We start from the raw sequence: 288,358 nt of genomic DNA on the forward strand, positions 1-288,358 counted from the left end.
GTCTAAAAATACCTTTAATATTGAATATATGTTAGTTTTACCAGAATCAGTTATTTTGGTATTGTTTACAAATACAAAAATTGGGTTTTACTCATAATGACAGTATAACTGCCATATTCAAAATAACAGTTATTTAAACATAACTCCTAAACCAAATATGCTAAATGGCTAATAATGCCTGGAGAAATGAATCTTTGTGAGTTTTACTAGAAAAACAAATATTTTGTAAGGTTTGTAAAGAAAAAAGTTATTTGTTTTTTTTACTCAATATGATGACTGTCATACTAAATATGAAAGTTAGATAAACATAATTCCAAAACCAAACTCCTAAACCAAACTTGCAATATGTCTTAAACTGCCTGTCATATTGAATCTATGTGAGTTTTGCCAGAATCAGGTATTTTGGTAAGGTTTACAAATACAAAACTTGGGTTTTACTCATAATGACAGTATAACTGCAACATTTGATATGACAGTTATTTAAAAATGACTCCTAAACCCATCCATCCATTTTCTACCGCTTATTCTCTTTGGGGTCGCGGGGGGCGCTGGAGCCTATCTCAGCTACAATCGGGCGGAAGGCGGGGTACACCCTGGACAAGTCGCTATCTCATCGCAGGACTCCTAAACCAAACATGATAAATGACTAATAATGCCTGTAGAAATGTGTCTTGGTGAGTTTTACTGGAAAAAAATAATGTGTAAGGATTATAAAGACACAAGTTTTTTATTTTTTATTTAATATGATGGTATAACTGTCATACTAAATATGAAAGTTATATACACATAACTCCAAAACCAAAATGCATTTATTCTGAAAATGCCTGTAATATTGTATCTTTTTGAGTTTTACCAGAATCAGGTATTTTGGTTAGGTTGACAAATACAAACATTTGGTTTTACTCATAATGACAGTATACTGCCACATTCAATATGACAATTATTTAAACATAACTCCAAAACCAAACATGCATTATGTCTAAAAATGCTTATAATATTGTATCCATGTGAGTTTTACTAGAATCAGTTGTTTTTGTAAGGTTTACAAATACAAAATATTAGTTTTGCTCATAATGAGAGTTTACTGTCACAATCAATCTGACAAAATGGCTAATAATGCCTGGAGGAATGTATATTTGTGAATTTTACTGGAACAAATATTTTGTAAGGTTTGTAAACACATACGTTAGTTTTTTATTTACTTAATTTTACAGTATAGCTGTCATACTATATATGAAAGTTTTATAAACATAACTCCAAAACCAAACATGCAATCCGTCTAAAAATGTCTATTATATTATATGTATATGTATATATATATATATATATATATATATATTATATGTAGTTTTATCGGAATCAGGTATTTTGGTAAGGTTTACAAATAGAAAAAAATTAGGTTTTACTCATAGTGACAGTATAACTGCCAGACTCAATATAACAGTTATTTAAACATAACTCCTAAAACACAAATGCAAAATGACTAATAATGCCTAGAGAAATGTATATTTGTGAATTTTACTGGAAAACAATATTTTGTAAGGTTTATAAAGACACAAGTTAGTTTTTTTTATTTAATATGATGGTATAACTGTCATACTAAATATGAAAGTTATATAAATATAACTCCAAAACCAAACATACATTATGTCTAAAAATGCCTGTAATACTACTGTAGTATCTATGTGAGGTTTACCAGAATCAGGTATTTTGGTAAGGTTTACAATTACAAAAATTAGGTTTTACTCATAATGACAGTATAACTGCCACATTGACTGCCACCAAACATGCATTGTGTTTAAAAATGCTTATAATTTTGTATCCATGTGAGTTTTTCTATAATCAGTTGTTTTTGTAAGTTTTACAAATACAACATATTAGTTTTACTCATAATGACGGTATACTGACAAAATGGCTAATAATGCCTTGAGGAATGTATCTTTGTGAGTTTTACTGGAAAAAAATATTGTGTAAGGTTTGTAAAGACACAAGTTAGTTTTTTTTACACAATTTAACAGTTTAGCTGTCATACTATATATGAAAGTTATATATACATAATTCCAAAACCAAATATGCAATAAGTCTAAAAATGCCTGTAATATTGAATATATGTTAGTTTTATCAGATTCAGGTATTTTGGTAAGGTTTACGAATACAAAAATTAGGTTTTACTCATAGTGACAATATAACTGCCACACTCAATATGACAGTTAATTAAACATAACTCCTAAAACACAAATGCAAAATGACTAATAATGCCTGGAGAAAGGTATATTTTTGAATTTTACTGGAAAACAATATTTTGTAAGGTTTGTAAAGATACAAATTAGTTTTTGTTTTTTACTCAATATTATGGTATAACTTTCATACTAAATATGAAAGTTATATAAACATAACTCCAAAACCAAACATGCTTTGTGTCTAAAAATTCCTGAAATATTGTATCGATGTGGGTTTTACCAGAATCAGGTATTTTGGTAAAGTTTACAAATACAAAAAATAGGTTTTACTCATAATGACAGTATAACTGCCACACTCAATATGACAGTTATTTAAACATAACTCCTAAACCAAACATGATAAATGGCTAATTATGCCTGGAGAAATGTATCTTTGTGAGTTTTACTGGGAAACCTTTTTTTTGTAAGGTTTATAAAGACACAAGTTATTTTTTTTTACCCAATAGGATGGTATAACTGTCATACTAAATATAAAAGTTTTATAAACATAACTCCAAAACCAAACATGCATTATGTCTAAAAATGCCTGCAATATTGTATCTATGTGATTTTTACCAGAATTAGGCAATTTTGGTAAGGTTTATAAATACAAAAAATAGGTTTTACTCACTATGACAGTATACTGTCACTTTCAATCTGACAGTTATTTAAACATACTGTAACTCCTAAACCACAATTACAAAATGGCTAATAATACCTGGAAAAATTTATCTTTGTGAGTTTTTCTGGAATTTTTTAAATTTTTATAAGGTTTGTAAAGAAACAAGTTAGTTTTTTTTACTTAATATGACAGTATTACTGTCATACTAAATATGAAAGTTAAATAAACATAACTCCAAAACCAAACTTGCAATCTGTCCTAAACTTCCTGTAATATTGAATCTATGTGAGTTTTACCAGAATCAGGTATTTTGGTAAGGTTTACAAATACAAAAATTGGGTTTTACTCATAATGACAGTATAACTCCCATATTCAAAATAACAGTTATTTAAACATAACTCCTAAACCAAACATGATCAATAGCTAATAATGCCTGGATAAATGTATATAAACATAACTCCAAAACCAAACATGGATTATGTCTAAAAATGCCTGTAATATTGTATCTATGTGAGTTTTACCAGAATAAGGAATTTTGGTAAGGTTTATAAATACAAAAATTAGGTTTTACTCATAATGACAGTATATCTGCCGCCCTCAATATGACGGTTATGTTAACATAACTCCTAAACCACACATGCAAAATGGCTAATAATGCCTGGAGAATTGTATCTTTGTGAGTTTTACTAGAAAAAAATATTTTGTAAGGTTTGTAAAGACAAAAGTTTTTTCTTTTTTACTCAATATGATGGTATAACTGTCAAACTAAATATAAAAGTGATATAAACATCATTCCAAAACCAAATTCCTAAACCAAACTTGCAATCCGTCTTAAACTGCCTGTAATATTGAATCTATATGAGTTTCACCAGAATCAGGTATTTTGGTAAGGTTTACAAATACAAAACTTGGGTTTTACTCATAATGACAGTATAACTCCCATATTCAAAATAACAGTTATTTAAACATAACTCCTAAACCAAACATGATAAATAGCTAATAATGCCTGGAAAAATGTATATAAACATAACTCCAAAACCATACATGGATTATGTCTAAAAATGCCTGTAATATTGTATCTATGTGAGTTTTACCAGAATAAGGAATTTTGGTAAGGTTTATAAATACAAAAATTAGGTTTTACTCATAATGACAGTATAACTGCCACCCTCAATATGACGGTTATGTTAACATAACTCCTAAACCACACATGCAAAATGGCTAATAATGCCTGGAGAAATGTATCTTTGTGAGTTTTACAGGGAAAAAAAATATTTAGTAAGGTTTGATAAGACACAAAATAGTTTTTTTTATTCAATATGTTTTTATAACTGTCATAATAAATGTAAAAGTTATACAAACATAACTCCAATACCAAACATGCAATCCATCTAAAAATGCCTGTAATATTGAATCTATGTGAGTTTTACTAGAATCAGGTATTTTGTTAAGGTTTACAAATACAAAAATTAGGTTTTACTCACTATGACAGTATACTGTCACATTCAATCTGCCTGTTATTTAAACACAAATTCTAAACCACAGATGCAAAATGGCTAATAATAACTGGAGAAATTTATTTTTGTGAGTTTTACTGGAAAAAAAATAGTTTGTAAGGTTTGTTTAGACACAAGTTAGTTTTTTTTACTCAATATGATGGAAACATGCTTTATGTCTAAAAAAATCCTGTAATATTTTATCCATGTGAGTTTTATCAGAATCAGTTATTTTGGTAATTTTACAAAAACAAAAAATAGGTTTTACTCATAATGACAGTATATCTGCCACACTCAATATGACAGTTATTTAAACATAACTCTAAACCAAACATGGTTAATGGCTAATAATGCGTGGAGAAATGTATCTTTGTGAGTTTTACTGGAAACATTTTTTTTTTTAAAGTTTATAAAGACACAAGTTAGTTTTTTTTACTCAATATGACAGTATAACTGTAATACTAAATGTAAAAAATATATAAATATAACTCCAAAACCTAACATGCATTATGTTTAAAAATGCCTGTAATTTTGTATCCATGAGAGTTTTACTAAAATCAATTGTTGTAGTAAGGTTTGCAAATACAAAATATTGGTTTTACTCACCATGATAGTATACTGTCACATTCAATTTGACAGTTATTTAAACATAACTACCAAACCACATATGCAAAATGGCTATAATGCCTGGAGAAATGTATCTTTGTGAGATTACTGGAAAAACATATTTTGTAAGGATTGTAAAGAAACAATTTAGTTTTTTTTACTTAGTATGATGAGGTGGCGACTTTTCCAGGGTGTACCCCGCCTTCCGCCTGATTGTAGCTGAGAAGGGAATAAGCGGTAGAAAATGGATGGATGGATGGACAGTATAACTGTCATACTAAATGTAAAAGTAGTATAAACATAACTCCAAAACCAAACATGCATTATGTCTAAAAATGCCTGTAATATTGTATCCATGTGAGTTTTACTAGAATCAGTTGTTTTTGTCGGTTTTGCAAATACAAAATATTGGTTTTACTCACTATGACAGTATACTGTCACATTCAATCTGACAGCTATTTAAACATAACTCCTAAACCACACATGCAAAATGACTAATAATGCCTGGAAAAATGTATCTCTGTGAATTTTACTGGAAAAAAATATTTTGTAAGGTTTGTAAAATTACAAGTTTGTTATTTTTTACTCAATTTGAAAGTATAACTGTCATACTAAATATGAAAGTTATATACACATAACTCTAAAACCAAACTTGCAATCCGTCTAAAAATGCCTGTAATATTGAATCTATGTGAGTTTTACCAAAATCAGGTATTTTGGTAAGGTTTACAAATACAAAACTTGGGTTTTACTCATAATGACAGTATAACTGCATTATTTGATATGACGGTTATTTAAACATAACTCCTAAACCAAACATAATTAATGGCTAATAATGCCTGGAAAAATGTATATAAACATAACTCCAAAACCAAACATGCATTATGTCTAAAAATGCCTGTAATATTGTATCTATGTGAGTTTTACCAGAATCAGGTATTTTGGTAAGGATTAAAAATACAAAAAATAGGTTTTAATCATAATGACGGATAACTACCACATTCAAAATGACAGTTTTTCTAAACATAACTCCTAAACAAAACATGCTAAATGGCTATTAATGCCTGGAGAAATGTATCTTTGTGAGTTTTACTGGGAAAAAAATTTTAAGGTTTGTAAAGAATTTTTTTTCACTCAAAATGACAGTATAACTGTCATACTTAATGGAAAAGTTATATAAACGTAACTCCAAAACCAAACATGCATGTTGTCTAAAAATGCCTGAAATGATGTATCCATGTGAGTTTTACTAGAATCAGTTGTTTTTGTAAGTTTTGCAAATACAAAATATTGGTTATACTCACTCACAGTATACTGTCACATTCAATCTGACAGTTATTTAAACATAACTCCTAAACCACACATTCAAAATGACTAATAATGCCTGGATAGATGTATCTGTGAATTTTTCTGGAAAAAAATATTTTGTAAGGTTTGTCATATTGAGTAAAAAGTTTTTTTTGTTTTTTTGTTTTACTCAATATGACAGCAGTATACTGTCATAGTGAGTAAAACCAATATTTTGTATTTGCAAACCTTACAAAAACAACTGATTCTAGTAAAACTCACATGGACACAAAATTACAGGCATTTTTAGATATAATGCATGTTTGGTTTTGGAGTTAAGTTTATATAACTTTTACATTTAGTATGACAGTTATAATGTCATATTGAGTAAAAAAAATAACTTCTGTCTTTAAAAACCTTACAATTTTGTTTTTTCCAGTAAAACTCACAAATATACATTTTTCCAAGCATTATTAGCCATTTTGCATGTGTGGTTTATGAGTTATATTTAAATAACTGTCATATTGAGTGTGACAACATACTGTCATAGTGAGTAAAACCAATATTTTGTATTTGCAAACCTTGGTTTTGGAGTTATGTTTATATAACTTTCATATTTAGTATGACAGTTATACTGTCATATTGAGTAAAAAAAAAACTAACTTGTGTCTTTACAAACCTTACAATTTTTTTTTTTTTTTTTCAGTAAAACTCACAAAGATACATTTCCCCAGGCATTATTAGTCATTTTGTATGTGTGGTTTAGGAGTTATGTTTAAATATCTGCCAGATTGAATGTGACAACATACTGTTATAGTGAGTAAAACCAATATTTTGTATTTGCAAACCTTAAAAAAACAACTGATTCTAGTAAAACTCACATGGATACAATGTTACAGGCATTTTTAGACATAATGCATGTTTGGTTTTGGAGTTTTGTTTGTATACATTTTACATTTGGAATGGCTGTGTCCAAAGGTCCCATGGTGCAGTCTGTAATGCTTTAAAATGTCACTCTTGCATTATGTCTAAAAATGCCTGTAAAATTGTATCTATGTGAGTTTTACTACAATCAGGTATTTTGGTAAGGTTTACAAATACAAAAATAAGGTTTTACTCATAATGACAGTATAACTGCCACACTCAATATGACAGTTATTTAAATATAACTCCTAAACCACACATGCAAAATGGCTAATAATGCTTGGAAAAAATTGTAAGGTTTGTAAGACAAGTTATTGTTTTTACTCAATATGACATTATAACTGTCATACTAAATGTAAAAGTTATATAAACATAACTCCAAAACCAAACATGCATTATATCTAAAAATAACTGTAATATTGTATCCATGTGAGTTTTACTAGAATCAGTTGTTTTTGTAAGGTTTGCAAATACAAAATACTGGTTTTACTCATAATGACAGAATAACTGCCAAATTGACTGCCACCAAACATGTATTGTGTTTAAAAATGCTTATAATTTTGTATCCATGTGAGTTTTACTATAATCAGTTGTTTTTGTAAGGTTTACAAATACAAAATATTAGTTTTACTCATAATGACAGTATACTGACAAAATGGCTAATAATGCCTTGAGGAATGTATCTTTGTGAGTTTTACTGGAAAAAATATTTTGTAAGGTTTGTAAAGACACAAGTTAGTTTTTTTTACACAATTTAACAGTTTAGCTGTCATACTATATATGAAAGTTATATAAACATAATTCCAAAACCAAATATGCAATCCGTCTAAAAATGCCTGTAATATTGAATATATGTGAGTTTTATCAGATTCAGGTATTTTGGTAAGGTTTACGAATACAAAAATTAGGTTTTACTCATAGTGACAATATAACTGCCACACTCAATATGACAGTTAATTAAACATAACTCCTAAAGAACAAATGCAAAATGACTAATAATGCCTAAAGAAATGTATATTTGTGAATTTTACTGGAAAACAATATTTTGTAAGATTTGTAAAGATACAAATTACTTTTTTTTTACTCAATATGATGGTATAACTGTCATACTATATATGAAAGTTATATAAACATGACTTCAAAACCAAACATGCTTTATGTCTAAAAATTCCTGTAATATTGTATCAGGTATTTTGGTAAGGTTTACAAATACAAAAAATAGGTTTTTATTTATAATGACACATAATACAATAACTGCCACACTCAATATGACAGTTATTTAAACATAACTCCTAAACCAAACATGATAAATGGCTAATTATGCCTGGAGAATTGTATCTTTGTGAGTTTTGGGGGGAAAAAATTGTAAGGTTTATAAAGACACAAGTTTTTTTTTTTTTTACTCAATATGATGGTATAACTGTCATACTAAATATGAAAGTTGTATAAACATAACTCCAAAACCAAACATGCATTATGTCTAAAAATGCCTGCAATATTGTATCAATGTGATTTTTACCCGAATCAGGTATTTTTGGTAAGGTTTACAAATACAAAAATTGGGTTTTACTCATAATAACAGTATAACTGCCATATTCAAAATAAAACAGTTATTTAAACACAACTCCTAAACCAAACATGCTAAATGGCTAATAATGCCTGGAGAAATGTATCTTTGTGAATTTTACTAGAAAAAACTATTTTGTAAGGTTTGTAAGACAAAGTTATTTTTTTTACTGAATATGATGGTATAACTGTCAAACTAAATATTAAATTAATATAAACATAATTCCAAAAACAAACTCCTAAACCAAACTTGCAATCCGTCTTAAACTGCCTGTAATATTGAATCTATATGAGTTTTACCTGAATCAGGTATTTTGGTAAAGACACGAGTTAGTTTTTTTTTTTACACAATTTAACACTATAGCTGTCATACTATATATGAAAGTTATATAAACACAACTCCAAAACCAAATATGCAATCCATCTAAAAATGCCTGTAATATTGAATATATGTGAGTTTTATCAGAATCAGGTATTTTGGTAAGGTTTACAAAAACAAAAATTAGGTTTTACTCATAGTGACAGTATAACTGCCACACTCAATATGACAGTTAATTACTCCTAATAACTCCTAAAACACAAATGCAAAATGACTAATAATGCCTATAGAAATGTATATTTGTGAGTTTTATTGGAAAACAATATTTTGTAAGGTTTGTAAAGATACAAAATATTTGTTGTTTTTTACTCAATATGATGGTATAACTTTCATACTTAATATGAAAGTTATATATACATAACTCCAAAACCAAACTTGCTTTATGTCTAAAAATTCCTGTAATATTGTATCGATGTGGGTTTAACCAGAATCAGGTATTTTGGTAAGGTTAACAAATACAAAAAATAGATTTTACTCATAATGACAGTATAACTGCCACACTCAATATGACAGTTGTCTAAACATAACTCCTAAACCAAACATGATAAACGGCTAATTATGCCTAGAGAAATGTATCTTTGTGAGTTTTACTGGGAAACATTTTTTTTGTAAGGTTTATAAAGACACAAGTTATTTTTTTTACTCAATATGATGGTATAACTGTCATACTAAATATAAAAATTGTAAAAACATAACTCCAAAACCAAACATGCATTATGTCTAAAAATGCCTGCAATATTGTATCTATGTGATTTTTACCAGAATCAGGTATTTTGGGAAGGATTACAAATACAAAAGTTAGGTTTTACTCATAATGACGGATAACCGCCACATTTTTTTGAACATAACTCCTAAACAAAACATGCTAAATGGCTAATAATGCCTGGAGAAATGTATCTTTGTGAGTTTTACTGGGAAAATTTTTTTTTGTAAGGTTTCTAAAGACACAAGTTAGTTTTTTCTGACTCAAAAAGACGGTATAACTGTCATAATAAATGGAAAAGTTATATAAACATAAAATGCCTATAATTTTGTATCCATGTGAGTTTTACTAGAATCAGTTGTTTTTGTAAGGTTTGCAAATACAAAATATTGGTTTTACTCACTATGACAGTATACTGCTGTCATATTGAGTAAAAAAAAAAAAAAACTTGTGTCATAACAAACCTTAAAAAATATTTTTTTCCAGAAAAATTCACAGAGATACATTTCTCCAGGCATTATTAGTCTTTTTGAATGTGTAGTTTAGGAGTTATGTTTAAATAACTGTCAGATTGAATGTGACAGTATACTGTCATAGTGAGTATAACCAATATTTTGTATTTGCAAAACTTACAAAAATTACTGATTCTAGTAAAACTCACATGGATACATCATTTCAGGCATTTTTAGACAAAATGCATGTTTGGTTTTGGAGTTATGTTTATATAACTTTTCCATTTAGTATGACAGTTATACTGTCTAACTAACTTGTGTCTTTACAAACCTTACTTTTTTTTTTTTCAGTAAAACTCACAAAGATACATTTCTCCAGGCTTTATTAGCCATTTAGCATGTTTTGTTTAGGAGTTAAGTCATTTCGAATGTGGCAGTTATCCGTCATTATGAGTAAAACCTAATTTTTGTATATGTAATCCTTAACAAAATACCTGATTCTGGTAAAAATCACATATATTCAATATTACAGACATTTTTAGACAGATTGCAAGTTTGGTTTTGGAGTAATGTTTATATAACTTTCAAATTTAGTTAGACAGTTATACTATCATATTGAGTAAAAAAAAACTAACTTATGTCTATACAAACCTTACAAAATATTTTTTTCCGGTAAAACTCACAAAAATACATTTCTCCAGGCAATATTAGCCATCTGTGGTTTAGAATTTATGTTTAAATAACAGGCAGATTGAATGTGACAGTATACTGTCATAGTAGTTTTTTACTTAATATGCCAGTAATGTTCTTAAAATCCTGAGATAATGCGAAAAAAGCAGTAAAAATATTTTTCAACATAATTCCTACACCAAACATGCAACATGTCTAATAGTGCCTGAAGACATGTATCTTTGTTAGTTTAACTAGAAAATGTATCTTTTGTAAGTTTTGCAACAACGCAAGTTAGTTTTTTTAATTCAATATAACAGTATAACTGTCAAACTAAATGTAAAAGTTATATAAACATAACTCCAAAAATGAACATGCATTATGTCTAAAAATGCCTAAAATATTGTATCTATGTGAGTTTTACCAGAATCAGGTAATTTGGTAAGGTTTGCAAATACAAAATATTGGTTTTACTCACTATGACAGTATACTGCTGTCATATTGAGTAAAAAAATACCTAACTTGTGTTATAACAAACCTTACAAAATATTTTTTCCAGAAAAATTCACAGAGATACATTTCTCCCGGCATTATTAGTCATTTTGAATGTGTGGTTTAGGAGTTATGTCATAGTGAGTTAAAACAATATTTTGTGTTTGCAAAACTTATAAAAACAACTGATTCTAGTAAAACTCACATGGATACATCATTTCAGGCATTTTTAGACATAATGCATGTTTGGTTTTGGAGTTATGTTTATATAACTTTTCCATTTATTATGACAGTTATACTGTCTTTTTGAGTTAGAAAAAACTAACTTGTGTCTTTACAAACCTTACCAGTAAAACTCACAAAGATACATTTCTCCAGGCATTATTAGCCATTTAGCATGTTTTGTTTAGGAGTTATGTTCAAAAAAATGTGGCGGTTATCCGTCATTATGAGTAAAACCTCATTTTTGTATTTGTAATCCTTACCAAAATACCTGATTCTGGTAAAAATCACATATATTCAATATTACAGCCATTTTTTTTACGAATTGCAAGTTTGGTTTTGGAGTTATGTTTATAAAACTTTCATATTCAGTATGACAGTTATACCATCATATTGAGTTAAAAAAACAAACAGTATCTTTACAAACCTTACAAAATATTTTTTTCCAGTAAAAATCACAACGATACATTTTTCCACGCAATATTTGTCATTTTGCATGTGTGTTTTAGGAGTTATGTTTAAATAACTGTCATATTGAGCGTGGCAGTTTTACTGTCATTATGAGTAAAACCTAATTTTGGTATTTTAAACCTTACCAAAATACCTGATTCTGATAAAACTCACATATATTTAATATTACAGGCATTTTTAAATTGATTGCATGTTTGGTTTTTGGAGTTTGGTTTTGGAGTTATGTTTCTATAACTTTTTTATTTAGTTTGACAGTTATACCATCATATTGAATAAAAAAAATTGTGTCTTTGCAAACCTTACAAAAGATCATTACTCTAGTAAAACTAACAAAGATACATTTCTCCAGAATTAATAGCCATTTTCATGTGTCGTTTATGAGTTATGTTTAAATAACTGTCATATTGAGTGTGGCACTTATAATGTCACTATCAGTAAAACCTATTTTTTTATTTGTCAACCTTACCAAAATACCTCATTTTGGTAAAACTCACATAGATTCTATATTACAGACATTTTTAGACGGATTGCAAGTTTGGTTTTAGAGTCATGTTTATATATTTGTTTGCATGTAGTATGACAGTTATACTGTCATATTGAGTAAAAAAAACAAACGTGGGTCTTTACAAACCTTACAAAATATTTGTCCTAGTACAACTCACAAAGATACATGTCTCCAGGCATTATTAGCCATTTTGCATGTGTGGTTTAAGAGTTATGTTTACATAACTGTCAGATTGAGAATGTGACAGTATACTGTCATAGTGAGTAAAACCTAATTTTTGTATTTGTAAACCTTACCAAAATACCTGATTCTGGTAAAACTCACATAGATACAATATTACAGGTATTTTTAGACACAATTCATGTTTGTTTTTGGAGTTATGTTTATATAACTTTCATATTTAGTATGACGGTTATACCATCATATTGAGTAAAACAAAACTACATTGTGTCTTTATAAACCTTACAAATTATTTTTTTCCTGTAAAACTCACAATGATACATTTCTCCAGGCATTATTAGCCATTTATCATGTTTGGTTTAGGAATTATGTTTAAATACCTGTTCATGTTAAATGTGGCAGTTATCTTGTCATTATTAGTAAAACCTATTTTTTGTATTAGTAAACCTTACCAAAATACCTGATTCTGGTAAAACTCACATAGATACAATATTACAGGAATTTTTAGACATAAAACATGTTTGGTTTTGGAGTTATGTTCATATAACTTTCATATTTAATATGACAGTTATACTATCATATTAAGTAAAAAAAAAAAAAACTAATTTGTGTCTTTACAAACCTTACAAAATATTTTTTTTCATTAAAATTCACAAAGATACATTTTTCCAGGCATTATTAGTCATTTTGCATTTGTTTTTTAGGAGTTATGTTTAAAAAACTGTCATATTGAGTGTGGCAGTTATACTGTCATTTTGAGTAAAACCTAATTTTTGTATTTGTAAACCTTACTAAAATACATGATTTTGGTAAAACTCACATAGATTCAATATTGCAGACATTTTTAGACGGATTGCAAGTTTGGTTTTAGAGTTATGTGTATATAACTTTCATATTTAGTATGACAGTTATACTGTCAAATTGAGTAAAAAATAACAAACTTGTAATTTTACAAACCTTACAAAATATTTTTTTTCCAGTAAAATTCACAGAGATACATTTTTCCAGGCATTATTAGTCATTTTGCATGTGTGGTTTAGGAGTTATGTTTATATAGCTGTCAGATTGAATGTGACAGTATACTGTCATAGTGAGTAAAACCAATATTTTGTATTTGCAAAACTTACAAAAACAACTGATTCTAGAAAAACTCACATGGATACAATATTACAGGCATTTTTAGACATAATGCATGTTTGGTTTTGGAGTTATGTTTATACTACTTTTACATTTAGTATGACAGTTATACGCCCTGCGATGAGGAGGGGACTTGTCCAGGGTGTACACCGCCTTCCGCCCGATTGTAGCTGAGATAGGCTCCAGCGCCCCCCCGCGACCCCAAAGGGAATAAGCGGTAGAAAATGGATGGATGGTTGGACAGTATAACTGTCATCCATCCATCCATATTAAGTAAAAAAAACTAAATTGTTTCTTTACAAACCTTACAAAATATGTTTTTCCAGTAATCTCACAAAGATACATTTCTCCAGGCATTATAGCCATTTTGCATGTGTGGTTTGGTAGTTATGTTTAAATAAATGTCAAATTGAATGTGACAGTATACTATCATGGTGAGTAAAACCAATATTTTGTAATTGCAAACCTTACTACAACAATTGATTTTAGTAAAACGCGCATGGATACAAAATTACAGGCATTTTTAAGCAATGCATTTTTGGTTTTGGAGTTATGTTTATATTTTTTTTACATTTAGTATTACAGTTATACTGTCATATTGAGTAAAAAAAACTAACTTGTGTCTTTATAAACTTTAAGAAAAATGTTTTTCCAGTAAAACTCACAAAGATACATTTCTCCATGCATTATTAGCCATTAACCATGTTTGGTGTAGAGTTATGTTTAAATACCTGTCATATTGAGTGTGGCAGATATACTGTCATTATGAGTAAAACCTATTTTTTGTATTTGTAAAATTACCAAAATAACTGATTCTGATAAAACTCACATGGATAAAATATTACAGGATTTTTTAGACATAAAGCATTTTTCCATCATATTGAGTAAAAAAAACTAACTTGTGTCTATACAAACCTTACAAAATATTTTTTTCCAGTAAAACTCACAAAAATACTTTTCTCCAGTTATTATTAGCCATTTTGTATCTGTGGTTTAGAATTTGTGTTTAAATAACAGTCAGATTGAAAGTGACAGTATACTGTCATAGTGAGTAAAACCTAATTTTTGTATTTGTAAACCTTAACAAAATACCTGATTCTAGTAAAACTCACATATATTCAATATTACAGGCATTTTTAGAGGGATTGCATGTTTGGTATTGGAGTTATGTTTATATAACTTTTACATTTATTATGACAGTTATACAAACATATTGAATAAAAAAACCTATTCTGTGTTTTATCAAACCTTACAAAATATTGTTTTTCCTGTAAAACTCACAAAGATACATTTCTCCAGGCATTATTAGCCATTTTGCATGTGTGGTTTAGGAGTTATGTTAACATAACCGTCATATTGAGGGTGGCAGTTATACTGTCATTATGAGTAAAACCTAATTTTTGTATTTATAAACCTTACCAAAAATTCCTGATTCTGGTAAAACTTACATATATACAATATTACAGGCATTTTTAGACATAATGCATGTTTGGTTTTGGAGTTACGTTTATATACATTTTTCCAGGCATTATTAGCTATTTATCATGTTTGGTTTAGGAGTTATGTTTAAATAACTGTCATATCAAATAATGCAGTTATACTGTCATTATGAGTAAAACCCAAGTTTTGTATTTATAAACCTTACCAAAATACCTGATTCTGGTAAAACTCATATAGATTCAATATTACAGACAGTTTAAGACGGATTGCAAGTTTAGTTTAGGAGTTTGGTTTTGGAATGATGTGTATATTACTTTTATATTTAGTTTGACAGTTATACCATCATATTGAGTAAAAAAAACAAAAACGTTTGTCTTTACAAACCTTACAAAATATTTTTTTCTAGTAAAACTCACAAAGATACATTTCTCCAGGCATTATTAGCTATTTAGCATGTTTGGATTAGGAGTTATGTTTTAATAACTGTTATTTTGAATATGGCAGTTATACTGTCATTATGAGTAAAACCCAATTTTAGTATTTATAAACCTTACCAAAATACCTGATTCTGGTAAAACTCACATAGATTCAATATTACAGGCATTTTTAGACGTATTGCAAGTTTGGTTTTGGAGCTATGATTATTTAACTTTCATATTTAGTATGACAGTTTTATTGTCATATTAAGTAAAAAAAACTAACTTGTGTCTTTACAAACCTTATACATTTGTTATTTTTTTTCCAGGAAAACTCACAAAGATACATTTCTCCAGGCATTATTAGCCATTTTGTATTTGTGGTTTAGGAGTTACAGTAAGTTTAAATAACTGTCAGATTGAATGTGACAGTATACTGTCATAGTGAGTAAAACCTAAATTTTGTATTTATAAAGCTTACCAAAATACCTGATTCTGGTAAAACTCACATAGATACAATATTACAGGCATTTTTAGACATAATGCATGTTTGGTTTTGGAGTTATGTTTATATACATTTCTCCAGGCATTATTAGCCATTTATCATTTTTGGATTATGAGTCGAAGACCTCCATGACGAATAAAAATAAAGGACCCAGATTTCCCTCGCCCGGACGCGGGTCACCGGGGCCCCCCTCTGGAGCCAGGCCCGGAGGTGGGGCACGATGGCGAGCGCCTGGTGGCCGGTCCCCATGGGGCCCGGCCGGGCACAGCCCGAAGAGGCAACGTGGGTCCCCCCTCCATTGGGCTCACCGCCCATAGCAAGGTCCATAGAGGTCGAGTGCATTGTGAGCTGGGTGGCAGCCGACGGCAGGGCACTTGGCGGTCCGATCCTCGGCTACAGAAGCTAGCTCTTGGGACGTGGAACGTCACCTTGCTGGGGGGGAAGGAGCCTGAGCTAGTGCGCGAGGTTGAGAAGTTCCGGCTAGATATAGTCGGACTCACTTCGACGCACAGCAAGGGCTCTGGAACCAGTTCTCTCGAGAGGGGCTGGACTCTCTTCCACTCTGGCGTTGCCGGCAATGAGAGGCGACGGGCTGGGGTGGCAATTCTTGTTGCCCCCCGGCTCAGAGCCTGCACGTTGGAGTTCAACCCGGTGGACGAGATTGTAGCTTCCCTCCGCCTTCGGGTGGGGGGACGGGTCCTGACTGTGGTTTGCGCTTACGCGCCCAACCGCAGCTCAGAGTACCCACCCTTTTTGGATTCGCTCGAGGGAGTACTTGAGAGTGCTCCCCCGGGTGATTCCCTCGTTCTACTGGGGGACTTCAATGCTCATGTTGGCAGCGACAGTGAAACCTGGAGAGGCATGATTGGGAAGAATGGCCGCCCGGATCTGAACCCGAGTGGTGTTCTTTTATTGGACTTTTGTGCCCGTCACAGATTGTCCATAATGAACACCATGTTCGAACATAAGGGTGTCCATATGTGCACTTGGCACCAGGACACCCTAGGCCGCAGTTCCATGATCGACTTTGTAGTTGTGTCATCGGATTTGCGGCCTCATGTTTTGGACACTCGGGTGAAGAGAGGGGCGGAGCTTTCAAACGATCACCACCTGGTGGTGAGTTGGCTGCGATGGTGGGGGAGGATGCCAGACAGACCTGGCAGGCCCAAACGCATTGTGAGGGTTTGTTGGGAACGTCTGGCAGAGTCTCCTGTCAGAGAGAGTTTCAATTCCCACCTCCGGAAGAACTTTGAACATGTCACGAGGGAGGTGCTGGACATTGAGTCCGAGTGGACCATGTTCCGCGCCTCTATTGTCGAGGCAGCTGATTGGAGCTGTGGCCGCATGGTAGTTGGTGCCTGTCGTGGCGGTAATCCTAGAACCCGTTGGTGGACACCGGCGGTGAGGGATGCCGTCAAGCTGAAGAAGGAGTCCTATCGGGTTCTTTTGGCTCATAGGACTCCTGAGGCAGCGGACAGGTACCGACAGGCCAAGCGGTGTGCGGCTTCAGCGGTTGTGGAGGCAAAAACTCGGACATGGGAGAAGTTCGGGGTAGCCATGGAAAACGACTTCTGGACGGCTTCGAAGCGATTCTGGACCACCATCCGCCGCCTCAGGAAGGGGAAGCAGTGCACTATCAACACCGTGTATGGTGAGGATGGTGTTCTGCTGACCTCGACTGCGGATGTTGTGGATCGGTGGAGAGAATACTTCGAAGACCTCCTCAATCTCACCAACACGTCTTCCTATGAGAAAGCAGTTCCTCGGGAATCTGTGGTGGGCTCTTCTATTTCTGGGGCTGAGGTTGCCGAGGTAGTTAAAAAGCTCCTCGGTGGCAAGGCCCCGGGGGTGGATGAGATCCGCCCAGAGTTCCTTAAGGCTCTGGATGCTGTGGGGCTGTCTTGGTTGACAAGACTCTGCAGCATCGCGTGGACATCGGGGGCGGTACCTCTGGATTGGCAGACCGAGGTGGTGGTTCCTCTCTTTAAGAAGGGGAACCGGAGGGTGTGTTCTAACTATCGTGGGATCACACTCCTCAGCCTTCCCGGTAAGGTCTATTCAGGTCTACTGGAGAGGAGGCTACGCCGGATAGTCGAACCTCGGATTCAGGAGGAACAGTGTGGTTTTCGTCCTGGTCGTGGAACTGTGGACCAGCTCTATACTCTTGGCAGGGTCCTTGAGGGTGCATGGGAGTTTGCCCAACCGGTCTACATGTGTTTTCTGGACTTGGAGAAGGCATTCGACCGTGTCCCTCGGGAAGTCCTGTGGGGAGTGCTCAGAGAGTATGGGGTATCGGACTGTCTGATTTTGGCTGTCCGCTCCCTGTATGATTAGTGTCAGAGCTTGGTCCGCATTGCCGGCAGTAAGTCGGATCCATGGATGGATGGATGGATGGATTAGGAGTTATGTTTAAATAACTGTCATATCAAATGTTGCAGTTATACTGTCATTATGAGTAAAACCCAAGTTTTGTATTTGTAAACCTTACCAAAATACCTGAATCTGGTAAAACTCACATAGATTCAATATTACAGGCAGTTTAAGACAGATTGCAAGTTTGGTTTAGGAGTTCCATCCATCCATCCATCCATCTTCTTCCGCTTATCCGAGTTCGGGTCGCGGGGGCAGCAGCCTAAGCAGGGAAGCCCAGACTTCCCTCTCCCCAGCCACTTCGTCCAGCTCTTCCTGTGGGGCCCCGAGGCGTTCCCAGGCCAGCCGGGAGACATAGTCTTCCCAACGTGTCCTGGGTCTTCCCCGCGGCCTCCTACCGGTCGGACGTGCCCTAAACACCTCCCTAGGGAGGCGTTCGGGTGGCATCCTGACCAGATGCCCGAACCACCTCATCTGGCTCCTCTCGATGTGGAGGAGCAGCGGCTTTACTTTGAGCTCCTCCCGGATGGCAGAGCTTCTCACCCTATCTCTAAGGTAGAGCCCCGCCACCCGGCGGAGGAAACTCATTTCGGCCGCTTGTACCCGTGATCTTGTCCTTTCGGTCATAACCCAAAGCTCATGACCATAGGTGAGGATGGGAACGTAGATCGACCGGTAAATTGAGAGCTTTGCCTTCCGGCTCAGCTCCTTCTTCACCACAACGGATCGATACAGCGTCCGCATTACTGAAGACGCCGCACCAATCCGCCTGTCGATCTCACGATCCACTCTTCCCTCACTCGTGAACAAGACTCCGAGGTACTTGAACTCCTCCACTTGGGGCAAGATCTCCTAACCCAACCCGGAGATGGCACTCCACCCTTTTCCGGGCGAGAATTATGGACTCGGACTTGGAGGTGCTGATTCTCATCCCAGTCGCTTCACACTCAGCTGCGAACCGATCCAGTGAGAGCTGAAGATCCTGGCCAGATGAAGCCATCAGGACCACATCATCTGCAAAAAGCAGAGACCTAATCCTGCAGCCACCAAACCAGATCCCCTCAACGCCATGACTGCGCCTAGAAATTCTGTCCATAAAAGTTATGAACAGAATCGGTGACAAAGGGCAGCCTTGGCGGAGTCCAACCCTCACTGGAAACGTGTCCGACTTACTACCGGCAATGCGGACTAAGCTCTGGCACTGATCATACAGGGAGCGGACTGCCACAATCAGACAGTCCGAAACCCCATACTCTCTGAGCACTCCCCACAGGACTTCCCGAGGGACACGGTCGAATGCCTTCTCCAAGTCCACAAAACACATGTAGACTGGTTGGGCAAACTCCCATGCACCCTCAAGGACCCTGCCGAGAGTATAGAGCTGGTCCACAGTTCCACGACCAGGACGAAAACCACACTGTTCCTCCTGAATCCGAGGTTCGACTATCCGGCGTAGCCTCCTCTCCAGTACACCTGAATAGACCTTACCGGGAAGGCTGAGGAGTGTGATCCCACGATAGTTAGAACACACCCTCCGGTTCCCCTTCTTAAAGAGAGGAACCACCACCCCGGTCTGGTTTAGGAGTTTGGTTTTGGAATTATGTATATATAACTTTCATATTTAGCATGACAGTTATACCATCATATTGAGTAAAAAAAAAAAAAACTTTTGTCTTTACAAACCTTACAAAATATTTTTTTCTAGTAAAAATCACAAAGATACATTTCTCCAGGCATTATTAACCATTTTGCATGTGTGGTATAGGAGTTATGTTTACATAACTGTCATTTTAAATGTGGCAGTTATACTGTCATTATGAGTAAAACCAAATTTGTGTATATGTAAACCTTACCAAAATACCTGTTTCTGGTAAAACTCACATAGACACAATACTAAAGGCATTTTTAGACATAATGCATGTTTGGTTTTGGAGTTATGTTTGTATACATTTCTCCAGGCATTAATAGCCATTTAGCATGTTTTGTTCAGGAGTTATGTTTAAATAACTGTTATTTTGAATATGGCAGTTATACTGTCATTATAAGTAAAACCTAAATTTTGTATTTATAAACCTTACCAAAATACCTGATTCTGGTAAAACTCACATACATACAATATTACAGGCATTTTTAGACATAATGCATGTTTGGTTTAGGAGTTATGTTTAAATAACTGTCATATCAAATAATGCAGTTATACTTTCATTATGAGTAAAACCCAAGTTTTGTATTTGTAAACCTTACCAAAATACCTGATTCTGGTAAAACTCATTTAGATTCAATATTACAGGCAGTTTAAGACGGATTGCAAGTTTTGTTTTGGAGTTATGTTTATATTACTTTTATATTTAGTGTGACAGTTTTACCATCATATTGAGTGAAAAAAAAAACTTTTGTCTTTACAAACCTTACAAGGTATTTTTTTCTAGTAAAACTCACAAAGATACATTTCTCCAGGCATTATTAGCCATTTAGCATGTTTGGTTTAGGAGTTATGTTTAAATAACTGTTATTTTGAATATGGCAGTTATGAGTAGCAGCTGTCATTATGAGTAAAACCCAATTTTTGTATTTGTAAACCTGACCAACATACCTGAATCTGGTAAAACTCACATAGATTCAATATTACAGTCATTTTTAGACGTATTGCAAGTTTGGTTTTGGAATTATGTTTATTTAACTTTCATATTTAGTATGACAGTTATAGTGTCATATTAAGTAAAAAAAGTAACTTGTTTCTTTACAAAACTTATATATATAAAAAAAATTTTTTTCCAGGAAAACTCACGAAGATACATTTATCCAGGCATTATTAGCCATTTTGTATTTGTGGTTTAGGAGTTACAGTATGTTTAAATAACTGTCAGATTGAATGTGACAGTATACTGTCATAGTGAGTAAAACCTAATTTTTGTATTTGTAAACCTTACCAAAAATACCTGATTCTGGTAAAAATCACATAGATACAATATTGCAGGCATTTTTACACATAATGCATGTTTGGTTTTGGAGTTATGTTTATACAACTTTTATATTTAGTATGACAGTTATACCATCATATTAAGTAAAACAAATTAACTTGTGTCTTTATAAACCTTACAAAAAAATTTTTTCCCAGTAAAACTCACAAAGATACATTTCTCCAGGCATAATTAGCCATTTATTACTGTCATAATGAGTAAAAAACTACTTTTTGTGTTTGCAAGCCTTAAAAGAGCAAATGTTTCGAGTAAAACTCACATAGATGTATTGTTTTAGGCTTTATTTGCCTATTTTGCATGTGTGGTTAGAAGTAATGTTTAAATAACTGTGAAATTGAATGTAGCAGTTATCTGTCATTATGAATAAACCCCTAATTTATGTAATTGTACACCTTACCAAATTAACTGATTCTTGTAAAACTCACATAGATACAATAGTTTAGGCATTTTTAGACATAATGCATGTTTAGTTTTGGAGTTATGTTTACATAACTTTCATATTTCGTATGACAGTTATACTGTCATATTGAATTAAAAAACTAACTTGCCTCTTTGCAAAACTTACAAAAGATAATTTTTCTAGTAAAACAAACAAAGATACACGTCTTCAGGCATTATTAGACATGTTGCATGTTTGATGTAGGAATTATGTTAAAAAATATTTTTATTGCTTATTTCGCATTATTTCTGGATTTTAGGAACATTTTTGTCATAATGAGTAAAAAACTACTTTTAGTGTTTGCAAGACTTAAAATAGCAAATGTTTCGAGTAAAACTCACAAGGATGCATTTTTTTAGGCTTTATTAACGTATTTGCATGTGTGATTAGGAAGTTTTGTTTAAATAACAGTCAAATTGAATGAAGCAGTTATACTGTCATTATGAAAAAAAACAATTTTTGTATTTGTAAACCTTACCAAATTACCTGATTCTGGTGAAACTCACATAGATACAATATTACAGGCATTTTTAGACATAATGCATTTTCAGTTTTGGAGTTATGTTTATATATATTTCATATTTGGTATGACAGTTATACTGTAATATTGAATTAAAAAAACTAACTTGCCTTTTTGCAAAACTTACAAAAGATAATGTTTCTAGTAAAACTAACAAAGATACATATCTTTAAGTATTATTAGACATGTTGCATGTTTGGTGTAGGAATTATGTTGAAAAACATTTTTATTGCTTATTTCGCATTATCTCAGGATTTTAAGAACATTACCGTCATAATGAGTAAAAAACTACTTTTTGTGTTTGCAAGCCTTAAAATAGCATATGTTTCGAGTAAAACTCACAAGGATGCATTGTTTTAGGCTTTATTAGCCTATTTTGCATGTGTGGTTAGGAAGTTATGTTTAAATAACTGTCAAATTGAATGTAGCAGTTATCTGTCATTATGAGTAAACCCCTAATTTATGTAATTGTACTCCTTACCAAATTAACTGATTCTTGTAAAACTCACATAGATACAATATTTTAAGCATTTTTACACATAATACATGTTCAATTTTGGAGTTATGTTTATATAACTTTCATATTTGGTTTGACAGTTATACTGTCATATTGAATTAAAAAAAACTAACTTGCCTATTTGCAAAACTTACAAAAGAAAATTTTTCTAGTAAAACTAACAAAGATGCATATCTTCAAGCATTATTAGACATGTTGCATGTTTGGTGTAGGAATTATGTTGAAAAACATTTTTATTGCTTATTTCGCATTATCTCAGGATTTTAAGAACATTACTGTCATAATGAGTAAAAAAAATACCTTTTGTGTTTGCAAGCCTTAAAATAGCATATGTTTCGAGTAAAACTCACAAGGATGCATTGTTTTAGGCTTTATTAACGTATTTGCATGTGTGATTAGGAAGTTTTGTTTAAATAACAGTCAAATTGAATGTAACAGATATACTGTCATTATGAAAAAAAACCATTTTCGTATTTGTAAACCTTACCAAATTACCTGATTCTGGTGTAACTCACATAGATACAGTATTTTAGGCATTTTTAGACATAATGCATGTTCAATTTTGGAGTTATGTTTATATATATTTCATATTTGGTATGACAGTTATACTGTAATATTGAATTAAAAAAATTAACTTGCCTCATTGCAAAATTTACAAAAGATAATGTTTCTAGTAAAACTACCAAAGATACATATCTTTAAGTATTATTAGACATGTTGCATGTTTGGTGTAGGAATTATGTTGAAAAACATTTTTATTGCTTATTTCGCATTATCTCATGATTTTAAGAACATTAATGTCTTAATGAGTAAAAAACTACTTTTTGTGTTTGCAAGCCTTAAAATAGCAAATGTTTCGAGTAAAACTCACATGGATGCATTGTTTTAGGCTTTATTAGCCTATTTTGCAAGTGTGGTTAGAAAGTTATGTTTAAATAACTGTCAAATTGAATGTAACAGTTATCTGTCATTATGAGTAAACCCCTAATTTATGTAATTGTACACCTTACCAAATTTACTGATTCTTGTAAAACTCACATAGATACAATAATCTAGGCATTTTTAGACATAATGCATGTTTAGTTTTGGAATAATGTTTATATAACTTTCATATTTGGTATGACAGTTATACTGTCATATTGAATTAAAAAAACTAACTTGCCTCTTTGCAAAACTTACAAATGATAATTTTTCTAGTAAAACTAACAAAGATACATGTCTTCAGGCATTATTAGACATGTTGCATGTTTGATGTAGGAAATATCGGAAAAACATTTGTATTGCTTATTTCGCATTATCTCAGGATTTTAAGCACATTATTGTCATAATGAGTAAAAAACGACTTTTTGTGTTTGCAAACCTTAAAATAGCAAATGTTTCGAGTAAAACTCACAAGGATGTATTGTTTTAGGCTTTATTAACCTATTTGCATGTGTGATTAGGAAGTTTTGTTTAAATAACAGTCAAATTGAATGTAGCAGTTAACTGTCATTATGAAAAAAAAAAAACTTTTGTATTTGTAAACCTTACCAAATTACCTGATTCTGGTGTAACTCACATAGATACAATATTTTAGGCATTTTTAGACAAAATGCATGTTCAATTTTGGAGTTATGATTATATATATTTCATATTTGGTATGACAGTTATACTGTCATATTGAATTAAAAAAACAAACTTGTCTCTTTGCAAAACTTACAAAAGATAATTTTTCTAGTAAAACTAACAAAGATACATATCTTCACGCATTATTAGACTTGTTGCATATTTGGTGTAGGAATTATGTTGAAAAACATTTTTATTGCTTATTTTGCAATATCTCAGGATTTTAAGAACATTACTGTCATAATGGGTAAAAAACTACTTTTTGTGTTTGCAAACCTTAAAATAGCAAATGTTTCGAGTAAAACTCACAAGGATGCATTGTTTTAGGCTTTATTAACCTATTTGCATGTGTGATTATGAAGTTATGTTTAAAAAACAGTCAAATTGAATGTAGTAGTTAGTCATTATGAAAAAAAACAATTTTTGTATTTGTAAACCTTACCAAATTACCTGATTCTTGTGAAACTCACATAGATACAATATTACAGGCATTTTTAGACATAATGCATGTTCAGTTTTGGAGTTATGTTTATATAACTTTTACATTTGGTATGACAATTATGCTGTCATATTGAATTAAAAAAAACTAACTTGCGTCATTGCAAAAGTTACAAAAGATATGTTTTCTAGTGAAACTAACAAGGATACATGTATCCAGGCGTTACTAGACATGTTGCATGTTTGGTGTAGGATTTGTGATGAAAAACATTTTTAATGCTTATTTCGCATTATCTCAGGATTTTAAGAACATTACTGTCATAATGAGTAAAAAACTACTTTTTGTGTTTGCAAACCTTAAAATAGCATATGTTTCGAGAAAAACTCACAAGGATGCATTGTTTTAGGCTTTATTAGCCTATTTGCATGTGTGGTTAGGAAGTTATGTTTAAATAACTGTAAAATTGAATATAGCAGTTATACTGTCATTATGAGAAAAAACAAATTTTTGTATTTGTAAACCTTACCAAATTACCCTATTCTGGTAAAATTCACATAGATACAATATTTTAGTTATTTTTAGACATACTGCATGTTCAGTTTTGGAGTTATGTTTATATAACTTTTACATTTAGTTTGACAGTATACTGTTATATTGAATTAAAAAAACTAACTTGAGTCTTTGTAAAAAAGACTTACAAAAGATACATTTTCTTGTAAAACTAACAAAGATACACGTCTTCAGGCATTATTAGACATGTTGCAATGTTTGGTGTAGGAATTATGTTGAAAAACTTTTCATTGCTTTTTTCGCATTATCTCAGGATTTAAAGAACATTACTGGAATATTGAGTAAAAAACTACTATGACAGTATACTGTCATATTCAATCTGACTGTTATTTAAACATAACTCCTAAACCATGCAAGCAAAATGTCAAATAATGCCTGGAGAAATGTATCTTTGTAAGTTTTACAGGAAAAAAAAAGTTTGTAAGGTTTGTAAAGACACAAGTTAGCTTTTTTTTACTCAATATGAGTGTCTTACTAAATATGAAAGTTGAATAAATATAACACAAAAACCAAACTTGCAATCCGTCTTAAAAATGCCTGTAATATTGAATATTTGAGAGTTTTACCAGAATCTGTTATTTTGGTAGGTTTACAAATACAAAAATTGGGTTTTACTCATAATGACAATATAACTGCCACATTAAAAAATAACAGTTATTTAAACATAACTCCTAAACCAAATATGCTAAATGGCTAATAATGCCTGGAGAAATGAATCTTTGTGAGTTTTACTATCCATCCATCCATTTTCTACCGCTTATTCCCTTTTGGGGTCGCGGGGGGCGCTGGAGCCTATCTCAGCTACAATCGGGCGGAAGGCGGTGTACACCCTGGACAAGTCGTGACTTCATCTCAGGGCCAACACAGATAGACGGACTACATTCACACTCACATTCACACACTAGGGCCAATTTAGTGTTGCCAATCAACTTATCCCCAGGTGCATGTCTTTGGAAGTGGGAGGAAGCCGGAGTACCCGGAGGGAACCCACGCAGTCATGGGGAGAACATGCAAACACCACACAGAATGATCCCGAGCACGGGATTGAACCCAAGACTACTCAGGACCTTCGTATTGTGAGGCAGATGCACTAACCCCTCTTCCACCGTGCTTACTAGAAAAAAAATATTTTGTAATGTTTGTAAAGACAAAAGTTAGTTGTTTTTTTTTACTCAATATGATGGTATGACTATCAAGGGACGGCGTGGCGCAGTGGAAGAGTGGCCGTGCGCGACCCGAGGGTCCCTGGTTCAATCCCCACCTAGTACCAACCTCGTTATGTCCGTTGTGTCCTGAGCAAGACACTTCACCCTTGCTCCTGATGGGTGCTGGTAGCGCCTTGCATGGCAGCTCCCTCCATCAGTGTGTGAATGTGTGTGTGAATGGGTAAATGTGGAAGTAGTGTCAAAGCGCTTTGAGTACCTTGAAGGTAGAAAAGCGCTATACAAGTACAACCCATTTATCATTTATACTAAATATGAAAGTTAGATAAACATAATTCCAAAACCAAACTCCTAAACCAAACTTGCAGTCTGTCTTAAACTGCCTGTAATATTGAATCTATGTGAGTTTTGCCAGAATCAGGTATTTTGGTAAGGTTTACAAATACAACACTTGAGTTTTACTCATAATGACAGTATAACTGCAACATTTGATATGACAGTTATTTAAACATGACTCCTAAACCATCCATCCATCCATCCATCCATCTTCTTCCGCTTATCCGAGGTCGGGTCGCGGGGGCAGCAGCTTAAGCAGGGAAGCCCAAACTTCCCTCTCCCCAGCCACTTCGTCCCGGGGGATCCTGAGGCGTTCCCAGGCCAGCCGGGAGAGATAGTCTTCCCAGCGTGTCCTGGGTCTTCCCCGTGGCCTCCTACCGGTCGGACGTGCCCAAAACACCTTCCTAGGGAGGCGTTCGGGTGGCATCCTGACCAGATGCCCGAACCACCTCATCTGGCTCCTCTCGATGTGGAGGAGCAGCGGCTTTACTTTGAGCTCCCCCCGAATGACAGAGCTTCTCACCCTTTCTCTAAGGGAGAGCCCCGCCACTCGGCGGAGGAAACTCATTTCGGCCGCTTGTACCCGTGATCTTGTCCTTTCGGTCATGACCCAAAGCTCATGACCATAGGTGAGGATGGGAATGTAGATCGACCGGTAAATCGAGAGCTTTGCCTTCCGGCTCAGCTCCTTCTTCACCACAACGGATCGATACAGCGTCCGCATTACTGAAGACGCCGCACAGATCCGCCTGTCGATCTCACGATCCACTCTTCCCCCACTCGTGAACAAGACTCTGAGGTACTTGAACTCCTCCACTTGGGGCAAGATTTCCTCCCCAACCCGGAGATGGCACTCCACCCTTTTCCGGGAGAGAACCATGGACTCGGACTTGGAGGTGCTGATTCCCATCCCAGTCGCTTCACACTCGGCTGCGAACCGATCCAGTGAGAGCTGAAGATCTTGGCCGGAGGAAGCCATCAGGACCACATCATCTGCAAATAGCAGTGACCTAATCCTGCAGCCACCAAACCAGATCCCCTCAACGCCCTGACTGCGCCTAGAAATTCTGTCCATAAAGGTTATGAACAGAATCGGTGACAAAGGGCAGCCTTGGCGGAGTCCAACCCTCACTGGAAACGTGTCCGACTTACTGCCGGCAATGCGGACCAAGCTCTGACACTGATTATACAGGGAGCGAACTGCCACAATAAGACAGTCCGATACCCCATACTCTCTGAGCACTCCCCACAGGACTTCCCGGGGTACACGGTCGAATGCCTTCTCCAAGTCCACAAAGCACATGTAGACTGGTTGGGCAAACTCCCATGCACCCTAAAGGACCCTGCCGAGAGTATAGAGCTGGTCCACAGTTCCACGACCAGGACGAAAACCACACTGTTCCTCCTGAATCCGAGGTTCGACTATCCGGCGTAGCCTCCTCTCCAGTACACCTGAATAGACCTTACCGGGAAGGCTGAGGAGTGTGATCCCACGATAGTTGGAACACACCCTCCGGTTCCCCTTCTTAAAGAGAGGAACCACCTCCCCGGTCTGCCAATCCAGAGGTACCGCCCCCGATGTCCACGCGATGTTGCAGAGTCTTGTCAACCAAGACAGCCCCACAACATCCAGAGCCTTAAGGAACTCCGGGCGGATCTCATCCACCCCCGGGGCCTTGCCACCGAGGAGCTTTTTAACTACCTCGGCAACCTCAGCCCCAGAAATAGGAGAGCCCACCATAGATTCCCCAGGCCCTGCTTCCTTATAGGAAGACGTGCTGGTAGGATTGAGGAGGTCTTCGAAGTATTCCCTCCACCGATCCACAACATCCGCAGTCGAGGTCAGCAGAGCACCATCCCCACCATACACGGTGTTGATAGTGCACTGCTTCCCCTTCCTGAGGCGGCGGGTGGTGGTCCAGAATTGCTTCGAAGCCGTCCGGAAGTCTTTTTCCATGGCCTCCCCGAACTCCTCCCACTCCTAAACCAAACATGATAAATGACTAATAATGACTGGAGAAATGTATCTTTCTGAGTTTTACTGGAAGAAAAAAAAATGTAAGGATTATAAAGACACGAGTTATTTTTTTTTACTCAATATAATGATATAACTGTCATACTAAATATGAAAGTTGTATAAACATAACTCCAAAACCAAACATGCATTATGTCTAAAAATGCCTGTACTTTTGTATCTATGTGATTTTTACCAGAATCAGGTATTTTGGTAAGGTTTACAAATACAAAATATTAGTTTTACTCATAATGACAGTATACTGACAAAATGGCTAATAATGCCTTGAGGAATGTATCTCTGTGAGTTTTACTGGAAAAAATATTTTGTAAGGTTTGTAAAGACACAAGTTAGTTTTTTTTTTACACAATTTAACAGTTTAGCTGTCATACTATATATGAAAGTTATATTCCAAAACCAAAAATGCAATCCGTCTAAAATGCCTCTAATATTGAATATATGTGAGTTTTATCAGATTCAGGTGTTTTGGTAAGGTTTACGAATACAAAAATTAGGTTTTACTCATAGTGACAATATAACTGCCACACTCAATATGACAGTTAATTAAACATAACTCCTAAAACACAAATGCAAAATGACTAATAATGCCTAGAGAAATGTATATTTGTGAATTTTACTGGAAAACAATATTTTGTAAGATTTGTAAAGATACAAATTAGTTTTTTTTTACTCAATATGATGGTGTAACTGTCATACTAAATATGAAAGTTATATAAACATAACTCCAAAACCAAACATGCTTTATGTCTAAAAAATCCTGTAATATTGTATCGGTGTGGGTTTTACCAGTTTTAGGTATTTTGGTAAGGTTTACAAATACAAAAAATAGGTTTTTATTTATAATGACACACAATACAAAAACTGCCACACTCAATATGACAGTTATTTAAACATAACTACTAAACCAAACATGATAAATGGCTATTATGCCTGGAGAAATGTATCTTTGTGAGTTTTGGGGGGAAAAAAATTGTAAGGTTTATAAAGACACAAGTTTTTTTTTTTTTTTTACTCAATATGATGTTATAACTGTCATACTAAATATGAAAGTTGTATAAACATAACTCCAAAACCAAACTTGCAATACGTATAAAAATGCCTGTAATATTGAATCTATGTGAGTTTTACCAGAATCAGGTATTTAGGTAAGGTTTACAAATACAAAAATTGGGTTTTACTCATAATGACAGTATAACTGCCATATTCAAAATAACAGTTATTTAAACACAACTCCAAACCAAACATGCTAAATGGCTAATAATGCCTGGAGAAAACTATTTTGTAATGTTTGTAAAGACAAAAGTTATTTTTTTTTACTGAGTATGATGGTATAACTGTCAAACTAAATATCAAATTAATATAAACATAATTCCAAAAACAAACTCCTAAACCAAACTTGCAATCTGTCTTAAACTGCCTGTAATATTGAATCTATATGAGTTTTACCAGAATCATGTATTTTGGTAAAGACACAAGTTAGTTTTTTTTTTTTTACACAATTTAACAGTATAGCTGTCATACTAAATATGAAAGTTATATAAACACAACTCCAAAACCAAATATGCAATCCGTCTAAAAATGCCTGTAATATTGAATATATGTGAGTTTTATCAGAATCAGGTATTTTGGTAAGGTTTACAAAAACAAAAATTAGGTTTTACTCATAGTGACAGTATAACTGCCACACTCAATATGACAGTTAATTACTCCTAATAACTCCTAAAACACAAATGCAAAATGACTAATAATGCCTAGAGAAAGGTATATTTGTGAATTTTACTGGAAAACAATATTTTGTAAGGTTTGTAAAGATACAAAATATTTGTGGTTTTTTACTCAATACGATGGTACAACTTTCATACTAAATATGAAAGTTATATAAACATAACTCCAAAACCAAACTTGCTTTATGTCTAATAATTCCTGTAATATTGTATCGATGTGGGTTTAACCAGAATCAGGTATTTTGGTAAGGTTTACAAATACAAAAAATAGGTTTTACTCATAATGACAGTATAACTGCCACACTCAATATGACAGTTGTTTAAACATAACTCCTAAACCAAACATGATAAATGGCTAATTATGCCTGGAGAAATGTATCTTTGTGAGTTTTACTGGGAAAAAAATTGTTTGTAAGGTTTATGAAGACACAAGTTTTTTTTTTTTTTTACTCAATATGATGGTATAACTGTCATACTAAATATAAAAGTTGTATAAACATAACTCCAAAACCAAACATGCATTATGTCTAAAAATGCCTGCAATATTGTATCTATGTGAGTTTAACCAGAATCAGGTATTTAGGTAAGGTTTACATATACACAAATTAGGTTTTACTCATAATGACAGTATAACTGCCTCATTCAAAATGACAGTTATGTAAACATAACTCCTAAACCACTCATGCAAAATGGTTAATAAATGCTGAAAAATTAGTTTTTTTTACTCAATATGACAGTAATACTGTCACACTAAATGTGAAAGTTATATAAATATAACCCCAAAACCAAACATGCATTATAAAATTGTTTGTAAGGTTTATGAAGACACAAGTTTTTTTTTTTTTTTACTCAATATGATGGTATAACTGTCATACTAAATATAAAAGTTGTATAAACATAACTCCAAAACCAAACATGCATTATGTCTAAAAATGCCTGCAATATTGTATCCATGTGAGTTTTACTAGAATAAGTTGTTTTTGTAAGTTTTGCATATACAAAATGCTGGTTTTACTCACTATGACAGTATACTCTCACATTCAATCTGACAGTTATTTAAACATAACTCCTAAACCACACATGCAAATTGGTTAATAATGCCTGGAGTTTTACTTAATATGACAATATAAATGTCATACTAAATATTAAAGTTATATAAACATAACTCCAAAACCAAACATGCAATCCGTCTAAAAATGCCTGTAATATTGAATCTATGTGAGTTTAATTAGAATCAGGTATGTTGGTAAGGTTTACAAATACAACAATTAGGTTTTACTCATAATGACGGATAACTGCCACATTCAAAATGACAGTTATTTAAACATAACTTCCTACCACACATGCAAAAATGCTAATAATGCCTAAAACAATGCATCCTTGTGAGTTTTACTCGAACATATGCTTTTTTAAGGCTTGCAATTACAAAAAGTAGTTGTTTACTCAATATGACAGCAATGTTCTTAAAATCCTCTAATAATGCGGAAAAAGCAATACAAATGTTTTTCAACATAATTCCTAAACCAAACATGCAAAATTTCTAATAAAGCCTGTAGACATGTGTCTTTGTTAGTTTTACTAGGAAACATATATTTTGTAAGGTTTATAAAGACACAAGTTAGTTTTTTTAATTCAACATGACTGTATAACTTTCATACTAAATATGAAAGTTACATAATTCCAAAACTAAACATGCATTATGTTTAAAAATGGCTAAAATATTGTATCTATGTGAGTTTTACCAGAATCAGGTAATTTGGTAAGGTTTACAAATACAAAAATTTGGTTTTACTCATAATGACAGTATAACTTCTCTAATCAATTTGACATTTATTTAAACATAACTTCCTAACCACACATGCAAATAGGCTAATAAAGCCTAAAACAATGCAGCCTTGTGAGTTTTACTCGAAACATGTACTTTTTAAGGCTTGCAATTACAAAAAGTAGTTTTTTTGCTCAATATGACAGTGATGTTTTTAAAATCCTGATATAATGCGAAAAAAGCAATACAAGAGTTTTTCAACATAATTCCTAAACCAAACATGCATTATGTCTTAAAATGCCTATAATATTGTATCCAGGTGAGTTTTAGTAGAATCATTTGTTTTTGTAAGGTTTGCAAATACAACATTTTGGTTTTACTCACTATGACAGTATACTGTCACATTCAATCTGACTGTTATTTAAACATAAAATCTAAACCACAGATTCAAAATGACTAATAATGCCTGGAGAAATTTATTTTTGTGATTTTTACTGGAAAAAAAAAAATTTTGTAAGGTTTGTTTGGACATAAGTTAGTTTTTTTTACTCAATATGATGGTATAACTGTCTTACTAAATTTGAAAGTTGTATAAACATAACTTCAAAACCAAACATGCAATCCGTCTAAAAATGCCTGTAGTATTGAATCTATGTGAGTTTTACCAGAATCAGGTATTTTGGTAAGGCTTACAAATACAAAAATTAGGTTTTACCCATCTCCTCTCTGAGCTGCCACCTTACCGTGGTAGAGGAGTTTGCGTGTCCCAATGATCCTAGGATCTATGTTGTCCGGGGGTTTCTATGCCCCCTGGTAGGGTCTCCCAAGGCAAACTGGTCCTAGGTGAGGGATCAGACAAAGAGCAGCTCGAAGACCTCAATGAAGAACACAAATATAGGACCCAGATTTCCCTCGCCCGGACGCGGGTCACCGGGGCCCCCCACTGGAGCCAGGCCCGGAGGTGGGGCACGATGGCGAGCGCTTGGTGGCCGGGCCTGTCCCCATGGGGCCCGGCCGGGCACAGCCCGAAGAGGCAACGTGGGTCCCCCCTCCAATGGGCTCACCACTCATAGCAGGGGTCATAGAGGTCGGGTGCAGTGTGAGCTGGGCGGAAGCCGAGGGCAGGGCGATTGGCGGTCCGATCCTCGGCTACATAAGCTGGCTCTTGGGACGTGGAACGTCACTTCGCTGGGGGGGAAGGAGCCTGAGCTAGTGCGTGAGGTGGAGAAGTTCCGGCTAGATATAGTCGGACTCACTTCGACGCACAGCAAGGGCTCTGGAACCACTTCTCTTGAGAGGGGCTGGACTCTCTTCCACTCTGGCGTTGCCGGCAGTGAGAGGCGACGGGCTGGGGTGGCAATTCTTGTTTCCCCCCGGCTCAGAGCCTGCACGTTGGAGTTCAACCCGGTGGACGAGAGGGTAGCTTCCTTCCGCCTTCGGGTGGGGGGACGGGTCCTGACTGTTGTTTGCGTTTACGCGCCAAACGGCAGCTCAGAGTACCCACCCTTTTTGGATTCACTCGAGGGAGTACTGGAGAGTGCTCCCCCGGGTGATTCCCTCGTTCAACTGGGGGACTTCAACGCTCATGTTGGCAGCGACAGTGAAACCTGGAGAGGTGTGATTGGGAAGAATGGCCGCCCGGATCTGAACCCGAGTGGTGTTCTGTTATTGGACTTTTGTGCTCGTCACAGATTGTCGATAACAAACACCATGTTCAAACATAAGGGTGTCCATATGCGCACTTGGCACCAGGACACCCTAGGCCGCAGTTCCATGATCGACTTTGTAGTTGTGTCATCGGATTTGCGGTCTCATGTTTTGGACACTCGGGTGAAGAGAGGGGCGGAGCTTTCTACCGATCACCACCTGGTGGTGAGTTGGCTGCGATGGTGGGGGAGGATGCCGGACAGACCTGGCAAGCCCAAACGCATTGTGAGGGTTTGCTGGGATCGCCTGGTAGAGTCTCCTGTCAGAGAGAGTTTCAATTCCCACCTCCGGAAGAACTTTGAACATGTCACGAGGGAGGTGCTGGACATTGAGTCCGAGTGGACGATGTTCCGTACCTCTGTTGTCGAGGCGGCCGATTGGAGCTGTGGCCGCAAGGTAGTTGGTGCCTGTCGTGGCGGTAATCCTAGAACCCGTTGGTGGACGCCGGCGGTGAGGGATGCCGTCAGGCTGAAGAAGGAGTCCTATCGGGTTCTTTTGGCTCATGGGACTCCTGAGGCAGCAGACAGGTACCGACAGGCCAAGCGGTGTGCGGCTTCAGCGGTCGCGGAGGCAAAAACTCGGACATGGGAGGAGTTCGGGGAGGCCATGGAAAAATACTTCCGGACGGCTTCGAAGCAATTCTGGACCACCATCCGCCGCCTCAGGAAGGGGAAGCAGTGCAGTGTCAACACCGTGTATGGTGGGGATGGTGCTCTGCTGACCTCGACTGCGGATGTTGTGGATCGGTGGAGAGAATACTTCGAAGACCTCCTCAATCCTACCAGCACGTCTTCCTATGAGGAAGCAGGGACTGGGGGATCTGTGGTGGGCTCTCCTATTTCTGGGGCTGAGGTTGCCGAGGTAGTTAAAAAGCTCCTCGGTGGCAAGGCCCCGGGGGTGGATGAGATCCGCCCGGAGTTCCTTAAGGCTCTGGATGTTGTGGGGCTGTCTTGGTTGACAAGACTCTGCAACATCGCGTGGACATCGGGGGCGGTACCTCTGGATTGGCAGACCGGGGTGGTGGTTCCTCTCTTTAAGAAGGGGAACCGGAGGGTGTGTTCCAACTATCGTGGGATCACACTCCTCAGCCTTCCCGGTAAGGTCTATTCAGGTGTACTGGAGAGGAGGCTACGCCAGATAGTCGAACCTCGGATTCAGGAGGAACAGTGTGGTTTTCGTCCTGGTCGTGGAACTGTGGACCAGCTCTATACTCTCGGCAGGGTCCTTGAGGGTGCATGGGCGTTTGCCCAACCAGTCTACATGTGCTTTGTGGACTTGGAGAAGGCATTCGACCGTGTACCCCGGGAAGTCCTGTGGGGAGTGCTCAGAGAGTATGGGGTAACGGACTGTCTTATTGTGGCAGTTCGCTCCCTGTATAATCAGTGCCAGAGCTTGGTCCGCATTGCCGGCAGTAAGTCGGACACGTTTCCAGTGAGGGTTGGACTCCGCCAAGGCTGCCCTTTGTCACCGATTCTGTTCATAACCTTTATGGACAGAATTTCTAGGTGCAGTCAAGGCGTTGAGGGGATCTGGTTTGGTGGCTGCAGGATTAGGTCTCTGCTATTTGCAGATGATGTGGTCCTGATGGCTTCCTCTGGCCAAGATCTTCAGCTATCGCTGGATCGGTTCGCAGCCGAGTGTGAAGCGACTGGGATGGGAATCAGCACCTCCAAGTCCGAGTCCATGGTTCTCTCCCGGAAAAGGGTGGAGTGCCATCTCCGGGTTGGGGAGGAGATCTTGCCCCAAGTGGAGGAGTTCAAGTACCTCGGAGTCTTGTTCACGAGTGGGGGAAGAGTGGATCGTGAGATCGACAGGCGGATCTGTGCGGCGTCTTCAGTAATGCGGACGCTGTATCGATCCGTTGTGGTGAAGAAGGAGCTGAGCCGGAAGGCAAAGCTCTCGATTTACCGGTCGATCTATGTTCCCATCCTCACCTATGGTCATGAGCTTTGGGTCATGACCAAAAGGACAAGATCACGGGTACAAGCGGCCGAAATGAGTTTCCTCCGCCGAGTGGCGGGGCTCTCCCTTAGAGATAGGGTGAGGAGCTCTGTCATCCGGGGGGAGCTCAAAGTAAAGCCGCTGCTCCTCCACATCGAGAGGAGCCAGATGAGGTGGTTCGGGCATCTGGTTAGGATGCCACCCGAACGCCTCCCTAGGAAGGTGTTTCGGGCACGTCCGACCGGTTGGAGGCCACGGGGAAGACCCAGGACACGCTGGGAAGACTATCTCTCCCGGCTGGCCTGGGAACGCCTCGGGATCCCCCGGGAGGAGCTGGACGAAGTGGCTGGGGAGAGGGAAGTCTGGGCTTCGCTGCTTAAGCTGCTGCCCCTGCGACCCGACCTCGGATAAGCAGAAGAAGATGGATGGATGGATGGTTTTACCCATATTGACAGTATAACTGCCACGTTCAAAATGACAGTTACTTAAACATAACTCCTAAACCAAACATGCTAAATGGCTAATAATGACTGGAGAAATGCATCTTTGTGAGTTTTACTGAAAAAAAAGTTAGTTTTTACTCTATATGACAGTTTAACTGTCATACTAAATGTAAAATGTATATAAACAAAACTCCAAAACCAAACATGCATTATGTCTAAAAATGCCTGTAACATTGTATCCATGTGAGTTTTACTAGAATCAGTTGTTTTTTTAAGGTTTGCAAATACAAAATATTGGTTTTACTCACTATGACAGTATGTTGTCACATTCAATCTGGCAGATATTTAAACATAACTCCTAAACCACACATACAAAATGATTAATAATGCCTGGGGAAATGTATCTTTGTGAGTTTTACTGAAAAAAAAAAAAAACATTGTAAGGTTTGTAAAGACACAAGTTAGTTTGTTTTACTCAATATGACAGTATAACTGTCATACTAAATATGAAAGTTATATAAACATAACTCCGAAACCAAGGTTTGCAAATACAAAATATTGGTTTTACTCACTATGACAGTATGTTGTCACGCTCAATATGACAGTTATTTAAATATAACTCCTAAACCACACATGCAAAATGGCTAATAATGCTTGGAAAAATGTATATTTGTGAGTTTTACTGGAAAAAAAAAATTGTAATGTTTGGAAAGACAGAAGTTATTTTTTTTACTCAATATGACATTATAACTGTCATACTAAATGTAAAAGTTATATAAACTTAACTCCAAAACCAAACATGCATTATATCTAAAAATGCCTGTAATTGTGTGTCTATGTGAGTTTTACTAGAATCAGTTGTTTTTGTAAGGTTTGCAAATACAAAATATTGGTTTTACTCACTATGACAGTATACTGATGTCATATTGAGTAAAAAAACAAAAAACTTTGTATTTAATATGACAAACCTTACAAAATATTTTTTTCCAGAAAAATTCACAGAGATACATTTCTCCAGGCATTAATAGTCATTTTGAATGTGTGGTTTAGGAGTTATGTTTAAATAACTGTCAGATTGAATGTGACAGTATACAGTCATAGTGAGTATAACCAATATTTTGTATTTGCAAAACTTACAAAAACAACTGATTCTAGTAAAACTCACATGGATTCATCATTTCAGGCATTTTTAGACAACATGCATGTTTGGTTTTGGAGTTACGTTTATATAACTTTTCCATTAAGTATGACAGATTACACTGTCATTTTGAGTTAAAAAAAACTCTTTACAAACCTTAAATTTTTTTCCCCAGTAAAACTCACAAAGATACATTTCTCCAGGCATTAATAGCCATTCAGCATGTTTTGTTTAGGAGTTATGTTTAGAAAAACTGTCATTTTGAATGTGGTAGTTATCCGTCATTATGATTAAAACCTATTTTTTTTATTTGTAATCCTTACCAAAATACCTGATTCTGGTAAAACTCACATAGATACAATATTACAGGCATTTTTAGACATAATGCATGTTTGGTTTTGGAGTTATGTTTATATACATTTTTCCAGGCATTATTAGCCATTAATCATGTTTGGTTTAGGAGTTATGTTTAAATAACCGTCATATCAAATAATGCAGTTATACTGTCATTATGAGTAAAACCCAAGTTTTGTATTTGTAAACCTTACCAAAATACCTGATTTTGGTAAAACTCACATAGATTCAATATTACAGGCATTTTTAGACGGATTGCAAGTTTGGTTTTAGAGTTATGTGTATATAACTTTCATATTTAGTATGACAGTTTATACTGTCAAATTGAGTAAAAAATAACAAACTTGTAATTTTACAAACCTTAAAAAAAAAATTTTTTCCAATAAAATTCACAGAGATACATTTTTCCAGGCATTATTAGTCATTTTGCATGTGTGGTTTAGGAGTTATGTTTAAATAGCTGTCAGATTGAATGTGACAGTATTCTGTCATAGTGAGTAAAACCAATATTTTGTATTTGCAAAACTTACAAAAACAACTGATGCTAGTAAAACTCACATGGATACAATATTACAGGCATTTTTAGACATAATGCATGTTTGGTTTTGGAGTTATGTTTATACTACTTTTACATTTAGTATGACAGTTATACTGTCCATCCATCCATCCATTTTCTACCGCTTATTCCCTTCTCAGCTACAATCAGGCGGAAGGCGGGGTACACCCTGGAAAAGTCGCCACCTCATCATATTAAGTAAAAAAAACTAAATTGTTTCTTTACAATCCTTACAAAATATGTTTTTCCAGTAATCTCACAAAAATACATTTCTCCAGGCATTATAGCCATTTTGCATATGTGGTTTGGTAGTTATGTTTAAATAACTGTCAAATTGAATGTGACAGTATACTATCATGGTGAGTAAAACCAATATTTTGTATTTGCAAACCTTACTACAACAAATGATTTTAGTAAAACTCGCATTGATACAAAATTACAGGCATTTTTTAACATAATGCATGTTTGGTTTTGGAGTTATGTTTATATATTTTTTACATTTAGTATTACAGTTATACTGTCATATTGAGTAAAAAAAACTAACTTGTGTCTTTATAAACCTTAAAAAAAAACCGTTTCCAGTAAAACTCACAAAGATACATTTCTCCAGGCATTATTAGCCATTAACCATGTTTGGTTTAGAGTTATGTTTAAATAACTGTCATATTAAGTGTGGCAGATATACTGTCATTATGAGTAAAACCTATTTTTTGTTTTTGTAAAATTACCAAAATAACTGATTCTGATAAAACTCACATGGATAAAATATTACAGGATTTTTTAGACTAAAGCATGTTTCCATCATATTGAGTAAAAAAAACTAACTTGTTTCTAAACAAACCTTACAAAATATTTTTTTTCCAGTAAAACTCACAAAAATACATTTCTCCAGTTATTATTAGCCATTTTGCATCTGTGGTTTAGAATTTGTGTTTAAATAACAGGCAGATTGAATGTGACAGTATACTGTCATAGTGAGTAAAACCTAATTTTTGTATTTGTAAACCTTAACAAAATACCTGATTCTAGTAAAACTCCCATAGATTCAATATTACAGGCATTTTTAGACGGATTGCATGTTTGGTATTGGAGTTATGTTTATATAACTTTTACATTTATTATGACAGTTATACAAACATATTGAATAAAAAAAACTATTTTTTGTCTTATCAAACCTTACAAAATATTTTTTTTCCCTGTAAAACTCACAAAGATACATTTCTCCAGGCATTATTAGCCATTTTGCATGTGTGGTTTATGAGTTATGTTAACATAACCGTCATATTGAGGGTGGCAGTTATACTGTCATTATGAGTAAAACCAAATTTTTGTATTTATAAACCTTACCAAAATTCTTTATTCTGGTAAAACTCACATAGATACAATATTACAGGCATTTTTAGACATAATCCATGTTTGGTTTTGGAGTTATGTTCATATACCTTTTTCCAGGCATTATTAGCTATTTATCATGTTTGGTTTAGGAGTTATGTTTAAATAACTGTCATATCAAATAATGCAGTTATACTGTCATTATGAGTAAAACCCAAGTTTTGTATTTGTAAACCTTACCAAAATACCTGATTCTGGTGAAACTCATATAGATTCAATATTACAGGCAGTTTAAGACGGATTGCAAGTTTGGTTTAGGAGTTTGGTTTTGGAATGATGTTTATATTACTTTTATATTTAGTTTGATGGTTAAACCATCATATTGAGTAAAAAACAAAAAACTTTTGTCTTTACAAACCTTACAAAATATTTTTTTCTAGTAAAACTCACAAAGATACAATTCTCCAGGCATTATTAGCCATTTTGCATGTGTGGTTTAGGAGTTATGTTAACATAACCGTCACATTGAGGGCGGCAGTTATACTGTCATTATGAGTAAAACCTAATTTTTGTATTTATAAACCTTACCAAAATTCCTTATTCTGGTAAAACTCACATAGATACAACATTACAGGCATTTTTAGACATAATCCATGTTTGGTTTTGGAGTTATGTTTATATACATTTTTCCAGGCATTATTAGCTATTTATCATCTTTGGTTTAGGAGTTATGTTTAAATAACTGTTATTTTGAATATGGCAGTAATACTGTCATTATGAGTAAAACCCAATTTTTGTATTTGTAAACCTTACCAAAATACCAGATTCTGGTAAAACTCACATAGATTCAATATTACAGGAAGTTTAAGACAGATTGCAAGTTTGGTTTTGGAGTTATGTTTATTTAACTTTCATATTTAGTATGACAGTTATACTGTCATATTAAGTAAAAAAAACTAATTTGCTTCTTTACAAACCTTATAAAAAATAAAAAAAATTCCAAAAAAACTCACAAAGATACATTTTTCCAAGCATTATTAGCCATTTTGTAATTGTGGTTTAGGAGTTACAGTATGTTTAAATAACTGTCAGATTGAATGTGACAGTATACTGTCATAGTGAGTAAAACCTATTTATTGTATTTATAAACCTTACCAAAATTGCCTAATTCTGGAAAAAATCACATAGATACAATATTGCAGGCATTTTTAGACATAATGCATGTTTGGTTTTGGAGTTATGTTTATAAAACTTTTATATTTAGTATGACAGTTATACCATCCTTTTGAGTAAAAAAAATAATAACTTGTGTCTTTATAAACCTTCCAAAAAAAACATGTTCCCAGTAGATACATTTCTCCAGGCATAATTAGCCATTTATCATGTTTGGTTTAGGAGTTATGTTTAAATAACTGTCATATTGAGTGTGGCAGTTATACTGTCATTATGAGTAAAACCTATTTTTTGTATTTGTAAACTTTACCAAAATACCTGATTCTGGTAAAACCCACATCGATACAATATTACAGGAATCTTTAGACATAAAGCATGTTTAGTTTTGGAGTTATGTTTATATAACTTTCATATTTAGTATGAAAGTTATACCATAATATTGAGTAAAAAACAAAAACTATTTTGTGTCTTATCAAACCTTACAAAATATTTTTTTTCCCTGTAAAACTCACAAAGATACATTTCTCCAGGCATTATTAGCCATTTTGCATGTGTGGTTTAGGAGTTATGTGAACTTAACCGTCATATTGAGTGTGGCAGTTATATTGTCACTATGAGTAAAACCAAATTTTTGTATTCGTAAACCTTACCAAAATACCTGAATCTGATAAAACTCACATATATTCAATATTACAGGCATTTTTAGACGGATTGCATATTTGGTTTTGGAATTATGTTTATATAACTTTCATATATAGTATGACAGCTAAACTGTTAAATTGTGTAAAAAAAAACTAACTTGTGTTAAACCTTACAAAATATTTTTTCCAGTAAAACTCACAAAGATACATTCCTCAAGGCATTATTAGCCATTTTGTCAGTATACTGTCATTATGAGTAAAACTAATATTTTGTATTTGTAAAACTTACAAAAACAACTGATTATAGTAAATTTCACATTGATACAAAATTATAAGCATTTTTAAACACAATGCATGTTTGGTGGCAGTCAATGTGGCAGTTATACTGTCATTATGAGTAAAACCTAATTTTTGTAATTGTAAACCTTACCAAAATACCTGATTCTGGTAAACCTCACATAGATACAATATTACAGGCATTTTTAGACATAATGTATGTTTGGTTTTGGAGTTATATTTATATAACTTTCATATTTAGTATGACAGTTATACCATCATATTAAATAAAAAAAAACTAACTTGTGTCTTTATAAACCTTACAAAATATTGTTTTCCAGTAAAATTCACAAATATACATTTCTCCAGGCATTATTAGCCATTTTGCATGTGTGGTTTAGGAGTTATGTTAACATAACCGTCATATTGAGTGTGGCAGTTATATTGTCACTATGAGTAAAACCAAATTTTTGTATTCGTAAACCTTACCAAAATACCTGAATCTGATAAAACTCACATATATTCAATATTACAGGCATTTTTAGACGGATTGCATATTTGGTTTTGGAATTATGTTTATATAACTTTCATATATAGTATGACAGCTAAACTGTTAAATTGTGTAAAAAAAAACTAACTTGTGTTAAACCTTACAAAATATTTTTTCCAGTAAAACTCACAAAGATACATTCCTCAAGGCATTATTAGCCATTTTGTCAGTATACTGTCATTATGAGTAAAACTAATATTTTGTATTTGTAAAACTTACAAAAACAACTGATTATAGTAAATTTCACATTGATACAAAATTATAAGCATTTTTAAACACAATGCATGTTTGGTGGCAGTCAATGTGGCAGTTATACTGTCATTATGAGTAAAACCTAATTTTTGTAATTGTAAACCTTACCAAAATACCTGATTCTGGTAAACCTCACATAGATACAATATTACAGGCATTTTTAGACATAATGTATGTTTGGTTTTGGAGTTATATTTATATAACTTTCATATTTAGTATGACAGTTATACCATCATATTAAATAAAAAAAAACTAACTTGTGTCTTTATAAACCTTACAAAATATTGTTTTCCAGTAAAATTCACAAATATACATTTCTCTAGGCATTATTAGTCATTTTGCATTTGTGTTTTAGGAGTTATGTTTAAATAACTGTCATATTGAGTCTGGCAGTTGTACTGTCACTATGAGTAAAACCTAATTTTTTGATTTGTAAACCTTACCAAAATACCGGATTCTGATCAAACTTACATATAATAAATATTACAGACATTTTTAGACGGATTGCATGTTTGGTTTTGGAGTTATGTTTATAAAACTTTCATATATAGTATGACAGCTATACTGTAAAATTAAGTAAAAAAAACAACTAACGTATGTGTTTACAAACCTTACAAAATATTTGTTTCAGTAAAATTCACAAATATACATTCCTCCAGGCATTATTAGCCATTTTGTCAGATTGATTGTGACAGTAAACTCTCATTATGAGTAAAACTAATATTTTATATTTGTAAACCTTACAAAACCAACTGATTCTAGTAAAACTCACATGGATACAAAATTTTAAGCATTTTTAGACATAATGCATGTTTGGTTTTGGAGTTATGTTTAAATAATTGTCATATTGAATGTGGCAGTATACTGTCATTATGAGTAAAACCTAATGTTTGTATTTGTCAACCTTACCAAAATACCTGATTCTGGTAAAACTCAAAAAGATACAATATTACAGGCATTTTCAGACTAAATGCATTTTGGTTTTGGAGTTATGTGTATATAACTTTCATATTTAGTATGACAGTTATACCATCATATTAAATAAAAAAAAACAACTTGTGTCTTTATAATCCTTACACATTATTTTTTTCCAGTAAAACTCACAAAGACATATTTCTCCAGGCATTATTAGTCATTTATCATGTTTGGTTTAGGAGTCATTTTTAAATAACTGTCATATCAAATGTTGCAGTTATACTGTCATTATGAGTAAAACACAAGTTTTGTATTTGTAAACCTTACCAAAATACCTGATTCTGGCAAAACTCACATAGATTCAATATAACAGGCAGTTATTAGACATATTGCAAGTTTGGTTTAGGAGTTTGGTTTTGGAATTATGTTTATCTAACTTTCATATTTAGTATGACAGTCATCATATTGAGTAAAAAAAACAAATAACTTTTTTCTTTACAAACCTTACAAAATATTTTTTTTCTAGTAAAACTCACAAAGATTCATTTCTCCAGGCATTATTAGCCATTTAGCATATTTGGTTTAGGAGTTATGTTTAAATAACTGTTATTTTGAATATGGCAGTTATACTGTCATTATGAGTAAAACCCAATTTTTGTATTTGTAAACCATACCAAAATAACTGATTCTGGTAAAACTAACATATATTCAATATTACAGGCATTTTTAGACGGATTTGCAAGTTTGGTTTTGGTGTTATATTTATTCAACTTTCATATTTAGTATGACAGTTATACTGTCATATTGAGAAAAAAAAAAAAGCTAACTTGTGTCTTTACAAAACTTACAAACTTTTTTTTTCCTGTAAAACTTACAAAGATACATTTCTCCAGGCAATATTTGACATTTTGCTTATGGTTTAGGAGTTATGTTTAAATAACAGTCAGATTGAATATGACAGTATACTGTCATAATAGTTTTTTACTCAATATGCCAGCAATGTTCTTAAAATCCTGAGATAATGCAAAAAAAGCAAAAAAAATGTTTTTCAACATAAATCCTACACCAAACATGGAACATGTCTAATAATGCCTGAAGACATGTATCTTTGTTAGTTTTACTAGAAAATGTATCTTTTGTAAGTTTTGCAACGACGCAAGTTAGTTTTTTAAATTCAATATAACAGTATAACTGTCAAACTGAATGTAAAAGTTATATAAACATAACTCCAAAACTGAACATGCATTATGTCTAAAAATAACTAAAATATTGTATCTATGGGAATTTTACCAGATTAAGGTAATTTGGTAAGGTTTACAAATACAAAAATTGGGTTTTTGTCATAATGACAGTATAACTGCTATATTCAATTTTACAGTTATTTAAACATAACTTCCTAACCACACATGCAAATAGGCTAATAAAGCCTAAAACAATGCATCATTGTGAGTTTTACTCGAAAAATGCTATTTTAAGGCTTGCAACCACAAAAAGTAGTTTTTTACTCATTATGACGGTAATGTTCTTAAAATCCTGAGATAATGCGATATAAGCAATAAAAATGTTTTTCATCATAATTCCTACACCAAACATGCAACATGTCTAATAATGCCTGGATACATGTATCTTTGTTAGTTATACTAGAAAAAATATCTTTTGTAAGTTTTACAAAGACTCAAGTTAGTTTTTTTAATACAATATGACAGTATAACTGTCATACCAAATATGAAAGTTATATAAACATAACTCCAAAACTGAACATGCATTATGTCTAAAAATGCCTAAAATATTGTATCTATGTGAGTTACACCAGAATCAGGTAATTTGGTAAGGTTTACAAATACGAAAATTGTTTTTTTTCATAATGACAGTATATCTGCTACATTCAATTTGACTGTTATTTAAACAAAACTTCCTAATCACACATGCAAATAGGTTAATAAAGCCTAAAACTATGCATTCTTGTGAGTTTTACTCGAAATATTTGCTATTGTAAGGTTTGCAAACACAAAAAGTCGTTTTTTACTCATTATGACAATAATGTTCTTAAAATCCTGAGATAATGCGAAATAAGCAATAAAAATGTTTTTCAGATATTTCCTACATCAAACATGCAACATGTCTAATATTGCCTGAAGACATGTATCTTTGTTAGTTTTACTAGAAAAATTATCATTTGTAAGTTTTGCAAAGAGGCAAGTTAGTTTTTTTAATTCAATATGACGGTATAACTGTCATACCAAATATGAAAGTTATATAAACCTAACTCCAAAACTAAACATGAATCATGTCTAAAAATGCCTAAATATTGTATCTATGTGAGTTTTACAAGAATCAGTTAATTTGGAAAGGTGTACAATTACATGAATTAGGGGTTTACTCATCATGACAGATAACTGCTACATTCAATTTTACAGTTATTTAAACATAACTTCATAACCACACATGCAAAATAGGCTAATAAAGCCTAAAACAATGCATCTTTGTGAGTTTTACTCGAAACATATGCTGTTTTAAGGCTTGCAAACACAAAAAGTAGTTGTTTACTCATTATGACAGTAATGTTCTTAAAATCCTGAGATAATGCGAAATAAGCAATAAAAATGTTTTTCAGATATTTCCTACATCAAACATGCAACATGTCTAATAATGCCTGAAGACATGTATCTTTGTTTGTTTTACTAGAAACATTATCATTTGTAAGTTTTGCAAAGAGGCAAGTTAGTTTTTTTAATTCAATATGACAGTATAACTGTCATACCAAATATGAAATATATATAAACATTACTCCAAAACTAAACATGCATTATGTCTAAAAATGCCTGTAATATTGTATCTATGTGAGTTACACCAGAATCAGGTAGTTTGGTAAGGTTTACAAAAAACGAAAATTGTTGTTTTTCATAATGACAGTATAACTGCTACATTCAATTTTACAGTTATTTAAACATAACTTCATAACCACACATGCAAAATAGGCTAATAAAGCCTAAAACAATGCATCCTTGTGAGTTTTACTCGAAACATTTGCTATTTTAAGGCTTGCAAACACAAAAAGTAGTTTGTTCTTAAAATCCTGAGATAATGCGAAATAAGCAATAACAATGTTTTTCAACATAATTCCTACACCAAACATGCAACATGTCTAATAATGCTTGAAGATATGCATCTTTGTTAGTTTTACTAGAAACATTTTCTTTTGTAAGTTTTGCAAAGAGGCAAGTTAGTTTTTTTAATTCAATATGACAGTATAACTGTCAAACCAAATATGAAAGTTATATAAACATAACTCCAAAATTGAACATGTATTATGTGTAAAAATGCATAAAATATTGTATCTATGTGAGTTTTACAAGAATCAGTTAATTTGGAAAGGTGTACAATTACATGAATTAGGGGTTTACTCATCATGACAGATAACTGCTACATTCAATTTTACAGTTATTTAAACATAACTTCATAACCACACATGCAAAATAGGCTAATAAAGCCTAAAACAATGCATCTTTGTGAGTTTTACTCGAAACATACGCTATTTTAAGGCTTGCAAACACAAAAAGTAGTGCTTTACTCATTATGACAGTAATGTTCTTCAAATCCTGAGATAATGCGAAATAAGCAATAAAAATGTTTTTCAACATAATTCCTACACCAAACATGCAACATGTCTAATAATACTTAAAGATATGTATCTCTGTTAGTTTTACTAGAAACATTATCTTTTGTAAGTTTTGCAAAGAGGCAAGTTAGTTTTTTTAATTCAATATGACAGTATAACTGTCATACCAAATATGAAATATATATAAACATAACTCCAAAACTGAACATGCATTATGTCTAAAAATGCCTAAAATATTGTATCTATGTGAGTTACACCAGAATCAGGTAATTTGGTAAGGTGTACAATTACGAAAATTGTTTTTTTTTCCATAATGACAGTATAACTGCTACATTCAATTTGACTGTTATTTAAACAAAACTTCCTAATCACACATGCAAATAGGTTAATAAAGCCTATAACAATGCATCCTTGTGAGTTTTACTCGAAATATTTGCTATTTTAAGGCTTGCAAACACAAAAAGTAGTTTTTTACTCATTATGACAGTAATGTTCATAAAATCCTGAGATAATGCGAAATAAGCAATAAAAATGTTTTTCAACATAATTCCTACACCAAACAAGCAACATGTCTAATAATGCGTGAAGATATGCATCTTTGTTAGTTTTACTAGAAAAATTTTCTTTTGTAAGTTTTGCAAAGAGGCAAGTTAGTTTTTTTAATTTAATATGACAGTATAACTGTCAAACCAAATATGAAAGTTATATAAACATAACTCCAAAATTGAACATGCATTATGTGTAAAAATGCCTAAAATATTGTATCTATGTGAGTTTTACAAGAATCAGTTGATTTGGTAAGGTGAACAATTACATATATTAGGGGTTTACTCATAATGACAGATAAACTGCTACATTCAATTTGACAGTTATTTAAACATAACTTCCTAACCACACATGCAAAATAGGCTAATAAAGCCTAAAACAATGCATCTTTGTGAGTTTTACTCGAAACATATGCTATTTTAAGGCTTGCAAACACAAAAAGTAGATTTTTACTCAATATGACAGTAATGTTCTTAAAATCCTGAGATAATGCGAAATAAGCAATAAAAATGTTTTTCAACATAATTCCTACACCGAACATGCAACATGTCTAATAATACGTGAAGATATGTATCTTTGTTAGTTTTACTAGAAACATTATCTTTTGTAAGTTTTGCAAAGAGGCAAATTAGTTTTTTTAATTCATTATAACAGTATAACTGTCATACCAAATATGAAATATATATAAACATAACTCCAAAACTGAACATGCATTATGTCTAAAAATGCCTAAAATATTGTATCTATGTGAGTTACACCAGAATCAGGTAATTTGGTAAGGTTTACAAATACGAAAATTGTTTTTTTTCATAATGACAGTATATCTGCTACATTCAATTTGACTGTTATTTAAACAAAACTTCCTAATGACACATGCAAATACGTTAATAAAGCCTAAAACATTGCATCCTTGTGAGTTTTACTCGAAACATATGCTATTTTAAGGCTTGCAAACACAAAAAGTAGATTTTTACTCAATATGACAGTAATGTTCTTATAATCCTGAGATAATGCGAAATAAGCAATAAAAAAATTTTCAACATAATTCCTACACCAAACATGCAACATGTCTAATAATGCGTTAATATATGCGTCTTTGTTAGTTTTACTAGAAACATTTTCTTTTGTAAGTTTTGCAAAGAGACAAATTCGTTTTTTTATTTCAATATGACAGTATAACTGTCATCCCAAATATGAAAGTTATATAAACATAACTCCAAAACTGAACATGCATTATGTCTAAAAATGCCTGTAATATTGTATTTATGTGAGTTTCACCAAAATCAGGTAATTTGGTAAGGTTTACAAATACAATTTTTTTTTTTTTTTTTCATAATGACAGTATAACTACTACATTCAATTTGACTGTTATTTAAACAAAACTTCCTAATCACACATGCAAATACGTTAATAAAGCCTAAAACAATGCATCCTTGTGAGTTTTACTCGAAACATTTGCTATTTTAAGTTTTGCAAACACAAAAAGTAGTTTTTTACTCATTATGACAAAAATGTTCTTAAAATCCTGAGATAATGCGAAATAAGCAATACAAATGTTTTTTAACATAATTCCTACCTACATCAAACATGCAACATGTCTAATAATGTCTGAAGACATGTATCTTTGTTGGTTTTACTAGAAAAATTATCTTTTGTAAGTTTTGCAAAGAGGCAAGTTAGTTTTTTTAATTCAATATGAAAGTATAACTGTCATACGAAATATAAAAGTTAAAGTTAAAGTTAAAGTACCAATGATTGTCACATACACACTAGGTGTGGCGAAATTATTCTCTGCATTTGACCCATCACCCTTGATCACCCCCTGGGAGGTGAGGGGAGCAGTGGGCAGCAGCGGTGGCTGCGCCCGGGAATCATTTTGGTGATTTAACCCCCAATTCCAACCCTTGATGCTGAGTGCCAAGCAGGGAGGTAATGGGTCCCATTTTTATAGTCTTTGGTATGACTCGGCCGGGATTTGAACTCCCAACCTACCGATCTCAGGACGGACACTCTAACCACTAGGCCACTGAGAAAGTTATATAAACATAACTCCAAAACTAAACATGCATTATGTCTAAAAATGCCTAAAATTTTGTATCTATGTGAGTTTTACAAGAATCAGTTAATTTGGTAAGGTGTACAATTACATATATTAGGGGTTTATTCATAATGACAGATAACTGCTACATTCAATTTCAAAGTTATTTAAACATTACTTCTAACCACACATGCAAAATAGGCTAATAAAGCCTAAAACAATACATCCATGTGAGTTTTACTCGAAACATATGCCATTTTAAGGCTTGCAAACACAAAAAGTAGTTTTTTACTCATTATGACAGTAATAAATGGCTAATTATGCCTGGAGAAATGTATCTTTGTGAGTTTTACTGGGAAAACATTTTTTTGTAAGGTTTATAAAGACACAAGTTAATTTTTTTTACTTAATATGATGGTATAACTGTCATACTAAATATAAAAGTTGTATAAACATAACTCCAAAACCAAACATGCATTATGTCTAAAAATGCCTGTAATATTGTATGTATGTGAGTTTTACCAGAATCAGGTATTTTGGTAAGGTTTATAAATACAAAATTTAGGTTTTACTCACTATGACAGTATAACTGCCATATTCAAAATAACAGTTATTCAAACATAACTCCTGAACAAAACATGCTAAATGGCTATTAATGCCTGGAGAAATGTATACAAACATAACTCCAAAACCAAACATGAATTATGTCTAAAAATGCCTTTAGTATTGTATATATGTGAGTTTTACCAGAAACAGGTATTTTGGTAAGGTTTACATATGCACAAATTTGGTTTTACTCATAATGACAGTATAACTGCCACATTTAATATGACAGTTATGTAAACATAACTCCTATACCACACATGCAAAATGGTTAATAATGCCTGGAGAAATGTATCTTTGTGATTTTTACTAGAAAAAAATATTTTGTAAGGTTTGTAAAGACAAAAGTTATTTTTTTTTTACTCAATATGATGGTATAACTGTCATGCTAAATATGAAAGTTATATAAACATAATTCCAAAACCAGAACTCCTAAACCAGACCGGGGTGGTGGTTCCTCTCTTTAAGAAGGGGAACTGGAGGGTGTGTTCTAACTATCGTGGGATCACACTCCTCAGCCTTCCCGGTAAGGTCTATTCAGGTGTACTGGAGAGGAGGCTACGCCGGATAGTCGAACCTCGGATTCAGGAGGAACAGTGTGGTTTTCGTCCTGGTCGTGGAACTGTGGACCAGCTCTATACTCTCGGCAGGGTCCTTGAGGGTGCATGGGAGTTTGCCCAACCAGTCTACATGTGTTTTGTGGACTTGGAGAAGGCATTCGACCGTGTCCCTCGGGAAGTCCTGTGGGGAGTGCTCAGAGAGTATGGGGTATCGGACTGTCTGATTGTGGCAGTCCGCTCCCTGTATGATCAGTGCCAGAGCTTGGTCCGCATTGCCGGCAGTAAGTCGGACACGTTTCCAGTGAGGGTTGGACTCCGCCAAGGCTGCCCTTTGTCACCGATTCTGTTCATAACTTTTATGGACAGAATTTCTAGGCGCAGTCATGGCGTTGAGGGGATCTGGTTTGGTGGCTGCAGGATTAGGTCTCTGCTTTTTGCAGATGATGTGGTCCTGATGGCTTCATCTGGCCAGGATTTTCAGCTCTCACTGGATCGGTTCGCAGCTGAGTGTGAAGCGACTGGGATGAGAATCAGCACCTCCAAGTCCGAGTCCATGGTTCTCGCCCGGAAAAGGGTGGAGTGCCATCTCCGGGTTGGGGAGGAGATCTTGCCCCAAGTGGAGGAGTTCAAGTACCTCGGAGTCTTGTTCACGAGTGAGGGAAGAGTGGATCGTGAGATCGACAGGCGGATCGGTGCGGCGTCTTCAGTAATGCGGACGCTGTATCGATCCGTTGTGGTGAAGAAGGAGCTGAGCCGGAAGGCAAAGCTCTCAATTTACCGGTCGATCTACGTTCCCATCCTCACCTATGGTCATGAGCTTCGGGTTATGACCGAAAGGACAAGATCACGGGTACAAGCGGCCGAAATGAGTTTCCTCCGCCGGGTGGCGGGGCTCTCCCTTAGAGATAGGGTGAGAAGCTCTGCCATCCGGGAGGAGCTCAAAGTAAAGCCGCTGCTCCTCCACATCGAGAGGAGCCAGATGAGGTGGTTCGGGCATCTGGTCAGGATGCCACCCGAACGCCTCCCTAGGGAGGTGTTTAGGGCACGTCCGACCGGTAGGAGGCCGCGGGGAAGACCCAGGACACGTTGGGAAGACTATGTCTCCTGGCTGGCCTGGGAACGCCTCGGGGTCACACTGGAAGAGCTGGACGAAGTGGCTGGTGAGAGGGAAGTCTGGGCTTCCCTGCTTAGGCTGCTGCCCCCGCGACCCGAACTCGGATAAGCGGAAGAAGATGGATGGATGGATGGAACTCCTAAACCAAACTTGCAATCTGTCTTAAACTGCCTGTAATATTGAATCTATGTGAGTTTTACCAGATTCAGGTATTTTGGTAAGGTTTACAAATACAAAACTTGGGTTTTACTCATAATGACAGTATAAATGCAACATTTGATATGACAGTTATTTAAACATAACTCCTAATCCATCCATCCATCCATCCATGGATCCGACTTACTGCCGGCAATGCGGACCAAGCTCTGACACTGATCATACAGGGAGCGGACCGCCAAAATCAGACAGTCCGATACCCCATACTCTCTGAGCACTCCCCACAGGACTTCCCGAGGGACATGGTCGAATGCCTTCTCCAAGTCCACAAAACACATGTAGACTGGTTGGGCAAACTCCCATGCACCCTCAAGGACCCTGCCGAGAGTATAGAGCTGGTCCACAGTTCCACGACCAGGACGAAAACCACACTGTTCCTCCTGAATCCGAGGTTCGACTCTCCGGCGTAGCCTCCTCTCCAGTAGACCTGAATAGACCTTACCGGGAAGGCTGAGGAGTGTGATCCCACGATAGTTGGAACACACCCTCCGGTTCCCCTTCTTAAAGAGAGGAACCACCACCCTGGTCTGCCAATCCAGAAGTACCGCCCCCGATGTCCACGCGATGCTGCAGAGTCTTGTCAACCAAGACAGCCCCACAGCATCCAGAGCCTTAAGGAACTCTGGGTGGATCTCATCCACCCCCGGGGCCTTGCCACCGAGGAGCTTTTTAACTACCTCGGCAACCTCAGCCCCAGAAATAGAAGAGCCCACCACAGATTCCCCAGGCACTGCTTCCTCATAGGAAGACGTGTTGGTGAGATTGAGGAGGTCTTCGAAGTATTCTCTCCACCGATCCACAACATCCGCAGTCGAGGTCAGCAGAACACCATCCTCACCATACACGGTGTTGACAGTGCACTGCTTCCCCTTCCTGAGGCGGCGGATGGTGGTCCAGAATCGCTTCGAAGCCGTCCGGAAGTCGTATTCCATGGCTTCCCCGAACTCCTCCCATATCCGAGTTTTTGCCTCCGCAACCGCTGAAGCCGCACACCGCTTGGCCTGTCGGTACCTGTCCGCTGCCTCAGGAGTCCTATGAGCCAAAAGAACCCGATAGGACTCCTTCTTCAGCTTGACGGCATCCCTCACCGCCGGTGTCCACCAACGGGTTCTAGGATTACCGCCACGACAGGCACCAACTACCTTGCGGCCACAGCTCCAATCAGCTGCCTCGACAATAGAGGCGCGGAACATGGTCCACTCGGACTCAATGTCCAGCACCTCCCTCGTGACATGTTCAAAGTTCTTCCGGAGGTGGGAATTGAAACTCTCTCTGACAGGAGACTCTGCCAGACGTTCCCAGCAAACCCTCACAATGCGTTTGGGCCTGCCAGGTCTGTCCGGCATCCTCCCCCACCATCGCAGCCAACTCACCACCAGGTGGTGATCGGTTGAAAGCTCCGCCCCTCTCTTCACCCGAGTGTCCAAAACATGAGGCCGCAAATCCGATGACACAACTACAAAGTCGATCATGGAACTGCGGCCTAGGGTGTCCTGGTGCCAAGTGCACATATGGACACCCTTATGTTCGAACATGGTGTTCATTATGGACAATCCGTGACGGGCACAAAAGTCCAATAAAAGAACACCACTCGGGTTCAGATCCGGGCGGCCATTCTTCCCAATCACGCCTCTCCAGGTTTCACTGTCGCTGCCAACATGAGCATTGAAGTCCCCCAGTAGAACGAGGGAATCACCCGGGGGAGCACTCTCAAGTACTCCCTCGAGCGAATCCAAAAAGGGTGGGTACTCTGAGCTGCGGTTTGGCGCGTAAGCGCAAACCACAGTCAGGACCCGTCCCCCCACCCGAAGGCGGAGGGAAGCTACCCTCTCGTCCACCGGGTTGAACTCCAACGTGCAGGCTCTGAGCCGGGGGGCAACAAGAATTGCCACCCCAGCCCGTCGCCTCTCATTGCCGGCAACGCCAGAGTGGAAGAGAGTCCAGCCCCTCTCGAGAGAACTGGTTCCAGAGCCCTTGCTGTGCGTCGAAGTGAGTCCGACTATATCTAGCCGGAACTTCCCAACCTCGCGCACTAGCTCAGGCTCCTTCCCCCCCAGCGAGGTGACGTTCCACGTCCCAAGAGCTAGCTTCTGTAGCCGAGGATCGGACCGCCAAGTGCCCTGCCGTCGGCTGCCGCCCAGCTCACAGTGCACCCGACCTCTATGGCCCCTGCTAATGGTGGTGAGCACATTGGAGGGGGGACACACGTTGCCTCTTCGGGCTGTGCCCGGCCGGGCCCCATGGGGACAGGCCCGGCCACCAGGCGCTCGCCATCGTGCCCCACCTCCGGGCCTGGCTCCAGAGGGGGGCCCCGGTGACCCGCGTCCGGGCGAGGGAAAACTGGGTCCTTTATTTTTATTTGTCATGGAGGTCTTCGACTCCTAATCCAAAAATGATAAATGGCTAATAATGCCTGGAGAAATGTATGTAAACATAACTCCAAAACCAAACATGCATTATGTCTAAAAATGCCTGTAATATTGTATCTATGTGAGTTTTACCAGAATCAGGTTTTTTGGTAAGCTTTATAAATACAAAATTTAGGTTTTACTCACTATGACAGTATACTGTCACATTCAATCTGACAGTTATTTAAACTTACTGTAACTCCTAAACCACAAATACAAAATGGCTAATAATGCCTGGAGAAATGTATCTTTGTGAGTTTTCCTGGAAAAAAACAAACAAATGTATAAGGTTTGTAAAGACACAAGTTAGTTTTTTTTACTTAATATGACAATAAAACTGTCATACTAAATATGAAAGTTAAATAATCATAACTCCAAAACCAAACTTGCAATACGTCTAAAAATGCCTGTAATATTGAATCTATGTGAATTTTACCAGAATCAGGTATTTTGGTAAGGTTTACAAATACAAAAATTGGGTTTTACTCATAATGACAGTATAACTGCCATATTCAAAATAACAGTTATTAAAACATAACTCCTAATCCAAACATGCTAAATAGCTAATAATGCCTGGAGAAATGTATCTTTGTGAGTTTTATTAGAAAAAAATATTTTGTAAGGTTTGTAAAGACAAACGTTTTTGTTTTTTTACACATTATGATGGTATAACTGTCAAACTAAATATAAAAGTAATATACACATCATTCCAAAACCAAACTCCTAAACTAAACTTGCAATCCGTCTTAAACTGTCTGTAATATTCAGAATCAGGTATTTTGGTAAGGTTTATAAATACAAAACTTGGGTTTTACTCATAATGACAGTATAACTGCATTATTTGATATGACAGTTATTTAAACATAACTCCTAAACCAAACATGATAAATAGCTAATAATGCCTGGAAAAATGTATATAAACATAACTCCAAAACCAAACATGCATTATGTCTAAAAATGCCTGTAATATTGTATCTATGTGAGTTTTACCAGAATCAGGAATTTTGGTAAGGTTTATAAATACAAAAATTAGGTTTGTATCATAATGACAGTATAACTGCCACCCTCAATATGACGGTTATGTTAACATAACTCCTAAACCACACATTCAAAATGGCTAATAATGCCTGAAGAAATGTATCTTTGTGAGTTTTACAGGAAAAACAATATTTTGTAAGGTTTGATAACACACAAAATAGTTTTTTTTATTCAATATGTTTGTATAACTGTCATAATACATGTAATAGTTATATAAACATAACTCCAATACCAAACATGCAATCCGTCTAAAAATGCCTTTAATATTGAATCTATGTGAGTTTTACTAGAATCAGGTATTTTGTTAAGGTTTACAAATACAAAAATTAGGTTTTACTCACTATGACAGTATACTGTCACATTCAATCTGACTGTTATTTAAACACAAATTCTAAACCACAGATGCAAAATGGCTAATAATAACTGGAGAAAAGTATTTTTGTGAGTTTTACTGGAAAAAAAAATATTTTGTAAGGTTTGTATGGACACAAGTTAGTTTTTTTTACTCAATATGATGGAAAAATGCTTTGTGTCTAAAAAAATCCTGTAATATTTTATCCATGTGAGTTTTTATCAGAATCAGTTATTTTGGTGATTTTACAAATACAAAAAATAGGTTTTACTCATAATGACAGTATATCTGCCACACTCAATATGACAGGTATTTAAACATAACTCTACACCAAACATGGTTAATGGCTAATAATGCATGGAGAAATGTATCTTTGTGAGTTTTACTGGAAAAACATTTTTCTTAAGGTTTATAAAGACACAAGTTAGTTTTTTCTACTCAATATGACAGTATAACTGTAATACTAAATGTAAAAAAAATATAAACATAACTCCAAAACCAAAAATGCATTGCTTAAAAATGCCTGTAATTTTGTATCCATGCGAGTTTTACTAAAATCAATTGTTGTAGTAAGGTTTGCAATTACAAAATATTGGTTTTACTCACCATGATAGTATACTGTCACATTCAATTTGACAGTTATTTAAACATAACTACCAAACCACACATGCAAAATGGCTATAATGCCTGGAGAAATGTATCTTTGTGATATTACTGGAAAAACATATTTTGTAAGGTTTGTAAAGAAACAATTTAGTTTTTTTTTACTTAATATGGATGGATGGATGACAGTTATGCTGTCCAACCATCCATCCATTTTCTACCGCTTATTCCCTTTTGGGGTCGCGGGGGGGGGCGCTGGAGCCTATCTCAGCTACAATCGGGCGGAAGGCGGTGTACACCCTGGACAAGTCGCCATCTCATCGCAGGGCATATAACTGTCATACTAAATGTAAAAGTAGTATAAACATAACTCCAAAACCAAACATGCATTATGTCTAAAAATGCCTGTAATATTGTATCCATGTGTGTTTTTCTAGAATCAGTTGTTTTTGTAAGTTTTGCAAATACAAAATATTGGTTTTACTCACTATGACAGTATACTGTCACATTCAATCTGACAGCTATATAAACATAACTCCTAAACCACACATGCAAAATGACTAATAATGCCTGGAAAAATGTATCTCTGTGAATTTTACTGGAAAAAAAATATTTTGTAAGGTTTTCAAAATTACAAGTTTGTTATTTTTTACTCAATTTGACAGTATAACTGTCATACTAAATATGAAAGTTATATACACATAACTCTAAAACCAAACTTGCAATCCGTCTAAAAATGTCTGTAATATTGAATCTATGTGAGTTTTACCAAAATCAGGTATTTTAGTAAGGTTTACAAATACAAAAATTAGGTTTTACTCAAAATGACAGTATAACTGCCACACTCAATATGACACTTTTTTAAACATAACTCCTAAAAAACAAATGCAAAATGACTAATAATGCCTGGAAAAATGTATCTTTGTGAATTTTAATGAAAAAAAATATTTTGTAAGGTTTGTAAAGACACAAATTAGTTTTTTTTTTTTACTTAATATGATGGTATAACTGTCATATTAAATATGAAAGTTATATGAACATAACTCCAAAACAAATGCAAAATGACTAATAATGCCTGGAAAAATGTATCTTTGTGAATTTTAATGAAAAAAAAATATTTTGTATGGTTTGTAAAGACACAAATTAGTTTTTTTTTTTACTTAATATGATGGTATAACTGTCATATTAAATATGAAAGTTATATGAACATAACTCCAAAACCAAACATGAATTTTGTCTAAAAATACCTGTAATATTGTATCTGTGTGAGTTTTACCAGAATCAGGTATTTTGGTAAGGTTTACAAATACAAAAATTAGGTTTTACTCACTATGACAGTATACTGTCACAATCAATCTGACAGTTATGTAAACAGAACTCTTAAACCACACATGCAAAATGGCTAATAATGCCTGGAGACATGTATCTTTGTGAGTTGTACTAGGACAAATATTTTTTAAGGTTTGTAAAGACCCACGTTTGTTTGTTTTACTCAATATGACAGTATAACTGTCATACTACATGCAAAAAAATATATAAACATGACTCCAAAACCAAACTTGCAATCCGTCTAAAAATGTCTGTAATATAGAATCTATGTGAGTTTTACCAAAATGAGGTATTTTGGTAAGGTTGACAAATAAAAAAAATAGGTTTTACTGATAGTGACATTATAAGTGCCACACTCAATATGACAGTTATTTAAACATAACTCATAAACGACACATGAAAATGGCTATTAATTCTGGAGAAATGTATCTTTGTTAGTTTTACTAGAGTAATGATCTTTTGTAAGGTTTGCAAAGACACACGTTTTTTTTACTCAATATGACGGTATAACTGTCAAACTAAATAAAAAAGTTATAGAAACATAACTCCAAAACCAAACTCTAAAAACCAAACATGCAATCCATTTAAAAATGCCTGTAATATTAAATATATGTGAGTTTTATCAGAATCAGGTATTTTGGTAAGGTTTAAAATACCAAAATTAGGTTTTACTCATAATGACAGTAAAACTGCCACGCTCAATATGACAGTTATTTAAACATAACTCCTAAAACACACATGCAAAATGACAAATATTGCGTGGAAAAATGTATCGTTGTGATTTTTACTGGAAAAATTTTTTTTGTAAGGTTTGTAAAGATACTGTTTTTTTTTTAACTCAATATGATGGTATAACTGTCATACTGAATATGAAAGTTTTATAAACATAACTCCAAAACCAAACTTGCAATTCGTAAAAAAATGGCTGTAATATTGAATATATGTGATTTTTACCAGAATCAGGTATTTTGGTAAGGATTACAAATACAAAAATGAGGTTTTACTCATAATGACGGATAACCGCCACATTTTTTTTAACATAACTCCTAAACAAAACATGCTAAATGGCTAATAATGCCTGGAGAAATGTATCTTTGTGAGTTTTACTGGTAAGGTTTGTAAAGACACAAGTTAGTTTTTTCTAACTCAAAAAGACAGTATAACTGTCATAATAAATGGAAAAGTTATATAAACATAACTCCAAAACCAAACATGCATTATGTCTAGATATGCCTGAAATGATGTATCCATGTGAGTTTTACTAGAATCAGTTGTTTTTGTAAGTTTTGCAAATACAAAATATTGTTTTTACTCACTATGACAGTATACTGTCACATTCGATCCGACAGTTATTTAAACATTACTCCTAAACCACACATTCAAAATGACTAATATTGCCGGGAAAAATGTATCTCTGTGAATTTTTCTGGAAAAAATATTTTGTAAGGTTTGTTATAACACAAGTTAGGTATTTTTTTACTCAATATGACAGCAGTATACTGTCATAGTGAGTAAAACCAATATTTTGTATTTGCAAACCTTACCAAATTACCTGATTCTGGTAAAACTCACATAGATACAATATTTTTACCTTTTTTAGACATAATGCATGTTCATTTTTGGAGTTATGTTTATATAACTTTTACATTTAGTTTGACAGTTATACTGTTATATTGAATTAAAAAAACTAACTTGCGTCGTTGCAAAACTTACAAAAGATACCTTTTCTAGTAAAGCTAACAAAGATACATGTCTTCAGGCATTATTAGACATGTTGCATGTTTGGTGTAGGAATTATGTTAAAAAAATATTTTTAATGCTTTTTTCGTATTATCTCAGGATTTTAAGAACATTACTGGCATATTAAGTAAAAAACTACTATGACAGTATACTGTCACATTCAATCTGCCTGTTATTTAAACATAAATTCTAAACCACAGATGGCTAATAATGCCTGGAGAAATGTATTTTTGTGAGTTTTACCGGAAATAAATATTTTGTAAGGTTTGTATAGACATAAGTTAGTTTTTTTTTACTCAATATGATAGTATAACTGTCTTACTAAATTTGAAAGTTATATAAACATAACTCCAAAACCAAACTTGCAATCTGTCTAAAAATGTCTGTAATATTGAATATATGTGATTTTTACCAGAATCAGGTATTTTGGTAAGGATTACAAATAAAAAAATTCGGTTTTACTCATAATGACGGATAACTGCCACATTCGAAATGACATAACTCCTAAACAAAACATGCTAAATGGCTAATAAAGCCTGGAGAAATGTATCTTTGTGAGTTTTACTGGAAAAAAAAAAAAAAAGTAAGGTTTGTAAAGACACAAGTTAGTTAGACAGTATAACTGTCATACTAAATGGAAAAGTTATATAAACATAACTCCAAAACCAAACATGCATTTTGTCTAAAAATGCCTGATATGATGTATCCATGTGAGTTTTACTAGAATCAGTTGTTTTTGTAAGTTTTGCAAATACAAAATATTGGTTATACTCACTATAGTGAGTATAACCAGTTTTGTATTTGTAAACCTTACCAAAAACCTTACTGTATATTGAGTGTGGCAGTTATACTGTCACTATGAGTAAAACCTAATTTTTGTTTTTGTAAACCTTACCAAAATACCTGATTCTGATAAAACTCACATATATTCAATATTACAGGCATTTTTAGATGGATTGCATATTTGGTTTTGGAGTTGTGTTTATATAACTTTCATATATAGTATGACAGCTATACTGTTAAATTGTGTAAAAAAAAAAAAAATAACTCGTGTCTTTACCAAAATACCTGATTCAGGTAAAACTCATATAGATTTAATATTACAGGCAGTTTAAGACGGATTGCAAGTTTGGTTTAGGAGTTTGTTTTTGGAATTATATTTATATTAATTTTATATTTAGTTTGACAGTTATACCATCATATTCAGTAAAAAAAAATAACTTTTGTCTTTACAAACCTTACAAAATAGTTTTTTCTAGTAAAATTCACAAAGATACATTTCTCCAGGCATTATTAGCCATTTAGCATGTTTGGTTTAGGAGTTGTGTTTAAATAACTGTTATTTTGAATATGGCAGTTATACTGTTATTATGAGTAAAACCCAATTTTTGTATTTGTAAACCTTACCTAAATACCTGATTCTGGTAAAACTCACATAGATTCAATATTACAGGCATTTTTAGACGTATTGCAAGTTTGGTTTTGGAGTTATGTTTATTTGACTTTCATATTTAGTATGACAGTTATACTGTCATATTAAGTAAAAAAAACTAACTTGTGTCTTTACAAACCTTATACATTTTTTTATTTTATTTTTTCAGGAAAACTCACAAAGGTACATTTCTCCAGGCATTATTAGCCATTTTAAATTTGTGGTTTAGGAGTTTTGTTTAAATAACTGTCAGATTGAATGTGACAGTATACTGTCATTATGAGTAAAACCTAATTTTTGTATTTGTAAACCTTACCAAAAATACCTGATTCGGGTAAAAATCACATAGATACAATATTGCAGGCATTTTTAGACATAATGCATGTTTGGTTTTGGAGTTATGTTTATACAACTTTCATATTTAGTATGACAGTTAGACCATCATATTGAGTAAAAAAAAAAAAAACTTGTGTCTTTATAAACCTTACAATTTTTTTACCCCCAAAACTCACAAAGATACAATTCTCCAGGCATAATTAGCCATTTATCATAATTGGTTTAGGAGTTATGTTTAAATAACTGTCATATTGAGTGTGGCAGTTATTGTATTGTGTGTCATTATAAATAAAAAACTATTTTTTGTATTTGTAAACCTTACCAAAATACCTGATTCTGGTAAAACCCACACCATACAATATTACAGGAATTTTTAGACATAAAGCATGTTTGGTTTTGGAGTTATGTTTATATAACTTTCATATCTAGTATGACAGTTATACCATCATATTGAGTAAAAAAAAAAGTAATTTGTATCTTTACAAATCTTACAAAATATTGTTTTCTAGTAAAATTCACAAATATACATTTCTCTAGGCATTATTAGTCATTTTGCATTTGTGTTTTAGGAGTTATGTTTAATTAACTGTCATATTGAGTGTGGCAGTTATATTGTCACTATGAGTAAAACCTAATTTTTGTATTCGTAAACCTTACCAAAATACCTGAATCTGACAAAACTCACATATATTCAATATTACAGGCATTTTTAGACGGATTGCATATTTGGTTTTGGAGTTATGTTTATATAACTTTCATATATAGTATGACAGCTAAACTGTTAAATTGTGTAAAATAAACTAACTTACAAACCTTACAAAATATTTTTTCCAGTAAAACTCACAAAGATACATTCCTCAAGGCATTATTAGCCATTTTGTCAGTATACTGTCATTATGAGTAAAACTAATATTTTGTATTTGTAAACCTTACAAAAACAACTGATTATAGTAAAACTCACATGGATACAAAATTATAAGCATTTTTAAACACAATACATGTTTGGTGGCAGTCAATGTGGCAGTTATTCTGTCATTATGAGTAAAACTAGTATTTTGTATTTGCAAACCTTACAAAAACAATTGATTCTAGTAAAACTCACATGGATACAATATTACAGTTATTTTTAGATATAATGCATGTTTGGTTTTGGAGTTATGTTTATATAACTTTTACATTTAATATGACAGTTATAATGTCATATTGAGTAAAAACAATAACTTGTCTTACAAACCTTACAATTTTTTCCAAGCATTATTAGCCATTTTGCATGTGTGGTTTAGGAGTTATATTTAAATAACTGTCATATTGAGTGTAGCAGTTATACTGTCATTATGAGTAAAACCTTATTTTTGTATTTGTAAACCTTACCAAAATACCTGATTGTAGTAAAACTCACATAGATACAAAATTACAGGCATTTTTAGACATAATGCATGTTTGGTTTTGGAGTTATGTTTATATAACTTTCATATTTAGTATGACAGTTATACTGTCATATTAAGTAAAAAAAACTAACTTGTGCCTTACAAAATATATATTTTTTTTTCAGTAAAACTCACAAAGATACATCCAGGCATTATTAGTCATTTTGTATGTGTGGTTTAGGAATTATGTTTAAATAACTGTCATTTTGAACGTTGCAGTTATACTGTCATTATGAGTAAAACCTAATTTTTGTATTTGTAAACCTTACCAAAATACCTGTTTCTGGTAAAACACACATAGATTCAATATTACAGGCATTTTTAGACGGATTGCATGTTTGGTTTTGAAGTTATGTTTATATAACTTTCAAATTTAGTAAGACAGTTATACCATCATATTGAGTAAAAAAACTAACTTGTGTCCAAACAAACCTTACAAAATATTTATTTTCCATTAAAACTCACAAAAATAAATTTCTCCAGGCATTATTAATTAGAAATTTTGCATGTTTGGTTTAGGAATTATGTTGAAATTTATTTTTATTGCTTTTTCCGCATTATTCAAGGATTTTAAGAACAATTCTGTAATATTGAGTAAAAAACTACTTTTTGTAATTGCAAGCCTTAAAAAAGCATATGTTCGAGTAAAACTCACAAGGATGCATTGTTTTAGGCATTATTAGCATTTTTGCATGTGTGGTTTAGGAGTTATGTTTAAATAACTGTCATTTTGCGTGTGGCAGTTATACTGTCTTTATGAGTAAAACTTAATTTTTGTATTTGTGAACCTTACCAAAATACCTGATTGTAGTAAAACTCACATAGATACAATATTACCTACTCAGTGGCCTAGTGGTTAGAGCGTCCGTCCTGACATCGGTAGGTTGGGAGTTCAAATCCCGGCCGAGTCATACCAATAATATTGAATCTATATGAGTTTCACCAGAATCAGGTATTTTGGTAAGGTTTACAAATACAAAACTTGGGTTTTACTCATAATGACAGTATAACTGCCATATTCAAAATAACAGTTATTTAAACACAACTCCTAAACCAAACATGCTAAATAACTAATATTGCCTGGAGAAATGTATCTTTGTGAATTTTACTAGAAAAAACTATTTTGTAATGTTTGTAAAGACAAAAGTTTGTTTTTTTTACTGAATATGATGGTATAACTGTCAAACTAAATATAAAATTAATATAAACATAATTCCAAAAACTAACTCCTAAACCAAACGTGCAATCCGTCTTAAACTGCCTGTAATATTAAATCTATATGAGTTTTACCAGAATCAGGTATTTTGGTAAAGACACGAGTTAGTTTTTTTTTTTACACAATTTAACAGTATAGCTGTCATACTATATATGAAAGTTATATAAACACAACTCCAAAACCAAATATGCAATCCGTCTAAAAATGCCTGTAATATTGAATATATGTGAGTTTTATCAGAATCAGGTATTTTGGTAAGGTTTACAAAAACAAAAATTAGGTTTTACTCATAGTGACAGTATAACTGCCACACTCAATATGACAGTTAATTGAACATAACTCCTAAAACACAAATGCAAAATGACTAATAATGCCTGGAGAAAGGTATATTTGTGAATTTTACTGGAAAACAATATTTTGTAAGGTTTGTAAAGATACAAATTAGTTTTTGTTTTTTACTCAATATTATGGTATAACTTTCATACTAAATATGAAAGTTATATAAACATAACTCCAAAACCAAACATGCTTTATGTCTAAAAATTCCTGTAATATTGTATCGATGTGGGTTTTACCAGAATCAGGTATTTTGGTAAAGTTTACAAATACAAAAAATAGGTTTTACTCATAATGACAGTATAACTGCCACACTCAATATGACAGTTATTTAAACATAACTCCTAAACCAAACATGATAAATGGCTAATTATGCCTGGAGAAATGTATCTTTGTGAGTTTTACTGGGAACATTTTTTTTTGTAAGGTTTATAAAGACACACGTTTTTTTTTTTTTACTCAATAGGATGGTATAACTGTCATACTAAATATAAAAGTTTTATAAACATAACTCCAAAACCAAACATGCATTATGTTAAAAAATGCCTGTAATTTTGTATCCATGCGAGTTTTACTAAAATCAATTGTTGTAGTAAGGTTTGCAAATACAAAATATTGGTTTTACTCACCATGATAGTATACTGTCACATTCAATTTGACAGTTATTTAAACATAACTACCAAACCACAAATGCAAAATGGCTATAATGCCTGGAGAAATGTATCTTTGTGCGATTACTGGAAAAACATATTTTGTAAGGATTGTAAAGAAACAATTTAGTTTTTTTTACTTATTATGATGAGGTGGCGACTTTTCCAGGGTGTACGCCGCCTTCCGCCTGATTGTAGCTGAGAAGGGAATAAGCGGTAGAAAATGGATGGATGGATGGACAGTATAACTGTCATACTAAATGTAAAAGTAGTATAAACATAACTCCAAAACCAAACATGCATTATGTCTAAAAATGCCTGTAATATTGTATCCATGTGAGTTTTACTAGAATCAGTTGTTTTTGTAAGTTTTGCAAATACAAAATATTGGTTTTACTCACTATGACAGTATACTGTCACATTCAATCTGACAGCTATTTAAACATAACTCCTAAACCACACATGCAAAATGACTAATAATGCCTGGAAAAATGTATCTCTGTGAATTTTACTGGAAAAAAATATTTTGTAAGGTTTGTAAAATTACAAGTTTGTTATTTTTTACTCAATTTGACAGTATAAATGTCATACTAAATATGAAAGTTATATACACATAACTCTAAAACCAAACTTGCAATCCGTCTAAAAATGCCTGTAATATTGAATCTATGTGAGTTTTACCAAAATCAGGTATTTTGGTAAGGATTACAAATACAAAACTTGGGTTTTACTCATAATGACAGTATAACTGCATTATTTGATATGACGGTTATTTAAACATAACTCCTAAACCAAACATGATTAATGGCTAATAATGCCTGGAAAAATGTATATAAACATAACTCCAAAACCAAACATGCATTATGTCTAAAAATGCCTGTAATACTGTATCTATGTGAGTTTTACCAGAATAAGGTATTTTGGTAAGGATTACAAATAAAAAAAATAGGTTTTAATCATAATGACAGATAACTACCACATTCAAAATGACAGTTTTTCTAAACAGTTTTTTTTAACTCAAAATGACAGTATAACTGTCATACTTAATGGAAAAGTTATATAAACGTAACTCCAAAACCAAACATGCATGTTGTCTAAAAATGCCTGAAATGATGTATCCATGTGAGTTTTACTAGAATCAGTTGTTTTTGTAAGTTTTGCAAATACAAAATATTGTTTATACTCACTATGACAGTATACTGTCACATTCAATCTGACAGTTATTTAAACATAACTCCTAAACCACACATTCAAAATGACCATTAATGCCTGGAGAAATGTATCTCTGTGAATTTTTCTGGAAAAAAATATTTTGTAAGGTTTGTCATATTAAATAAAAAGTTTTTTTTTTTTTTTTACTCAATATGACATCAGTATACTGTCATAGTGAGTAAAACCAATATTTTGTATTTGCAAACCTTACAAAAACAACTGATTCTAGTAAAACTCACATAGACACAAAATTACAGGCATTTTTAGATATACTGCATGTTTGGTTTTGGAGTTAAGTTTATATAACTTTTACATTTAGTATGACAGTTATAATGTCATATTGAGTAAAAAAAATAACTTCTGTCTTTACAAACCTTACAATTTTTTTTTTCCAGTAAAACTCACAAATATACATTTTTCCAAGCATTATTAGCCATTTTGCATGTGTGGTTTAGGAGTTATATTTAAATAACTGTCATATTGAGTGTGACAACATACTGTCATAGTGAGTAAAACCAATATTTTGTATTTGCAAACCTTGGTTTTGGAGTTATGTTTATATAACTTTCATATTTAGTATGACAGTTATACTGTCATATTGAGTAAAAAAAACTAACTTGTGTCTTTACAAACCTTACAAATTTTTTTTTTTTTTTCAGTAAAACTCACAAAGATACATTTCCCCTGGCATTATTAGTCATTTTGTATGTGTGGTTTAGGAGTTATGTTTAAATATCTGCCAGATTGAATGTGACAACATACTGTCATAGTGAGTAAAACCAATATTTTGTATTTGCAAACCTTAAAAAAACAACTGATTCTAGTAAAACTCACATGGATACAATGTTACAGGCATTTTTAGACATAATGCATGTTTGGTTTTGGAGTTTTGTTTATATACATTTTACATTTAGTACTAGACTAACTTTTTTTTCAGTAAAACTCACAAAGATGCATTTCTCCAGTCATTATTAGCCATTTAGCATGTTTGGTTTAGGATTTATGTTTAAGTAACTGTCATTTTGAACGTGGCAGTTATACTGTCAATATGGGTAAAACCTAATTTTTGTATTTGTAAGCCTTACCAAAATACCTGATTCTGGTAAAACTCACATAGATTCAATACTACAGGCATTTTTAGACAGATTGCATGTTTGGTTTTGAAGTTATGTTTATACAACTTTCAAATTTAGTAAGACAGTTATACCATCATTCTGAGTAAAAAAAACTAACTTATGTCCAAACAAACCTTACAAAATATTTTTTTTTCCAGTAAAACTCACAAAAATAAATTTCTCCAGGCATTATTAGTCATTTTGAATCTGTGGTTTAGAATTTATGTTTAAATAACAGTCAGACTTACCTACTCAGTGGCCTAGTGGTTAGAGTGTCCGCCCTGAGATCGGTAGGTTGTGAGTTCAAACCCCGGCCGAGTCATACCAAAGACTATAAAAATGGGACCCATTACCTCCCTGCTTGGCACTCAGCATCAAGGGTTGGAATTGGGGGTTAAATCACCAAAATGATTCCCGGGCGCGGCCACCGCTGCTGCCCACTGCTCCCCTCACCTCCCAGGGGGTGATCAAGGGTGATTGGTCAAATGCAGAGAATAATCTCGCCACACCTAGTGTGTGTGTGACAATCATTGGTACTTTAACTTTTAACTTTAGATTGAATGTGACAGTATACTGTCATAGTGAGTAAAACCAAAATGTTGTATTTGCAAACCTTACAAAAACAAATGATTCTAATAAAACTCACCTGGATACAATATTATAGGCATTTTAAGACATAATGCATGTTTGGTTTAGGAATTATGTTGAAAAACTCTTGTATTGCTTTTTTCGCATTATATCAGGATTTTAAAAACATCACTGTCATATTGAGCAAAAAAACTACTTTTTGTAATTGCCAGTCTTAAAAAGCATATGTTTCGAGTAAAACTCACAAGGCTGCATTGTTTTAGGCTTTATTAGCCTTTTTGCATGTGTGGTTAGGAAGTTATGTTTAAATAAATGTCAAATTGATTAGAGAAGTTATACTGTCATTATGAGTAAAACCTAATTTTTGTATTTGTAAACCTTACCAAATTACCTGATTCTGGTAAAACTCACATAGATACAATATTTTAGGCATTTTTAAACATAATGCATGTTTAGTTTTGGAATTATGTAACTTTCATATTTAGTATGAAAGTTATACAGTCATATTGAATTAAAAAAACTAACTTGCAACTTTGCAAACCTTACAAAATATATGTTTCCTAGTAAAACTAACAAAGACACATGTCTACAGGCTTTATTAGAAATTTTGCATGTTTGGTTTAGGAATTATGTTGAAAAACATTTGTATTGCTTTTTCCGCATTATTAGAGGATTTTAAGAACATTGCTGTCATATTGAGTAAACAACTACTTTTTGTAATTGCAAGCCTTAAAAAAGCATATGTTCGAGTAAAACTCACAAGGATGCATTGTTTTAGGCATTATTAGCATTTTTGCATGTGTGGTAGGAAGTTATGTTTAAATAACTGTCATTTTGAATGTGGCAGTTATCCGTCATTATGAGTAAAACCTAATTGTTGTATTTGTAAACCTTACCAACATACCTGATTCTAATTAAACTCACATAGATTCAATATTACAGGCATTTTTAGACGGATTGCATGTTTGGTTTTGGAGTTATGTTTATATAACTTTAATATTTAGTATGACATTTATATTGTCATATTAAGTAAAACTCACAAAGATACATTTCTCCAGGCATTATTAACCAATTTGCATGTGTGGTTTAGGAGTTATTTTTAAATAACTGTCAGATTGAATGTGAGAGTATACTGTCATAGTGAGTAAAACCAGTATTTTGTATATGCAAAACTTACAAAAACAACTTATTCTAGTAAAACTCACATGGATACAATATAACAGGCATTTTTAGACATAATGCATGTTTGGTTTTGGGGTTATATTTATATAACTTTCACATTTAGTATGACAGTATTACTGTCATATTGAGTAAAGAAAACTAATTTTTCAGGATTTATTAACCATTTTGCATGAGTGGTTTAGGAGTTATGTTTACATAACTGTCATTTTGAATGAGGCAGTTATACTGTCATTATGAGTAAAACCTAATTTGTGTATATGTAAACCTTACCTAAATACCTGATTCTGGTTAAACTCACATAGATACAATATAACAATACCGGTAATTTTCAGACATAATGCATGTTTGGTTTTGGAGTTATGTTTATATAACTTTTATATTTAGTATGACAGTTATACCATCATATTGAGTAAAAAAAACTAACTTGTGTCTTTATAAACCTTACAAATTCTTTTTTTCTCAGTAAAAGTCACAAAGATTCCTTTCTCTAGGCATTATTAGCCATTTAGCATGTTTGGTTTAGGAGTTATGTTTAAATAACTGTCATTTTGAATGTGGCAGTTATACTGTCATTATGAGTAAAACATAATTTTTGTATTTGTAAACCTTACCAAAATACCTGATTCTGGTAAAACTCACATAGATTAAATATTACAGGCATTTTAAGACAGACTGCAAGTTTGGTTTTGGAGTTATGTCTATTTAACTTTCATATTTAGTATGACAGTTATACTGTCATATTGCGTAAAAAAAAAACTAACTTGTGTTTTTACAAACTTTAAAAAATATTTTTTTTCCAGAAAAATTCACAGAGATACATTTCTCCAGGCATTATTAATCACTTTGAATGTGTAGTTTAGGAGTTATGTTTAAAGAACTGTCAGATTGAATGTGACAGTATACTGTCATAGTGAGTAAAACCTAATTTTTGTATTTGTAAACCTTACCAAAAATACCTGATTCTGGTAAAAATCACATAGATACAATATTGCAGGCATTTTTAGACATAATGCATGTTTTGTTTTGGACTTATGTTTATACAACTTTTATATAAACACAACTCCAAAACCAAATATGCAATCCGTCTAAAAATGCCTGTAATATTGAATATATGTGAGTTTTATCAGAATCAGGTATTTTGGTAAGGTTTACAAAAACAAAAATTAGGTTTTACTCATAGTGACAGTATAACTGCCACACTCAATATGACAGTTAATTACTCCTAATAACTCCTAAAACACAAATGCAAAATGACTAATAATGCCTAGAGAAAGGTATATTTGTGAGTTTTACTGGAAAACAATATTTTGTAAGGTTTGTAAAGATACACAATATTTGTTGTTTTTTACTCAATATGATGGTATAACTTTCATACTAAATATGAAAGTTATATAAACATAACTCCAAAACCAAACATGCTTTATGTCTAAAAATTCCTGTAATATTGTATCGATGTGGGTTTAACCAGAATCAGGTATTTTGGTAAGGTTTACAAATACAAAAAATAGATTTTACTCATAATGACAGTATAACTGCCACACTCAATATGACAGTTGTTTAAACATAACTCCTAAACCAAACATGTTTTATGTCTAAAAATTCCTGTAATATTGTATCGATGTGGGTTTAACCAGAATCAGGTATTATGCCTAGAGAAATGTATCTTTGTGAGTTTTACTGGGAAACCTTTTTTTTTGTAAGGTTTATAAAGACACAAGTTATTTTTTTTTACTCAATATGATGGTATAACTGTCATACTAAATATAAAAGTTGTAAAAACAAAACTCCAAAACCAAACATGCATTATGTCTAAAAATGCCTGCAATATTGTATCTATGTGATTTTTACCAGAATCAGGTATTTTTGGTAAGGTTTACAAATACAAAAATTAGGTTTTACTCACTATGACAGTATACTGTCACATTCAATCTGACAGTTATTTAAACATACTGTAACTCCTAAATCACAATTACAAAATGGCTAATAATTCCTGGAAAAATGTATCTTTGCGAGTTTTCCTGGAAAAAAAACAATTTTTTATAAGGTTTGTAAAGAAACAAGTTAGTTTTTTTACTTAATATGACAGTATAACTGTCATACTAAATGTAAAAAAAATTATAAACATAACTCCAAAACCAAACATGCATTATATCTAAAAATGCCTGTAATATTGTATTCATGTGAGTTTAACTAGAATCAGTTGTTTTTGTAAGGTTTGCAAATACAAAATATTGGTTTTACTCACTATGACAGTATACTGTCACATTCAATCTGACAGTTATTTAAACATAACTCCTAAACCAAACATGTTTTATGTCTAAAAATTCCTGTAATATTGTATCTATATGAGTTTTACCAGAATAAGGTATTTTGGTAAGGTTTACAAATACAAAAAATAGGTTTTACTCATAATGACAATATAACTGCCACACTCAACATGACAATTATTTAAACATAATTCCTAAACCAAACATGATACATGGCTAATAATGCCTGGAGAAATCTATCTTTGTGATTTTTACTAGAAACAACTATTTTGTAAGGTTTTTTAAAGACAAAAGTTAGTTTTTTTTTACTCAATATGATGGTATAACTGTCATACTAAATATGAAAGTTAAATAAACATAATTCCAAAACCAAACTCCTAAACCAAACTTGCAATATGTCTTAAACTGCCTGTAATATTTTATCTATGTGAGTTTTACCAGAATCAGGTATTTTGGTAAGGTTTACAAATACAAAACTTGGGTTTTACTCATAATGACAGTATAACTGCAATATTTGATATGACAGTTATTTAAACACAACTCCTAAACCAAACATGCTAAATGGCTAATAATGCCTGGACAAATGTATCTTTGTGAATTTTACTAGAAAAAAATATTTTGTAAGGTTTGTAAAGACAAAAGTTTTGTTTTTTTTACTGAATATGATGGTATAACTGTCAAACTAAATATACAATTATTATAAACATAATTCCAAAAACAAACTCCAAACCAAACTTGCAATCCGTCTTAAACTGCCTGTAATATTGAATCTATATGAGTTTTACCAGAATCAGGTATTTTGGTAAGGTTTACAAATACAAAACTTGGGTTTTACTCATAATAACAGTATAACTGCATTATTTGATATGACAGTTATTTAAACATAACTCCTAAACCAAACATGATAAATGGCTAATTAATGCCTGGAAAAATGTATATAAACATAACTCCAAAACCAAACATGCATTATGTCTAAAAATGCCTGTAATATTGTATCTATGTGAGTTTAACCAGAATCACGTATTTTGGTAAGGTTTATAAATACAAAAATTAGGTTTTACTCAAAATGACAGTACAACTGCCACCCTCAATATGATGGTTATGTAAACATAACTCCTAAACCACACATGCAAGATGGCTAATAATGCCTGGAGAAATGTATCTTTGTGAGATTTACAGGGGGGAAAAAAATTGTAAGGTTTGTAAAGACACAAGTTATAACTGTCATAATAAATGTAAAAGTTATATAAACATAACTCCAATACCAAACATGCAATCCGTCTAAAAATGCCTGTAATATTGAATCTCTGTGAGTTTTACTAGAATCAGGTATTTTGTTAAGGTTTACAAATAAAAAAATAGGTTTTACTCACTATGACAGTATACTGTCACATTCAATCTGACTGTTATTTAAACATACATTCTAAACCACAGATGCAAAATGGCTAATATTAACTGGAGAAATGTATTTTTGTGAGTTTTACTGGAAAATAAAATATTTTGTAAGGTTTGTATAGACACAAGTTAGTTTATTTTACTCAATATGATGGAAACATGCTTTATGTCTACAAAATCCTGTAATATTTTATCAATTTGAGTTTTATCAGAATCAGTTATTTTGGTAATTTTACAAATACTGCCACACTCAATATGACAGTTATTTAAACATAACTCTAACCAAACATGATTAATGGCTAATAATGCCTGGAGAAATGTATCTTTGTGAGTTTTACTGGAAAAAAAATAATTTTTAAACACAAGTTAGTTTTTTTTACTCATTATGACAGTATAACTGTAATACTAAATGTAAAAAATATATAAACATATATAAACATAACTCCAAAACCAAACATGCTTCATGTCTAAAAATGCCTGTAATATTGTATCCATGTGAGTTTTACTAGAATAAGTTGTTTTTGTAAGGTTTGCAAATACAAAATATTGGTTTTACTCACTATGACAGTATACTGTCACATTCAGTCTGACAGTTATTTAAACATAACTCCTAAACCACACATACAAAATGACTAATAATGCCTGGAGAAATGTTTTTTACTGGGAAATAATTTTTGTAAGGTTTGTAAAGACACAAGTTAGTTTTTTTTACTCAATATGACAGTATAACTGTCATACTAAATATGAATGTTATATAAACATGATTCCAAAACCAAACATGCATTATGTCTTAAAATGCCTGTAATAAAGTTAAAGTTAAAGTTAAAGTACCAATGATTGTCACACACACACTAGGTGTGGCGAAATTATTCTCTGCATTTGACCCATCACCCTTGATCACCCCCTGGGAGGTGAGGGGAGCAGTGGGCAGCAGCGGTGGCTGCGCCCGGGAATCATTTTGGTGATTTAACCCCCAATTCCAACCCTTGATGCTGAGTGCCAAGCAGGGAGGTAATGGGTCCCATTTTTATAGTCTTTGGTATGACTCGGCCGGGGTTTGAACTCACAACCTACCGATCTCAGGGCGGACACTCTAACCACTAGGCCACTGAGTAGGTAAGTCTGACTGTTATTTAAACATAAATTCTAAACCACAGATTCAAAATGACTAATAATGCCTGGAGAAATTTATTTTTGTGAGTTTTACTGGAAAAAAAAATATTTTGTAAGGTTTGTTTGGACATAAGTTAGTTTTTTTTACTCAATATGATGGTATAACTGTCTTACTAAATTTGAAAGTTGTATAAACATAACTTCAAAACCAAACATGCAATCTGTCTAAAAATGCCTGTAGTATTGAATCTATGTGAGTTTTACCAGAATCAGGTATTTTGGTAAGGCTTACAAATACAAAAATTAGGTTTTACCCATATTGACAGTATAACTGCCACGTTCAAAATGACAGTTACTTAAACATAACTCCTAAACCAAACATGCTAAATGGCTAATAATGACTGGAGAAATGCATCTTTGTGAGTTTTACTGAAAAAAAAGTTAGTCTAGTACTAAATGTAAAATGTATATAAACAAAACTCCAAAACCAAACATGCATTATGTCTAAAAATGCCTGTAACATTGTATCCATGTGAGTTTTACTAGAATCAGTTGTTTTTTTAAGGTTTGCAAATACAAAATATTGGTTTTACTCACTATGACAGTATGTTGTCACATTCAATCTGGCAGATATTTAAACATAACTCCTAAACCACACATACAAAATGACTAATAATGCCAGGGGAAATGTATCTTTGTGAGTTTTACTGAAAAAAAAAAAAAATTGTAAGGTTTGTAAAGACACAAGTTAGTTTTTCTTACTCAATATGACAGTATAACTGTCATACTAAATATGAAAGTTATATAAACATAACTCCAAAACCAAGGTTTGCAAATACAAAATATTGGTTTTACTCACTATGACAGTATGTTGTCACACTCAATATGACAGTTATTTAAATATAACTCCTAAACCACACATGCAAAATGGCTAATAATGCTTGGAAAAATGTATATTTGTGAGTTTTACTGGGGAAAAAAAATTGTAAGGTTTGTAAAGACAGAAGTTATTTTTTTTACTCAATATGACATTATAACTGTCATACTAAATGTAAAAGTTATATAAACTTAACTCCAAAACCAAACATGCAGTATATCTAAAAATGCCTGTAATTTTGTGTCTATGTGAGTTTTACTAGAATCAGTTGTTTTTGTAAGGTTTGCAAATACAAAATATTGGTTTTACTCACTATGACAGTATACTGATGTCATATTGAGTAAAAAAAAAAAAAAAACTTTTTATTTAATATGACAAACCTTACAAAATATTTTTTTCCAGAAAAATTCACAGAGATACATTTCTCCAGGCATTAATGGTCATTTTGAATGTGTGGTTTAGGAGTTATGTTTAAATAACTGTCAGATTGAATGTGACAGTATACTGTCATAGTGAGTATAAACAATATTTTGTATTTGCAAAACTTACAAAAAAACTGATTCTAGTAAAACTCACATGGATACATCATTTCAGGCATTTTTAGACAACATGCATGTTTGGTTTTGGAGTTACGTTTATATAACTTTTCCATTAAGTATGACAGTTATACTGTCATTTTGAGTTAAAAAAAACTCTTTACAAACCATAAATTTTTTTCCCCAGTAAAACTCACAAAGATACATTTCTCCAGGCATTAATAGCCATTTAGCATGTTTTGTTTAGGAGTTATGTTTAGAAAAACTGTCATTTTGAATGTGGTAGTTATCTGTCATTATGATTAAAACCTATTTTTTTTTATTTGTAATCCTTACCAAAATACCTTATTCTGGTAAAACTCACATAGATACAATATTACAGGCATTTTTAGACATAATGCATGTTTGGTTTTGGAGTTATGTTTATATACATTTTTCCAGGCATTATTAGCCATTAATCATGTTTGGTTTAGGAGTTATGTTTAAATAACCGTCATATCAAATAATGCAGTTATACTGTCATTATGAGTAAAACCCAAGTTTTGTATTTGTAATCCTTACCAAAATACCTGATTTTGGTAAAACTCACATAGATTCAATATTACAGGCATTTTTAGACGGATTGCAAGTTTGGTTTTAGAGTTATGTGTATATAACTTTCATATTTAGTATGACATTTATACTGTCAAATTGAGTAAAAAATAACAAACTTGTAATTTTACAAACCTTACAAAATATTTTTTTCCAGTAAAATTCACAGAGATACATTTTTCCAGGCATTATTAGTCATTTTGCATGTGTGGTTTAGGAGTTATGTTTAAATAGCTGTCAGATTGAATGTGACAGTATACTGTCATAGTGAGTAAAACCAATATTTTGTATTTGCAAAACTTACAAAAACAACTGATTCTAGTAAAACTCACATGGATACAATATTACAGGCATTTTTAGACATAATGCATGTTTGGTTTTGGAGTTATGTTTATACTACTTTTACATTTAGTATGACAGTTATACTGTCCATCCATCCATCCATTTTCTACCGCTTATTCCCTTCTCAGCTACAATCAGGCGGAAGGCGGGGTACACCCTGGAAAAGTCGCCACCTCATCATAATAAGTAAAAAAAACTAAATTGTTTCTTTACAATCCTTACAAAATATGTTTTTCCAGTAATCGCACAAATATACATTTCTCCAGGCATTATAGCCATTTTGCATTTGTGGTTTGGTAGTTATGTTTAAATAACTGTCAAATTGAATGTGACAGTATACTATCATGGTGAGTAAAACCAATATTTTGTATTTGCAAACCTTACTACAACAATTGATTTTAGTAAAACTCGCATGGATACAAAATTACAGGCATTTTTTAACATAATGCATGTTTGGTTTTGGAGTTATGTTTATAAAACTTTTATATTTAGTATGACAGTTATACCATCCTATTGAGTAAAAAAAAAAAAACGTGTGTCTTTATAAACCTTACAAAAAAAAATGTTCCCAGTAAAACTCACAAAGATACATTTCTCCAGGCATAATTAGCCATTTATCATGTTTGGTTTAGGAGTTATGTTTAAATAACTGTCATATTGAGTGTGGCAGTTATACTGTCATTATGAGTAAAACCTAATTTTTGTTTTTGTAAACCTTACCAAAATACCTGATTCTGATAAAACTCACATATATTCAATATTACAGGCATTTTTAGACGGATTGCATATTTGGTTTTGGAGTTGTGTTTATATAACTTTCATATATAGTATGACAGCTATACTGTTAAATTGTGTAAAAAAAAAAACTAACTCGTGTCTTTACCAAAATACCTGATTCTGGTAAAACTCATATAGATTTAATATTACAGGCAGTTTAAGACGGATTGCACGTTTGGTTTAGGAGTTAGTTTTTGGAATTATGTTTATATTAATTTTATATTTAGTTTGACAGTTATACCATCATATTCAGTAAAAAAAAAAAACTTTTGTCTTTACAAACATTACAAAATAGTTTTTTCTAGTAAAATTCACAAAGATACATTTCTCCAGGCAATATTAGTTATTTAGCATGTTTGGTTTAGGAGTTGTGTTTAAATAACTGTTATTTTGAATATGGCAGTTATACTGTCATTATGAGTAAAACCCAAGTTTTGTATTTGTAAACCTTACCAAAATACCTGATTCTGGTGAAACTCATATAGATTCAATATTACAGGCAGTTTAAGACGGATTGCAAGTTTGGTTTAGGAGTTTGGTTTTGGAATGATGTTTATATTACTTTTATATTTAGTTTGACAGTTAAACCATCATATTGAGTAAAAAAAAAAAAAAACTTTTGTCTTTACAAACCTTACAAAATATTTTTTTCTAGTAAAACTCACAAAGATACAATTCTCCAGGCATTATTAGCCATTTTGCATGTGTAGTTTAGGAGTTATGTTAACATAACCGTCATATTTAGGGCGGCAGTTATACTGTCATTATGAGTAAAACCTAATTTTTGTATTTATAAACCTTACCAAAATTCCTTATTCTGGTAAAACTCACATAGATACAATATTACAGGCATTTTTAGACATTATCCATGTTTCGTTTTGGAGTTATGTTGACATACATTTTTCCAGGCATTATTAGCTATTTATCATGTTTGGTTTAGGAGTTATGTTTAAATAACTGTTATTTTGAATATGGCAGTTATACTGTCATTATGAGTAAAACCTAATTTTTGTATTTGTAAACCTTACCAAAATACCAGATTCTGGTAAAACTCACATAGATTCAATATTACAGGAAGTTGAAGACAGATTGCAAGTTTGGTTTTGGAGTTATGTTTATTTAACTTTCATATTTAGTATGACAGTTATACTGTCATATTAAGTAAAAAAAACTAACTTGTTTCTTTACAAACCTTATAAAAAAATTTTTTTTCCAGAAAAACTCACAAAGATAAATTTTTCCAGGCATTATTAGCCATTTTGTAATTGTGGTTTAGGAGTTACAGTATGTTTAAATAACTGTCAGATTGAATGTGACAGTATACTGTCATAGTGAGTAAAACCTATTTTTTGTATTTATAAACCTTACCAAAATTGCCTAATTCTGGTAAAAATCACATAGATACAATATTGCAGGCATTTTTAGACATAATGCATGTTTGGTTTTGGAGTTATGTTTATAAAACTTTTATATTTAGTATGACAGTTATACCATCCTATTGAGTAAAAAAAAAATAACTTGTGTCTTTATAAACCTTACAAAAAAAAATGTTCCCAGTAAAACTCACAAAGATACATTTCTCCAGGCATAATTAGCCATTTATCATGTTTGGTTGGAGTTATGTTTAAATAACTGTCATATTGAGTCTGGCAGTTATACTGTCACTATGAGTAAAACCTAATTTTTTTATTTGTAAGCCTTACCAAAATACCTGATTCTGATAAAACTTACATATAATAAATATTACAGACATTTTTAGACGGATTGCATGTTTGGGTTTAGAGTTATGTTTATAAAACTTTCATATATAGTATGACAGCTATACTGTAAAATTAAGTAAAAAAAAACAACTAACGTATGTGTTTACAAACCTTACAAAATATTTGTTTCAGTAAAATTCACAAATATACATTCCTCCAGGCATTATTAGCCATTTTGTCTGATTGATTGTGACAGTAAACTCTCATTATGAGTAAAACTAATATTTTGTATTTGTAAACCTTACAAAAACAACTGATTCTAGTAAAACTCACATGGATACAAAATTATAAGCATTTTTAGACATAATGCATGTTTGGTTTTGGAGTTATGTTTAAATAATTGTCATATTGAATGTGGCAGTATACTGTCATTATGAGTAAAACCTAATGTTTATATTTGTCAACCTTACCAAAATACCTGATTCTGGTAAAACTCAAAAAGATACAATATTACAGGCATTTTCAGACTAAATGCATTTTGGTTTTGGAGTTATGTGTATATAACTTTCATATTTAGTATGACAGTTATACCATCATATTAAAAAAAAAAAAAAAACGTGTGTCTTTATAATCCTTACACATTATTTTTTTCCAGTAAAACTCACAAAGACACATTTCTCCAGGCATTATTAGTCATTTATCATGTTTGGTTTAGGAGTCATTTTTAAATAACTGTCATATCAAATGTTGCAGTTATACTGTCATTATGAGTAAAACACAAGTTTTGTATTTGTAAACCTTACCAAAATACCTGATTCTGGCAAAACTCACATAGATTCAATATAACAGGCAGTTTAAGACATATTGCAAGTTTGGTTTAGGAGTTTGGTTTTGGAATTATGTTTATCTAACTTTCATCTTTAGTATGACAGTCATCATATTGAGTAAAAAAAACAAATAACTTTTTTCTTTACAAACCTTACAAAATATTTTTTTTCTAGTAAAACTCACAAAGATTCATTTCTCCAGGCATTATTAGCCATTTAGCATATTTGGTTTAGGAGTTAAGTTTAAATAACTGTTATTTTGAATATGGCAGTTATACTGTCATTATGAGTAAAACCCAATTTTTGTATTTGTAAACCATACCAAAATAACTGATTCTGGTAAAACTAACATACAGGTAAAAGCCAGTAAATTAGAATATTTTGAAAAACTTGATTTATTTCAGTAATTGCATTCAAAAGGTGTAACTTGTACATTATATTTATTCATTGCACACAGACTGATGCATTCAAATGTTTATTTCATTTAATTTTGATGATTTGAAGTGGCAACAAATGAAAATCCAAAATTCCGTGTGTCACAAAATTAGAATATTACTTAAGGCTAATACACAAAAGGGATTTTTAGAAATGTTGGCGAACTGAAAAGTATGAAAATGAAAAATATGAGCATGTCAATACTCAATACTTGGTTGGAGCTCCTTTTTCCTCAATTACTGCGTTAATGCGGCGTGGCATGGAGTCGATGAGTTTCTGGCACTGCTCAGGTGTTATGAGAGCCCAGGTTGCTCTGATAGTGGCCTTCAACTCTTCTGCGTTTTTGGGTCTGGCATTCTGCATCTTCCTTTTCACAATACCCCACATATTTTCTATGGGGCTAAGGTCAGGGGAGTTGGCGGGCCAATTTAGAACAGAAATACCATGGTCCGTAAACCAGGCACGGGTAGATTTTGCGCTGTGTGCAGGCGCCAAGTCCTGTTGGAACTTGAAATCTCCATCTCCATAGAGTAGGTCAGCAGCAGGAAGCATGAAGTGCTCTAAAACTTGCTGGTAGACGGCTGCGTTGACCCTGGATATCAGGAAACAGAGTGGACCGACACCAGCAGATGACATGGCACCCCAAACCATCTCTGATGGTGGAAACTTTACACTAGACTTCAGGCAACGTGGATCCTGTGCCTCTCCTGTCTTCCTCCAGACTCTGGGACCTCGATTTCCAAAGGAAATGCAAAATTTGCATGGTTGGGTGATGGTTTGGGGTGCCATGTCATCTGCTGGTGTCGGTCCACTCTGTTTCCTGAGATCCAGGGTCAACGCAGCCGTCTACCAGCAAGTTTTAGAGCACTTCATGCTTCCTGCTGCTGACCTGCTCTATGGAGATGGAGATTTCAAGTTCCAACAGGACTTGGCGCCTGCACACAGCGCAAAATCTACCTGTGCCTGGTTTACGGACCATGGTATTTCTGTTCTAAATTGGCCCGCCAACTCCCCTGACCTTAGCCCCATAGAAAATATGTGGGGTATTGTGAAAAGGAAGATGCAGAATGCCAGACCCAAAAACGCAGAAGAGTTGAAGGCCACTATCAGAGCAACCTGGGCTCTCATAACACCTGAGCAGTGCCAGAAACTCATCGACTCCATGCCACGCCGCATTAACGCAGTAATTGAGGCAAAAGGAGCTCCAACCAAGTATTGAGTATTTTACATGCTCATATTTTTCATTTTCATACTTTTCAGTTGGCCAACATTTCTAAAAATCCCTTTTTTGTATTAGCCTTAAGTAATATTCTAATTTTGTGACACACGGAATTTTGGATTTTCATTTGTTGCCACTTCAAATCATCAAAATTAAATGAAATAAACATTTGAATGCATCAGTCTGTGTGCAATGAATAAATATAATGTACAAGTTACACCTTTTGAATGCAATTACTGAAATAAATCAAGTTTTTCAAAATATTCTAATTTACTGGCTTTTACCTGTATATTCAATATTACAGGCATTTTTAGACGGATTTGCAAGTTTGGTTTTGGTGTTATATTTATTCAACTTTCATATTTAGTATGACAGTTATACTGTCATATTGAGTAAAAAAAAGCTAACTTGTGTCTTTACAAAACTTACAAACATTTTTTTTCCTGTAAAACTTACAAAGATACATTTCTCCAGGCAATATTTGACATTTTGCTTATGGTTTAGGAGTTATGTTTAAATAACAGTCAGATTGAATATGACAGTATACTGTCATAATAGTTTTTTACTCAATATGCCAGCAATGTTCTTAAAATCCTGAGATAATGCAAAAAAAGCAAAAAAAATGTTTTTCAACATAAATCCTACACCAAACATGCAACATGTCTGATAATGCCTGAAGACTTTGTTAGTTTTACTAGAAAATGTATCTTTTGTAAGTTTTGCAACGACGCAAGTTAGTTTTTTTAATTCAATATAACAGTATAACTGTCAAACTGAATGTAAAAGTTATATAAACATAACTCCAAAACTGAACATGCATTATGTCTAAAAATAACTAAAATATTGTATCTATGTGAATTTTACCAAATTAAGGTAATTTGGTAAGGTTTACAAATACAAAAATTGGGTTTTTGTCATAATGACAAGATAACTGCTACATTCAATTTGACAGTTATTTTAACATAACTTCCTAACCACACATGCAAAATAGGCTAATAAAGCCTAAAACAATGCATCCTTGTGAGTTTTACTCGAAACATATGCTATTTTAAGGCTTGCAAACACAAAAAGTAGTTTTTTACTCATTATGACAGTAATGTTCTTAAAATCCTGAGATAATGCGAAATAAGCAATAAAAATGTTTTTCAACATAATTCCTACACCAAACATGCAACATGTCTAATAATGCTTGAAGATATGCATCTTTGTTAGTTTTACTAGAAAAATTTTCTTTTGTAAGTTTTGCATAGAGGCAAGTTAGTTTTTTCAATTCAATATGACAGTATAACTGTCAAACCAAATATGAAAGTTATATAAACATAACTCCAAAATTGAACATGTATTATGTGTAAAAATGCCTAAAATATTGTATCTATGTGAGTTTTACAAGAATCAGTTAATTTGGTAAGGAGTACAATTACATATATTAGGGGTTTACTCATAATGACAGATAACTGCTACATTCAATTTGACAGTTATTTAAACATAACTTCCTAACCACACATGCAAAATAGGCTAATAAAGCCTAAAACAATGCATCCTTGTGAGTTTTACTCGAAACATATGCTATTTTAAGGCTTGCAAACACAAAAAGTAGTTTTTTACTTATTATGACAGTAATGTTCTTAAAATCCTGAGATAATGCGAAATAAGCAACAAAAATGTTTTTCAACATAATTCCTACACCAAACATGCAACATGTCTAATAATACTTAGAGATATGTATCTTTGTTAGTTTTACTAGAAACATTATCTTTTGTAAGTTTTGCAAAGAGGCAAGTTAGTTTTTTTAATTCAATATTACAGTATAACTGTCATACCAAATATGAAATATATATAAACATAACTCCAGAATTGAACATGCATTATGTCTAAAAATGCCTGTAATATTGTATCTATGTGAGTTACACCAGAATCAGGTAATTTGGTAAGGTTTACAAATACGAAAATTGTTTTTTTTCATAATGACAGTATAACTGCTACATTCAATTTGACTGTTATTTAAACAAAACTTCCTAATCACACATGCAAATAGGTTAATAAAGCCTAAAACAATGCATCCTTGTGAGTTTTACTCAAAACATTTGCTATTTTAAGGCTTGCAAACACAAAAAGTAGTTTTTTACTCATTATGACAGTAATGTTCTTAAAATCCTGATATAATGCGAAATAAGCAATAAAAATGTTTTTCAGATATTTCCTACATCAAACATGCAACATGTCTAATAATGCCTGAAGACTTGTATCTTTGTTAGTTTTACGAGAAAAAATATCATTTGTAAGTTTTGCAAAGAGGCAAGTTAGTTTTTTTTAATTCAATATGACAGTATAACTGTCATACCAAATATGAAATATATATAAACATAACTTCAAAATTGAACATGCATTATGTCTAAAAATGCCTAAAATATTGTATCTATGTGAGTTATACCAGAATCAGGTAATTTGGTAAGGTTTACAAATACGAAAATTGTTTTTTTTCATAATGACAGTTCAACTGCTACATTCAATTTGACTGTTATTTAAACAAAACTTCCTAATCACACATGCAAATAGGTTAATAAAGCCTAAAACAATGCATCCTTGTGAGTTTTACTCGAAACATTTGCTATTTTAAGGCTTGCAAACACAAAAGGTATTTTTTTACTCATTATGACAGTAATGTTCTTAAAATCCTGAGATAATGCAAAATAAGCAATACAAATGTTTTTCAACATAATTCCTACACCAAACATGCAACATGTCTAATAATGCTTGAAGATATGCGTCTTTGTTAGTTTTACTAGATACAATTTCTTTTGTAAGTTTTGCAAAGAGGCAAGTTAGTTTTTTTAATTCAATATGACAGTATAACTGTCAAACCAAATATGAAAGTTATATAAACATAACTCCAAAATTTAACATGTATTATGCGTAAAAATGCCTAAAATATTGTATCTATGTGAGTTTTACAAGAATCAGTTAATTTGGAAAGGAGTACAATTACATAAATTAGGGGTTTACTCATAATGACAGTATAACTGCTACATTCAATTTGACAGTTATTTAAACATAACTTCCTAACCACACATGCAAAATAGGCTAATAAAGCCTAAAACAATGCATCCTTGTGAGTTTTACTCGAAACATTTGCTATTTTAAGGTTTGCAAACACAAAAAGTAGTTTTTTACCCATTATGACAGTAATGTTCTTAAAATCCTGAGATATTGCAAAATAAGCAATAAAAATGTTTTTCAACATAATTCCTACACCAAATATGCAACATGTCTAATAATGCGTGAAGATATGTATCTTTGTTAGTTTTACTAGAAAAATTATCTTTTGTAAGTTTTGCAAAGAGGCAAGTTAGTTTTTTTAATTCAATATGACAGTATAACTGTCATACCAAATATGAAATATATATAATCATAACTCCAAAATTGAACATGCATTTTGTCTAAAAATGCCTAAAATATTGTATCTATGTGAGTTACACCAGAATCAGGTAATTTGGTAAGGTTTACAAATACAAAAGTTGTTTTTTTTCATAATGACAGTTAACTGCTACATTCAATTTGACTGTTATTTAAACAAAACTTCCTAATCACACATGCAAATAGGTTAATAAAGCCTAAAACAATACATCCTTGTGAGTTTTACTCGAAACATTTGCTATTTTAAGGTTTGCAAACACAAAAAGTCGTTTTTTACTCATTATGACAATAATGTGCTTAAAATCCTGAGATAATGCGAAATAAGCAATAAAAATGTTTTTCAGATATTTCCTACATCAAACATGCAACATGTCTAATAATGCCTGAAGACATGTATCTTTGTTAGTTTTACTAGAAAAATTATCATTTGTAAGTTTTGCAAAGAGGCAAGTTAGTTTTTTTAATTCAATATGACAGTATAACTGTCATACCAAATATGAAAGTTATATAAACATTATTCCAAAACTAAACATGCATTATGTCTAAAAATGCCTAGATTATTGTATCTATGTGAGTTTTACAAGAATCAGTAAATTTGGTAAGGTGTACAATTACATAAATTAGGGGTTTACTCATAATGACAGATAACTGCTACATTCAATTTGACAGTTATTTAAACATAACTTCCTAACCACACTTGCAAAATAGGCTAATAAAGCCTAAAACAATGCATCCATGTGAGTTTTACTCGAAACATTTGCTATTTTAAGGCTTGCAAACACAAAAAGTAGTTTTTTACTCATTAAGACATTAATGTTCTTAAAATCATGAGATAATGCGAAATAAGCAATAAAAATGTTTTTCAACATAATTCCTACACCAAACATGCAACATGTCTAATAATACTTAAAGATATGTATCTTTGGTAGTTTTACTAGAAACATTATCTTTTGTAAATTTTGCAGTGAGGCAAGTTAGTTTTTTTAATTCAATATTACAGTATAACTGTCATACCAAATATGAAATATATATAAACATAACTCCAAAATTGAACATGCATTATGTCTAAAAATGCCTAAAATATTGTATCTATGTGAGTTACACCAGAATCAGGTAATTTGGTAAGGTTTACAAATAAGAAAATTGTTTTTTTTCATAATGACAGTATATCTGCTACATTCAATTTGACTGTTATTTAAACAAAACTTCCTAATCACACATGCAAATAGGTTAATAAAGCCTAAAACAATGCATCCTTGTGAGTTTTACTCGAAACATTTGCTATTTTAAGGCTTGCAAACACAAAAGGTTTTTTTTTTACTCATTATGACAGTAATGTTCTTAAAATCCTGAGATAATGCGAAATAAGCAATAAAAATGTTTTTCAACATAATTCCTACACCAAACATGCAACATGTCTAATAATACTTAAATATATGTATCTTTGTTAGTTTTACTAGAAACATTATCTTTTGTAAGTTTTGCAAAAAGGCAAGTTAGTTTTTTTAATTCAATATTACAGTATAACTGTCATACCAAATATGAAATATATATAAACATAACTCCAAAACTGAACATGCATTATGTCTAAAAATGCCTGTAATATTGTATCTATGTGAGTTTCACCAGAATCAGGTAATTTGGTAAGGTTTACAAATACAAAAATTGTTTTTTTTCATAATGACAGTATAACTGCTACATTCAATTTGACTGTTATTTAAACAAAACTTCCTAATCACACATGCAAATACGTTAATAAAGCCTAAAACAATGCATCCTTGTGAGTTTTACTCGAAACATTTGCTATTTTAAGGTTTGCAAACACAAAAAGTAGTTTTTTACTCATTATGACAAAAATGTTCCTAAAATCCAGAAATAATGCGAAATAAGCAATAAAAATGTTTTTTAACATAATTCCTACATCAAACATGCAACATGTCTAATAATGCCTGAAGACGTGTATCTTTGTTAGTTTTACTAGAAAAATTATCTTTTGTAAGTTTTGCAAAGAGGCAAGTTAGTTTTTTAATTCAATATGACAGTATAACTGTCATACGAAATATGAAAGTTATATAAACATAACTCCAAAACTAAACATGCATTATGTCTAAAAATGCCTAAAATATTGTATCTATGTGAGTTTTACAAGAATCAGTTAATTTGGTAAGGTGTACAATTACAAAAAATAGGGGTTTATTCATAATGACAGATAACTGCTACATTCAATTTCACAGTTATTTAAACATTACTTCTAACCACACATGCAAAATAGGCAAATAAAGCCTAAAAAATTCCATCTATGTGAGTTTTACTCGAAACATTTGCTATTTTAAGGCTTGCAAACACAAAAAGTAGTTTTTTACTCATTATGACAGTAATAAATGGCTAATTATGCCTGGAGAAATGTATCTTTGTGAGTTTTACTGGGAACATTTTTTTTTTGTAAGGTTTATAAAGACACAAGTTAATTTTTTTTACTTAATATGATGGTATAACTGTCATACTAAATATAAAAGTTGTATAAACATAACTCCAAAACCAAACATGCATTATGTGTAAAAATGCCTGCAATATTGTATCTATGTGATTTTTACCAGAATCAGGTATTTTTGGTAACGTTTACAAATACAAAAATTAGGTTTTACTCACTATGACAGTATACTGTCACATTCAATCTGACAGTTATTTAAACATACGGTAACTCCTAAACTACAAATACAAAATGGCTAATAATGCCTGGATAAATGTATCTTTGTGAGTTTTCCTGGAAAAACATTTTTTTTATATATATAAGTTTTGTAAAGAAACAAGTTAGTTTTTTTACTTAATATGACACTATAACTGTCATACTAAATATGAAAGTTAAATAAACATAATTCCAAAACCAAACTTGCAATACGTCTAAAAATGACTGTAATATTGAATCTATGTGAGTTTTACCAGATTCAGGTATGTTGGTCAGGTTTAGAAATACAAAAATTGGGTTTTACTCATAATGACAGTATAACTGCCATATTCAAAATAACAGTTATTTAAAAATAACTCCTAAACCAAACATGCTAAATGGCTAATAATGCCTGGAGAAATGTATCTTTGTGAGTTTTACTAGAAAAAATACTTTGTAAGGTTTGTAAAGACAAAAGTTTTTTTTTCACTCAATATGATGGTAAAACTGTCACACTAAATATAAAAGTAATATAAACATAACTCCAAAACAAAACTTGCAATCCGTCTTAAACTGCCTGTAATATTGAATATAAATGAGTTTTACCAGAATCAGGTATTTTGGTAAGGTTTACAAATACAAAACTTGGGTTTTACTCATAATGAAAGTATAACTGCATTATTTGATATGACAGTTATTTAAACATAACTCCTAAACCAAACATGCATTATGTCTAAAAATGCCTGTAATATTGTATGTATGTGAGTTTTACCAGAATCAGGTATTTTGGTAAGGTTTATAAATACAAAATTTAGGTTTTACTCATAATGACAGTATAACTGCCATATTCAAAATAACAGTTATTTAAACATAACTCCTGAACAAAACATGCTAAATGGCTATTAATGCCTGGAGAAATGTATACAAACATAACTCCAAAACCAAACATGCATTATGTCTAAAAATGCCTTTAGTATTGTATCTATGTGAGTTTTACCAGAAACAGGTATTTTGGTAAGGTTTACATATACACAAATTTGGTTTTACTCATAATGACAGTATAACTGCCACATTTAATATGACAGTTATGTAAACATAACTCCTATACCACACATGCAAAATGGTTAATAATGCCTGGAGAAATGTATCTTTGTGATTTTTACTAGAAAAAAATATTTTGTAAGGTTTGTAAAGACAAAAGTTTTTTTTTTTTTACTCAATATGATGGTATAACTGTCATGCTAAATACGAAAGTTATATAAACATAATTCCAAAACCAAACTCCTAAACCAGACCGGGGTGGTGGTTCCTCTCTTTAAGAAGGGGAACCGGAGGGTGTGTTCTAACTATCGTGGGATCACACTCCTCAGCCTTCCCGGTAAGGTCTATTCAGGTGTACTGGAGAGGAGCCTACGCCGGATAGTCGAACCTCGGATTCAGGAGGAACAGTGTGGTTTTCGTCCTGGTCGTGGAACTGTGGACCAGCTCTATACTCTCGGCAGGGTCCTTGAGGGTGCATGGGAGTTTGCCCAACCAGTCTACATGTGTTTTGTGGACTTGGAGAAGGCATTCGACCGTGTCCCTTGGGAAGTCCTGTGGGGAGTGCTCAGAGAGTACAGGGTATCGGACTGTCTGATTGTGGCAGTCCGCTCCCTGTATGATCAGTGCCAGAGCTTGGTCCGCTTTGCCGGTAGTAAGTCGGACACGTTTCCAGTGAGGGTTGGACTCCGCCAAGGCTGCCCTTTGTCACCGATTCTGTTCATAACTTTTATGGACAGAATTTCTAGGCGCAGTCATGGCGTTGAGGGGATCTGGTTTGGTGGCTGCAGGATTAGGTCTCTGCTTTTTGCAGATGATGTGGTCCTGATGGCTTCATCTGGCCAGGATCTTCAGCTCTCACTGGATCGGTTCGCAGCTGAGTGTGAAGCGACTGGGATGAGAATCAGCACCTCCAAGTCCAAGTCCATGGTTCTCGCCCGGAAAAGGGTGATCTTTGAAAAAGTGGAGGAGTTCAAGTACCTCGGAATCTTGTTCACGAGTGAGGGAAGAGTGGATCGTGAGATCAACAGGCGGATTGGTGCGGCGTCTTCAGTAATGCGGACGCTGTATCGATCCGTTGTGGTGAAGAAGGAGCTGAGCCGGAAAGCAAAGCTCTCAATTTACCGGTCAATCTACGTTCCCATCCTCACCTATGGTCATGAGCTTTGGGTTATGACCGAAAGGACAAGATCACGGGTACAAGCGGCCGAAATGAGTTTCCTCCGCCGGGTGGCGGGGCTCTCCCTTAGAGATAGGGTGAGAAGCTCTGCCATCCGGGAGGAGCTCAAAGTAAAGCCGCTGCTCCTCCACATCGAGAGGAGCCAGATGAGGTGGTTCGGGCATCTGGTCAGGATGCCACCCGAACGCCTCCCTAGGGAGGTGTTTAGGGCACGTCCGACCGGTAGGAGGCCGCAAGGGAAGACCCAGGACACGTTGGGAAGACTATGTCTCCCGGCTGGCCTGGGAACGCCTCGGGGTCCCACAGGAAGAGCTGGACGAAGTGGCTGGGGAGAGGGAAGTCTGGGCTTCCCTGCTTAGGCTGCTGCCCCCGCGACCCGAACTCGGATAAGCGGAAGAAGATGGATGGATGGATGGATGGAACTCCTAAACCAAACTTGCAATCTGTCTTAAACTGCCTGTAATATTGAATCTATGTGAGTTTTACCAGATTCAGGTATTTTGGTAAGGTTTACAAATACAAAACTTGGGTTTTACTCATAATGACAGTATAACTGCAACATTTGATATGACAGTTATTTAAACATAACTCCTAATCCATCCATCCATCCATCCATGGATCCGACTTACTGCCGGCAATGCGGACCAAGCTCTGACACTAATCATACAGGGAGCGGACCGCCAAAATCAGACAGTCCGATACCCCATACTCTCTGAGCACTCCCCACAGGACTTCCCGAGGGACACGGTCGAATGCCTTCTCCAAGTCCAGAAAACACATGTAGACCGGTTGGGCAAACTCCCATGCACCCTCAAGGACCCTGCCAAGAGTATAGAGCTGGTCCACAGTTCCACGACCAGGACGAAAACCACACTGTTCCTCCTGAATCCGAGGTTCGACTATCCGGCGTAGCCTCCTCTCCAGTAGACCTGAATAGACCTTACCGGGAAGGCTGAGGAGTGTGATCCCACGATAGTTAGAACACACCCTCCGGTTCCCCTTCTTAAAGAGAGGAACCACCACCCCGGTCTGCCAATCCAGAGGTACCGCCCCCGATGTCCACGCGATGCTGCAGAGTCTTGTCAACCAAGACAGCCCCACAGCATCCAGAGCCTTAAGGAACTCTGGGCGGATCTCATCCACCCCCGGGGCCTTGCCACCGAGGAGCTTTTTAACTACCTCGGCAACCTCAGCCCCAGAAATAGAAGAGCCCACCACAGATTCCCCAGGCACTGCTTCCTCATAGGAAGACGTGTTGGTGAGATTGAGGAGGTCTTCGAAGTATTCTCTCCACCGATCCACAACATCCGCAGTCGAGGTCAGCAGAACACCATCCTCACCATACACGGTGTTGATAGTGCACTGCTTCCCCTTCCTGAGGCGGCGGATGGTGGTCCAGAATCGCTTCGAAGCCGTCCGGAAGTCGTTTTCCATGGCTTCCCCGAACTCCTCCCATGTCCGAGTTTTTGCCTCCGTAACCGCTGAAGCCGCACACCGCTTGGCCTGTCGGTACCTGTCCGCTGCCTCAGGAGTCCTATGAGCCAAAAGAACCCGATAGGACTCCTTCTTCAGCTTGACGGCATCCCTCACCGCCGGTGTCCACCAACGGGTTCTAGGATTACCGCCACGACAGGCACCAACTACCTTGCGGCCACAGCTCCAATCAGCTGCCTCGACAATAGAGGCGCGGAACATGGTCCACTCGGACTCAATGTCCAGCACCTCCCTCGTGACATGTTCAAAGTTCTTCCGGAGGTGGGAATTGAAACTCTCTCTGACAGGAGACTCTGCCAGACGTTCCCAACAAACCCTCACAATGCGTTTGGGCCTGCCAGGTCTGTCTGGCATCCTCCCCCACCATCGCAGCCAACTCACCACCAGGTGGTGATCGGTTGAAAGCTCCGCCCCTCTCTTCACCCGAGTGTCCAAAACATGAGGCCGCAAATCCGATGACACAACTACAAAGTCGATCATGGAACTGCGGCCTAGGGTGTCCTGGTGCCAAGTGCACATATGGACACCCTTATGTTCGAACATGGTGTTCATTATGGACAATCTGTGACGGGCACAAAAGTCCAATAAAAGAACACCACTCGGGTTCAGATCCGGGCGGCCATTCTTCCCAATCACGCCTCTCCAGGTTTCACTGTCGCTGCCAACATGAGCATTGAAGTCCCCCAGTAGAACGAGGGAATCACCCGGGGGAGCACTCTCAAGTACTCCCTCGAGCGAATCCAAAAAGGGTGGGTACTCTGAGCTGCGGTTTGGCGCGTAAGCGCAAACCACAGTCAGGACCCGTACCCCCACCCGAAGGCGGAGGGAAGCTACCCTCTCGTCCACCGGGTTGAACTCCAACGTGCAGGCTCTGAGCCGGAGGGCAACAAGAATTTCCACCCCAGCCCGTCGACTCTCATTGCCGGCAACGCCAGAGTGGAAGAGAGTCCAGCCCCTCTCAAGAGAACTGGTTCCAGAGCCCTTGCTGTGCGTCGAAGTGAGTCCGACTATATCTAGCCGGAACTTCTCAACCTCACGCACTAGCTCAGGCTCCTTCCCCCCCAGCGAGGTGACGTTCCACGTCCCAAGAGCTAGCTTCTGTAGCCGAGGATCGGACCGCCAAGTGCCCTGCCGTCGGCTGCCAACCAGCTCACAATGCACCGACCTCTATGGCCCTTGCTATGGGCGGTGAGCCCATTGGAAGGGGGACCCACGTTGCCTCTTCGGGCTGTGCCCGGCCGGGCCCCATGGGGACAGGCCCGGCCACCAGGCGCTCGCCATCGTGCCCCACCTCCGGGCCTGGCTCCAGAGGGGGGCCCTGGTGACCCGCGTCCGGGCGAGGGAAATCTGGGTCCTTTATTTTTATTCGTCATGGAGGTCTTCGACTCCTAATCCAAAAATGATAAATGGCTAATAATGCCTGGAGAAATGTATATAAACATAACTCCAAAACCAAACATGCATTATGTCTAAAAATGCCTGTAATATTGTATCTATGTGAGTTTTACCAGAATCAGGTATTTTGGTAAGCTTTATAAATACAAAATTTAGGTTTTACTCACTATGACAGTATACTGTCACATTCAATCTGACAGTTATTTAAACTTACTGTAACTCCTAAACCACAAATACAAAATGGCTAATAATGCCTGGAGAAATGTATCTTTGTGAGTTTTCCTGGAAAAAAAATAACAAATGTATAAGGTTTGTAAAGACACAAGTTAGTTTTTTTACTTAATATGACAATAAAACTGTCATACTAAATATGTAAGTTAAATAATCATAACTCCAAAACCAAACTTGCAATACGTCTAAAAATGCCTGTAATATTGAATCTATGTGAGTTTTACCAGAATCAGGTATTTTGGTAAGGTTTACAAATACAAAAATTGGGTTTTACTCATAATGACAGTATAACTGCCATATTCAAAATAACAGTTATTAAAACATAACTCCTAATCCAAACATGCTAAATAGCTAATAATGCCTGGAGAAATGTATCTTTGTGAGTTTTACTAGAAAAAAATATTTTGTAAGGTTTGTAAAGACAACATTTTTTTTTTTTTACTCAATATGATGGTATAACTGTCAAACTAAATATAAAAGTAATATACACATCATTCCAAAACCAAACTCCTAAACTAAACTTGCAATCCGTCTTAAACTGTCTGTAATATTGAATCTATATGAGTTTTACCAGAATCAGGTATTTTGGTAAGGTTTATAAATACAAAACTTGGGTTTTACTCATAATGACAGTATAACTGCATTATTTGATATGACAGTTATTTAAACATAACTCCTAAACCAAACATGATAAATAGCTAATAATGCCTGGAAAAATGTATATAAACGTAACTCCAAAACCAAACATGCATTATGTCTAAAAATGCCTGTATTATTGTATCTATGTAAGTTTTACCAGAATCAGGAATTTTGGTAAGGTTTATAAATACAAAAATTAGGTTTTACTCATAATGACAGTATAAGTGCCACCCTCAATATGACGGTTATGTTAACATAACTCCTAAACCACACATGCAAAATGGCTAATAATGCCTGGAGAAATGTATCTTTGTGAGTTTTACAGGAAAAACAATATTTTGTAAGGTTTGATAAAACACAAAATAGGTTTTTTTATTCAATATGTTTGTATAACTGTCATAATAAATGTAAAAGTTATATAAACATAACTCCAATACCAAACATGCAATCCGTCTAAAAATGCCTGTAATATTGAATCTATGTGAGTTTTACTAGAATCAGGTATTTTGTTAAGGTTTACAAATACAAAAATTAGGTTTTACTCACTATGACAGTATACTGTCACTTTCAATCTGACTGTTATTTAAACACAAATTCTAAACCACAGATACAAAATGGCTAATAATAACTGGAGAAAAGTATTTTTGTGAGTTTTACTGGAAAAAAAATATTTTGTAAGGTTTGTATAGACACAAGTTAGTTTTTTTTACTCAATATGATGGAAAAATGCTTTATGTCTAAAAAATCCTGTAATATTTTATCCATGTGAGTTTTATCAGAATCAGTTATTTTGGTAATTTTACAAATACAAAAAATAGGTTTTACTCATAATGACAGTATATCTGCCACACTCAATATGACAGGTATTTAAACATAACTCTACACCAAACATGGTTAATGGCTAATAATGCATGGAGAAATGTATCTTTGTGAGTTTTACTGGAAAAACATTTTTCTTAAGGTTTATAAAGACACAAGTTAGTTTTTTTTACTCAATATGACAGTATAACTGTAATACTAAATGTAAAAAATATATAAACATAACTCCAAAACCAAAAATGCATTGCTTAAAAATGCCTGTAATTTTGTATCCATGCGAGTTTTACTAAAATCAATTGTTGTAGTAAGGTTTGCAATTACAAAATATTGGTTTTACTCACCATGATAGTATACTGTCACATTCAATTTGACATTTATTTAAACATAACTACCAAACCACACATGCAAAATGGCTATAATGCCTGGAGAAATGTATCTTTGTGAGATTACTGGAAAAACATATTTTGTAAGGTTTGTAAAGAAACAATTTAGTTTTTTTTACTTAATATGGATGGATGGATGACAGTTATACTGTCCAACCATCCATCCATTTTCTACCGCTTATTCCCTTTGGGGTCGCGGGGGGGCGCTGGAGCCTATCTCAGCTACAATCGGGCGGAAGGCGGTGTACACCCTGGACAAGTCCCCTCCTCATCGCAGGGCGTATAACTGTCATACTAAATGTAAAACTAGTATAAACATAACTCCAAAACCAAACATGCATTATGTCTAAAAATGCCTGTAATATTGTATCCATGTGAGTTTTTCTAAAATCAGTTGTTTTTGTAAGCTTTGCAAATACAAAATATTGGTTTTACTCACTATGACAGTATACTGTCACATTCAATCTGACAGCTATATAAACATAACTCCTAAACCACACATGCAAAATGACTAATAATGCCTGGAAAAATGTAACTCTGTGAATTTTACTGGAAAAAAAATATTTTGTAAGGTTTGTAAAATTACAAGTTTGTTATTTTTTACTCAATTTGACAGTATAACTGTCATACTAAATATGAAAGTTATATACACATAACTCTAAAACCAAACTTGCAATCCGTCTAAAAATGTATGTAATATTGAATCTATGTGAGTTTTACCAAAATCATGTATTTTAGTAAGGTTTACAAATACAAAAATTAGGTTTTACTCAAAATGACAGTATAACTGCCACACTCAATATGACAGTTTTTTAAACATAACTCCTAAAAAACAAATGCAAAATGACTAATAATGCCTGGAAAAATGTATCTTTGTGAATTTTAATGAAAAAAAAATTTTTGGAAGGTTTGTAAAGACACAAATTAGTTTTTTTTTTTTTACTTAATATGATAGTATAACTGTCATATTAAATATGAAAGTTATATGAACATAACTCCAAAACCAAACATGTTTTATGTCTAAAAATTCCTGTAATATTGTATCTATGTGAGTTTTACCAGAATCAGGTATTTTGGTAAGGTTTACTAATACAAAAAATAGGTTTTACTAATAATGACAAGTTAACTGCCACATTTAACATGAACAGGTATTTAAACATAATTCCTAAACCAAACATGATAAATGGCTAATAATGCCTGGAGAAATGTATCGTTGTGAGTTTTACAGGAAAAAAATAATTTGTAAGGTTTATAAAGACACAATGTAGTTTTTTTTTACTCAATATGATGGTATAACCGTCATACTAAATATGAAAGTTGTATAAACATAACTCCAAAAACAAACATGAATTGTGTCTAAAAATACCTGTAATATTGTATCTATGTGAGTTTTACCAGAATCAGGTATTTTGGTAAGGTTTACAAATACAAAAATTAGGTTTTACTCACTATGACAGTATACTGTCACATTCAATCTGACAGTTATGTAAACATAACTCTTAAACCACACATGCAAAATGGCTAATAATGCCTGGAGACATGTATCTTTGTGAGTTGTACTAGGACAACTATTTTGTAAGGTTTGTAAAGACCCACGTTTGTTTTTTTTACTCAATATGACAGTATAACTGTCATACTACATGCAAAAAAATATATAAACATGACTCCAAAACCAAACTTGCAATCCGTCTAAAAATGTCTGTAATATAGAATCTATGTGAGTTTTACCAAAATGAGGTATTTTGGTAAGGTTGACAAATAAAAAAATAGGTTTTACTGATAGTGACATTATAAGTGCCACACTCAATATGACAGTTATTTAAACATAACTCATAAACGACACATGAAAATGGCTATTAAATCTGGATAAATGTATCTTTGTTAGTTTTACTAGAGTAATGATCTTTTGTAAGGTTTGCAAAGACACAATTTTTTTTACTCAATATGACGGTATAACTGTCAAACTAAATAAAAAAGTTATAGAAACATAACTCCAAAACCAAACTCCAAAAACCAAACATGCAATCCATTTAAAAAGGCCTGTAATATTAAATATATGTGAGTTTTATCAGAATCAGGTATTTTGGTAAGGTTTAAAATACCAAAATTAGGTTTTACTCATAATGACAGGAAAACTGCCACGCTCAATATGACAGTTATTTAAACATAACTCCTAAAACACACATGCAAAATGACAAATATTGCGTGGAAAAATGTATCGTTGTGATTTTTACTGGAAAAAAATATTTTGTAAGGTTTGTAAAGATACTGTTTTTTTTTTTTAACTCAATATGATGGTATAACTGTCATACTGAATATGAAAGTTTTATAAACATAACTCCAAAACCAAACTTGCAATTCGTAAAAAAATGGCTGTAATATTGAATGTATGTGATTTTTACCAGAATCAGGTATTTTGGTAAGGATTACAAATACAAAAATGAGGTTTTACTCATAATGACGGATAACCGCCACATTTTTTTGAACATAACTCCTAAACAAAACATGCTAAATGGCTAATAATGCCTGGAGAAATGTATCTTTGTGAGTTTTACTGGTAAGGTTTGTAAAGACACAAGTTAGTTTTTTCTAACTCAAAAAGACAGTATAACTGTCATAATAAATGGAAAAGTTATATAAACATAACTCCAAAACCAAACATGCATTATGTCTAAAAATGCCTGAAATGATGTATCCATGTGAGTTTTACTAGAATCAGTTGTTTTTGTAAGTTTTGCAAATACAAAATATTGTTTTAACTCACTATGACAGTATACTGTCACATTCGATCCGACAGTTATTTAAACATAACTCCTAAACCACACATTCAAAATGACTAATAATGCCGGGAGAAATGTATCTCTGTGAATTTTTCTGGAAAAAATATTTTGTAAGGTTTGTTATAACACAAGTTAGGTATTTTTTTACTCAATATGACAGCAGTATACTGTCATAGTGAGTAAAACCAATATTTTGTATTTGCAAACCTTACCAAATTACCTGATTCTGGTAAAACTCACATAGATACAATATTTTAGGCATTTTTAGACATAATGCATGTTCATTTTTGGAGTTATGTTTATATAACTTTTACATTTAGTTTGACAGTTATACTGTTATATTGAATTAAAAAAACTAACTTGCGTTGTTGCAAAACTTACAAAAGATACATTTTCTAGTAAAGCTAACAAGGATACATGTCTTCAGGTATTATTAGACATGTTGCATATTTGGTGTAGGAATTATGTTGTAAAATATTTTTATTGCTTTTTTCGCATTATCTCAGGATTTTAAGAACATTACTGGCATATTAAGTAAAAAACTACTATGACAGTATACTGTCACATTCAATCTGCCTGTTATTTAAACATAAATTCTAAACCACAGATGGCTAATAATGCCTGGAGAAATGTATTTTTGTGAGTTTTACCGGAAAAAAATATTTTGTAAGGTTTGTATAGACATAAGTTAATTTTTTTTTACTCAATATGATAGTATAACTCCAAAAACTTTTTTGTCTTACTAAATTTGAAAGTTATATAAACATTACTCCAAAACCAAACTTGCAATCTGTCTAAAAATGTCTGTAATATTGAATATATGTGATTTTTACCAGAATCAGGTATTTTGTTAAGGATTACATATACAAAAATTAGGTTTTACTCATAATGACGGATAACTGCCACATTCGAAATGACTTAACTCCTAAACAAAACATGCTAAATTGCTAATAAAGCCTGGAGAAATGTATCTTTGTGAGTTTTACTGGAAAAAAAAAAAAAAAGTAAGGTTTGTAAAGACACAAGTTAGTTAGACAGTATAACTGTCATACTAAATGGAAAAGTTATATAAACATAACTCCAAAACCAAACTTGCATTTTGTCTAAAAATGCCTGAAATGATGTATCCATGTGAGTTTTACTAGAATCAGTAATTTTTGTAAGTTTTGCAAATACAAAATATTGGTTATACTCACTATGACAGTATACTGTCACATTCAATCTGACAGTTATTTAAACATAACTCCTAAACTACACATTCAAAAAGACTAATAATGCCTGGAGAAATGTATCTCTGTGAATTTTTCTGGAAAAAAATATTTTTTAAGGTTTGTTATGACACAAGTTTTTTTTTTTTTTTACTCAATATGACAGCAGTATACTGTCATAGTGAGTAAAACCAATATTTTGTATTTGCAAACCTTACAAAAACAACTGATTCTAGTAAAACTCACATGGATACAAAATTACAGGCATTTTATGTTTATATAACTTTTCCATTTATTATGACAGTTATACCGTCTTTTTGAGTCAGAAAAAACTAACTTGTGTCTTTAGAAACCTTACAATTTTTTTTTTCCCAGTAAAACTCACAAAGATACATTTCTCCAGGCATTATTAGCCATTTAGCATGTTTTGTTTAGGAGTTATGTTCAAAAAAATGTGGCGGTTATCCGTCATTATGAGTAAAACCTAACTTTTGTATTTGTAATCCTTACCAAAATACCTGATTCTGGTAAAAATCACATAAATACAATATTGCAGGCATTTTTAGACATAATGCATGTTTGGTTTTGGAGTTATGTTTTTACAACTTTTATATTTAGTATGACAGTTATACCATCATATTGAGTAAAAAAAATAACTTGTGTCTTTATAAACCTTACAAAAAAAATGTTTCCCAGTAAAACTCACAAAGATACATTTCTCTAGGCATAATTAGCCATTTATCATGTTTGGTTTAGGAGTTATGTTTAGACAACTGTCATATTGAGTGTGGCAGTTATACTGTCATTATGAGTAAAATCTATTTTTTGTATTTGTAAACCTTACCAAAATACCTGATTCCGGGTTAAACCCACATCGATACAATATTACAGGAATTTTTAGACATAAAGCATGTTTGGTTTTGGAGTTATGTATATATAACTTTCATATTAAGTATGAAAGTTATACCATCATATTGAGTAAAAAACAACAAATATTTTGTATCTTTACAAACCTTACAAAATATTGTTTTCCAATAAAACTCACAAATATACCTTTCTATAGGCATTATTAGTCATTTTGCATTTGTGTTTTAGGAGTTATTAGGAGTAATTAACTGTCATATTGAGTGTGGCAGTTATACTGTCACTATGAGTAAAACCTAATTTTTGTTTTTGTAAACCTTACCAAAATACCTGATTCTGATAAAACTCACATATATTCAATATTACAGGCATTTTTAGATGGATTGCATATTTGGTTTTGGAGTTGTGTTTATATAACTTTCATATATAGTATGACAGCTATACTGTTAAATTGTGTAAAAAAAAAACTAACTCGTGTCTTTACCAAAATACCTGATTCAGGTAAAACTCATATAGATTCAATATTACAGGCAGTTTAAGACGGATTGCAAGTTTGGTTTAGGAGTTTGTTTTTGGAATTATGTTTATATTAATTTAATATTTAGTTTGACAGTTATACCATCATATTCAGTAAAAAAAAATAACTTTTGTCTTTACAAACCTTACAAAATAGTTTTTTCTAGTAAAATTCACAAAGATACATTTCTCCAGGCATTATTAGCCATTTAGCATGTTTGGTTTAGGAGTTGTGTTTAAATAACTGTTATTTTGAATATGGCAGTTATACTGTTATTATGAGTAAAACCCAATTTTTGTATTTGTAAACCTTACCAAAAATAGCTGATTCGGGTAAAAATCACATTGATACAATATTGCAGGCATTTTTAGACATAATGCATGTTTGGTTTTGGAGTTATGTTTATACAACTTTCATATTTAGTATGACAGTTATACCATCATATTGAGTAAAAAAAAAAAAAACTTGTGTCTTTATAAACCTTACAATTTTTTTCCCCCCAAAACTCACAAAGATACAATTCTCCAGGCATAATTAGCCATTTATCATGTTTGGTTTAGGAGTTATGTTTAAATAACTGTCATATTGAGTGTGGCAGTTATTGTATTGTGTGTCATTATAAATAAAAACCTATTTTTTGTATTTGTAAACCTTACCAAAATACCTCATACAATATTACAGGAATTTTTAGACATAAAGCATGTTTGGTTTTGAAGTCATGTTTATATAACTTTCATATCTAGTATGACAGTTATACCATCATATTGAGTAAAAAAAAAAGTAATTTGTATCTTTACAAATCTTACAAAATATTGTTTTCCAGTAAAATTCACAAATATACATTTCTTTAGGCATTATTAGTCATTTTGCATTTGTGTTTTAGGAGTTATGTTTAATATTGAGTGTGGCAGTTATATTGTCACTATGAGTAAAACCTAATTTTTGTATTCGTAAACCCTACCAAAATACCTGAATCTGATAAAACTCACATATATTCAATATTACAGGCATTTTTAGACGGATTGCATATTTGGTTTTGGAATTATGTTTATATAACTTTCATATATAGTATGACAGCTAAACTGTTAAATTGTGTAAAAAAAACTAACTTGTGTCTTTACAAACCTTACAAAATATTTTTTCCAGTAAAACTCACAAAGATACATTCCTCAAGGCATTATTAGCCATTTTGTCAGTATACTGTCATTATGAGTAAAACTAATATTTTGTATTTGTAAACCTTACAAAAACAACTGATTATAGTAAAACTCACATGGATACAAAATTATAAGCATTTTTAAACACAATACATGTTTGGTGGCAGTCAATGTGGCAGTTATTCTGTCATTATGAGTAAAACCAGTATTTTGTATTTGCAAACCTTACAAAAACAACTAATTCTAGTAAAACTCACATGGATACAATATTACAGTTATTTTTAGATATAATGCATGTTTGGTTTTGGAGTTATGTTTATATAACTTTTACATTTAGTATGACAGTTATAATGTCATATTGAGTAAAAACAATAACTTGTCTTACAAACCTTACAATTTTTTCCAAGCATTATTAGCCATTTTGCATGTGTAGTTTAGGAGTTATATTTAAATAACTGTCATATTGAGTGTGGCAGTTATACTGTCATTATGAGTAAAACCTTATTTTTGTATTTGTAAACCTTACCAAAGTACCTGATTGTAGTAAAACTCACATAGATACAATTTTACAGGCATTTTTAGACATAATGCAAGAGTGACATTTTAAAGCATTACAGACTGCACCATGGGACCTTTGGACACAGCCATTCCAAATGTAAATTGTATACAAACAAAACTCCAAAACCAAATATGCATTATGTCTAAAAATGCCTGTAACATTGTATCCATGTGAGTTTTACTAGAATCAGTTGTTTTTTTAAGGGTTGCAAATACAAAATATTGGTTTTACTCACTATAACAGTATGTTGTCACATTCAATCTGGCAGATATTTAAACATAACTCCTAAACCACACATACAAAATGACTAATAATGCCTGGGGAAATGTATCTTTGTGAGTTTTACTGAAAAAAAAAAAAAAATTGTAAGGTTTGTAAAGACACAAGTTAGTTTTTTTTACTCAATATGACAGTATAACTGTCATACTAAATATGAAAGTTATATAAACATAACTCCAAAACCAAGGTTTGCAAATACAAAATATTGGTTTTACTCACTATGACAGTATGTTGTCACACTCAATATGACAGTTATTTAAATATAACTCATAAACCACACATGCAAAATGGCTAATAATGCTTGGAAAAATTTATATTTGTGAGTTTTACTGGAAAAAAAACACTGTAAGGTTTGTAAAGACAGAAGTTATTTTTTTTACTCAATATGACATTATAACTGTCATACTAAATGTAAAAGTTATATAAACTTAACTCCAAAACCAAACATGCATTATATCTAAAAATGCCTGTAATTTTGTGTCCATGTGAGTTTTACTAGAATCAGTTGTTTTTGTAAGGTTTGCAAATACAAAATATTGGTTTTACTCACTATGACAGTATACTGCTGTCATATTGAGTAAAAAAAAACAAAAAAAACTTTTTACTCAATATGACAAACCTTACAAAATATTTTTTTCCAGAAAAATTCACAGATACATTTATCCAGGCATTATTAGTCATTTTGAATGTGTGGTTTAGGAGTTATGTTTAAATAACTGTCAGATTGAATGTGACAGTATACTGTGAGTGAGTATAACCAATATTTTGTATTTGCAAAACTTACAAAAACAACTGATTCTAGTAAAACTCACATGGATACATCATTTCAGGCATTTTTAGACAACATGCATGTTTGGTTTTGGAGTTACGTTTATATAACTTTTCCATTAAGTATGACAGTTATACTGTCATTTTAAGTTAAAAAAAAACTCTTTACAAACCTTAAATTTTTTTTCCCAGTAAAACTCACAAAGATACATTTCTCCAGGCATTAATAGCCATTTAGCATGTTTTGTTTAGGAGTTATGTTTAGAAAAACTGTCATTTTGAATGTGGTAGTTATCCGTCATTATGATTAAAACCTATTTTTTGTATTTGTAATCCTTACCAAAATACCTGATTCTGGTAAAACTCACATAGATACAATATTACAGGCATTTTTAGACATAATGCATGTTTGGTTTAGGAGTTATGTTTAAATAACCGTCATATCAAATAATGCAGTTATACTGTCATTATGAGTAAAACCCAAGTTTTGTATTTGTAAACCTTACCAAAATACCTGATTTTGGTAAAACTCACATAGATTCAATATTACAGGCATTTTTAGACGGATTGCAAGTTTGGTTTTAGTTATGTGTATATAACTTTCATATTTAGTATGACAGTTATACTGTCAAATTGAGTAAAAAATAACAAACTTGTAATTTTACAAACCTTACAAAATATTTTTTTCCAGTAAAATTCACAGAGATACATTTTTCCAGGCATTATTAGTCATTTTGCATGTGTGGTTTAGGAGTTATGTTTAAATAGCTGTCAGATTGAATGTGACAGTATACTGTCATAGTGAGTATAACCAATATTTTGTATTTGCAAAACTTACAAAAACAACTGATTCTAGTAAAACTCACATGGATACAATATTACAGGCATTTTTAGACATAATGCATGTTTGGTTTTGGAGTTATGTTTATACTACTTTTACATTTAGTATGACAGTTATACTGTCCATCCATCCATCCATTTTCTACCGCTTATTCCCTTCTCAGCTACAATCAGGCGGAAGGCGGGGTACACCCTGGAAAAGTCGCCACCTCATCATATTAAGTAAAAAAAACTAAATTGTTTCTTTACAATCCTTACAAAATATGTTTTTCCAGTAATCTCACAAAGATACATTTCTCCAGGCATTATAGCCATTTTGCATATGTGGTTTGGTAGTTATGTTTAAATAACTGTCAAATTGAATGTGACAGTATACTATCATGGTGAGTAAAACCAATATTTTGTATTTGCAAACATTACTACAACAATTGATTTTAGTAAAACTCGCATGGATACAAAATTACAGGCATTTTTAAACATAATGCATGTTAGGTTTTGGAGTTATGTTTATATTACAGTTATACTGTCATATTGAGTAAAAAAAACTAACTTGTGTCTTTATAAACCTTAAAAAAAAAATGTTTCTAGTAAAACTCACAAAGATACATTTCTCCACGCATTATTAGCCATTAACCATGTTCGGTTTAGAGTTATGTTTAAATAACTGTCATATTGAGTGTGGCAGATATACTGTCATTATGAGTAAAACCTATTTTTTGTTTTTGTAAAATTACCAAAATAACTGATTCTGATAAAACTCACATGGATAAAATATTACAGGATTTTTTTTAGACATAAAGCATGTTTCCATCATATTGAGTAAAAAAAACTAACTTGTGTCTAAACAAACCTTACAAAATATTTTTTTTCCAGTAAAACTCACAAAAATAAATTTCTCCAGTTATTATTAGCCATTTTGCATCTGTGGTTTAGAATTTGTGTTTAAATAACAGGCAGATTGAATGTGACAGTATACTGTCATAGTGAGTAAAACCAAATTTTTGTATTTGTAAACCTTAACAAAATACCTGATTCTAGTAAAACTCACATAGATTCAATATTACAGGCATTTTTAGACGGATTGCATGTTTGGTATTGGAGTTATGTTTATATAACTTTTACATTTATTATGACAGTTATACAAACATATTGAATAAAAAAAACTATTTTGGGTCTTATCAAACCTTACAAAATATTGTTTTTCCCTGTAAAACTCACAAAGATACATTTCTCCAGGCATTATTAGCCATTTTGCATGTGTGGTTTAGGAGTTATGTTAACATAACCGTCATATTGAGGGTGGCAGTTATACTGTCATTATGAGTAAAACCTAATTTTTGTATTTATAAACCTTACCAAAATTCCTTATTCTGGTAAAACTCACATAGATACAATATTACAGGCATTTTTAGACATAATCCATGTTTGGTTTTGGAGTTATGTTTATATACATTTTTCCAGGCATTATTAGCTATTTATCATGTTTGGTTTAAGAGTTATGTTTAAATAACTGTTATTGTGAATATGGGAGTTATACTGTCATTATGAGTAAAACCCAATTTTTGTATTTGTAAACCTTACCAAAATACCTGATTCTGGTAAAACTCACATAGATTCAATATTACAGGAAGTTTAAGACAGATTGCAAGTTTGGTTTTGGAGTTATGTTTATTTAACTTTCATATTTAGTATGACAGTTATACTGTCATATTAAGTAAAAAAAACTAACTTGTTTCTTTAAAAACCTTATAAAAATTTAAAAAATTCCAGAAAAACTCACAAAGATGAATTTTTCCAGGCATTATTAGCCATTTTGTAATTGTGGTTTAGGAGTTACAGTATGTTTAAATAACTGTCAGATTGAAAGTGACAGTATACTGTCATAGTGAGTAAAACCTATTTTTTGTATTTATAAACCTTACCAAAATTGCCTAATTCTGGTAAAAATCACATAGATACAATATTGCAGGCATTTTTAGACATAATGCATGTTTGGTTTTGGAGTTATGTTTATACAACTTTTATATTTAGTATGACAGTTATACCATCCTATTGGGTAAAAAAAAATAACTTGTGTCTTTATAAACCTTACAAAAAAAAATGTTCCCAGTAAAACTCACAAAGATACATTTCTCCAGGCATAATTAGCCATTTATCATGTTTGGTTTAGGAGTTATGTTTAAATAACTGTCATATTGAGTGTGGCAGTTATACTGTCATTGTGAGTAAAACCTATTTTTTGTATTTGTAAACATTACCAAAATACCTGATTCTGGTAAAACCCACATCGATACAATATTTCAGGAATTTTTAGACGTAAAGCATGTTTGGTTTTGGAGTTATGTTTATATAACTTTCATATTTAGTATGAAAGTTATACCATAATATTGAGTAAAAAACAAAAACTAATTTGTATCTTTACAAACCTTACAAAATATTGTTTTCCAGTAAAATTCACAAATATACCTTTCTCCAGGCATTATTAGTCATTTTGCATTTGTGTTTTAGGAGTTATGTTTAATTAACTGTCATATTGAGTGTGGCAGTTATATTGTCACTATGAGTAAAACCTAATTTTTGTATTCGTAAACCTTACCAAAATACCTGAATCTGATAAAACTAACATATATTCAATATTACAGGCATTTTTAGACTTATTGCATATTTGGTTTTGGAATTATGTTTATATAACTTTCATATATAGTATGACAGCTAAACTGTTAAATTGTGTAAAAAAAACTAACTTGTGTCTTTACAAACCTTACACAATATTTTTTCCAGTAAAACTCACAAAGATACATTCCTCAAGGCATTATTAGCCATTTTGTCAGTATACTGTCATTATGAGTAAAACTAATATTTTGTATTTGTAAAACTTACAAAAACAACTGATTATAGTAAAACTCACATGGATACAAAATTATAAGCATTTTTAAACACAATGCATGTTTGGTGGCAGTCAATGTGGCAGTTATACTGTCATTATGAGTAAAACCTAATTTTTGTAATTGTAAACCTTACCAAAATACTTGATTCTGGTAAACCTCACATAGATACTACAGTAGTATTACAGGCATTTTTAGACATAATGTATGTTTGGTTTTGGAGTTATATTTATATAACTTTCATATTTAGTATGACAGTTATACCATCATATTAAATAAAAAAAACTAACTTGTGTCTTTATAAACCTTACAAAATATTGTTTTCCAGTAAAATTCACAAATATACATTTCTCTAGGCATTATTAGTCATTTTGCATTTGTGTTTTAGGAGTTATGTTTAAATAACTGTTATATTGAGTCTGGCAGTTATACTGTCACTATGAGTAAAACCTAATTTTTTTCTATTTGTAAACCTTACCAAAATACCTGATTCTGATAAAACTACATATAATAAATATTACAGACATTTTTAGACGGATTGCATGTTTGGTTTTGGAGTTATGTTTATAAAACTTTCATATATAGTATGACAGCTATACTGTAAAATTAAGTAAATAAAAAACTAACGTATGTGTTTACAAACCTTACAAAATATTTGTTCCAGTAAAATTCACAAATATACATTCCTCCAGGCATTATTAGCCATTTTGTCGGATTGATTGTGACAGTAAACTCTCATTATGAGTAAAACTAATATTTTGTATTTGTAAACCTTACAAAAACAACTGATTCTAGTAAAACTCACATGGATACAAAACTATAAGCATTTTTAGACATAATGCATGTTTGGTTTTGGAGTTATGTTTAAATAATTGTCATATTGAATGTGGCAGTATACTGTCATTATGAGTAAAACCTAACGTTTGTATTTGTCAACCTTACCAAAATACCTGATTCTGGTAAAACTCAAAAAGATACAATATTACAGGCATTTTCAGAATAAATGCATTTTTGTTTTGGAGTTATGTGTATATAACTTTCATATTTAGTATGACAGTTATACCATCATATTAAATAAAAAATAAAAAACTTGTGTCTTTATAATCCTTACACATTATTTTTTTCCAGTAAAACTCACAAAGACACATTTCTACAGGCATTATTAGTCATTTATCATGTTTGGTTTAGGAGTCCTGCGATGAGATGGCGACTTGTCCAGGGTGTACCCCGCCTTCCGCCCGATTGTAGCTGAGATAGGCTCCAGCGCCCCCCGCGACCCCAAAGGGAATAAGCGGTAGAAAATGGATGGATGGGTTTAGGAGTCATTTTTAAATAACTGTCATATCAAATGTTGCAGTTATTCTGTCATTATGAGTAAAACCCAAGTTTTGTATTTGTAAACCTTACCAAAATACCTGATTCTGGCAAAACTCACATAGATTCAATATAACAGGCAGTTTAAGACATATTGCAATTTTGGTTTAGGAGTTTGGTTTTGGAATTATGTTTATCTAACTTTCATATTTAGTATGACAGTCATATTGAGTAAAAAAAACAAATAACTTTTTTCTTTACAAACCTTACAAAATGTTTTTTTTTCTAGTAAAACTCACAAAGATTCATTTCTCCAGGCATTATTAGCCATTTAGCATATTTGGTTTAGGAGTTATGTTTAAATAACTGTTATTTTGAATAAGGCAGTTATACTGTCATTATGAGTAAAACCCAATTTTTGTATTTGTAAACAATACCAAAATAACTGATTCTGGTAAAACTAACATATATTCAATATTAAAGATATTTTTAGACGGATTTGCAAGTTTGGTTTTGGTGTTATATTTATTAAACTTTCATATTTAGTATGACAGTTATACTGTCATATTGAGTAAAAAAAAAGCTAACTTGTGTCTTTACAAACCTTACAAACTTTTTTTTTCCTGTAAAACTTACAAAGATACATTTCTCCAGGCAATATTTGACATTTTGCTTATGGTTTAGGAGTTATGTTTAAATAACAGTCAGATTGAATATGACAGTATACTGTCATAATAGTTTTTTACTCAATATGCCAGTAATGTTCTTAAAATCCTGAGATAATGCAAAAAAAGCAAAAAAAATGTTTTTCAACATAAATCCTACACCAAACATGCAACATGTCTAAGAATGCCCGAAGACATGTATCTTTGTTAGTTTTACTAGAAAATGTATCTTTTGTAAGTTTTGCAACGACGCAAATTAGTTTTTTTAATTCAATATAACAGTATAACTGTCAAACTAAATGTAAAAGTTATATAAACATAACTCCAAAACTGAACATGTATTATGTCTAAAAATAACTAAAATACTGTATCTATGTGAATTTTACCAGATTAAGGTAATTTGGTAAGGTTTACAAATACAAAAATTGGGTTTTTGTCATAATGACAGTATAACTGCTATATTCAATTTTACAGTTATTTAAACATAACTTCCTAACCACACATGCAAATAGGTTAATAAAGCCTATAACAATGCATCCTTGTGAGTTTTACTCGAAATATTTGCTATTTTAAGGCTTGCAAACACAAAAAGTAGTTTTTTACTCATTATGACAGTAATGTTCTTAAAATCCTGAGATAATTTCGAAATAAGCAAAAAAAATATTTTTTTCAGATAATTCCTACATCAAACATGCAACATGTCTAATAATGCCTGAAGACATGCATCTTTGTTAGTTTTACTAGAAAAATTATCTTTTGTAAGTTTTGCAAAGAGGCAAGTTAGTTTTTTTAATTCAATATGACAGTATAACTGTCATACCAAATATGAAAGTTATATAAACATTTCTCCAAAACTAAACATGCATTATGTCTAAAAATGCCTAAATTATTGTATCTATGTGAGTTTTACAAGAATCAGTAAATTTGGTAAGGTGTACAATTACATAAATAAGGGGTTTACTCATAATGACTGCTACATTCAATTTTACAGTTATTTAAACATAACTTCCTAACCACACTTGCAAAATAGGCTAATAAAGCCTAAAACAATGCATCCATGTGAGTTTTACTCGAAACATTTGCTATTTTAAGGCTTGCAAACACAAAAAGTAGTTTTTTACTCATTAAGACATTAATGTTCTTAAAATCATGAGATAATGCGAAATAAGCAATAAAAATGTTTTTCAACATAATTCCTACACCAAACATGCAACATGTCTAATAATACGTAAAGATATGTATCTTTGTTAGTTTTACTAGAAAAATTATCTTTTGTAAGTTTTGCAAAGAGGCAAGTTAGTTTTTTTAATTCAATATTACAGTATAACTGTCATACCAAATATGAAATATATATAAACATTACTCCAAAATTGAACATGCATTATGTCTAAAAATGCCTAAAATATTGGATCAATGCGAGTTACACCAGAATCAGGTAATTTGGTAAGGTTTACAAATACGGAAATTGTTTTTTTTTCATAATGACAGTATAACTGCTACATTCAATTTGACTGTTATTTAAACAAAACTTCCTATTCACACATGCAAATAGGTTAATAAAGCCTAAAACAATGCATCCTTGTGAGTTTTACTCGAAACATTTGCTATTTTAAGGCTTGCAAACACAAAAAGTAGTTTTTTACTCATTATGACAGTAATGTTCTTAAAATCCTGAGATAATGTGAAATAAGCAATAAAAATGTTTTTCATCATAATTCCTACACCAAACATGCAACATGTCTAATAATGCGTGAAGATATGCATCTTTGTTAGTTTTACTAGAAAATTGTTCTTTTGTAAGTTTTGCAAAGAGGCAAGTTAGTTTTTTTAATTCAATATGACAGTATAACTGTCAAACCAAATATGAAAGTTATATAAACAAATCTCCAAAATTGAACATGCATTATGTGTAAAAAAATGCCTAAAAGATTGTATCTATGTGAGTTTTACAAGAATCAGTTGATTTGATAAGGTGTACAATTACATAAATTAGGGGTTTACTCATAATGACAGATAACTGCTACATTCAATTTGACAGTTATTTAAACATAACTTCCGAACCACACATGCAAAATAGGCTAATAAAGCCTAAAACAATGCATCCTTGTGAGTTTTACTCGAAACATATGCTATGTTAAGGCTTGCAAACACAAAAAGTAGTTTTTTTAACTCATTATGACAGTAAAGTTCTTAAAATCCTGAGATAATGCGAAATAAGCAATAAAAATGTTTTTCAACATAATTCCTACACCAAACATGCAACATGTCTAATAATACGTAAAGATATGTATCTTTGTTAGTTTTACTAGAAACATTATCTTTTGTAAGTTTTGCAAAGAGGCAAGTTAGTTTTTTTAATTCAATATTACAGTATAACTGTCATACCAAATATGAAATATATATAAACATAACTCCAAAACTGAACATGTGTTATGTCTAAAAATGCCTAAAATATTGTATCTATGTGAGTTACACCAGAATCAGGTAATTTGGTAAGGTTTACTATTACGAAAATTGTTTTTTTTTCCCATAATGACAGTATAACTGCTACATTCAAGTTGACTGTTATTTAAACAAAACTTCCTAATAACACATGCAAATAGGTTAATAAAGCCTATAACAATGCATTCTTGTGAGTTTTACTCGAAATATTTGCTATTTTAAGGCTTGCAAACACAAAAAGTAGTTTTTTACTCATTATGACAGTAATGTTCTTAAAATCCTGAGATAATGCGAAATAAGCAATAAAAATGTTTTTCAACATAATTCCTACACCAAACAAGCAACATGTCTAATAATGCGTGAAGATATGCATCTTTGTTAGTTTTACTAGAAACATTTTCTTTTGTAAGTTTTGCAAAGAGGCAAGTTAGTTTTTTAATTTAATAAGACAGTATAACTGTCAAACCAAATATGAAAGTTATATAAACATAACTCCAAACTTGAACATGCATTATGTGTAAAAATGCCTAAAATATTGTATCTATGTGAGTTTTACAAGAATCAGTTGATTTGGTAAGGTGAACAATTACTTATATTAGGGGTTTACTCATGACAGATAACTGCTACATTCAATTTGACAGTTATTTACACATAACTTCCTAACCACACATGCAAAATAGGCTAATAAAGCCTAAAACAATGCATCCTTGTGAGTTTTACTCCAAACATATGCTATTTTAAGGCTTGCAAACACAAAAAGTAGATTTTTACTCAATATGACAGTAATGTTCTTAAAATCCTGAGATAATGCGAAATAAGCAATAAAAATGTTTTTCAACATAATTCCTACACCGAACATGCAACATGTCTAATAATACGTGAAGATATGTATCTTTGTTAGTTTTACTAGAAACATTATCTTTTGTAAGTTTTGCAAAGAGGCAAGTTAGTTTTTTTAATTCATTATAACAGTATAACTGTCATACCAAATATGAAATATATATAAACATAACTCCAAAACTGAACATGCATTATGTCTAAAAATGCCTAAAATATTGTATCTATGTGAGTTACACCAGAATCAGGTAATTTGGTAAGGTGTACAATTACGAAAATTGTTTTTTTTTCCATAATGTCAGTATAACTGCTACATTCAATTTGACTGTTATTTAAACAAAACTTCCTAATCACACATACAAATAGGTTAATAAAGCCTATAACAATGCATCCTTGTCAGTTTTACTCGAAATATTTGCTATTTTAAGGCTTGCAAACACAAAAAGTAGTTGTTTACTCATTATGACAGTAATGTTCATAAAATCCTGAGATAATGCGAAATAAGCAATAAAAATGTTTTTCAACATAATTCCTACACCAAACAAGCAACATGTCTAATAATGCGTGAAGATATGCATCTTTGTTAGTTTTACTAGAAACATTTTCTTTTGTAAGTTTTGCAAAGAGGCAAGTTAGTTTTTTTAATTCAATATTACAGTATAACTGTCATACCAAATATGAAATATATATAAACATAACTCCAAAACTGAATATGCATTTTGTCTAAAAATGCCTAAAATATTGTATCTCTGTGAGTTACACCAGAATCAGGTAATTTGGTAAGGTTTACTATTACGAAAATTGTTTTTTTCCCCCATAATGACAGTATAACTGCTACATTCAATTTGACTGTTATTTAAACAAAACTTCCTAATAACACATGCAAATAGGTTAATAAAGCCTATAACAATGCATCCTTGTGAGTTTTACTAGAAATATTTGCTATTTTAAGGCTTGCAAACACAAAAAGTAGTTTTTTACTCATTATGACAGTAATGTTCTTAAAATCCTGAGATAATGCGAAATAAGCAATAAAAATGTTTTTCAATATAATTCCTACACCAAACAAGCAACATGTCTAATAATGCGTGAAGATATGCATCTTTGTTAGTTTTACTAGAAACATTTTCTTTTGTAAGTTTTGCAAAGAGGCAAGTAAGTTTTTTTTAATTCAATATGACAGTATAACTGTCAAACCAAATATGAAAGTTATATAAACATAACTCCAAAATTGAACATGCATTATGTGTAAAAATGCCTAAAATATTGTATCTATGTGAGTTTTACAAGAATCAGTTGATTTGGTAAGGTGAACAATTACATATATTAGGGGTTTACTCATAATGACAGATAAACTGCTACATTCAATTTGACAGTTATTTAAACATAACTTCCTAACCACACATGCAAAATAGGCTAATAAAGCCTAAAACAATGCATCCTTGTGAGTTTTACTCGAAACATATGCTATTTTAAGGCTTGCAAACACAAAAAGTAGATTTTTACTCAATATGACAGTAATGTTCTTAAAATCCTGAGATAATGCGAAAAAAGCAATAAAAATGTTTTTCAACATAATTCCTACACCGAACATGCAACATGTCTAATAATACGTGAAGATATGTATCTTTGTTAGTTTTACTAGAAACATTATCTTTTGTAAGTTTTGCAAAGAGGCAAATTAGTTTTTTAAATTCATTATAACAGTATAACTGTCATACCAAATATGAAAAATATATAAACATAACTCCAAAACTGAACATGCATTATGTCTAAAAATGCCTAAAATATTGTATCTATGTGAGTTACACCAGAATCAGGTAATTTGGTAAGGTTTTTTTTTTTTCATAATGTCAGTATAACTGCTACATTCAATTTGACTGTTATTTAAACAAAACTTCCTAATCACACATACAAATAGGTTAATAAAGCCTATAACAATGCATCCTTGTCAGTTTTACTCGAAACATATGCTATTTTAAGGCTTGCAAACACAAAAAGTAGTTTTTTACTCATTATGACAGTAATAAATGGCTAATTATGCCTGGAGAAATGTATCTTTGTGAGTTTTACTGGGAAAAATTTTTTTTGTAAGGTTTATAAAGACACAAGTTAATTTTTTTTACTTAATATGATGGTATAACTGTCATACTAAATATAAAAGTTGTATAAACATAACTCCAAAACCAAACATGCATTATGTCTAAAAATGCCTGTAATATTGTATGTATGTGAGTTTTACCAGAATCAGGTATTTTGGTAAGGTTTATAAATACAAAATTTAGGTTTTACTCATAATGACAGTATAACTGCCATATTCAAATTAACAGTTATTTAAACATAACTCCTGAACAAAACATGCTAAATGGCTATTAATGCCTGGAGAAATGTATACAAACATAACTCCAAAACCAAACATGAATTATGTCTAAAAATGCCTTTAGTATTGTATATATGTGAGTTTTACCCGAAACAGGTATTTTGGTAAGGTTTACATATGCACAAATTTGGTTTTACTCATAATGACAGTATAACTGCCACATTTAATATGACAGTTATGTAAACATAACTCCTATACCACACATGCAAAATGGTTAATAATGCCTGGAGAAATGTATCTTTGTGATTTTTACTAGAAAAAAATATTTTGTAAGGTTTGTAAAGACAAAAGTTATTTTTTTTTTACTCAATATGATTGTATAACTGTCATGCTAAATATGAAAGTTATATAAACATAATTCCAAAACCAGAACTCCTAAACCAGACCGGGGTGGTGGTTCCTCTCTTTAAGAAGGGGAACCGGAGGGTGTGTTCTAACTATCGTGGGATCACACTCCTCAGCCTTCCCGGTAAGGTCTATTCAGGTGTACTGGAGAGGAGGCTACGCCGGATAGTCGAACCTCGGATTCAGGAGGAACAGTGTGGTTTTCGTCCTGGTCGTGGAACTGTGGACCAGCTCTATACTCTCGGCAGGGTCCTTGAGGGTGCATGGGAGTTTGCCCAACCAGTCTACATGTGTTTTGTGGACTTGGAGAAGGCATTCGACCGTGTCCCTCGGGAAGTCCTGTGTGGAGTGCTTAGAGAGTACGGGGTATCGGACTGTCTGATTGTGGCAGTCCGCTCCCTGTATGATCAGTGCCAGAGCTTGGTCCGCATTGCCGGTAGTAAGTCGGACACGTTTCCAGTGAGGGTTGGACTCGGCCAAGGCTGCCCTTTGTCACCGATTCTGTTCATAACTTTTATGGACAGAATTTCTAGGCGCAGTCATGGCGTTGAGGGGATCTGGTTTGGTGGCTGCAGGATTAGGTCTCTGCTTTTTGCAGATGATGTGGTCCTGATGGCTTCATCTGGCCAGGATTTTCAGCTCTCACTGGATCGGTTCGCAGCTGAGTGTGAAGCGACTGGGATGAGAATCAGCACCTCCAAGTCCGAGTCCATGGTTCTCGCCCGGAAAAGGGTGGAGTGCCATCTCCGGGTTGGGGAGGAGATCTTGCCCCAAGTGGAGGAGTTCAAGTACCTCGGAGTCTTGTTCACGAGTGAGGGAAGAGTGGATCGTGAGATCGACAGGCGGATCGGTGCGGCGTCTTCAGTAATGCGGACGCTGTATCGATCCGTTGTGGTGAAGAAGGAGCTGAGCCGGAAGGCAAAGCTCTCAATTTACCGGTCGATCTACGTTCCCATCCTCACCTATGGTCATGAGCTTTGGGTTATGACCGAAAGGACAAGATCACGGGTACAAGCGGCCGAAATGAGTTTCCTCCGCCGGGTGGCGGGGCTCTCCCTTAGAGATAGGGTGAGAAGCTCTGCCATCCGGGAGGAGCTCAAAGAAAAGCCGCTGCTCCTCCACATCGAGAGGAGCCAGATGAGGTGGTTCGGGCATCTGGTCAGGATGCCACCCGAACGCCTCCCTAGGGAGGTGTTTAGGACACGTCCGACCGGTAGGAGGCCGCGGGGAAGACCCAGGACACGTTGGGAAGACTATGTCTCCTGGCTGGCCTGGGAACGCCTCGGGGTCACACTGGAAGAGCTGGACGAAGTGTCTGGGGAGAGGGAAGTCTGGGCTTCCCTGCTTAGGCTGCTGCCCCCGCGACCCGACCTCGGATAAGCGGAAGAAGATGGATGGATGGATGGAACTCCTAAACCAAACTTGCAATCTGTCTTAAACTGCCTGTAATATTGAATCAATGTGAGTTTTACCAGATTCAGGTATTTTGGTAAGGTTTACAAATACAAAACTTGGGTTTTACTCATAATGACAGTATAACTGCAACATTTGATATGACAGTTATTTAAACATAACTCCTAATCCATCCATCCATCCATCCATGGATCCGACTTACTGCCGGCAATGCGGACCAAGCTCTGACACTGATCATACAGGGAGCGGACCGCCAAAATCAGACAGTCCGATACCCCATACTCTCTGAGCACTCCCCACAGGACTTCCCGAGGGACACGGTCGAATGCCTTCTCCAAGTCCACAAAACACATGTAGACTGGTTGGGCAAACTCCCATGCACCCTCAAGGACCCTGCCGAGAGTATAGAGCTGGTCCACAGTTCCACGACCAGGACGAAAACCACACTGTTCCTCCTGAATCCGAGGTTCGACTATCCGGCGTAGCCTCCTCTCCAGTAGACCTGAATAGACCTTACCGGGAAGGCTGAGGAGTGTGATCCCACGATAGTTGGAACACACCCTCCGGTTCCCCTTCTTAAAGAGAGGAACCACCACCCTGGTCTGCCAATCCAGAAGTACCGCCCCCGATGTCCACGCGATGCTGCAGAGTCTTGTCAACCAAGACAGCCCCACAGCATCCAGAGCCTTAAGGAACTCTGGGTGGATCTCATCCACCCCCGGGGCCTTGCCACCGAGGAGCTTTTTAACTACCTCGGCAACCTCAGCCCCAGAAATAGAAGAGCCCACCACAGATTCCCCAGGCACTGCTTCCTCATAGGAAGACGTGTTGGTGAGTTTGAGGAGGTCTTCGAAGTATTCTCTCCACCGATCCACAACATCCGCAGTCGAGGTCAGCAGAACACCATCCTCACCATACACGGTGTTGACAGTGCACTGCTTCCCCTTCCTGAGGCGGCGGATGGTGGTCCAGAATCGCTTCGAAGCCGTCCGGAAGTCGTATTCCATGGCTTCCCCGAACTCCTCCCATATCCGAGTTTTTGCCTCCGCAACCGCTGAAGCCGCACACCGCTTGGCCTGTCGGTACCTGTCCGCTGCCTCAGGAGTCCTATGAGCCAAAAGAACCCGATAGGACTCCTTCTTCAGCTTGACGGCATCCCTCACCGCCGGTGTCCACCACGGCAGGCACCAACTACCTTGCGGCCACAGCTCCAATCAGCTGCCTCGACAATAGAGGCGCGGAACATGGTCCACTCGGACTCAATGTCCAGCACCTCCCTCGTGACATGTTCAAAGTTCTTCCGGAGGTGGGAATTGAAACTCTCTCTGACAGGAGACTCTGCCAGACGTTCCCAGCAAACCCTCACAATGCGTTTGGGCCTGCCAGGTCTGTCCGGCATCCTCCCCCACCATCGCAGCCAACTCACCACCAGGTGGTGATCGGTTGAAAGCTCCGCCCCTCTCTTCACCCGAGTGTCCAAAACATGAGGCCGCAAATCCGATGACACAACTACAAAGTCGATCATGGAACTGCGGCCTAGGGTGTCCTGGTGCCAAGTGCACATATGGACACCCTTATGTTCGAACATGGTGTTCATTATGGACAATCTGTGACGGGCACAAAAGTCCAATAAAAGAACACCACTCGGGTTCAGATCCGGGCGGCCATTCTTCCCAATCACGCCTCTCCAGGTTTCACTGTCGCTGCCAACATGAGCATTGAAGTCCCCCAGTAGAACGAGGGAATCACCCGGGGGAGCACTCTCAAGTACTCCCTCGAGCGAATCCAAAAAGGGTGGGTACTCTGAGCTGCGGTTTGGCGCGTAAGCGCAAACCACAGTCAGGACCCGTACCCCCACCCGAAGGCGGAGGGAAGCTACCCTCTCGTCCACCGGGTTGAACTCCAACGTGCAGGCTCTGAGCCGGGGGGCAACAAGAATTGCCACCCCAGCCCGTCGCCTCTCATTGCCGGCAACGCCAGAGTGGAAGAGAGTCCAGTCCCTCTCGAGAGAACTGGTTCCAGAGCCCTTGCTGTGCGTCAAAGTGAGTCCGACTATATCTAGCCGGAACTTCTCAACCTCGCGCACTAGCTCAGGCTCCTTCCCCCCCAGCGAGGTGACGTTCCACGTCCCAAGAGCTAGCTTCTGTAGCCGAGGATCGGACCGCCAAGTGCCCTGCCGTCGGCTGCCGCCCAGCTCACAGTGCACCCGACCTCTATGGCCCCTGCTATGGGTGGTGAGCCCATTGGAGGGGGGAACCCACGTTGCCTCTTCGGGCTGTGCCCGGCCGGGCCCCATGGGGACAGGCCCGGCCACCAGGCGCTCGCCATCGTGCCCCACCTCCGGGCCTGGCTCCAGAGGGGGGCCCCGGTGACCCGCGTCCGGGCGAGGGAAAACTGGGTCCTTTATTTTTATTTGTCATGGAGGTCTTCGACTCCTAATCCAAAAATGATAAATGGCTAATAATGCCTGGAGAAATGTATGTAAACATAACTCCAAAACCAAACATGCATATTGTCTAAAAATGCCTGTAATATTGTATCTATGTGAGTTTTACCAGAATCAGGTTTTTTGGTAAGCTTTATAAATACAAAATTTAGGTTTTACTCACTATGACAGTATACTGTCACATTCAATCTGACAGTTATTTAAACTTACTGTAACTCCTAAACCACAAATACAAAATGGCTAATAATGCCTGGAGAAATGTATCTTTGTGAGTTTTCCTGGAAAAAAAAAAAACAAATGTATAAGGTTTGTAAAGACACAAGTTAGTTTATTTTACTTAATATGACAATAAAACTGTCATACTAAATATGAAAGTTAAATAATCATAACTCCAAAACCAAACTTACAATACGTCTAAAAATGCCTGTAATATTGAATCTATGTGAATTTTACCAGAATCAGGTATTTTGGTAAGGTATACAAATACAAAAATTGGGTTTTACTCATAATGACAGTATAACTGCCATATTCAAAATAACAGTTATTAAAACATAACTCATAATCCAAACATGCTAAATAGCTAATAATGCCTGGAGAAATGTATCTTTGTGAGTTTTATTAGAAAAAAATATTTTGTAAGGTTTGTAAAGACAAACGTTTTTGTTTTTTTACACATTATGATGGTATAACTGTCAAACTAAATATAAAAGTAATATACACATCATTCCAAAACCAAACTCCTAAACTAAACTTGCAATCCGTCTTAAACTGTCTGTAATATTCAGAATCAGGTATTTTGGTAAGGTTTATAAATACAAAACTTTGGTTTTACTCATAATGACAGTATAACTGCATTATTTGATATGACAGTTATTTAAACATAACTCCTAAACCAAACATGATAAATAGCTAATAATGCCTGGAAAAATGTATATAAACATAACTCCAAAACCAAACATGCATTATGTCTAAAAATGCCTGTAATATTGTATCTATGTGAGTTTTACCAGAATCAGGAATTTTGGTAAGGTTTATAAATACAAAAATTAGGTTTGTATCATAATGACAGTATAACTGCCACCCTCAATATGACGGTTATGTTAACATAACTCCTAAACCACACATTCAAAATGGCTAATAATGCCTGGAGAAATGTATCTTTGTGAGTTTTACAGGAAAAACAATATTTTGTAAGGTTTGATAGGACACAAAATAGGATTTTTTATTCAATATGTTTGTATAACTGTCATAATAAATGTAAAAGTTATATAAACATAACTCCAATACCAAACATGCAATCCGTCTAAAAATGCCTGTAATATTGAATCTATGTGAGTTTTACTAGAATCAGGTATTTTGTTAAGGTTTACAAATACAAAAATTAGGTTTTACTCACTATGACAGTATACTGTCACATTCAATCTGACTGTTATTTAAACACAAATTCTAAACCACAGATGCAAAATGGCTAATAATAACTGGAGAAAAGTATTTTTGTGAGTTTTACTGGAAAAAAAAATATTTTGTAAGGTTTGTATGGACAAAAGTTAGTTTTTTTTACTCAATATGATGGAAAAATGCTTTATGTCTAAAAAATCCTGTAATATTTTATCCATGTGAGTTTTATCAGAATCAGTTATTTTGGTGATTTTACAAATACAAAAAATAGGTTTTACTCATAATGACAGTATATCTGCCACACTCAATATGACAGGTATTTAAACATAACTCTACACCAAACATGGTTAATGGCTAATAATGCATGGAGAAATGTATCTTTGTGAGTTTTACTGGAAAAACATTTTTCTTAAGGTTTATAAAGACACATGTTAGTTTTTTTTACTCAATATGACAGTATAACTGTAATACTAAATGTAAAAAATATATAAACATAACTCCAAAACCAAAAATGCATTGCTTAAAAATGCCTGTAATTTTGTATCCATGCGAGTTTTACTAAAATCAATTGTTGTAGTAAGGTTTGCAATTACAAAATATTGGTTTTACTCACCATGATAGTATACTGTCACATTCAATTTGACAGTTATTTAAACATAACTACCAAACCACACATGCAAAATGGCTATAATGCCTGGAGAAATGTATCTTTGTGATATTACTGGAAAAACATATTTTGTAAGGTTTGTAAAGAAACAATTTAGTTTTTTTTACTTAATATGGATGGATGGATGACAGTTTTACTGTCCAACCATCCATCCATTTTCTACCGCTTATTCCCTTTTGGGGTCGCGGGGGGGCGCTGGAGCCTATCTCAGCTACAATCGGGCGGAAGGCGGTGTAAACCCTGGACAAGTCGCCATCTCATCGCAGGGCATATAACTGTCATACTAAATGTAAAAGTAGTATAAACATAACTCCAAAACCAAACATGCATTATGTCTAAAAATGCCTGTAATATTGTATCCATGTGTGTTTTTCTAGAATCAGTTGTTTTTGTAAGTTTTGCAAATACAAAATATTGGTTTTACTCACTATGACAGTATACTGTCACATTCAATCTGACAGCTATATAAACATAACTCCTAAACCACACATGCAAAATGACTAATAATGCCTGGAAAAATGTATCTCTGTGAATTTTACTGGAAAAAAAATATTTTGTAAGGTTTTCAAAATTACAAGTTTGTTATTTTTTACTCAATTTGACAGTATAACTGTCATACTAAATATGAAAGTTATATACACATAACTCTAAAACCAAACTTGCAATCCGTCTAAAAATGTCTGTAATATTGAATCTATGTGAGTTTTACCAAAATCAGGTATTTTAGTAAGGTTTACAAATACAAAAATTAGGTTTTACTCAAAATGACAGTATAACTGCCACACTCAATATGACAGTTTTTTAAACATAACTCCTAAAAAACAAATGCAAAATGACTAATAATGCCTGGAAAAATGTATCTTTGTGAATTTTAATGAAAAAAAATATTTTGTAAGGTTTGTAAAGACACAAATTAGTTGTTTTTTTTACTTAATATGATGGTATAACTGTCATATTAAATATGAAAGTTATATGAACATAACTCCAAAACAAATGCAAAATGACTAATAATGCCTGGAAAAATGTATCTTTGTGAATTTTAATGAAAAAAAATATTTTGTATGGTTTGTAAAGACACAAATTAGTTGTTTTTTTTACTTAATATGATGGTATAACTGTCATATTAAATATGAAAGTTATATTAACATAACTCCAAAACCAAACATGAATTTTGTCCAAAAATACCTGTAATATTGTATCTATGTGAGTTTTACCAGAATCAGGTATTTTGGTAAGGTTTACAAATACAAAAATTAGGTTTTACTCACTATGACAGTATACTGTCACATTCAATCTGACAGTTATGTAAACATAACTCTTAAACCACACATGCAAAATGGCTATAAATGCCTGGAGACATGTATCTTTGTGAGTTGTACTAGGACAAATATTTTGTAAGGTTTGTAAAGACCCACGTTTGTTTGTTTTACTCAATATGACAGTATAACTGTCATACTACATGCAAAAAAATATATAAACATGACTCCAAAACCAAACTTGCAATCCGTCTAAAAATGTCTGTAATATAGAATCTATGTGAGTTTTACCAAAATGAGGTATTTTGGTAAGGTTGACAAATAAAAAAAAATAGGTTTTACTGATAGTGACATTATAAGTGCCACACTCAATATGACAGTTATTTAAACATAACTCATAAATGACACATGAAAATGGCTATTAATTCTGGAGAAATGTATCTTTGTTAGTTTTACTAGAGTAATGATCTTTTGTAAGGTTTGCAAAGACACACGTTTTTTTTACTCAATATGACGGTATAACTGTCAAACTAAATAAAAAAGTTATAGAAACATAACTCCAAAACCAAACTCTAAAAACCAAACATGCAATCCATTTAAAAATGCCTGTAATATTAAATATATGTGAGTTTTATCAGAATCAGGTATTTTGGTAAGGTTTAAAATACCAAAATTAGGTTTTACTCATAATGACAGTAAAACTGCCACGCTCAATATGACAGTTATTTAAACATAACTCCTAAAACACACATGCAAAATGACAAATATTGCGTGGAAAAATGTATCGTTGTGATTTTTACTGGAAAATATTTTTTTGTAAGGTTTGTAAAGATACTGTTTTTTTTTTAACTCAATATGATGGTATAACTGTCATACTGAATATGAAAGTTTTATAAACATAACTCCAAAACCAAACTTGCAATTCGTAAAAAAATGGCTGTAATATTGAATATATGTGATTTTTACCAGAATCAGGTATTTTGGTAAGGATTACAAATACAAAAATGAGGTTTTACTCATAATGACGGATAACCGCCACATTTTTTTGAACATAACTCCTAAACAAAACATGCTAAATGGCTAATAATGCCTGGAGAAATGTATCTTTGTGAGTTTTACTGGTAAGGTTTGTAAAGACACAAGTTAGGTTTTTCTAACTCAAAAAGACAGTATAACTGTCATAATAAATGGAAAAGTTATATAAACATAACTCCAAAACCAAACATGCATTATGTCTAAATATGCCTGAAATGATGTATCCATGTGAGTTTTACTAGAATCAGTTGTTTTTGTAAGTTTTGCAAATACAAAATATTGTTTTTACTCACTATGACAGTATACTGTCACATTCGATCCGACAGTTATTTAATCATAACTCCTAAACCACACATTCAAAATGACTAATAATGCCGGGAAAAATGTATCTCTGTGAATTTTTCTGGAAAAAATATTTTGTAAGGTTTGTTATAACACAAGTTAGGTATTTTTTTACTCAATATGACAGCAGTATACTGTCATAGTGAGTAAAACCAATATTTTGTATTTGCAAACCTTACCAAATTACCTGATTCTGGTAAAACTCACATAGATACAATATTTTAGGCATTTTTAGACATAATGCATGCTCATTTTTGGAGTTATGTTTATATAACTTTTACATTTAGTTTGACAGTTATACTGTTATATTGAATTAAAAAAACTAACTTGCGTCGTTGCAAAACTTACATAAGATACATTTTCTAGTAAAGCTAACAAAGATACATGTCTTCAGGCATTATTAGACATGTTGCATGTTTGGTGTAGGAATTATGTTGAAAAATATTTTTATTGCTTTTTTCGCATTATCTCAGGATTTTAAGAACATTACTGGCATATTAAGTAAAAAACTACTATGACAGTATACTGTCACATTCAATCTGCCTGTTATTTAAACATAAATTCTAAACCACAGATGGCTAATAATGCCTGGAGAAATGTATTTTTGTGAGTTTTACCGGAAAAAAATATTTTGTAAGGTTTGTATAGACATAAGTTAGTTTTTTTTTTACTCAATATGATAGTATAACTGTCTTACTAAATTTGAAAGTTATATAAACATAACTCCAAAACCAAACTTGCAATCTGTCTAAAAATGTCTGTAATATTGAATATATGTGATTTTTACCAGAATCAGGTATTTTGGTAAGGATTACAAATAAAAAAATTAGGTTTTACTCATAATGACGGATAACTGCCACATTCGAAATGACATAACTCCTAAACAAAACATGCTAAATGGCTAATAAAGCCTGGAGAAATGTATCTTTGTGAGTTTTACTGGAAAAAAAAAAAAAAAGTAAGGTTTGTAAAGACACAAGTTAGTTAGACAGTATAACTGTCATACTAAATGGAAAAGTTATATAAACATAACTCCAAAACCAAACATGCATTTTGTCTAAAAATGCCTGATATGATGTATCCATGTGAGTTTTACTAGAATCAGTTGTTTTTGGAAGTTTTGCAAATACAAAATATTGGTTATACTCACTATAGTGAGTATAACCAGTTTTGTATTTGTAAACCTTACCAAAAACCTTACTGTATATTGAGTGTGGCAGTTATACTGTCACTATGAGTAAAACCTAATTTTTGTTTTTGTAAACCTTACCAAAATACCTGATTCTGATAAAACTCACATATATTCAATATTACAGGCATTTTTAGACGGATTGCATATTTGGTTTTGGAGTTGTGTTTATATAACTTTCATATATGGTATGACAGCTATACTGTTAAATTGTGTAAAAAAAAAAAAATAATAACTTGGGTCTTTACCAAAATACCTGATTCAGGTAAAACTCATATAGATTTAATATTACAGGCAGTTTAAGACGGATTGCAAGTTTGGTTTAGGAGTTTGTTTTTGGAATTATGTTTATATTAATTTTATATTTAGTTTGACAGTTATACCATCATATTCAGTAAAAAAAAATAACTTTTGTCTTTACAAACCTTACAAAATAGTTTTTTCTAGTAAAATTCACAAAGATACATTTCTCCAGGCATTATTAGCCATTTAGCATGTTTGGTTTAGGAGTTGTGTTTAAATAACTGTTATTTTGAATATGGCAGTTATACTGTTATTATGAGTAAAACCCAATTTTTGTATTTGTAAACCTTACCTAAATACCTGATTCTGGTAAAACTCACATAGATTCAATATTACAGGCATTTTTAGACGTATTGCAAGTTTGGTTTTGGAGTTATGTTTATTTGACTTTCATATTTAGTATGACAGTTATACTGTCATATTAAGTAAAAAAAACTAACTTGTGTCTTTACAAACCTTATACATTTTTTTATTTTATTTTTCAGGAAAACTCACAAAGGTACATTTCTCCAGGCATTATTAGCCATTTTATATTTGTGGTTTAGGAGTTATGTTTAAATAACTGTCAGATTGAATGTGACAGTATACTGTCATTATGAGTAAAACCTAATTTTTGTATTTGTAAACCTTACCAAAAATACCTGATTCGGGTAAAAATCACATAGATACAATATTGCAGGCATTTTTAGACATAATGCATGTTTGGTTTTGGAGTTATGTTTATACAACTTTCATATTTAGTATGACAGTTAGACCATCATATTGAGTAAAAAAAAAAAAAACTTGTGTCTTTATAAACCTTACAATTTTTTTACCCCCAAAACTCACAAAGATACAATTCTCCAGGCATAATTAGCCATTTATCATAATTGGTTTAGGAGTTATGTTTAAATAACTGTCATATTGAGTGTGGCAGTTATTGTATTGTGTGTCATTATAAATAAAAACCTATTTTTTGTATTTGTAAACCTTACCAAAATACCTGATTCTGGTAAAACCCACACCATACAATATTACAGGAATTTTTAGACATAAAGCATGTTTGGTTTTGGAGTTATGTTTATATAACTTTCATATCTAGTATGACAGTTATACCATCATATTGAGTAAAAAAAAAGTAATTTGTATCTTTACAAATCTTACAAAATATTGTTTTCTAGTAAAATTCACAAATATACATTTCTCTAGGCATTATTAGTCATTTTGCATTTGTGTTTTAGGAGTTATGTTTAATTAACTGTCATATTGAGTGTGGCAGTTATATTGTCCCTATGAGTAAAACCTAATTTTTGTATTCGTAAACCTTACCAAAATACCTGAATCTGACAAAAATCACATATATTCAATATTACAGGCATTTTTAGACGGATTGCATATTTGGTTTTGGAATTATGTTTATATAACTTTCATATATAGTATGACAGCTAAACTGTTAAATTGTGTAAAAAAAACTAACTTACAAACCTTACAAAATATTTTTTCCAGTAAAACTCACAAAGATACATTCCTCAAGGCATTATTAGCCATTTTGTCAGTATACTGTCATTATGAGTAAAACTAATATTTTGTATTTGTAAACCTTACAAAAACAACTGATTATAGTAAAACTCACATGGATACAAAATTATAAGCATTTTTAAACACAATACATGTTTGGTGGCAGTCAATGTGGCAGTTATTCTGTCATTATGAGTAAAACTAGTATTTTGTATTTGCAAACCTTACAAAAACAACTGATTCTAGTAAAACTCACATGGATACAATATTACAGTTATTTTTAGATATAATGCATGTTTGGTTTTGGAGTTATGTTTATATAACTTTTACATTTAATATGACAGTTATAATGTCATATTGAGTAAAAACAATAACTTGTCTTACAAACCTTACAATTTTTTCCAAGCATTATTAGCCATTTTGCATGTGTGGTTTAGGAGTTATATTTAAATAACTGTCATATTGAGTGTAGCAGTTATACTGTCATTATGAGTAAAACCTTATTTTTGTATTTGTAAACCTTACCAAAATACCTGATTGTAGTAAAACTCACATAGATACAAAATTACAGGCATTTTTAGACATAATGCATGTTTGGTTTTGGAGTTATGTTTATATAACTTTCATATTTAGTATGACAGTTATACTGTCATATTAAGTAAAAAAAACTAACTTGTGCCTTACAAAATATTTTTTTTTTTCAGTAAAACTCACAAAGATACATCCAGGCATTATTAGTCATTTTGTATGTGTGGTTTAGGAATTATGTTTAAATAACTGTCATTTTGAACGTTGCAGTTATACTGTCATTATGAGTAAAACCTAATTTTTGTATTTGTAAACCTTACCAAAATACCTGTTTCTGGTAAAACACACATAGATTCAATATTACAGGCATTTTTAGACGGATTGCATGTTTGGTTTTGAAGTTATGTTTATATAACTTTCAAATTTAGTAAGACAGTTATACCATCATATTGAGTAAAAAAACTAACTTGTGTCCAAACAAACCTTACAAAATATTTTTTTTCCATTAAAACTCACAAAAATACATTTCTCCAGGCATTATTAATTAGAAATTTTGCATGTTTGGTTTAGGAATTATGTTGAAATTTATTTTTATTGCTTTTTCCGCATTATTCAAGGATTTTAAGAACAATTCTGTAATATTGAGTAAAAAACTACTTTTTGTAATTGCAAGCCTTAAAAAAGCATATGTTCGAGTAAAACTCACAAGGATGCATTGTTTTAGGCATTATTAGCATTTTTGCATGTGTGGTTTAGGAGTTATGTTTAAATAACTGTCATTTTGCGTGTGGCAGTTATACTGTCTTTATGAGTAAAACTTAATTTTTGTATTTGTGAACCTTACCAAAATACCTGATTGTAGTAAAACTCACATAGATACAATATTACCTACTCAGTGGCCTAGTGGTTAGAGCGTCCGTCCTGAGATCGGTAGGTTGGGAGTTCAAATCCCGGCCGAGTCATACCAAAGACTATAAAAATGGGACCCATTACCTCCCTGCTTGGCACTCAGCATCAAGGGTTGGAATTGGGGGTTAAATCACCAAAAAGATTCACGGGCGCAGCCACCGCTGCTGCCCACTGCTCCCCTCACCTCCCAGGGGGTGATCAAGGGTGATGGGTCAAATGCAGAGAATAATTTTGCCACACCTAGTGTGTGTGTGACAATCATTGGTACTTTAACTTTAACTTTAACTTTATTACAGGCATTTTAAGACATAATGCAGGTTTGGTTTTGGAATCATGTTTATATAACTTTCATATTTAGTATGACAGTTATACTGTCATATTGAGTAAAAAAAAACTAACTTGTGTCTTTACAAACCTTACAAAAATTATTTCCCAGTAAAACTCACAAAGACACATTTCTCCAGGCATTATTAGTCATTTTGTATGTGTGGTTTAGGAGTTATGTTTAAATAACTGTCAGACTGAATGTGACAGTATACTGTCATAGTGAGTAAAACCAATATTTTGTATTTGCAAACCTTACAAAAACAACTTATTCTAGTAAAACTCACATGGATACAATATTACAGGCATTTTTAGACATGAAGCATGTTTGGTTTTGGAGTTATGTTTATATATGTTTATATATTTTTTACATTTAGTATTACAGTTATGCTGTCATAATGAGTAAAAAAAAACTAACTTGTGTCTTTATAAACCTTAAAATTTATTTTTTTTCCAGTAAAACTCACAAAGATACATTTCTCCAGGCATTATTAGCCATTAATCATGTTTGGTTAGAGTTATGTTTAAATAACTGTCATATTGAGTGTGGCAGTATTTGTAAAATTACCAAAATAACTGATTCTGATAAAACTCACATTGATAAAATATTACAGGATTTTTGAGACATAAAGCATGTTTCCATCATATTGAGTAAAATAAATAAATAAACTTGTGTCTATACAAACCTTACAAAATATTTTATTTTCCAGTAAAACTCACAAAAATACATTTCTCCAGTTAATATTAGCCATTTTGCATCTGTGGTTTAGAATGTAAGTTTAAATAACAGTCAGATTGAATGTGACAGTATACTGTCATAGTGAGTAAAACCTATTTGTTTATTTGTAAACCTTAACAAAATACCTGATTCTAGTAAAACTCACAGAGATTCAATATTACAGGCATTTTTAGACGGATTGCATGTTTGGTATTGGAGTTATGTTTATATAACTTTTACATTTATTATGACAGTTATAACTTGTGTCTTTACAAACCTTACAATTTTTTTTCCCCCTGTAAATCTCGAAAAGATACATTTCTCCAGGCATTATTAGCCATCTTGCATGTGTGGTTTAGGAGTTATGTTTACATAACCATCATATTGAGGGTGGCAGTTATACTGTCATTTTGAGTAAAACCTAATTTTTGTATTAATAAACCTTACCAAAATACCTGATTCTGGTTAAACTCACATAGATACAATATTACAGGCATTTTTAGACATAATGCATGTTTGGTTTTGGAGTTATGTTTATATACATTTTTCCAGGCATTATTAGCCATTTATCATGTTTGGTTTAGGAGTTATGTTTAAATAACTGTCATATCAAATAATGCAGTTATACTGTTATTATGAGTAAAACCCAAGTTTTGTATTTGTAACTCACATAGATAAAATATTACAGGCAGTTTAAGACATATTGCAAGTTTGGTTTAGGAGTTTGGTTTTGGAATTATGTTTATTTAACTTTCATATTTAGTATGACAGTTATACCATCATATTGAGTAAAAAAAAACTAACTTTTGTCTTTAAAAAACCTTACAAAATAGTTTTTTCTAGTAAAAATCACAAAGATAGATTTCTCCAGGCATTATTAGCCATGTATCATGTTTGGTTTAGGAATTATGTTTAAATAATTGTCATGTTGAGTGTGGCAGTTATATTGTCATTATGAGTAAAACCTATTTTTTGTATTTGTAAACCTTACCAAAATACCTTATTCTGGTAAAACTCATATAGATACAATATTACAGGAATTTTTAGACATAAAACATGTTTGGTTTAGGAGTTATGTTTAAATAACTGTCAGATTGAATGTGACAGTATACTGTCATAGTGAGTAAAACCAATATTTTGTATTTGCAAACCTTACAAAAACAACTGATTCTAGTTAAACTCACATGAATACAATATTACAGGCATTTTTAGATATAATGCATGTTTGGTTTTGGAGTTATGTTTATAATTGTTTTACATTTAGTATGACAGTTATACTGTCATATTAAGTAAAAAAACTAACTTGTTTCTTTACAAACCTTATAAAAAATTGTTTTTTTTCCAGGAAAACTCACAAAGATACATTTTTCCAGGCATTATTAGCCATTTTGTAATTGTGATTTAGGAGTTACAGTATGTTTAAATAACTGTCAGATTGAATGTGACAGTATACTGTCATAGTGAGTAAAACCTAATTTTTGTATTTGTAAACCTTACCAAAAATACCTGATTCTGGTAAAAATCACATAGATACAATATTGCAGGCATTTTTAGACATAATGCATGTTTGGTTTTGGAGTTATGTTTTTACAACTTTTATATTTAGTAGGACAGTTATACCATCATATTGAGTAAAAAAAAATAACTTGTGTCTTTATAAACCTTACAAAAAAAAGGTTTCCCAGTAAAACTCACAAAGATACATTTCTCTAGGCATAATACCTGATTCTGGTTAAACCCACATCGATACAATATTACAGGAATTTTTAGACATAAAGCATGTTTGGTTTTGGAGTTATGTTTATATAACTTTCATATTTAGTATGAAAGTTATACCATCATATTGAGTAAAAAACAACAAATATTTTGTATTTTTACAAACCTTACAAAATATTGTTTTCCAGTAAAACTCACAAATATACCTTTCTCTAGGCATTATTAGTCATTTTGCATTTGTGTTTTAGGAGTTATTAGGAGTAATTAACTGTCATATTGAGTGTGGCAGTTATACTGTCACTATGAGTAAAACCTAATTTTTGTTTTTGTAAACCTTACCAAAATACCTGATTCTGATAAAACTCACATATATTCAATATTACAGGCATTTTTAGACGGATTGCATATTTGGTTTTGGAGTTGTGTTTATTTAAAAGTTGTATAAACATAACTCCAAAACCAAACATGCATTATGTCTAAAAATGCCTGCAATATTGTATCTATGTGATTTTTACCAGAATCAGGTATTTTTGGTAAGGTTTACAAATACAAAAATTAGGTTTTACTCACTATGACAGTATACTGTCACATTCAATCTGACAGTTCTTTAAACATAACTCCTAAACTACACATTCAAAGTGACTAATAATGCCTGGAGAAATGTATCTCTGTGAATTTTTCTGGAAAAAAAATATTTTTTAAAGTTTGTAAAAACACAAGTTAGTTTTTTTTACTCAATATGACAGTATAACTGTCATACTAAATATGAAAGTTAAATAGACATAACTCCAAAACCAAACTTGCAGTCTGACTAAAAATGCCTGTAATATTGAATCTATGTGAGTTTTACCAGAATCAGGTATTTTGGTAAGGTTTACAAATACAAAAATTATGTTTTACTCATAATGACAGTATAACTGCCACATTCAAAATGACAGTTATTTAAACATAACTCCTAAACCAAACATGCTAAATGGCTAATAATGCCTAGAGAAAGGAATCTTTGTGACTTTTACTGAGAAAAAAAGAATTTGTAAGGTTTATAAAGACACAAGTTAGTTTTTTTTACTCAATATGATGGTATAACTGTCATACTAAATATAAAAGTTATATAAACATAACTCCAAAACCAAACATGCATTATGTCTGAATATTATTGTTGTATTGTATCTATGTGAGTTTAACCAGAATCAGGTATTTAGGTAAGGTTTACATATACACAAATTAGGTTTTACTCATAATGACAGTATAACTGCCTCATTCAAAATGACAGTTATGTAAACATAACTCCTAAACCACTCATGCAAAATGGTTAATAAATCCTGAAAAATTAGTTTTTTTTACTCAATATGACAGTAATACTGTCATACTAAATGTGAAAGTTATATAAATATATCCCCAAAACCAAACATGCATTATGTCTAAAAATGCCTGTTATATTGTATCCATGTGAGTTTTACTAGAATACGTTGTTTTTGTAAGTTTTGCATATACAAAATACTGGTTTTACTCACTATGACAGTATACTCTCACATTCAATCTGACAGTTATTTAAACATAACTTCTTAACCACACATGCAAATTGGTTAATAATGCCTGGAGAAATGTATCTTTGTGAGTTTTACTTAATATGACAATATAAATGTCATACTAAATATTAAAGTTATATAAACATAACTCCAAAACCAAACATGCAATCCGTCTAAAAATGCCTGTAATATTGAATCTATGTGAGTTTAATTAGAATCAGGTATGTTGGTAAGGTTTACAAATACAACAATTAGGTTTTACTCATAATGACGGATAACTGCCACATTCAAAATGACAGTTATTTAAACATAACTTCCTACCACACATGCAAAAATGCTAATAATGCCTAAAACAATGCATCCTTGTGAGTTTTACTCGAACATATGCTTTTTTAAGGCTTGCAATTACAAAAAGTAGTTGTTTACTCAATATGACAGCAATGTTCTTAAAATCCTCTAATAATGCGGAAAAAGCAATACAAATGTTTTTCAACATAATTCCTAAACCAAACATGCAAAATTTCTAATAAAGCCTGTAGACATGTGTCTTTGTTAGTTTTACTAGGAAACATATATTTTGTAAGGTTTGCAAAGTTGCAAGTTACTTTTTTTAATTCAATATGACTGTATAACTTTCATACTAAATATGAAAGTTACCGGTACATAATTCCAAAACTAAACATGCATTATGTTTAAAAATGCCTAAAATATTGTATCTATGTGAGTTTTACCAGAATCAGGTAAATTGGTAAGGTTTACAAATACAAAAATTAGGTTTTACTCATAATGACAGTATAACTTCTCTAATCAATTTGACATTTATTTAAACATAACTTCCTAACCACACATGCAAAAAGGCTAATAAAGCCTAAAACAATGCAGCCTTGTGAGTTTTACTCGAAACATATGCTTTTTAAGACTGGCAATTACAAAAAGTAGTTTTTTTGCTCAATATGACAGTGATGTTTTTAAAATCCTGATATAATGCGAAAAAAGCAATACAAGAGTTTTTCAACATAATTCCTAAACCAAACATGCATTATGTCTTAAAATGCCTATAATATTGTATCCAGGTGAGTTTTATTAGAATCATTTGTTTTTGTAAGGTTTGCAAATACAACATTTTGGTTTTACTCACTATGACAGTATACTGTCACATTCAATCTAAAGTTAAAAGTTAAAGTACCAATGATTGTCACACACACACTAGGTGTGGCGAGATTATTCTCTGCATTTGACCCATCACCCTTGATCACCCCCTGGGAGGTGAGGGGAGCAGTGGGCAGCAGCGGTGGCCGCGCCCGGGAATCATTTTGGTGATTTAACCCCCAATTCCAACCCTTGATGCTGAGTGCCAAGCAGGGAGGTAATGGGTCCCATTTTTATAGTCTTTGGTATGACTCGGCCGGGGTTTGAACTCACAACCTACCGATCTCAGGGCGGACACTCTAACCACTAGGCCACTGAGTAGGTAAGTCTGACTGTTATTTAAACATAAATTCTAAACCACAGATTCAAAATGACTAATGATGCCTGGAGAAATTTATTTTTGTGAGTTTTACTGGAAAAAAAAATATTTTGTAAGGTTTGTTTGGACATAAGTTAGTTTTTTTTACTCAATATGATGGTATAACTGTCTTACTAAATTTGAAAGTTGTATAAACATAACTTCAAAACCAAACATGCAATCCGTCTAAAAATGCCTGTAGTATTGAATCTATGTGAGTTTTACCAGAATCAGGTATTTTGGTAAGGCTTACAAATACAAAAATTAGGTTTTACCCATATTGACAGTAAAACTGCCACGTTCATAATGACAGTTACTTAAACATAACTCCTAAACCAAACATGCTAAATGGCTAATAATGACTGGAGAAATGCATCTTTGTGAGTTTTACTGAAAAAAAGTTAGTTTTTACTCTATATGACAGTATAACTGTCATACTAAATGTAAAATGTATATAAACAAAACTCCAAAACCAAACATGCATTATGTCTAAAAATGCCTGTAACATTGTATCCATGTGAGTTTTACTAGAATCAGTTGTTTTTTTAAGGTTTGCAAATACAAAATATTGGTTTTACTCACTATGACAGTATGTTGTCACATTCAATCTGGCAGATATTTAAACATAACTCCTAAACCACACATACAAAATGACTAATAATGCCTGGGGAAATGTATCTTTGTGAGTTTTACTGAAAAAAAAAAATAATAATTTGTAAGGTTTGTAAAGACACAAGTTAGTTTTTTTTACTCAATATGACAGATAACTGTCATACTAAATATGAAAGTTATATAAACATAACTCCAAAACCAAGGTTTGCAAATACAAAATATTGGTTTTACTCACTATGACAGTATGTTGTCACACTCAATATGACAGTTATTTAAATATAACTCCTAAACCACACATGCAAAATGGCTAATAATGCTTGGAAAAATGTATATTTGTGAGTCTTACTGGAAAAAAAAATTGTAAGGTTTGTAAAGACAGAAGTTATTTTTTTTACTCAATATGACATTATAACTGTCATACTAAATGTAAAAGTTGTATAAACTTAACTCCAAAACCAAACATGCATTATATCTAAAAATGCCTGTAATTTTTCTTGTCTGTGTGAGTTTTACTAGAATCAGTTGTTTTTGTAAGGTTTTCAAATACAAAATATTGGTTTTACTCACTATGACAGTATACTGATGTCATATTGAGTAAAAAAAAAAAAAAAACTTTTTATTTAATAAGACAAACCTTACAAAATATTTTTTTCCAGAAAAATTCACAGAGATACATTTCTCCAGGCATTAATAGTCATTTTGAATGTGTGGTTTAGGAGTTATGTTTAAATAACTGTCAGATTGAATGTGACAGTATACTGTCATAGTGAGTATAAACAATATTTTGTATTTGCAAAACTTACAAAAACAACTGATTCTAGTAAAACTCACATGGATACATCATTTCAGGCATTTTTAGACAACATGCATGTTTGGTTTTGGAGTTACGTTTATATAACTTTTCCATTAAGTATGACAGTTATACTGTCATTTTGAGTTAAAAAAAACTCTTTACAAACCTTAAATTTTTTTTCCCAGTAAAACTCACAAAGATACATTTCTCCAGGCATTAATAGCCATTTAGCATGTTTTGTTTAGGAGTTATGTTTAGAAAAACTGTCATTTTGAATGTGGTAGTTATCCGTCATTATGATTAAAATCTATTTTTTTTATTTGTAATCCTTACCAAAATACCTGATTCTGGTAAAACTCACATAGATACAATATTACAGGCATTTTTAGACATAATGCATGTTTGGTTTTGGAGTTATGTTTATATACATTTTTCCAGGCATTATTAGCCATTAATCATGTTTGGTTTAGGAGTTATGTTTAAATAACCGTCATATCAAATAATGCAGTTATACTGTCATTATGAGTAAAACCCAAGTTTTGTATTTGTAATCCTTACCAAAATACCTGATTTTGGTAAAACTCACATAGATTCAATATTACAGGCATTTTTAGACGGATTGCAAGTTTGGTTTTAGAGTTATGTGTATATAACTTTCATATTTAGTATGACAGTTATACTGTCAAATTGAGTAAAAAATAACAAACTTGTAATTTTACAAACCTTACAAAATATTTTTTTCCAGTAAAATTCACAGAGATACATTTTTCCAGGCATTATTAGTCATTTTGCATGTGTGGTTTAGGAGTTATGTTTAAATAGCTGTCAGATTGAATGTGACAGTATACTGTCATAGTGAGTAAAACCAATATTTTGTATTTGCAAAACTTACAAAAACAACTGATTCTAGTAAAACTCACATGGATACAATATTACAGGCATTTTTAGACATAATGCATGTTTGGTTTTGGAGTTATGTTTATACTACTTTTACATTTAGTATGACAGTTATACTGTCCATCCATCCATCCATTTTCTACCGCTTATTCCCTTCTCAGCTACAATCAGGCGGAAGGCGGGGTACACCCTGGAAAAGTCGCCACCTCATCATAATAAGTAAAAAAAACTAAATTGTTTCTTTACAATCCTTACAAAATATGTTTTTCCAGTAATCTCACAAAGATACATTTCTCCAGGCATTATAGCCATTTTGCATATGTGGTTTGGTAGTTATGTTTAAATAACTGTCAAATTGAATGTGACAGTATACTATCATGGTGAGTAAAACCAATATTTTGTATTTGCAAACCTTACTACAACAATTGATTTTAGTAAAACTCGCATGGATACAAAATTACAGGCATTTTTTAACATAATGCATGTTTGGTTTTGGAGTTATGTTTATAAAACTTTTATATTTAGTATGAGAGTTATACCATCCTATTGAGTAAAAAAAACAAAAACTTGTGTCTTTATAAACCTTACAAAAAAAAATGTTCCCAGTAAAACTCACAAAGATACACACCAGGCATAATTAGCCATTTATCATGTTTGGTTTAGGAGTTATGTTTAAATAACTGTCATATTGAGTGTGGCAGTTATACTGTCATTATGAGTAAAACCTATTTTTTGTATTTGTAAACTTTACCAAAATACCTGATTCTGGTAAAACCCACATTGATACAATATTACAGGAATTTTTAGACATAAAGCATGTTTGGTTTTGGAGTTATGTTTATATAACTTTCATATTTAGTATGAAAGTTTTACCATAATATTGAGTAAAAAACAAAAACTAATTTGTATCTTTACAAACCTTACAAAATATTGTTTTCCAGTAAAATTCACAAATATACCTTTCTCCAGGCATTATTAGTCATTTTGCATTTGTATTTTAGGAGTTATGTTCAATTAACTTTCATATTGAGTGTGGCAGTTATACTGTCACTATGAGTAAAACCTAATTTTTGTTTTTGTAAACCTTACCAAAATACCTGATTCTGATAAAACTCACATATATTCAATATTACAGGCATTTTTAGACGGATTGCATATTTGGTTTTGGAGTTGTGTTTATATAACTTTCATATATAGTATGACAGCTATACTGTTAAATTGTGTAAAAAAAAAAACTAACTCGTGTCTTTACCAAAATACCTGATTCTGGTAAAACTCATATAGATTTAATATTACAGGCAGTTTAAGACGGATTGCAAGTTTGGTTTAGGAGTTAGTTTTTGGAATTATGTTTATATTAATTTTATATTTAGTTTGACAGTTATACCATCATATTCAGTAAAAAAAATAACTTTTGTCTTTACAAACATTACAAAATAGTTTTTTCTAGTAAAATTCACAAAGATACATTTCTCCAGGCAATATTAGTTATTTAGCATGTTTGGTTTAGGAGTTGTGTTTAAATAACTGTTATTTTGAATATGGCAGTTATACTGTCATTATGAGTAAAACCCAAGTTTTGTATTTGTAAACCTTACCAAAATACCTGATTCCGGTGAAACTCATATAGATTCAATATTACAGGCAGTTTAAGACGGATTGCAAGTTTGGTTTAGTAGTTTGGTTTTGGAATGATGTTTATACTACTTTTATATTTAGTTTGACAGTTAAACCATCATATTGAGTAAAAAAAAAAAAAACTTTTGTCTTTACAAACCTTACAAAATATTTTTTTATTAGCCATTTTGCATGTGTAGTTTAGGAGTTATGTTAACATAACCGTCATATTGAGGGCGGCAGTTATACTGTCATTATGAGTAAAACCTAAATTTTGTATTTATAAACCTTACCAAAATTCCTTATTCTGGTAAAACTCACATAGATACAATATTACAGGCATTTTTAGACATAATCCATGTTTGGTTTTGGAGTTATGTTTACATACATTTTTCCAGGCATTATTAGCTATTTATCATGTTTGGTTTAGGAGTTATGTTTAAATAACTGTTATTTTGAATATGGCAGTTATACTGTCATTATGAGTAAAACCCAATTTTTGTATTTGTAAACCTTACCAAAATACCAGATTCTGGTAAAACTCACATAGATTCAATATTACAGGAAGTTGAAGACAGATTGCAAGTTTGGTTTTGGAGTTATGTTTATTTAACTTTCATATTTAGTATGACAGTTATACTGTCATATTAAGTAAAAAAAACTAACTTGTTTCTTTACAAACCTTATAAAAAAAAAAAAAATTCCAGAAAAACTCACAAAGATAAATTTTTCCAGGCATTATTAGCCATTTTGTAATTGTGGTTTAGGAGTTACAGTATGTTTAAATAACTGTCAGATTGAATGTGACAGTATACTGTCATAGTGAGTAAAACCTATTTTTTGTATTTATAAACCTTACCAAAATTGCCTAATTTTGGTAAAAATCACATAGATACAATATTGCAGGCATTTTTAGACATAATGCATGTTTGGTTTTGGAGTTATGTTTATAAAACTTTTATATTTAGTATGACAGTTATACCATCCTATTGAGTAAAAAAAAAATAACTTGTGTCTTTATAAACCTTACAAAAAAAAATGTTCCCAGTAAAACTCACAAAGATACATTTCTCCAGGCATAATTAGCCATTTATTATGTTTGGTTTAGGAGTTATGTTTAAATAACTGTCATATTGAGTGTGGCAGTTATACTGTCATTATGAGTAAAACCTATTTTTTGTATTTGTAAACTTTACCAAAATACCTGATCCTGGTAAAACCCACATTGATACAATATTACAGGAATTTTTAGACATAAAGCATGTTTGGTTTTGGAGTTATGTTTATATAACTTTCATATTTAGTATGAAAGTTTTACCATAATATTGAGTAAAAAACAAAAACTAATTTGTATCTTTACAAACCTTACAAAATATTGTTTTCCAGTAAAATTCACAAATATACCTTTCTCCAGGCATTATTAGTCATTTTGCATTTGTGTTTTAGGAGTTATGTTCAATTAACTGTCATATTGAGTGTGGCAGTTATACTGTCACTATGAGTAAAACCTAATTTTTGTTTTTGTAAACCTTACCAAAATACCTGATTCTGATAAAACTCACATATATTCAATATTACAGGCATTTTTAGACGGATTGCATATTTGGTTTTGGAGTTGTGTTTATATAACTTTCATATATAGTATGACAGCTATACTGTTAAATTGTGTAAAAAAAAAAAACTAACTCGTGTCTTTACCAAAATACCTGATTCTGGTAAAACTCATATAGATTTAATATTACAGGCAGTTTAAGACGGATTGCAAGTTTGGTTTAGGAGTTAGTTTTTGGAATTATGTTTATATTAATTGTATATTTAGTTTGACAGTTATACCATCATATTCAGTAAAAAAAAATAACTTTTGTCTTTACAAACATTACAAAATAGTTGTTTCTAGTAAAATTCACAAAGATACATTTTTCCAGGCAATATTAGTTATTTAGCATGTTTGGTTTAGGAGTTGTGTTTAAATAACTGTTATTTTGAATATGGCAGTTATACTGTCATTATGAGTAAAACCCAAGTTTTGTATTTGTAAACCTTACCAAAATACCTGATTCTGGTGAAACTCATATAGATTCAATACTACAGGCAGTTTAAGACGGATTGCAAGTTTGGTTTAGGAGTTTGGTTTTGGAATGATGTTTATATTACTTTTATATTTAGTTTGACAGTTAAACCATCATATTGAGTAAAAAAAAAAAACTTTTGTCTTTACAAACCTTACAAAATATTTTTTTCTAGTAAAACTCACAAAGATACAATTCTCCAGGCATTATTAGCCATTTTGCATGTGTAGTTTAGGAGTTATGTTAACATAACCGTCATATTGAGGGCGGCAGTTATACTGTCATTATGAGTAAAACCTAATTTTTGTATTTATAAACCTTACCAAAATTCTTTATTCTGGTAAAACTCACATAGATACAATATTACAGGCATTTTTAGACATAATCCATGTTTGGTTTTGGGGTTATATTTAAATAACCGTCTTATCAAATAATGCAGTTATACTGTCATTATGAGTAAAACCCAAGTTTTGTATTTGTAATCCTTACCAAAATACCTGATTTTGGTAAAACTCACATAGATTCAATATTACAGGAATTTTTAGACGGATTGCAAGTTTGGTTTTAGAGTTATGTGTATATAACTTTCATATTTAGTATGACAGTTATACTGTCAAATTGAGTAAAAAATAACAAACTTGTAATTTTACAAACCTTACAAAATATTTTTTTCCAGTAAAATTCACAGAGATACATTTTTCCAGGCATTATTAGTCATTTTGCATGTGTGGTTTAGGAGTTATGTTTAAATAGCTGTCAGATTGAATGTGACAGTATACTGTCATAGTGAGTAAAACCAATATTTTGTATTTGCAAAACTTACAAAAACAACTGATTCTAGTAAAACTCACATGGATACAATATTACAGGCATTTTTAGACTTAATGCATGTTTGGTTTTGGAGTTATGTTTATAGTACTTTTACATTTAGTATGACAGTTATACTGTCCATCCATCCATCCATTTTCTACCTCTTATTCCCTTCTCAGCTACAATCAGGCGGAAGGCGGGGTACACCCTGGAAAAGTCGCCACCTCATTATAATAAGTAAAAAAAACTAAATTGTTTCTTTACAATCCTTACAAAATATGTTTTTCCAGTAATCTCACAAAGATACATTTCTCCAGGCATTATAGCCATTTTGCATATGTGGTTTGGTAGTTATGTTTAAATAACTGTCAAATTGAATGTGACAGTATACTATCATGGTGAGTAAAACCAATATTTTGTATTTGCAAACCTTACTACAACAATTGATTTTAGTAAAACTCGCATGGATACAAAATTACAGGCATTTTTTAACATAATGCATGTTTGGTTTTGGAGTTATGTTTATAAAACTTTTATATTTAGTATGACAGTTATACCATCCTATTGAGTAAAAAAAAAAAAAACTTGTGTCTTTATAAACCTTACAAAAAAAAATGTTCCCAGTAAAACTCACAAAGATACATTTCTCCAGGCATAATTAGCCATTTATCATGTTTGGTTTAGGAGTTATGTTTAAATAACTGTCATATTGAGTGTGGCAGTTATACTGTCATTATGAGTAAAACCTATTTTTTGTATTTGTAAACTTTACCAAAATACCTGATTCTGGTAAAACCCACATTGATACAAAATTAAAGGAATTTTTAGACATAAAGCATGTTTGGTTTTGGAGTTATGTTTATATAACTTTCATATTTAGTATGAAAGTTTTACCATAATATTGAGTAAAAAACAAAAACTAATTTGTATCTTTACAAACCTTACAAAATATTGTTTTCCAGTAAAATTCACAAATATACCTTTCTCCAGGCATTATTAGTCATTTTGCATTTGTGTTTTAGGAGTTATGTTCAATTAACTGTCATATTGAGTGTGGCAGTTATACTGTCACTATGAGTAAAACCTAATTTTTGTTCTTGTAAACCTTACCAAAATACCTGATTCTGATAAAACTCACATATATTCAATATTACAGGCATTTTTAGACGGATTGCATATTTGGTTTTGGAGTTGTGTTTATATAACTTTCATATATAGTATGACAGCTATACTGTTAAATTGTGTAAAAAAAAAAACTAACTCGTGTCTTTACCAAAATACCTGATTCTGGTAAAACTCATATAGATTTAATATTACAGGCAGTTTAAGACGGATTGCAAGTTTGGTTTAGGAGTTAGTTTTTGGAATTATGTTTATATTAATTTTATATTTAGTTTGACAGTTATACCATCATATTCCGTAGAAAAAAATAACTTTTGTCTTTACAAACATTACAAAATAGTTTTTTCTAGTAAAATTCACAAAGATACATTTCTCCAGGCAATATTAGTTATTTAGCATGTTTGGTTTAGGAGTTGTGTTTAAATAACTGTTATTTTGAATATGGCAGTTATACTGTCATTATGAGTAAAACCCAAGTTTTGTATTTGTAAACCTTACCAAAATACCTGATTCCGGTGAAACTCATATAGATTCAATATTACAGGCAGTTTAAGACGGATTGCAAGTTTGGTTTAGGAGTTTGGTTTTGGAATGATGTTTATATTACTTTTATATTTAGTTTGACAGTTAAACCATCATATTGAGTAAAAAAAAAAAAAACTTTTGTCTTTACAAACCTTACAAAATATTTTTTTCTAGTAAAACTCACAAAGATACAATTCTCCAGGCATTATTAGCCATTTTTCATGTGTAGTTTAGGAGTTATGTTAACATAACCGTCATATTGAGGGCGGCAGTTATACTGTCATTATGAGTAAAACCTAAATTTTGTATTTATAAACCTTACCAAAATTCCTTATTCTGGTAAAACTCACATAGATACAATATTACAGGCATTTTTAGACATAATCCATGTTTGGTTTTGGAGTTATGTTTACATACATTTTTCCAGGCATTATTAGCTATTTATCATGTTTGGTTTAGGAGTTATGTTTAAATAACTGTTATTTTGAATATGGCAGTTATACTGTCATTATGAGTAAAACCCAATTTTTGTATTTGTAAACCTTACCAAAATACCAGATTCTGGTAAAACTCACATAGATTCAATATTACAGGAAGTTGAAGACAGATTGCAAGTTTGGTTTTGGAGTTATGTTTATTTAACTTTCATATTTAGTATGACAGTTATACTGTCCTATTAAGTAAAAAAAACTAACTTGTTTCTTTACAAACCTTATAAAAAAAAAAAAAATTCCAGAAAAACTCACAAAGATAAATTTTTCCAGGCATTATTAGCCATTTTGTAATTGTGGTTTAGGAGTTACAGTATGTTTAAATAACTGTCAGATTGAATGTGACAGTATACTGTCATAGTGAGTAAAACCTATTTTTTGTATTTATAAACCTTACCAAAATTGCCTAATTTTGGTAAAAATCACATAGATACAATATTGCAGGCATTTTTAGACATAATGCATGTTTGGTTTTGGAGTTATGTTTATAAAACTTTTATATTTAGTATGACAGTTATACCATCCTATTGAGTAAAAAAAAAAATAACTTGTGTCTTTATAAACCTTACAAAAAAAAATGTTCCCAGTAAAACTCACAAAGATACATTTCTCCAGGCATAATTAGCCATTTATTATGTTTGGTTTAGGAGTTATGTTTAAATAACTGTCATATTGAGTGTGGCAGTTATACTGTCATTATGAGTAAAACCTATTTTTTGTATTTGTAAACTTTACCAAAATACCTGATTCTGGTAAAACCCACATTGATACAATATTACAGGAATTTTTAGACATAAAGCATGTTTGGTTTTGGAGTTATGTTTATATAACTTTCATATTTAGTATGAAAGTTTTACCATAATATTGAGTAAAAAACAAAAACTAATTTGTATCTTTACAAACCTTACAAAATATTGTTTTCCAGTAAAATTCACAAATATACCTTTCTCCAGGCATTATTAGTCATTTTGCATTTGTGTTTTAGGAGTTATGTTCAATTAACTGTCATATTGAGTGTGGCAGTTATACTGTCACTATGAGTAAAACCTAATTTTTGTTTTTGTAAACCTTACCAAAATACCTGATTCTGATAAAACTCACATATATTCAATATTACAGGCATTTTTAGACGGATTGCATATTTGGTTTTGGAGTTGTGTTTATATAACTTTCATATATAGTATGACAGCTATACTGTTAAATTGTGTAAAAAAAAAAAACTAACTCGTGTCTTTACCAAAATACCTGATTCTGGTAAAACTCATATAGATTTAATATTACAGGCAGTTTAAGACGGATTGCAAGTTTGGTTTAGGAGTTAGTTTTTGGAATTATGTTTATATTAATTGTATATTTAGTTTGACAGTTATACCATCATATTCAGTAAAAAAAAATAACTTTTGTCTTTACAAACATTACAAAATAGTTTTTCTAGTAAAATTCACAAAGATACATTTCTCCAGGCAATATTAGTTATTTAGTATGTTTGGTTTAGGAGTTGTGTTTAAATAACTGTTATTTTGAATATGGCAGTTATACTGTCATTATGAGTAAAACCCAAGTTTTGTATTTGTAAACCTTACCAAAATACCTGATTCTGGTGAAACTCATATAGATTCAATATTACAGGCAGTTTAAGACGGATTGCAAGTTTGGTTTAGGAGTTTGGTTTTGGAATGATGTTTATATTACTTTTATATTTAGTTTGACAGTTAAACCATCATATTGAGTAAAAAAAAAAAAAACTTTTGTCTTTACAAACCTTACAAAATATTTTTTTCTAGTAAAACTCACAAAGATACAATTCTCCAGGCATTATTAGCCATTTTGCATGTGTAGTTTAGGAGTTATGTTAACATAACCGTCATATTGAGGGCGGCAGTTATACTGTCATTATGAGTAAAACCTAATTTTTGTATTTATAAACCTTACCAAAATTCTTTATTCTGGTAAAACTCACATAGATACAATATTACAGGCATTTTTAGACATAATCCATGTTTAGTTTTGGAGTTATGTTAACATACATTTTTCCAGGCATTATTAGCTATTTATCATGTTTGGTTTAGGAGTTATGTTTAAATAATTGTTATTTTGAATATGGCAGTTATACTGTCATTATGAGTAAAACCCAATTTTTGTATTTGTAAACCTTACCAAATTACCAGATTCTGGTAAAACTCACATAGATTCAATATTACAGGAAGTTGAAGACAGATTGCAAGTTTGGTTTTGGAGTTATGTTTATTTAACTTTCATATTTAGTATGACAGTTATACTGTCATATTAAGTAAAAAAAAACTAACTTGTTTCTTTACAAACCTTATAAAAAAAAAAAAATTCCTGAAAAACTCACAAAGATACATTTTTCCAGGCATTATTAGCCATTTTGTAATTGTGGTTTAGGAGTTACAGTATGTTTAAATAACTGTCAGATTGAATGTGACAGTATACTGTCATAGTGAGTATAAACAATATTTTGTATTTGCAAAACTTACAAAAACAACTGATTCTAGTAAAACTCACATGAATACATCATTTCAGGCATTTTTGGACAACATGCATGTTTGGTTTTGGAGTTACGTTTATATAACTTTTCCATTAAGTATGACAGTTATACTGTAATTTTGAGTTAAAAAAAACTCTTTACAAACCTTAAATTTTTTTTCCCAGTAAAACTCACAAAGATACATTTCTCCAGGCATTAATAGCCATTTAGCATGTTTTGTTTAGGAGTTATGTTTAGAAAAACTGTCATTTTGAATGTGGTAGTTATCCGTCATTATGATTAAAATCTATTTTTTTTATTTGTAATCCTTACCAAAAAACCTGATTCTGGTAAAACTCACATAGATACAATATTACAGGCATTTTTAGACATAATGCATGTTTGGTTTTGGGGTTATATTTAAATAACCGTCATATCAAATAATGCAGTTATACTGTCATTATGAGTAAAACCCAAGTTTTGTATTTGTAATCCTTACCAAAATACCTGATTTTGGTAAAACTCACATAGATTCAATATTACAGGCATTTTTAGACGGATTGCAAGTTTGGTTTTAGAGTTATGTGTATATAACTTTCATATTTAGTATGACAGTTATACTGTCAAATTGAGTAAAAAATAACAAACTTGTAATTTTACAAACCTTACAAAATATTTTTTTCCAGTAAAATTCACAGAGATACATTTTTCCAGGCATTATTAGTCATTTTGCATGTGTGGTTTAGGAGTTATGTTTAAATAGCTGTCAGATTGAATGTGACAGTATACTGTCATAGTGAGTAAAACCAATATTTTGTATTTGCAAAACTTACAAAAACAACTGATTCTAGTAAAACTCACATGGATACAATATTACAGGCATTTTTAGACTTAATGCATGTTTGGTTTTGGAGTTATGTTTATAGTACTTTTACATTTAGTATGACAGTTATACTGTCCATCCATCCATCAATTTTCTACCGCTTATTCCCTTCTCAGCTACAATCAGGCGGAAGGCGGCGTACACCCTGGAAAAGTCGCCACCTCATTATAATAAGTAAAAAAAACTAAATTGTTTCTTTACAATCCTTACAAAATATGTTTTTCCAGTAATCTCACAAAGATACATTTCTCCAGGCATTATAGCCATTTTGCATATGTGGTTTGGTAGTTATGTATAAATAACTGTCAAATTGAATGTGACAGTATACTATCATGGTGAGTAAAACCAATATTTTGTATTTGCAAACCTTACTACAACAATTGATTTTAGTAAAACTCGCATGGATACAAAATTACAGGCATTTTTTAACATAATGCATGTTTGGTTTTGGAGTTATGTTTATAAAACTTTTATATTTAGTATGACAGTTATACCATCCTATTGAGTAAAAAAAAAAAAAACTTGTGTCTTTATAAACCTTACAAAAAAAAATGTTCCCAGTAAAACTCACAAAGATACATTTCTCCAGGCATAATTAGCCATTTATCATGTTTGGTTTTAGGAGTTATGTTTAAATAACTGTCATATTGAGTGTGGCAGTTATACTGTCATTATGAGTAAAACCTATTTTTTGTATTTGTAAACTTTACCAAAATACCTGATTCTGGTAAAACCCACATTGATACAATATTACAGGAATTTTTAGACATAAAGCATGTTTGGTTTTGGAGTTATGTTTATATAACTTTCATATTTAGTATGAAAGTTTTACCATAATATTGAGTAAAAAACAAAAACTAATTTGTATCTTTACAAACCTTACAAAATATTGTTTTCCAGTAAAATTCACAAATATACCTTTCTCCAGGCATTATTAGTCATTTTGCATTTGTGTTTTAGGAGTTATGTTCAATTAACTGTCATATTGAGTGTGGCAGTTATACTGTCACTATGAGTAAAACCTAATTTTTGTTTTTGTAAACCTTACCAAAATACCTGATTCTGATAAAACTCACATATATTCAATATTACAGGCATTTTTAGACGGATTGCATATTTGGTTTTGGAGTTGTGTTTATATAACTTTCATATATAGTATGACAGCTATACTGTTAAATTGTGTAAAAAAAAAAAACTAACTCGTGTCTTTACCAAAATACCTGATTCTGGTAAAACTCATATAGATTTAATATTACAGGCAGTTTAAGACGGATTGCAAGTTTGGTTTAGGAGTTAGTTTTTGGAATTATGTTTATATTAATTTTATATTTAGTTTGACAGTTATACCATCATATTCAGTAAAAAAAAAAAACTTTTGTCTTTACAAACATTACAAAATAGTTTTTTCTAGTAAAATTCACAAAGATACATTTCTCCAGGCAATATTAGTTATTTAGCATGTTTGGTTTAGGAGTTGTGTTTAAATAACTGTTATTTTGAATATGGCAGTTATACTGTCATTATGAGTAAAACCCAAGTTTTGTATTTGTAAACCTTACCAAAATACCTGATTCTGGTGAAACTCATATAGATTCAATATTACAGGCAGTTTAAGACGGATTGCAAGTTTGGTTTAGGAGTTTGGTTTTGGAATGATGTTTATATTACTTTTATATTTAGTTTGACAGTTAAACCATCATATTGAGTAAAAAAAAAAAAACTTTTGTCTTTACAAACCTTACAAAATATTTTTTTCTAGTAAAACTCACAAAGATACAATTCTCCAGGCATTATTAGCCATTTTGCATGTGTAGTTTAGGAGTTATGTTAACATAACCGTCATATTGAGGGCGGCAGTTATACTGTCATTATGAGTAAAACCTAATTTTTGTATTTATAAACCTTACCAAAATTCTTTATTCTGGTAAAACTCACATAGATACAATATTACAGGCATTTTTAGACATAATCCATGTTTGGTTTTGGAGTTATGTTTACATACATTTTTCCAGGCATTATTAGCTATTTATCATGTTTGGTTTAGGAGTTATGTTTAAATAACTGTTATTTTGAATATGGCAGTTATACTGTCATTATGAGTAAAACCCAATTTTTGTATTTGTAAACCTTACCAAAATACCAGATTCTGGTAAAACTCACATAGATTCGATATTACAGGAAGTTGAAGACAGATTGCAAGTTTGGTTTTGGAGTTATGTTTATTTAACTTTCATATTTAGTATGACAGTTATACTGTCATATTAAGTAAAAAAAAACTAACTTGTTTCTTTACAAACCTTATAAAAAAAAAAAAAAATCCTGAAAAACTCACAAAGATACATTTTCCAGGCATTATTAGCCATTTTGTAATTGTGGTTTAGGAGTTACATTATGTTTAAATAACTGTCAGATTGAATGTGACAGTATACTGTCATAGTGAGTAAAACCTATTTTTTGTATTTATAAACCTTACCAAAATTGCCTAATTCTGGTAAAAATCACATAGATACAATATTGCAGGCATTTTTAGACATAATGCATGTTTGGTTTTGGAGTTATGTTTATAAAACTTTTATATTTAGTATGACAGTTATACCATCCTATTGAGTAAAAAAAAAATAACTTGTGTCTTTATAAACCTTACAAAAAAAATGTTCCCAGTAAAACTCACAAAGATACATTTCTCCAGGCATAATTAGCCATTTATCATGTTTGGTTTAGGAGTTATGTTTAAATAACTGTCATATTGAGTGTGGCAGTTATACTGTCATTATGAGTAAAACCTATTTTTTGTATTTGTAAACTTTACCAAAATACCTGATTCTGGTAAAACCCACATTGATACAATATTACAGGAATTTTTAGACATAAAGCATGTTTGGTTTTGGAGTTATGTTTATATAACTTTCATATTTAGTATGAAAGTTTTACCATAATATTGAGTAAAAAACAAAAACTAATTTGTATCTTTACAAACCTTACAAAATATTGTTTTCCAGTAAAATTCACAAATATACCTTTCTCCAGGCATTATTAGTCATTTTGCATTTGTGTTTTAGGAGTTATGTTCAATTAACTGTCATATTGAGTGTGGCAGTTATACTGTCACTATGAGTAAAACCTAATTTTTGTTTTTGTAAACCTTACCAAAATACCTGATTCTGATAAAACTCACATATATTCAATATTACAGGCATTTTTAGACGGATTGCATATTTGGTTTTGGAGTTGTGTTTATATAACTTTCATATATAGTATGACAGCTATACTGTTAAATTGTGTAAAAAAAAAAACTAACTCGTGTCTTTACCAAAATACCTGATTCTGGTAAAACTCATATAGATTTAATATTACAGGCAGTTTAAGACGGATTGCAAGTTTGGTTTAGGAGTTAGTTTTTGGAATTATGTTTATATTAATTTTATATTTAGTTTGACAGTTATACCATCATATTCAGTAAAAAAAAATAACTTTTGTCTTTACAAACATTACAAAATAGTTTTTTCTAGTAAAATTCACAAAGATACATTTCTCCAGGCAATATTAGTTATTTAGCATGTTTGGTTTAGGAGTTGTGTTTAAATAACTGTTATTTTGAATATGGCAGTTATACTGTCATTATGAGTAAAACCCAAGTTTTGTATTTGTAAACCTTACCAAAATACCTGATTCTGGTGAAACTCATATAGATTCAATATTACAGGCAGTTTAAGACGGATTGCAAGTTTGGTTTAGGAGTTTGGTTTTGGAATGATGTTTATATTACTTTTATATTTAGTTTGACAGTTAAACCATCATATTGAGTAAAAAAAAAAACTTTTGTCTTTACAAACCTTACAAAATATTTTTTTCTAGTAAAACTCACAAAGATACAATTCTCCAGGCATTATTAGCCATTTTGCATGTGTAGTTTAGGAGTTATGTTAACATAACCGTCATATTGAGGGCGGCAGTTATACTGTCATTATGAGTAAAACCTAATTTTTGTATTTATAAACTTTACCAAAATTCTTTATTCTGGTAAAACTCACATAGATACAATATTACAGGCATTTTTAGACATAATCCATGTTTGGTTTTGGAGTTATGTTTACATACATTTTTCCAGGCATTATTAGCTATTTATCATGTTTGGTTTAGGAGTTATGTTTAAATAACTGTTATTTTGAATATGGCAGTTATACTGTCATTATGAGTAAAACCCAATTTTTGTATTTGTAAACCTTACCAAAATACCAGATTCTGGTAAAACTCACATAGATTCAATATTACAGGAAGTTGAAGACAGATTGCAAGTTTGGTTTTGGAGTTATGTTTATTTAACTTTCATATTTAGTATGACAGTTATACTGTCATATTAAGTAAAAAAAAAACTAACTTGTTTCTTTACAAACCTTATAAAAAAAAAAAAATTCCTGAAAAACTCACAAAGATACATTTTTCCAGGCATTATTAGCCATTTTGTAATTGTGGTTTAGGAGTTACAGTATGTTTAAATAACTGTCAGATTGAATGTGACAGTATACTGTCATAGTGAGTAAAACCTATTTTTTGTATTTATAAACCTTACCAAAATTGCCTAATTCTGGTAAAAATCACATAGATACAATATTGCAGGCATTTTTAGACAACATGCATGTTTGGTTTTGGAGTTATGTTTATAAAACTTTTATATTTAGTATGACAGTTATACCATCCTATTGAGTAAAAAAAAAATAACTTGTGTCTTTATAAACCTTACAAAAAACAAATGTTCCCAGTAAAACTCACAAAGATACATTTCTCCAGGCATAATTAGCCATTTATCATGTTTGGTTTAGGAGTTATGTTTAAATAACTGTCATATTGAGTGTGGCAGTTATACTGTCATTATGAGTAAAACCTATTTTTTGTATTTGTAAACTTTACCAAAATACCTGATTCTGGTAAAACCCACATTGATACAATATTACAGGAATTTTTAGACATAAAGCATGTTTGGTTTTGGAGTTATGTTTATATAACTTTCATATTTAGTATGAAAGTTTTACCATAATATTGAGTAAAAAACAAAAACTAATTTGTATCTTTACAAACCTTACAAAATATTGTTTTCCAGTAAAATTCACAAATATACCTTTCTCCAGGCATTATTAGTCATTTTGCATTTGTGTTTTAGGAGTTATGTAATAACTGTCATATTGAGTGTGGCAGTTATACTGTCACTATGAGTAAAACCTAATTTTTGTTTTTGTAAACCTTACCAAAATACCTGATTCTGATAAAACTCACATATATTCAATATTACAGGCATTTTTAGACGGATTGCATATTTGGTTTTGGAGTTGTGTTTATATAACTTTCATATATAGTATGACAGCTATACTGTTAAATTGTGTAAAAAAAAAAAAACTAACTCGTGTCTTTACCAAAATACCTGATTCTGGTAAAACTCATATAGATTTAATATTACAGGCAGTTTAAGACAGATTGCAAGTTTGGTTTAGGAGTTAGTTTTTGGAATTATGTTTATATTAATTTTATATTTAGTTTGACAGTTATATCATCATATTCAGTAAAAAAAAATAACTTTTGTCTTCACAAACATTACAAAATAGTTTTTTTCACGTAAAATTCACAAAGATACATTTCTCCAGGCAATATTAGTTATTTAGCATGTTTGGTTTAGGAGTTGTGTTTAAATAACTGTTATTTTGAATATGGCAGTTATACTGTCATTATAAGTAAAACCCAATTTTTTTATTTGTAAACCTTACCTAAATACCTGATTCTGGTAAAACTCACATAGATTCAATATTACAGGCATTTTTAGACGTATTGCAAGTTTGGTTTTGGAGTTATGTTTATTTAACTTTCATATTTAGTATGACAGTTATACTGTCATATTAAGTAAAAAAAACTAACTTGTGTCTTTACAAACCTTATAAATTTTTTTTTTTTCCAGGAAAACTCACAAAGATACATTTCTCCAGGCATTATTAGCCATTTTGTATTTGTGGTTTAGGAGTTATGTTTAAATAACTGTCAGATTGAATGTGACAGTATACTGTCATTATGAGTAAAACCTAATTTTTGTATTTGTAAACCTTACCAAAAATACCTGATTCTGGTAAAAATCACATAGATACAATATTGCAGGCATTTTTAGACATAATGCATGTTTGGTTTTGGAGTTATGTTTATACAACTTTCATATTTAGTATGACAGTTCTACCATCATATTAAGTAGAAAAAAAACAAACTTGTGTCTTCATAAACCTTACAATTTTTTTCTCCCCAAAACTCACAAAGATACATTTCTCCAGGCATAATTAGCCATTTATCATGTTTGGTTTCGGAGTTATCTTTAAATAACTGTCATATTGAGTGTGGCAGTTATTGTATTGTGTGTCATTATAAAAACAAAACTATTTTTTGTATTTGTATACCTTACCAAAATACCTGGTTCTGGTAAAACCCACACCGATACAATATTACAGGAATTTTTAGACATAAAGCATGTTTGGTTTTGGAGTTATGTTTATATAACTTTCATAATTAGTATGACAGTTATACCATCATATTGAGTAAAAAAAAACTAATTTGTTTCTTTACAAATCTTACATAATATTGTTTTCCAGTAAAATTCACAAATATACATTTCTCTAGGCATTATTAGTCATTTTGCTTTTGTGTTTTAGGAGTTATGTTTAATTAACTGTCATATTGAGTGTGGCAGTTATATTGTCACTATGAGTAAAACCTAATTTTTGCATTCGTAAACCTTACCAAAATACCTGAATCTGATAAAACTCACATATATTCAATATTACAGGCATTTTTAGACGGATTGCATATTTGGTTTTGGAATTATGTTTATATAACTTTCATATATAGTATGACAGCTAAACTGTTAAATTGTGTAAAAAAAACAACTAACTTGTGTCTTTACAAACCTTACAAAATATTTTTTCCAGTAAAACTCACAAAGATACATTCCTCAAGGCATTATTAGCCATTTTGTCAGTATACTGTCATTATGAGTAAAACTAATATTTTGTATTTGTAAAACTTACAAAAACAACTGATTATAGTAAAACTCACATTGATACAAAATTATAAGCATTTAAACACAATGCATGTTTGGTGGCAGTCAATGTGGCAGTTATACTGTCATTATGAGTAAAACCTAATTTTTGTAATTGTAAACCTTACCAAAATACCTGATTCTGGTAAACCTCACATAGATACAATATTACAGGCATTTTTAGACATAATGTATGTTTGGTTTTGGAGTTATATTTATATAACTTTCATATTTAGTATGACAGTATACCATCATATTAAATAAAAAAAACTAACTTGTGTCTTTATAAACCTTACAAAATATTGTTTTCCAGTAAAATTCACAAATATACATTTCTCTAGGCATTATTAGTCATTTTGCATTTGTGTTTTAGGAGTTATGTTTAAATAACTGTCATATTGAGTCTGGCAGTTATACTGTCACTATGAGTAAAACCTAATTTTTTGATTTGTAAACCTTACCAAAATACCTGATTCTGATAAAACTTACATATAATAAATATTACAGACATTTTTAGACGGATTGCATGTTTGGGTTTGGAGTTATGTTTATAAAACTTTCATATATAGTATGACAGCTATACTGTAAAATTAAGTTAAAAAAAAAACAACTAATGTATGTGTTTACAAACCTTACAAAATATTTGTTTCAGTAAAATTCACAAATATACATTCCTCCAGGCATTATTAGCCATTTTGTCGGATTGATTGTGACAGTAAACTCTCATTATGAGTAAAACTAATATTTTGTATTTGTAAACCTTACAAAAACAACTGATTCTAGTAAAACTCACATGGATACAAAATTATAAGCATTTTTAGACATAATGCATGTTTGGTTTTGGAGTTATGTTTAAATAATTGTCATATTGAATGTGGCAGTATACTGTCATTATGAGTAAAACCTAACGTTTATATTTGTCAACCTTACCAAAATACCTGATTCTGGTAAAACTCAAAAAGATACAATATTACAGGCATTTTCAGACTAAATGCATTTTGGTTTTGGAGTTATGTGTATATAACTTTCATATTTAGTATGACAGTTATACCATCATATTAAATAAAATAAAAAAACGTGTGTCTTTATAATCCTTACACATTATTTTTTTCCAGTAAAACTCACAAAGACACATTTCTCCAGGCATTATTAGTCATTTATCATGTTTGGTTTAGGAGTCATTTTTAAATAACTGTCTTATCAAATGTTGCAGTTATACTGTCATTATGAGTAAAACACAAGTTTTGTATTTGTAAACCTTACCAAAATACCTGATTCTGGCAAAACTCACATAGATTCAATATAACAGGCAGTTTAAGACATATTGCAAGTTTGGTTTAGGAGTTTGGTTTTGGAATTATGTTTATCTAACTTTCATCTTTAGTATGACAGTCATCATATTGAGTAAAAAAAACAAATAACTTTTTTCTTTACAAACCTTACAAAATATTTTTTTTCTAGTAAAACTCACAAAGATTCATTTCTCCAGGCATTATTAGCCATTTAGCATATTTGTTTTAGGAGTTAAGTTTAAATAACTGTTATTTTGAACATGGCAGTTATACTGTCATTATGAGTAAAACACAATTTTTGTATTTGTAAACCATACCAAAATAACTGATTCTGGTAAAACTAACATACAGGTAAAAGCCAGTAAATTAGAATATTTTGAAAAACTTGATTTATTTCAGTAATTGCATTCAAAAGGTGTAACTTGTACATTATATTTATTCATTGCACACAGACTGATGCATTCAAATGTTTATTTCATTTAATTTTGATGATTTGAAGTGGCAACAAATGAAAATCCAAAATTCCGTGTGTCACAAAATTAGAATATTACTTAAGGCTAATACACAAAAGGGATTTTTAGAAATGTTGGCGAACTGAAAAGTATGAAAATGAAAAATATGAGCATGTCAATACTCAATACTTGGTTGGAGCTCCTTTTTCCTCAATTACTGCGTTAATGCGGCGTGGCATGGAGTCGATGAGTTTCTGGCACTGCTCAGGTGTTATGAGAGCCCAGGTTGCTCTGATAGTGGCCTTCAACTCTTCTGCGTTTTTGGGTCTGGCATTCTGCATCTTCCTTTTCACAATACCCCACATATTTTCTATGGGGCTAAGGTCAGGGGAGTTGGCGGGCCAATTTAGAACAGAAATACCATGGTCCGTAAACCAGGCACGGGTAGATTTTGCGCTGTGTGCAGGCGCCAAGTCCTGTTGGAACTTGAAATCTCCATCTCCATAGAGTAGGTCAGCAGCAGGAAGCATGAAGTGCTCTAAAACTTGCTGGTAGACGGCTGCGTTGACCCTGGATATCAGGAAACAGAGTGGACCGACACCAGCAGATGACATGGCACCCCAAACTATCTCTGATGGTGGAAACTTTACACTAGACTTCAGGCAACGTGGATCCTGTGCCTCTCCTGTCATCCTCCAGACTCTGGGACCTCGATTTCCAAAGGAAATGCAAAATTTGCATGGTTGGGTGATGGTTTGGGGTGCCATGTCATCTGCTGGTGTCGGTCCACTCTGTTTCCTGAGATCCAGGGTCAACGCAGCCGTCTACCAGCAAGTTTTAGAGCACTTCATGCTTCCTGCTGCTGACCTGCTCTATGGAGATGGAGATTTCAAGTTCCAACAGGACTTGGCGCCTGCACACAGCGCAAAATCTACCTGTGCCTGGTTTACGGACCATGGTATTTCTGTTCTAAATTGGCCCGCCAACTCCCCTGACCTTAGCCCCATAGAAAATATGTGGGGTATTGTGAAAAGGAAGATGCAGAATGCCAGACCCAAAAACGCAGAAGAGTTGAAGGCCACTATCAGAGCAACCTGGGCTCTCATAACACCTGAGCAGTGCCAGAAACTCATCGACTCCATGCCACGCCGCATTAACGCAGTAATTGAGGCAAAAGGAGCTCCAACCAAGTATTGAGTATTTTACATGCTCATATTTTTCATTTTCATACTTTTCAGTTGGCCAACATTTCTAAAAATCCCTTTTTTGTATTAGCCTTAAGTAATATTCTAATTTTGTGACACACGGAATTTTGGATTTTCATTTGTTGCCACTTCAAATCATCAAAATTAAATGAAATAAACATTTGAATGCATCAGTCTGTGTGCAATGAATAAATATAATGTACAAGTTACACCTTTTGAATGCAATTACTGAAATAAATCAAGTTTTTCAAAATATTCTAATTTACTGGCTTTTACCTGTATATTCAATATTACAGGCATTTTTAGACGGATTTGCAAGTTGTGGTTTTGGTGTTATATATATTCAACTTTCATATTTAGTATGACAGTTATACTGTCATATTGAGTAAAAAAAAGCTAACTTGTGTCTTTACAAAATTTACAAACTTTTTTTTTCCTGTAAAACTTACAAAGATACATTTCTCCAGGCAATATTTGACATTTTGCTTATGGTTTAGGAGTTATGTTTAAATAACAGTCAGATTGAATATGACAGTATACTGTCATAATAGTTTTTTACTCAATATGCCAGCATTGTTCTTAAAATCCTGAGATAATGCAAAAAAAGCAAAAAAAATGTTTTTCAACATAAATCCTACACCAAACATGCAACATGTCTAATAATGCCTGAAGACATGTATCTTTATTAGTTTTACTAGAAAATGTATCTTTTGTAAGTTTTGCAACGACGCAAGTTAGTTTTTTTAATTCAATATAACAGTATAACTGTCAAACTGAATGTAAAAGTTATATAAACATAACTCCAAAACTGAACATGCATTGTGTCTAAAAATAACGAAAATATTGTATCTATGTGAATTTTACCAGATTAAGGTAATTTGGTAAGGTTTACAAATACAAAAATTGGGTTTTTGTAATAATGACAATATAACTGCTAAATTCAATTTGACAGTTATTTAAACATAACTTCCTAACCACACATGCAAATAGGCTAATAAAGCCTAAAACAATGCATCCTTGTGAGTTTTACTCGAAACATTTGCTATTTTAAGGCTTTCAAACACAAAAAGTAGTTTTTTACTCATTATGACAGTAATGTTCTTAAAATCCTGAGATAATGCGAAATAGGCAATAAAAAATTTTTTCAACATAATTCCTACACCAAACACGCAACATGTCTAATAATGCTTGATGTATGCATCTTTGTTAGTTTTACTAGAAACATTTTCTTTTGTAAGTTTTGCAAAGAGGCAAGTTAGTTTTTTCAATTCAATATGAGAGGTATAACTGTCAAACCAAATATGAAAGTTATATAAACATAACTCCAAAATTGAACATGTATTATGTGTAAAAGTGCCTAAAATATTGTATCTATGTGAGTTTTACAAGAATCAGTTAATTTGGTAAGGAGTACAATTACATAAATTAGGGGTTTACTCATAATGACAGATAACTGCTACATTCAATTTGACAGTTATTTAAACATATCTTCTTAACCACACATGCAAAATAGGCTAATAAAGCCTAAAACAATGCATCCTTGTGAGTTTTACTCGAAACATATGCTATTTTAAGGCTTGCAAACACAAAAAGTAGTTTTTTACTCATTATGACAGTAATGTTCTGAAAATCCTGAGATAATGCGAAATAAGCAATAAAAATGTTTTTCAACATAATTCCTACACCAAACATGCAACATGTCTAATAATACTTAAAGATATGTATATTTGTTAGTTTTACTAGAAACATTATCTTTTGTAAGTTTTGCAAAGAGGCAAGTAAGTTTTTTTATTTCAATATTACAGTATAACTGTCATACCAAATATGAAATATATATAAACATAACTCCAAAATTGAACATGCATTATGTCTAAAAATGCCTGTAATATTGTATATATGTGAGTTACACCAGAATCAGGTAATTTGGTAAAGTTTACAAATACGAAAAAAATTTTTTTTCATAATGACAGTATAACTGCTACATTCAATTTGACTGTTATTTAAACAAAACTTCCTAATCACACATGCAATTAGGTTAATAAAGCCTAAAACAATGCATCCTTGTGAGTTTTACTCGAAACATTTGCTATTTAAAGGCTTGCAAACACAAAAAGTAGTTTTTTACTCATTATGACAGTAATGTTCTTAAAATCCTGAGATAATGCGAAATAAGCAATAAAAATGTATTTCAACATAATTCCTACACCAAACATGCAACATGTCTAATAATGCTTGAAGATATGCATCTTTGTTAGTTTTACTAGAAAAATTATCTTTTGTAAGTTTTGCAAAGAGGCAAGTTAGTTTTTTTAATTCAATATGACAGTATAACTGTCATACCAAATATGAAAGTTATATAAACATAACTCCAAAACTGAACATGCATTATGTCTAAATATAACTAACATATTCTATCTATGTGAGTTTTACAAGAATCAGTTCATTTTGTAAGGTGTACAATTACAAACATTAGGGGTTTACTCGTAATGACAGTTAACTGTTAAGTTCAATTTGACTGTCATTTAAACATAACTCCCTAACCACACATGCAAAATAGGTTAATAAAGCCTAAAACAATGCATCTTTTTGAGTTTTACTCGAAACATATGCTATTTTAAGGCTTGCAAACACAAAAAGTAGTTTTTTAATCATTATGACAGTAATGTTCTTAAAATCCTGAGATAATGCGAAATAAGCAATAAAAATGTTTTTTAACATAATTCCTACACCAAACATGCAACATGTCTAATAATGCGTGAAGACATGGATCTTTGTTGGTTTTACTAGAAAAATTATCTTTTGTAAGTTTTGCAAAGAGGCAAGTTAGTTTTTTAATTCAATATGACAGTATAACTGTCATACCAAATATGAAATATATATAAACATAACTCCAAAATTGAACATGCATTATGTCTAAAAATGCCTAAAATATTGTATCTATGTGATTTAGACCAGAATAAGGTAATTTGGTAAGGTTTACAAATACAAATGTTTTTTTTTTTCATAATGACAGATACTGCTACATTCAATTTGACTGTTATTTAAACATAACTTCATAACCACTCATGCAAAATAGGCTAATAAAGCCTAAAACAATGCATCCTTGTGAGTTTTAGTCAAAACATATGCTATTTTAAGGCTTGCAAACACAAAAAGTAGTTTTTTACTCATTATGACAGTAATGTTCTTAAAATCCTGAGATAATGCGAAATAAGCATTAAAAATGTTTTTCATCACAAATCCTACACCAAACATGCAACATGTCTAATAACGCCTGGATACATGTATCCTTGTTAGTTTCACTAGAAAACATATCTTTTGTAACTTTTGCAATGACGCAAGTTAGTTTTTTTAAATTCAATATGACAGCATAACTGTCATACCAAATGTAAAAGTTATATAAACATAACTCCAAAACTGAACTTGCATTAAGTCTAAAAATGCCTGTAATATTGTATCTATGTGAGTTACATAAGAATCAGGTAATTTGGTAAGGTTTACAAATACAAAAATTGTTTTTTTTCATAATGACTAACTACTACATTCAACTAAACTGTTATTTAAAAATAACTTCATAATCACACATGCAAATAGGTTAATGAAGCCTAAAACAATGCATCTTTTTGAGTTTTACTCGAAACATATGCTATTTTAAGGCTTGCAAACACAAAAAGTATTTTTTTAATCATTATGACAGTAATGTTCTTAAAATCCTGAGATAATGCGAAATAAGCAATAAAAATGTTTTTCAACATAATTCCTACACCAAACATGCAACATGTCTAATAATGCGTGAAGACATGGATCTTTGTTGGTTTTACTAGAAAAATTATCTTTTGTAAGTTTTGCAAAGAGGCAAGTTAGTTTTTTAATTCAATATGACAGTATAACTGTCATACCAAAAATGAAATATATATAAACATAACTCCAAAATTGAACATGCATTATGTCTAAAAATGCCTAAAATATTGTATCTATGTGATTTAGACCAGAATAAGGTAATTTGGTAAGGTTTACAAATACAAAAGTTGTTTTTTTTCATAATGACAGATACTGCTACATTCAATTTGACTGTTATTTAAACATAACTTCATAACCACTCATGCAAAATAGGCTAATAAAGCCTAAAACAATGCATCCTTGTGAGTTTTAGTCAAAACATATGCTATTTTAAGGCTTGCAAACACAAAAAGTAGTTTTTTACTCATTATGACAGTAATGTTCTTAAAATCCTGAGATAATGCGAAATAAGCATTAAAAATGTTTTTCATCACAAATCCTACACCAAACATGCAACATGTCTAATAACGCCTGGATACATGTGTCCTTGTTAGTTTCACTAGAAAACATATCTTTTGTAACTTTTGCAATGACGCAAGTTAGTTTTTTTAAATTCAATATGACAGCATAACTGTCATACCAAATGTAAAAGTTATATAAACATAACTCCAAAACTGAACTTGCATTATGTCTAAAAATGCCTGTAATATTGTATCTATGTGAGTTACACAAGAATCAGGTAATTTGGTAAGGTTTACAAATACAAAAATTGTTTTTTTTCATAATGACTAACTACTACATTCAACTAAACTGTTATTTAAACATAACTTCATAATCACACATGCAAATAGGTTAATGAAGCCTAAAACAATGCATCTTTTTGAGTTTTACTCGAAACATATGCTATTTTAAGGCTTGCAAACACAAAAAGTAGTTTTTTAATCATTATGACAGTAATGTTCTTAAAATCCTGAGATAATGCGAAATAAGCAATAAAAATGTTTTTCAACATAATTCCTACACCAAACATGCAACATGTCTAATAATGCGTGAAGACATGGATCTTTGTTGGTTTTACTAGAAAAATTATCTTTTGTAAGTTTTGCAAAGAGGCAAGTTAGTTTTTTAATTCAATATGACAGTATAACTGTCATACCAAAAATGAAATATATATAAACATAACTCCGAAATTGAACATGCATTATGTCTAAAAATGCCTAAAATATTGTATCTATGTGATTTAGACCAGAATAAGGTAATTTGGTAAGGTTTACAAATACAAAAGTTTTTTTTTTTCATAATGACAGATACTGCTACATTCAATTTGACTGTTATTTAAATATAACTTCATAACCACTCATGCAAAATAGGCTAATAAAGCCTAAAACAATGCATCCTTGTGAGTTTTAGTCAAAACATATGCTATTTTAAGGCTTGCAAACACAAAAAGTAGTTTTTTACTCATTATGACAGTAATGTTCTTAAAATCCTGAGATAATGCGAAATAAGCATTAAAAATGTTTTTCATCACAAATCCTACACCAAACATGCAACATGTCTAATAACGCCTGGATACATGTATCCTTGTTAGTTTCACTAGAAAACATATCTTTTGTAACTTTTGCAATGACGCAAGTTAGTTTTTTTAAATTCAATATGACAGCATAACTGTCATACCAAATGTAAAAGTTATATAAACATAACTCCAAAACTGAACTTGCATTATGTCTAAAAATGCCTGTAATATTGTATCTATGTGAGTTACACAAGAATCAGGTAATTTGGTAAGGTTTACAAATACAAAAATTGTTTTTTTTCATAATGACTAACTACTACATTCAACTAAACTGTTATTTAAACATAACTTCATAATCACACATGCAAATAGGTTAATGAAGCCTAAAACAATGCATCTTTTTGAGTTTTACTTGAAACATTTGCTATTTCAAGGCTTGCAAACACAAAAAGTAGTTTTTTACTCATTAAGACATTATTGTTCTTAAAATCATGAGATAATGCGAAATAAGCAATAAAAATGTTTTTCAACATATTTCCTACACCAAACATGCAACATGTCTAATAATGCTTGAAGATATGCATATTTGTTAGTTTTACTAGAAAAATTATCTTTTGTAAGTTTTGCAAAGAGGCAAGTTAGTTTTTTTAATTCAATATGACAGTATAACTGTCATACCAAATATGAAAGTTATATAAACATAACTCCAAAACTGAACATGCATTATGTCTAAATATAACTAACATATTCTATCTATGTGAGTTTTACAAGAATCAGTTCATTTGTTAAGGTGTACAATTACAAACATTAGGGGTTTACTCGTAATGACAGTTAACTGTTAAGTTCAATTTGACTGTTATTTAAACATAACTCCCTAACCACACATGCAAAATAGGTTAATAAAGCCTAAAGCAATGCATCTTTTTGAGTTTTACTCGAAACATATGCTATTTTAAGGCTTGCAAACACAAAAAGTAGTTTTTTAATCATTATGACAGTAATGTTCTTAAAATCCTGAGATAATGTGAAATAAGCAATAAAAATGTTTTTCAACATAATTCCTACACCAAACATGCAACATGTCTAATAATGCGTGAAGACATGGATCTTTGTTGGTTTTACTAGAAAATTTATCTTTTGTAAGTTTTGCAAAGAGGCAAGTTAGTTTTTTAATTCAATATGACAGTATAACTGTCATACCAAAAATGAAATATATATAAACATAACTCCAAAATTGAACATGCATTATGTCTAAAAATGCCTAAAATATTGTATCTATGTGATTTAGACCAGAATAAGGTATTTTGGTAAGGTTTACAAATACAAAAGTTGTTTTTTTTCATAATGACAGATACTGCTACATTCAATTTGACTGTTATTTAAACATAACTTCATAACCACTCATGCAAAATAGGCTAATAAAGCCTAAAACAATGCATCCTTGTGAGTTTTAGTCAAAACATATGCTATTTTAAGGCTTGCAAACACAAAAAGTAGTTTTTTACTCATTATGACAGTAATGTTCTTAAAATCCTGAGATAATGCGAAATAAGCATTAAAAATGTTTTTCATCACAAATCCTACACCAAACATGCAACATGTCTAATAACGTCTGGATACATGTATCCTTGTTAGTTTCACTAGAAAACATATCTTTTGTAACTTTTGCAATGACGCAAATTAGTTTTTTTAAATTCAATATGACAGCATAAATGTCATACCAAATGTAAAAGTTATATAAACATAACTCCAAAACTGAACTTGCATTATGTCTAAAAATGCCTGTAATATTGTATCTATGTGAGTTACACAAGAATCAGGTAATTTGGTAAGGTTTACAAATACAAAAATTGTTTTTTTTCATAATGACTAACTACTACATTCAACTAAACTGTTATTTAAACATAACTTCATAATCACACATGCAAATAGGTTAATGAAGCCTGAAACAATGCATCTTTTTGAGTTTTACTCGAAACATATGCTATTTTAAGGCTTGCAAACACAAAAAGTAGTTTTTTAATCATTATGACAGTAATGTTCTTAAAATCCTGAGATAATGCGAAATAAGCAATAAAAATGTTTTTTAACATAATTCCTACACCAAACATGTTACATGTCTAATAATGCGTGAAGATATGTATCTTTGTTAGTTTTACTAGAAAAATTATCTTTTGTAAGTTTTGCAAAGAGGCAAGTTAGTTTTATTTAATTCAATATGACAGTATAACTGTCATACCAAATATGAAATATATATAATCATAACTCCAAAATTGAACATGCATTTTGTCTAAAAATGCCTAAAATATTGTATATATGTGAGTTACACCAGAATCAGGTAATTTGGTAAGGTTTACAAATACAAAAGTTTTTTTTTTTCCATAATGACAGTATAACTGCTACATTCAATTTGACTGTTATTTAAACATAACTTTATAACCACACATGCAAAATAGGCTAATAAAGCCTAAAACAATGCATCCTTGTGAGTTTTAGTCAAAACATATGCTATTTTAAGGCTTGCAAACACAAAAAGTAGTTTTTTACTCATTATGACAGTAATGTTCTTAAAATCCTGAGATAATGCGAAATAAGCATTAAAAATGTTTTTCATCACAAATCCTACACCAAACATGCAACATGTCTAATAACGCCTGGATACATGTATCCTTGTTGGTTTCACTAGAAAACATATCTTTTGTAACTTTTGCAATGACGCAAGTTAGTTTTTTTAAATTCAATATGACAGCATAACTGTCATACCAAATGTAAAAGTTATATAAACATAACTCCAAAACTGAACTTGCATTATGTCTAAAAATGCCTGTAATATTGTATCTATGTGAGTTACACAAGAATCAGGTAATTTGGTAAGGTTTACAAATACAAAAATTGTTTTTTTTCATAATGACTAACTACTACATTCAACTAAACTGTTATTTAAACATAACTTCATAATCACACATGCAAATAGGTTAATGAAGCCTAAAACAATGCATCTTTTTGAGTTTTACTCGAAACATATGCTATTTTAAGGCTTGCAAACACAAAAAGTAGTTTTTTAATCATTATGACAGTAATGTTCTTAAAATCCTGAGATAATGCGAAATAAGCAATAAAAATGTTTTTCAACATAATTCCTACACCAAACATGCAACATGTCTAATAATGCGTGAAGACATGGATCTTTGTTGGTTTTACTAGAAAAATTATCTTTTGTAAGTTTTGCAAAGAGGCAAGTTATTTTTTTAATTCAATATGACAGTATAACTGTCATACCAAAAATGAAATATATATAAACATAACTCCAAAATTGAACATGCATTATGTCTAAAAATGCCTAAAATATTGTATCTATGTGATTTAGACCAGAATAAGGTATTTTGGTAAGGTTTACAAATACAAAAGTTGTTTTTTTTCATAATGACAGATACTGCTACATTCAATTTGACTGTTATTTAAACATAACTTCATAACCACTCATGCAAAATAGGCTAATAAAGCCTAAAACAATGCATCCTTGTGAGTTTTAGTCAAAACATATGCTATTTTAAGGCTTGCAAACACAAAAAGTAGTTTTTTACTCATTATGACAGTAATGTTCTTAAAATCCTGAGATAATGCGAAATAAGCATTAAAAATGTTTTTCATCACAAATCCTACACCAAACATGCAACATGTCTAATAACGTCTGGATACATGTATCCTTGTTAGTTTCACTAGAAAACATATCTTTTGTAACTTTTGCAATGACGCAAATTAGTTTTTTTAAATTCAATATGACAGCATAAATGTCATACCAAATGTAAAAGTTATATAAACATAACTCCAAAACTGAACTTGCATTATGTCTAAAAATGCCTGTAATATTGTATCTATGTGAGTTACACAAGAATCAGGTAATTTGGTAAGGTTTACAAATACAAAAATTGTTTTTTTTCATAATGACTAACTACTACATTCAACTAAACTGTTATTTAAACATAACTTCATAATCACACATGCAAATAGGTTAATGAAGCCTGAAACAATGCATCTTTTTGAGTTTTACTCGAAACATATGCTATTTTAAGGCTTGCAAACACAAAAAGTAGTTTTTTAATCATTATGACAGTAATGTTCTTAAAATCCTGAGATAATGCGAAATAAGCAATAAAAATGTTTTTTAACATAATTCCTACACCAAACATGTTACATGTCTAATAATGCGTGAAGATATGTATCTTTGTTAGTTTTACTAGAAAAATTATCTTTTGTAAGTTTTGCAAAGAGGCAAGTTAGTTTTATTTAATTCAATATGACAGTATAACTGTCATACCAAATATGAAATATATATAATCATAACTCCAAAATTGAACATGCATTTTGTCTAAAAATGCCTAAAATATTGTATATATGTGAGTTACACCAGAATCAGGTAATTTGGTAAGGTTTACAAATACAAAAGTTTTTTTTTTTCCATAATGACAGTATAACTGCTACATTCAATTTGACTGTTATTTAAACATAACTTTATAACCACACATGCAAAATAGGCTAATAAAGCCTAAAACAATGCATCCTTGTGAGTTTTAGTCAAAACATATGCTATTTTAAGGCTTGCAAACACAAAAAGTAGTTTTTTACTCATTATGACAGTAATGTTCTTAAAATCCTGAGATAATGCGAAATAAGCATTAAAAATGTTTTTCATCACAAATCCTACACCAAACATGCAACATGTCTAATAACGCCTGGATACATGTATCCTTGTTGGTTTCACTAGAAAACATATCTTTTGTAACTTTTGCAATGACGCAAGTTAGTTTTTTTAAATTCAATATGACAGCATAACTGTCATACCAAATGTAAAAGTTATATAAACATAACTCCAAAACTGAACTTGCATTATGTCTAAAAATGCCTGTAATATTGTATCTATGTGAGTTACACAAGAATCAGGTAATTTGGTAAGGTTTACAAATACAAAAATTGTTTTTTTTCATAATGACTAACTACTACATTCAACTAAACTGTTATTTAAACATAACTTCATAATCACACATGCAAATAGGTTAATGAAGCCTAAAACAATGCATCTTTTTGAGTTTTACTCGAAACATATGCTATTTTAAGGCTTGCAAACACAAAAAGTAGTTTTTTAATCATTATGACAGTAATGTTCTTAAAATCCTGAGATAATGCAAAATAAGCAATAAAAATGTTTTTCAACATAATTCCTACACCAAACATGCAACATGTCTAATAATGCGTGAAGACATGGATCTTTGTTGGTTTTACTAGAAAAATTATCTTTTGTAAGTTTTGCAAAGAGGCAAGTTAGTTTTTTAATTCAATATGACAGTATAACTGTCATACCAAAAATGAAATATATATAAACATAACTCCAAAATTGAACATGCATTATGTCTAAAAATGCCTAAAATATTGTATCTATGTGATTTAGACCAGAATAAGGTATTTTGGTAAGGTTTACAAATACAAAAGTTGTTTTTTTTTCATAATGACAGATACTGCTACATTCAATTTGACTGTTATTTAAACATAACTTCATAACCACTCATGCAAAATAGGCCAATAAAGCCTAAAACAATGCATCCTTGTGAGTTTTAGTCAAAACATATGCTATTTTAAGGCTTGCAAACACAAAAAGTAGTTTTTTACTCATTATGACAGTAATGTTCTTAAAATCCTGAGATAATGCGAAATAAGCATTAAAAATGTTTTTCATCACAAATCCTACACCAAACATGCAACATGTCTAATAACGTCTGGATACATGTATCCTTGTTAGTTTCACTAGAAAACATATATTTTGTAACTTTTGCAATGACGCAAATTAGTTTTTTTAAATTCAATATGACAGCATAACTGTCATACCAAATGTAAAAGTTATATAAACATAACTCCAAAACTGAACTTGCATTATGTCTAAAAATGCCTGTAATATTGTATCTATGTGAGTTACACAAGAATCAGGTAATTTGGTAAGGTTTACAGATACAAAAATTGTTTTTTTTCATAATGACTAACTACTACATTCAACTAAACTGTTATTTAAACATAACTTCATAATCACACATGCAAATAGGTTAATGAAGCCTAAAACAATACATCTTTTTGAGTTTTACTCGAAACATATGCTATTTTAAGGCTTGCAAACACAAAAAGTAGTTTTTTAATCATTATGACAGTAATGTTCTTAAAATCCTGAGATAATGCGAAATAAGCAATAAAAATGTTTTTCAACATAATTCCTACACCAAACATGCAACATGTCTAATAATGCGTGAAGACATGGATCTTTGTTGGTTTTACTAGAAAAATTATCTTTTGTAAGTTTTGCAAAGAGGCAAGTTAGTTTTTTAATTCAATATGACAGTATAACTGTCATACCAAATATGAAATATATATAAACATAACTCCAAAATTGAACATGCAATATGTCTAAAATTGCCTAAAATATTGTATCTATGTGATTTAGACCAGAATAAGGTAATTTGGTAAGGTTTACAAATACAAAAATTGTTTTTTTTCCATAATGACAGATACTGCTACATTCAATTTGACTGTTATTTAAACATAACTTCATAACCACTCATGCAAAATAGGCTAATAAAGCCTAAAACAATGCATCCTTGTGAGTTTTAGTCAAAACATATGCTATTTTAAGGCTTGCAAACAGAAAAAGTAGTTTTTTACTCATTATGACGGTAATGTTCTTAAAATCCTGAGATAATGCGAAATAAGCATTAAAAATGTTTTTCATCACAAATCCTACACCAAACATGAAACATGTCTAATAACGCCTGGATACATGTATCCTTGTTAGTTTCACTAGAAAACATATCTTTTGTAACTTTTGCAATGACGCAAGTTAGTTTTTTTTAAATTCAATATGACAGCATAACTGTCATACCAAATGTAAAAGTTATATAAACATAACTCCAAAACTGAACTTGCATTATGTCTAAAAATGCCTGTAATATTGTATCTATGTGAGTTACACAAGAATCAGGTAATTTGGTAAGGTTTACAAATACAAAAATTGTTTTTTTTCATAATGACTAACTACTACATTCAACTAAACTGTTATTTAAACATAACTTCATAATCACACATGCAAATAGGTTAATGAAGCCTAAAACAATGCATCTTTTTGAGTTTTACTCGAAACATATGCTATTTTAAGGCTTGCAAACACAAAAAGTAGTTTTTTAATCATTATGACAGTAATGTTCTTAAAATCCTGAGACATGCGAAATAAGCAATAAAAATGTTTTTTAACATAATTCCTACACCAAACATGTTACATGTCTAATAATGCGTGAAGATATGTATCTTTGTTAGTTTTACTAGAAAAATTATCTTTTGTAAGTTTTGCAAAGAGGCAAGTTAGTTTTATTTAATTCAATATGACAGTATAACTGTCATACCAAATATGAAATATATATAATCATAACTCCAAAATTGAACATGCATTTTGTCTAAAAATGCCTAAAATATTGTATATATGTGAGTTACACCAGAATCAGGTAATTTGGTAAGGTTTACAAATACAAAAGTTTTTTTTTTTCCATAATGACAGTATAACTGCTACATTCAATTTGACTGTTATTTAAACAAAACTTCCTAATCACACATGCAAATAGGTTAATAAAGCCTAAAACATCGCATCCTTGTGAGTTTTACTCGAAACATTTGCTATTTAAAGGTTTGCAAACACAAAAAGTAGTTTTTTACTCATTATGACAGTAATGTTCTTAAAATCCTGAGATAATGCGAAATAAGCAATAAAAATGTTTTTCAACATAATTCCTACACCAAACATGCAACATGTCTAATAATGCTTGAAGATATGCATCTTTGTTAGTTTTACTAGAAAAATTATCTTTTGTAAGTTTTGCAAAGAGGCAAGTTAGTTTTTTTAATTCAATATGACAGTATAACTGTCATACCAAATATGAAAGTTATATAAATATAACTCCAAAACTGAACATGCATTATGTCTAAAAATAACTAACATATTCTATCTATGTGAGTTTTACAAGAATCAGTTCATTTGGTAAGGTGTACAATTACAAAAATTAGGGGTTTACTCGTAATGACAGTTAACTGTTAAGTTCAATTTGACTGTTATTTAAACATAACTCCCTAACCACACATGCAAAATAGGTTAATAAAGCCTAAAACAATGCATCTTTTTGAGTTTTACTCGAAACATATGCTATTTTAAGGCTTGCAAACACAAAAAGTAGTTTTTTACTCATTATGACAGTAATGTTCTTAAAATCCTGAGATAATGCGAAATAAGCATTAAAAATGTTTTTCATCACAAATCCTACACCAAACATGCAACATGTCTAATAACGCCTGGATACATGTATCCTTGTTAGTTTCACTAGAAAACATATCTTTTGTAACTTTTGCAATGACGCAAGTTAGTTTTTTTAAATTCAATATGACAGCATAACTGTCATACCAAATGTAAAAGTTATATAAACATAACTCCAAAACTGAACTTGCATTATGTCTAAAAATGCCTGTAATATTGTATCTATGTGAGTTACACAAGAATCAGGTAATTTGGTAAGGTTTACAAATACAAAAATTGTTTTTTTTCATAATGACTAACTACTACATTCAACTAAACTGTTATTTAAACATAACTTCATAATCACACATGCAAATAGGTTAATGAAGCCTAAAACAATGCATCTTTTTGAGTTTTACTCGAAACATATGCTATTTTAAGGCTTGCAAACACAAAAAGTAGTTTTTTAATCATTATGACAGTAATGTTCTTAAAATCCTGAGATAATGCGAAATAAGCAATAAAAATGTTTTTCAACATAATTCCTACACCAAACATGCAACATGTCTAATAATGCGTGAAGACATGGATCTTTGTTGGTTTTACTAGAAAAATTATCTTTTGTAAGTTTTGCAAAGAGGCAAGTTAGTTTTTTAATTCAATATGACAGTATAACTGTCATACCAAAAATGAAATATATATAAACATAACTCCAAAATTGAACATGCATTATGTCTAAAAATGCCTAAAATATTGTATCTATGTGATTTAGACCAGAATAAGGTATTTTGGTAAGGTTTACAAATACAAAAGTTGTTTTTTTTCATAATGACAGATACTGCTACATTCAATTTGACTGTTATTTAAACATAACTTCATAACCACTCATGCAAAATAGGCTAATAAAGCCTAAAACAATGCGTCCTTGTGAGTTTTAGTCAAAACATATGCTATTTAAAGGTTTGCAAACACAAAAAGTAGTTTTTTACTCATTATGATAGTAATGTTCTTAAAATCCTGAGATAATGCGAAATAAGCAATAAAAATGTTTTTCATCACAATTCCTACACCAAACATGCAACATGTCTAATAACGCCTGGATACATGTATCCTTGTTAATTTCACAAGAAAACATATCTTTTGTAACTTTTGCAATGACGCAAGTTAGTTTTTTTAATTCAATATGACAGCATAACTGTCATACCAAATGTAAAAGTTATATAAACATAACTCCAAAACTGAACATGCATTATGTCTAAAAATGCCTGTAATATTGTATCTATGTGAGTTTTACCAGAATCAGGTAATTTGGTAAGGTTTACAAATACAAAAATTAGGGTTTACTCATAATGACAGATAACTGCTACATTCAATTTGACAGTTATTTAAACATAACTTCCTAACCACACATGCAAAAGGCTAATACAGCCTAAAGCAGTGCCTCCTTGTGAGTTTTACTCGAAACATATGCTTTTTTAAGGCTTGCAAACACTAAAAGTAATTTTTTACTCAATATGACAGTAATGTTCTTAAAATCCTGAGATAATGCGAAATAAGCAATAAAAATGTTTTTCAACATAATTCCTACACTAAACATGCAACATATCTAATAATGCCTGAAGACATTTATCTTTGTTAGTTTTACTAGAAAAATTATCTTTTGTAAGTTTTGCAGAGAGGCAAGTTAGTTTTTTTTAATTCAATATGACAGTATAACTGTCATACCAAATATGAAATATATATTACATAACTCCAAAACTGAACATGCATTATGTCTAAAAATGCCTAAAATATTGTATCTATGTGAGTTTTACAAGAATCAGTTAATCAGTTGTATTGTTAATTTTACCAGAATCAGGTATTGTTAAGGTTTAGAAATACAAAAATTAGGTTTTACTCATAATGACAATATAACTGCCACATTTAACAAGACAGGTATTTAAACATAATTCCTAAACCACAAATGCAAAATGGCTAATAATGCCTGGAGCAATGTATCTTTGTGAGTTTTCCTGGAAACAAAATTGTAAGGTTTGTAAAGACACAAGTTAGTTTATTACTTAATATGACAGTATAACTGGTATACTAAATATAAAAGTGAAATAAACATAACTCCAAAACCAAACTTGCAATACGTCTAAAAATGCCTGTAATATTATATCTATGTGAGTTTTACCAGAATCAGTTTTTTTGGTAAGGTTTACATATACACAAATTTGGTTTTACTCATAAATGACAGTATAACTGCCACATTTAATATGACAGTTATGTAAACATAACTCCTATACCACACATGCAAAATGATTAATAATGCCTGGAGAAATGTATATTTGTGAGTTTTACTGGAAAAAACGAATTTGTAAGGTTTATAAAGAAACAGGTTAAATGTTTTACTCAATATGGGGCGGTATAGCTCGGTTGGTAGAGCAGCCGTGCCAGCAACTTGAGGGTTCCAGGTTCGATCCCCACTTCTGCCATCCTAGTCACTGCCGTTGTGTCCTTGGGCAAGACACTTTACCCACCTGCTCCCAGTGCCACCCACACTGGTTTAAATGTAACTTAGATATTGGGTTTCACTATGTAAAGCACTTTGAGTCACTAGAGAAAAGCGCTATATAAATATAATTCACTTCACTTCACAATATGATGATATAACTGTCATACTAAATATGAAAGTTATTTAGGTAAGGTAAGGTTTACAAATACAAAATATTAGTTTTACTCATAATGACAGTATACTGACAAAATGGCTAATAATGCCTTGAGGAATGTATCTTTGTGAGTTTTACTGAAAAAAATATTTTGTAAGGTTTGTAAAGACACAAGTTAGTTTTTTTTTACACAATTTAACAGTTTATCCGTCATACTATATATAAATAAATGATAAATGGGTTGTACTTGTATAGCGCTTTTCTACCTTCAAGGTACTCAAAGCGCTTTGACACTACTTCCACATTTACCCATTCACACACACATATTCACACACTGATGGAGGGAGCTGCCATGCAAGGTGCTAACCAGCACCCATCAGGAGCAAGGGTGAAGTGTCTTGCTCAGGACACAACGGACATGACGAGGTTGGTACTAGGTGGGGATTGAACCAGCGACCCTCCGGTCGCGCACTGGCCATTCTTCCACTGCGCCACGCAGTGAAAGTTATATAAACATAATTCCAAAACCAAATATGCAATCCGTCTAAAAATGCCTGTAATATTGAATATATGTGAGTTTTATCAGATTCAGGTATTTTGGTAAGGTTTACGAATACAAAAATTAGGTTTTACTCATAGTGACAATATAACTGCCACACTCAATATGACAGTTAATTAAACATAACTCCTAAAACACAAATGCAAAATGACTAATAATGCCTCGAGAAATGTATATTTGTGAATTTTACTGGAAAACAATATTTTGTAAGATTTGTAAAGATACAAATTACTTTTTTTTTACTCAATATGATGGTATAACTGTCATACTAGATATGAAAGTTAAATAAACATAACTCCAAAACTAAACTTGCAATACGTCTAAAAATGCCTGTAATATTGAATCTATGTGAGTTTAACCAGAATCAGGTATTTAGGTAAGGTTTACAAATACAAAAATTGGGTTTTACTCATAATGACAGTATAACTGCCATATTCAAAATAACAGTTATTTAAACACAACTCCTAAACCAAACATGCTAAATGGCTAATAATGACTGGAGAAATGTATCTTTGTGAATTTTACTAGAAAAAACTATTTTGTAAGGTTTGTAAGGACAAAAGTCATATTTTTTTACTGAATATGATGGTATAACTGTCAAACTAAATATAAAATTAATATAAACATAATTCCAAAAACAAACTCCTAAACCAAACTTGCAATCCGTCTTAAACTGCCTGTAATATTGAATCTATATGAGTTTTACCTGAATCAGGTATTTTTGTAAAGACACGAGTTAGTTTTTTTTTTTTTACATAATTTAACAGTATAGCTGTCATACTATATATTAAAGTTATATAAACATAACTCCAAAACCAAACATGCATTATATCTAAAAATGCCTGTAATATTGTATTCATGTGAGTTTAACTAGAATCAGTTGTTTTTGTAAGGTTTGCAAATACAAAATATTGGTTTTACTCACTATGACAGTATACTGTCACATTCAATCTGACAGTTATTTAAACATAACTCCTAAACCAAACATGTTTTATGTCTAAAAATTCCTGTAATATTGTATCTATATGAGTTTTACCAGAATAAGTAAGGTTTACAAATACTAAAAATAGGTTTTACTCATAATGACAATATAACTGCCACACTCAACATGACAGTTATTTAAACATAATTCCTAAACCAAACATGATAAATGGCTAATAATGCCTGGAGAAATCTATCTTTGTGATTTTTACTAGAAAAACTATTTTGTAAGGTTTTTTTAAAAACAAAAGTTAGTTTTTTTTTTACTCAATATGATGGTATAACTGTCATACTAAATATGAAAGTTATATAAACCTAATTCCAAAACCAAACTCCTAAACCAAACTTGCAATATGTCTTAAAGTTAAAGTTAAAGTTAAAGTACCAATGATTGTCACACACACACTAGGTGTGGCGAAATTATTCTCTGCATTTGACCCATCACCCTTGATCACCCCCTGGGAGGTGAGGGGAGCAGTGGGCAGCAGCGGTGGCTGCGCCCGGGAATCATTTTGGTGATTTAACCCCCAATTCCAACCCTTGATGCTGAGTGCCAAGCAGGGAGGTAATGGGTCCCATTTTTATAGTCTTTGGTATGACTCGGCCGGGATTTGAACTCCCAACCTACCGATCTCAGGACGGACACTCTAACCACTGAGTAGGTAAAACTGCCTGTAATATTTTATCTATATGAGTTTTACCGGAATCAGGTATTTTGGTAAGGTTTACAAATATAAAACTTGGGTTTTACTCATAATGACAGTATAACTGCAATATTTGATATGACAGTTATTTAAACACAACTCCTAAACCAAACATGCTAAATGGCTAATAATGCCTGGACAAATGTATCTTTGTGAATTTTACTAGAAAAAAATATTTTGTAAGGTTTGTAAAGAAAAAAGTTTTTTTTTTTTACTGAATATGATGGTATAACTGTCAAACTAAATATACAATTATTATAAACATAATTCCAAAAACAAACTCCAAACCAAACTTGCAATCCGTCTTAAACTGCCTGTAATATTGAATCTATATGAGTTTTACCAGAATCAGGTATTTTGGTAAGGTTTACAAATACAAAACTTGGGTTTTACGCATAATGACAGTATAACTGCATTATTTGAAATGACAGTTATTTAAACATAACTCCTAAACAAAACATGATAAATGGCTAATAATGCCTGGAAAAATGTATATAAACATAACTCCAAAACCAAACATGCATTATGTCTAAAAATGCCTGTAATATTGTATCTATGTGAGTTTAACCAGAATCAGGTATTTTGGTAAGGTTTATAAATACAAAAATTAGGTTTTACTCATAATGACAGTATAACTGCCACCCTCAAAATGATGGTTATGTAAACATAACTCCTAAACCACACATGCAAGATGGCTAATAATGCCTGGAGAAATGTATCTTTGTGAGATTTACAGGGGGGAAAAAATTGTAAGGTTTGTAAAGACACAAGTTATAACTGTCATAATAAATGTAAAAGTTATATAAACATAACTCCAATACCAAACATGCAATCCGTCTAAAAATGCCTGTAATATTGAATCTCTGTGAGTTTTACTAGAATCAGGTATTTTGTTAAGGTTTACAAATAAAAATATAGGTTTTACTCACTATGACAGTATACTGTCACATTCAATCTGACTGTTATTTAAACATACATTCTAAACCACAGATGCAAAATGGCTAATATTAACTGGAGAAATGTATTTTTGTGAGTTTTACTGGAAAATAAAATATTTTGTAAGGTTTGTATAGACACAAGTTAGTTTATTTTACTCAATATGATGGAAACATGCTTTATGTCTCAAAAATCCTGTAATATTTTATCAATGTGAGTTTTATCAGAATCAGTTATTTTGGTAATTTTACAAATACTGCCACACTCAAAATGACAGTTATTTAAACATAACTGTAACCAAACATGATTAATGGCTAATAATGCCTGGAGAAATGTATCTGTGAGTTTTACTGGAAAAAAAATAATTTTTAAGGTTTATAAAGACACAAGTTAGTTTTTTTTACATAGTATAACTGTAATACTAAATATAAAAAATATATAAACATATATAAACATAACTCCAAAACCAAACATGCTTTATGTCTAAAAATGCCTCTAATATTGTATCCATGTGAGTTTTACTAGAATAAGTTGTTTTTGTAAGGTTTGCAAATACAAAATATTGGTTTTACTCACTTTGACAGTATACTGTCACACTCAGTCTGACAGTTATTTAAACATAACTCCTAAACCACACATACAAAATGACTAATAATGCCTGGAGAAATGTATCTTTGTGAGTTTTACTGGGAAATAATTTTTGTAAGGTTTGTAAAGACACAAGTTAGTTTTTTTTTACTCAATATGACAGTATAACTGTCATACTAAATATGAAAGTTATATAAACATGATTCCAAAACCAAACATGCATTATGTCTTAAAATGCCTGTAATATTGTATCGATGTGAGTTTTACTACAATCAGGTATTTTGGTAAGGTTCACAAATACAAAAATTAAGTTTTACTCATAAAGACAGTATAACTGCCACACGCAAAATGACAGTTATTTAAACATAACTCCTAAACCACACATGCAAAAATGCTAATAATGCCTAAAACAATGCATCCTTGTGAGTTTTACTCGAACATGTGCTTTTTTAAGGCTTGCAATTACAAAAAGTAGTTTTTTACTCAATATTACAGAATTGTTCTTAAAATCCTTGAATAATGCGGAAAAAGCAATAAAAATAAATTTCAACATAATTCCTAAACCAAACATGCAAAATGTCTAATAAAGCCTGTAGACATGTGTCTTTGTTAGTTTTACTAGGAAAAATATATTTTGTAAGGTTTGCAAAGTTGCAAAAATGCAAGTTTTAATTCATCATGACTGTATAACTTTCATACTAAATATGAAAGTCACATCATTCCAAAACTAAACATGCACCATGTTTAAAAATGCCTAAAATATTGTATCTATGTGAGTTTTACCAGAATCAGCTAATTTGGTAAGGTTTACAAATACAAAAATTAGGTTTTACTCATAATGACAGTATAACTTCTCTAATCAGTTTGACAGTTATTTAAACATAACTTCCTAACCACAAAATCCTGATATAATGCGAAAAAAGCAATAAAATAGTTTTTCAACATAATTCCTAAACCAAACATGCATTATGTCTTAAAATGCCTATAATATTGTATCCAAGTGAGTTTTAGTAGAATCATTTGTTTTTGTAAGGTTTGCAAATACAACATTTTGGTTTTACTCACTATGACAGTATACTGTCACATTCAATCTGACTGTTATTTAAATATAAATTCTAAACCACAGATGCAAAATGGCAAATAATGCCTGGAGAAATGTATTTTTGTGAGTTTTAATGGAAAAAAAATATTTTGTAAGGTTTGTTTGGACACAAGTTAGTTTTTTTACTCAATATGATGGTATAACTGTCTTACTAAATTTGAAAGTTATATAAACATAACTTCAAAACCAAACATGCAATCCGTCTAAAAATGCCTGTAATATTGAAGCTATGTGAGTTTTACCAGAAACAGGTATTTTGGTAAGGTTTACAAATACAAAAATTAGGTTTTACTCACAATGACAGTATAACTGCAACGTTCAAAATGACAGTTATTTAAACATAATTCCTAAACCACACATACAAAATGACTAATAACGCCTGGATGTATCTTTGTGAGTTTTATTGAAAAAAAAATAAAAATATTTTGTAAGGTTTGTAAAGACACAAGTTAGTTTTTTTTACTTAATATGACAGTATAACTGTCATACTAAATATGAAAGTTATATAAACATAACTCCAAAACCAAACATGCATTATGTCTAAAAATGCCTGTAATATTGTATCTATGTGAGTTTTACTACAATCAGGTATTTTGGTAAGGTTTACAAATACAAAAATAAGGTTTTACTCATAATGACAGTATAACTGCCACACTCAATATGACAGTTATTTAAATATAACTCCTAAACCACACATGCAAAATGGCTAATAATGCTTGGAAAAAATTGTAAGGTTTGTAAAACCAGTTATTGTTTTTACTCAATATGACATTATAACTGTCATACTAAATGTAAAAGTTATATAAACATAACTCCAAAACCAAACATGCATTATATCTAAAAATAACTTTAATATTGTATACATGTGAGTTTTACTAGAATCAGTTGTTTTTGTAAGGTTTGCAAATACAAAATACTGGTTTTACTCATAATGACAGAATAACTGTCACATTGACTGCCACCAAACATGTATTGTGTTTAAAAATGCTTATAATTTTGTATCCATGTGAGTTTTACTATAATCAGTTGTTTTTGTAAGGTTTACAAATACAAAATATTAGTTTTACTCATAATGACAGTATACTGACAAAATGGCTAATAATGCCTTGAGGAATGTATCTTTGTGAGTTTTACTGGAAAAAATATTTTGTAAGGTTTGTAAAGACACAAGTTAGTTTTTTTTACAAAATTTAACAGTTTAGCTGTCATACTATATATGAAAGTTATATAAACATAATTCCAAAACATAATATGCAATCCGTCTAAAAATGCCTGTAATATTGAATATATGTGAGTTTTATCAGATTCAGGTATTTTGGTAAGGTTTACAAATACAAAAATTAGGTTTTACTCATAGTGACAATATAACTGCCACACTCAATATGACAGTTAATTAAACATAACTCCTAAAACACAAATGCAAAATGACTAATAATGCCTAGAGAAATGTATATTTGTGAATTTTACTAGAAAACAATATTTTGTAAGATTTGTAAAGATACAAATTACTTTTTTTTTACTCAATATGATGGAATAACTGTCATACTAGATATGAAAGTTATATAAACATAACTCCAAAACCAAACATGCTTTATGTCAAAAAATTCCTGTAATATTGTATCGGTGTGGGTTTTACCAGAATCAGGTATTTTGGTAAGGTTTACAAATACAAAAATTAGGTTTTACTCATAATGACAGTATACTGTCACATTCAATCTGACAGTTATTTAAAAATAACTCCTAAACCACAAATACAAAAAGGCTAATAATGCCTGGAGAAATGTATCTTTGTGAGTTTTCCTGAAAAAAAAAAAAAAAAATTATAAGGTTTGTAAAGACACAAGTTAGTTTTTTTTTTACTTAATATGACAGTATAACTGTCATACTAAATATGAAAGTTAAATAAACATATCTCCAAAACCAAACTTGCAATATGTATAAAAATGCCTGTAATATTGAATCTATGTGAGTTTTACCAGAATCAGGTATTTAGGTAAGTTTTACAAATACAAAAATTGGGTTTTACTCATAATAACAGTATAACTGCCATATTCAAAATAATAGTTATTTAAACACAACTCCTAAACCAAACATGCTATATGGCTAATAATGCCTGGAGAAATGTATATTTGTGAATTTTACTAGAAAAAACTATTTTGTAAGGTTTGTAAAGAAAAAAGTTATTTTTTTTACTGAATATGATGGTATAACTCTCAAACTAAATTAAAAATTAATATAAACATAATTCCAAAACCAAACTCCTTAACCAAACTTGCAATATGTCTTAAATTGCCTGTAATATTTAATCTATGTGAGTTTTACCAGAATCAGGTATTTTGGTAAGGTTTACAAATACAAAATTTGGCTTATACTCATAATGACAGTATAAATGCAACATTTGATATGACAGTTATTTAAACATAACTCATAGATTAAACATGATAAATGGCTATTAATGCCTGGAGAAATGTATCTTTGTGAATTTTACTAGAAAAAACTATTTTGTAAGGTTTGTAAAGAAAAAAGTTATTTTTTTTACTGAATATGATGGTATAACTCTCAAACTAAATTAAAAATTAATATAAACATAATTCCAAAACCAAACTCCTAAACCAAACTTGCAATATGTCTTAAATTGCCTGTAATATTTAATCTATGTGAGTTTTACCAGAATCAGGTATTTTGGTAAGGTTTACAAATACAAAATTTGGCTTATACTCATAATGACAGTATAAATGCAACATTTGATATGACAGTTATTTAAACATAACTCATAGATTAAACATGATAAATGGCTATTAATGCCTGGAGAAATGTATCAGTGTGAGTTTTACTGGAAACAAATAATTTGTAAGGTTTATAAAGACATACGTTAGTTTTTTATTTATTTAATATGATGGTATAACTGTCATACTAAATATAAATGATAAATGATAAATGGGTTGTACTTGTATAGCGCTTTTCTACCTTCAAGGTACTCAAAGCGCTTTGACACTACTTCCACATTTACACATTCACACACACATTCACAGACTGATGGAGGGAGCTGCCATGCAAGGCGCTAACCAGCACCCATCAGGAGCAAGAATGAAGTGTCTTGCCCAGGACACAACGGACATGACGAGGTTGGTACTAGGTGGGGATTGAACCAGCGACCCTCGGGTCTCGCACGGCCATTCTGCCACTGCGCCACGCCGTCCCTAAATATGACAGTTATATAAATATAACTCCAAAACCAAACATACATTATGTTTAAAAATGCCTGTAATATTGTATCTATGTGAGTTTTACCAGAATCAGGTATTTTGGTAAGGTTTACAATTACAAAAATTAGGTTTTACTCATAATGACAGAATAACTGCCACATTGACTGCCACCAAACATGTATTGTGTTTAAAAATGCTTATAATTTTGTATCCATGTGAGTTTTACTATAATCAGTTGTTTTTGTAAGGTTTACAAATACAAAATATTAGTTTTACTCATAATGACAGTATACTGACAAAATGGCTAATAATGCCTTGAGGAATGTATCTTTGTGATTTTTACTGGAAAAAATATTTTGTAAGGTTTGTAAAGACACAAGTTAGTTTTTTTTACACAATTTAACAGTTTAGCTGTCATACTATATATGAAAGTTATATAAACATAATTCCAAAACCAAATATGCAATCCGTCTAAAAATGCCTGTAATATTGAATATATGTGAGTTTGATCAGATTCAGGTATTTTGGTAAGGTTTACGAATACAAAAATTAGGTTTTACTCATAGTGACAATATAACTGCCACACTCAATATGACAGTTAATTAAACATAACTCCTAAAACACAAATGCAAAATGACTAATAATGCCTAGAGAAATGTATATTTGTGAATTTTACTGGAAAACAATATTTTGTAAGATTTGTAAAGATACAAATTACTTTTTTTTTTACTCAATATGATGGTATAACTGTCATACTAGATATGAAAGTTATATAAACATAACTCCAAAACCACACATGCTTTATGTCTAAAAATTCCTGTAATATTGTATCGGTGTGGGTTTTACCAGAATCAGGTATTTTGGTAAGGTTTACAAATACAAAAAATAGGTTTTTATTTATAATGACATACAATACAATAACTGCCACACTCAATATGACAGTTATTTAAACATAATTCCTAAACCAAACATGATAAATGGCTAATTATGTCTGGAGAATTGTATCTTTGTGAGCTTTGGGGGGAAAAAAATTGTAAGGTTTATAAAGACACAAGTTTTTTTTTTTTTTTTTACTCAATATGATGGTATAACTGTCATACTAAATATGAAAGTTGTAAAAACATAACTCCAAAACTAAACATGCATTATGTCTAAAAATGCCTGCAATATTGTATCTATGTTATTTTTACCCGAATCAGGTATTTTTGGTAAGGTTTACAAATACAAAAATTAGGTTTTACTCATAATGACAGTATACTGTCACATTCAATCTGAGAGTTATTTAAACATAACTCCTAAACCACAAATACAAAATGGCTAATAATGCCTGGAGAAATGTATCTTTGTGAGTTTTCCTGAAAAAAAAAAAAAAAAAAATTATAAGGTTTGTAAAGACACAAGTTAGTTTTTTTTACTTAATATGACAGTATAACTGTCATACTAAATATGAAAGTTAAATAAATATAACTCCAAAACCAAACTTCCAATACGTCTAAAAATGCCTGTAATATTGAATCTATGTGAGTTTTACCAGAATCAGGTATTTAGGTAAGGTTTACAAATACAAAAATTGGGTTTTACTCATAATAACAGTATAACTGCCACACTCAATATGACAGTTAATTAAACATAACTCCTAAAACACAAATGCAAAATGACTAATAATGCCTAGAGAAATGTATATTTGTGAATTTTACTAGAAAACAAAATTTTGTAAGATTTGTAAAGATACAAATTACTTTTTTTTTACTCAATATGATGGAATAACTGTCATACTAGATATGAAAGTTATATAAACATAACTCCAAAACCAAACATGCTTTATGTCAAAAAATTCCTGTAATATTGTATCGGTGTGGGTTTTACCAGAATCAGGTATTTTGGTAAGGTTTACAAATACAAAAATTAGGTTTTACTCATAATGACAGTATACTGTCACATTCAATCTGACAGTTATTTAAACATAACTCCTAAACCACAAATACAAAATGGCTAATAATGCCTGGAGAAATGTATCTTTGTGAGTTTTCCTGAAAAAAAAAAAAAAAAAAATTATAAGGTTTGTAAAGACACAAGTTAGTTTTTTTTAACTTAATATGACAGTATAACTGTCATACTAAATATGAAAGTTAAATAAACATAACTCCAAAACCAAACTTGCAATATGTCTAAAAATGCCTGTAATATTGAATCTATGTGAGTTTTACCAGAATCAGGTATTTAGGTAAGTTTTACAAATACAAAAATTGGGTTTTACTCATAATAACACACAAGCCATATTGCCATATTCAAAATAATAGTTATTTAAACACAACTCCTAAACCAAACATGCTAAATGGCTAATAATGCCTGGAGAAATGTATCTTTGTGAATTTTACTAGAAAAAACTATTTTGTAAGGTTTGTAAAGAAAAAAGTTATTTTTTTTACTGAATATGATGGTATAACTCTCAAACTAAATTAAAAATTAATATAAACATAATTCCAAAACCAAACTCCTAAACCAAACTTGCAATATGTCTTAAATTGCCTGTAATATTTAATCTATGTGAGTTTTACCAGAATCAGGTATTTTGGTAAGGTTTACAAATACAAAATTTGGCTTATACTCATAATGACAGTATAAATGCAACATTTGATATGACAGTTATTTAAACATAACTCATAGATTAAACATGATAAATGGCTATTAATGCCTGGAGAAATGTATCAGTGGGAGTTTTACTGGAAACAAATAATTTGTAAGGTTTATAAAGACATACGTTAGTTTTTTATTTATTTAATATGATGGTATAACTGTCATACTAAATATAAATGATAAATGATAAATGGGTTGTACTTGTATAGCGCTTTTCTACCTTCAAGGTACTCAAAGCGCTTTGACACTACTTCCACATTTACACATTCACACACACATTCACAGACTGATGGAGGGAGCTGCCATGCAAGGCGCTAACCAGCACCCATCAGGAGCAAGGGTGAAGTGTCTTGCCCAGGACACAACGGACATGACGAGGTTGGTACTAGGTGGGGATTGAACCAGGGACCCTCGGGTCTCGCACGGCCATTCTGCCACTGCGCCACGCCGTCCCTAAATATGACAGTTATATAAATATAACTCCAAAACCAAACATACATTATGTTTAAAAATGCCTGTAATATTGTATCTATGTGAGTTTTACCAGAATCAGGTATTTTGGTAAGGTTTACAATTACAAAAATTAGGTTTTACTCATAATGACAGAATAACTGCCACATTGACTGCCACCAAACATGTATTGTGTTTAAAAATGCTTATAATTTTGTATCCATGTGAGTTTTACTATAATCAGTTGTTTTTGTAAGGTTTACAAATACAAAATATTAGTTTTACTCATAATGACAGTATACTGACAAAATGGCTAATAATGCCTTGAGGAATGTATCTTTGTGATTTTTACTGGAAAAAATATTTTGTAAGGTTTGTAAAGACACAAGTTAGTTTTTTTTACACAATTTAACAGTTTAGCTGTCATACTATATATGAAAGTTATATAAACACAACTCCAAAACCAAATATGCAATCCGTCTAAAAATGCCTGTAATATTGAATATATGTGAGTTTGATCAGAATCAGGTATTTTGGTAAGGTTTACAAAAACAAAAATTAGGTTTTACTCATAGTGACAGTATAACTGCCACACTCAATATGACAGTTAATTACTCCTAATAACTCCTAAAACACAAATGCAAAATGACTAAAAATGCCTAGAGAAAGGTTAATTTGTGAGTTTTATTGGAAAACAATATTTTGTAAGGTTTGTAAAGATACAAAATATTTGTTGTTTTTTACTCAATATGATGGTATAACTTTCATACTAAATATGAAAGTTATATAAACATAACTCCAAAACCAAACATGCTTTATGTATAAAAATTCCTGTAATATTGTATCGATTTGATTTTAACCAGAATCAGGTATTTTGGTAAGGTTTACAAATACAAAAAATAGATTTTACTCATAATGACAGTATAACTGCCACACTCAATATGACAGTTGTTTAAACATAACTCCTAAACCAAACATGATAAATGGCTAATTATGCCTAGAGAAATGTATCTTTGTGAGTTTTACTGGAAACATTTTTTTTGTAAGGTTTCTAAAGACACAAGTTAGTTTTTTCTGACTCAAAAAGACGGTATAACTGTCATAATAAATGGAAAAGTTATATAAACATAACTCCAAAACCAAACATGCATTATATCTAAAAATGCCTGTAATTTTGTATCCATGTGAGTTTTACTAGAATCAGTTGTTTTTGTAAGGTTTGCAAATACAAAATATTGGTTTTACTCACTATGACAGTATACTGCTGTCATATTGAGTAAAAAAAAAAAAACGTGTCATAACAAACCTTAAAAAATATTTTTTTCCAGAAAAATTCACAGAGATACATTTCTCCAGGCATTATTAGTCTTTTTGAATGTGTAGTTTAGGAGTTCTGTTTAAATAACTGTCAGATTGAATGTGACAGTATACTGTCATAGTGAGTATAACCAATATTTTGTATTTGCAAAACTTACAAAAACAACTGATTCTAGTAAAACTCACATGGATACATCATTTCAGGCATTTTAAGACATTGCATGTTTGGTTTTGGAGTTATGTTTATGTAACTTTTCCATTTAGTATGACAGTTATACTGTCTAACTAACTTGTGTCTTTACAAACCTTACTTTTTTTTTCCAGTAAAACTCACAAAGATACATTTCTCCAGGCTTTATTAGCCATTTAGCATGTTTTGTTTAGGAGTTATGTCATTTTGAATGTGGCAGTTATCCGTCATTATGAGTAAAACCTAATTTTTTTATTTGTAATCCTTACCAAAATACCTGATTCTGGTAAAAATCACATATATTCAATATTACAGACATTTTTAGACAGATTGCAAGTTTGGTTTTGGAGTTATGTTTATATAACTTTCAAATTTAGTAAGACAGTTATACTATCATATTGAGTAAAAAAAAACTAACTTATGTCTATACAAACCTTACAAAATATTTGTTTCCGGTAAAACTCACAAAAATACATTTCTCCAGGCATTATTAGTCATCTGTGGTTTAGAATTTATGTTCAAATAACAGGCAGATTGAATGTGACAGTATACTGTCATAGTAGTTTTTTACTTAATATGCCAGTAATGTTCTTAAAATCCTGAGATAATGCGAAAAAAGCAATACAAATATTTTTCAACATAATTCCTACACCAAACATGCAACATGTCTAATAATGCCTGAAGACATGTATCTTTGTTAGCTTTTCTAGAAAATGTATCTTTTGTAAGTTTTGCAACGACGCAAGTTAGTTTTTTTAATTCAATATAACAGTATAACTGTCAAACTAAATGTAAAAGTTATATTAACATAACTCCAAAAATGAACATGCATTTTGTCTAAAAATGCCTAAAATATTGTATCTATGTGAGTTTTACCAGAATCAGGTAATTTGGTAAGGTTTGCAAATACAAAATATTGGTTTTACTCACTATGACAGTATACTGCTGTCATATTGAGTAAAAAAATACCTAACTTGTGTTATAACAAACCTTACAAAATATTTTTTCCAGAAAAATACACTGAGATACATTTCTCCCGGCATTATTAGTCATTTTGAATGTGTGGTTTAGGAGTTATGTTTAAATAACTGTCGGAGTGAATGTGACAGTATACTGTCATAGTGAGTAAAAACAATATTTTGTATTTGCAAAACTTACAAAAACTTCTGATTCTAGTAAAACTCACATGGATACATCATTTCAGGCATTTTTAGACATAATGCATGTTTGGTTTTGGAGTTATGTTTATATAACCTTTCCATTTATTATGACAGTTATACTGTCTTTTTGAGTTAGAAAAAACTAACTTGTGTCTTTACAAACCTTACCAGTAAAACTCACAAAGATACATTTCTCCAGGCATTATTAGCCATTTAGCATGTTTTGTTTAGGAGTTATGTTCCAAAAAATGTGGCGGTTATCCTTCATTATGAGTAAAACCTAATTTTTGTATTTGTAATCCTTACCAAAATACCTGATTCTGGTAAAAATCACATATATTCAATATTACAGTCATTTTTTTACGAATTGCAAGTTTGGTTTTGGAGTTATGTTTATAAAACTTTCATATTCAGTATGACAGTTATACCATCATATTGAGTTAAAAAAAACAACAGTATCTTTACAAACCTTACAAAATATTTTTTTCCAGTAAAAATCACAACGATACATTTTTCCACGCAATATTTGTCATTTTGCATGTGTGTTTTAGGAGTTATGTTACTGTCATATTGAGTGTGGCAGTTTTACTGTCATTATGAGTAAAACCTAATTTTGGTATTTTAAACCTTACCAAAATACCTGATTCTGATAAAACTCACATATATTTAATATTACAGGCATTTTTAAATGGATTGCATGTTTGGTTTTTAGAGTTTGGTTTTGGAGTTATGTTTCTATAACTTTTTTATTTAGTTTGACAGTATACCGTCATATTGAGTAAAAAAACTTGTGTCTTTGCAAACCTTACAAAAGATCATTACTCTAGTAAAACTAACAAAGATACATTTCTCCGGAGTTAATAGCCATTTTCATGTGTCGCTTATGAGTTATGTTTAAATAACTGTCATATTGAGTGTGGCACTTATAATGTCACTATCAGTAAAACCTATTTTTTTATTTGTCAACCTTACCAAAATACCTCATTTTGGTAAAACTCACATAGATTCTATATTACAGACATTTTTAGACGGATTGCAAGTTTGGTTTTGGAGTCATGTTTATATATTTTTTTGCATGTAGTATGACAGTTATACTGTCATATTGAGTAAAAAAAATAAAATATTTGTCCTTGTACAACTCAAAGATACATGTCTCCAGGCATTATTAGCCATTTTGCATGTGTGGTTTAAGAGTTATGTTTACATAACTGTCAGATTGAATTTGACAGTATACTGTCATAGTGAGTAAAACCTAATTTTTGTATTTGTAAACCTTACCAAAATACCTGATTCTGGTAAAACTCATATAGATTCAATATTACAGACAGTTTAAGACGGATTGCAAGTTTAGTTTAGGAGTTTGGTTTTGGAATGATGTATATATTACTTTTGTATTTAGTTTGACAGTTATACCATCATATTGAGTAAAAAAAAAAAAAATGTTTGTCTTTACAAACCTTACAAAATATTTTTTTCTAGTAAAACTCACAAAGATACATTTCTCCAGGCATTATTAGCTATTTAGCATGTTTGGATTAGGAGTTATGTTTTAATAACTGTTATTTTGAATATGGCAGTTATACTGTCATTATGAGTAAAACCCAATTTTTGTATTTGTAAACCTTACCAAAATACCTGATTCTGGTAAAACTCACATAGATTCAATATTACAGGCATTTTTAGACGTATTGCAAGTTTGGTTTTGGAGTTATGTTTATTTAACTTTCATATTTAGTATGACAGTTTTATTGTCATATTAAGTAAAAAAAAACTAACTTGTGTCTTTACAAACCTTATACATTTTTAATTTTTTTTCCAGGAAAACTCACAAAGATACATTTCTCCAGGCATTATTAGCCATTTTGTATTTGTGGTTTAGGAGTTACAGTAAGTTTAAATAACTGTCAGATTGAATGTGACAGTATACTGTCATAGTGAGTAAAACCTAAATTTTGTATTTATAAAGCTTACCAAAATACCTGATTCTGGTAAAACTCACATAGATACAATATTACAGGCATTTTTAGACATAATGCATGTTTGGTATTGGAGTTATGTTTATATACATTTCTCCAGGCATTATGAGCCTTTTATTATTTTTGGATTAGGAGTCGAAGACCTCCATGACGAATAAAAATAAAGGACCCAGATTTCCCTCGCCCGGACGCGGGTCACCGGGGCCCCCCTCTGGAGCCAGGCCCGGAGGTGGGGCACGATGGCGAGCGCCTGGTGGCCGGGCCTGTCCCCATGGGGCCCGGCCGGGCACAGCCCGAAGAGGCAACGTGGGTCCCCCCTCCAATGGGCTCACCACCCATAGCAGGGGCCATAGAGGTCGGGTGCATTGTGAGCTGGGTGGCAGCCGACGGCAGGGCACTTGGCGGTCCGATCCTCGGCTACAGAAGCTAGCTCTTGGGACGTGGACGTCACCTCGCTGGGGGGGAAGGAGCCTGAGCTAGTGCGCGAGGTTGAGAAGTTCCGGCTAGATATAGTCGGACTCACTTCGACGCACAGCAAGGGCTCTGGAACCAGTTCTCTCGAGAGGGGCTGGACTCTCTTCCACTCTGGCGTTGCCGGCAATGAGAGGCGACGGGCTGGGGTGGCAATTCTTGTTGCCCCCCGGCTCAGAGCCTGCACGTTGGAGTTTAACCCGGTGGACGAGAGGGTAGCTTCCCTCCGCCTTCGGGTGGGGGGACGGGTCCTGACTGTGGTTTGCGCTTACGCGCCAAACCGCAGCTCAGAGTACCCACCCTTTTTGGATTCGCTCGAGGGAGTACTTGAGAGTGCTCCCCCGGGTGATTCCCTCGTTCTACTGGGGGACTTCAATGCTCATGTTGGCAGCGACAGTGAAACCTGGAGAGGCGTGATTGGGAAGAATGGCCGCCCGGATCTGAACCCGAGTGGTGTTCTTTTATTGGACTTTTGTGCCCATCACAGATTGTCCATAATGAACACCATGTTCGAACATAAGGGTGTCCATATGTGCACTTGGCACCAGGACACCCTAGGCCGCAGTTCCATGATCGACTTTGTAGTTGTGTCATCGGATTTGCGGCCTCATGTTTTGGACACTCGGGTGAAGAGAGGGGCGGAGCTTTCAACCGATCACCACCTGGTGGTGAGTTGGCTGCGATGGTGGGGGAGGATGCCGGACAGACCTGGCAGGCCCAAACGCATTGTGAGGGTTTGCTGGGAACGTCTGGCAGAGTCTCCTGTCAGAGAGAGTTTCAATTCCCACCTCCGGAAGAACTTTGAACATGTCACGAGGGAGGTGCTGAACATTGAGTCCGAGTGGACCATGTTCCGCGCCTCTATTGTCGAGGCAGCTGATTGGAGCTGTGGCCGCAAGGTAGTTGGTGCCTGTCGTGGCGGTAATCCTAGAACCCGTTGGTGGACACCGGCGGTGAGGGATGCCGTCAAGCTGAAGAAGGAGTCCTATCGGGTTCTTTTGGCTCATAGGACTCCTGAGGCAGCGGACAGGTACCGACAGGCCAAGCGGTGTGCGGCTTCAGCGGTTGCGGAGGCAAAAACTCGGACATGGGAGGAGTTCGGGGAAGCCATGGAAAACGACTTCCGGACGGCTTCGAAGCGATTCTGGACCACCATCCGCCGCCTCAGGAAGGGGAAGCAGTGCACTATCAACACCGTGTATGGTGAGGATGGTGTTCTGCTGACCTCGACTGCGGATGTTGTGGATCGGTGGAGAGAATACTTCGAAGACCTCCTCAATCTCACCAACACGTCTTCCTATGAGGAAGCAGTGCCTGGGGAATCTGTGGTGGGCTCTTCTATTTCTGGGGCTGAGGTTGCCGAGGTAGTTAAAAAGCTCCTCGGTGGCAAGGCCCCGGGGGTGGATGAGATCCGCCCAGAGTTCCTTAAGGCTCTGGATGCTGTGGGGCTGTCTTGGTTGACAAGACTCTGCAGCATCGCGTGGACATCGGGGGCGGTACCTCTGGATAGGCAGACCGGGGTGGTGGTTCCTCTCTTTAAGAAGGGGAACCGGAGGGTGTGTTCTAACTATCGTGGGATCACACTCCTCAGCCTTCCCGGTAAGGTCTATTCAGGTCTACTGGAGAGGAGGCTACGCCGGATAGTCGAACCTCGGATTCAGGAGGAACAGTGTGGTTTTCGTCCTGGTCGTGGAACTGTGGACCAGCTCTATACTCTCGGCAGGGTCCTTGAGGGTGCATGGGAGTTTGCCCAACCAGTCTACATGTGTTTTGTGGACTTGGAGAAGGCATTCGACCGTGTCCCTCGGGAAGTCCTGTGGGGAGTGCTCAGAGAGTGTGGGGTATCGGACTGTCTGATTTTGGCGGTCCGCTCCCTGTATGATCAGTGTCAGAGCTTGGTCCGCATTGCCGGCAGTAAGTCGGATCCATGGATGGATGGATGGATGGATTAGGAGTTATGTTTAAATAACTGTCATATCAAATGTTGCAGTTATACTGTCATTATGAGTAAAACCCAAGTTTTGTATTTGTAAACCTTACCAAAATACCTGAATCTGGTAAAACTCACATAGATTCAATATTACAGGCAGTTTAAGACAGATTGCAAGTTTGGTTTAGGAGTTCCATCCATCCATCCATCCATCTTCTTCCGCTTATCCGAGGTCGGGTCGCGGGGGCAGCAGCCTAAGCAGGGAAGCCCAGACTTCCCTCTCCCCAGCCACTTTGTCCAGCTCCCCAAGGCGTTCCCAGGCCAGCCGGGAGACATAGTCTTCCCAACATGTCCTGGGTCTTCCCCGCGGCCTTCTACCGCCACCCGAACGCCTAGGGAGGCGTTCGGGTGGCATCCTAACCAGATGCCCGAACCACCTCATCTGGCTCCTCTCGATGTGGAGGAGCAGCGGCTTTACTTTGAGCTCCTCCCGGATGGCAGAGCTTCTCACCCTATCTCTAAGGGAGAGCCCCGCCACCCGACGGAGGAAACTCATTTCGGCCGCTTGTACCCGTGATCTTGTCCTTTCGGTCATAACCCAAAGCTCATGACCATAGGTGAGGATGGGAACGTAGATCGACCGGTAAATTGAGAGCTTTGCCTTCCGGCTCAGCTCCTTCTTCACCACAACGGATCGATACAGCGTCCGCATTACTGAAGACGGCGCACCGATCCGCCTGTCGATCTCACGATCCACTCTTCCCTCACTCGTGAACAAGACTCCGAGGTACTTGAACTCCTCCACTTGGGGCAAGATCTCCTCCCCAACCCGGAGCCATCACCCTTTTCCGGGCGAGAACCATGGACTCGGAGGTGCTGATTCTCATCCCAGTCGCTTCACACTCAGCTGCGAACCGATCCAGTGAGAGCTGAAGATCCTGGCCAGATGAAGCCATCAGGACCACATCATCTGCAAAAAGCAGAGACCTAATCCTGCAGCCACCAAACCAGATCCCCTCAACGCCATGACTGCGCCTAGAAATTCTGTCCATAAAAGTTATGAACAGAATCGGTGACAAAGGGCAGCCTTGGCGGAGTCCAACCCTGACTGGAAACGTGTCCGACTTACTACCGGCAATGCGGACCAAGCTCTGGCACTGATCATACAGGGAGCGGACTGCCACAATCAGACAGTCCGATACCCCGTACTCTCTGAGCACTCCCCACAGGACTTCCCAAGGGACACGGTCGAATGCCTTCTCCAAGTCCACAAAACACATGTAGACTGGTTGGGCAAACTCCCATGCACCCTCAAGGACCCTGCCGAGAGTATAGAGCTGGTCCACAGTTCCACGACCAGGACGAAAACCACACTGTTCCTCCTGAATCTTAGGTTCGACTATCCGGCGTTGCCTCCTCTCCAGTACACCTGAATAGACCTTACCGGGAAGGCTGAGGAGTGTGATCCCACGATAGTTAGAACACACCCTCCGGTTCCCCTTCTTAAAGAGAGGAACCACCACCCTGGTCTGGTTTAGGAGTTTGGTTTTGGAATTATGTTTATATAACTTTCATATTTAGCATGACAGTTATACCATCATATTGAGTAAAAAAAAAATAACTTTTGTCTTTACAAACCTTACAAAATATTTTTTTCTAGTAAAAATCACAAAGATACATTTCTCCAGGCATTATTAACCATTTTGCATGTGTGGTATAGGAGTTATGTTTACATAACTGTCATATTAAATGTGGCAGTTATACTGTCATTATGAGTAAAACCAAATTTGTGTATATGTAAACCTTACCAAAATACCTGTTTCTGGTAAAACTCACATAGATACAATACTAAAGGCATTTTTAGACATAATGCATGTTTGGTTTTGGAGTTATGTTTGTATACATTTCTCCAGTTATTAATAGCCATTTAGCATGTTTTGTTCAGGAGTTATGTTTAAATAACTGTTATTTTGAATATGGCAGTTATACTGTCATTATGAGTAAAACCTAAATTTTGTATTTATAAACCTTACCAAAATACCTGATTCTGGTAAAACTCACATACATACAATATTACAGGCATTTTTAGACATAATGCATGTTTGGTTTTGGAGTTATGTTTATATACATTTTTCCAGGCATTATTAGCCATTTATCATGTTTGGTTTAGGAGTTATGTTTAAATAACTGTCATATCAAATAATGCAGTTATACTTTCATTATGAGTAAAACCCAAGTTTTGTATTTGTAAACCTTACCAAAATACCTGATTCTGGTAAAACTCATATAGATTCAATATTACGGCAGTTTAAGACGGATTGCAAGTTTTGTTTTGGAGTTATGTTTATATTACTTTTATATTTAGTGTGACAGTTATACCATCATACTGAGTGTAAAAAAAAAAACTTTTGTCTTTACAAACCGTACAAAGTATTTTTTTCTAGTAAAACTCACAAAGATACATTTCTCCAGGCATAATTAGCCATTTATTACTGTCATAATGAGTAAAAAAATACTTTTTGTGTTTGCAAGCCTTAAAATAGCAAATGTTTCGAGTAAAACTCACATAGATGCATTGTTTTAGGCTTTATTAACGTATTTGCATGTGTGATTAGGAAGTTTTGTTTAAATAACAGTCAAATTGAATGTAGCAGCTATACTGTCATTATGAAAAAAAAAACAATTTTTGTATTTGTAAACCTTACCAAATTACCTGATTCTGGTGAAACTCACAAATATACAATATTACAGGCATTTTTAGACATAATGCATGTTCAGTTTTGGAGTTATGTTTATATAACTTTCATATTTGGTATGACAGTTATACTGTCATATTGAATTGAAAAAACGAATTTGTCTCTTTGCAAAACTTACCAAAGAAAATGTTTCTAGTAAAACTAACAAAGATGCATATATTCACGCATTATTAGAGATGTTGCATGTTTGGTGTAGGAATTACGTTGAAAAACATTTTTATTGCTTATTTCGCATTATCTCATTATTTTAAGAACATTAATGTCTTAATGAGTAAAAAACTACTTTTTGTGTTTGCAAGCCTTAAAATAGCAAATGTTTCGAGTAAAACTCACATGGATGCATTGTTTTAGGCTTTATTAGCCTATTTTGCAAGTGTGGTTAGGAAGTTATGTTTAAATAACTGTCAAATTGAATGTAGCAGTTATCTGTCATTATAATTTATGTAATTGTACACCTTACCAAATTTACTGATTCTTGTAAAACTCACATAGATACAATAATTTAGGCATTTTTAGACATAATGCATGTTTAGTTTTGGAGTTATGTTTATATAACTTTCATATTTATGATTTATTTATTTATTTATATTTGGTATGACAGTTATACTGTCATATTGAATTAAAAAAACTAACTTGCCTCTTTGCAAAACTTACAAAAGATAATTTTTCTAGTAAAACTAACAAAGATCCATGTCTTCCGGCATTATTAGACATGTTGCATGTTTCATGTAGGACTTATCTGAAAAAAATATTTTTTTTGCTTATTTCGAATTATCTCAGGATTTTAAGAACATTACTGTCATAATGAGTAAAAAACTACTTTTTGTGTTTGCAAGCCTTAAAATAGCAAATGTTTCGAGTAAAACTCACAAGAATGCATTGTTTTAGGCTTCATTAACCTATTTGCATGTGTGATTAGGAAGTTTTGTTTAAATAACAGTCAAATTGAATGTAGCAGTTATACTGTCATTATGAAAAAGAACAATTTTCGTATTTGTAAACCTTACCAAATTACCTGATTCTGGTGTAACTCACATAGATACAATATTTTATGCATTTTTACACATAATACATGTTCAATTTTGGAGTTATGTTTATATAACTTTCATATTTGGTATGACAGTTATACTGTCATATTGAATTAAAAAAACTAACTTGCCTCTTTGCAAAACTTACAAATGATAATTTTTCTAGTAAAACTAACAAAGATACATGTCTTCAGGCATTATTAGACATGTTGCATGTTTGATGTAGGAAATATCTGAAAAACATTTTTATTGCTTATTTCGCATTATCTCAGGATTTTAAGAACATTACTGTCATAATGAGTAAACAACTACTTTTTGTGTTTGCAAGCCTTAAAACAGCATATGTTTCGAGTAAAACTCACAAAGATGCATTGTTTTAGGCTTTACTAGCCTATTTTGCATGTGTGGTTATGAAGTTATGTTTAAATAACTGTAAAATTGAATATAGCAGTTATCTGTCATGATGAGTAAACCCCTAATTTATGTAATTGTACACCTTTCCAAATTAATTGATTCTTGTAAAACTCACATAGATACAATATTTAGGCATTTTAGACATAATTCATGTTTCGTTTTGGAGTTATGTTTATACAACTTTCATATTTGGTATGACAGTTATACTGTCATATTGAATTAAAAAAACTAACTTGCCTCTTTGCAAAACTTACAAATGATAATTTTTCTAGTAAAACTAACAAAGATACATGTCTTCAGGCATTATTAGACATGTTGCATGTTTGATGTAGGAAATATCTGAAAAACATTTTTATTGCTTATTTCGCATTATCTCAGGATTTTAAGAACATTATCGTCATAATGAGTAAAAAACGACTTTTTGTGTTTGCAAACCTTAAAATAGCAAATATTTCGAGTAAAACTCACAAGAATGCATAGTTTTAGGCTTTATTAACCTATTTGCATGTGTGATTAGGAAGTTTTGTTTAAATAACAGTCAAATTGAATGTAGCAGATATACTGTCATTATGAAAAAAAACAATTTTCGTATTTGTAAACCTTACCAAATTACCTGATTCTGGTGTAACTCACATAGATACAATATTTTAGGCATTTTTAGACATAATGCATGTTCAGTTTTGGAGTTATGTTTATATAACTTGCATATTTGGTATGACAGTTATACTGTCATATTGTATTAAAAAAACTAACTTGAGTCTTTGTAAAACTTACAAAAGATATTTTTTCTAGTATAACTAACAAAGATACATGTATCCAGGCATTATTAGACATGTTGCATGTTTGGTGTAGGAATTATGATGAAAAACATTTTTATTGCTTATTTCGCATTATCTCAGGATTTTAAGAACATTACCGTCATAATGAGTAAAAAACTACTTTTTGTGTTTGCAAGCCTTAAAATAGCATGTTTCGAGTAAAACTCACAAGGATGCATTGTTTTAGGCTTTATTAGCCTATTTGCATGTGTGGTTAGGAAGTTATGTTTAAATAACTGTAAAATTGAATATAGCTGTTATACTGTCATTATGACAAAAACCCAATTTTTGTATTTGTAAACCTTACCAAATTACCTTAATCTGGTAAAATTCACATAGATACAATATTTTAGTTATTTTTAGACATAATGCATGTTCAGTTTTGGAGTTATGTTTATACAACTTTTACATTCAGTTTGACAGTTATACTGTAATATTGAATTAAAAAAACTAACTTGCGTCGTTGCAAAACTTACAAAAGATACATTTTCTAGTAAAACTAACAAAGATACATGTCTTCAGGCATTATTAGACATGTTGCATGTTTGGTGTAGGATTTATGTTGAAAAACATTTTTTTTGCTTTTTTTGCATTATCTCAGGATTTTAAGAACATTGCTGGCATATTGAGTAAAAAACTATTATGACAGTATACTGTCATATTCAATCTGACTGTTATTTAAACATAACTCCTAAACCATAAGCAAAATGTCAAATATTGCCTGGAGAAATGTATCTTTGTAAGTTTTACAGAGAAAAAAAAGTTTGTAAGTTTTGTAAAGACACAAGTTAGCTTTTTTTTCCCTCAATATGACAGTATAACTGTCATACTAAATATGAAAGTTGAATAAATATAACACCAAAACCAAACTTGCAAATCCGTCTAAAAATGCCTGTAATATTGAATATATGTTAGTTTTACCAGAATCAGTTATTTTGGTATGGTTTACAAATACAAAAATTGGGTTTTACTCATAATGACAGTATAACTGCCATATTCAAAATAACAGTTATTTAAACATAACTCCTAAACCAAATATGCTAAATGGCTAATAATGCCTGGAGAAATGAATCTTTGTGAGTTTTACTAGAAAAAAAAATGTTGTAAGGTTTGTAAAGAAAAAAGTTATTTGTTTTTTTTACTCAATATGATGACTGTCATACTAAATATGAAAGTTAGATAAACATAATTCCAAAACCAAACTCCTAAACCAAACTTGCAATATGTCTTAAACTGCCTGTTATATTGAATCTATGTGAGTTTTGCCAGAATCAGGTATTTTGGTAAGGTTTACAAATACAAAACTTGTGTTTTACTCATAATGACAGTATAACTGCAACATTTGATATGACAGTTATTTAAAAATGACTCCTAAACCAAACATGATAAATGACTAATAATGCCTGGAGAAATGTGTCTTTGTGAGTTTTACTGGAAAAAAATAATGTGTAAGGATTATAAAGACACAAGTTTTTTTTTTTTTTTTAATATGATGGTATGACTGTCATACTAAATATGAAAGTTATATACACATAACTCCAAAACCAAAATGCATTTAGTCTGAAAATGCCTGTAATATTGTATCTTTTTGAGTTTTACCAGAATCAGGTATTTTGGTAAGGTTGACAAATACAAACGTTAGGTTTTACTCATAATGACAGTATACTGCCACATTCAATATGACAATTATTTAAACATAACTCCAAAACCAAACATGCATTATGTCTAAAAATGCTTAAAATTTTGTATCCATGTGAGTTTTACTAGAATCAGTTGTTTTTGTAAGGTTTACAAATATAAAATATTAGTTTTACTCATAATGAGAGTTTACTGTCACAATCAATCTGACAAAATGGCTAATAATGCCTGGAGGAATGTATATTTGTGAATTTTACTGAAACAAATATTTTGTAAGGTTTGTAAACACATACGTTAGTTGTTTTTTTTTTACTTAATTTTACAGTATAGCTGTCATACTATATATGAAAGTTTTATAAACATAACTCCAAAACCAAACATGCAATCCGTCTAAAAATGTCTGTAATATTTATTATATGTAAGTTTGATCAGAATCAGGTATTTTGGTAAGGTTTACAAATCAAAAAATTAGGTTTTACTCATAGTGACAGTATAACTGCCAGACTCAAAATGACAGTTATTTAAACATAACTCCTAAAACACAAATGCAAAATGACTAATAATGCCTAGAGAAATGTATATTTGTGAATTTTACTGGAAAACAATATTTTGTAAGGTTTATAAAGACACAAGTTAGTTTTTTTTTATTTAATATGATGGTATAACTGTCATACTAAATATGAAAGTTATATAAATATAACTCCAAAACCAAACATACATTATGTCTAAAAATGCCTGTAATATTGTATCTATGTGAGGTTTACCAGAATCATGTATTTTGGTAAGGTTTACAATTACAAAAATTAGGTTTTACTCATAATGACAGTATAACTGCCACATTGACTGCCACCAAACATGCATTGTGTTTAAAAATGCTTATAATTTTGTATCAATGTGAGTTTTACTATAATCAGTTGTTTTTGTAAGTTTTACAAATACAAAATATTAGTTTTACTCATAATGACATTATACTGACAAAATGGCTAATAATGCCTTGAGGAATGTATCTTTGTGAGTTTTACTGGAAAAAATATTTTGTAAGGTTTGTAAAGACACAAGTTAGTTTTTTTTTTACACAATTTAACAGTTTAGCTGTCATACTATATATGAAAGTTATATAAACATAATTCCAAAACCAAATATGCAATCCGTCTAAAAATGCCTGTAATATTGAATATATGTGAGTTTTATCAGATTCAGGTATTTTGGTAAGGTTTACGAATACAAAAATTAGGTTTTACTCATAGTGACAATATAACTGCCACACTCAATATGACAGTTAATTAAACATAACTCCTAAAACACAAATGCAAAATGACTAATAATGCCTAGACAAATGTATATTTGTGAATTTTACTGGAAAACAATATTTTGTAAGATTTGTAAAGATACAAATTAGTTTTTTTTTACTGAATATGATGGTATAACTGTCATACTAAATATGAAAGTTATATAAACATAAGTGAAAGTTAAAGTTAAAGTACCAATGATTGTCACACACACACTAGGTGTGGCGAGATTATTCTCTGCATTTGACCCATCACCCTTGATCACCCCCTGGGAGGTGAGGGGAGCAGTGGGCAGCAGCGGTGGCTGTGCCCGGGAATCATTTTGGTGATTTAACCCCCAATTCCAACCCTTGATGCTGAGTGCCAAGCAGGTAGGTAATGGGTCCCATTTTTTTATAGTCTTTGGTATGACCCGGCCGGGGTTTGAACTCACAACCTACCGATCTCAGGGCGGACACTCTAACCACTAGGCCACTGAGAAAGTTATATAAACATAACTCCAAAACCAAACATGCTTTATGTCTAAAAATTCCTGTAATATTGTATCGGTGTGGGTTTTACCAGAACCAGGTATTTTGGTAAGGTTTACAAATACAAAAAATAGTTTTGTTTTAAAATGACACACAATACAATAACTGCCACACTCAATATGACAGTTATTTAAAGATAACTCCGAAACCAAACATGATAAAAGGCTAATTATGCCTGGAGAAATGTATCTTTGTGAGTTTTGGGAAGAAAAAAATTGTAAGGTTTATAAAGACACAAGTTGTTTTTTTTTCTACTCAATATGATGGTAGAACTGTCATACTAAATATGAAAGTTGTATAAACATAACTCCAAAACCAAACATGCATTATGTCTAAAAATGCCTGCAATATTGTATCTATGTGATTTTTACCAGAATCAGGTATTTTTGGTAAGGTTTACAAATACAAAAATTAGGTTTTACTCATAATGACAGTATACTGTCACATTCAATCTGACAGTTATTTAAACATAACTCCTAAACCACAAATACAAAATGGCTAATAATGCCTGGAGAAATGTATCTTTGTGAGTTTTCCTTGGAAAAAAAAATATTTTATAAGGTTTGTAAAGACACAAGTTAGTTTTTTTTACTTAATATGACAGTATAACTGTCATACTAAATATGAAAGTTAAATAAACATAACTCCAAAACCAAACTTGCAATACGTCTAAAAATGCCTGTATTTTTGAATCTATGTGAGTTTTACCAGAATCAGGTATTTAGGTAAGGTTTACAAATACAAAAATTGGATTTTACTTATAATGACAGTATAACTGCCATATTCAAAATAACAGCTATTTAAACACAACTCCTAAACCAAACATGCTAAATAACTAATATTGCCTGGAGAAATGTATCTTGGTGAATTTTACTAGAAAAAAACTATTTTGTAATGTTTGTAAAGACAAAAGTTTTTTTTTTTTTACTGAATATGATGGTATAACTGTCAAACTAAATATAACATTAATATAAACATAATTCCAAAAACTAACTCCTAAACCAAACTTGCAATCCGTCTTAAACTGCCTGTAATATTAAATCTATATGAGTTTTACCAGAATCAGGTATTTTGGTAAAGACACGAGTTAGTTTTTTTTTTTACACAATTTAACAGTATAGCTGTCATACTATATATGAAAGTTATATAAACACAACTCCAAAACCAAATATGCAATCCGTCTAAAAATGCCTGTAATATTGAATATATGTGAGTTTTATCAGAATCAGGTATTTTGGTAAGGTTTACAAAAACAAAAATTAGGTTTTACTCATAGTGACAGTATAACTGCCACACTCAATATGACAGTTAATTAAACATAACTCCTAAAACACAAATGCAAAATGACTAATAATGCCTGGAGAAAGGTATATTTGTGAATTTTACTGGAAAACAATATTTTGTAAGGTTTGTAAAGATACAAATTAGTTTTTGTTTTTTACTCAATATTATGGTATAACTTTCATACTAAATATGAAAGTTATATAAACATAACTCCAAAACCAAACATGCATTATGTCTAAAAATGCCTGCAATATTGTATCTATGTTATTTTTACCAGAATTAGGCAATTTTGGTAAGGTTTATAAATACAATAAATAGGTTTTACTCACTATGACAGTATACTGTCACATTCAATCTGACAGTTATTTAAACATACTGTAACTCCTAAACCACAATTACAAAATGGCTAATAATGCCTGGAAAAATTTATCTTTGTGTGTTTTTTTGGAATTATTTTTTTTTTTTATAAGGTTTGTAAAGAAGCAAGTTAGTTTTTTTTACTTAATATGACAGTATAACTGTCATACTAAATATGAAAGTTAAATAAACATAACTCCAAAACCAAACTTGCAATCTGTCTTAAACTTCCTGTAATATTGAATCTATGTGAGTTTTACCAGAATCTGGTATTTTGGTAAGGTTTACAAATACAAAACTTGGGTTTTACTCATAATGACAGTATAACTGCATTATTTGATATGACAGTTATTTAAACATAACTCCTAAACCAAACATGATAAATAGCTAATAATGCCTGGAAAAATGTATATAAACATAACTCCAAAACCAAACATGGATTATGTCTAAAAATGCCTGTAATATTGTATCTATGTGAGTTTTACCAGAATAAGGAATTTTGGTAAGGTTTATAAATACAAAAATTAGGTTTTACTCATAATGACATTATAACTGCCGCCCTCAATATGACGGTTATGTTAACATAACTCCTAAACCACACATGCAAAATGGCTAATAATGCCTGGAGAATTGTATCTTTGTGAGTTTTACTAGAAAAAAATATTTTGTAAGGTTTGTAAAGACAAAAGTTTTTTTTTTTTACTCAATATGATGGTTTAACCGTCAAACTAAATATAAAAGTAATATAAACATCATTCCAAAACCAAACTCCTAAACCAAATATGCAATCCGTCTTAAACTGCCTGTAATATTGAATCTATATGAGTTTCACCAGAATCAGGTATTTTGGTAAGGTTTACAAATACAAAACTTGGGTTTTACTCATAATGACAGTATAACTGCATTATTTGATATGACAGTTATTTAAACATAACTCCTAAACCAAACATGATAAATAGCTAATAATGCCTGGAAAAATGTATATAAACATAACTCCAAAACCAAACATGGATTATGTCTAAAAATGCCTGTAATATTGTATCTATGTGAGTTTTACCAGAATAAAGAATTTTGGTAAGGTTTATAAATACAAAAATTTGGTTTTACTCATAATGACAGTATAACTGCCACCCTCAATATGTCGGTTATGTTAACATAACTCCTAAACCACACATGCAAAATGGCTAATAATGCCTGGAGAAATGTATCTTTGTGAGTTTTACAGGGAAAAAAAATATTTTGTAAGGTTTGATAAGACACAAAATAGTTTTTTTTATTCAATATGTTTGTATAACTGTCATAATAAATGTAAAAGTTATATAAACATAACTCCAATACCAAACATGCAATCCGTCTAAAAATGCCTGTAATATTGAATCTATGGGAGTTTTACTAGAATCAGGTATTTTGTTAAGGTTTACAAATACAAAAATTAGGTTTTACTCACTATGACAGTATACTGTCACATTCAATCTGCCTGTTATTTAAACACAAATTCTAAACCACAGATGCAAAATGGCTAATAATAACTGGAGAAATGTATTTTTGTGAGTTTTACTGGAAAAAAAATATTTTGTAAGGTTTGTTTGGACACAAGTTAGTTTTTTTTACTCAATATGATGGAAACATGCTTTATGTCTAAAAAATCCTGTAATATTTTATCCATGTGAGTTTTATCAGAATCAGTTATTTTGGTAATTTTACAAAAACAAAAAATAGGTTTTACTCATAATGACAGTATATCTGCCACACTCAATATGACAGTTATTTAAACATAACTCTAAACCAAACATGGTTAATGGCTAATAATGCCTGGAGAAATGTATCTTTGTGAGTTTTACTGGAAACGCTTTTTTTTAAGGTTTATAAAGACACAAGTTAGTTTTTTTTACTCAATATGACAGTATAACTGTAATACTAAATGTAAAAAATATATAAACATAACTCCAAAACCAAACATGCATTATGTAAAAAAATGCCTGTAATTTTGTATCAATGCGAGTTTTACTAAAATCAATTGTTGTAGTAAGGTTTGCAAATACAAAATATTGGTTTTACTCACCATGATAGTATACTGTCACATTCAATTTTACAGTTATTCAAACATAACTACCAAACCACATATGCAAAATGGCTATAATGCCTGGAGAAATGTATCTTTGTGAGATTACTGGAAAAACATATTTTGTAAGGATTGTAAAGAAACAATTTAGTTTTTTTTACTTAATATGATGAGGTGGCGACTTTTCCAGGGTGTACCCCGCCTTCCGCCTGATTGTAGCTGAGAAGGGAATAAGCGGTAGAAAATGGATGGATGGATGGACAGTATAACTGTCATACTAAATGTAAAAGTAGTACAAACATAACTCCAAAACCAAACATGCATTATGTCTAAAAATGCCTGTAATATTGTATCCATGTGAGTTTTACTAGCATCAGTTGTTTTTGTAAGTTTTGCAAATACAAAATATTGCTTTTACTCACTATGACAGAATACTGTCACATTCAATCTGACAGCTATTTAAACATAACTCCTAAACCACACATGCAAAATGACTAATAATGCCTGGAAAAATGTATCTCTGTGAATTTTACTGGAAAAAAATATTTTGTAAGGTTTGTAAAATTACAAGTTTGTTATTTTTTACTCAATTTGACAGTATAACTGTCATACTAAATATGAAAGTTATATACACATTACTCTAAAACCAAACTTGCAATCCGTCTAAAAATGCCTGTAATATTGAATCTATGTGAGTTTTACCAAAATCAGGTATTTTGGTAAGGTTTACAAATACAAAACTTGGGTTTTACTCATAATGACAGTATAACTGCATTATTTGATATGACGGTTATTTAAACATAACTCCTAAACCAAACATGATTAATGGCTAATAATGCCTGGAAAAATGTATATAAACATAACTCCAAAACCAAACATGCATTATGTCTAAAAATGCCTGTAATATTGTATCTATGTGAGTTTTATCGGAATCAGGTATTTTGGTAAGGATTACAAATAAAAAAAATAGGTTTTAATCATAATGACGGATAACCACCACATTCAAAATGACAGTTTTTCTAAACATAACTCCTAAACAAAACATGCTAAATGGCTATTAATGCCTGGAGAAATGTATCTTTGTGAGTTTTACTGGGAAAAAAAATTTAAGGTTTGTAAAGAGTTTTTTTTAACTCAAAATGACAGTGTAATCTGTCATACTTAATGGAAAAGTTATATAAACGTAACTCCAAAACCAAACATGCATGTTGTCTAAAAATGCCTGAAATGATGTAGCCATGTGAGTTTTACTAGAATCAGTTGTATTTGTAAGTTTTGCAAATACAAAATATTGGTTATACTCACTATGACAGTATACTGTCACATTCAATCTGACAGTTATTTAAACATAACTCCTAAACCACACATTCAAAATGACTATTAATGCCTGGACAAATGTATCTCTGTGAATTTTTCTGGAAAAAAATATTTTGTAAGGTTTGTCATATTAAATACAAAGTTTTTTGTTTTTTTACTCAATATGACATCAGTATACTGTCATAGTGAGTAAAACCAATATTTTGTATTTGCAAACCTTACAAAAACAACTGATTCTAGTAAAACTCACATAGACACAAAATTACAGGCATTTTTAGATATAATGCATGTTTGGTTTTGGAGTTAAGTTTATATAACTTTTACATTTAGTATGACAGTTATAATGTCATATTGAGTAAAAAAAAATAACTTCTGTCTTTCCAAACATTACAATTATTTTTTTCCAGTAAAGCTCACAAATATACATTTTTCCAAGCATTATTAGCCATTTTGCATGTGTGGTTTAGGAGTTATATTTAAATAACTGTCATATTGAGTGTGACAACATACTGTCATAGTGAGTAAAACCAATATTTTGTATTTGCAAACCTTGGTTTCAGAGTTATGTTTATATAACTTCCATATTTAGTATGACAGTTATACTGTCATATTGAGTAAAACAAACTAACTTGTGTCTTTACAAACCTTACAATGTTTTTTTTTTTTTTTTTCAGTAAAACTCACAAAGATACATTTCCCCAGGCATTATTAGTCATTTTGTATGTGTGGTTTAGGAGTTATGTTTAAATATCTGCCAGATTGAATGTGACAACATACTGTCATAGTGAGTAAAACCAATATTTTGTATTTGCAAACCTTAAAAAAACAACTGATTCTAGTAAAACTCACATGGATACAATGTCACAGGCATTTTTAGACATAATGCATGTTTGGTTTTGGAGTTTTGTTTATATACATTTTACATTTAGTATGACAGTTATACTGTCATATAGAGTAAAAACTAACTTTTTTTTCAGTAAAACTCACAAAGATGCATTTCTCCAGTCATTATTAGCCATTTAGCATGTTTGGTTTAGGAGTTATGTTTAAGTAACTGTCATTTTGAACGTGGCAGTTATACTGTCAATATGGGTAAAACCATCCATCCATCCATCTTCTTCTGCTTATCCGAGGTCGGGTCGCGGGGGCAGCAGCTTAAGCAGGGAAGCCCAGACTTCCCTCTCCCCAGCCACTTCGTCCAGCTCCTCCCGGGGGATCCCGAGGCGTTCCCAGGCCAGCCGGGAGAGATAGTCTTCCCAGCGTGTCCTGGGTCTTCCCCGTGGCCTCCAACCGGTCGGACGTGCCCGAAACACCTTCCTAGGGAGGCGTTCGGGTGGCATCCTAACCAGATGCCCGAACCACCTCATCTGGCTCCTCTCGATGTGGAGGAGCAGCGGCTTTACTTTGAGCTCCCCCCGGATGACAGAGCTCCTCACCCTATCTCTAAGGGAGAGCCCCGCCACTCGGCGGAGGAAACTCATTTCGGCCGCTTGTACCCGTGATCTTGTCCTTTCGGTCATGACCCAAAGCTCATGACCATAGGTGAGGATGGGAACATAGATCGACCGGTAAATCGAGAGCTTTGCCTTCCGGCTCAGCTCCTTCTTCACCACAACGGATCGATACAGCGTCCGCATTACTGAAGACGCCGCACCAATCCGCCTGTCGATCTCACGATCCACTCTTCCCCCACTCGTGAACAAGACTCCGAGGTACTTGAACTCCTCCACTTGGGGCAAGATCTCCTCCCCAACCCGGAGATGGCACTCCACCCTTTTCCGGGAGAGAACCATGGACTCGGACTTGGAGGTGCTGATTCCCATCCCAGTCGCTTCACACTCGGCTGCGAACCGATCCAGCGATAGCTGAAGATCTTGGCCAGAGGAAGCCATCAGGACCACATCATCTGCAAATAGCAGAGACCTAATCCTGCAGCCACCAAACCAGATCCCCTCAACGCCTTGACTGCGCCTAGAAATTCTGTCCATAAAGGTTATGAACAGAATCGGTGACAAAGGGCAGCCTTGGCGGAGTCCAACCCTCACTGGAAACGTGTCCGACTTACTGCCGGCAATGCGGACCAAGCTCTGGCACTGATTATACAGGGAGCGAACTGCCACAATAAGACAGTCCGTTACACCATACTCTCTGAGCACTCCCCACAGGACTTCCCGGTCGAATGCCTTCTCCAAGTCCACAAAGCACATGTAGACTGGTTGGGCAAACTCCCATGCACCCTTAAGGACCCTGCCGAGAGTATAGAGCTGGTCCACAGTTCCACGACCAGGACGAAAACCACACTGTTCCTCCTGAATCCGAGGTTCGACTATCCGGCGTAGCCTCCTCTCCAGTACACCTGAATAGACCTTACCGGGAAGGCTGAGGAGTGTGATCCCACGATAGTTGGAACACACCCTCCGGTTCCCCTTCTTAAAGAGAGGAACCACCAACCCGGTCTGCCAATCCAGAGGTACCGCCCCCGATGTCCACGCGATGTTGCAGAGTCTTGTCAACCAAGACAGCCCCACAACATCCAGAGCCTTAAGGAACTCCGGGCGGATCTCATCCACCCCCGGGGCCTTGCCACCGAGGAGCTTTTTAACTACCTCGGCAACCTCAGCCCCAGAAATAGGAGAGCCCACCACAGATCCCCCAGGCCCTGCTTCCTCATAGGAAGACGTGCTGGTAGGATTGAGGAGGTCTTCGAAGTATTCCCTCCACCGATCCACAACATCCGCAGTCGAGGTCAGCAGAGCACCATCCCCACCATACACGGTGTTGACACTGCACTGCTTCCCCTTCCTGAGGCGGCGGATGGTGGTCCAGAATTGCTTCGAAGCCGTCCGGAAGTCTTTTTCCATAGCCTCCCCGAACTCCTCCCATGTCCGAGTTTTTGCCTCCGCGACCGCTGAAGCCGCACACCGCTTGGCCTGTCGGTACCTGTCTGCTGCCTCAGGAGTTCCATGAGCCAAAAGAACCCGATAGGACTCCTTCTTCAGCCTGAAGGCATCCCTCACCGCCGGCGTCCACCAACGGGTTCTAGGATTACCGCCACGACAGGCACCAACTACCTTGCGGCCACAGCTCCAATCGGCCGCCTCGACAACAGAGGTACGGAACATCGTCCACTCGGACTCAATGTCCAGCACCTCCCTCGTGACATGTTCAAAGTTCTTCCGGAGGTGGGAATTGAAACTCTCTCTGACAGGAGACTCTGCCAGACGTTCCCAGCAAACCCTCACAATGCGTTTGGGCCTGCCAGGTCTGTCCGGCATCCTCCCCCACCATCGCAGCCAACTCACCACCAGGTGGTGATCGGTTGAAAGCTCCGCCCCTCTCTTCACCCGAGTGTCCAAAACATGAGGCCGCAAATCTGATGACACAACTACAAAGTCGATCATGGAACTGCGGCCTAGGGTGTCCTGGTGCCAAGTGCACATATGGACACCCTTATGTTCGAACATGGTGTTCATTATGGACAATCTGTGACGGGCACAAAAGTCCAATAAAAGAATACCACTCGGGTTCAGATCCGGGCGGCCATTCTTCCCAATCACGCCTCTCCAGGTTTCACTGTCGCTGCCAACATGAGCATTGAAGTCCCCCAGTAGAATGAGGGAATCACCCGGGGGAGCACTCTCAAGTACTCCCTCGAGCGAATCCAAAAAGGGTGGGTACTCTGAGCTGCGGTTTGGCGCGTAAGCGCAAACCACAGTCAGGACCCGTCCCCCCACCCGAAGGCGGAGGGAAGCTACCCTCTCGTCCACCGGGTTGAACTCCAACGTGCAGGCTCTGAGCCGGGGGGCAACAAGAATTGCCACCCCAGCCCGTCGCCTCTCATTGCCGGCAACGCCAGAGTGGAAGAGAGTCCAGCCCCTCTCGAGAGAACTGGTTCCAGAGCCCTTGCTGTGCGTCAAAGTGAGTCCGACTATATCTAGCCGGAACTTCTCAACCTCGCGCACTAGCTCAGGCTCCTTCCCCCCCAGCGAGGTGACGTTCCACGTCCCAAGAGCTAGCTTCTGTAGCCGAGGATCGGACCGCCAAGTGCCCTGCCGTCGGCTGCCGCCCAGCTCACAGTGCACCCGACCTCTATGGCCCCTGCTATGGGTGGTGAGCCCATTGGAGGGGGGACCACGTTGCCTCTTCGGGCTGTGCCCGGCCGGGCCCCATGGAGACAGGCCCGGCCACCAGGCGCTCGCCATCGTGCCCCACCTCCGGGCCTGGCTCCAGAGGGGGGCCCCGGTGACCCGCGTCCGGGCGAGGGAAAACTGGGTCCTTTATTTTTATTTGTCATGGAGGTCTTCGACTCCTAATCCAAAAATGATAAATGGCTAATAATGCCTGGAGAAATATATGTAAACATAACTCCAAAACCAAACATGCATTATGTCTAAAAATGCCTGTAATATTGTATCTATGTGAGTTTTACCAGAATCAGGTTTTTTGGTAAGCTTTATAAATACAAAATTTAGGTTTTACTCACTATGACAGTATACTGTCACATTCAATCTGACAGTTATTTAAACTTACTGTAACTCCTAAACCACAAATACAAAATGGCTAATAATGCCTGGAGAAATGTATCTTTGTGAGTTTTCCTGGAAAAAAAATAACAAATGTATAAGGTTTGTAAAGACACAAGTTAGTTTATTTTACTTAATATGACAATAAAACTGTCATACTAAATATGAAAGTTAAATAATCATAACTCCAAAACCAAACTTACAATACGTCTAAAAATGCCTGTAATATTGAATCTATGTGAATTTACCAGAATCAGGTATTTTGGTAAGATTTACAAATACAAAAATTGGGTTTTACTCATAATGACAGTATAACTGCCATATTCAAAATAACAGTTATTAAAACATAACTCCTAATCCAAACATGCTAAATAGCTAATAATGCCTGGAGAAATGTATCTTTGTGAGTTTTATTAGAAAAAAATATTTTGTAAGGTTTGTAAAGACAAACGTTTTTGTTTTTTTACACATTATGATGGTATAACTGTCAAACTAAATATAAAAGTAATATACACATCATTCCAAAACCAAACTCCTAAACTAAACTTGCAATCCGTCTTAAACTGTCTGTAATATTCAGAATCAGGTATTTTGGTAAGGTTTATAAATACAAAACTTGGGTTTTACTCATAATGACAGTATAACTGCATTATTTGATATGACAGTTATTTAAACATAACTCCTAAACCAAACATGATAAATAGCTAATAATGCCTGGAAAAATGTATATAAACATAACTCCAAAACCAAACATGCATTATGTCTAAAAATGCCTGTAATATTGTATCTATGTGAGTTTTACCAGAATCAGGAATTTTGGTAAGGTTTGTAAATACAAAAATTAGGTTTGTATCATAATGACAGTATAACTGCCACCCTCAATATGACGGTTATGTTAACATAACTCCTAAACCACACATTCAAAATGGCTAATAATGCCTGGAGAAATGTATCTATTTGAGTTTTACAGGAAAAACAATATTTTGTAAGGTTTGATAGGACACAAAATAGTTTTTTTTATTCAATATGTTTGTATAACTGTCATAATAAATGTAAAAGTTATATAAACATAACTCCAATACCAAACATGCAATCCGTCTAAAAATGCCTGTAATATTGAATCTATGTGAGTTTTACTAGAATCAGGTATTTTGTTAAGGTTTACAAATACAAAAATTAGGTTTTACTCACTATGACAGTATACTGTCACATTCAATCTGACTGTTATTTAAACACAAATTCTAAACCACAGATGCAAAATGGCTAATAATAACTGGAGAAAAGTATTTTCCTGAGTTTTACTGGAAAAAAAAATATTTTGTAAGGTTTGTATGGACACAAGTTAGTTTTTTTTACTCAATATGATGGAAAAATGCTTTATGGCTTAAAAATCCTGTAATATTTTATCCATGTGAGTTTTATCAGAATCAGTTATTTTGGTGATTTTACAAATACAAAAAATAGGTTTTACTCATAATGACAGTATATCTGCCACACTCAATATGACAGGTATTTAAACATAACTCTACACCAAACATGGTTAATGGCTAATAATGCATGGAGAAATGTATCTTTGTGAGTTTTACTGGAAAAACATTTTTCTTAAGGTTTATAAAGACACAAGTTAGTTTTTTTTACTCAATATGACAGTATAACTGTAATACTAAATGTAAAAAATATATAAACATAACTCCAAAACCAAAAATGCATTGCTTAAAAATGCCTGTAATTTTGTATCCATGCGAGTTTTACTAAAATCAATTGTTGTAGTAAGGTTTGCAATTACAAAATATTGGTTTTACTCACCATGATAGTATACTGTCACATTCAATTTGACAGTTATTTAAACATAACTACCAAACCACACATGCAAAATGGCTATAATGCCTGGAGAAATGTATCTTTGTGATATTACTGGAAAAACATATTTTGTAAGGTTTGTAAAGAAACAATTTAGTTTTTTTTACTTAATATGGATGGATGGATGACAGTTATACTGTCCAACCATCCATCCATTTTCTACCGCTTATTCCCTTTTGGGGTCGCGGGGGGGCGCTGGAGCCTATCTCAGCTACAATCGGGCGGAAGGCGGTGTAAACCCTGGACAAGTCGCCATCTCATCGCAGGGTATATAACTGTCATACTAAATGTAAAAGTAGTATAAACATAACTCCAAAACCAAACATGCATTATGTCTAAAAATGCCTGTAATATTGTATCCATGTGTGTTTTTCTAGAATCAGTTGTTTTTGTAAGTTTTGCAAATACAAAATATTGGTTTTACTCACTATGACAGTATACTGTCACATTCAATCTGACAGCTATATAAACATAACTCCTAAACCACACATGCAAAATGACTAATAATGCCTGGAAAAATGTATCTCTGTGAATTTTACTGGAAAAAAAATATTTTGTAAGGTTTTCAAAATTACAAGTTTGTTATTTTTTACTCAATTTGACAGTATAACTGTCATACTAAATATGAAAGTTATATACACATAACTCTAAAACCAAACTTGCAATCCGTCTAAAAATGTCTGTAATATTGAATCTATGTGAGTTTTACCAAAATCAGGTATTTTAGTAAGGTTTACAAATACAAAAATTAGGTTTTACTCAAAATGACAGTATAACTGCCACACTCAATATGACAGTTTTTTAAACATAACTCCTAAAAAACAAATGCAAAATGACTAATAATGCCTGGAAAAATGTATCTTTGTGAATTTTAATGAAAAAAAATATTTTGTATGGTTTGTAAAGACACAAATTAGTTGTTTTTTTTACTTAATATGATGGTATAACTGTCATATTAAATATGAAAGTTATATGAACATAACTCCAAAACCAAACATGAATTTTGTCTAAAAATACCTGTAATATTGTATCTATGTGAGTTTTACATGAATCAGGTATTTTGGTAAGGTTTACAAATACAAAAATTAGGTTTTACTCACTATGACAGTATACTGTCACATTCAATCTGACAGTCATGTAAACATAACTCTTAAACCACACATGCAAAATGGCTAATAATGCCTGGAGACATGTATCTTTGTGAGTTGTACTAGGACACATATTTTGTAAGGTTTGTAAACACCCACGTTTGTTTGTTTTACTCAATATGACAGTATAACTGTCATACTACATCCAAAAAAAATTATAAACATGACTCCAAAACCAAACTTGCAATCCGTCTAAAAATGTCTGTAATATAGAATCTATGTGAGTTTTACCAAAATGAGGTATTTTGGTAAGGTTGACAAATAAAAAAAATAGGTTTTACTGATAGTGACATTATAAGTGCCACACTCAATATGACAGTTATTTAAACATAACTCATAAATGACACATGAAAATGGCTATTAATTCTGGAGAAATGTATCTTTGTTAGTTTTACTAGAGTAATGATCTTTTGTAAGGTTTGCAAAGACACACATTTTTTTACTCAATATGACGGTATAACTGTCAAACTAAATAAAAAAGTTATAGAAACATAACTCCAAAACCAAACTCTAAAAACCAAACATGCAATCCATTTAAAAATGCCTGTAATATTAAATATATGTGAGTTTTATCAGAATCAGGTATTTTGGTAAGGTTTAAAATACCAAAATTAGGTTTTACTCATAATGACAGTAAAACTGCCACGCTCAACATGACAGTTATTTAAACATAACTCCTAAAACACACATGCAAAATGACAAATATTGCGTGGAAAAATGTATCGTTGTGATTTTTACTGGAAAACATTTTTTTGTAAGGTTTGTAAAGATAATGTTTTTTTTTTAACTCAATATGATGGTATAACTGTCATACTGAATATGAAAGTTTTATAAACATAACTCCAAAACCAAACTTGCAATTCGTAAAAAAATTGCTGTAATATTGAATATATGTGATTTTTACCAGAATCAGGTATTTTGGTAAGGATTACAAATACAAAAATGAGGTTTTACTCATAATGACGGATAACCGCCACATTTTTTTGAACATAACTCCTAAACAAAACATGCTAAATGGCTAATAATGCCTGGAGAAATGTATCTTTGTGAGTTTTACTGGTAAGGTTTGTAAAGACACAAGTTAGTTTTTTCTAACTCAAAAAGACAGTATAACTGTCATAATAAATGGAAAAGTTATATAAACATAACTCCAAAACCAAACATGCATTATGTCTAAATATGCCTGAAATGATGTATCCATGTGAGTTTTACTAGAATCAGTTGTTTTTGTAAGTTTTGCAAATACAAAATATTGTTTTTACTCACTATGACAGTATACTGTCACATTCGATCCGACAGTTATTTAAACATAACTCCTAAACCACACATTCAAAATGATTAATAATGCCGGGAAAAATGTATCTCTGTGAATTTTTCTGGAAAAAATATTTTGTAAGGTTTGTTATAACACAAGTTAGGTATTTTTTTACTCAATATGACAGCAGTATACTGTCATAGTGAGTAAAACCAATATTTTGTATTTGCAAACCTTACCAAATTAATATTTTAGGCATTTTTAGACATAATGCATGCTCATTTTTGGAGTTATGTTTATATAACTTTTACATTTAGTTTGACAGTTATACTGTTATATTGAATTAAAAAAACTAACTTGCGTCGTTGCAAAACTTACAAAAGATACATTTTCTAGTAAAGCTAACAAAGATACATGTCTTCAGGCATTATTAGACATGTTGCATGTTTGGTGTAGGAATTATGTTAAAAAATATTTTTATTGCTTTTTTCGCATTATCTCAGGATTTTAAGAACATTACTGGCATATTAAGTAAAAAACTACTATGACAGTATACTGTCACATTCAATCTGCCTGTTATTTAAACATAAATTCTAAACCACAGATGGCTAATAATGCCTGGAGAAATGTATTTTTGTGAGTTTTACCGGAAACAAATATTTTGTAAGGTTTGTATAGACATAAGTTAGTTTTTTTTTACTCAATATGATAGTATAACTGTCTTACTAAATTTGAAAGTTATATAAACATAACTCCAAAACCAAACTTGCAATCTGTCTAAAAATGTCTGTAATATTGAATATATGTGATTTTTACCAGAATCAGGTATTTTGGTAAGGATTACAAATAAAAAAATTAGGTTTTACTCATAATGACGGATAACTGCCACATTCGAAATGACATAACTCCTAAACAAAACATGCTAAATGGCTAATAAAGCCTGGAGAAATGTATCTTTGTGAGTTTTACTGGGAAAAAAAAAAAAAAAGTAAGGTTTGTAAAGACACAAGTTAGTTAGACAGTATAACTGTCATACTAAATGGAAAAGTTATATAAACATAACTCCAAAACCAAACATGCATTTTGTCTAAAAATGCCTGATATGATGTATCCATGTGAGTTTTACTAGAATCAGTTGTTTTTGTAAGTTTTGCAAATACAAAATATTGGTTATACTCACTATAGTGAGTATAACCAGTTTTGTATTTGTAAACCTTACCAAAAACCTTACTGTATATTGAGTGTGGCAGTTATACTGTCACTATGAGTAAAACCTAATTTTTGTTTTTGTAAACCTTACCAAAATACCTGATTCTGATAAAACTCACATATATTCAATATTACAGGCATTTTTAGACGGATTGCATATTTGGTTTTGGAGTTGTGTTTATATAACTTTCATATATAGTATGACAGCTATACTGTTAAATTGTGTAAAAAAAAAAAAAATAACTTGTGTCTTTACCAAAATACCTGATTCAGGTAAAACTCATATAGATTTAATATTACAGGCAGTTTAAGACGGATTGCAAGTTTGGTTTAGGAGTTTGTTTTTGGAATTATGTTTATATTAATTTTATATTTAGTTTGACTGTTATACCATCATATTCAGTAAAAAAAAAAAACTTTTGTCTTTACAAACCTTACAAAATAGTTTTTTCTAGTAAAAATCACAAAGATACATTTCTCCAGGCATTATTAGCCATTTAGCATGTTTGGTTTAGGAGTTGTGTTTAAATAACTGTTATATTTTAAATATGGCAGTTATACTGTTATTATGTGTAAAACCCAATTTTTGTATTTGTAAACCTTACCTAAATACCTGATTCTGGTAAAACTCACATAGATTCAATATTACAGGCAGTTTTAGACGTATTGCAAGTTTGGTTTTGGAGTTATGTTTATTTGACTTTCATATTTAGTATGACAGTTATACTGTCATATTAAGTAAAAAAAACTAACTTGTGTCTTTACAAACCTTATACATTTTTTTTTTTTTTTTTTCAGGAAAACTCACAAAGGTACATTTCTCCAGGCATTATTAGCCATTTTATATTTGTGGTTTAGGAGTTATGTTTAAATAACTGTCAGATTGAATGTGACAGTATACTGTCATTATGAGTAAAACCTAATTTTTGTATTTGTAAACCTTACCAAAAATACCTGATTCGGGTAAAAATCACATAGATACAATATTGCAGGCATTTTTAGACATAATGCATGTTTGGTTTTGGAGTTATGCTTATACAACTTTCATATTTAGTATGACAGTTCTACCATCATATTGAGTAGAAAAAAAAAAAACTTGTGTCTTTATAAACCTTACAATTTTTTTACCCCCAAAACTCACAAAGATACAATTCTCCAGGCATAATTAGCCATTTATCATAATTGGTTTAGGAGTTATGTTTAAATAACTGTCATATTGAGTGTGGCAGTTATTGTATTGTGTGTCATTATAAATAAAAACCTATTTTTTGTATTTGTAAACCTTACCAAAATACCTGATTCTGGTAAAACCCACACCATACAATATTACAGGAATTTGTAGACATAAAGCATGTTTGGTTTTGGAGTTATGTTTATATAACTTTCATATCTAGTATGACAGTTATACCATCATATTGAGTAAAAAAAAAGTAATTTGTATCTTTACAAATCTTACAAAATATTGTTTTCTAGTAAAATTCACAAATATACATTTCTCTAGGCATTATTAGTCATTTTGCATTTGTGTTTTAGGAGTTATGTTTAATTAACTGTCATATTGAGTGTGGCAGTTATATTGTCCCTATGAGTAAAACCTAATTTTTTTATTCGTAAACCTTACCAAAATAACTGAATCTGACAAAACTCACATATATTCAATATTACATGCATTTTTAGACGGATTGCATATTTGGTTTTGGAATTATGTTTATATAACTTTCATATATAGTATGACAGCTAAACTGTTAAATTGTGTAAAAAAAACTAACTTACAAACCTTACAAAATATTTTTTCCAGTAAAACTCACAAAGATACATTCCTCAAGGCATTATTAGCCATTTTGTCAGTATACTGTCATTATGAGTAAAACTAATATTTTGTATTTGTAAACCTTACAAAAACAACTGATTATAGTAAAACTCACATGGATACAAAATTATAAGCATTTTTAAACACAATACATGTTTGGTGGCAGTCAATGTGGCAGTTATTCTGTCATTATGAGTAAAACTAGTATTTCGTATTTGCAAACCTTACAAAAACAACTGATTCTAGTAAAACTCACATGGATACAATATTACAGTTATTTTTAGATATAATGCATGTTTGGTTTCGGAGTTATGTTTATATAACTTTTACATTTAATATGACAGTTATAATGTCATATTGAGTAAAAACAATAACTTGTCTTACAAACCTTACAATTTTTTCCAAGCATTATTAGCCATTTTGCATGTGTGGTTTAGGAGTTATATTTAAATAACTGTCATATTGAGTGTAGCAGTTATACTGTCATTATGAGTAAAACCTTATTTTTGTATTTGTAAACCTTACCAAAATACCTGATTGTAGTAAAACTCACATAGATACAAAATTACAGGCATTTTTAGACATAATGCATGTTTGGTTTTGGAGTTATGTTTATATAACTTTCATATTTAGTATGACAGTTATACTGTCATATTAAGTAAAAAAAAAACTAACTTGTGCCTTACAAAATTTTTTTTTTTTTTCAGTAAAACTCACAAAGATACATCCAGGCATTATTAGTCATTTTGTATGTGTGGTTTAGGAATTATGTTTAAATAACTGTCATTTTGAACGTTGCAGTTATACTGTCATTATGAGTAAAACCTAATTTTTGTATTTGTAAACCTTACCAAAATACCTGTTTCTGGTAAAACACACATAGATTCAATATTACAGGCATTTTTAGACGGATTGCATGTTTGGTTTTGAAGTTATGTTTATATAACTTTCAAATTTAGTAAGACAGTTATACCATCATATTGAGTAAAAAAACTAACTTGTGTCCAAACAAACCTTACAAAATATTTTTTTTCCATTAAAACTCACAAAAATACATTTCTCCAGGCATTATTAATTAGAAATGTTGCATGTTTAGTTTAGGAATTATGTTGAAATTTATTTTTATTGCTTTTTCCGCATTATTCAAGGATTTTAAGAACAATTCTGTAATATTGAGTAAAAAACTACTTTTTGTAATTGCAAGCCTTAAAAAAGCATATGTTCGAGTAAAACTCACAAGGATGCATTGTTTTAGGCATTATTAGCATTTTTGCATGTGTGGTTTAGGAGTTATGTTTAAATAACTGTCATTTTGCGTGTGGCAGTTATACTGTCTTTATGAGTAAAACCTAATTTTTGTATTTGTGAACCTTACCAAAATACCTGATTGTAGTAAAACTCACATAGATACAATATTACCTACTCAGTGGCCTAGTGGTTAGAGCGTCCGTCCTGAGATCGGTAGGTTGGGAGTTCAAATCCCGGCCGAGTCATACCAAAGACTATAAAAATGGGACCCATTACCTCCCTGCTTGGCACTCAGCATCAAGGGTTGGAATTGGGGGTTAAATCACCAAAAAGATTCATGGGCGCAGCCACCGCTGCTGCCCACTGCTCCCCTCACCTCCCAGGGGGTGATCAAGGGTGATGGGTCAAATGCAGAGAATAATTTCGCCACACCTAGTGTGTGTGTGACAATCATTGGTACTTTAAGTTTAACTTTATTACAGGCATTTTAAGACATAATGCATGTTTGGTTTTGGAATCATGTTTATATAACTTTCATATTTAGTATGACAGTTATACTGTCATATTGAGAAAAAAAAAACTAACTTGTGTCTTTACAAACCTTACAAAAATTATTTCCCAGTAAAACTCACAAAGATACATTTCTCCAGGCATTATTAGTCATTTTGTATGTGTGGTTTAGGAGTTATGTTTAAATAACTGTCAGACTGAATGTGACAGTATACTGTCATAGTGAGTAAAACCAATATTTTGTATTTGCAAACCTTACAAAAACAACTTATTCTAGTAAAATTCACATGGATACAATATTACAGGCATTTTTAGACATGAAGCATGTTTGGTTTTGGAGTTATGTTTATATATGTTTATATATTTTTTACATTTAGTATTACAGTTATACTGTCATAATGAGTAAAAAAAACTAACTTGTGTCTTTATAAACCTTAAAAATTATTTTTTTTCCAGTAAAACTCACAAAGATACATTTCTCCAGGCATTATTAGCCATTAATCATGTTTGGTTAGAGATATGTTTAAATAACTGTCATATTGAGTGTGGCAGTATTTGTAAAATTACCAAAATAACTGATTCTGATAAAACTCACATTGATAATATATTACAGGATTTTTGAGACATAAAGCATGTTTCCATCATATTGAGTAAAATAAACTAACTTGTGTCTATACAAACCTTACAAAATATTTTATTTTCCAGTAAAACTCACAAAAATACATTTCTCCAGTTAATATTAGCCATTTTGCATCTGTGGTTTAGAATGTATGTTTAAATAACAGTCAGATTGAATGTGACAGTATACTGTCATAGTGAGTAAAACCTATTTTTTTATTTGTAAACCTTAACAAAATACCTGATTCTAGTAAAACTCACAGATTCAATATTACAGGCATTTTTAGACGGATTGCATGTTTGGTATTGGAGTTATGTTTATATAACTTTTACATTTATTATGACAGTTATAACTTGTGTCTTTACAAACCTTACAATTTTTTTTCCCCCTGTAAATCTCACAAAGATACATTTCTCCAGGCATTATTAGCCATCTTGCATGTGTGGTTTAGGAGTTATGTTTACATAACCATCATATTGAGGGTGGCAGTTATACTGTCATTTTGAGTAAAACCTAATTTTTGTATTTATAAACCTTACCAAAATACCTGATTCTGGTTAAACTCACATAGATACAATATTACAGGCATTTTTAGACATAATGCATGTTTGGTTTTGGAGTTATGTTTATATACATTTTTCCAGGCATTATTAGCCATTTATCATGTTTGGTTTAGGAGTTATGTTTAAATAACTGTCATATCAAATCATGCAGTTATACTGTTATTATGAGTAAAACCCAAGTTTTGTATTTGTAAACCTTACCAAAATACCTGATTCTGGTAAAACTCATATAGATTCAATATTACAGGCAGTTTAAGACGGATTGCAAGTTTGGTTTGGAGTTTGTTTTTGGAATTATATTTATAATAATTGTATATTTAGTTTGACAGTTATACCATCATATTCAGTAAAAAAAAAAAAACTTTTGTCTTTACAAACCTTACAAAATATTTTTTTCTAGTAAAATTCACAAAGATACATTTGTCCAGGCATTATTAGCCATTTAGCATGTTTGGTTTAGGAGTTGTGTTTAAATAACTGTCATATCAAATATTGCTGTTATACTGTCATTATGAGTAAAACCCAAGTTTTGTATTTGTAAACCTTACCAAAATACCTGATTCTGGTAAAACTCACATAGATAAAATATTACAGGCAGTTTAAGACATATTGCAAGTTTGGTTTAGGAGTTTGGTTTTGGAATTATGTTTATTTAACTTTCATATTTAGTATGACAGTTATACCATCATATTGAGTAAAAAAAAACTAACTTTTGTCTTTAAAAAACCTTACAAAATAGTTTTTTCTAGTAAAAATCACAAAGATAGATTTCTCCAGGCATTATTAGCCATGTATCATGTTTGGTTTAGGAATTATGTTTAAATAACTGTCATGTTGAGTGTGGCAGTTATATTGTCATTATGAGTAAAACCTATTTTTTGTATTTGTAAACCTTACCAAAATACCTTATTCTGGTAAAACTCATATAGATACAATATTACAGGAATTTTTAGACATAAAACATGTTTGGTTTAGGAGTTATGTTTAAATAACTGTCATATTGAATGTGACAGTATACTGTCACAGTGAGTAAAACCAATATTTTGTATTTGCAAACCTTACAAAAACAACTGATTCTAGTTAAACTCACATGAATACAATATTACAGGCATTTTTAGATATAATGCATGTTTGGTTTTGGAGTTATGTTTATAATTTTTTTACATTTAGTATGACAGTTATACTGTCATATTAAGTAAAAAAACTAACTTGTTTCTTTACAAACCTTATAAAAAATTGTTTTTTTTCCAGGAAAACTCACAAAGATACATTTTTCCAGGCATTATTAGCCATTTTGTAATTGTGATTTAGGAGTTACAGTATGTTTAAATAACTGTCAGATTGAATGTGACAGTATACTGTCATAGTGAGTAAAACCTAATTTTTGTATTTGTAAACCTTACCAAAAATACCTGATTCTGGTAAAAATCACATAGATACAATATTGCAGGCATTTTTAGACATAATGCATGTTTGGTTTTGGAGTTATGTTTTTACAACTTTTATATTTAGTATGACAGTTATACCATCATATTGAGTAAAAAACAACAAATATTTTGTATTTTTACAAACCTTACAAAATATTGTTTTCCAGTAAAACTCACAAATATACCTTTCTCTAGGCATTATTAGTCATTTTGCATTTGTGTTTTAGGAGTTATTAGGAGTAATTAACTGTCATATTGAGTGTGGCAGTTATACTGTCACTATGAGTAAAACCTAATTTTTGTTTTTGTAAACCTTACCAAAATACCTGATTCTGATAAAACTCACATATATTCAATATTACAGGCATTTTTAGACGGATTGCATATTTGGTTTTGGAGTTGTGTTTATATAAAAGTTGTATAAACATAACTCCAAAACCAAACATGCATTATGTCTAAAAATGCCTGCAATATTGTATCTATGTGATTTTTACCAGAATCAGGTATTTTTGGTAAGGTTTACAAATACAAAAATTAGGTTTTACTCACTATGACAGTATACTGTCACATTCAATCTGACAGTTCTTTAAACATAACTCCTAAACTACACATTCAAAGTGACTAATTATGCCTGGAGAAATGTATCTCTGTGAATTTTTCTGGAAAAAAAATATTTTTTAAAGTTTGTAAAAACACAAGTTAGTTTTTTTTACTCAATATGACAGTATAACTGTCATACTAAATATGAAAGTTAAATAGACATAACTCCAAAACCAAACTTGCAGTCTGTCTAAAAATGCCTGTAATATTGAATCTATGTGAGTTTTACCAGAATCAGGTATTTTGGTAAGGTTTACAAATACAAAAATTCTGTTTTACTCATTTTGACAGTATAACTGCCACATTCAAAATGACAGTTATTTAAACATAACTCCTAAACCAAACATGCTAAATGGCTAATAATGCCTAGAGAAAGGAATCTTTGTGACTTTTACTGAGAAAAAAAGAATTTGTAAGGTTTATAAAGACACAAGTTAGTTTTTTTTACTCAATATGATGGTATAACTGTCATACTAAATATAAAAGTTATATAAACATAACTCCAAAACCAAACATGCATTATGTCTGAAAATTATTGTTATATTGTATCTATGTGAGTTTAACCAGAATCAGGTATTTAGGTAAGGTTTACATATACACAAATTAGGTTTTACTCATAATGACAGTATAACTGCCTCATTCAAAATGACAGTTATGTAAACATAACTCCTAAACCACTCATGCAAAATGGTTAATAAATCCTGAAAAATTAGTTTTTTTTACTCAATATGACAGTAATACTGTCATACTAAATGTGAAAGTTATATAAATATAACCCCAAAACCAAACATGCATTATGTCTAAAAATGCCTGTTATATTGTATCCATGTGAGTTTTACTAGAATACGTTGTTTTTGTAAGTTTTGCATATACAAAATACTGGTTTTACTCACTATGACAGTATACTCTCACATTCAATCTGACAGTTATTTAAACATAACTCCTAAACCACACATGCAAATTGGTTAATAATGCTTGGAGAAATGTATCTTTGTGAGTTTTACTTAATATGACAATATAAATGTCATACTAAATATTAAAGTTATATAAACATAACTCCAAAACCAAACATGCAATCCGTCTAAAAATGCCTGTAATATTGAATCTATGTGAGTTTAATTAGAATCAGGTATGTTGGTAAGGTTTACAAATACAACAATTAGGTTTTACTCATAATGACGGATAACTGCCACATTCAAAATGACAGTTATTTAAACATAACTTCCTACCACACATGCAAAAATGCTAATAATGCCTAAAACAATGCATCCTTGTGAGTTTTACTCGAACATATGCTTTTTTAAGGCTTGCAATTACAAAAAGTAGTTGTTTACTCAATATGACAGCAAAGTTCTTAAAATCCTCTAATAATGCGGAAAAAGCAATACAAATGTTTTTCAACATAATTCCTAAACCAAACATGCAAAATTTCTAATAAAGCCTGTAGACATGTGTCTTTGTTAGTTTTACTAGGAAACATATAGTTAGTTTTTTTAATTCAATATGACTGTATAACTTTCATACTAAATATGAAAGTTACATAATTCCAAAACTAAACATGCATTATGTTTAAAAATGCCTAAAATATTGTATCTATGTGAGTTTTACCAGAATCAGGTAATTTGGTAAGGTTTACAAATACAAAAATTAGGTTTTACTCATAATGACAGTATAACTTCTCTAATCAATTTGACATTTATTTAAACATAACTTCCTAACCACACATGCAAAAAGGCTAATAAAGCCTAAAACAATGCAGCCTTGTGAGTTTTACTCGAAACATATGCTTTTTAAGACTGGCAATTACAAAAAGTAGTTTTTTTGCTCAATATGACAGTGATGTTTTTAAAATCCTGATATAATGCGAAAAAAGCAATACAAGAGTTTTTCAACATAATTCCTAAACCAAACATGCATTATGTCTTAAAATGCCTATAATATTGTATCCAGGTGAGTTTTATTAGAATCATTTGTTTTTGTAAGGTTTGCAAATACAACATTTTGGTTTTACTCACTGACAGTATACTGTCACATTCAATCTAAAGTTAAAAGTTAAAGTACCAATGATTGTCACATACACACTAGGTGTGGCGAGATTATTCTCTGCATTTGACCCATCACCCTTGATCACCCCCTGGGAGGTGAGGGGAGCAGTGGGCAGCAGCGGTGGCCGCGCCCGGGAATCATTTTGGTGATTTAACCCCCAATTCCAACCCTTGATGCTGAGTGCCAAGCAGGGAGGTAATGGGTCCCATTTTTATAGTCTTTGGTATGACTCGGCCGGGGTTTGAACTCACAACCTACCGATCTCAAGGCGGACACTCCAACAACTAGGCCACTGAGTAGGTAAGTCTGACTGTTATTTAAACATAAATTCTAAACCACAGATTCAAAATGACTAATAATGCCTGGAGAAATTTATTTTTGTGAGTTTTACTGGAAAAAAAAATATTTTGTAAGGTTTGTTTGGACATAAGTTAGTTTTTTTTACTCAACATGATGGTATAACTGTCTTACTAAATTTGAAAGTTGTATAAACATAACTTCAAAACCAAACATGCAATCCGTCTAAAAATGCCTGTAGTATTGAATCTATGTGAGTTTTACCAGAATCCGGTATTTTGGTAAGGCTTACAAATACAAAAATTAGGTTTTACCCATATTGACAGTATAACTGCCACGTTCAAAATGACAGTTACTTAAACATAACTCCTAAACCAAACATGCTAAATGGCTAATAATGACTGGAGAAATGCATCTTTGTGAGTTTTACTGAAAAAAAAGTTAGTTTTTACTCTATATGACAGTATAACTGTCATACTAAATGTAAAATGTATATAAACAAAACTCCAAAACCAAACATGCATTATGTCTAAAAATGCCTGTAATTGTATCCATGTGAGTTTTACTAGAATCAGTTGTTTTTTTAAGGTTTGCAAATACAAAATATTGGTTTTACTCACTATGACAGTATGTTGTCACATTCAATCTGGCAGATATTTAAACATAACTCCTAAACCACACATACAAAATGACTAATAATGCCTGGGGAAATGTATCTTTGTGAGTTTTACTGAAAAAAAACAAAAAAAATTGTAAGGTTTGTAAAGACACAAGTTAGTTTTTTTTACTGAATATGACAGTAAAACTGTCATACTAAATATGAAAGTTATATAAACATAACTCCAAAACCAAGGTTAGCAAATACAAAATATTGGTTTTACTCACTATGACAGTATGTTGTCACACTCAATATGACAGTTATTTAAATATAACTCCTAAACCACACACGCAAAATGGCTAATAATGCTTGGAAAAATGTATATTTGTGAGTTTTACTGGAAAAAAAAAATTGTAAGGTTTGTAAAGACAGAAGTTATTTTTTTTACTCAATATGACATTATAACTGTCATACTAAATGTAAAAGTTATATAAACTTACTCCAAAACCAAACATGCATTATATCTAAAAATGCCTGTAATTTTGTGTCTATGTGAGTTTTACTAGAACCAGTTGTTTTTGTAAGGTTTGCAAATACAAAATATTGGTTTTACTCACTATGACAGTATACTGATGTCATATTGAGTAAAAAAAAAAAAAAAAACTTTTTATTTAATATAACAAACCTTACAAAATATTTTTTTCCAGAAAAATTCACAGAGATACACTTCTCCAGGCATTAATAGTCATTTTGAATGTGTGGTTTAGGAGTTATGTTTAAATAACTGTCAGATTGAATGTGACAGTATACTGTCATAGTGAGTATAAACAATATTTTGTATTTGCAAAACTTACAAAAACAACTGATTCTAGTAAAACTCACATGGATACATCATTTCAGGCATTTTTAGACAACATGCATGTTTGGTTTTGGAGTTACGTTTATATAACTTTTCCATTAAGTATGAAATGTCATTTTGAGTTAAAAAAAACTCTTTACAAACCTTAAAAAAATTTTCCCAGTAAAACTCACAAAGATACATTTCTCCAGGCATTAAAAGCCATTTAGCATGTTTTGTTTAGGAGTTATGTTTAGAAAAACTGTCATTTTGAATGTGGTAGTTATCTGTCATTATGATTAAAACCTATTTTTTTTATTTGTAATCCTTACCAAAATACCTGATTCTGGTAAAATTCACATAGATACAATATTACAGGCATTTTTAGACATAATGCATGTTTGGTTTTGGAGTTATGTGTATATACATTTTTCCAGGCATTATTAGCCATTAATCATGTTTGGTTTAGGAGTTATGTTTAAATAACCGTCATATCAAATAATGCAGTTATACTGTCATTATGAGTAAAATCCAAGTTTTGTATTTGTAAACCTTACCAAAATACCTGATTTTGGTAAAACTCACATAGATTCAATATTACAGGCATTTTTAGACGGATTGCAAGTTATGTTTTAGAGTTATGTGAATATAACTTTCATATTTAGTATGACAGTTATACTGTCAAATTGAGTAAAAAATAACAAACTTGTAATTTTACAAACCTTACAAAATATTTTTTTTCCAGTAAAATTCACAGAGATACATTTTTCCAGGCATTATTAGTCATTTTGCATGTGTGGTTTAGGAGTTATGTTTAAATAGCTGTCAGATTGAATGTGACAGTATACTGTCATAGTGAGTAAAACCAATATTTTGTATTTGCAAAACTTACAAAAACAACTGATTCTAGTAAAACTCACATGGATACAATATTACAGGCATTTTTAGACATAATGCATGTTTGGTTTTGGAGTTATGTTTATACTACTTTTACATTTAGTATGACAGTTATACTGTCCATCCATCCATCCATTTTCTACCGCTTATTCCCTTCTCAGCTACAATCAGGCGGAAGGCGGGGTACACCCTGGAAAAGTCGCCACCTCATCATAATAAGTAAAAAAAACTAAATTGTTTCTTTACAATCCTTACAAAATATGTTTTTCCAGTAATCTCACAAAGATACATTTCTCCAGGCATTATAGCCATTTTGCATATGTGGTTTGGTAGTTATGTTTAAATAACTGTCAAATTGAATGTGACAGTATACTATCATGGTGAGTAAAACCAATATTTTGTATTTGCAAACCTTACTACAACAATTGATTTTAGTAAAACTCGCATGGATAGAAAATTACAGGCATTTTTTAACATAATGCATGTTTGGTTTTGGAGTTATGTTTATAAAACTTTTATATTTAGTATGACAGTTATACCATCCTATTGAGTAAAAAAAAAAAAAACTTGTGTCTTTATAAACCTTACAAAAAAAAATGTTTCCTGTAAAACTCACAGATACATTTCTCCAGGCATAATTAGCCATTTATCATGTTTGGTTTAGGAGTTATGTTTAAATAACTGTCATATTGAGTGTGGCAGTTATACTGTCATTATGAGTAAAACCTATTTTTTGTATTTGTAAACTTTACCAAAATACCTGATTCTGGTAAAACCCACATCGATACAATATTACAGGAATTTTTAGACATAAAGCATGTTTGGTTTTGGAGTTATGTTTAGATAACTTTCATATTTAGTATGAAAGTTATACCATAATATTGAGTAAAAAACAAAAACTAATTTGTATCTTTACAAACCTTACAAAATATTGTTTTCCAGTAAAATTCACAAATATACCTTTCTCCAGGCATTATTAGTCATTTTGCATTTGTGTTTTAGGAGTTATGTTCAATTAACTGTCATATTGAGTGTGGCAGTTATACTGTCACTATGAGTAAAACCTAATTTTTGTTTTTGTAAACCTTACCAAAATACCTGATTCTGATAAAACTCACATATATTCAATATTACAGGCATTTTTAGACGGATTGCATATTTGGTTTTGGAGTTGTGTTTATATAACTTTCATATATAGTATGACAGCTATACTGTTAAATTGTGTAAAAAAAAACTAACTTGTGTCTTTACCAAAATACCTGATTCTGGTAAAACTCATGTAGATTTAATATTACAGGCAGTTTAAGACGGATTGCAAGTTTGGTTTAGGAGTTAGTTTTTGGAATTATGTTTATATTAATTTTATATTTAGTTTGACAGTTATACCATCATATTCAGTAAAAAAAAAATAACTTTTGTCTTTACAAACATTACAAAATAGTTTTTTTCTAGTAAAATTCACAAAGATACATTTCTCCAGGCAATATTAGTTATTTAGCATGTTTGGTTTAGGAGTTGTGTTTAAATAACTGTTATTTTGAATATGGCAGTTATACTGTCATTATGAGTAAAACCCAAGTTTTGTATTTGTAAACCTTACCAAAATACCTGATTCTGGTGAAACTCAAATAGATTCAATATTACAGGCAGTTTAAGACGGATTGCAAGTTTGGTTTAGGAGTTTGGTTTTGGAATGATGTTTATATTACTTTTATATTTAGTTTGACAGTTAAACCATTATATTGAGTAAAAAAAACAAAAACTTTTGTCTTTACAAACCTTACAAAATATTTTTTTCTAGTAAAACTCACAAAGATACAATTCTCCAGGCATTATTAGCCATTTTGCATGTGTAAATTAGGAGTTATGTTAACATAACCGTCATATTGAGGGCGGCAGTTATACTGTCATTATGAGTAAAACCTAATTTTTGTATTTATAAACCATACCAAAATTCCTTATTCTGGTAAAACTCACATAGATACAATATTACAGGCATTTTTAGACATAATCCATGTTTGGTTTTGGAGTTATGTTGACATACATTTTTCCAGGCATTATTAGCTATTTATCATGTTTGGTTTAGGAGTTATGTTTAAACAACTGTTATTTTGAATATGGCAGTTATACTGTCATTATGAGTAAAACCCAATTTTTGTATTTGTAAACCTTACCAAAATACCAGATTCTGGTAAAACTCACATATATTCAATATTACAGGCATTTTTAGACGGATTGCATATTTGGTTTTGGAGTTGTGTTTATATAACTTTCATATATAGTATGACAGCTATACTGTTAAATTGTGTAAAAAAAAAACTAACTCGTGTCTTTACAAAAAAATACCTGATTCTGGTAAAACTCATATAGATTTAATATTACAGGCAGTTTAAGACGGATTTCTAAGTTTGGTTTAGGAGTTAGTTTTTGGAATTATGTTTATATTAATTTTATATTTAGTTTGACAGTTATACCATCATATTCAGTAAAAAAAAATAACTTTTGTCTTCACAAACATTACAAAATAGTTTTTTTCACGTAAAATTCACAAAGATACATTTCTCCAGGCAATATTAGTTATTTAGCATGTTTGGTTTAGGAGTTGTGTTTAAATAACTGTTATTTTGAATATGGCAGTTATACTGTCATTATAAGTAAAACCCAATTTTTGTATTTGTAAACCTTACCTAAATACCTGATTCTGGTAAAACTCACATAGATTCAATAGTACAGGCATTTTTAGACGTATTGCAAGTTTGGTTTTGGAGTTATGTTTATTTAACTTTCATATTTAGTATGACAGTTATACTGTCATATTAAGTAAAAAAAACTAACTTGTGTCTTTACAAACTTTATAAAATATTTTTTTTTCCAGGAAAACTCACAAAGATACATTTCTCCAGGCATTATTAGCCATTTTGTATTTGTGGTTTAGGAGTTATGTTTAAATAACTGTCAGATTGAATGTGACAGTATACTGTCATTATGAGTAAAACCTAATTTTTGTATTCGTAAACCTTACCAAAAATACCTGATTCTGGTAAAAATCACATAGATACAATATTGCAGGCATTTTTAGACATAATGCATGTTTGGTTTTGGAGTTATGTTTATACAACTTTCATATTTAGTATGACAGTTCTACCATCATATTGAGTAGAAAAAAAAAAAACTTGTGTCTTTATATACCTTACAATTTTTTTCTCCCCAAAACTCACAAAGATACATTTCTCCAGGCATAATTAGCCATTTATCATGTTTGGTTTCGGAGTTATCTTTAAATAACTGTCATATTGAGTGTGGCAGTTATTGTATTGTGTGTCATTATAAAAACAAAACTATTTTTTGTATTTGAATACCTTACCAAAATACCTGGTTCTGGTAAAACCCACACCGATACAATATTACAGGAATTTTTAGACATAAAGCATGTTTGGTTTTGGAGTTATGTTTATATAACTTTCATATTTAGTATGACAGTTATACCATCATATTGAGTAAAAAAAACCTAATTTGTTTCTTTACAAATCTTACAAAATATTGTTTTCCAGTAAAATTCACAAATATACATTTGTCTAGGCATTATTAGTCATTTTGCATTTGTGTTTTAGGAGTTATGTTTAATTAACTGTCATATTGAGTGTGGCATTTATATTGTCACTATGAGTAAAACCTAATTTTTGCATTCGTAAACCTTACCAAAATACCTGAATCTGATAAAACTCACATATATTCAATATTACAGGCATTTTTAGACGGATTGCATATTTGGTTTTGGAATTATGTTTATATAACTTTCATATATAGTATGACAGCTAAACTGTTAAATTGTGTAAAAAAAAAAAACTAACTTGTGTCTTTACAAACCTTACAAAATATTTTTTCCAGTAAAACTCACAAAGATACATTTCTCAAGGCATTATTAGCCATTTTGTCAGTATACTGTCATTATGAGTAAAACTAATATTTTGTATTTGTAAAACTTACAAAAACAACTGATTATAGTAAAACTCACATTGATACAAAATTATAAGCATTTTTAAACACAATGCATGTTTGGTGGCAGTCAATGTGGCAGTTATACCGTCATTATGAGTAAAACCTAATTTTTGTAATTGTAAACCTTACCAAAATACCTGATTCTGGTAAACCTCACATAGATACAATATTACAGGCATTTTTAGACTTAATGTATGTTTGGTTTTGGAGTTATATTTATATAACTTTCATATTTAGTATGACAGTATACCATCATATTAAATAAAAAAAACTAACTTGTGTCTTTATAAACCTTACAAAATATTGTTTTCCAGTAAAATTCACAAATATACATTTCTCTAGGCATTATTAGTCATTTTGCATTTGTGTTTTAGGAGTTATGTTTAAATAACTGTCATATTGAGTCTGGCAGTTATACTGTCACTATGAGTAAAACCTAATTTTTTGATTTGTAAACCTTACCAAAATACCTGATTCTGATCAAACTTACATATAATAAATATTACAGACATTTTTAGACGGATTGCATGTTTGGGTTTGGAGTTATGTTTATAAAACTTTCATATATAGTATGACAGCTATACTGTAAAATTAAGTAAAAAAAAAAACAACTAACGTATGTGTTTACAAACCTTACAAAATATTTGTTTCAGTAAAATTCACAAATATACATTCCTCCAGGCATTATTAGCCATTTTGTCAGATTGATTGTGACAGTAAACTCTCATTATGAGTAAAACTAATATTTTGTATTTGTAAAGCTTACAAAAACAACTGATTCTAGTAAAACTCACATGGATACAAAATTATAAGCATTTTTAGACATAATGCATGTTTGGTTTTGGAGTTATGTTTAAATAATTGTGATATTGAATGTGGCAGTATACTGTCATTATGAGTAAAACCTAACGTTTATATTTGTCAACCTTACCAAAATACCTGATTCTGGTAAAACTCAAAAAGATACAATATTACAGGCATTTTCAGACAAAATGCATTTTGGTTTTGGAGTTATGTGTATATAACTTTCATATTTAGTATGACAGTTATACCATCATATTAAATAAAATTAAAAAACGTGTGTCTTTATAATCCTTACACATTATTTTTTTCCAGTAAAACTCACAAAGACACATTTCTCCAGGCATTATTAGTCATTTATCATGTTTGGTTTAGGAGTCATTTTTAAATAACTGTCATATCAAATGTTGCAGTTATACTGTCATTATGAGTAAAACACAAGTTTTGTATTTGTAAACCTTACCAAAATACCTGATTCTGGCAAAACTCACATAGATTTAATATAACAGGCAGTTTAAGACATATTGCAAGTTTGGTTTAGGAGTTTGGTTTTGGAATTATGTTTATCTAACTTTCATCTTTAGTATGACAGTCATCAAATTGAGTAAAAAAAACAAATAACTTTTTTCTTTACAAACCTTACAAAAAATTTTTTTTCTAGTAAAACTCACAAAGATCCATTTCTCCAGGCATTATTAGCCATTTAGCATATTTGGTTTAGGAGTTAAGTTTAAATAACTGTTATTTTGAATATGGCAGTTATACTGTCATTATGAGTAAAACCCAATTTTTGTATTTGTAAACCATACCAAAATAACTGATTCTGGTAAAACTAACATATATTCAATATTACAGGCATTTTTAGACGGATTTGCAAGTTTGGTTTTGGTGTTATATTTATTCAACTTTCATATTTAGTATGACAGTTATACTGTCATATTGAGTAAAAAAAAGCTAACTTGTGTCTTTACAAAACTTACAAACTTTTTTTTCCCTGTAAAACTTACAAAGATACATTTCTCCAGGCAATATTTGACATTTTGCTTATGGTTTAGGAGTTATGTTTAAATAACAGTCAGATTGAATATGACAGTATACTGTCATAATAGTTTTTTACTCAATATGCCAGCAATGTTCTTAAAATCCTGAGATAATGCAAAAAAAGCAAAAAATATGTTTTTCAACATAAATCCTACACCAAACATGCAACATGTCTGATAATGCCTGAAGACATGTATCTTTGTTAGTTTTACTAGAAAAATGTATCTTTTGTAAGTTTTGCAACGACGCAAGTTAGTTTTTTTTAATTCAATATAACATTATAACTGTCAAACTGAATGTAAAAGTTATATAAAAATGACTCCAAAACTGAACATGCATTATGTCTAAAAATAACTAAAATATTGTATCTATGTGAATTTTACCAGATTAAGGTAATTTGGTAAGGTTTACAAATACAAAAATTGGGTTTTTGTCATAATGACAAGATAACTGCTAATTTCAATTTGACAGTTATTTAAACATAACTTCCTAACCACACATGCAAAATAGGCTAATAAAGCCTAAAACAATGCATCCTTGTTAGTTTTACTCGAAACATATGCTATTTTAAGGCTTGCAAACACAAAAAGTAGTTTTTTACTCATTATGACAGTAATGTTCTTAAAATCCTGAGATAATGCGAAATAAGCAATAAAAATGTTTTTCAACATAATTCCTACACCAAACATGCAACATGTCTAATAATGCTTGAAGATATGCATCTTTGTTAGTTTTACTAGAAAAATTTTCTTTTGTAAGTTTTGCATAGAGGCAAGTTAGTTTCTTCAATTCAATATGACAGTATAACTGTCAAACCAAATATGAAAGTTATATAAACATAACTCCAAAATTGAACATGTTTTATGTGTAAAAATGCCTAAAATATTGTATCTATGTGAGTTTTACAAGAATCAATTAATTTGGTAAGGAGTACAATTACATATATTAGGGGTTTACTCATAATGACAGATAACTGCTACATTCAATTTGACAGTTATTTAAACATAACTTCCTAACCACACATGCAAAATAGGCTAATGAAGCCTAAAACAATGCATCCTTGTGAGTTTTACTCGAAACATATGCTATTTTAAGGCTTGCAAACACAAAAAGTAGTTTTTTTACTCATTATGACAGTAATTTTCTTAAAATCCTGAGATAATGCGAAATAAGCAACAAAAATGTTTTTCAACATAATTCCTACACCAAACATGCAACATGTCTAATAATACTTAGAGATATGTATATTTGTTAGTTTTACTAGAAACATTATATTTTGTAAGTTTTGCAAAGAGGCAAGTTAGTTTTTTTAATTCAATATTACAGTATAACTGTCTTACCAAATATGAAATATATATAAACATAACTCCAAAATTGAACATGCATTATGTCTAAAAATGCCTGTAATATTGTATCTATGTGAGTAACACCAGAATCAGGTAGTTTGGTAAAGTTTACAAATACGAAAATTGTTTTTTTTCATAATGACAGTATAACTGCTACATTCAATTTGACTGTTATTTAAACAAAACTTCCTAATCACACATGCAAACAGGTTAATAAAGCCTTAAACAATGCATCCTTGTGAGTTTTACTCGAAACATTTGCTATTTTAAGGCTTGCAAACACAAAAATTAGTTTTTTACTCATTAAGACATTAATGTTCTTAAAATAATGAGATAATGCCAAATAAGCAATAAAAATGTTTTTCAACATAATTCCTACACCAAACATGCAACATGTCTAATAATGCATGAATATATGCATCTTTGTTAGTTTTACTAGAAACATTATCTTTTGTAAGTTTTGCAAAGAGACAAATTCGTTTTTTTAATTCAATATGACAGTATAACTGTCATACCAAATATGAAAGTTATATAAACATAAATCCAAAACTGAACATGCATTATGTCTAAAAATAACTAACATATTCTATCTATGTGAGTTTTACAAGAATCACTTCATTTGGTAAGGTGTACAATTACAAACATTAGGGGTTTACTCGTAATGACAGTTAACTGTTAAGTTCAATTTGACTGTTATTTAAACATAACTCCCTAACCACACATGCAAAATAGGTTAATAAAGCCTAAAAACAATGCATCTTTTTGAGTTTTACTCGAAACATATGCTATTTTAAGGCTTGCAAACACAAAAAGTAGTTTTTTAATCATTATGACAGTAATGTTCTTAAAATCCTGAGATAATGCGAAATAAGCAATAAAAATGTTTTTCAACATAATTCCTACACCAAACATGCAACATGTCTAATAATGCGTGAAGATATGTATCTTTGTTAGTTTTACTAGAAAAATTATCTTTTGTAAGTTTTGCAAAGAGGCAAGTTAGTTTTTTAATTCAATATAACAGTATAACTTTCATACCAAATATGAAATATATATAAACATAACTCCAAAATTGAACATGCATTATGTCTAAAAATGCCTAAAATATTGTATCTATGTGATTTAGACCAGAATAAGGTAATTTGGTAAGGTTTACAAATACAAAAGTTGTTTTTTTTCATAATGACAGATAACTGCTACATTCAATTTGACTGTTATTTAAACATAACTTCATAACCACACATGCAAAATAGGCTAATAAAGCCTAAAACAATGCATCCTTGTGAGTTTTAGTCAAAACATATGCTATTTTAAAGCTTGCAAACACAAAAAGTAGTTTTTTACTCATTATGACAGTAATGTTCTTAAAATCCTGAGATAATGCGAAATAAGCAATAAAAATGTTTTTCAACATAATTCCTACACCAAACATGCAACATGTCTAATAACGCCTGGATACATGTATCCCTGTTAGTTTCACTAGAAAACATATCTTTTGTAACTTTTGCAATGAAGCAAGTTAGTTTTTTTAAATTCAATATGACAGCATAACTGTCATACCAAATGTAAAAGTTATATAAACATAACTCCAAAACTGAACTTGCATTATGTCAAAAAATGCCTGTAATATTGTATCTATGTGAGTTACACAAGAATCAGGTAATTTGGTAAGGTTTACAAATACAAAAATTGTTTTTTTTCATAATGACTAACTACTACATTCAACTAAACTGTTATTTAAACATAACTTCATAATCACACATGCAAATAGGTTAATGAAGCCTAAAACAATGCATCTTTTTGAGTTTTACTCGAAACATATGCTATTTTAAGGCTTGCAAACACAAAAAGTAGTTTTTTAATCATTATGACAGTAATGTTCTTAAAATCCTGAGATAATGCGAAATAAGCAATAAAAATGTTTTTTAAAGTAATTCCTACACCAAACATGTTACATGTCTAATAATGCGTGAAGATATGTATCTTTGTTAGTTTTACTAGAAAAAATATCTTTTGTAAGTTTTGCAAAGAGGCAAGTTAGTTTTATTTAATTCAATATGACAGTATAACTGTCATACCAAATGTGAAATATATATAATCATAACTCCAAAATTGAACATGCATTTTGTCTAAAAATGCCTAAAATATTGTATCTATGTGAGTTACACCAGAATCAGGTATTTTGGTAAGGTTTACAAATACAAAAGTTTTTTTTTCCATAATGACAGTTAACTGCTACATTCAATTTGACTGTTATTTAAACAAAACTTCCTAATCACACATGCAAATAGGTTAATAAAGCCTAAAACAATACATCTTTGTGAGTTTTACTCGAAACATTTGCTATTTTAAGGTTTGCAAACACAAAAAGTAGTTTTTTTACTCATTATGACAATAATGTTCTTAAAATCCTGAGATAATGCGAAATAAGCAATAAAATTGTTTTTCAACATAATTCCTACACCAAACATGCAACATGTCTAATAATGCGTGAAGATATGCATCTATGTTAGTTTTACTAGAAAAATTATCTTTTGTAAGTTTTGCAAAGAGGCAAGTTAGTTTTTTTAATTCAATATGACAGTAAAACTGTAATACCAAATATGAAAGTTATAAAAACACAACTCCAAAATTGAACATGCATTATGTCTAAAAATGCCTAGAATATTGTAGCTATGTGAGTTTTACAAGAATCAGTTAATTTGGTAAGGTGTACAATTACATAAATTAGGGGTTTACTCATAATGACAGATAACTGCTACATTCAATTTGACAGATATTTAAACATAACTTCCTAACCACACATGCAAAATAGGCTAATAAAGCCTAAAACAATGCGTCCTTGTGAGTTTTAGTCAAAACATATGCTATTTAAAGGTTTGCAAACACAAAAAGTAGTTTTTTACTCATTATGACAGTAATGCTCTTAAAATCCTGAGATAATGCGAAATAAGCAATAAAAATGTTTTTCATCACAATTCCTACACCAAACATGCAACATGTCTAATAACGCCTGGATACATGTATCCTTGTTAGTTTCACTAGAAAACATATCTTTTGTAACTTTTGCAATGACGCAAGTTAGTTTTTTTAATTCAATATGACAGTAAAACTGTAATACCAAATATGAAAGTTATAAAAACACAACTCCAAAATTGAACATGCATTATGTCTAAAAATGCCTAGAATATTGTATCTATGTGAGTTTTACAAGAATCAGTTAATTTGGTAAGGTGTACAATTACATAAATTAGGGGTTTACTCATAATGACAGATAACTGCTACATTCAATTTGACAGATATTTAAACATAACTTCCTAACCACACATGCAAAATAGGCTAATAAAGCCTAAAACAATGCGTCCTTGTGAGTTTTAGTCAAAACATATGCTATTTAAAGGTTTGCAAACACAAAAAGTAGTTTTTTACTCATTATGACAGTAATGTTCTTAAAATCCTGAGATAATGCGAAATAAGCAATAAAAATGTTTTTCATCACAATTCCTACACCAAACATGCAACATGTCTAATAACGCCTGGATACATGTATCCTTGTTAGTTTCACTAGAAAACATATCTTTTGTAACTTTTGCAATGACGCAAGTTAGTTTTTTTAATTCAATATGACAGCATAACTGTCATACCAAATGTAAAAGTTATATAAACATAACTCCAAAACTGAACATGCATTATGTTTAAAAATGCCTGTAATATTGTATCTATGTGAGTTTTACCAGAATCAGGTAATTTGGTAAGGTTTACAAATACAAAAATTAGGGTTTACTCATAATGACAGATAACTGCTACATTCAATTTGACAGTTATTTAAACATAACTTCCTAACCACACATGCAATTGGCTAATACAGCCTAAAACAGTGCCTCCTTGTGAGTTTTACTCGAAACATATGCTTTTTTAAGGCTTGCAAACACTAAAAGTAATTTTTTACTCAATATGACAGTAATGTTCTTAAAATCCTGAGATAATGCGAAAATAAGCAATAAAAATGTTTTTCAACATAATTCCTACACTAAACATGCAACATATCTAATAATGCCTGAAGACATTTATCTTTGTTAGTTTTACTAGAAAAATTATCTTTTGTAAGTTTTGCAGAGAGGCAAGTTAGTTTTTTTAATTCAATATGACAGTATAACTGTCATACCAAATATGAAATATATATTACATAACTCCAAAACTGAACATGCATTATGTCTAAAAATGCCTAAAATATTGTATCTATGTGAGTTTTACAAGAATCAGTTAATCAGTTGTATTGTTAATTTTACCAGAATCAGGTATTTTTGTTAAGGTTTACAAATACAAAAATTAGGTTTTACTCATAATGACAATATAACTGCCACGTTTAACAAGACAGGTATTTAAACATAATTCCTAAACCACAAATGCAAAATGGCTAATAATGCCTGGAGCAATGTATCTTTGTGAGTTTTCCTGGAAAAAAAAATTGTAAGGTTTGTAAAGACACAAGTTAGTATTTTACTTAATATGACAGTATAACTGGTATACTAAATATAAAAGTGAAATAAACATAACTCCAAAACCAAACTTACAATACGTCTAAAAATGCCTGTAATATTGTATCTATGTGAGTTTTACCAGAATCAGTTTTTTTGGTAAGGTTTACATATACACAAATTTGGTTTTACTCATAAATGACAGTATAACTGCCACATTTAATATGACAGTTATGTAAACATAACTCCTATACCACACATGCAAAATGGTTAATAATGCCTGGAGAAATGTATATTTGTGAGTTTTACAGGAAAAAACGAATTTGTAAGGTTTATAAAGATACAGGTTAAATGTTTTACTCAATATGATGATATAACTGTCATACTAAATATGAAAGTTATTTAGGTAAGGTAAGGTTTACAAATACAAAATATTAGTTTTACTCATAATGACAGTATACTGACAAAATGGCTAATAATGCCTTGAGGAATGTATCTTTGTGAGTTTTACTGGAAAAAATATTTTGTAAGGTTTGTAAAGACACAAGTTAGTTTTTTTTTACACAATTTAACAGTTTATCTGTCATACTATGTATAAATAAATGATAAATGGGTTGTACTTGTATAGCGCTTTTCTACCTTCAAGGTACTCAAAGCGCTTTGACACTACTTCCACATTTACCCATTCACACACACATATTCACACACTGATGGAGGGAGCTGCCATGCAAGGCGCTAACCAGCACCCATCAGGAGCAAGGGTGAAGTGTCTTGCTCAGGACACAACGGACATGACGAGGTTGGTACTAGGTGGGGATTGAACCAGGGACCCTCGGGTCGCGCACGGCCATTCTTCCACTGCGCCACGCAGTGAAAGTTATATAAACATAATTCCAAAACCAAATATGCAATCCGTCTAAAAATGCCTGTAATATTGAATATATGTGAGTTTTATCAGATTCAGGTATTTTGGTAAGGTTTACGAATACAAAAATTAGGTTTTACTCATAGTGACAATATAACTGCCACACTCAATATGACAGTTAATTAAACATAACTCCTAAAACACAAATGCAAAATGACTAATAATGCCTCGAGAAATGTATATTTGTGAATTTTACTGGAAAACAATATTTTGTAAGATTTGTAAAGATACAAATTACTTTTTTTTTACTCAATATGATGGTATAACTGTCATACTAGATATGAAAGTTAAATAAACATAACTCCAAAACTAAACTTGCAATACGTCTAAAAATGCCTGTAATATTGAATCTATGTGAGTTTTACCAGAATCAGGTATTTAGGTAAGGTTTACAAATACAAAAATTGGGTTTTACTCATAATGACTGTATAACTGCCATATTCAAAATAACAGTTATTTAAACACAACTCCTAAACCAAACATGCTAAATGGCTAATAATGCCTGGAGAAATGTATCTTTGTGAATTTTACTAGAAAAAACTATTTTGTAAGGTTTGTAAGGACAAAAGTAATTTTTTTTACTGAATATGATGGTATAACTGTCAAACTAAATATAAAATTAATATAAACATAATTCCAAAAACAAAGTCCTAAACCAAACTTGCAATCCGTCTTAAACTGCCTGTAATATTGAATCTATATGAGTTTTACCTGAATCAGGTATTTTGGTAAAGACACGAGTTAGTTTTTTTTTTTTTACATAATTTAACAGTATAGCTGTCATACTATATATTAAAGTTATATAAACACAACTCCAAAACCAAATATGCAATCCGTCTAAAAATGCCTGTAATATTGAATATATGTGAGTTTTATCAGAATCAGGTATTTTGGTAAGGTTTACAAAAACAAAAATTAGGTTTTACTCATAGTGACAGTATAACTGCCATACTCAATATGACAGTTAATTACTCCTAATAACTCCTAAAACACAAATGCAAAATGACTAATAATGCCTAGAGAAAGGTATATTTGTGAGTTTTACTGGAAAACAATATTTTGTAAGGTTTGTAAAGATACAAAATATTTGTTGTTTTTTACTCAATATGATGGTATAACTTTCATACTAAATATGAAAGTTATATAAACATAACTCCAAAACCAAACATGCTTTATGTTTAAAAATTCCTGTAATATTGTATCGATGTGGGTTTAACCAGAATCAGGTATTATGCCTAGAGAAATGTATATTTGTGAGTTTTACTGGGAAACCTTTTTTTTTGTAAGATTTATAAAGACACAAGTTTTTTTTTTACTCAATATGATGATATAACTGTCATACTAAATATAAAAGTTGTAAAAACATAACTCCAAAACCAAACATGCATTATGTCTAAAAATGCCTGCAATATTGTATCTATGTGATTTTTACCAGAATCAGGTATTTTTGGGAAGGTTTACAAATACAAAAATTAGGTTTTACTCACTATGACAGTATACTGTCACATTCAATCTGACAGTTATTTAAACATACTGTAACTCCTAAATCACAATTACAAAATGGCTAATAATGCTTGGAAAAATGTATCTTAGTGAGTTTTCTTGGAAAAAAAACAATTTTTTATAAGGTTTGTAAAGAAACAAGTTAGTTTTTTTACTTAATATGACAGTATAACTGTCATACTAAATGTAAAACAATTATAAACATAACTCCAAAACCAAACATGCATTATATCTAAAAATGCCTGTTGTATTGTATTCATGTGATATTAACTAGAATCAGTTGTTTTTGTAAGGTTTGCAAATACAAAATATTGGTTTTACTCACTATGACAGTATACTGTCACATTCAATCTGACAGTTATTTAAACATAACTCCTAAACCAAACATGTTTTATGTCTAAAAATTCCTGTAATATTGTATCTATATGAGTTTTATCAGAATAAGTAAGGTTTACAAATACAAAAAATAGGTTTTACTCATAATGACAATATAACTGCCACACTCAACATGACAGTTATTTAAACATAATTCCTAAACCAAACATGATAAATGGCTAATAATGCCTGGAGAAATCTATCTTTGTGATTTTTACTAGAAAAAACTATTTTGTAAGGTTTTTTAAAGACAAAAGTTAGTTTTTTTTTTACTCAATATGATGGTATAACTGTCATACTAAATATGAAAGTTATATAAACATAATTCCAAAACCAAACTCCTAAACCAAACTTGCAATATGTCTTAAAGTTAAAGTTAAAGCTAAAGTACCAATGATTGTCACACACACACTAGGTGTGGCGAAATTATTCTCTGCATTTGACCCATCACCCTTGATCACCCCCTGGGAGGTGAGGGGAGCAGTGGGCAGCAGCGGTGGCTGCGCCCGGGAATCATTTTGGTGATTTAACCCCCAATTCCAACCCTTGATACTGAGTGCCAAGCAGGGAGGTAATGGGTCCCATTTTTATAGTCTTTGGTATGACTCGGCCGGGATTTGAACTCCCAACCTACCGATCTCAGGACGGACACTCTAACTACTAGGCCACTGAGTAGGTAAAACTGCCTGTAATATTTTATCTATGTGAGTTTTACCGGAATCAGGTATTTTGGTAAGGTTTACAAATACAAAACTTGGGTTTTACTCATAATGACAGTATAACTGCAATATTTGATATGACAGTTATTTAAACACAACTCCTAAACCAAACATGCTAAATGGCTAATAATGCCTGGACAAATGTATCTTTGTGAATTTTACTAGAAAAAAATATTTTGTAAGGTTTGTAAAGAAAAAAGTTATTTTTTTTACTGAATATGATGGTATGACTGTCAAACTAAATATACAATTATTATAAACATAATTCCAAAAACAAACTCCAAACCAAACTTGCAATCCGTCTTAAACTGCCTGTAATATTGAATCTATATGAGTTTTACCAGAATCAGGTATTTTGGTAAGGTTTACAAATACAAAACTTGGGTTTTACGCATAATGACAGTATAACTGCATTATTTGATATGACAGTTATTTAAACATAACTCCTAAACAAAACATGATAAATGGCTAATAATGCCTGGAAAAATGTATATAAACATAACTCCAAAACCAAACATGCAATCTGTCTAAAAATGCCTGTAATATTGAATCTATGTGAGTTTAACCAGAATCAGGTATTTTGGTAAGGTTTATAAATACAAAAATTAGGTTTTACTCATAATGACAGTATAACTGCAACGTTCAAAATGACAGTTATTTAAACATAATTCCTAAACCACACATACAAAATGACTAATAACGCCTGGATGTATCTTTGTGAGTTTTATTGAAAAAAAAATAAAAATATTTTGTAAGGTTTGTAAAGACGCAAGTTAGTTTTTTTTTTACTTAATATGACAGTTATATAAACATAACTCCAAAACCAAACATGCATTATGTCTAAAAATGCCTGTAATATTGTATCTATGTGAGTTTTACTACAATCAGGTATTTTGGTAAGGTTTACAAATACAAAAATAAGGTTTTACTCATAATAACAGTATAACTGCCACACTCAATATGACAGTTATTTAAATATAACTCCTAAACCACACATGCAAAATGGCTAATAATGCTTGGAAAAAATTGTAAGGTTTGTAAAACAAGTTATTGTTTTTACTCAATATGACATTATAACTGTCATACTAAATGTAAAAGTTATATAAACATAACTCCAAAACCAAACATGCATTATATCTACAAATAACTTTAATATTGTATCCATGTGAGTTTTACTAGAATCAGTTGTTTTTGTAAGGTTTGCAAATACAAAATACTGGTTTTACTCATAATGACAGAATGACTGCCACTGACTGCCACCAAACATGTATTGTGTTTAAAAATGCTTATAATTTTGTATCCATGTGAGTTTTACTATAATCAGTTGTTTTTGTAAGGTTTACAAATACAAAATATTAGTTTTACTCATAATGACAGTATACTGACAAAATGGCTAATAATGCCTTGAGGAATGTATCTTTGTGAGTTTTACTGGAAAAAATATTTTGTAAGGTTTGTAAAGACACAAGTTAGTTTTTTTTTACACAATTTAACAGTTTAGCTGTCATACTATATATGAAAGTTATATAAACATAAATCCAAAACAAAATATGCAATCCGTCTAAAAATGCCTGTAATATTGAATATATGTGAGTTTTATCAGATTCAGGTATTTTGGTAAGGTTTACAAATACAAAAATTAGGTTTTACTCATAGTGACAATATAACTGCCACACTCAATATGACAGTTAATTAAACATAACTCCTAAAACACAAATGCAAAATGACTAATAATGCCTAGAGAAATGTATATTTGTGAATTTTACTAGAAAACAATATTTTGTAAGATTTGTAAAGATACAAATTACTTTTTTTTTACTCAATATGATGGAATAACTGTCATACTAGATATGAAAGTTATATAAACATAACTCCAAAACCAAACATGCTTTATGTCTAAAAATTCCTGTAATATTGTATTGGTGTGGGTTTTACCAGAATCAGGTACTTTGGTAAGGTTTACAAATACAAAAATTAGGTTTTACTCATAATGACAGTATACTGTCACATTCAATCTGACAGTTATTTAAACATAACTCCTAAACCACAAATACAAAATGGCTAATAATGCCTGGAGAAATGTATCTTTGTGAGTTTTCCTGAAAAAAAAATAAATAATTTTTATAAGGTTTGTAAAGACACAAGTCAGTTTTTTTTTTACTTAGTATGACAGTATAACTGTCATACTAAATATGAAAGTTAAATAAACATAACTCCAAAACCAAACTTGCAATATGTCTAAAAATGCCTGTAATATTGAATCTATGTGAGTTTTACCAGAATCAGGTATTTAGGTAAGTTTTACAAATACAAAAATTGGGTTTTACTCATAATAACAGTATAACTGCCTTATTCAAAATAACAGTTATTTAAACACAACTCCTAAACCAAACATGCTAAATGGCTAATAATGCCTGGAGAAATGTATCTTTGTGAATTTTACTAGAAAAAACTATTTTGTAAGGTTTGTAAATAAAAAAGTCATTTTTTTTACTGAATATGATGGTATAACTCTCAAACTAAATTAAAAATTAATATAAACATAATTCCAAAACCAAACTCCTAAACCAAACTTGCAATATGTCTTAAATTGCCTGTAATATTTAATCTATGTGAGTTTTACCAGAATCAGGTATTTTGGTAAGGTTTACAAATACAAAATTTGGCTTATACTCATCATGACAGTATAAATGCAACATTTGATATGACAGTTATTTAAACATAAGTCATAGATTAAACATGATAAATGGCTATTAATGCCTGGAGAAATGTATCAGTGTGAGTTTTACTGGAAACAAATAATTTGTAAGGTTTATAAAGACATACGTTAGTTTTTTTTTTTATTTAATATGATGGTATAACTGTCATACTAAATATAAATGATAAATGATAAATGGGTTGTACTTGTATAGCGCTTTTCTACCTTCAAGGTACTCAAAGCGCTTTGACACTACTTCCACATTTACACATTCACACACACATTCACAGACTGATGGAGGGAGCTGCCATGCAAGGCGCTAACCAGCACCCATCAGGAGCAAGGGTGAAGTGTCTTGCCCAGGACACAACGGACATGACGAGGTTGGTACTAGGTGGGGATTGAACCAGGGACCCTCGGGTCTCGCACGGCCATTCTGCCACTGCGCCACGCCGTCCCTAAATATGACAGTTATATAAATAAAACTCCAAAACCAAACATACATTATGTTTAAAAATGCCTGTAATATTGTATCTATGTGAGTTTTACCAGAATCAGGTATTTTAGTAAGGTTTACATTACAAAAATTAGGTTTTACTCATAATGACAGAATAACTGCCACATTGACTGCCACCAAAGATGTATTGTGTTTAAAAATGCTTATAATTTTGTATCCATGTGAGTTTTACTATAATCAGTTGTTTTTGTAAGGTTTACAAATACAAAGTATTAGTTTTACTCATAATGACAGTATACTGACAAAATGGCTAATAATGCCTTGAGGAATGTATCTTTGTGATTTTTACTGGAAAAAATATTTTGTAAGGTTTGTAAAGACACAAGTTAGTTTTTTTTACACAATTTAACAGTTTAGCTGTCATACTATATATGAAAGTTATATAAACATAATTCCAAAACCAAATATGCAATCCGTCTAAAAATGCCTGTAATATTGAATATATGTGAGTTTTATCAGATTCAGGTATTTTGGTAAGGTTTACGAATAGTAATTTTTTTTACTCAATATGATGGTATAACTGTCATACTAAATATGAAAGTTGTATAAACATAACTCCAAAACCAAACATGCATTATGTCTAAAAATGCCTGCAATATTGTATCTATGTGATTTTTACCCGAATCAGGTATTTTTGGTAAGGTTTACAAATACAAAAATTAGGTTTTACTCATAATGACAGTATACTGTCACATTCAATCTGACAGTTATTTAAACATAACTCCTAAACCACAAATACAAAATGGCTAAAAATGCCTGGAGAAATGTATCTTTGTGAGTTTTCCTGAAAAAAAAAAAAAAAAAAATTATAAGGTTTGTAAAGACACAAGTTAGTTTTTTTTACTTAATATGACAGTATAACTGTCATACTAAATATGAAAGTTAAATAAACATAACTCCAAAACCAAACTTCCAATATGTCTAAAAATGCCTGTAATATTGAATCTATGTGAGTTTTACCAGAATCAGGTATTTAGGTAAGGTTTACAAATACAAAAATTGGGTTTTACTCATAATAACAGTATAACTGCCATATTCAAAATAACAGTTATTTAAACACAACTCCTAAACCAAACATGCTAAATGGCTAATAATGCCTGGAGAAATGTATCTTTGTGAAATTTGCTAGAAAAAAATATTTTGTAAGGTTTGTAAAGACAAAAGTTTTTTTTTTTTACTGAATATGATGGTATAACTGTCAAACTAAATATAAAATTAATATAAACATAATTCCAAAAACAAGCTCCTAAACCAAACTTGCAATCCGTCTTAAACTGCCTGAAATATTGAATCTATATGAGTTTTACCGGAATCAGGTATTTTGGTAAAGACACGAGTTAGTTTTTTTTTTTTTTACACAATTTAACAGATAGCTGTCATACTATATATGAAAGTTATATAAACACAACTCCAAAACCAAATATGCAATCCGTCTAAAAATGCCTGTAATATTGAATATATGTGAGTTTTATCAGAATCAGGTATTTTGGTAAGGTTTACAAAAACAACAATTAGGTTTTACTCATAGTGACAGTATAACTGCCACACTCAATATGACAGTTAATTACTCCTAATAACTCCTAATACACAAATGCAAAATGACTAAAAATGCCTAGAAAAAGGTTAATTTGTGAGTTTTATTGGAAAACAATATTTTGTAAGGTTTGTAAAGATACAAAATATTTGTTGTTTTTTACTCAATATGATGGTATAACTTTCATTCTAAATATGAAAGTTATTTAAACATAACTCCTAAACCAAACATGATAAATAGCTAATAATGCCTGGAAAAATGTATATAAACATAACTCCAAAACCAAACATGGATTATGTCTAAAAATGCCTGTAATATTGTATCTATGTGAGTTTTACCAGAATAAGGAATTTTGGTAAGGTTTATAAATACAAAAATTAGGTTTTACTCATAATGACAGTATAACTGCCGCCCTCAATATGATGGTTATGTTAACATAACTCCTAAACCACACATGCAAAATGGCTAATAATGCCTGGAGAATTGTATCTTTGTGAGTTTTACTAGAAAAAAATATTTTGTAAGGTTTGTAAAGACAAAAGTTTTTTTTTTTTTACTCAATATGATGGTTTAACCGTCAAACTAAATATAAAAGTAATATAAACATCATTCCAAAACCAAACTCCTAAACCAAACTTGCAATCCGTCTTAAACTGCCTGTAATATTGAATCTATATGAGTTTCACCAGAATCAGGTATTTTGGTAAGGTTTACAAATACAAAACTTGGGTTTTACTCATAATGACAGTATAACTGCATTATTTGATATGACAGTTATTTAAACATAACTCCTAAACCAAACATGATAAATAGCTAATAATGCCTGGAAAAATGTATATAAACATAACTGCAAAACCAAACATGGATTATGTCTAAAAATGCCTGTAATATTGTATCTATGTGAGTTTTACCAGAATAAGGAATTTTGGTAAGGTTTATAAATACAAAAATTAGGTTTTACTCATAATGACAGTATAACTGCCGCCCTCAATATGACGGTTATGTTAACATAACTCCTAAACCACACATGCAAAATGGCTAATAATGCCTGGAGAATTGTATCTTTGTGAGTTTTACTAGAAAAAAATATTTTGTAAGGTTTGTAAAGACAAAAGTTTTTTTTTTTTTACTCAATATGATGGTTTAACCATCAAACTAAATATAAAAGTAATATAAACATCATTCCAAAACCAAACTCCTAAACCAAATATGCAATCCGTCTTAAACTGCCTGTAATATTGAATCTATATGAGTTTCACCAGAATCAGGTATTTTGGTAAGGTTTACAAATACAAAACTTGGGTTTTCCTCATAATGACAGTATAACTGCATTATTTGATATGACAGTTATTTAAACATAACTCCTAAACCAAACATGATAAATAGCTAATAATGCCTGGAAAAATGTATATAAACATAACTCCAAAACCAAACATGGATTATGTCTAAAAATGCCTGTAATATTGTATCTATGTGAGTTTTACCAGAATAAAGAATTTTGGTAAGGTTTATAAATACAAAAATTTGGTTTTACTCATAATGACAGTATAACTGCCACCCTCAATATGACGGTTATGTTAACATAACTCCAAAACCACACATGCAAAATGGCTAATAATGCCTGGAGAAATGTATCTTTGTGAGTTTTACAGGGAAAAAATTTTTTTTGTAAGGTTTGATAAGACACAAAATAGTTTTTTTTATTCAATATGTTTGTATAACTGTCATAATAAATGTAAAAGTTATATAAACATAACTCCAATACCAAACATGCAATCCGTCTAAAAATGCCTGTAATATTGAATCTATGGGAGTTTTACTAGAATCAGGTATTTTGTTAAGGTTTACAAATACAAAAATTAGGTTTTACTCACTATGACAGTATACTGTCACATTCAATCTGCCTGTTATTTAAACACAAATTCTAAACCACAGATGCAAAATGGCTAATAATAACTGGAGAAATGTATTTTTGAGAGTTTTACTGGAAAAAAAAATATTTTGTAAGGTTTGTTTGGACACAAGTTAGTTTTTTTTACTCAATATGATGGAAACATGCTTTATGTCTAAAAAATCCTGTAATATTTTATCCATGTGAGTTTTATCAGAATCAGTTATTTTGGTAATTTTACAAAAACAAAAAATAGGTTTTACTCATAATGACAGTATATCTGCCACACTCAATATGACAGTTATTTAAACATAACTCTAAATCAAACATGGTTAATGGCTAATAATGCCTGGAGAAATGTATCTTTGTGAGTTTTACTGGAAAGGTTTTTTTTTAAGGTTTATAAAGACACAAGTTAGTTTTTTTTACTCAATATGACAGTATAACTGTAATACTAAATGTAAAAAATATATAAACATAACTCCAAAACCAAACATGCATTATGTTAAAAAATGCCTGTAATTTTGTATCAATGCGAGTTTTACTAAAATCAATTGTTGTAGTAAGGTTTGCAAATACAAAATATTGGTTTTACTCACCATGATAGTATACTGTCACATTCAATTTTACAGTTATTCAAACATAACTACCAAACCACATATGCAAAATGGCTATAATGCCTGGAGAAATGTATCTTTGTGAGATTACTGGAAAAACATATTTTGTAAGGATTGTAAAGAAACAATTTAGTTTTTTTTACTTAATATGATGAGGTGGCGACTTTTCCAGGGTGTACCCCGCCTTCCGCCTGATTGTAGCTGAGAAGGGAATAAGCGGTAGAAAATGGATGGATGGATGGACAGTATAACTGTCATACTAAATGTAAAAGTAGTATAAACATAACTCCAAAACCAAACATGCATTATGTCTAAAAATGCCTGTAATATTGTATCCATGTGAGTTTTACTAGCATCAGTTGTTTTTGTAAGTTTTGCAAATACAAAATATTGGTTTTACTCACTATGACAGAATACTGTCACATTCAATCTGACAGCTATTTAAACATAACTCCTAAACCACACATGCAAAATGACTAATAATGCCTGTAAAAATGTATCTCTGTGAATTTTACTGGAAAAAAATATTTTGTAAGGTTTGTAAAATTACAAGTTTGTTATTTTTTACTCAATTTGACAGTATAACTGTCATACTAAATATGAAAGTTATATACACATAACTCTAAAACCAAACTTGCAATCCGTCTAAAAATGCCTGTAATATTGAATCTATGTGAGTTTTACCAAAATCAGGTATTTTGGTAAGGTTTACAAATACAAAACTTGGGTTTTACTCATAATGACAGTATAACTGCATTATTTGATATGACGGTTATTTAAACATAACTCCTAAACCAAACATGATTAATGGCTAATAATGCCTGGAAAAATGTATATAAACATAACTCCAAAACCAAACATGCATTATGTCTAAAAATGCCTGTAATATTGTATCTATGTGAGTTTTACCAGAATCAGGTATTTTGGTAAGGATTACAAATAAAAAAAATAGGTTTTAATCATAATGACGGATAACTACCACATTCAAAATGACAGTTTTTCTAAACATAACTCCTAAACAAAACATGCTAAATGGCTATTAATGCCTGGAGTAATGTATCTTTGTGAGTTATACTGGGAAAAAAAATTTAAGGTTTGTAAAGAGTTTTTTTTAACTCAAAATGACAGTGTAATCTGTCATACTTAATGGAAAAGTTATATAAACGTAACTCCAAAACCAAACATGCATGTTGTCTAAAAATGCCTGAAATGATGTAGCCATGTGAGTTTTACTAGAATCAGTTGTTTTTGTAAATTTTGCAAATACAAAATATTGGTTATACTCACTATGACAGTATACTGTCACATTCAATCTGACAGTTATTTAAACATAACTCCTAAACCACACATTCAAAATGACTAGTAATGCCTGGAGAAATGTATCTCTGTGAATTTTTCTGGAAAAAAATATTTTGTAAGGTTTGTCATATTAAATACAAAGTTTTTTGTTTTTTTACTCAATATGACATCAGTATACTGTCATAGTGAGTAAAACCAATATTTTGTATTTGCAAACCTTACAAAAACAACTGATTCTAGTAAAACTCACATAGACACAAAATTACAGGCATTTTTAGATATAATGCATGTTTGGTTTTGGAGTTAAGTTTATATAACTTTTACATTTAGTATGACAGTTATAATGTCATATTGAGTAAAAAAAATAACTTCTGTCTTTCCAAACATTACAATTTTTTTTTTCCAGTAAAACTCACAAATATACATTTTTCCAAGCATTATTAGTCATTTTGTATGTGTGGTTTAGGAGTTATGTTTAAATATCTGCCAGATTGAATGTGACAACATACTGTCATAGTGAGTAAAACCAATATTTTGTATTTGCAAACCTTAAAAAAACAACTGATTCTAGTAAAACTCACATGGATACAATGTTACAGGCATTTTTAGACATAATGCATGTTTGGTTTTGGAGTTTTGTTTATATACATTTTACTTTTAGTATGACAGTTATACTGTCATATAGAGTAAAAACTAACTTTTTTTTCAGTAAAACTCACAAAGATGCATTTCTCCAGTCATTATTAGCCATTTAGCATGTTTGGTTTAGGAGTTATGTTTAAGTAACTGTCATTTTGAACGTGGCAGTTATACTGTCAATATGGGTAAAACCATCCATCCATCCATCTTCTTCTGCTTATCCGAGGTCGGGTCGCGGGGGCAGCAGCTTAAGCAGGGAAGCCCAGACTTCCCTCTCCACAGCCACTTCGTCCAGCTCCTCCCGGGGGATCCCGAGGCATTCCCAGGCCAGCCGGGAGAGATAGTCTTCCCAGCGTGTCCTGGGTCTTCCCCGTGGCCTCCAACCGGTCGGACGTGCCCGAAACACCTTCCTAGGGAGGCGTTCGGGTGGCATCCTAACCAGATGCCCGAACCACCTCATCTGGCTCCTCTCGATGTGGAGGAGCAGCGGCTTTACTTTGAGCTCCCCCCGGATGACAGAGCTCCTCACCCTATCTCTAAGGGAGAGCCCCGCCACTCGGCGGAGGAAACTCATTTCGGCCGCTTGTACCCGTGATCTTGTCCTTTCGGTCATGACCCAAAGCTCATGACCATAGGTGAGGATGGGAACATAGATCGACCGGTAAATCGAGAGCTTTGCCTTCCGGCTCAGCTCCTTCTTCACCACAACGGATCGATACAGCGTCCGCATTACTGAAGACGCCGCACCAATCCGCCTGTCGATCTCACGATCCACTCTTCCCCCACTCGTGAACAAGACTCCGAGGTACTTGAACTCCTCCACTTGGGGCAAGATCTCCTCCCGAACCCGGAGATGGCACTCCACCCTTTTCCGGGAGAGAACCATGGACTCGGACTTGGAGGTGCTGATTCCCATCCCAGTCGCTTCACACTCGGCTGCGAACCGATCCAGCGATAGCTGAAGATCTTGGCCAGAGGAAGCCATCAGGACCACATCATCTGCAAATAGCAGAGACCTAATCCTGCAGCCACCAAACCAGATCCCCTCAACGCCTTGACTGCGCCTAGAAATTCTGTCCATAAAGGTTATGAACAGAATCGGTGACAAAGGGCAGCCTTGGCGGAGTCCAACCCTCACTGGAAACGTGTCCGACTTACTGCCGGCAATGCGGACCAAGCTCTGGCACTGATTATACAGGGAGCGAACTGCCACAATAAGACAGTCCGTTACCCCATACTCTCTGAGCACTCCCCACAGGACTTCCCGGTCGAATGCCTTCTCCAAGTCCACAAAGCACATGTAGACTGGTTGGGCAAACTCCCATGCACCCTCAAGGACCCTGCCGAGAGTATAGAGCTGGTCCACAGTTCCACGACCAGGACGAAAACCACACTGTTCCTCCTGAATCCGAGGTTCGACTATCCGGCGTAGCCTCCTCTCCAGTACACCTGAATAGACCTTACCGGGAAGGCTGAGGAGTGTGATCCCACGATAGTTGGAACACACCCTCCGGTTCCCCTTCTTAAAGAGAGGAACCACCAACCCGGTCTGCCAATCCAGAGGTACCGCCCCCGATGTCCACGCGATGTTGCAGAGTCTTGTCAACCAAGACAGCCCCACAACATCCAGAGCCTTAAGGAACTCCGGGCGGATCTCATCCACCCCCGGGGCCTTGCCACCGAGGAGCTTTTTAACTACCTCGGCAACCTCAGCCCCAGAAATAGGAGAGCCCACCACAGATCCCCCAGGCCCTGCTTCCTCATAGGAAGACGTGCTGGTAGGATTGAGGAGGTCTTCGAAGTATTCCCTCCACCGATCCACAACATCCGCAGTCGAGGTCAGCAGAGCACCATCCCCACCATACACGGTGTTGACACTGCACTGCTTCCCCTTCCTGAGGCGGCGGATGGTGGTCCAGAATTGCTTCGAAGCCGTCCGGAAGTCTTTTTCCATGGCCTCCCCGAACTCCTCCCATGTCCGAGTTTTTGCCTCCGCGACCGCTGAAGCCGCACACCGCTTGGCCTGTCGGTACCTGTCTGCTGCCTCAGGAGTCCCATGAGCCAAAAGAACCCGATAGGACTCCTTCTTCAGCCTGACGGCATCCCTCACCGCCGGCGTCCACCAACGGGTTCTAGGATTACCGCCACGACAGGCACCAACTACCTTGCGGCCACAGCTCCAATCGGCCGCCTCGACAACAGAGGTACGGAACATCGTCCACTCGGACTCAATGTCCAGCACCTCCCTCGTGACATGTTCAAAGTTCTTCCGGAGGTGGGAATTGAAACTCTCTCTGACAGGAGACTCTACCAGGCGATCCCAGCAAACCCTCACAATGCGTTTGGGCTTGCCAGGTCTGTCCGGCATCCTCCCCCACCATCGCAGCCAACTCACCACCAGGTGGTGATCAGTAGAAAGCTCCGCCCCTCTCTTCACCCGAGTGTCCAAAACATGAGACCGCAAATCCGATGACACAACTACAAAGTCGATCATGGAACTGCGGCCTAGGTTGTCCTGGTGCCAAGTGCACATATGGACACCCTTATGTTTGAACATGGTGTTTGTTATCGACAATCTGTGACGAGCACAAAAGTCCAATAACAGAACACCACTCGGGTTCAGATCCGGGCGGCCATTCTTCCCAATCACACCTCTCCAGGTTTCACTGTCGCTGCCAACATGAGCGTTGAAGTCCCCCAGTAGAACGAGGGAATCACCCGGGGGAGCACTCTCCAGTACTCCCTCGAGTGAATCCAAAAAGGGTGGGTACTCTGAGCTGCCGTTTGGCGCGTAAACGCAAACAACAGTCAGGACCCGCCCCCCCACCAGAAGGCAGAGGGAAGCTACCCTCTCGTCCACCGGGTTGAACTCCAACGTGCAGGCTCTGAGCCGGGGGGCAACAAGAATTGCCACCCCAGCCCGTCGCCTCTCACTGCCGGCAACGCCAGAGTGGAAGAGAGTCCAGCCCCTCTCAAGAGAAGTGGTTCCAGAGCCCTTGCTGTGCGTCGAAGTGAGTCCGACTATATCTAGCCGGAACTTCTCCACCTCACGCACTAGCTCAGGCTCCTTCCCCCCCAGCGAAGTGACGTTCCACATCCCAAGAGCCAGCTTATGTAGCCGAGGATCGGACCGCCAAGCGCCCTGCCCTCCGCTGCCGCCCAGCTCACACTGCACCCGACCTCTATGACCCCTGGTGAGCCCATTGGAGGGGGGACCCACGTTGCCTCTTCGGGCTGTGCCCGGCCGGGCCCCATGGGGACAGGCCCGGCCACCAGGCGCTCGCCATCGTGCCCCACCTCCGGGCCTGGCTCCAGAGGGGGGGCCCTGGTGACCCGCGTCCGGGCGAGGGAAATCTGGGTCCTATGTTTGTGTTCTTCATTGAGGTCTTCGAGCTGCTCTTTGTCTGATCCCTCACCTAGGACCAGTTTGCCTTGGGAGACCCTACCAGGGGGCATAGAAACCCCCGGACAACATAGATCCTAGGATCATTGGGACACGCAAACTCCTCTACCACGGTAAGGTGGCAGCTCAGAGAGGAGATGGGTAAAACCTAATTTTTGTATTTGTAAGCCTTACCAAAATACCTGATTCTGGTAAAACTCACATAGATTCAATACTACAGGCATTTTTAGACGGATTGCATGTTTGGTTTTGAAGTTATGTTTATACAACTTTCAAATTTAGTAAGACAGTTATACCATCATATTGAGTAAAAAAAACTAACTTATGTCCAAACAAACCTTACAAAATATTTTTTTTTCCAGTAAAACTCACAAAAATAAATTTCTCCAGGCATTATTAGTCATTTTGAATCTGTGGTTTAGAATTTATGTTTAAATAACAGTCAGATTGAATGTGACAGTATACTGTCATAGTGAGTAAAACCAAAATGTTGTATTTGCAAACCTTACAAAAACAAATGATTCTACTAAAACTCACCTGGATACAATATTATAGGCATTTTAAGACATAATGCATGTTTGGTTTAGGAATTATGTTGAAAAACTCTTGTATTGATTTTTTCGCATTATATCAGGATTTTAAAAACATCACTGTCATATTGAGCAAAAAAACTACTTTTTGCAATTGCAAGCCTTAAAAAGTATATGTTTCGAGTAAAACTCACAAGGCTGCATTGTTTTAGGCTTTATTAGCCTATTTGCATGTGTGGTTAGGAAGTTATGTTTAAATAAATGTCAAATTGATTAGAGAAGTTATACTGTCATTATGAGTAAAACCTAATTTTTGTATTTGTAAACCTTACCAAATTACCTGATTCTGGTAAAACTCACATAGATACAATATTTTAGGCATTTTTAAACATAATGCATGTTTAGTTTTGGAATTATGTAACTTTCATATTTAGTATGAAAGTTATACAGTCATATTGAATTAAAAAAACTAACTTGTGTCTTTATAAACCTTACAAAATATATGTTTCCTAGTAAAACTAACAAAGACACATGTCTACAGGCTTTATTAGAAATTTTGCATGTTTGGTTTAGGAATTATGTTGAAAAACATTTATATTGCTTTTTCCGCATTATTAGAGGATTTTAAGAACATTGCTGTCATATTGAGTAAACAACTACTTTTTGTAATTGCAAGCCTTAAAAAAGCATATGTTTGAGTAAAACTCACAAGGATGCATTGTTTTAGGCATTATTAGCATTTTTGCATGTGTGGTAGGAAGTTATGTTTAAATAACTGTCATTTTGAATGTGGCAGTTATCCGTCATTATGAGTAAAACCTAATTGTTGTATTTGTAAACCTTACCAACATACCTGATTCTAATTAAACTCACATAGATTCAATATTACAGGCATTTTTAGACGGATTGCATGTTTGGTTTTGGAGTTATGTTTATATAACTTTAATATTTAGTATGACATTTATATTGTCATATTAAGTAAAACTCCAGGCATTATTAACCAATTTGCATGTGTGGTTTAGGAGTTATGTTTAAATTGAATGTGAGAGTATACTGTCATAGTGAGTAAAACCAGTATTTTGTATATGCAAAACTTACAAAAACAACTTATTCTAGTAAAACTCACATGGATACAATATAACAGGCATTTTTAGACATAATGCATGTTTGGTTTTGGGGTTATATTTATATAACTTTCACATTTAGTATGACAGTATTACTGTCATATTGAGTAAAAAAAACTAATTTTTCAGGATTTATTAACCATTTTGCATGAGTGGTTTAGGAGTTATGTTTACATAACTGTCATTTTGAATGAGGCAGTTATACTGTCATTATGAGTAAAACCTAATTTGTGTATATGTAAACCTTACCTAAATACCTGATTCTGGTTAAACTCACATAGATACAATATTGCAGGCATTTTTAGACATAATGCATGTTTGGTTTTGAAGTTATGTTTATACAACTTTTATATTTAGTATGACAGTTATACCATCATATTGAGTAAAAAAAAAAAATAACTTGTGTCTTCATAAACCTTACAAACAATTTTTTTCCCAGTAAAACTCACAAAGATACATTTCTCCAGGCATAATTAGCCATTTATCATGTTTGGTTTAGGAGTTATGTTTAAACAACTGTCATATTGAGTGTGGCAGTTATACTGTCATTATGAGTAAAACCTATTTTTTGTATTTGTAAACCTTACCAAAATACCTGATTCTGGTTAAACCCACATCGATGCAATATTACAGGAATTTTTAGACATAAAGCATGTTTGGTTTTGGAGTTATGTTTATATAACTTTCATATTTAGTATGAAAGTTATACCATCATATTGAGTAAAAAACCACAAATATTTTGTATCTTTACAAACCTTACAAAATATTGTTTTCCAGTAAAATTCACAAATATACCTTTCTCTAGGCATTATTAGTCATTTTGCATTTGTGTTTTAGGAGTTATTAGGAGTAATTAACTGTCATATTGAGTGTGGCAGTTATACTGTCACTATGAGTAAAACCTAATTTTTGTTTTTGTAAACCTTACCAAAATACCTGATTCTGATAAAACTCACATATATTCAATATTACAGGCATTTTTAGACGGATTGCATATTTGGTTTTGTAGTTGTGTTTATATAACTTTCATATATAGTATGACAGCTATACTGTTAAATTGTGTAAAAAAAAAAAATTAACTCGTGTCTTTACCAAAATACCTGATTCTGGTAAAACTCATATAGATTCAATATTACAGGCAGTTTAAGACAGATTGCAAGTTTGGTTTAGGAGTTTGTTTTTGGAATTATGTTTATATTAATTTGATATTTAGTTTGACAGTTATACCATCATACTCAGTAAAAAAAAATAACTTTTGTCTTTACAAACATTACAAAATAGTTTTTTCTAGTAAAATTCACAAAGATACATTTCTCCAGGCATTATTAGCCATTTAGCATGTTTGGTTTAGGAGTTGTGTTTAAATAACTGTTATTTTGAATATGGCAGTTATACTGTCATTATGAGTAAAACCCAATTTTTGTATTTGTAAACCTTACCTAAATACCTGATTTTGGTAAAACTCACATAGATTCAATATTACAGGCATTTTTATACGTATTGCAAGTTTGGTTTTGGAGTTATGTTTATACAACTTTCATATTTAGTATGACAGTTATAACATCATATTGAGTAAAAAAAACAAAAAACTTGTGTCTTTATAAACTTTACAATTTTTTTTCCCCCAAAACTCACAAAGATACATTTCTCCAGGCATAATTAGCCATTTATCATGTTTGGTTTAGTAGTTATGTTTAAATAACTGTCATATTGAGTGTGGCAGTTATTGTATTGTGTGTCATTATAAATAAAAACCTATTTTTTGTATTTGTAAACCTTACCAAAATACCTAAAACTGGTAAAACCCACACCGATACAATATTACAGGATTTTTTAGACATAAAGCATGTTTGGTTTTGGAGTTATGTTTATATAACTTTCATATTTAGGATGACAGTTATACCATCATATTGAGTAAAAAAAAACGAATTTGCATCTTTACAAATCTTACAAAATATTGTTTTCCAGTAAAATTCACAAATATACATTTCTCTAGGCATTATTAGTCATTTTGCATTTGTGTTTTAGGAGTTATGTTTAATTAACTGTCATATTGAGTGTGGCAGTTATATTGTCACTATGAGTAAAACCTAATTTTTGTATTCGTAAACCTTACCAAAATACCTGAATCTGATAAAACTCACATATATTCAATATTACAGGCATTTTAGACGGATTGCATATTTGGTTTTGGAATATAACTTTCATATATAGTATGACAGCTAAACTGTTAAATTGTGTAAAAAAAAAACTAACTTGTGTCTTTACAAACCTTACAAAATATTTTTTCCAGTAAAACTCACAAAGATACATTCCTCAAGGCATTATTAGCCATTTTGTCAGTATACTGTCATTATGAGTAAAACTAATATTTTGTATTTGTAAACCTTACCAAAATACCTGATTCTGGTAAAAATCACATAGATACAATAGTACAGGCATTTTTAGACATAATGCATGTTTGGTTTTGGAGTTATGTTTATACAACTTTCATATTTAGTATGACAGTTATACATTATATTGAGTAAAAAAAAATAACTCGTGTCTTTATAATCCTTACATTTTTTTTTCTTCCAGTAAAACTCAGAAAGATACATTTCTCCAGGCATTATTAGTCATTTATCATGTTTGGTTTAGGAGTGGGAGGAGTTCGGGGAGGCCATGGAAAAAGACTTCCGGACGGCTTCGAAGCAATTCTGGACCACCATCCGCCGCCTCAGGAATGGGAAGCAGTGCACTATCAACACCGTGTATGGTGGGGATGGTGCTCTGCTGACCTCGACTGCGGATGTTGTGGATCGGTGGAGGGAATACTTCGAAGACCTCCTCAATCCTACCAGCACGTCTTCCTATAAGGAAGCAGGGCCTGGGGAATCTATGGTGGGCTCTCCTATTTCTGGGGCTGAGGTTGCCGAGGTAGTTAAAAAGCTCCTCGGTGGCAAGGCCCCGGGGGTGGATGAGATCCGCCCGGAGTTCCTTAAGGCTCTGGATGTTGTGGGGCTGTCTTGGTTGACAAGACTCTGCAACATCGCGTGGACATCGGGGGCGGTACCTCTGGATTGGCAGACCGGGGTGGTGGTTCCTCTCTTTAAGAAGGGGAACCGGAGGGTGTGTTCCAACTATCGTGGGATCACACTCCTCAGCCTTCCCGGTAAGGTCTATTCAGGTGTACTGGAGAGGAGGCTACGCCGGATAGTCGAACCTCGGATTCAGGAGGAACAGTGTGGTTTTCGTCCTGGTCGTGGAACTGTGGACCAGCTCTATACTCTCGGCAGGGTCCTTTAGGGTGCATGGGAGTTTGCCCAACCAGTCTACATGTGCTTTGTGGACTTGGAGAAGGCATTCGACCGTGTACCCCGGGAAGTCCTGTGGGGAGTGCTCAGAGAGTATGGGGTAACGGACTGTCTTATTGTGGCAGTTCGCTCCCTGTATAATCAGTGTCAGAGCTTGGTCCGCATTGCCGGCAGTAAGTCGGACACGTTTCCAGTGAGGGTTGGACTCCGCCAAGGCTGCCCTTTGTCACCGATTCTGTTCATAACCTTTATGGACAGAATTTCTAGGCGCAGTCAGGGCGTTGAGGGGATCTGGTTTGGTGGCTGCAGGATTAGGTCACTGCTATTTGCAGATGATGTGGTCCTGATGGCTTCCTCCGGCCAAGATCTTCAGCTCTCACTGGACCGGTTCGCAGCCGAGTGTGAAGCGACTGGGATGGGAATCAGCACCTCCAAGTCCGAGTCCATGGTTCTCTCCCGGAAAAGGGTGGAGTGCCCCAAGTGGAGGAGTTCAAGTACCTCGGAGTCTTGTTCACGAGTGGGGGAAGAGTGGATCGTGAGATCGACAGGCGGATCGGTGCGGCGTCTTCAGTAATGCGGACGCTGTATCGATCCGTTGTGGTGAAGAAGGAGCTGAGCCGGAAGGCAAAGCTCTCGATTTACCGGTCGATCTACGTTCCCATCCTCACCTATGGTCATGAGCTTTGGATCATGACCGAAAGGACAAGATCACGGGTACAAGCGGCCGAAATGAGTTTCCTCCGCCGAGTGGCGGGGCTCTCCCTTAGAGATAGGGTGAGAAGCTCTGTCATTCGGGGGGAGCTCAAAGTAAAGCCGCTGCTCCTCCACATCGAGAGGAGCCAGATGAGGTGGTTCGGGCATCTGGTCAGGATGCCACCCGAACGCCTCCCTAGGAAGGTGTTTTGGGCACGTCCGACCGGTAGGAGGCCACGGGGAAGACCCAGGACACGCTGGGAAGACTATCTCTCCCGGCTGGCCTGGGAACGCCTCGGGATCCCCCGGGAGGAGCTGAACGAAGTGGCTGGGGAGAGGGAAGTTTGGGCTTCCCTGCTTAAGCTGCTGCCCCCGCGACCCGACCTCGGATAAGCGGAAGAAGATGGATGGATGGATGGATGGATGGTTTAGGAGTCATGTTTAAATAACTGTCATATCAAATGTTGCAGTTATACTGTCATTATGAGTAAAAGCCAAGTTTTGTATTTGTAAACCTTACCAAAATACCTGATTCTGGCAAAACTCACATAGATTCAATATTACAGGCAGTTTAAGACAGACTGCAAGTTTGGTTTAGGAGTTTGGTTTTGGAATTATGTTTATCTAACTTTCATATTTAGTATGATAGTCATACCATCATATTGAGTAAAAAAAAACAACTAACTTTTGTCTTTACAAACATTACAAAATATTTTTTTTCTAGTAAGCACGGTGGTAGAGGGGTTAGTGCATCTGCCTCACAATACGAAGGTCCTGAGTAGTCTTGGGTTCAATCCCGTGCTCGGGATCATTCTGTGTGGTGTTTGCATGTTCTCCCCGTGACTGCGTGGGTTCCCTCCGGGTACTCCGGCTTCCTCCCACTTCCAAAGACATGCACCTGGGGATAAGTTGATTGGCAACACTAAATTGGCCCTAGTGTGTGAATGTGAGTGTGAATGTAGTCCGTCTATCTGTGTTGGCCCTGAGATGAAGTGACGACTTGTCCAGGGTGTACCCCGCCTTCCGCCCGATTGTAGCTGAGATAGGCTCCAGCGCCCCCCGCGACCCCAAAAGGGAATAAGCGGTAGAAAATGGATGGATGGATAGTAAAACTCACAAAGATTCATTTCTCCAGGCATTATTAGCCATTTAGCATATTTGGTTTAGGAGTTATGTTTAAATAACTGTTATTTTTTAATGTGGCAGTTATACTGTCATTATGAGTAAAACCCAATTTTTGTATTTGTAAACCTACCAAAATAACAGATTCTGGTAAAACTCTCAAATATTCAATATTACAGGCATTTTTAAGACGGATTGCAAGTTTGGTTTTTGTGTTATATTTATTCAACTTTCATATTTAGTAAGACAGTTATACTGTCATATTGAGTAAAAAAGAGCTAACTGGTGTCTTTACAAACCTTACAAACTTTTTTTTTCCTGTAAAACTTACAAAGATACATTTCTCCAGGCATTATTTGACATTTTGCTTGCATGGTTTAGGAGTTATGTTTAAATAACAGTCAGATTGAATATGACAGTATACTGTCATAGTAGTTTTTTACTCAATATTCCAGTAATGTTCTTTAAATCCTGAGATAATGCGAAAAAAGCAATAAAAAGTTTTTCAACATAATTCCTACACCAAACATTGCAACATGTCTAATAATGCCTGAAGACATGTATCTTTGTTAGTTTTACAAGAAAATGTATCTTTTGTAAGTATTTTTTACAAAGACTCAAGTTAGTTTTTTTAATTCAATATAACAGTATACTGTCAAACTAAATGTAAAAGTTATATAAACATAACTCCAAAACTGAACATGCAGTATGTCTAAAAATAACTAAAATATTGTATCTATGTGAATTTTACCAGAATAGGGTAATTTGGTAAGGTTTACAAATTCAAAAATTTGGTTTTTCTCATAATGACAGTATAACTGCTACATTCAATTTTACAGTTATTTAAACATAACTTCCTAACCACACATGCAAATAGGCTAATAAAGCCTAAAACAATGCATCCTTGTGAGTTTTTCTCGAAACATATGCTATTTTAAGGTTTGCAAACACAAAAAGTAATTTTTTACTCATTATGACAGTAATGTTCTTAAAATCCTGAGATAATGCGAAATAAGCATTAAAAATGTTTTTCATCACAAATCCTACACCAAACATGCAACATGTCTAGTAACGCCTGGATACATGTATCCTTGTTAGTTTCACTAGAAAACATATCTTTTGTAACTTTTGCAATGACGCAAGTTATTTTTTTTTAATTCAATATGACAGCATAACTGTTATATAAACATAACTCCAAAACTGAACATGCATTATGTCTAAAAATGCCTGTAATATTGTATCTATGTGAGTTTCACAAGAATCAGGTAATTTGGTAAGGTTTACAAATACAAAAATTGTTTTTTTTCATAATGACTAACTACTACATTCAATTTGACTGTTTTTTAAACATAACTTCATAATCACACATGCAAATAGGTTAATAAAGCCTAAAACAATACATCCTTGTTAGTTTTACTCGAAACATTTGCTATTTTAAGGTTTGCAAACACAAAAAGTAGTTTTTTACCCATTATGACAGTAATGTTCTTAAAATCCTGAGATATTGCAAAATAAGCAATAAAAATGTTTTTCAACATAATTCCTACACCAAATATGCAACATGTCTAATAATGCGTGAAGATATGTATCTTTGTTAGTTTTACTAGAAAAATTATCTTTTGTAAGTTTTGCAAAGAGGCAAGTTAGTTTTTTTAATTCAATATGACAGTATAACTGTCATACCAAATATGAAATATATATAATCATAACTCCAAAATTGAACATGCATTTTGTCTAAAAATGCCTAAAATATTGTATCTATGTGAGTTACACCAGAATCAGGTAATTTGGTAAGGTTTACAAATACAAAAGTGTTTTTTTTTCATAATGACAGTTAACTGCTACATTCAATTTGACTGTTATTTAAACAAAACTTCCTAATCACACATGCAAATAGGTTAATAAAGCCTAAAACAATACATCCTTGTGAGTTTTACTCGAAACATTTGCTATTTTAAGGTTTGCAAACACAAAAAGTCGTTTTTTACTCATTATGACAATAATGTGCTTAAAATCCTGAGATAATGCGAAATAAGCAATAAAAATGTTTTTCAGATATTTCCTACATCAAACATGCAACATGTCTAATAATGCCTGAAGACATGTATCTTTGTTAGTTTTACTAGAAAAATTATCATTTGTAAGTTTTGCAAAGAGGCAAGTTAGTTTTTTTAATTCAATATGACAGTATAACTGTCATACCAAATATGAAAGTTATATAAACATTATTCCAAAACTAAACATGCATTATGTCTAAAAATGCCTAGATTATTGTATCTATGTGAGTTTTACAAGAATCAGTAAATTTGGTAAGGTGTACAATTACATAAATTAGGGGTTTACTCATAATGACAGATAACTGCTACATTCAATTTGACAGTTATTTAAACATAACTTCCTAACCACACTTGCAAAATAGGCTAATAAAGCCTAAAACAATGCATCCATGTGAGTTTTACTCGAAACATTTGCTATTTTAAGGCTTGCAAACACAAAAAGTAGTTTTTTACTCATTATGACTGTAATGTTCTTAAAATCCTGAGATAATGCGAAATAAGCAATAAAAATGTTTTTCAACATAATTCCTACACCAAACATGCAACATGTCTAATAATACTTAACGATATGTATCTTTGTTAGTTTTACTAGAAACATTATCTTTTGTAAGTTTTGCAAAAAGGCAAGTTAGTTTTTTTAATTCAATATTACAGTATAACTGTCATACCAAATATGAAATATATATAAACATAACTCCAAAACTGAACATGCATTATGTCTAAAAATGCCTGTAATATTGTATCTATGTGAGTTTCACCAGAATCAGGTAAATTGGTAAGGTTTACAAATACAAAAATTGTTTTTTTTCATAATGACAGTATAACTGCTACATTCAATTTGACTGTTATTTAAACAAAACTTCCTAATCACACATGCAAATACGTTAATAAAGCCTAAAACAATGCATCCTTGTGAGTTTTACTCGAAACATTTGCTATTTTAAGGTTTGCAAACACAAAAAGTAGTTTTTTACTCATTATGACAAAAATGTTCCTAAAATCCAGAAATAATGCGAAATAAGCAATAAAAATGTTTTTTAACATAATTCCTACATCAAACATGCAACATGTCTAATAATGCCTGAAGACGTGTATCTTTGTTAGTTTTACTAGAAAAATTATCTTTTGTAAGTTTTGCAAAGAGGCAAGTTTGTTTTTTTATTCAATATGACAGTATAACTGTCATACGAAATATGAAAGTTATATAAACATAACTCCAAAACTAAACATGCATTATGTCTAAAAATGCCTGAAATATTGTATCTATAAGAGTTTTACAAGAATCAGTTAATTTGGTAAGGTGTACAATTACATAAATTAGGGGTTTATTCATAATGACAGATAACTGCTACATTCAATTTCACAGTTATTTAAACATTACTTCTAACCACACATGCAAAATAGGCAAATAAAGCCTAAAACAATACATCTATGTGAGTTTTACTCGAAACATTTGCTATTTTAAGGCTTGCAAACACAAAAAGTAGTTTTTTACTCATTATGACAGTAATAAATGGCTAATTATGCCTGGAGAAATGTATCTTTGTGAGTTTTACTGGGCAAAAAATTTTTTTGTAAGGTTTATAAAGACACAAGTTAATTTTTTTTACTTAATATGATGGTATAACTGTCATACTAAATATAAAAGTTGTATAAACATAACTCCAAAACCAAACATGCATTATGTGTAAAAATGCCTGCAATATTGTATCTATGTGATTTTTACCAGAATCAGGTATTTTTGGTAAGGTTTACAAATACAAAAATTAGGTTTTACTCACTATGACAGTATACTGTCACATTCAATCTGACAGTTATTTAAACATACTGTAACTCCTAAACCACAAATACAAAATGGCTAATAATGCCTGGATAAATGTATCTTTGTGAGTTTTCCTGGAAAAAATTTTTTTTTATATATATAAGTTTTGTAAAGAAACAAGTTAGTTTATTTTACTTAATATGACACTATAACTGTCATACTAAATATGAAAGTTGAATAAACATAATTCCAAAACCAAACTTGCAATACGTCTAAAAATGACTGTAATATTGAATCTATGTGAGTTTTACCAGATTCAGGTATGTTAGTCAGGTTTACAAATACAAAACTTGGGTTTTACTCATAATGACAGTATAACTGCCATATTCAAAATAACAGTTATTTAAACATAACTCCTAAACCAAACATGCTAAATGGCTAATAATGCCTGGAGAAATGTATCTTTGTGAGTTTTACTAGAAAAAAATACTTTGTAAGGTTTGTAAAGACAAAAGTTTTTTTTTTCACTCAATATGATGGTAAAACTGTCACACTAAGTATAAAAGTAATATAAACATAACTCCAAAACAAAACTTGCAATCCGTCTTAAACTGCCTGTAATATTGAATCTAAATGAGTTTTACCAGAATCAGGTATTTTGGAAAGGTTTACAAATACAAAACTTGGGTTTTACTCATAACGAAAGTATAACTGCATTATTTGATATGACAGTTATTTAAACATAACTCCTAAACCAAACATGATAAATGGCTAATAATGCCTGGAAAAATGTATATAAACATAACTCCAAAACCAAACATGCATTATGACTAAAAATGCCTGTAATATTGTATGTATGTGAGTTTTACCAGAATCACGTATTTTGGTAAGGTTTATAAATACAAAATTTAGGTTTTACTCATAATGACAGTATAACTGCCATATTCAAAATAACAGTTATTTAAACATAACTCCTGAACAAAACATGCTAAATAGCTATTAATGCCTGGAGAAATGTATACAAACAAAACTCCAAAACCAAACATGCATTATGTCTAAAAATGCCTTTAGTATTGTATCTATGTGAGTTTTACCAGAAACAGGTATTTTGGTAAGGTTTACATATACACAAATTTGGTTTTACTCATAATGACAGTATAACTGCCACATTTAATATGACAGTTATGTAAACATAACTCCTATACCACACATGCAAAATGGTTAATAATGCCTGGAGAAATGTATCTTTGTGATTTTTACTAGAAAAAAATATTTTGTAAGGTTTGTAAAGACAAAAGTTTTTTTTTTTTTACTCAATATGATGGTATAACTGTCATGCTAAATATGAAAGTTATATAAACATAATTCCAAAACCAAACTCCTAAACCAGACCGGGGTGGTGGTTCCTCTCTTTAAGAAGGGGAACCGGAGGGTGTGTTCTAACTATCGTGGGATCACACTCCTCAGCCTTCCCGGTAAGGTCTATTCAGGTGTACTGGAGAGGAGGCTACGCCGGATAGTCGAACCTCGGATTCAGGAGGAACAGTGTGGTTTTCGTCCTGGTCGTGGAACTGTGGACAAGCTCTATACTCTCGGCAGGGTCCTTGAGGGTGCATGGGAGTTTGCCCAACCAGTCTACATGTGTTTTGTGGACTTGGAGAAGGCATTCGACCGTGTCCCTTGGGAAGTCCTGTGGGGAGTGCTCAGAGAGTACGGGGTATCGGACTGTCTGATTGTGGCAGTCCGCTCCCTGTATGATCAGTGCCAGAGCTTGGTCCGCATTGCCGGTAGTAAGTCGGACACGTTTCCAGTCAGGGTTGGACTCCGCCAAGGCTGCCCTTTGTCACCGATTCTGTTCATAACTTTTATGGACAGAATTTCTAGGCGCAGTCATGGCGTTGAGGGGATCTGGTTTGGTGGCTGCAGGATTAGGTCTCTGCTTTTTGCAGATGATGTGGTCCTGATGGCTTCATCTGGCCAGGATCTTCAGCTCTCACTGGATCGGTTCGCAGCTGAGTGTGAAGCGACTGGGATGAGAATCAGCACCTCCGAGTCAGAGTCCATGGTTCTCGCCCGGAAAAGGGTGGAGTGCCATCTCCGGGTTGGGGAGGAGATCTTGCCCCAAGTGGAGGAGTTCAAGTACCTCGGAGTCTTGTTCACGAGTGAGGGAAGAGTGGATCGTGAGATCGACAGGCGGATCGGTGCGGCGTCTTCAGTAATGCGGACGCTGTATCGATCCGTTGTGGTGAAGAAGGAGCTGAGCCGGAAGGCAAAGCTCTCAATTTACCAGTCGATCTACGTTCCCATCCTCACCTATGGTCATGAGCTTTGGGTTATGACCGAAAGGACAAGATCACGGGTACAAGCGGCCGAAATGAGTTTCCTCCGCCGGGTGGCGGGGCTCTCCCTTAGAGATAGGGTGAGAAGCTCTGCCATCCGGGAGGAGCTCAAAGTAAAGCCGCTGCTCCTCCACATCGAGAGGAGCCAGATGAGGTGGTTCGGGCATCTGGTCAGGATGCCACCCGAACGCCTCCCTAGGGAGGTGTTTAGGGCACGTCCGACCGGTAGGAGGCCGCGGGGAAGACCCAGGACACGTTGGGAAGACTATGTCTCCCGGCTGGCCTGGGAACGCCTCGGGGTCCCACAGGAAGAGCTGGACGAAGTGGCAGGGGAGAGGGAAGTCTGGGCTTCCCTGCTTAGGCTGCTGCCCCCGCGACCCGAACTCGGATAAGCGGAAGAAGATGGATGGATGGATGGATGGAACTCCTAAACCAAACTTGCAATCTGTCTTAAAATGCCTGTAATATTGAATCTATGTGAGTTTTACCAGATTCAGGTATTTTGGTAAGGTTTACAAATACAAAACTTGGGTTTTACTCATAATGACAGTATAACTGCAACATTTGATATGACAGTTATTTAAACATAACTCCTAATCCATCCATCCATCCATCCATGGATCCGACTTACTGCCGGCAATGCGGACCAAGCTCTGACACTAATCATACAGGGAGCGGACCGCCAAAATCAGACAGTCCGATACCCCATACTCTCTGAGCACTCCCCACAGGACTTCCCGAGGGACACGGTCGAATGCCTTCTCCAAGTCCAGAAAACACATGTAGACCGGTTGGGCAAACTCCCATGCACCCTCAAGGACCCTGCCGAGAGTATAGAGCTGGTCCACAGTTCCACGACCAGGACGAAAACCACACTGTTCCTCCTGAATCCGAGGTTCGACTGACCGGCGTAGCCTCCTCTCCAGTACACCTGAATAGACCTTACCGGGAAGGCTGAGGAGTGTGATCCCACGATAGTTAGAACACACCCTCCGGTTCCCCTTCTTAAAGAGAGGAACCACTTCCCCGGTCTGCCAATCCAGAGGTACCGCCCCCGATGTCCACGCGATGCTGCAGAGTCTTGTCAACCAAGACAGCCCCACAGCATCCAGAGCCTTAAGGAACTCTGGGCGGATCTCATCCACCCCCGGGGCCTTGCCACCGAGGAGCTTTTTAACTACCTCGGCAACCTCAGCCCCAGAAATAGAAGAGCCCACCACAGATTCCCGAGGCACTGCTTCCTCATAGGAAGACGTGTTGGTGAGATTGAGGAGGTCTTCGAAGTATTCTCTCCACCGATCCACAACATCCGCAGTCGAGGTCAGCAGAACACCATCCTCACCATACACGGTGTTGATAGTGCACTGCTTCCCCTTCCTGAGGCGGCGGATGGTGGTCCAGAATCGCTTCGAAGCCGTCCAGAAGTCGTTTTCCATGGCTTCCCCGAACTTCTCCCATGTCCGAGTTTTTGCCTCCGCAACCGCTGAAGCTGCACACCGCTTGGCCTGTCGGTACCTGTCCGCTGCCTCAGGAGTCCTATGAGCCAAAAGAACCCGATAGGACTCCTTCTTCAGCTTGACGGCATCCCTCACCGCCGGTGTCCACCAACGGGTTCTAGGATTACCGCCACGACAGGCACCAACTACCTTGCGGCCACAGCTCCAATCAGCTGCCTCGACAATAGAGGCGCGGAACATGGTCCACTCGGACTCAATGTCCAGCACCTCCCTCGTGACATGTTCAAAGTTCTTCCGGAGGTGGGAATTGAAACTCTCTCTGACAGGAGACTCTGCCAGACGTTCCCAACAAACCCTCACAATGCGTTTGGGCCTGCCAGGTCTGTCCGGCATCCTCCCCCACCATCGCAGCCAACTCACCACCAGGTGGTGATCGGTTGAAAGCTCCGCCCCTCTCTTCACCCGAGTGTCCAAAACATGAGGCCGCAAATCCGATGACACAACTACAAAGTCGATCATGGAACTGCGACCTAGGGTGTCCTGGTGCCAAGTGCACATATGGACACCCTTATGTTCGAACATGGTGTTCATTATGGACAATCTGTGACGAGCACAAAAGTCCAATAAAAGAACACCACTCGGGTTCAGATCCGGGCGGCCATTCTTCCCAATCACGCCTCTCCAGGTTTCACTGTCGCTGCCAACATGAGCATTGAAGTCCCCCAGTAGAACGAGGGAATCACCCGGGGGAGCACTCTCAAGTACTCCCTCGAGCGAATCCAAAAAGGGTGGGTACTCTGAGCTGCGGTTTGGCGCGTAAGCGCAAACCACAGTCAGGACCCGTACCCCCACCCGAAGGCGGAGGGAAGCTACCCTCTCGTCCACCGGGTTGAACTCCAACGTGCAGGCTCTGAGCCGGGGGACAACAAGAATTGCCACCCCAGCCCGTCGCCTCTCATTGCCGGCAACGCCAGAGTGGAAGAGAGTCCAGCCCCTCTCGAGAGAACTGGTTCCAGAGCCCTTGCTGTGCGTCGAAGTGAGTCCGACTATATCTAGCCGGAACTTCTCAACCTCGCGCACTAGCTCAGGCTCCTTCCCCCCCCAGCGAGGTGACGTTCCACGTCCCAAGAGCTAGCTTCTGTAGCCGAGGATCGGACCGCCAAGTGCCCTGCCGTCGACTGCCACCCAGCTCACAATGCACCCGACCTCTATGGCCCTTGCTATGGGCGGTGAGCCCATTGGAGGGGGGACCCACGTTGCCTCTTCGGGCTGTGCCCGGCCGGGCCCCATGGGGACCGGCCACCAGGCGCTCGCCATCGTGCCCCACCTCCGGGCCTGGCTCCAGAGGGGGGCCCCGGTGACCCGCGTCCGGGCGAGGGAAATCTGGGTCCTTTATTTTTATTCGACTCCTAATCCAAAAATGATAAATGGCTAATAATGCCTGGAGAAATGTATATAAACATAACTCCAAAACCAAACATGCATTATGTCTAAAAATGCCTGTAATATTGTATCTATGTGAGTTTTACCAGAATCAGGTATTTTGGTAAGCATTATAAATACAAAATTTAGGTTTTACTCACTATGACAGTATACTGTCACATTATATCTGAGAGTTATTTAAACTTACTGTAACTCCTAAACCACAAATACAAAATGGCTAATAATGTCTGGAGAAATGTATCTTTGTGAGTTTTCCTGGAAAAAAAATAACAAATGTATAAGGTTTGTAAAGACACAAGTTAGTTTTTGTACTTAATATGACAATAAAACTGTCATACTAAATATGAAAGTTAAATAATCATAACTCCAAAACCAAACTTGCAATACGTCTAAAAATGCCTGTAATATTGAATCTATGTGAGTTTTACCAGAATCAGGTATTTTGGTAAGGTTTACAAATACAAAAATTGGGTTTTACTCATACTGCCATATTCAAAATAACAGTTATTAAAACATAACTCCTAATCCAAACATGCTAAATAGCTAATAATGCCTGGAGAAATGTATCTTTGTGAGTTTTACTAGAAAAAAATATTTTGTAAGGTTTGTAAAGACAAACGTTTTTTTTTTTTTTTACTCAATATGATGGTATAACTGTCAAACTAAATATAAAAGTAATGTACACATCATTCCAAAACCAAACTCCTAAACTAAACTTGCAATCCGTCTTAAACTGTCTGTAATATTGAATCTATATGAGTTTTACCAGAATCAGGTATTTTGGTAAGGTTTATAAATACAAAACTTGGGTTTTACTCATAATGACAGTATAACTGCATTATTTGATATGACAGTTATTTAAACATAACTCCTAAACCAAACATGATAAATAGCTAATAATGCCTGGAAAAATGTATATAAACGTAACTCCAAAACCAAACATGCATTATGTCTAAAAATGCCTGTAATATTGTATCTATGTAAGTTTTACCAGAATCAGGAATTTTGGTAAGGTTTATAAATACAAAAATTAGGTTTTACTCATAATGACAGTATAACTGCCACCCTCAATATGACGGTTATGTTAACATAACTCCTAAACCACACATGCAAAATGGCTAATAATGCCTGGAGAAATGTATCTTTGTGAGTTTTACAGGAAAAACAATATTTTGTAAGGTTTGATAAAACACAAAATAGTTTTTTTTATTCAATATGTTTGTATAACTGTCATAATAAATGTAAAAGTTATATAAACATAACTCCAATACCAAACATGCAATCCGTCTAAAAATGCCTGTAATATTGAATCTATGTGAGTTTTACTAGAATCAGGTATTTTGTTAAGGTTTACAAATACAAAAATTAGGTTTTACTCACTATGACAGTATACTGTCACTTTCAATCTGACTGTTATTTAAACACAAATTCTAAACCACAGATACAAAATGGCTAATAATAACTGGAGAAAAGTATTTTTGTGAGTTTTACTGGAAAAAAAATATTTTGTAAGGTTTGTATAGACACAAGTTAGTTTTTTTTACTCAACATGATGGAAAAATGCTTTATGTCTAAAAAATCCTGTAATATTTTATCCATGTGAGTTTTATCAGAATCAGTTATTTTGGTAATTTTACAAATACAAAAAATAGGTTTTACTCATAATGACAGTATATCTGCCACACTCAATATGACAGGTATTTAAACATAACTCTACACCAAACATGGTTAATGGCTAATAATGCATGGAGAAATGTATCTTTGTGAGTTTTACTGGAAAAACATTTTTCTTAAGGTTTATAAAGACACAAGTTAGTTTTTTTTACTCAATATGACAGTATAACTGTAATACTAAATGTAAAAAATATATAAACATAACTCCAAAACCAAAAATGCATTGCTTAAAAATGCCTGTAATTTTGTATCCATGCGAGTTTTACTAAAATCAATTGTTGTAGTAAGGTTTGCAATTACAAAATATTGGTTTTACTCACCATGATAGTATACTGTCACATTCAATTTGACATTTATTTAAACATAACTACCAAACCACACATGCAAAATGGCTATAATGCCTGGAGAAATGTATCTTTGTGAGATTACTGGAAAAACATATTTTGTAAGGTTTGTAAAGAAACAATTTAGTTTTTTTTACTTAATATGGATGGATGGATGACAGTTATACTGTCCAACCATCCATCCATTTTCTACCGCTTATTCCCTTTTGGGGTCGCGGGGGGGCGCTGGAGCCTATCTCAGCTACAATCGGGCGGAAGGCGGTGTACACCCTGGACAAGTACTAAATGTAAAAGTAGTATAAACATAACTCCAAAACCAAACATGCATTATGTCTAAAAATGCCTGTAATATTGTATCCATGTGAGTTTTTCTAGAATCAGTTGTTTTTGTAAGTTTTGCAAATACAAAATATTGGTTTTACTCACTATGACAGTATACTGTCACATTCAATCTGACAGCTATATAAACATAACTCCTAAACCACACATGCAAAATGACTAATAATGCCTGGAAAAATGTATCTCTGTGAATTTTACTGGAAAAAAAATATTTTGTAAGGTTTGTAAAATTACAAGTTTGTTATTTTTTACTCAATTTGACAGTATAACTGTCATACTAAATATGAAAGTTATATACACATAACTCTAAAACCAAACTTGCAATCCGTCTAAAAATGTCTGTAATATTGAATCTATGTGAGTTTTACCAAAATCATGTATTTTAGTAAGGTTTACAAATACAAAAATTAGGTTTTACTCAAAATGACAGTATAACTGCCACACTCAATATGACAGTTTTTTAAACATAACTCCTAAAAAACAAATGCAAAATGACTAATAATGCCTGGAAAAATGTATCTTTGTGAATTTTAATGAAAAAAAATATTTTGTAAGGTTTGTAAAGACACAAATTAGTTTTTTTTTTACTTAATATGATAGTATAACTGTCATATTAAATATGAAAGTTATATGAACATAACTCCAAAACCAAACATGTTTTATGTCTAAAAATTCCTGTAATATTGTATCTATGTGAGTTTTACCAGAATCAGGTATTTTGGTAAGGTTTACTAATACAAAAAATAGGTTTTACTAATAATGACAAGATAACTGCCACATTTAACATGAACAGGTATTTAAACATAATTCCTAAACCAAACATGATAAATGGCTAATAATGCCTGGAGAAATGTATCGTTGTGAGTTTTACAGGAAAAAAATAATTTGTAAGGTTTATAAAGACACAATGTAGTTTTGTTTTACTCAATATGATGGTATAACCGTCATACTAAATATGAAAGTTATATAAACATAACTCCAAAAACAAACATGAATTGTGTCTAAAAATACCTGTAATATTGTATCTATGTGAGTTTTACCAGAATCAGGTATTTTGGTAAGGTTTACAAATACAAAAATTAGGTTTTACTCACTATGACAGTATACTGTCACATTCTCAATCTGACAGTTATGTAAACATAACTCTTAAACCACACATGCAAAATGGCTAATAATGCCTGGAGACATGTATCTTTGTGAGTTGTACTAGGACAAATATTTTGTAAGGTTTGTAAAGACCCACGTTTGTTTTTTTTACTCAATATGACAGTATAACTGTCATACTACATGCAAAAAAATATATAAACATGACTCTAAAACCAAACTTGCAATCCGTCTAAAAATGTCTGTAATATAGAATCTATGTGAGTTTTACCAAAATGAGGTATTTTGGTAAGGTTGACAAATAAAAAAATAGGTTTTACTGATAGTGACATTATAAGTGCCACACTCAATATGACAGTTATTTAAACATAACTCATAAACGACACATGAAAATGGCTATTAATTCTGGAGAAATGTATCTTTGTTAGTTTTACTAGAGTAATGATCTTTTGTAATGTTAGCAAAGACACAAGTTGTTTTACTCAATATGACGGTATAACTGTCAAACTAAATAAAAAAGTTATAGAAACATAACTCCAAAACCAAACTCTAAAAACCAAACATGCAATCCATTTAAAAATGCCTGTAATATTAAATATATGTGAGTTTTATCAGAATCAGGTATTTTGGTAAGGTTTAAAATACCAAAATTAGGTTTTACTCATAATGACAGTAAAACTGCCACGCTCAATATGACAGTTATTTAAACATAACTCCTAAAACACACATGCAAAATGACAAATATTGCGTGGAAAAATGTATCGTTGTGATTTTTACTGGAAAAAAATATTTTGTAAGGTTTGTAAAGATACTGTTTTTTTTTTAACTCAATATGATGGTATAACTGTCATACTGAATATGAAAGTTTTATAAACATAACTCCAAAACCAAACTTGCAATTCGTAAAAAAATGGCTGTAATATTGAATATATATGATTTTTACCAGAATCAGGTATTTTGGTAAGGATTACAAATACAAAAATTAGGTTTTACTCATAATGACGGATAACCGCCACATTTGTTTTAACATAACTTCTAAACAAAACATGCTAAATGGCTAATAATGCCTGGAAAAATTTATCTTTGTGAGTTTTACTGGAAAAAAAAAATTTGTAAGGTTTCTAAAGACACAAGTTAGTTTTTTCTGACTCAAAAAGACGGTATAACTGTCATAATAAATGGAAAAGTTATATAAACATAAAATGCCTGTAATTTTGTATCCATGTGAGTTTTACTAGAATCAGTTGTTTTTGTAAGGTTTGCAAATACAAAATATTGGTTTTACTCACTATGACAGTATACTGCTGTCATATTGAGTAAAAAAAAAAAAAACTTGTGTCATAACAAACCTTAATAATGCCTGGAGAAATGTATCTTTGTGAGTTTTACTGGTAAGGTTTGTAAAGACACAAGTTAGTTTTTTCTAACTCAAAAAGACAGTATAACTGTCATAATAAATGGAAAAGTTATATAAACATAACTCCAAAACCAAACAGGCTTTAATACTAAAAATGCCTGAAATGATGTATCCATGTGAGTTTTACTAGAATCAGTTGTTTTTGTAAGTTTTGCAAATACAAAATATTGTTTTAACTCACTATGACAGTATACTGTCACATTCGATCCGACAGTTATTTAAACATAACTCCTAAACCACACATTCAAAATGACTAATAATGCCGGGAGAAATGTATCTCTGTGAATTTTTCTGGAAAAAATATTTTGTAAGGTTTGTTATAACACAAGTTAGGTATTTTTTTACTCAATATGACAGCAGTATACTGTCATAGTGAGTAAAACCAATATTTTGTATTTGCAAACCTTACCAAATTACCTGATTCTGGTAAAACTCACATAGATACAATATTTTAGGCATTTTTAGACATAATGCATGTTCATTTTTGGAGTTATGTTTATATAACTTTTACATTTAGTTTGACAGTTATACTGTTATATTGAATTAAAAAAACTAACTTGCGTTGTTGCAAAACTTACAAAAGATACATTTTCTAGTAAAGCTAACAAAGATACATGTCTTCAGGCATTATTAGACATGTTGCATGTTTGGTGTAGGAATTATGTTGAAAAATATTTGTATTGCTTTTTTCGCATTATCTCAGGATTTTAAAAACATTACTGGCATATTAAGTAAAAAACTACTATGACAGTATACTGTCACATTCAATCTGCCTGTTATTTAAACATAAATTCTAAACCACAGATGGCTAATAATGCCTGGAGAAATGTATTTTTGTGAGTTTTACCGGAAAAAAATATTTTGTAAGGTTTTTATAGACATAAGTTAGTTTTTTTTTACTCAATATGATAGTATAACTGTCTTACTAAGTTTGAAAGTTATATAAACATAACTCCAAAACCAAACTTGCAATCTGTCTAAAAATGTCTGTAATATTGAATATATGTGATTTTTACCAGAATCAGGTATTTTGTTAAGGATTACATATACAAAAATTAGGTTTTACTCATAATGACGGATAACTGCCACATTCGAAATGACATAACTCCTAAACAAAACATGCTAAATGGCTAATAAAGCCTGGAGAAATGTATCTTTGTGAGTTTTACTGGAAAAAAAAAAAAAAGTAAGGTTTGTAAAGACACAAGTTAGTTAGACAGTATAACTGTCATACTAAATGGAAAAGTTATATAAACATAACTCCAAAACCAAACATGCTTTTTGTCTAAAAATGCCTGAAATGATGTAGCCATGTGAGTTTTACTAGAATCAGTTGTTTTTGTAAGTTTTGCAAATACAAAATATTGGTTATACTCACTATGACAGTATACTGTCACATTCAATCTGACAGTTATTTAAACATAACTCCTAAACTACACATTCAAAAAGACTAATAATGCCTGGAGAAATGTATCTCTGTGAATTTTTCTGGAAAAAAATATTTTTTAAGGTTTGTTATGACACAAGTTTTTTTTTTTTTTTTTTTTTTACTCAAGATGACAGCAGTATACTGTCATAGTGAGTAAAACCAATATTTTGTATTTGCAAACCTTACAAAAACAACTGATTCTAGTAAAACTCACATGGATACAAAATTACAGGCATTTTATGTTTATATAACTTTTCCATTTATTATGACAGTTATACCGTCTTTTTGAGTCAGAAAAAACTAACTTGTGTCTTTAGAAACCTTACAAAAAATTTTTTTCCAGTAAAACTCACAAAGATACATTTCTCCAGGCATTATTAGCCATTTAGCATGTTTTGTTTAGGAGTTATGTTCAAAAAAATGTGGCGGTTATCCGTCATTATGAGTAAAACCTAACTTTTGTATTTGTAATCCTTACCAAAATACCTGATTCTGGTAAAAATCACATAGATACAATATTGCAGGCATTTTTAGACATAATGCATGTTTGGTTTTGGAGTTATGTTTTTACAACTTTTATATTTAGTATGACAGTTATACCATCATATTGAGTAAAAAAAATAACTTGTGTCTTTATAAACCTTACAAAAAAAATGTTTCCCAGTAAAACTCACAAAGATACATTTCTCTAGGCATAATTAGCCATTTATCATGTTTGGTTTAGGAGTTATGTTTAGACAACTGTCATATTGAGTGTGGCAGTTATACTGTCATTATGAGTAAAATCTATTTTGTGTATTTGTAAACCTTACCAAAATACCTGATTCTGGTTAAACCCACATCGATACAATATTACAGGAATTTTTAGACATAAAGCATGTTTGGTTTTGGAGTTATGTATATATAACTTTCATATTAAGTATGAAAGTTATACCATCATATTGAGTAAAAAACAACAAATATTTTGTATCTTTACAAACCTTACAAAATATTGTTTTCCAATAAAACTCACAAATATACCTTTCTACAGGCATTATTCGTCATTTTGCATTTGTGTTTTAGGAGTTATTAGGAGTAATTAACTGTCATATTGAGTGTGGCAGTTATACTGTCACTATGAGTAAAACCTAATTTTTGTTTTTGTAAACCTTACCAAAATACGTGATTCTGATAAAACTCACATATATTCAATATTACAGGCATTTTTAGACGTATTGGAAGTTTGGTTTTGGAGTTATGTTTATTTAACTTTCATATTTAGTATGACAGTTATACTGTCATATTAAGTAAAAAAAACTAACTTGTGTCTTTACAAACCTTATAATTTTTTTTTTTTTTTTTTTCAGGAAAACTCACAAAGATACATTTCTCCAGGCATTATTAGCCATTTTGTATTTGTGGTTTAGGAGTTATGTTTAAATAACTGTCAGATTGAATGTGACAGTATACAGTCATTATGAGTAAAACCTAATTTTTGTATTTGTAAACCTTACCAAAAATACCTGATTCGGGTAAAAATCACATTGATACAATATTGCAGGCATTTTTAGACATAATGCATGTTTGGTTTTGGAGTTATGTTTATACAACTTTCATATTTAGTATGACAGTTATACCATCATATTGAGTAAAAAAAAAAAAAAAACTTGTGTCTTTATAAACCTTACAATTTTTTTCCCCCCAAAACTCACAAAGATACAATTCTCCAGGCATAATTAGCCATTTATCATGTTTGGTTTAGGAGTTATGTTTAAATAACTGTCATATTGAGTGTGGCAGTTATTGTATTGTGTGTCATTATAAATAAAAACCTATTTTTTGTATTTGTAAACCTTACCAAAATACCTGATACAATATTACAGGAATTTTTAGACATAAAGCATGTTTGGTTTTGAAGTCATGTTTATATAACTTTCATATCTAGTATGACAGTTATACCATCATATTGAGTAAAAAAAAAAGTAATTTGTATCTTTACAAATCTTACAAAATATTGTTTTCCAGTAAAATTCACAAATATACATTTCTTTAGGCATTATTAATCATTTTGCATTTGTGTTTTAGGAGTTATGTTTAATTAACTGTCATATTGAGTGTGGCAGTTATATTGTCACTATGAGTAAAACCTAATTTTTGTATTCGTAAACCTTACCAAAATACCTGAATCTGATAAAACTCACATATATTCAAAATTACAGGCATTTTTAAACGGATTGCATATTTGGTTTTGGAATTATGTTTATATAACTTTCATATATAGTATGACAGCTAAACTGTTAAATTGTGTAAAAAAAACTAACTTGTGTCTTTACAAACCTTACAAAATATTTTTTCCAGTAAAACTCACAAAGATACATTCCTCAAGGCATTATTAGCCATTTTGTCAGTATACTGTCATTATGAGTAAAACTAATATTTTGTATTTGTAAACCTTACAAAAACAACTGATTATAGTAAAACTCACATGGATACAAAATTATAAGCATTTTTAAACACAATACATGTTTGGTGGCAGTCAATGTGGCAGTTATTCTGTCATTATGAGTAAAACCAGTATTTTGTATTTGCAAACCTTACAAAAACAAATGATTCTAGTAAAACTCACATGGATACAATATTACAGTTATTTTTAGATATAATGCATGTTTGGTTTTGGAGTTATGTTTATATAACTTTTACATTTAGTATGACAGTTATAATGTCATATTGAGTAAAAACAATAACTTGTCTTACAAACCTTACAATTTTTTCCAAGCATTATTAGCCATTTTGCATGTGTGGTTTAGGAGTTATATTTAAATAACTGTCATATTGAGTGTGGCAGTTATACTGTCATTATGAGTAAAACCTTATTTTTGTATTTGTAAACCTTACCAAAATACCTGATTGTAGTAAAACTCACATAGATACAATTTTACAGGCATTTTTAGACATAATGCAAGAGTGACATTTTAAAGCATTACAGACTGCACCATGGGACCTTTGGACACAGCCATTCCAAATGTAAAATGTATACAAGTACAACCCATTATACAAACAAAACTCCAAAACCAAACATGCATTATGTCTAAAAATGCCTGTAACATTGTATCCATGTGAGTTTTACTAGAATCAGTTGTTTTTTTAAGGTTTGCAAATACAAAATATTGGTTTTACTCACTATAACAGTATGTTGTCACATTCAATCTGGCAGATATTTAAACATAACTCCTAAACCACACATACAAAATGACTAATAATGCCTGGGGAAATGTATCTTTGTGAGTTTTACTGAAAAAAATAAATAAAATTTGTAAGGTTTGTAAAGACACAAGTTAGTTTTTTTTACTCAATATGACAGTATAACTGTCATACTAAATATGAAAGTTATATAAACATAACTCCAAAACCAAGGTTTGCAAATACAAAATATTGGTTTTACTCACTATGACAATATGTTGTCACACTCAATATGACAGTTATTTAAATATAACTCCTAAACCACACATGCAAAATGGCTAATAATGCTTGGAAAAATGTATATTTGTGAGTTTTACTGGAAAAAAAAAATTGTAAGGTTTGTAAAGACAGAAGTTATTTTTTTTATTCAATATGACATTATAACTGTCATACTAAATGTAAAAGTTGTATAAACTTAACTCCAAAACCAAACATGCATTATATCTAAAAATGCCTGTAATTTTGTGTCCATGTGAGTTTTACTAGAATCAGTTGTTTTTGTAAGGTTTGCAAATACAAAATATTGGTTTTACTCACTATGACAGTATACTGCTGTCATATTGAGTAAAAAAAAACAACAACAACTTTTTACTCAATATGACAAACCTTACAAAATATTTTTTTCCAGAAAAATTCACAGATACATTTATCCAGGCATTATTAGTCATTTTGAATGTGTGGTTTAGGAGTTATGTTTAAATAACTGTCAGATTGAATGTGACAGTATACTGTGAGTGAGTATAACCAATATTTTGTATTTGCAAAACTTACAAAAACAACTGATTCTAGTAAAACTCACATGGATACATCATTTCAGGCATTTTTAGACAACATGCATGTTTGGTTTTGGAGTTACGTTTATATAACTTTTCCATTAAGTATGACATTTATACTGTCATTTTGAGTTAAAAAAAACTCTTTACAAACCTTAAATTTTTTTTCCCAGTAAAACTCACAAAGATACATTTCTCCAGGCATTAATAGCCATTTAGCATGTTTTGTTTAGGAGTTATGTTTAGAAAAACTGTCATTTTGAATGTGGTAGTTATCCGTCATTATGATTAAAACCTATTTTTTGGATTTTTAATCCTTACCAAAATACCTGATTCTGGTAAAACTCACATAGATACAATATTACAGGCATTTTTAGACATAATGCATGTTTGGTATTGGAGTTATGTTTATATAACTTTTACATTTATTATGACAGTTATACAAACATATTGAATAAAAAAAACTATTTTGTGTCTTATCAAACCTTACAAAATATTTTTTTTCCCTGTAAAACTCACAAAGATACATTTCTCCAGGCATTATTAGCCCTTTTGCATGTGTGGTTTAGGAGTTATGTTAACATAACCGTCATATTGAGGGTGGCAGTTATACTGTCATTATGAGTAAAACCTAATTTTTGTATTTATAAACCTTACCAAAATTCCTTATTCTGGTAAAACTCACAGAGATACAATATTACAGGCATTTTTAGACATAATCCATGTTTGGTTTTGGAGTTATGTTTATATACATTTTTCCAGGCATTATTAGCTATTTATCATGTTTGGTTTAGGAGTTATGTTTAAATAACTGTTATTTTGAATATGGGAGTTATACTGTCATTATGAGTAAAACCCAAGTTTTGTATTTGTAAACCTTACCAAAATACCTGATTCTGGTGAAACTCATATAGATTCAATATTACAGGCAGTTTAAGACGGATTGCAAGTTTGGTTTAGGAATTTGGTTTTGGAATGATGTTTATATTACTTTTATATTTAGTTTGACAGTTATACCATCATATTGAGTAAAAAAAAAAAAAACTTTTGTCTTTACAAACCTTACAAAATATTTTTTTTCTAGTAAAACTCACAAAGATACAATTCTCCAGGCATTATTAGCCATTTTGCATGTGTGGTTTAGGAGTTATGTTAACATAACCGTCATATTGAGGGCGGCAGATATACTGTCATTATGAGTAAAACCTAATTTTTGTATTTATAAACCTTACCAAAATTCCTTATTCTGGTAAAACTCACATAGATACAATATTACAGGCATTTTTAGACCTAATCCATGTTTGGTTTTGGAGTTATGTTTATATACATTTATCCAGGCATTATTAGCTATTTATCATGTTTGGTTTAGGAGTTATGTTTAAATAACTGTTATTTTGAATATGGGAGTTATACTGTCATTATGAGTAAAACCCAATTTTTGTATTTGTAAACCTTACCAAAATACCTGATTCTGGTAAAACTCACATAGATTCAATATTACAGGAAGTTGAAGACAGATTGCAAGTTTGGTTTTGGAGTTATGTTTATTTAACTTTCATATTTAGTATGACAGTTATACTGTCATATTAAGTAAAAAAAACTAACTTGTTTCTTTACAAACCGTAAAAAAATTCCAGAAAAACTCACAAAGATAAATTTTTCCAGGCATTATTAGCCATTTTGTAATTGTGGTTTAGGAGTTACAGTATGTTTAAATAACTGTCAGATTGAAAGTGACAGTATACTGTCATAGTGAGTAAAACCTATTTTTTGTATTTATAAACCTTACTAAAATTGCCTAATTCTGGTAAAAATCACATAGATACAATATTGCAGGCATTTTTAGACATAATGCATGTTTGGTTTTGGAGTTATGTTTATAAAACTTTTATATTTAGTATGACAGTTATACCATCCTATTGGGTAAAAAAAAAAAACTTGTGTCTTTATAAACCTTACAAAAAAAATGTTCCCAGTAAAACTCACAAAGATACATTTCTCCAGGTATAATTAGCCATTTATCATGTTTGGTTTAGGAGTTATGTTTAAATAACTGTCATATTGAGTGTGGCAGTTATACTGTCATTATGAGTAAAATCTATTTTTTGTATTTGTAAACCTTACCAAAATACCTGATTCTGGTGAAACCCACATCGATACAATATTACAGGAATTTTTAGACATAAAGCATGTTTGGTTTTGGAGTTATGTTTATATAACTTTCATATTTAGTATGAAAGTTATACCATCATATTGAGTAAAAAACAACAAATATTTTGTATCTTTACAAACCTTACAAAATATTGTTTTCCAGTAAAACTCACAAATATACCTTTCTCTAGGCATTATTAGTCATTTTGCATTTGTGTTTTAGGAGTTATTAGGAGTAATTAACTGTCATATTGAGTGTGGCAGTTATACTGTCACTATGAGTAAAACCTATTTTTTGTTTTTGTAAACCTTACCAAAATACCTGATTCTGATAAAACTCACATATATTCAATATTACAGGCATTTTTAGACGGATTGCATATTTGGTTTTGGAGTTGTGTTTATATAAAAGTTGTATAAACATAACTCCAAAACCAAACTTGCATTATGTCTAAAAATGCCTGCAATATTGTATCTATGTGATTTTTACCAGAATCGGGTATTTTTGGTAAGGTTTACAAATACAAAAATTAGGTTTTACTCACTATGACAGTATACTGTCACATTCAATCTGACAGTTCTTTAAACATAACTCCTAAACTACACATTCAAAGTGACTAATAATGCCTGGAGAAATGTATCTCTGTGAATTTTTCTGGAAAAAAAATATTTTTTAAAGTTTGTAAAAACACAAGTTTGTTTTTTTTACTCAATATGACAGTATAACTGTCATACTAAATATGAAAGTTAAATAGACATAACTCCAAAACCAAACTTGCAGTCTGTCTAAAAATGCCTGTAATATTGAATCTATGTGAGTTTTACCAGAATAAGGTATTTTGGTAAGGTTTACAAATACAAAAATTATGTTTTACTCATAATGACAGTATAACTGCCACATTCAAAATGACAGTTATTTAAACATAACTCCTAAACCAAACATGCTAAATGGCTAATAATGCCCAGAGAAAGGAATCTTTGTGACTTTTACTGAGAAAAAAAGAATTTGTAAGGTTTATAAAGACACAAGTTAGTTTTTTTTACTCAATATGATGGTATAACTGTCATACTAAATATAAAAGTTATATAAACATAACTCCAAAACCAAACATGCATTATGTCTGAAAATTATTGTTATATTGTATCTATGTGAGTTTAACCAGAATCAGGTATTTAGGTAAGGTTTACATATACACAAATTAGGTTTTACTCATAATGACAGTATAACTGCCTCATTCAAAATGACAGTTATGTAAACATAACTCCTAAACCACTCATGCAAAATGGTTAATAAATCCTGAAAAATTAGTTTTTTTTACTCAATATGACAGTAATACTGTCATACTAAATGTGAAAGTTATATAAATATAACCCCAAAACCAAACATGCATTATGTCTAAAAATGCCTGTTATATTGTATCCATGTGAGTTTTACTAGAATAAGTTGTTTTTGTAAGTTTTGCATATACAAAATACTGGTTTTACTCACTATGACAGTATACTCTCACATTCAATCTGACAGTTATTTAAACATAACTCCTAAACCACACATGCAAATTGGTTAATAATGCCTGGAGAAATGTATCTTTGTGAGTTTTACTTAATATGACAATATAAATGTCATACTAAATATTAAAGTTATATAAACATAACTCCAAAACCAAACATGCAATCCGTCTAAAAATGCCTGTAATATTGAATCTATGTGAGTTTAATTAGAATCAGGTATGTTGGTAAGGTTTACAAATACAACAATTAGGTTTTACTCATAATGACGGATAACTGCCACATTCAAAATGACAGTTATTTAAACATAACTTCCTACCACACATGCAAAAATGCTAATAATGCCTAAAACAATGCATCCTTGTGAGTTTTACTCGAACATATGCTTTTTTAAGGCTTCAATTACAAAAAGTAGTTGTTTACTCAATATGACAGCAATGTTCTTAAAATCCTCTAATAATGCGGAAAAAGCAATACAAATGTTTTTCAACATAATTCCTAAACCAAACATGCAAAATTTCTAATAAAGCCTGTAGACATGTGTCTTTGTTAGTTTTACTAGGAAACATATATTTTGTAAGGTTTGCAAAGTTGCAAGTTAGTTTTTTTAATTCAATATGACTGTATAACTTTCATACTAAATATGAAAGTTACATAATTCCAAAACTAAACATGCATTATGTTTAAAAATGCCTAAAATATTGTATCTATGTGAGTTTTACCAGAATCAGGTAATTTGGTAAGGTTTACAAATACAAAAATTAGGTTTTACTCATAATGACAGTATAACTTCTCTAATCAATTTGACATTTATTTAAACTTAACTTCCTAACCACACATGCAAAAAGGCTAATAAAGCCTAAAACAATGCAGCCTTGTGAGTTTTACTCGAAACATATGCTTTTTAAGACTGGCAATTACAAAAAGTAGTTTTTTTGCTCAATATGACAGTGATGTTTTTAAAATCCTGATATAATGCGAAAAAAGCAATACAAGAGTTTTTCAACATAATTCCTAAACCAAACATGCATTATGTCTTAAAATGCCTATAATATTGTATCCAGGTGAGTTTTATTAGAATCATTTGTTTTTGTAAGGTTTGCAAATACAACATTTTGGTTTTACTCACTATGACAGTATACTGTCACATTCAATCTAAAGTTAAAAGTTAAAGTACCAATGATTGTCACACACACACTAGGTGTGGCGAGATTATTCTCCGCATTTGACCCATCACCCTTGATCACCCCCTGGGAGGTGAGGGGAGCAGTGGGCAGCAGCGGTGGCCGCGCCCGGGAATCATTTTGGTGATTTAACCCCCAATTCCAACCCTTGATGCTGAGTGCCAAGCAGGGAGGTAATGGGTCCCATTTTTATAGTCTTTGGTATGACTCGGCCGGGGTTTGAACTCACAACCAACCGATCTCAGGGCGGACACTCTAACCACTAGGCCACTGAGTAGGTAAGTCTGACTGTTATTTAAACATAAATTCTAAACCACAGATTCAAAATGACTAATAATGCCTGGAGAAATTTATTTTTGTGAGTTTTACTGGAAAAAAAAATATTTTGTAAGGTTTGTTTGGACATAAGTTAGTTTTTTTTACTCAATATGATGGTATAACTGTCTTACTAAATTTGAAAGTTGTATAAACATAACTTCAAAACCAAACATGCAATCCGTCTAAAAATGCCTGTAGTATTGAATCTATGTGAGTTTTACCAGAATCAGGTATTTTGGTAAGGCTTACAAATACAAAAATTTGGTTTTACCCATATTGACAGTAAAACTGCCACGTTCAAAATGACAGTTACTTAAACATAACTCCTAAACCAAACATGCTAAATGGCTAATAATGACTGGAGAAATGCATCTTTGTGAGTTTTACTGAAAAAAAGTTAGTTTTTACTCTATATGACAGTATAACTGTCATACTAAATGTAAAATGTATATAAACAAAACTCCAAAACCAAACATGCATTATGTCTAAAAATGCCTGTAACATTGTATCCATGTGAGTTTTACTAGAATCAGTTGTTTTTTTAAGGTTTGCAAATACAAAATATTGGTTTTACTCACTATGACAGTATGTTGTCACATTCAATCTGGCAGATATTTAAACATAACTCCTAAACAACACATACAAAATGACTAATAATGCCTGGGGAAATGTATCTTTGTGAGCTTTACTGAAAAAAAAAAAAAAAAAATTTGTAAGGTTTGTAAAGACACAAGTTAGTTTTTTTTACTCAATATGACAGATAACTGTCATACTAAATATGAAAGTTATATAAACATAACTCCAAAACCAAGGTTTGCAAATACAAAATATTGGTTTTACTCACTATGACAGTATGTTGTCACACTCAATATGACAGTTATTTAAATATAACTCCTAAACCACACATGCAAAATGGCTAATAATGCTTGGAAAAATTTATATTTGTGAGTTTTACTGGAAAAAAAAAATTGTAAGGTTTGTAAAGAAAGAAGTTATTTTTTTTTACTCAATATGACATTATAACTGTCATACTAAATGTAAAAGTTATATAAAGTTAACTCCAAAACCAAACATGCATTATATCTAAAAATGCCTGTAATTTTGTGTCTATGTGAGTTTTACTAGAATCAGTTGTTTTTGTAAGGTTTTCAAATACAAAATATTGGTTTTACTCACTATGACAGTATACTGATGTCATATTGAGTAAAAAAAAAAAAAAACTTTTTATTTAATATGACAAACCTTACAAAATATTTTTTTCCAGAAAAATTCACAGAGATACATTTCTCCAGGCATTAATAGTCATTTTGAATGTGTGGTTTAGGAGTTATGTTTAAATAACTGTCAGATTGAATGTGACAGTATACTGTGAGTGAGTATAACCAATATTTTGTATTTGCAAAACTTACAAAAACAACTGATTCTAGTAAAACTCACATGGATACATCATTTCAGGCATTTTTAGACAACATGCATGTTTGGTTTTGGAGTTACGTTTATATAACTTTTCCATTAAGTATGACAGTTATACTGTCATTTTGAGTTAAAAAAAACTCTTTACAAACCTTAAATTTTTTTTCCCAGTAAAACTCACAAAGATACATTTCTCCAGGCATTAATAGCCATTTAGCATGTTTTGTTTAGGAGTTATGTTTAGAAAAACTGTCATTTTGAATGTGGTAGTTATCCGTCATTATGATTAAAATCTATTTTTTTTATTTGTAATCCTTACCAAAATACCTGATTCTGGTAAAACTCACATAGATACAATATTACAGGCATTTTTAGACATAATGCATGTTTGGTTTTGGAGTTATGTTTATATACATTTTTCCAGGCATTATTAGCCATTAATCATGTTTGGTTTAGGAGTTATGTTTAAATAACCGTCATCAAATAATGCAGTTATACTGTCATTATGAGTAAAACCCAAGTTTTGTATTTGTAATCCTTACCAAAATACCTGATTTTGGTAAAACTCACATAGATTCAATATTACAGGCATTTTTAGACGGATTGCAAGTTTGGTTTTAGAGTTATGTGTATATAACTTTCATATTTAGTATGACAGTTATACTGTCAAATTGAGTAAAAAATAACAAACTTGTAATTTTACAAACCTTACAAAATATTTTTTTCCAGTAAAATTCACAGAGATACATTTTTCCAGGCATTATTAGTCATTTTGCATGTGTGGTTTAGGAGTTATGTTTAAATAGCTGTCAGATTGAATGTGACAGTATACTGTCATAGTGAGTAAAACCAATATTTTGTATTTGCAAAACTTACAAAAACAACTGATTCTAGTAAAACTCACATGGATACAATATTACAGGCATTTTTAGACATAATGCATGTTTGGTTTTGGAGTTATGTTTATACTACTTTTACATTTAGTATGACAGTTATACTGTCCATCCATCCATCCATTTTCTACCGCTTATTCCCTTCTCAGCTACAATCAGGCGGAAGGTACACCCTGGAAAAGTCGCCACCTCATCATAATAAGTAAAAAAAACTAAATTGTTTCTTTACAATCCTTACAAAATATGTTTTTCCAGTAATCTCACAAAGATACATTTCTCCAGGCATTATAGCCATTTTGCATATGTGGTTTGGTAGTTATGTTTAAATAACTGTCAAATTGAATGTGACAGTATACTATCATGGTGAGTAAAACCAATATTTTGTATTTGCAAACCTTACTACAACAATTGATTTTAGTAAAACTCGCATGGATACAAAATTACAGGCATTTTTTAACATAATGCATGTTTGGTTTTGGAGTTATGTTTATAAAACTTTTATATTTAGTATGACAGTTATACCATCCTATTTAGTAAAAAAAAAAAAAACTTGTGTCTTTATAAACCTTACAAAAAAAAATGTTCCCAGTAAAACTCACAAAGATACATTTCTCCAGGCATAATTAGCCATTTATCATGTTTGGTTTAGGAGTTATGTTTAAATAACTGTCATATTGAGTGTGGCAGTTATACTGTCATTATGAGTAAAACCTATTTTTTGTATTTGTAAACTTTACCAAAATACCTGATTCTGGTAAAACCCACATTGATACAATATTACAGGAATTTTTAGACATAAAGCATGTTTGGTTTTGGAGTTATGTTTATATAACTTTCATATTTAGTATGAAAGTTTTACCATAATATTGAGTAAAAAACAAAAACTAATTTGTATCTTTACAAACCTTACAAAATATTGTTTTCCAGTAAAATTCACAAATATACCTTTCTCCGGGCATTATTAGTCATTTTGCATTTGTATTTTAGGAGTTATGTTCAATTAACTGTCATATTGAGTGTGGCAGTTATACTGTCACTATGAGTAAAACCTAATTTTTGTTTCTGTAAACCTTACCAAAATACCTGATTCTGATAAAACTCACATATATTCAATATTACAGGCATTTTTAGACGGATTGCATATTTGGTTTTGGAGTTGTGTTTATATAACTTTCATATATAGTATGACAGCTATACTGTTAAATTGTGTAAAAAAAAAAACTAACTCGTGTCTTTACCAAAATACCTGATTCTGGTAAAACTCATATAGATTTAATATTACAGGCAGTTTAAGACGGATTGCAAGTTTGGTTTAGGAGTTAGTTTTTGGAATTATGTTTATATTAATTTTATATTTAGTTTGACAGTTATACCATCATATTCAGTAAAAAAAAATAACTTTTGTCTTTACAAACATTACAAAATAGTTTTTTCTAGTAAAATTCACAAAGATACATTTCTCCAGGCAATATTAGTTATTTAGCATGTTTGGTTTAGGAGTTGTGTTTAAATAACTGTTATTTTGAATATGGCAGTTATACTGTCATTATGAGTAAAACCCAAGTTTTGTATTTGTAAACCTTACCAAAATACCTGATTCCGGTGAAACTC

The sequence above is a fragment of the Nerophis lumbriciformis genome, linkage group LG14, assembly GCF_033978685.3.
Source record: "Nerophis lumbriciformis linkage group LG14, RoL_Nlum_v2.1, whole genome shotgun sequence".
Taxonomy (NCBI): Eukaryota; Metazoa; Chordata; class Actinopteri; order Syngnathiformes; family Syngnathidae; genus Nerophis; species Nerophis lumbriciformis.